Raw genomic sequence first — 239,899 nt, 5'->3', positions numbered from 1 at the left:
CGTGGCCTCCAAGATCATGCGATATAACACCGGTGGGCTATTTCTTGTGGGGCTATGTGAAGTCGCTTGTCTACGCAGATAAGCCCGAGACGATTGACGTCTTGGAAGAGAATATTCGGCGCGTTATTGCTGACATACGGCCCCAATTGCTGTAAAAAGTGGTCGAAAATTGGGCCTCTCGGCTGGAATTTATTCGAGCCAGCCGCGGCGGCCACTTGCCCGAAATCATTTTTAAAACATAATGGCAACATAATCTTTATAATAAAGCTAAATTCTTGGCCATAACATTAAATTATATACGTTTTATTTCATCTTGAAAACCTAACCTCTAAAAAAAACACCCTTTACTTTTGCGAGATCCACGAAACATAAGTAAGCGGGTTTATTAAAATCTAAGGCATTTTGCGTAATTTGTCTCAACATGAATAGGACATCCACCATCGACCTGTTTTTCCTAAATCCCTCTCTGCTCTATCTTGTTTCGAGACTTCATTTGCAATGATTTTTGTGAATATTTTTGAGTAGGCACACGATAAGGAGATTCCCCTATAGTTGTCTGGCCCTGTTTTATCTCCTTTCTTGAATACTGGGATATTAACACTGTTTCTCCATTCAGCTGGAATTGTTGCTGTCTCGAGTATTTTACAGAATAACTTATATATTTTCTCGCAGAGTTCAGTTCCTACTCTTTTGATTAACTCATTATTAATGTGTCAATTCCTGGAGCTTTCCTATGAAATCCTTGCTTGGATTTCATTGAGTTGATGGATAAAATAGGTAGTCTCATCTTCTATTTTATCCTTTGGCAAACCGCTTTCTTCATTGCTAGATAATAATCGAGAACAATTATTATATTCAAACCTCAGAATTTATCTTTCTTTCACCCTATATTTAAAATACGCACAACCACATACGCATATGCATTTGTATATGAATGTATGTATGGTATGCAAGCACATGAAGAATTTGAACAGACATTCAAGCAAAAGTTAATAGAGTCAATGATTTAAAATGGCAGGCCGCGGCAAGTCCCATTGGCCCGAAGGAGAGCGTAATCGAGTTTAAATTGTGGAAATCCCACAAATGGTTATATAGGCCGGCCAGACAATCACGCACAATGCGTCCAGCTGCGTGGCATCCGAATTCAACAGTAGCAAGGAAAAAAGCAAAAATGCATGACTACATTATGATCGAAAGTACGCGTATGCGCACGACAACAATCGGACTTGCAGCCGTGCAACAAAATGATGTATGTATATAGCTACAAATGTATTTTATATGTATATACCTAAGTGCGTTGATCACTAAAATCATTGAACTAGTCACTGCACTTTTTTCAATGCGTATTGCTGCTATATATGTATACATAAGCCGAGCTTCGGTCACTCAAACTAACATAACTCGAATTCTTTATAACTCGAACTATTGCGGCAATAGCATTTCGAAAGCAATATTCACTCCATTTTAGTTCCATAACTCGAACTTCTCTAACTCGAAATTCTCCATAACTCGAAGAATTTTGGCACATGCTTTTCTAAGTCGACTTATTTAGGCGAAATCCCAAATTACGTAATTATTGTATGCTTTTCTCGCGAAGTTCTTTTTTAAGTACTTATGTACACATATGTATATACTATAATGTTAGTTAATCACTTGTACTCTAAGGTCTGTTTATCATGGTTTCAAATTGAGTTTTGAAATGTTTGCACATTGAAGAAAAATGTAAGCTAATAAAAGAAATCTAAAGTGGAAAAAATAATACGCAAGTGGCTGAAAAATATGGCATCCCAGCAAGCACCGTTTCCACAATTTTAAAAAATAAAGAATCAAGTCTGGTGCTATTTCTGGGCATTGCAAAACAATGAAGAAAACAACGTTTAAAAGTGTGAACAAAGCTTTCCTCGAATGGGCACACAATGGAGTTTGAAAGACAAGCACAGGTTGCCTAGTTAAATGGAAGCAGAGGTTCTAAGTAAGAGGTAATTAAGTAGGTAGGTGAAAAGGTTGAAATACACCTGGCACTCCTTAAGTAGCACTAAAGCGCCGTTTTGATACCATTATGAGACCTCCAACAGGAAGATACCTACAGCCAGCCAGATCTGTGGATATAATGGAGAAGATTGATGGGATTTAGGTTAGCGCACTGCTCCAGACTGTCGAATAAAGGAGCACCCAGTGACCTTAGTCGTCTAGCAGCCAAACCCGGACATTTACAGAGAAAATGCTCTACAGACTCCTTCTCTGAAAGGTCCTCACAGCTTCTGCAATGGGGGTTTAATGGTAACCCTAGCTTTTCCGCGTGTGTGCCGATCGTCCGGTGACCGGTAAACATAGCTACGAGTTTGGAAATTGAATGGTGAGGAATCCAAAGGACTTTCTGAGTCCTTTTTATACTGGGGCCAAAAGGTTTTCGAAATAGCAAATGAAGAAATGGAGCTCCATCTTTTCTGTGCTTTCCTGAGAAATAATTGGTGCAGTTCCCTTTTAACAACTATCAGGGGGATGCCGATGACCAGGTACGAGGTATCTGAGGGGAATTCAGTCCCTTCATGGCAAGCTCATCAGCAATTTCATTTCCCTCTATGTTCCTATGTTCTGGAACCCAAATCATAGAATTGTTACCTGCAAAACCAAAAGATTTGATCTCCTCCTTACTGGAGTTTACTGGTTTCGTTCTGCACCATGGCGTCGTCAGAGCCTTAATCGTGTCTTGACTATCGGAGAAAATGTTAATATCTCCCTCGCTCCCGCGTTCCTTAAGCATTTTGCATGCCTGCTGGATCGCAAAGACTTCTGCTTGAAAAACACTAGCAGCATTCGGCAGTTTAAAGGAGATAAATAAATTGGCTGGTTTGAAGAAAACCCCTGTTCCGACTCCCTATTCCATCTTGGAACCGTCGGTGAAGACATAGGTGCGTTGCCACGACAGTCGGTTCTTCGTAACCGGAACGACCCGAATTTATATCCGACCAAGAACTGTCAATTCAGCAGCATATGTAAAGGGAATGTTTATCCTGCTACTACAACAACAACAACAACAACAACAGAGGTGCAAACTTCAGATTTTCCCCTCAATCCAATCCTGCCTATTTGGAAAGATTGCCCTAGAACGACCCTCAAACTCTAGTTTGCGGATATATACGTTCGAAGTTCGGAGAAATACGGTGTTAACGGCCTGAAAATGCTACCATTTTCCTTGAGAGATTGCCTCCAGAGGCCAACCTCCTTTAACCTGATTGCACTTTGAGCTGCGATGTAAATAACGTAAAAGTCGAGTAAGTAAAAGACTAAGTAAGAGGTGTAGCTGATGAATTATTTATTTAAAGTGGATACTTCGCATTATTTTAGGCATTGTGTGAGCCATAAAAAGGTGTATGTTGAGAGTAGTGACATTCCTGACTAGCACTGTGAGAAAAGGAAAATTACCATTTTGCCGAATTTACTAAAAAAGTACAATGAAATTCGTTTCGCAGATGAAATAGTTTTGTTCTGTAAATGTTTATCAGACGAATATCATTAATGGTGGCTGCAAATATGGATGATTCAGAAAAGCTTACAATTCTTTTGATTGAAAGAAGTAGCAAGCCTCGACACTTTTGTGGTATTAACCGTTGATTATAAAGCAAATTCCAAACATGCATGAAGGGGCAACTTTTTGAAGAATGGATTTTGAAACTGAATAGTATTTTCAACATGTAAAGCGAAAGGTGTTAATATTCGTCGTTATTTGTCCGGCACACCCAAAAGCGGTAAAATATAAACTAAAATCCAAAGAATTGGTGTTCTTTCCACCGAAAATGACATACAAATTGAGAGCACTTTACCAAGGTGTCATTCAAAATATGGAATGTCACTATCGTAGGGGGATCGTATAAGAAGCCCAAAGATGTTTAGAGGAAAACAAAAGAATGTTACAGTTATTGATTGCATCAATCATATATCAAAACTTAAAATAGACAAAAAATCTTCAAATGCTTCCAAAAAAGCTAATTTTTGTTCATCTAACTTCGAAGGCTACTCTTCAGGACTATTTTGAGGTGGATAATAAGATTTGTGTAGCAGACTTTCCCACAGATCACATTATTGAGCAATATTGCATTAACTAAGTATGTTCGAATTCTAACAGAATGGAAAGTGATGACGAGAGTTCGGTGTATGGAATTATTCACCAGCCTTCCAATGACGATGTCAGAGATTGCTTCAGAGCTTTGAATTTATATAATATTTTCAAACTACAGGGTTTTTCAATAAGGGCGGGTAGATGTTGAAATGGAATAAAATGGCTTTTGCTGTGTGGCACGTAGCGCCGTCCTGCTGGAACCACATGTCGTCTAGGTCCATATAGTTCAATATGGGCCATAAGAAATTGGAAGGGCCACCACGTCTACCGAAAAATGGGCGCATTGCGCGCAACGTTTGCGTTAATGAACACTCATTTTGATAATAAAGTTTTATCATTTGAACGTGCTGTTCAATCGTGTAACTTGCCATGATGATTTGGCATAAACATCTAAATAATAAACAAAAGATTTGACAGATGTCACCAAAACAAATGGGCGCCAAAATCGACCCGCGCCAATTGAAAAACCCTTTATAACGTTAATGATCACTATAAGGCTTCAAACAAGTTATAATCTCTTTTTACTGAAAACTCCAAAAGAAAAAGAGGCTTTCAGTTACTCATTTCAGATTATTTTGATTCATTGTAACCGAAACTGTACTTCGAATGAATAAATATAATAAATACTATAACCCATGGGCTGAAAAGTCCCGAGCCTAACACATAGATCACACTAGTTTTATTACATTCACCTCTTTTTCAGTTAGTATTAACCTTAAAAAGACAGTTTTTAAAATTTCATGATGTTCTATTCATTAGTGCGTGAGTTATTGTGCTAAAAGTGACGCTTCTTTTGTTATTTTCAAAACAATGGATCAAAAATAGTTTCATATTTTAATTTTACACTGCTTCTTGATGGAGAAAATACCGTTCAAGCGAAGCAATGGCTTGAAAAGTGTTATGGGGATTTCGCTTCATCAGAAACAACAATAAAACGATGGATCGCTGAGTTCAAGCTTGGTCGTAAAGACACCGATGATGCACAAACAGTCGACGTCCAAATGAGGTGGTAGCACCAGAAAACATAAAAAAAGTGAAGTTGCGTGAGTTAGCTGACATCGTAATGATATCAAAACAGCGTGTTGGATTTATATTGCATGATCATTTGACTATGAGAAAGCTCTGTTGAAAGTGAGTGCCGCGTTTGCTCACCATTTTGTTTCATCAAGACAACGCACCGTGTCACAAGTCAATCAATGGCAACACTACATGAATTGAACTTAGAATTGCTCCCACATCCACCGTATTCGCCAGATTTGAGAGGTTGTCGCTGAAACTGAGACCTATTTTGAGCCGAAAGATAAATCGTTCTACACACATACATAGTATTGAAATGTTAGAGCAGCGCTGGAATGATTGCGTTGTTTTTGATGAATAACGCTAATTTTGAACAAAAAAACGTGATTTTTTTGTTAAGCCCGTGACTTTTCAATCCATGTGTAATGTTTATTATTTAAGATGTATCTTACAAAATTATACTTTCTTGAAGAGAGAATATTCTATAACACGAGATCTCGAATATTTTCATTGGATAATGCGACGACGAGAAAATTCATTGCCATAATTTTTTACGGTGACAAAGGATGGTGCTGCCTTGCCGTATAATGATTCTGGTTCAGCACGGCACTTTTGTCTTGTTAATCCACATCGAAAATTTTGACAAATAATCGCACAAAAATGTTTACAGCCAAATTGCCAAATTAAATATTTTAATCCATTGAAATCGAAACACGAATATGGCTCACACATCAAAATGCTCTGAATGCGCTTATGGTAAAATATATCAAACTTTTCAAGAGAAATGTCAGATAGCGTCTGACAATACTGGAAGTACTCAAAGCCTAAAATACAAATGGCGGCTCTCGTATTTGTGCTTATGCAAGTGTAAATTAATGAAACTTATTTGTCAGATGAAGAATGTTTTTCATCAAACACTGTACCGAATATTTTGTTATTGAGAATTTTTCTCTTGGCTCCAATCAGCTTCCACTCTGCGCCATTTATGCGATTTTACACGAAATTTAATGCACACAGTTTCAAATTTTTTTTCTTTCATTCGCCATCTTTGAGCTTCGGTTTCAGCGTCCATTCCACGTTTTCAAAAATATTGACTTTTTCAGAAATGGCATACCGTCTCAATGGGACACCCTATATATAAGCGTTCATACATATTGTACATAAGTTGACTTTGGCGGTTGCAATGAAATGCAATTGTGTGCAATCAATAAAATGCGTCACAAAATTTACTGATTCGAACTTGAATAAATCAACATTTGAGGATTTTACATTCATCAAAAACTCGTACATATACTTATACTATATGTATACACGTACATATTGAACATAAGTTTAATCTAGACATCTTAGTAACTATAAAAAGCTACACCTACTATTATAATCATGTCAGTTTTTGCTCCACTCTTCCCCTAAATAAAGCAAAATTATTGCTTGTATCGCTTAAAGATTTTTTTTTCTTATACTTTTGTGTTAATTTACTCCTTTTGCTACATTTGCGTATCTTCAACGCCATAAATCCGAAAAGAGTATTTTTTCATTTTCTATTTTCTTTTTGTGCCTTTTGAGCAGCTTATTATTTCCAAATCACATAAAAAATCACCAAACGATTACACCTTAAAAGTGAACATCTGCGCTTTCTTTCAAAAAAATAAGACCAAATTATTTTTGGCAAATCTTATTTATTGCACAAATAAAAACAAAATGCAACCTACTCCCCCGCCATTTGAACATTTTGAATTTTATTGAGTTCAATAAACCAGAATTTGGTTGAGCTGAAGATTAATATATTTTCTGTTCAAAAAGTACCCGAAATTTTTTATATAAAAAAACGCCTTGAGATATTATCAGAATCGTTTGTTTCCTATTTTTGTACATCGAATTCGAATTTAGTTGGGCAAAGAGGCTGTCTGTAGTTCTGTTCTTCTAACAAAATACGGTACGGAGATGAAAACTCAAGAAAGCCAAAACATAAGCTATGGTACACATAGTAAGAATAATCTAAGAGGGCTGCACTCTTACCGATCGTACATCCATCTCTTGTTTTCGCAGAACAGCGAGTGAGACTTGGGGTCTCGCCCGCATCGGGGAGAGCGCTATGTACGATATTTCGATAATGAGACGATTGGAAGCGCGCTTTGTGCTGGGAGTGCTGATTTGCAAAAACGACTTCGCATTACCTCTTATTTGGCAAAATATTATCGAAGGCATTATTGGCCGCCGTAGCCGAATGGGTTGTGGCGTGACTACCATTCGGAATTCAGAGAAAAGTAGGTTCGAATCTCGGTGAAAGATCAAAATAAAGAAAAAGTTTTTTCTAATAGCTGTCGCCCCTCGGCAGGCAATGGCAAACCACCGAGTGTATTTCTGCCATGAAAAAGCTCCTCATAAAAAATATCTGCTGTTCGGAGTCGGCTTGAAACTGTAGGTCCCTCCGGAACAACACGGAAAAAGAATATTAAACTAAGTAATGAGATTTTAAACTATGTGGAGAAGTTAATTGAAGAACATCCATCAATTACTTTAAAAAATAAAAATTAAAAAAATTGAAAATAAAAATGTCCACATCACAGTATTTAATGCATTAAAAGCCGCCACAATCAACCTGAACCGTTTAAACTCCAAATCAGCAATTGAACAACGCAAAAATTATGCACTAAATTTTTCACAAAATGATCCACAAGCACATGGAAAATAATTTTTTGTTGATGAATCCGATTTCAACTATCATCTTCGCAGAAATAAAGCTCGATCAAGGATAAATACTTCAGCCCATGTAATATTTCCAACAACAAGAGGAAGAAATGTTTCATTAAATTTGAATACCAGAAATTTAAATGGTATTATACATTCTCTAATAATTTCTAACTCAACAGTAAATTCAAATGTTTTTACTACATTTCCTGATGGATTATTTAATAAACTTGCTGAAAGTATATTAACATCGTAGAAGCATGGTTGGTTCTGGACAATGCCAGAATCCATAAAGCTCGAGGAGTACGCGAAAAGATTAGTGACATTAATCATATGTTAATTTTTCTATTTCCATATTCCCCCATGTTAAATCCTGCAGAAAAGGTATTTTCAAAAATAAAATTGTCTGCACGAAATTTGCTGACCGATCCACAAAATAATCAAAATTTGGTACAGATTATTGAAGAATCAATGGCCACTGTTACTTCTACTGATTGCAACAATTATTACGTTGACATGTCTAGGAAACTACCGCTGGCTGTAGCAGAACAACCGTTGCATTAAATGCTTTTTCCGAATTGCTTTATTTAACCTTTTTTGATTCTTATTCTTGTTAGTATCCATTTTTTATTGTAAATATTCAAATTAAAAATCTTTTATTTGAATTTAAAAAAATTTAATTTGAAATAAAAAAACGTTAATTTGCTTTTAAAAAAATTAAATTTGAAATCAAAAAACTATAATTCGAAGTTAAAAACCTAGATATATTACTTTTTGTATTCTTTAGCTGGAATTGCCTTTTTTGTTGTTACTGCTATTTCATTGTTTTTTCGATTTCATTGCAAATTGCGTGACTACCTTTCGATAGTGCCCGAATTCTAAATTCTGGTCGCAAAACACAAAATGATAGAAAGTTTTTTCTAATAGCGATCATCTCTCGGCAGACAATGGCAAACCTCCAAGACTATAGGAAAAATAATCTGCCTTTCTAAGGCTGCATAAAACTGTAGGTTCCCCGCTTTGCGGAAAGCATCAAGACGAGCTACACAAATAGGAAAGGATCGACCAAACACCCAACAAAGGGGTGTAAGCGCCAATTATATATACATAAAAAATTTTCTATATGCCCTGCAGCCATGGGGAAGAATACTCTTTGATTCCACAGGTTCTTTGGAAAACCATATGTGATCAGTGTTGTTACACGTAGGGAATATTTTTTTGAAAAATAAGAGCTGTAGGGGAAAATGGACAGATTTCGAAAAAAGTAGGGAATTTTCAGCCGATTACAAAATGTTATAAATTTTTTTTTCATTCAAAGTTTAAATCAGCCCGTTTTTGTGACAAAATTCTCATACTGCGGTTATTGTGCCCACATTAAAAGCATTTGTGTCGTTGGAACGTGCTGAATTCGTGAGCATTTTTTAATTGAGAATTGTATTTTCTACATTCTAAAGTTTTAGAAAAGTTTGCGTTGGTAGCACTGTTTACTTTTTTTTGAATGTATATTAAGTTTGTACTGTTTTTGTATGTATATTAAGTTGCGGTGAGTTTTTTTTTGCTGCTTTCCCGCGCTTTGTTTTTTGAATTTAAGTATTAAATAGCAAAAATTAAGTAAGTATGTAGAAATTTTTCAGAAATGAGTTCCTCTTCTTCAAGTGACTCAGAGCAATAACCAACAAAGTATCGGAGGCAAAAGTTTTCGAAAAAGTGGGCAGAAAATAAAAACTTTAAAGGATAGTTGGAAGCTGTGGCGGATGAGCCATATAGGCTCAGGCTACTCAGTCTAAACAAAAAGCTAAAGAAAATTTGTATTCTCAACAACTAGAATTGGTAAAAATTGGTTCTTAATAATACTTCTTTCCTTAAAGCAAAGTATTCAATATCAATTTCGCATTTATAATGGATGTTTTTTATGACAGCTTTTTATTTTACTTTTTTTTCAAACAATTTTTTAAGGAGACAGTGATATAACTTTTCAACGGGCACTTCGATCTTCTCGCTAAATAAATAAATAAAGGCAGTTTTTGAACGGTAAGTTCGAAATACTCGTTTTTTTTTGTGATTTAGACCTTTACGGTACTAAAAAAAACGCTGCACAAAACAAAGCTGAATTCGTTTGATGAAAGAATGATATGCCGAGCTCTGAGAAATACAATGTAGAGTTGCTTTAAACTTCAAACATTGCCAGCGTAAAGATATGTACCTCACCACAATACTGTTTTAATGGCTTTAGCCCAACGAAACGTTCGCACTAATGGAGCCTCCTATATTTCATCAAAAGTAAGTATGTAAATCTCAATAAATATTAGCTCACAGGTATTTTTTTCAAATACGAAAAAATTTTAATTTAACATGAAAACACAATTTTAGCTGTGATAACGGCATGGTATGGGATACGACAAAATCTTTAGCTGCAATTTACTTCACAGTTTTTTACTGTGAGTTTATTGTTTTGAAAAATATTCTCAGCATTCACTTGAACCAATTTTCAAAGCACTTCTACTATTCAAAAGGAGATACCTCCAAAACGAGCTGTTTAAAGGCGTTAATAGTTTCTTCAGCGTTGAAAAAGTTGAACTCGCACTTTATTTGTAATGTTCGAGAATAAAAAGAAATTATTAAGTATAAAATTAGGGCTGTAAGGCGGGTGATCCATTAATTCGGCCTTAAGAGCTAGCATTGTCTTGGTGAAGGACAAAAGATTGTGTACCACTCAGAATTGACAAATTTTTCGAAAAAACAGGCGTCCATTTGCTTTGAGGTGCTTCAAGTTTTGTTGGATTAGACTCGCCTTGGAACACCCATACTATCAATTCCAGCTCATATGTATTGATGTAAAATACGTCACCTGTTCCGATGACATAGACGTTTAAAACATCGAATAAAAGCAAGTAGATACATAATATGACTTTGCAATGTTGTTATTTAAACATCTTAAAAAATAGAATCTAAAGCCAAATACTACACCAAGATCAATAATTTCACTTTGGTCGGATAATCTTGTAGTACGCAGTAGGTATAAGAGGACGAGATTTAGAATAAGAGGCATAAAAACACTTACTTATCTCTAAATACTAGAATTGCATCTTCTATTTAGTGTCTTTGCAACACTAGCTGCGTTGAGTTGTAATTCGATATTTTTATTCGAAAAGTTTGGTACGTTGTTTGTTTTGTTTTTTTTTTCAGTGAATTGAAAAACTCATCTCGCCCAAAAGATGGAATTAGCTCGTGAAAACTTTCGTGGGATTTATTATGATTTTCGACGTGAATTATCGGGACAGGACTGCATTGATCAACTTGCGACCAGCTTACATTCAATACTGCATGAACATTTGGTCGGCAAGAAGATTTGTTCTCATTGCATGCCGCATAATTTGTCAATTGTCCAAAAAAGGCGTCCTGTCGATTGCTGTAAAGAAATGTTGAAGAAATTCAGTCGTGGAGGTTCAAAACACGTCTATAACATCATAACAGGGGACGAATCTTAGATCTATGCATATGAGCCGGAAATGAAACATGGATGTTTCAAGATGAGCTTAACAACAAAAAGTTGTTGGTGGAAGAAGCACCACAAAGCAAATAGTCTCCTTTTTTCGGAAAATTTGGCCATGTCGCAACTGTACCACTAGAAGAACTTAAAACAGTCAATTCCGAGATGTATGCGACCATTTGTTCGGCAGAAGCCTTCGGAGAATTAAGGAAAACCAACCGCCGAAAACGGATCATCCTTCACTAAGAAAATGCGAGCAAGTTTTTAAGCAAATGGTCCATTTTATATCACTGATTTGACAGCTATTTATTTCTTTTCATTCCCGAAAACCAAAACTAAAGTGTCAACGTTTTTCAATGCCTGAAGGCTTTAAGCAGCCCGTTTTTGAGATATTCACTTCTGAATATTTTGAAAAACAATAATGTCGTTTTCATTATTATTTCACTGTGTGTTCATTACTGCGCGCAAAATATGAAAGGCAAACCCTTACTTATTTATTTTGCACAAAGAAATCACGTATTCTGTATTCGCAATCACCCAGTACATTTTTAAATTATCAAAGTACAGAAAGATGTGTGCGTTATTAAAACAAGTGGAAATGTAATTAATGAAAACTATAAAAAGTAAGGAGCCAAAATGAAAGAAATAGGTGAGTCACCATCAGCATTAACAACACATTTCCGTAATGGAAGATAGGATTTAATCCATTTAAAAACAGTGGAGTGAAGTCCTAAAACTCTCAATTTGGATATTAAAATCGTGTAACTAACCTTGAAAATGCTTTTAAAAGTCTATGTGCACAGTGTCAACTTGAACTCGATTTTAAAAATCAGATATACAATATTCAGAAAACACTGATTTTAAACAGTTGATCTAATTTTCATGAAACGTTGCTAGTCAACAGAGATTAAACGCTTAATTGGAAACTAAATTTTATCTCTCACAATAAGTTGGAATAATTTTGAAACCGTCTTTAATTTAGAGATTTGTTTATAATTGGCCTTATTGTTCTTATTGCCACTTTTGAATACTGGATTACTAGTTGTTATTTTCCAGGCATCCATGAACTCTCCCCGTTCAAGGGATTTATTAAACACTAATATATAAAAGTGGACAGCCAATTACAGAGCAGTTTTTAAAAAGATAAGAAGATAGCCCATCTATATCAGCTTTTGTTGATATCTTAAGGGGGGGTAAGGGATAAAAATCGATTTTTTTTTTGCATGTAGTAAAACATGTAGTAAAACATTTCAAAAATACCGTGTTAAAATTTTAAGTCAATCCGAGCAAAACTTTTTAAGTTATAGAGCATAAAGCCGAGCCGCCTCAAACATCTGCCGAGACGCAGCAGACTTTAAACGCGGTTTTCTCGAACCTTTTTTTTTAAAGTGCGTAGTCATTGGCATTTGAAAACTACTCAACCGATCCTTTTGAAATTTTGCACACATATTTTACATATAAAAAACCTCCCCCCAACGTTTTTTTGCCATTTTTTTTATATTAAGGTGGTTTTACACCTACAAAATGGCGGCATTTTTTCGTCAAAAATCACTTTTTACTTCAGACGACTACCAAATGGCTGAAAATGAAAATAAACGTTGGGGGGAAGTTTAACTCATACTTTAACTAAATTATTCGATTTTTTTGATTTCAGATGATTCTACGCTGAGATATGCTGACTACTGCAAAATGTATTTTTGAAAAGACGTCTACGTAAATGTGCTCTCATTCGCTCATTTTGCAATATTTTTACATGAAAATTTTATCAAATTTTCTTGAAATGTTACTTTATAATATGCAACAACTTTTACTAAACTGACTTGAACCGTTTCGCTACAATAAATTCATGAAAAAAGTGTTTTTTTTAGCGTTTATCCCGTATTTTATTTTATTTCCGATTCGAACTTAAGAATATTATCTAAATTTTATACAAAACCCCCATGTAAAGAAGCCTGCCTGTACTTGTTTATTAAATACATTTTTTATTTATTTTAACTCACCTGGGAATCGCTCCTCTGCGCTAATAGATTATTTGCTGATTAAGGTGCTGCTCCACAAAAACCAAAATTAGTATAATACCTAAACAACAACAAACAAAAAAGAACGTTGGCGCGACCAAACCACAGTTGGGACTTGGCTATCAGTAATTATATGTAAACTTTCAATATGAAAATAATCAGCTAATAAGAAAAATAAATTCAAAAATACGTACGAGTATTATACTACTCGTATTAATACCTACAAATTTGAATGATGTGAACAAAGCGCGCTTTTAATGCAATTTATGGGAAGATTGAATTACACCCAAGCGGAGATGTTGTTTAGTTAGACGCGACAACATCAGCGCCACCCACTACAATAAGAACAATCAACCACAATAATTGTGGCAACGCAGAAGAGACGTCTATTAAAGCAACAAAAACAAATTGTTTGATTGACTTGTGGTTTCTGTGAACAAGCACAAGCGCCTAGCCACAAACTGGAATCTCGCCGGCAAATATCAAATGTTGTGCAGTGGTAATGCTTAAGGGGGGAAGCTGGTCTAGAATTTTGAAAAAATCGAAAAATTTTTTTTTGTCTTAAAAGGTGCTTTAGGGTCTTAGAAATAATATACCAAATGAGGGATGCCAGCAAAAATGTCTAAATCCCCAAATTTTTCATTCGACGGCAGTGCCTCGCAGGTATGCCCCGAACGCTACTTACAACTTTAAACGCGTTTTTCTCGAAATCACTTTTTTTAAACTGGCCGAAGACATAACTCGCACAAATCTTTACCGATTCTTACGAAATTTTGACAATACATTCGAAATACCTTTCTCCGGAGACGTACGTAGGATTTTTTATTTATATTACATAGTTTTTTTTTAATCAACAATTTTATGTCGTTCTTTATAGTGAAAATTGTAACTTTTTGTTCAAACGTGCACCATTTCGCGAAAAAACAAAATATCGAAAAAATCCTACGTGCGTCTCTTTCCGTTGTTATATAGAAACTAAAAAAATTTTATTTTTTGATCCAGGACAAAAATTAAGGAGTTTACGTCTTCGGCAATGGACCCACTAGAAAAAAGGCGCCTTAGGAGAACTGCTGGACAGCGGCCATTTTGAAATTAATTCAGACGAAAAATTTTGTATTTGTACCATGAAAGCTATATTATTAAACCTATTTCACAGATTTTCGATTGATTCCTTTGTTGAGTCAAAATAAATTCATAAAATATGCCCATTTTTTGCGCTCTAGACCAGCTTCCCCCCTTAAGAAAAAAATAGTAGAAATATTTTAATTTGATTCCGAAGGAAAATAATAAATAATCAGCATACGTTGTTATAGAAACGTTGCGAGAAAATCTGTAATGTTTAGAGCCTTTCCCACAAAATTCTTTTTATAAAGTCAATAGTTTTTTTTTTTTTTTTTTTTCAATTTAAAAAGTTTAGTCTGCTGCAAGTAATGAATCTGAATTGATCAAATCAAGAATACACGCGCACTTATCACCAACCTGTGGACAAGCAACTAGCCACAAGTTGCAAAGTTTTATAAGAGAACTCTTTTACTTTTGTTTTTGAAGCTATGCTTTATTTGAACTGCAATTGAAATGTATTTATGTATTTTTTTAAGGCACAGTATTTACAACAATTGAGACACGTTTTTTGAGCTATGAGCGCAACCATACAACCGTCGTTATCGAGTTAACACGATGAACTGAACGATGCAATTGAAATTGTCATCACAAAATGGCTTTAGACGCTGTAGTCAATCAGCCCAATCCTATCCCAAATGCATGAAATCAGAAATAAAAATGTGAAATCAATATCGAGCTCGTACTAAAAACAGAATTTACAGCTTAAAGCAAATGACTGGCTAGGCTTGGCGGGAGGAGCGTAAGAAGTGTGAGGCTTATGCATACAGGCTAACCTCCAGAAAAAGTTGTCAGCACAAAAATATTGCTTATCGAAAAAGGCCTGACAATGAAATGATAGAAGCAACTAAGCGAGTTTTTTCCTTTATGGTACGCCTAGGCACAAGTACATGAATGTCTTTAAAATGATTTACAATGTGTGATATTTAATTGTTGTGATTGGCATTCTTATTCCATGCTGCATTTACATGTTGCTTGTTTTATCTCAAATGCAAATCGAGAAATCGATAAACTGTTTTTCCTTCTTGGCAGATTAGACATGAGGTAGTTGTCTGCGATACCAAAATGAAAGAAATAGATGAAATAAAGTTTGTGACAGAGAGAGAGATACTGATATGAAGTTTTAGAGCTAACTCAAGCCCTATTAACTGAAACAAGGTGTTTCAATAATAATAAAGTTACGCAATTAGTTGATATCTAGATTTTTAAGAATGATATCAAGTACGTTTCAAAGTACTATTGATATGACTCCCGTTTTTGTATTTGCTCTGAGTCCCATCAGAATGGAAATTCGTCAACCCTCGTATGGCCTCCCTGCCACGATGGCCCCATTAAGGGAGTACTTCACTTCCCAAATCTTGGAAAGTTGATCCGAGTGAACACTCTAAAATCGCCTTAATTAAAAAAAGACGAAGTGGTGAAATTGTCGCCGTCACCAATTCGACCAGCTTCATTATAGACACTGCTAATCATGTCCGGGTGGGACTGCTTACATCAAGTATGGGAACGCATATGGAACCGTCCGCGCCTCCTGATTTAATCGACTGTCCCTTTAGCCGATTTAGTCGCTTAGTTTCGTGGTAGCTTCGGAGGCGTACCTTCAGCAGCCGTTTGTAAGGCCTAGTCATGTAGTCTATGCAACCTGAACTCCACTTTCCTATTGAGCTGAATCCGAAGGTTCTACAGGTGAATACTCCAGCAGCCACTAACCTCTTCGCGGATTTCGCTGCCGGGTTTTCCGCCACAAGACCAATAGGTGCTGAGTATCATTTTCTTAACAGCCATATAAAATTATTCTGGACAACAGTTTCCATATTGTTGCAAAAACTTACTGAACATTTTTGAAGGTCGCGCAACTCTCAAAATTAATTGAAAATAATGTGCAAACTTGAATACATTTCAAGATTTTTATATGTGTAGATATGTGTACATTTTTTTTTTTCTGTTTAAGAAAATGATTTTAATTTATCCTTGTTATTTAAATTTGTTAAACGAAGCTTTATTCTCTCTCCCAAATAAAGTGAAATCACGTTATATTAAACTTGACGTCACATTACTTTTTCACCAAATACTTGTTTTCCTTTTCTGTGTAAGCAGCATACAAAAACAAAAAAAGCAATGAAATAAAATCAAAATTTTAAGTTACTATTCCAGGGTTAACAAGGACTTATTTTGGTGCGACCGGGAAGCCAAAAACTGCCAGATTTTTTGTATTGCTTTTTAGATTGTTTGCTTTTGTTGTCATGCTTGCAGTTAATGCTTCCAACTAACTTGTTGCTATAAATATGTATATAAATTTATATGATTAACAGGGTAGTCCATTTAACATTTGAAATTCAAACTATCGATGTTTTTGGCATTGATAGCAAAAATAACATGCGTTATGTTTCGCAAATTTAGTTCAAGGTTGCATTTACAAAGTGAGTCGCTTTTCGCTTGAACGAAGTTGGCAAATATTAAAATTGAATATCAGGTAATCGACCAAAACGGCGATGTCAATGGGCGGCCTGCCGATTTGACTCCATTTGACTATTTAAGACCATTCCACCAACCTCCCAAGAACGATTCCATAGTTGAGATTTAAAAGCGAAGTTGCCACCGCAGTGGCATTGGTGAAATATGTAATTGCTGAAATTCACGAATATAAAGTATAGTAGGTAGGTAGGTAGGTAGGTGAAATGGTTGAAGTACCACACTAGCACTCCCCAAGTAGCACTAAAGCGCCGTTTTCATACCACTGCGAGGCCTACAACAGAAAGATATCTACAGCCAACCAGAGCTGTTGATGTAATGAAGAAGATTGATGGGATTTAGGTTGGCGCACTGCCTCAGGCTGTCGATGAAAGGAGCACCCAGTCATCTAGCGCCTTAATCATCTAGCTGCCAAACCCGGACATTTACAGAGGAAGTGTTCAACTGTCTCCTTCTCTGAAAGGTACCCACAGCTTTTGCAATTGGGGTTGAATGGTAAAACTTGCTTTTCTGCGTGTGCGCTTTTCTGCGCTTTCCTGAGAAAACTTACTGCAGTTCCCTTTTAACAACTGTCAGAGGGATGCCGATGACTGGGTAGGAGGGGCCTGAGGCTAATTCAGTCCCCTTCCTGGCAAGTTCATCTGCAATTTCATTTCCCTCTATGTTCCTATGTCCTGGAACCCAGATTAGAGATATGCTACCTACACACCCAAGAGATTTGATATCTTCCGTACAGGAGTTCACTAGTTTGGTTCTGCACCATGGCGTCGTTAAAGCCTTGATCGCGGCTTGACTAACGGGAAAATGTTAATATCTTCCTCGGTCCCACGTTCCCTAAACAATTTCCATGCCTGCTGGATCACAAAAACTTCTGCTTGAAAAACACTAACAGTACTCAGCAGTTCAAAGGAGATAGATAAATTGGCTCAACTCAAACTCCAGTTTGCGGACAGAGATCTGTTCGAAGCTCGGAGAAATACGGTGTTAACTACCCAAAAATGCTACATGTGCCTTGAGAGATTGCCTCCAGAACCTGAGTAATAAAGTATTATACATATATTGAAAAATTTAGTTGGCATATTTTACGGGAAAAATTATTGTACTTAAAATCAAGAATGATGAAATACAAGATTACGTGCATTAGAGAGGCGCGTCACTGGTGAAATGGCGTGAAAAGAAAGTGAAAATGCACAGAAGAAATTCACTGAGGGATTGACGGTACAAAGTGGGAGCCACCTTTATATTCTGTACAGCGTACAATTATATACCATTATATAGCGCTTACACCCTTTTTGGATGTTTGGCCGAGTCTGATATGGTGTGCGTCCTGATGTTTTTCCACAAATGGAGGGACCTAAAGGTTTAAGCCGACTCCGAACGGAAGATAATTTTTTATGAGGAACTGTTCCAATATGCATTCAGAAATTTCAAAAAATTTTTAAGAACACAGTAAAAAGGTATATACATATGTTTCGCGGCTTTTCATTTGGATGAATGAGTGAATTTAAATAGGCCGTAAGATAATTGATGAAAGCTCATGCAATAAGTCATCAATGCTCATTATACTGAATGCCTAAAAAGGAGGAAAGGGATATATATTTCACAGGGTAAACTCTTCTTCATACTTCGCTGACTCATTGATGAATCTTAAAACTTTGTTCAGAGATAGATAATGTGGCTGATCCATTCTCAATACACCTGACGTAAAAACGAAGTCTAGCGAAAGCTTGATAAAACCATGGAAAGTGTTCTGAATATTCATCCTCCTCCCCATAGTATAATATAATGCTTATGGCAGCTATATATGGGAACTCTGGATTACGCTCGTGATCAATCTAATGAGCAATTGTTTAGGTCAATTGAAAAAAATTATGTTCCTTGTGTAACGCCAAGACTTATTATTTCAAATAATAATTCTTGAAAAATATTCATACGTCTTCTGTTTTGATCAAAATTAAACTCCGAACCCTAGATAGACTACCCTGTTCATACGAATATGCATATGTATTTACATATACATACATATTGTATGTATTCCACACAGTAAGAATTAGAATAGTCTAAAATCACTACTAGCTCCGTTCTATCCACTTCATGACTGTCATCTAACTGGTTCATAATGAACGCAAGCTAGCAACGCAGCCGAGGGTAGCATTATAACTCATTCCATAGGGAAGAAGTTAAGTACTCGCCTTGCCTAAAGTAGACCACAGATGACGAACATGCTCTCGCTCCCCCGCATGTTGACCCTCTGTGGACATTTTGGCGAGCATGTTTGGCAAAAAAAAAAATTATTTTTAGTGAGCGGCTCGCGGAAATGTTCATCTCTGTGGTGAGGTGCGCGAGCATTACATTGAAAACAAAAACAACTAACTCATTTTGTGTTGATGTTGAGTGCCTTAAAACTGCTAGCATTATGAATATAATTAAATATACAATACAAATAAAAAATTAATAATATAAAAAAAATCTAAAAAAAACAGAGCGTGAGAGAAGCTTTAGTGCAGAAATAATTATTGAACATTCTACTACAATATTCTACATTGAACTTCTACTACTGTTAAGCCTAGGGACTGGGGTGAAACATCAATTGGTAGAAAAAGGTTTTTAATAGCGGTCGCCTCCCGGCAGGCAATAGCAAGCCTCCAGTTGAAGTTCTGCCATGAAAAAGCTCCTCATAAAAAACCATCTGGCATTCGGAGGTGACAAGATTATTGGTCCGTCCATTTGTGGAAAAAAATCAAGGCTCACACCACAAATATGAGTAGAAGTTCGGTCAAGTACCCAAACACCAATGGCGTAGGTACTAATCATACAATATATTATATATGAGTATATACAAACGGAATAACCAACGTTCAAGGAAAAGAAATGAGAACTCATTCACGCAGCGGCATGACGGTAGACCTAATGCGCTAAATGTGCTCTTTGCAGCACGTGTAGAGAGAAATCCACCATAAGTCATCTACTAATAGCAATTATTAAAATTTTATATTAGTTTGGGAAAAAAAATCCATTATTTTCTCAGTAGATGACTGAAGTGGTCGATATCTCGTAAAGTATCGCTCAAACAATTTAAGGCTTATGCTCGTTGTCAAGGTGACATTTCACAATAAAAAAATATTTAGCAAAGGCGAAAATGCAAGCCAGGACCACTGAAATTGTGAATGGTGTTTATGGGGCCGATATTGTAACACATAATTACTAGCAATTTTGTTTTCGTCGATTCCGTTCAGGTATTTTTGCTGTTAAAAAAATTTCGATAACATCAAAAATGTCGATAAAATCACAGCAATAATCGAAGTTAACCAGCACGTTAGTGGTCGCAGCATCGCCCAGGAGCTAAAGATCGACCATAAAACAATTTTAAACCATTTATGCAAACATAATGGATTTCTTTTTCTCCAAACTAATATTATGAACCATTGTATATTGTTTTATTTGGCAGGCAAAAACTTGGCGTCCTAAGCCTAAGAAATTCATTTTTCGTGATCTATTCTAAACTCTCTATCGTCATACGACAATTACAACAAACTGAAAACGGTTTGATACGACTACCATTCGGAATTCAGAGAGAGAACGTCGGTTCGAATCTCGGTAAAACACCAAATTAAGAAAAACATTTTTCTAATAGCGGTCGCCCCTCGGCAGGCAATGGCAAACCTCCGAGTGTATTTCTGCCATGAAAAAGCTCCTCATAAAAATATCTACCGTTCGGAGTCGGCTTGAAACTGTAGGTCCCTCCATTTGTGGAACAACATCAAATACGAGGAGGAGCTCGTCCAAACACCCAAAAAGGGTGTACGCGCCAATTATATATATATATATTATATAGTTTGTTTTACCTCTGGGTTTGTACGCTTGCAAACCGCTTCAGTATTGACTTGGCAAATGTCACTTCAATCAGTATCAATATATGTATGTAGTATAACTTGGCCGTAAAAAAAGTAATATAGTTAACACATATTACCCCATATGTACTTATATGTATATACATACCTGCGTAGTGTGCATGTATGCCTGCTTATTAGATATGTTTTTATTTTTAACTTGATTATATATATACTCGTATTTATTATTATGGCTCCTCCGCATCAATATATCGATGGTTTTCAAGAAAAGTGGCACAATACAAAAATACAAAATACTGAGTTGGGTCAGTTTTCTAGATAAGTGACGCGCCAATTCGATCACCTGACAAAACGACACTAACGCCATCTCTCAGAATTGCTTCAAGATTCGCTTATGACGCTTTTCCAGATAAAAATATATAAACTCTGTAGTTGATTTTTGCTTTTAACGGCAAAACTCCGAATTTGAGTTAATTTTGAGTTGTGTCGCTTTTCTCGAAAACCATCGATATGTAGGACAGTAATATGCACAATCAGCAAAGTACTAGTCTAAAGAAGGTAAGGAAGGAATAAAGCATACATTTTTTTTAAATGACAAATTTTTTGACAGATGGTTTAATACGAATGTGAGCACGAGAGCATTACAAGCCGCCATGAACGAATATTTTTGTTTCTAAATTGAATCACATTAAAATACTGGTACATTATTCAAAGTATTAAGAATATTGATCATCATCACAGGCCTACAAATGTGATATATGTATATATATTTTTTTTATAAGAGACTTACGATTTATTTTTGTGCGCTATACACGAAATGTGTCTATCATGCTGAGGATTTTGATAAAATCGAGCAAAAATTCGCACAAACCTGTTTTTGTGTGCATTTGCCCTTACTTCGCAAAAACCTGACGTGTTAGAGACTTCAATCTATAGTATACCTAAATTAAAGCTTGAGTCTTCTTCTATAATAACTATATTTGTAAGTTCCAAAAAATAAATAAATGAACTGTTGTAAATAAGGTCCATTAATTACAATGGCATTTCAAATTATTAAAGTATAATTGTGCTAAGCTCATAAAACTTGATACTCAGTGCTTTTTGGTTCGCTCATTATATGTCTGGGGTCAGTTTTTCAAAATTCAAAATTCAATAAGACAAGCGCAAAATCAAAAACTTAGAGGCATCGGTTTTGTAATCAACGGCACCCCAAACATAGCTTAAAGTCAATTTTATATGCTTTGCTCTTAATACTTATAATTTGCAAATCGATCGTAATCACTGAGCCTTTAAAGTTTCACACCATTTTATTAAAAGTTGTTACTTTTTTTTTGATTATAGCAGCTATTGCGGTAGGGTCCCTCATAGTCTGGGACGGTTCGGTGCCTTCCCTATAAATTACCATTAATTCATAGAATTTTTCACACTACTGTATTAGGTACAATGCAGATGACACCTTGCCCACCGTTGTGCAATTGTTGAAACAACAAGTGTCTCAAGGGAATCCAGTCGAATAAAAAAAAAACACAAATATGTAATCACTCACAAAACCTTAGTCACACCAAAAATGGTCATGTCGCACTGTCACGTCCTAAATATGTCCTTGTATTGTGGTGGGCTGCTGAGTTATGCGTGGCGATGACGTCATTGCTTCATCAGAAGAAGTCGCCAATTGGCCATATACGAATATGAATGTGCATATACTGCGAACGCATTTTTTGTATAGCATTATCCGTGCATACATATACATATACATACATACGAGTAATATGAGAGTTGACAGGTATGCTATATATATAATACTTACATAAATACTAGAGACGTCAATTTTTAGGATTTTTTTGATCCCGGTATTTTCGTGATCTTATTTTGTAATACCGAAATCCCGAAGACCGAAATTAAGGTGTTGTATACAGTTAGAAATCCGAAAAATAAGAGAATTTTCCAGCATTTTTTCTGAGAAAACTCTTACATTTATTGGTCTAACAATTTATACACATATTATGTTATCTTTTAACTGTATTTTAAGACTTAGTATTAGTAAAAATATTTATTTCGAAAGGAGCTACAGCTGGTCTCCGGGAGCTCCTCTCAAAAAAGACGTTTTGCGGTGACCACTATATCTCTGAACTGGATCCTCTGAAATTCAAAAACCAAACAAATTTCGTTAAAGTAATGTTAAATCTAGTAATTAATCGAAGGAATAAGCAAAATAATTTTTTTTGACAAAATGGCGGTTTCTCATAAAAAAGCATCGATTTTTGACCAAAATTTCGGCCTTTGATTGTTTCTAATATATATTATAATAAAAAAATATTTGTCGATGGGAAAAATTTTTCGATTAATTACTAAAAAATATATTTAAGAAGTCCGTGTTAAAATTTTAGACTAATCGGTTTAGCCGTTTTCGAGTAATGTTAGTCACCGGCTTGGAAAACGCCATTTTGAGAAAAACGCGTTTAAAGCACTTCGAAATATATATATGTATATATAATATAAATATAACTTCCAAAATATTCACCGGAACGATATTCAATTTTCTGTGTGTATTCTTAAATATATGTACATTAAGAAAATAAAATAAAAGAATTGATTTTTTGCAATTTCTATCTGTATATACATAGCTTCTGCTGAAATATGAACGAGACGGTATCAATAAAACGGTCCGCGGATGATATATGGCAAAAATAAATTTTTTGTTTTTTGGTAGGACTGTTATAAGCTTACATGGCAAATTTCAGCGTGATATGCCACATAGTTTATTTTCTGTGCTACTATAAACAAGTCAAGCTCGAGTGTGTTCTTCGAATTTAACGATGGAAATTCAAGTTGAACAAAGAATTTTTTTGAAATTTTGTTATTCCAACAAAATTTCGGCTTCAGACGCCTTAAAAATGTTGCAGACAACCTATGGGGACTCTGCTCTATCGCGTGCACGTGTTTTCCAGTGGTACAAATCGTTCAAAGAGGGCCGTACATCGGTTGAAAACTTGCCTCATAACCGTCGTCCAGCAACATCAGTAAACGACGAAATCATCGGAAAAGTAAAGGAAATTGTGCTTGAAAATCGCACAAATCGCAAAATCGGTTAACGCTGAATATTATTTAGACGTTTTAAAGCGTTTGCGCGAGAACATTCGTCTTAAAAGGAAGGAATTGTGGGACAACAAGTCATGGTTCTTGCATCACGATAATGCACCAGCTCACACATCACGTCTTGTTCGCGATTATTTGAACAAAAATAATGTTAATATCGTTCCGCAAGCACCGTATTCGCCTGATATGGCTCCATGTGACTTTTTCCTGTTTCCCAAGCTCAAGTTGCCGCTCTGTGGAAAACATTTTGAGACAATTGAAGTCATAAAAGAGAATTCGTAGAACTTACGAAGAAATTATTTTTGCCATATGTCATCCGCGGACCGTTTTATTGATACCGTCTCGTTCATATTTGAGCAGAAGTATATCGAAGTATATAATTTGCTGTATTTCAAATTTATTAGCGATTTTTTTTAGATTCAATTACTGCTAGTATCGCCCGCGGTCGAAACTTCGACCAATAGCAACTCTCACTGTATACCTATAGTAAGTTTTATATTGTACAATTTCATTTTACCTATATAATAATAGGACTATGAATAAGTTCGTGCGGTTTTACAACAGATGGCGTAACTTGATTATTATTCCATCGATCCACATTTCCAAACATTCATTGGAGAGCTACTGTCGTAAGGCACAAACGTCAGTATAAGTTTTTTATTTGAAGCGTAAACAACAATATTTTTACCACACTTGAAAATGTCGAATTTCGTGCCAAATAATGTGTTTTTGCGGGGAATTCTTCTTCATTATTTTAATATGAAGAAAAAAGCAGCCGAAAGTCATCGTATCTTGGTGGAAGTTTATGGTGAGCATGCTCTAGCTGAGCGAACGTGCCAGAAGTGGTTTGCACGCTTTAAAAGTGGTGATTTTGGCTTGGAAGACGAAGAACGCGAGGGTGCGCCGCCAAAGTTCATGGATACCGAATTGGAGGAATTGCTCGATCAAGATCCGGCTCAAACGCAAGAAGAGGTTGCAAAAACTTTGGGAGTTGATCAATCAACCATTTCCAAACGTTTAAAAGCCATGGGAATGATCCGAAAGGTAGGCCATTGGGTGCCGTATGAATTGAAGCCAAGAGACGTTGAACGCCGTTTTATGGCATGCGAACAACTGCTTCAACGGCACAAAAGAAAGGGTTTTTTGCATCGAATTGTGACTGGCGATGAAAAGTGGGTCCATTACGACAATCCAAAACGTCGGGCAACGTATGGATACCCTGGCCATGCTTCAACATCGACGTCGCACAGTGTGACTTTTTTCACTTTTAGGATGCCAAAATTAATAACAGCCAAACCAATGGAGCAATTCATTTCAAATTTTGCAGTGTGGTTGCAGATACCTAAATCTGATTTGAGAATAAAAATGGGCGTGATACGCCCACTTTTTCTCCTTGCCCACATATAAGGTGAAATTTCACATAATCATATTTTCTACTTTAAAAGCATTTTCCAGTGTCAATTTAAATACAAATTGTTTAGATTTCTTACCTTTAGCTTAGAGGCTTATGACTAATATTTAAAAGATTTCATACAGCCCCTGGGTACCTTTTTATACTACATTATACTGCTCAATGAAGGAGATAATCACAAATTGTTTCAATGATAAATATGTCACTAATCTTTATTTTATTAATAGTAAGCCAATAAACAGTTTCTAAAGATTAAACATAACAAAACATAAACACTTATTCGAAAGCAATTATTCATATCCTACGCTGAAGTACCACATATATAATATAACACGCTTGAGATGAGGTATATGCTGAAAGTGCATTACATACTTTACCGTCAATCATACACAAAATTAGTGTACTAGTAACTTTAAAGTTTAAATTTTCCATCTAAATTATTGTAGGAAGAAGATTAGAAATTTGGTCTTCCACAATCTTTACTTCTCTCACAATAGCATCTCGTGTTTCTTTTTCAAACAAAAATTTAACAAATATCTGGTTGATGATGGAACAGGGTTCCTCCATATAACAACTCTACGTTCATTAACTAGAGTATACATTTGGAGAAGTGCGAGTGAAACAAAAAACATGCTGCTATCAGATTGATTTTCTTCGCTGAACTTTTGCTTATACCGTTTTTGCTCCGAGCCATCGCAACCCCATTTGAAAGTCACGAAACCTTCTTGAATACTGGGAATCGACAGCAGTACTTCTTTTTGTGCGTTACACAACCTTTTTATACTATGATCAATAAGTACTTGCAACTCAATTTCGGCATACGTTTCGGTTACTGTGATTTTTTCTGGGTAACATAAAGCTTTGGCCCTTTTTATGCAGTTATACGACGGATATAATTTGGGATTTATTTCTGCTGTAGCTGTCTATGCATATTATAGTCATGTGTTGAATCATTTGCATCTATTATCAGCGCAAGTGCTTGGTCTGGCGATAAACTTTTGTTGCGATCTTTCAAAAGTCGAGATTTTTTCAACACAGTACCTCTTGACGGTGAAGACAAACACAGCTCTTTAAATAATATTGCGGAATTTCTCTTAGCGTTTGATCTAAGTCCCATTTGTGCCTCCGTTAACACTTGTTCGCTATTTGATACTGCTAAAAGACTCTTTGCTTTTCTTTTCTTTGTGCGAAGAGAAGAATAGGCAAACGCCACATGTGGTCTACCTACATTGGATCTAATAGAGGATGAAGTTGATGGCCCAACATCAAGACGGTATTTTCCAAACTCTTCACTCTTGGAAAACCTACTATAATTACGGGCTAGAACACGGGCCTTAACTCGGCAAGACCCCTCCCACTTTGAAGAAAATTGGTAACACAGTTTTTTTATACGCTCTCCTAGCTTTTTAGTATCCACGTCTCTTCCGATCACCGCAAAAATTTCCTCTAACACCGCATCACGACGCGTTTCTTGTGAGCTCGTCAGCCAAATTTCAAAAAGTTCTTTCCGAGGAATCGCCCTGAAAACTTCTTTTAAAGCTCTGGTAGCAAATTGTAGCAAAATTTTATTCCAGTATCTGAAACACAGAATTCTAAAGGTCGTTTCGCTGTTAAAGAATGGACGGAACTCGATGGACCAATATCAGTTTTTCTCAGTAAAATATTAAAAATAATATTAAGCTATGGTTGTTTTAGTGATATTTTACTGAGCGGATTTGTATCGATAGTAAAAACTTTATAATCCTCTTACTTACCCCTGAAGTACAAAATTGTTGAAATTTAATCAGCAAATACTCAATTTTATGAAATTGATACTTATTCGTATTCACAGCGATGTTCGGATAATAAATAAAAATTATTCAATTGACGCCCCGGCTTGTGTTTGTAAACCGTTATCTTTCTTAAAACTATTGTTTTGATAAATTTGAAGTACACTGTCGCAAAATTTGGTCATTTTTACACAACATACCGAAAGAAAATCATTTTCGCAGAACTTTTTTTTTTTTAATTTTGGCATCCTAAAACGATAAAAAGTCACAGTGTGCGTCGGCGCAGAATATTCATGGCCTGAAGGTTATGCTGTGTATCTGGTGGGACCAGCTGGGTGTTGTGTATTATGAGCTACTGAAACCGAATGAAACGATTACGGGGGATGTCTACCGACGACAATTGATGCGTTTGAGCCGAGCACTGCGAGAAAAACGGCCGCAATACGCCGATAGACACGACAAAGTTATTTTGCAACATGACAATGCTCGGCCACATGTTGCACAAGTGGTCCAAACATATTTAGAAACGCTCAAATGGGATGTCCTACCCCACCCGCCGTATAGTCCAGACCTTGCGCCATCCGATTACTATCTCTTCCGATCGATGCAACATGGCCTGGCTGACCAGCACTTCCGTAATTACGATGAAGTCAAAAAATGGATCGATTCGTGGATTGCGGCAAAACCGACCGAATTTTTCACAAAGGGAATCCGTGAATTGCCAGAAAGATGGGAAAAAGTAGTAGCAAGCGATGGACAATACTTTGAATATTAAATTTGTAACCATTTTACGTCAATAAAGTTTCAAATTTCGAAAAAAAACCGCACGAACTTATTCATAGTCCTATTAATTTTTCTTTTAATTTTTCCTGTGATAAAATATGTCAATCTTTTTTCAAATCCTGATAACGATACATAAAAATTGATTTGAAATTACTGTTGTACACACAATATGAGATATAAGCTTAACTGCAAGAACTTTTGGTACCTTAGCATAAACGAGAAAAGCAATATGAAGTTTTCAGTTCAGGGCGATACATCCCCTTTTCCAATACCTGCCACTTTTCACCATATGTACGGTATATAAAATTTATGCATTCGTGCCAAATTTCAGTTCCCTAGCTTAATTGGTTTTAAAATTATATTGGTTTTCTCATTTTAATCTACATGTCAGGCGCCACACCCCCTATATATCGCGATTACCATTTTTGCACTAAAGAGAGTTATTTTTTTCAAATTGGTGCATATTTCATTGAATTCGGGCACACTGTACCCTCAAAATAGGGGTTTAAATACTTGGGAGTAAAACTAAATAGCTTTTACAGGGTGGGCCATATAGCGTTTGTTTTTGAACCACCTATTTTTTTGAGAATGGTAACACAAATGACATGTCAAATGTGTTCATAATTTACTTAAAGGTTTGACAGGAAGTATTGAAAACCTATTTCCAAAGTGGTGAGTCTTCTTCTTCTTTTCTGATGAAGCTCATTTTCACATCGGTGGCTACGTCAATAAGCAAAATTGTCGGATTTGGGGCTCAGAAAATCCACACGTTACTGTAGAGAAGCAAATGCATCCACAACGAATCACTGTTTGGTGCGGTTTTTGGTCTGGCGGTATCCTCGGGCCATTTTTTTTTCGAAAATGAGCGGGGAGCCGCGGTTACAGTAAATGGCGAGCGTTACCGTGACATGCTCAACGAGTTGTTTCCAAAAATTGAATAGGATGACATGGACGACATTTGGTTTCAACAGGACGGTGCAACTTGTCACACTGCCAAAGTTACACTCGAATTTTTGGCTACCGTTTTTGAAAACCGAATAATCAGCCGAAATTCCGATATCAATTGGCCGCCTCAGAGCTGTGATTTAAGCCCGTTGGACTATTTTTTGTGGGGAACCGTTAAGGGCAAATGCTATGCAAACCATCCAGAGACGATTGATGCTTTAAAACACGAAATCGAAGTTGCCATTCATGAAATTGGAGCCCAAACAATCGAAAATTTGCTTAAAAATTTGGTTGATCGAATGGCCTACTGTAAAGCCAGTCGTGGCAGTCATTTGAACGATATTATTTTTCACTCATAAATGACAATGTTCAATCTTCAAAATAAAAAAAAAGTTTGAAAAAATATTGATTAGTTTTTTTTTATAGCCGATTTAAAAAGCAATTTTTACATGACCCACCCTATATTTTGAACAAAATTTAATGAAACTTCATGAATTTTTTACACATCATTAACTTATAATACATATATTTATAAAAGCATCCAACAAAATTTCCATTAGTTGTAATAACCTCCACGATCCGTGTCTGGAAACAATTGCATGCCCAAATCAAATGCTCCTCATTAATATTGACCATAACGGTATTTATCGCTGCCTTCTCAGAAGAAATAGTGTTATGAGGCTGCTTATTGGTTTCATGCGCAACTACGCCCCATACGTAGCAATCCAATGGATTAAGGTCTGGGTTGTTAGGCGGCCATAAGTTCGGCGTTATGTGCTCAGGTACATTTTAATCTATTGAATCCTGCGTTGCCATCGTTTTGTGTGAAGGAACAGAGTCTTACCGAAAGATGTATGGGCTGTCAATCCAAGGTTTCACTACTGTCTCTATAACATCGATATATGCAGCAGAATTCAATCGAAATCCTTGAGTAAAAAAGTGTGGAGGCATGATATGTTCTTTGTTGCTCACAACACCTAAAAACATAACAACAGGAGCCAACATGAACATAGCCATCAGTCACTCTGTTCATTTCTGTGCTTGGTCTTTTAGGCTTGGTAAAAATTTGTTTCGTCGGAAAAAAACCTTAGTTTTGTTTAAAAGGCATTTTGATCGGATAACTCGCTCTTCTCGTGTTTGTTTATACCGAAGATATTCAAAGATCGCTTGTACTTGTTGAATAAATTCTGCAGATCGGACAGTGTCAGAATGTTCCTCATGTTTTTTCAGTTTGCAACAGATTCTACCCAGCCGCTTGATGCTTCCAATTCGTGGCGAACCTTATGAACGAAGGAACTGCCGCACTTAAGAAAATTGGACATTTCTAAATCGGTGTGATTTGCTCATATAAAGACGATAACTGCATGTCTCTTCATTTAGTTAGAGTCAAATTGTAGTCCTCTATGTTTGAAAAAGAGCAAAAAGAAAAACAATGGATTCGGGAAGTTATAGCCACATATATGCATCTCCTCAACCACCGTATGTACCCTGTATGTATAGTGATTTGTTTTGATTACAGTGTAGTCTTAAAACTTACGAATTAAGAGTGTTATCATCCAAACTTGCCCTTAATGTGTTCCATAGTCAGCTGATGAGAGACACCGTTCTGTTTCAACATTCATCACAACCAATAAGAAAAACATCAAAAAATATTAATTTCCTTAATCAAACTACCCGAAGTTTGTGAGTTATGCCAGTTTAATAAGATCTATAACTTTGTTATTGCTTTCGCATGCACATTTTTTGCCAAGTTAATCGAGCATAAAGATAGCGAGCGGAGAAATGGCGAATAGAAGAGGCCTTTTTTGTTGCTTTCGCATGCAAATTTTTCGCAAAGTTAATTGACCATAAAGATAGTGAGCGGGGAAATGGCGAATAGAAGAGGCCTATAGAAAAACGGTATTGCAAACGCTTAAAGCAATGTTGCATATAAAGCTTTTCCTTTCTCAAAAAGGGGGATTTTTGTGATGGAAGCTTCATTTACCGATGTATAAAATTTATGCACAACAATGCCGGAGACCCCGGGATTGACATTCCTAATGCATGCGTATACATATCTACACACATATATGAATCGTACACCATTTATAGATGGAAACAACCCGAAAAAGTGACAACACTAAGATCGTACCGTTGATGGCAATGATAGTTATATTGCTGTTGCAACTCCAACTACCTCGTTCATCCTTCCATTTTAGGTTAAAGCAACTTTGTCACAAGGAAAAATCAAAAGTGCATTTACACACACACCTGTATAGAAAAATACGCTAAAATGCAAGCATAACGCTGGTTGAATAAATTCCAAAACTTAATTTACGAAAATGGGCGTAGCGATAAAGCTTCCTAAATGTTGTAAATGGTGTTACAAAATTAGTAAAGTATGCAATTTTTATCTAAGTTGAATTTTTTAATTATGTTTTAAACAGCATTTCACTTTGCTAACAGTAAATCTTTGGCATATCATGGTGCATTAGAAGGCTGCGCTTTTTGTATCGAGTCGTCACGGAAGGTGAGATTTGGTGGGTATAGATCAATATGAAACAAAGAAAGGAGTGGATGGATCCAGGAGATACGCCAAAGCCGTGAACCAAGCCAAATCTTCATCCAAAGAAGGTCATGATATGTGTTTGGTGGGAATAGGAGAGCATGATGCACTGGAAAATGTTCGAAAATAATGCCACGCTCAACAAGGAGCTCTACATTGTCCAGCTACACCGCATGAATGAAGCTATTCCACTAAAAATACCTGATTGATATAGTCAAACCATACTCCTTCACGAGAACGACAGGCTCCATGTTGCACAAGTCGTCAAAGCCGCACTTCAAGAACTCACCATCCGCCGTATTATTCGGACCTTTTACCGTCTTTTCAGCTCCCTATCAAACCACCGAAATAGCATACTCTCCTCAGCAAATGGTAGCATCCCTTCTTAAATTATGTCTTTGTAAATAAATTTGTCCATTTTATTGGTTATGAGATGAATAGGTCTTACTCCATACTAAGAGAAATATCCCCAAATCATAACGTTGCCGCCACCGTGCTTCACTGTTTATTTTTTTGTGAACCGCTGAGAGAACTCTTGTGCTTTAGTACATCCGACATTTCGCCCATCATAATTTCCAAATAAATTTATTTGTTTTTTCATTTTTTCATACTATCTGGTCTACACCATGATTTGTGCTTTTGAGCAAAACTTTTCCTCTTCCTTAAATTTGCTTGTTTCAACAAAGGAACTTTACGCCTGGTAGGTTCATGTTGTACAGTTGACGCCGCACACTGGGGATTTAGCGGAAAAAGTCAAATTTGCAACATACCACCTACGCAATGTTTAATGGTATTTCTAAATTCCAGAATAGAACCAACAATAAAATCAAAAAGAATTACTAAACTCCGACTTACAGTTTTTTTTTTATAGATATGTCAAAAGTATAATTTTTTATAGTATTGAACTGATTAAGAAAAAACTTCAAAGCCCAAGGTGGTTTTTTTTTCCTTTTGCTTGAGCCGACTTCCAATTTTTAATTTTTCATTTAGGGTACGATATTTTTATATATTTTAGCCGGAAGAACAAAAAAAAAAAAAAAAAAATTATGAATTTTAAAAAACAATTTTTTTTTTAATTTTTTTAAAAAATAGTTTTTAAACATGTTCTTTTCATACACAAATATATACAACTTCGTTAGTAGTAAAAATGTAAATATTTTTCGGGATGTATACTTTTTTCCGCATCTCTGTACAAAAATCCCCAGTGTGCGCCGTACAATTCTCGCTGATACTACGTTGCTGATTTTATCTGCAATCGCCTTTGATGACTTAAAGGGATCCCTCTTGGCAAGTGTCACAATTAAATTATCAGTAGGGCACGTCCTTTTTTTTGCCACCACGTCGTTCTGTACAGTTTTTGGGCTCAATGGCATTTACAACAAAATTTTTGGACCGTCCAAGTGGCTCAGTGATAAATCTGTACGATTTATTGGTTTTCGAAGATAGACAACAAGGCTCTGCTCCTCAACTGTGCAGTGCTGTGCACGACCCATCTTTGAAAGAAATTCATATTAATTATGACCTGACTCGCCACTTGCGTCACATTCCACCTAATTAGTTAAAATGCAAAGTACCCATTTTAGTGGAAACGCAAAACTACTCTTCATGAAAATATCCAAATCTGTGCTGCTAATAACGCAACTTATAGTAATACAACAAACGCAACTGCAGAATCGCGCAACGATTATGACCGACTTTCAAAGCTTAACGCACGAAGACTTTGCTAAACTAAAACTAGTATAATCTTAGCACACTGATTTCCGTTATAAAGGGGCACTGCCTAATACGCAGATACGCCTAGAAGATGGTCGTGCAGATACATGACGAAGAGGAAGAGACGATCTCGTACCTTCTGCGCCACTGCCCTGCTCATCCTTTAGGCAGACCACTTTTTAATGAGTTGGAAAATCTCAATACTGTGGAAATCAGGAATCGTCTAAAATTTTAAAAAGTTTCACACTAGTTCTAGGAGAGATGCTCGTTTTGTTCATTGAAACATGGATAGCAACTTCTTGAGAAATCTTCCATGGCTTTGTATCGGCGCCATTCATACATTTTTTCAACTCAAGGCAGTTCAATAGTTCGTTAATCTACGAACCGACAAGCTGATAATAATTGGCGCGTACACCCATTTTTGTATTTATCATCCCTCATCCTATTTTTGAGTAAAATGGTCTTCATATACTACCTTCTTCTTCTTCATCGGCGCGGTATCCGCTTACAGTCGAGTTTAACAAAGCGCGCCAGTAATTTTTTTCTCGTGCTAAACGGCGCCAGTTGGACACACTAAGTGAAGCCAAATGCTTCTCCACCTGATCTTTTCGGCTGGTACCGCATCGAATACTTTCAGAGCCGGAGCATTTGTATCCTTTCGGATGACATGACCTAGCCAGCGTAGCCGCAGAATCTGTCTCTCAAACACTCCAAGCGGCGCTTCATTGGATGTTGTCATCGTCCACGCTTCTGTGCCATACGTTAGGACGGGCATGAGCCTTGGTGAATGTTAGTTTTGTTCGTCGAGAGAGGACTTTAATGCTCAGTTGCCTACTTAGTCCAAAGTAGCACTTGTTGGCAAGAGAGATTCCACGTTGGATTTCAAGGCTAACATTGTTATCAATGTTAATACTGGTTCCTAAATAAACGAAGTCTTTTACAACCTCAAAATCATCGTTCACCACCAGACCCATACGCTTTGCCTCTTTATCCGCGGTTGTTCAGGCCGATGATGTCAATAATTGTGCACTCAAATAAAAATTGTGCCTGAGCGATTAATTTCTGCGGCTCGCGCGATCTTTTCTAGTTAAAGAAGTCAAACGATAGCAAGTCACCCTGTCTCAAACCTCGTTTGGTAGAAAACGGCTCGGAGACGTACATCCCAATTCTGACGACGCTGCTGATATTGCAGCGCCATTTTGCATAGCCACATACAAAATTCAGACATCGTGGCATATTAGCAACTTCTTTGATCGTATGTATGTCGATTCTCCTTTCATGGGTCTTTTCCAAGACTTGGCGTATTGTGAATATCTGATCTATTGTTTATTTTCCAGGTCTAAAGCCACACTGATAATGTATATGATATACATATGATATATGATATACATTTACCTATTAACTTAATTTGCCATATTTGCGCTTTTATTTAATTTCCCATAACTTTTACATTTTCTATCCGATTTGAGCGCTATTAAACTTCTCATTTTCGTAATGTATTTGATATTAACTATTACTTTTTACAAAATTTCTCAGCGAAAAAAAAGAATGAAATCTTACAATTATCGAAACAACTGCAAAATGCCATTTTTTAATTTAAATACCTGCAACTCAAAAAGTACTATTCCGATTCCAATAATAGGTTAGTAAGGGTTTTCCAATAACAGGTGTTATTGGTGAATGGATTGCGCTATAGAGAGATGATGAACGATTTTTTATGGCCGGAATTGGATGGTATTGATCTGGACAACGTTTATTTTCAACAAGACGGCGCTGCGTGCCACACTAGCAACGAAACCATTGATCGATTACGGGAAAAGTTTCCGGACCGTGCTATCTCTCGAAGAGGTGATCCCAATTGGCCACCGAGATCTTGTGATTTAACTTTGACTTTTGACTTTTTTTTTGGGGCCACGAGAAGGCCTACGCCAACACCCCAGGGTCGATTCAAGAAAGATGGAATTCGTGAGGCTATCGAGGACATAGGACAGCCACTTTGCAATTCGGTGATGGAAAATTTCATGAGAAGATTGTCCTGAAGCGTGGACGTGGTGCTCATTTGCCTGATGTTATTTTCCACAATTAACAACATACCTTCCTCTTTATAATGAAATAAACATCCGATCATTTATATTAAAAAATAGCACTTTTCTTTGAATATCAAAAGAACGCCTCTGTTTGGAAAACCCTATATTATTGAGTTTTCTGGAGTGTTTGGCAATAGCTGCAAGAAGATCCAAAAAGCAGAATTTTTGCCTCTATTTCGAAATCGCCTCCTTGAAAAAGCAAATGGAAATTAGTCTAAAACACACCTTGTTAAGAAAATATTTGTAAACCAGTATTATTGGCAAAAAAAAGACAAAATTAATTTCTCAAGTTCTATCCCTAAAAAATGCTTAGATTCTTTTTAAAATTAGCGGTTGTTGATTTTTATTTATATTCATAAAAAGGGAATGCAAAAATGTTTCTTAACTCAAACAATAATTTCATGTGCATAAAATTAAACTTAACTTTAAATTTAAAAATTAAAATAGTTCAAATTCTAATTATAAACTAAACTAAAAGCCCACGTTATGTGATTATTTTTTTAATAAAAACAAAATAGATATTCAGCAGCGGCACATGGAAATTTCAATAAAACTAACTAATCAGTTCCACTTACGATCATATTCCTACACATTTAAGTATTATTAAAACATGCAAATGATTTATTTATAAAATATAACGAAACACTTCTTAACTAGTAAAAAACCGATAAAATCGTGCCGTAAAAAATCACAAATATATATATTTTTCTTTACATCTACACAGGAGAAGGTCCTTAACATCTAGGAGATTCACATAGCTTATATTTTATGAAAAAAAACCTTTTCTAATTAAAAAGAAATTTTATTCGTTTGGCAATACTTGAGATAAGCGACAGCGACTTTTTAGGTTAGGATATAATCAAATGGAAGTATTTTTTTTACTAAAAGTTTGCCGCTATCGCACCCTAAATAAATATTGTAGGGAATGTAATATGTTGTGTAACAGTTGCCTCAACATTATGAGTGTTTCTTTAACTAATGTTGATTCATTGTAAGACTATCTAAGGTGGCACACAATATTGATTAACTTGCTTAATGCTATTTATTTTTATTGCCTACATTCGATGGAAGAACGCAAATCCGTTGCACCTCATATATATACTATATTAAAAATATCTATGTATGTGTATAGTATGCAAAAATTGCCACAATGTCGCAACGAAGGAATTATAAATTGCTTAGTAGTGAATAATGAACAAATATTATATGATAAAAAAAAACTATTTGAGCTAAATACATACATACATGTGTTAATGGCAATAAAACTACCTAAAAATACAAAGTAAAATGGAAGAACATTCAAGGAAGTCTCATCAATTTGTTAAATCTACACTTTTAAAGCTTATGAAAATATGTATATATGTATGCTGCAATTCAGCAAGCATTGTCTTTAGAATTTACAGGTGCCGCAACATAAAAGTCACTTGGTTGTTTATTGTTCGAGCCACTCAAACACAATTTACTTTGAAACACTTTCAAATTGCACTCTAATTAAATAATAATAAAAGTAAAATTTCATATCTCATGGATATATGAAATATGCTATAATGCGGTAGGCATTTCTTATATGATTCAAACTGGCGTATATTAATCTGTAACACCCAAGTGTACTAACTGTTGCATGCAACGTTGTAAATACGTTGGATCTGGGAACATATTGAATTGTGTTTTGTGATCAACACTATTCCAAATTACAACATCTTCACGGCCTGTGGTTACCGAACGGCCAATTGAAAACAGTAGGCGCCTGTCAAAGGCAATTTTCAGGAAGCGCAATACTTTGCGACCAAGCGGGCAGTCGGGTAGGTAGCAGACACGCGGGAATCCTACAGCGAAGAAAGCTCTACCTGGATGTGGGTGCTCTTCGGTTTGTACGCCAGATGCAATACTGGAAAATATTTTAGTTTAGTAATCGCTGTGATAACTTAAAAAATATGTTACTCATTACTCGTAAACTATTTGTATGGTATTTTGACCGTCATGTCCCGGTAAACTTTTACTAATAATGCTCCACGACATAGTTCCATTCGGTTGATTACCAACTTTCTCGCCGTAAACGATGCCACACACTGGACATTCAATAAAAAGATTCTGAAAAGCAAAAAATATTAAACATGAGTTTTTACGTTTAATTGAATTGAATGGAAAAAAATATTTTCTCTAGACTTTATACAGTGCAGACATTTATGATCGAGAAGTTCTTATTACACATCTAAAATCAAATTGTGTATATGGCAGCATTTATAAAGAAGTTTTTATGAAATGATATTCCAGAGAGAGCTTTCAATCTCTGGTTATTGGTTATCTTACCTTGCTCATTTCACCTTGCTGCGCTATGATCATGCCATTGAGACATTGTAAATGCATTAAATGCTGACAGCGAGTTAACGCAATGGTGGGATTCTGCGCGTTTTGCACCAGCTCTTCCATACACATCGGACACGGCTGAGCGTTAGGCCACACTGGTGGCTCTGCGACCCTAACAAATCGTGAAATCATATCGCTCGCAGGATCCACACCCACAATTGAGCCAGCAATAGCCGACTGTTGCGCTGACGATACGAGCTGCTGCTGAGATTGATGATGAGTGTTGTGAAGCGTTGCTACTACTGTAACAGAACCGCCGGCAGTTCCAACAGAAGGTGGTAAATTTAAAGAACTCGCATGATGTGGAAGAGGTGGAGGTGCCGGTGCACGCTCACCCAGAGAGGAAGGTGGCAACGATGGTATAAATACCTCATCACTACCCAATGAACAGTCAAGCAGGTCGTTTACAGATATGGCGAAATTGCGACTGCGCAGACTTTCTTTGCTTTCATGCGATAGATATGTGGAAACTGTGTCAACACTTGGGCGTCGAGTCGATTTCATGCTATTTGTGTCCGTGTCTGAAGCTCGTGTGCGTGAACGCGACCGATGCGAACCCAAACGACTGCTACGCTGAGACTGTAAGGAACCATCAGAACAACGACTGTGATGGCTCTTCATTGACGCTGTTAATGTAGTTTTCGGGTGCGTGAATTGCATGCCCAAATGATTTACTGATGGAGCAATGGATTGCCCAGATTTTGCCGCACTGCTATTGTTGTTCATATTCGGACTGGCGCTTTTTGTGCTACTTCCAAATATGTTCAGATTGTTGAGAATGTGCCGCAAATTCGTAGTGGAAATTTCTCCATTCTTTTTGTTTGATTTGCTGCGATGTTGTGAATGCATATGCGCAGAAGATGTTTGCAGGTGGGGGTGGCTATGGTGGTGTAGTTGCGGTAGTTGCTGCTGGTGGTGGCCATGTGGAATATGTTGACCGGACATCGCTGCCATTGGAGGCAACGGCTGAGCCTGCCGACTTGAATGAGAGAACGATGTCGTGGGAAGTCCATTGTTATGCGATGTAATGCGCTGTTGTAGCTGTTTCGCATCTATTATTACGGCAGAAGTTTTGGTTAAAGTATTAATTCTTTTCGTAAAAAAATCATTATAGATGTTATTCCAAAATACTAAAAAATTACCATTTAACTTTTGTTGCTCTTGTGGCGTTAATTTTACCAATGGGTAAGGCGCTTGCTGTGAACGACGAATGCTACGTATTGGTCCATTCGGCTGACGAATTTGTGTTAAATTACAAAAATTAATGATGTATGGTGAACTAAATCTTGTTTTACAAAGATCCAATCGTTGTTCTCCCTAAGAAATTTAATATAAATTATTATTGATTATGAACCAAACTAAAAAAATTTCAAAACTTTTAGCAAAGGCTTACCTTCGACCAAGCATCTTCGATTATACACTGCAAATGCATATTGAAAGGATGCCAATCTCCAGGACCTGCACTGCCTAACCGCTCCCATTTTGTACCCTTACCTGGAGGGGAACTGGGTGCATAGAACATACGCCGTACACTAATGGTAGAAAATCCTGAATCTTCTTCCAACTCTTGTGTCATGGTTCGTATATTCACATAATATTGCTCGAGTTGTGGATCGGCATCACTCAAAAGCACACGTGTTAGCTTCTTAGCATGCGCACGTTCCAAGTGTTGAGAGACATCTAATCAATGCCAATAAAAAATTTTGCTAATTCCTCACTTAAAATTTGTTTCCCATATTTTATTACCTGGGCTATAAGGTAACCATTTGCTATTACCAGACTCGTATTCCCACACGACCACGGCATGGGTGGTCGCGCCTGCATTTGAAGTTCCTCCATTTCCACACACACCACTTCCAACGCCTACATTACCTCCACTTCCACCAGTTCCTCCTCCTCCTCCTCCACCACCCACACCAATGCAACCATGACCTGCCATTAGCGCAAGCTAGTCGCACAAAGCCGTAATGTCTACTTCCTCTGTTTCACCGCTGCATAATCATAACTATGACCAACGTCTTAAATAGTATGTACGTAGCATGATCGGTTATACATTCGGACTTCTTGATCCCAAATCACACACAGAATTTCGATCACAAAATAAACACGAAAATTAAAAATGGTGGCACTGCATTAAGTTGCAACAAAAAACTATTTACTCCTAGCTATTTACTCAAAATACTGTTTATTTAAATTCAAACTTTTAATACACATACTTTTTTAAATAATATTAAACTCTTCTTACAAAAATGTATTTATATTTTAAATAGCATTTTTGTAATGCAAATCAGTAGACAATCAAAGTAAATCAAGTGATCCTAATTAAAATTATACGAAAGCTATGAAGGAGAGAGTAAGGAGAGAGCAAAGAAACAGTCTGTCAAAGTGATCGAAAACTGATGATTAGCGCCATCTATTAGTCATATTTGCTTTACTTGATAAAACTAAAGGGTATTCTTGTAATGCGAGCACTTCCATTAAAAAGGTCTTATCAAATGTTATAAAAACCAAGGTGCAAATGAGATATTCCTAATATAAGAAATTAAGATAGTAGTCCGGTGTAACGACCGAAATTTCGACGTTTTTTCATGAATCTTTTTTAAAAAGAAAATAAAATGCGATCGTTTTAAAGTTTTTACATGTTTTTATTGGTGTTTTGAAGTACATAAAAAAAAATTTTAAAGTTAATTTTATATTAATTTGTTTAAAAATTTTGACGTCAAAGTGGAGACCTTAAAAAAAAGATGAGTTGGTTCGGGGAAACACTCAGCCTTTCAAAGTTATCTGAAATAAAAAATTCAAACACTATTATTCTGTAGACTACATAAAAATAAAAATAAAATAAAAAATGGCGGACTTGTAAAAAAAGTTCTTAAAATCTAATTTTTTCTCTTCATAAATGGTTTAAATTAAATAGTTTACTATTAAAAAATTAAATGTTTTAAAGGTCCGGAATCTAGATATGTGTGTCTGGAATAACGGGTTAAATTTTTAGCCAAATCGGTTGAATAGTTTTGAGTCAGTGATTCCCCGAAATTTCGAAAACATGGTTTTGAGAAAAACGCGTTTAAAGTTTCAGAGCAGCTGCTGCTGGCGTGTCACACGCTTTCATACACACTACGGCGCGCTCTCTTATTTTAGCTATAACTTTAACAATAATTAAAATTTCTGTCTGAAACTTTTATAGTATATTTTTAAGATGTTTTTCTTCCGAAAAATGTAATAAAAAAATTAAATTTTTTGAACCCGTCACATCGGGCTACTACCTTAATGACATAACTATTTTGAACAAAATAATCAATTTGTCGCCACGAAAAATATTTCTATAATTTTTATATTCTCCCAAAAATCTATATAAATATACGTTTTTGATACCAGAATGACAATTATACTTGTTTTTTTGTATTGATTTCTTCTCTTATTTTCCCGCTACATACCGTATTTTTTTTTTTTTTTTTTTTTCAGACTTACATACATACATATATGAGTAGTTCCATTTAACAACAAGCGTGTTTAGAGTCAATAACACTTTTTTAGGTATTCTCTTTGAACCCATAGGGATCCCAGAATATTGAGAGTTACATTTTTGGAATTTGTCTTGTCCATCGGATGGGTGGAAAAATCGGAGCCACCACCCACTACCTAAACGCCTATACCTATATTCTTAAAATAAAAAGGGCAGTTGTCGAGTCCCTCCACACCACATAATGCGGTTTGTCTCAGTTCACGATTCAGTCATATTCTGTAATAGCAGCATTTACACTAGGAACCATATCGTTCCAAATTCGATATGAGACTGATAGTGCTTAGAACGGGATTGGACGAAAACTCAACTGTTACTTGATAATATTTATTTGGCCGCAAGCTTACCGTAATCAGCACTATGAGAAGCCTATCGAAATCTTGAAACAGCTATTTTTTACACGGTAGAGAATAGCCTTGAACTTTATTTTACTTATTACCAGTCAATATTTCGAACGAGAAGGTGTCAAAATTATTCAGAGATTCCTCTAGATATTTCCAACCGCAATAATTCATCAAAATACTGCGTATAATATTATTCTCTATTGTATTACATGACATTATTTCATATACAATAATTTGAAAAATATCAATTAATATTATATTGATTTAATTTAAGCGCATATAGTTTTTTAAGTATTTTATTCATGCGCTACCTACAAACGCGCCTTAATTCATTCGCCGGAAGATGCCGCTGCAGAAAATTTCATTTTGACATTTCATTGACACTGTTGCGGTTTCCGCTATCACGATTCCTTTACCTTTTTGACAAGCGGACGAAGAAGCAGCTCTTGTTTCGAGTTGCTATTAAAATCTGCTTTTTTCTATTACATCGCGTTTTAAAAACAACCCAAAATGGTGGTGAAGAAGGTAAATAAGTGTTTAAATGCGGCTACGTCGTCGTGTGTGTGAAATTATATTGACTAAAATTCCTTAGAACTTTTGAGTGCAAGTGTTTATATCCGTATTGCCATATAGCATAAGTGTATTAACCGACTTATTCTTCTTATAGCCCAGACCAAAGAAGAAGCCAGTTACTAAGAAGGTTGCGCCAGCTCCATTGGCCGTCAAGAAACCTGTGGTGAAGAAAGTTGTAAACCAACTCTTCGAAAAGCGTCCCAAAAACTTTGGCATCGGTGAGTGTTCCTATTATCATATTTTATTGGGCCCTTGTAAATAATTAATTTCCACTTTCTACAGGTCAGAATGTCCAGCCCAAACGTGACTTGTCTCGTTTCGTGAAATGGCCCAAATACATTCGTATTCAGCGACAAAAGGCTGTTTTGCAAAAACGCTTGAAGGTGCCACCTCCAATTCATCAATTTACTCAAACATTGGATAAAACCACTGCTGTAAAAATGTTCAAACTTTTGGAGAAGTACCGCCCAGAATCGGCCTTGGCCAAAAAGCAACGTTTGAAGAAGATTGCTGAAGCTAAAGCTAAGGGTAAGGATGTACAGCCCAAGAAGAAACCTACTTTCGTGCGTTCTGGTACAAACACTGTGACCAAGCTGGTTGAACAGAAGAAGGCTCAACTAGTCGTTATCGCTCATGATGTTGACCCCTTGGAGGTGAGTACTTAAAACAAATCAGTTGTCCAAAGGTTTTCTAAATGATGTTAACTTGAATTTCTTCAACTGAAGCTATTGAGCATTGTGCCCAATAGCTGGCTGTTGAAATATGACATGCTGATATATCGTTATGATCACTGAACTAATTCATTTTAAGCTTTTATAATAAAAACATTTAATAATTGGTTATTGCAGCTGGTTCTGTTCCTTCCCGCACTTTGCCGCAAAATGGGTGTGCCTTATTGCATTGTTAAAGGCAAGGCACGTCTGGGTTTGTTGGTGCGCCGTAAAACATGCACAGCCTTGGCATTGACAAACGTTGAAGCCAACGATAAGGCGAACTTTGCCAAGATCCTGGAGGCCGTCAAGACCAACTACAATGACCGTCAAGATGAGATCCGCAAACACTGGGGCGGTGGTATTCTGGGCTCCAAGAGTTTGGCTCGCATTGCTAAATTGGAGCGCGCCAAGGCGCGTGAATTGGCACAAAAACAAGGCTAAACAGTTGGTGGGCGTATCAGTTAATTATTTTATAATATAATGGGATCTTGTCAAGCAGCAAAAGGTTAATGACAAAATAAAATAGATTGTACTGAACTTCCATGACACACTGTTTTAATGTAAAAGTATTAAATACGATATAGTAATTTTGTGAGGTGAAGCCTTGGTTGAATATTTCCTAACCATCATTCTGGCTGGTGTTCTGCGGGTTGGTAAATATGGAATATAAGGTTAAATGGCGTATATTCTACATTATTCAAAAAACACTTCCAATAGTATTAGTGCAAAAATAATTATTTTGGTGCTAGTTGTGAAGTGACAATTCTGACTGAACATAAGCCGTTAAAATGGGTTTTACTGTCATGCGATCTGCAGCAATTTTTTTGTAATTATAAAATTATAATGATATTGGATCAAGGAGTATGAATAATTGTAGGTAAGATAAAATCAATTACACATATTCAAATTTTTTGAATTCTTAAAAGAAATTGACATTGAAATAATGGTGCTGTAATACGAGAAATTTTCATAACATTTATAATTTGAGTTTATAAATTTGAAACATCATTTTCATTTTACAAAACGATTAATAAAATGTTCTAAAACGATTTCAATGACATCTCTATTTCGATATAACCATTAATTTCCCATTGCTAAAATCGAATATCGGTAACCGGTCTTTGCACCTGTGATCGAATTTCTGTTCAAATGCAACTCTGCCTTATAATACAGCAATAAAACAAAAGTTGCGGAAGCGAATGCATTTAGTTGTGTGTTTTACGGGAGTGTCTTAATTTTACCTTTATTGTTCTATGCTTTTCATTCACTCAACGAAAATAGTAAAAATTAAAATTTAATTATAAAATATATGAATTAGTACACGGAAATGTATAAAAGACGTGGAAATTCGGTATGTGTTTCGCCAAATTAATGTGAATAGAGTGCGCAAAGCAAAAGGCGGCGAAAAGTAACACAAAGCGAAGGCAACGTTCGTTCACTCGGTGGCTGGAACCGTTCATCGTGGTTGGCAATTTGCATTTCTATCAAGTCGTACTTCGGGCTTAATTTTTTTCTACGTATGTAACACTAGACATGACAAAACTAATATAGTCGAAACATAAGGGCTTTTCATAATTAGCACAACAAATAAAATGCAAAATATATGGCTTTTCAATTTTCACCAGAGAGTTTACATGACGTAGAGAAAAACAAATTACTTTTTACCAGGTATAGGTAAATCGAAGGTTATTAGGTATATATTCAGGTTTTAATATTCCATCATATGCGCGTATATTCTCTAGCAGTGCAGTAAAAAAGAAATTGTTTTCATTTTGACAATCGACTACTTATTTCAGATGCAGTTTCTCCTGCATTATGGGGGCGGACGTACAGAAAGTGTGAGTGGATTTGTATATATAGTAAACATTTTCCAAGTTGCATAGGGTTGGTGGGATATTGTACTACCACCATAGTGGAATCGGGCGTTGTACAGCATCAGTGACGTTTGGATTACAACACGACATCGCATAATTGTTGGACATTGGGTGGGCGTCATATTTATTAGAATTGGAAAAGTGTGAAGATAGAGATAGTTGTGCTGTAATTTTTGAGGCCTTGGATTAAGAGACGTTCGGATACTTGTTTTAGATACATGGTTAAATTTACATACATGCTCGGCCGAATGCACACAGTGTCTCGACCATAATACCAGTTACCGTATATTATATTACGTATGTATGTATATATGTTTGTTGGTATATGATAAAAGTATATATGTATAGTTATAGTAGATGGTTGCATGATGGATAGTGCAACGCGCAAGAGATGCAGGGCCAAAAGTGACTAGTGACATTGCAAACGCAAAAAACGAAAGTTTCGCGCGAGTGATTTTTTGTATACGTACATACATACATATAGTGCAGAAAGAATTAATAAATATAAAAAAGCCAACAAGTCAAACAAAATAGCAAAATAGACTGTCAGGAAGCGAAATGAGTGTTTTCAACGACTTTCAACGCCTGTGGATGCAACGATTTCCACAAAGCTCACTTTCGGATGCATGGGAACAGGATGTGCGTGCCAGTCTGGAGAGGCACAAACAAAAAATAGTGGAATTGACAAAGGACTTGGAGCAGGAACAACTTTACGTGGAATACCTAGAGCGTCTACTGTCCGATGTGGAAAAGTTTCGTGAATCTGGTGGAGATCCAACATCACTGTTCGAAGCTGCTACTTCTAGCACAGCTTTGCAAGCTAACACTAATGCACAAGAGCTCAACGCGGATGATGCAGGTGCTGATAATCTTTTGGTAGGTACACTCGAACATTGTATCTCCTATGTTATTTCGATATTTGGGTTTATTAAACTTGTGGTTTAATACATACGTACAAAATTTTTATAACATCCGTGCATTATTTGTATATATGTAAATTGATCGCTGTTACGTGGGTGTACGCATTGGCTGGCACTTGGTCTGTGAGACGGTCACAGCTTTTGTTAGTTTATTCAGCAAAATGCCTATCATATAATTGTACATATTAATATGTATGTATATGTAATTATGATACCCCACATAAAGTTTCCATATTGCAATATGTTCAGAGTGCCAGTTATCATGAAATTCCCACAAAAAATGCAGAAACTTTAGATTGTTTATAGAAATTAATAATTGGATTCAAAAAATAAAAGAGAAATGAATAGGAAAAAGGCAAGTTTTGCTTCTACAACTGAAATGGGTACAAAAACTATTATAAAAAAGGTTAATATGCTTTCAAATAAATGTTCTATCTAGCGTTTGATGTGTGAATTTCTGTGTGTGCTTTCGAGGGCTATCTACCTTTGCCCAAATTATTATGAGAAAAAAGGAAATATGTTGTTATTATTGCATTTAATGAAGCTTTTTCTAATACTAACTTCAACTCTTTTTTGATTTCTTCATTTTAACAGAGTTTAATTCCCTTGCTGAACATGAACTGAGTAATAATTCTTTCTGCATATATTTCTGGGTGAAATTCGAATTTAACGTATATTCTTACACTTTAAACGTTAACTTCGAACTATATTTGAATTAAATTAAATAGTCCATTTGCCCATATGTTTTTTTAATGTGCATACTTAACATACAATCGCGCTTTCTTGCTATATATGTATATATAATCATTATATACACGTTGATATTCCAGTTAATTAACTAAACTAATTTTAATAATATTTTGCCAAAAATAGCAGTTAAAATATATAAAATGGTCCAACCATCCTTACGCATTTATTAGTGTGTCAAAAAATTAAAGTTCACGGTTTCGCTCCAAAGACACGTTACGTAATTATTTTTATTTATATAGATTGAGTTATCGGAACCTTAACATTTTTAAATTTAAAATTATTCCCATTTTTGCTACCGTTAGATCCCTACGCGCAGGTTTTGAAATTCCTATGATGAATGAACAACACCTAGGCAAACAGCAAGCGCTCGCAAGTAGTTTATTGTGCTGGAAATCTTCTTATCAACACATTGCACTTGTTTTCGTATTCATATGTGGCTTCCATAGTTGAGAAACAGCAATCTCTCAGTCCAATAGCAAAAGAAAAAAATAAATAAATGAAACCATGGAGCTATTAATACAACATTGTTTAGCTCGTTTTTTTTTTTTTTTTTTGTTTTGCTAAAAAGGGCGATTAAAAATTTTGAAGTCGTGTCAGCAGTAGCAGCAAAAGCAAAAACAACAAAGTATGCATGTATAGCAATTACAAATATAGTAAGGTTTGTCGAAAACAACAACTGAAAAATGGCAAAAGAAGTTTGTTATCTTATCACAGCAAACGCGTAAGCAGCAATCGCCAAGCAGTGCTACAGTCATTACACTCACTCAACAACTAGCGGCAGAGATCAGCTAACTGACGCTGCCCACATTCATAGTCCCTACGCAAAAGTTTGTGGTAGTAGTAGCGCAATTGCCAGCAACGTAGGCGAAAGGCAGACACGGAGCGCGATATCTTATTCGAAACAAAGAACTTTTTTAAAATAATACCAATTTATAGGATATAGCACTTGCTGTTAGTCTTATCTATGCATCTGGTGGCAGGGTCGTCGGCATTTCCTCCTGGTTAAGCTTTTAACAAACGGTCGACGCTCTGATAATTTTTTGTAAAAAGTAAATTTTTCCACCGCGCTTAGTGCTGGCATACAGAAAGCCTTGAGTAGGCTTATAGCAGTGCATTTGCAATTCGTGCCACTAAGACGACGAGTGAAAACAAAAGCAAAAACAAGAGTTCGATATAAAAACAACGTGACGTAGTAAGAAGTGAGAGAAATCCAGAAATTACGTAAAAGCGCGTGTTGCAACGACAACAGTGACTTTTGGCTTAGCAATTTACGTGTTGAGGGGCCAGGAGTGTTGAACAATCAAACTTGCATTAGTGCTGCGAGTGTGTTGTGTTATACGTGGGTGAATCCGGGTGGTGCGCTGAGAGAATTAAATACAAAGTGCCAAGACAACACCCTAATATTGGTGAAAACAAGAAATTGCCGAAAAAGTTCAACACAAACCATTAACATTAGAAAAAAATAACACTAGAAAACGCATACAACGGCAACGACGGAGAGCTTTAAAACAAATACATACGTGCCATATCTTTGCAGCTGCTGCAATGTCATCCTTCAAGGAAAAGTTCAGGCTGTGGACAAGAGGGGTAAACTTCAAATCGATTCTTTCAAGGAATAATGAAAAATAATAAAGCAATAAAGGAATTAATTTAAAAAATCGTTGCTTTCGGTATTTGTCAAGTAAAAAGGAATTAAAAAACTAAATAGCAGTATCGTTATTACAATGATTTGTTCAGTTCGCATAAGTACAGAGTTCTTCGATATCTGCGTTTTAAGTGTGTGTGTACATGAATATGCTTTTACACTGATACTCGTGTTATTTCTCTGTGTTTATACAATATTCATAAGCGATTTCATCGCATTTGCGGTTATTTAGCCACATTCAACCAGTCAGCAGTTCAAAACGCGTTGCGTGAATCACAATAACGTTTAGTAAAATGCCGATGGGCACTCTCATTCGATCAATCGGATATTTATAGTAGCTGCTACTTACCCATTTGACTTTAAAGTACATTCCTTGGTTATACCCTATGGAAGTCTTGTCATCACATTGATCAGAGTTTAGACTGTTTAAATCCGTTAAATTATTCTTGTGTACATTCTCGTATGTAGTTCTTTCTTTCCGCAACACCAAAAACGTCAGATTTTCTCAGTGGGATTGGATATCATTTTTTAATTTAATTAAATGAAATTGGTAGTGCGAAACTCTTTATTTTTATATTTTTAATTTTCCCCTTTACCTTTTGTGAAATATGAATGGTCGTTGTTACGTACATACAGAGTTATTCGTACTATGACAACAACAAATGCTCATATCTCATAACACAATCTTTTTTTTATTTCCCCAATAGTTGTTTAGCACATATACATGTATGCATGTATGTATGTATATATTTATGTAGTAGTGCTTAGTAATTCCTCGTACCAGCTGTCAGTCCTATAGCACTTTCAGCGCGAATTCGTGTGCTGCATTTAATCAATTAATTAAAATTTATTTTCATTTGACTTTCGTTTATTCATCGCTATTTCGCTTGACTTCATTTCATATTTAATTTTATGCATTCGATTGGTGGTAGCCGCTTGAGGTGCGCCGGGCGCACGCGCTTTATTTCTGTGTATAAATACCACGAATAAGTACTTGAAGTTTACTTGAAAATTTATTTATTTACACTCCAATGCATAAACTACGCAAGCGATTCATCCGTTCATTCTGATGTGAAGACACCGTATGTACGTATATTAACGTAATAGCAGTTCGAGAAGTAAATAATTAATAAAAAAAAAACAAGTAAGGTAGTGCTAAATTCGGTCCGGACTGCACTATTTATAGCCACACACATTTTAAAATTGAATTTAAGTGAACTGTTAATTTTTGGTATCAATGAGAAAGGCAATGAGAGTTATAGCTTGTAACATCAGATGGGCGGACGTAAATTTAGTATTGACATATTAAAAGTAAGCGTGGTTCTTACCCGATTTCAAAAAAAATAATTACGTCGAACCTAAATAAGGTGAGAAGCAATATGTGTACTAAGTTTTGGCGTCTTTTTGAAGTAGCACAGCCCATTTTTTTTAATTTTACTTGTGCCGTATTTAATTTTTTTAATTCATTATTTATGCTTAATTTGACTTATTTTGCATCATTTATAAGTGATCCCCGTTTTTTTTGTTCGAGTTATTGTGCGCACGAAGGGATGGATAGACTTGGCTTAATCGAATTCTCTCAGTATTCTGTGCATTTTAGTATATTTATGTTTCGTTTCCTTTATGCTGTTACATACAATTTTTATAAGAACAAAATTATAATAATCTTCTGCACAAGTGGGTGTGTATAAAAATTAAAAAAGAAAGACGTGAAGCTACCCTGAACTCAAACGAAACACTGTTGGCTAAATTTTATTTGATTAAAGGGTTACGAAAATGTTTCGTACTAATATTAAAGCAATGATAATATTTTTGAAATATTTATATTTAGGAACGTTGTTTATATAAATTGCATACCTCTAGATGTTGCTGTTGTTGTTGAAACATAATAAAATACTTCCCATAAATATTTTGAGCGGGCTGTTGAGCGACAGTTCTTGGCTGGATAAAAATTTGGATCCTTCCGGTAACGCATACCGAGGGAATGATATCTTTGATTTGATATCTAGATATTGCTAAATTTGTCTTGAAACAATTGGTAGGAAAAATTCGACTTCCACTTTGAAAAATCTGAGTTGTTGCTTAGCGTTTTAATATTATATTTTATGACTTAACATATATATATGATCTATAAAAATATTGTCACTACTTACACGTATACATATTTATAATACTTTTGCACAGAAATCTAGTTTAAATTTACGGGAAACCAATAATGAAAGCAAAGATAAAAACAATAGATTATCTCTCAATACTGATAACAAGTATGCGGAGTCCAGTAGCGGAAGTGGTGGTAGCAGTGTTAGCGCCAGCGGCATTTCTAAGATAATCACCAAAGCAACCGATACCAATGCCGGCAGTTACAAAAGTGTTAGCGGAAAGCAAAGTTTTGAGCATGAAGACAAAGATGTGGGCACTGAGAAGGATAGCAGCAACCAAAACGAGAACGGTGCCTTGCATCAATGCTTAAATGAGTTGGCGGCTTCATTCGGAAGTAATTCTGCTGGTAGCGACAGTGAAGCAGTACGCCACACCCCATTGGAAGACATCAAAGAATTGGAAGTAATGTCGTCTGGTGAGTTAGCACAGAAAACAAAAGCGCCATCACAGAAGACATCACACTTTGTTACTGTAATTGAGGTAAAAGAGAGTAAGTCCAATATGGATGCTGAGCTGGAATGCGGATTGGAGGGAAGTGATTCAGTGCAGAGCACTACCACTACAACTTTAAGCAGTTTCGAACGTAAAGTTTCAACCAAGGTTGAACCAACAGCACCTCCATTGTCCCCTGCATTAACATCGCCTTCAATGTCAGCTTCCACGTATGCAGCGCATTCGGAGGCTAAAAAGAAAATGCCACCAAGGTAAGACTATAGTTAAATGTTTATATATATTAATTAGCTATATTCAATGTCACACCAAATATTTGTTTTATATTTATATTTGTGTATCCTTATATGAATTCAGGCCGCCTCCCAAAAATATACGACGAGTCGAACCACCCACTATTCCAGGACAACTGTCGTCTTCTCCAAAACGCGACTCGCCATTTATAGGCAGTAGTATGCCTTTACCTAGCACATCTGGCAATTTGTCTTCATCTGAAAGCCCTGGCAACTCACTTGAACGTAACGTAAAACCTTCAGACATTTTACGGCAAAAATCGCCCGAAACTTTGGAAGCCAAAACACTTGCCGCAAATAGAAAAACTACGCCAGAGCTAGGAAAGTTTAATCCGCCTGATTTAATGGAAGAACTAGGACGCAAAGTCGGCAAATCGGAAAGTCTTGAGAAAACCAAACGCTCTGATATGACGACTACGCAAAGCCCTACTGGCAGTTTGGGACGTACAGTATCCACGCAAAGTCGAAATGTGTCGAGCGGTCGAGCCAGTGGTACGGTTGTGGGTGTATCACCCACCGGTAGCTTGAACAAACCATCAAAACTTGCAGTAGCAGATAGTTCATCAACCAATAGTTTAGAAAAGAAATCACGTTCTTCACTAAAAGCAGCAGACGGTGAAGGTGGCCATGGCCAGATCGTTGGCTCGAAGGAATCACTCGCATCACAAGGCATATCGGAAATCGTGAGTAAAAAAAAAAACATTGGCGTTGTCACTGAATTAGAATATTCATATTTTGAGAATATTTGCTGAAGCAACACTGGATTGTTGTTGTTTCATCAAAAAAAATCTCTAAAAGAGTTTTAAAGATTGCTGCCGTAGTGATGATCTTTCACCGGATATAATTCCAAGTCCTTACGACAGCTTTATTAATGCTCCAATTAGTCTTTTTTTCTCTTATGCAATTGAGTTCAGCTGAAAAGGCACAGTAAAACTTCATGTTTGATGACAGTCTCAACAGTATACCTCCAGTTACGCAAAATTCAGTGATCCGTCTCGGTTGAGGTGAAATTACTTTGCGAGAAAATTATTCACAAAAAACCATTATTTCATATCTTCAAAGTTAGAATAATGTAAAGGCCTTTTGTGTTATTTTTTCATCACAATACCTCATATAAACTCAGTTCACTCAATAAACCAAAGATGGGGTTGGCTTAGGCTAAGCGTAAGGGTCTTTCTTCTGCCCATAGCAGACCGAGATGTCTAATACTTCTCGGTATGTCCGTGTATCGGTGTTAAAAACGGCCGGAATCCGTGGAACATATTCCGAGCCTATGCTCAGTGACATGTGAGAATGCCAATGTTGTAGCAGCACGTTTCCACGACAGTCGGTTCTACGTTACCGAAACGACCCGGATTTATATCCGGCCAATGGCTGTCACTCCAGCAGCATTCCCCGTATGTAGGTAGGGGTGAATGTTTATGCTGCTACAACAGCAAGAATGCCAATGAGCATGCTTTGTTTGTTTTTATGGCGGCTTAACAAGTAACAAGGCCTCAGCCTCTCTAGCTAATACATCCTCTATCCCAGGTATTCCCCTGTATCTTGGGACCCATATGAGTCTGATGTGATTGTGCTCTGCTAGCAAATTTAATTTTCAAAGACTAACGAGGGTTCAACCTCGAAAAACAACAAATCTTCCCGCTTGGAAGATGCTTTTGACATTTTACATCACTGAATAATTATTCTGTCTTTTGAGTAGGTACCCATGTAACCACCTATTTAACAAAATTTTTATTTTTTCTCCTGCTAGATCAAAAGCTATGAATCAGTTTCGTCCTTGGGCTCTGATTGTGCAAAAGCCTCACAACACTTGGATAATGAACCATATTATGATACAGTACCACTAGATAACGGCGAAGGTGAATATGTATACATTAAACCCGGTGGCACTGGCTCATCGTCCAGTCGAGATGATCTATCCACACCCGGTAGTACGCTTCCAATCGGCTCGGCCGCACACCTGAGTAGTCAAGCGAGTGTAACAGACCCCGAGTCTCCAGGACGCAGCTCAAACTATGTGAACATTGATTATTTTCTACAGTAAGTATGAAATTTTTCAAATATCCACGTCGTTCCCAATAACTAACAATCAAAAACAATTATATTTAATTGGGCTATCATAGTCAAAGCAATGAAACACGTTCAAGCTCTCTAGACAGTGATGGCGAGTATGAGGGGCCACCTATAATGCGTACAATTTCCCACGATGAGCAGAACTCGCAAACACCCAGTGCTTTACGAAAGGTAATCATTTGTATAAAGACTATTTTAAACGAAGTTCACAATACATAACAACAACACACATTTATTTATATGCTGGGAATTTCAATAACAGCCAATAACATTATTTGCTCCAAAAATGATCAAATGCTGCTGTAACCTTATATAGATAATATTCCAATACATGTACGGGGCTGACATCAATAACTTTACTCACATCAGAAACCTTAAACCTAATCAAAACTATTGTGTATAACTAGGAAAATAGTTAAAACTTCGATTTTAATTTATTCCCACTAACTTGAATAATAACTGAATGCACCGAAGTATGTACAGTTGTCCACAAAATAATAGGAGTGCTGGCATGAAAAATATGCAATGTCGCACAAAATAAAGTATATTAGTTCATATATTTTAATCAAACATGCACAAAATTAAATTTTCAATTTAAGTAAAACAAATTAAAAATTATATATATATAATTGGCGCATTGAGTGTTTGACCGAACTCCACCTCCTATTTGTGACGCGCGTCTTGATGGTGTTCCACAGATTCAAGTCGAATCCGAACGACAGATATTTTTTATGAGGAGCTTTTTCATGGCAGAAATACACACGGAGGTTTGCCATTGCCTGACGAGGAGCAACCGCTATTAAAAAAAGGTTTTTCTTCATTCTGGTGTTTCACCGAAATTCGAACCTACATTCTCTCTGAATTCCGAATAGTAGTCACGCACCAACCCCTTCGGCTACTGCGGCTGCCATTAAAAATTAGTTCCACATAAAAATAGGAGTCTTTCAATACAATACTATTTTTAACGTTTATAAAACGAGAAAACTCTAATATTTCGTTGAATTTTCAACACTGCTCACATCGTGCTAAAGAGGAGATTCTGACAACGTTTTAATGGGATTACTTTCCATGTCTCTTTTATTACTTTCCATAAATCTCTAGAATTGGTTGGCTTCCGTTCAACAACCCTTTTTTATGTCGATTTACAAGTTTTCTGTGCGGTTGAGGTCGGGATAGTGAGCAGGTCAACGCATAACCTCAACCCCGTTGACCCGATCATTATTTTGCGGCCATTCAGCTTATTCATACTTTGATGTAGCGTGTACTACGAAACAATTCGATTTTACTTTCATCTGACCACAATATGTTTCGCCATTTACTCACGGGCCAGGACACAAACTATGCGGGCTTTCACGTGTTTATTTGTCCGTAGCGGTACTTTTCGTGGACTTATTGTGTTGCACCAAACGTTTATGTACAGTTTCGGTACTAACTGGCAAACTAAGGTCGTCGCGCATGACCTTGATTGATGCAAATGGATTACTTTTCCAGTAACGTTTTGCATTGCGATTGTCTTTGGCGGATATTTTGTGCTTTCATCCGCGAGTTTCATGCATATTTTTATAATTCGTGGCATTTTTTACCGTGTGAGCAGAATATCCTATAGGCTCTTTAATTTCCTTGTATGTTTCTCCCTCTTTTCTTATCCTCTGTAAATTGCTTTCCTCTATCCAATAGGATCAAAAAACCAAAACATAAGTTAACAGTAGTTCATTAAAATTGGTGGTAGGTTACTTACTTTTTGCTTTGTGTATAAATTTATAAATAAAATGTTATTTTGAGTAAAAAACGTTAGCACTCCTATTATTTTGGGCAAAGCAATAAAAAGTGTTTCAGAAAACTGGATTACTGGTTTTCTTGCTCTAAAATAACAACCGCAGCAATAAATTTTTGGCTCATATTTTACTACTAGCGTGCCGTTAGTTGTACCGCTATAGTGAAGCGTCACTTACAAAGCGTTATGTATTCATATACATTTTTCAAGGCGGCACTCCTATTATTTTGTGGACAATTGTATATGATCTCACATTTTTGGAGCAAATAGTAAACTATACATTAAATATTGATGTACATTTAAACGATTTAAGCTTCACACTTACTAACTTTGTATTTATGATTTTTATTTTTAAAATTTTCCTCCAACAGAATTTAGTTTCAGCAATACTTGTGAGTATTTTATATGTTTATTATCATAGTAGTAATAATTAAGGGGTTAGGGGTAGTCAGAGGCCCGAAAAAATGATGATTTTCGATCTTTTTTTTTTTTTGCTAGTCAATTGCTTTATTTTTCAAAAATAAAAACAAAGCATTAATACATCATGTTTCGACTTAACTTTAGCAAAATTTCAACAAAAAAATAATATTTGTAAAAGTTATCGCTGTTTGTGTGGAGCCCGGTTCTCCAGAGATTCATCTGAATTCAATAGGACAAGAGAAATTAGCTTTATTAATAGATAATCTTGTGCCTGCTCGAAGCTTTTTTCAAAAGTAATAATATGGCGGCCTCAGAAAATATTTTTCATATTTTCGTGAAAAAAAACCGACAATTAAAAAAAAAATCGAAATTTTCAATTTCAGGCACGAGTTATCACCAGTTTAAAAAACATAGTTTTGAGAAAAACGCATTTCAAGTTTTTTTTCTATCGATTTATGTAGAGTTATACGAATTATTTAATACTTACACTGTGTCATCTATTCCTGGGCCATATAATAGTTCTTCAGCCGTCATAGCAGCTTCCAAAATATCGATTTGCTGTTGCCTATGTAGCATTTTACCTTCTCGAGTGTTATCTGCCACTTTCATACGTGCAGCATCCAGTAACTTGCTGTCGAACGCTCCGGCGCCCGGACGCCCTTTGTTAATTGTTGAATAACTCGAAAAGTATTTGTCGGATCCACTTCAAATTTTCACACAATATTTTTAAGATATTATATTTACTTTAAGAAAATGCAAAAAAAAAAAATCATTTCTTTCAAAATTCTGACTATCCCTAACCCATTAATTTGAAAATAAGTATGATACATAAATTCCATCTTCATTTGAATAATCACTACGTCTATCAAAATCGCACTAAACCAATAACAGAATAACACAATTTGGGTTTTTGATATTAAATAAAATTTATTTTTTATCTACGAAACTTCTTAAATATTTGCCAGATTATACCTTGTGGTTAGAAAGCAAATTTGTTTATAGCGTAATAATTATTCTCGAGGAATAAAAAAAAAAATTGTAAAAATTTTGAAAAGTACTCTCTTACCAGGCATATCGCAATATTATACGTTTATACTTATGTATTGACTTACAAGTGGCCTTCTATTCGGCTTATTCAGTGGTATTTTCAAATGGAAAAATGATCTCACTAAGAATTTCAATGGAAATTTTTTTAGAAGATATATTTAATTAACATGAGTTTTGCGTCAGAAAACTGAAAATTGTTTGTTTAATCAGAGTACGAATATTGAGTAACATGATTCTAAAGGATCAATATTAAGAAAAGATTAAAAATTCGAGAAGGAATTGTTAGTAATATTCAGCTTTTAAGGTTAAGCTGAATTTATACAAAAGAGACCTTGTGAAAAAATAGTATAAAAGTCATATATTGGACTATGCCAATTATTGTTTTATTATTCTAACTGTTCATTCTGAGAATATTCAACTGAAGATCAAGTAGTTTTGTGTTTCGTACCAGTATTTATTAGGCAGAAAAAATTTTGCTTATTTATCCATATCCTTACATATCCATGTGCGATGCACCACATTAAATCTTAATCTTTCTAGGTCTCTGGGAATGCACGTGGCGCTAAAATACGTTCTATATTGAGCAGTATTATACAAAGTGAAACCATTTACGTAGAATGCCTAAACAAAATGATACAGGTACGCATGTTTTAAAATTATACTTGATGCAAAATTGTGTTTCAAATGCTTCCGTTTTTTCTTAAAAATCCTTATTAATAACAGTATAAGAGAGCCATTCATGCGACACTCGGTACATCACAACCTGTGATCAAGGAGGAGGAAGAGAATACGATTTTCTTCAAAATTGACGAACTACACGATGTGCATACACAATTTTTAAACGATTTAAAAACGATTGTGGCGCATGAAGGAGGTGATGTGCTTATTGGCGAGCCCTTCAAACGCCTTGCTGAGAGCTTCAATTTGTATAGTGCTTTCCTACATAACTATGGGCAAGCCATTGAAACAGTTAAGAAATGCAGTGCAAATAATCCTCAATTTAAGCAAATTGTCTCAACGATTGTTGTAAATTTGCACACTGAGCAGTCGTTAACGCTGGAGGATTTGTTACATAAACCGGTTGCGCGTGTACAAATAAATGCTTTAGTTTTCAATGATTTGTTACGCGAAACACCACCCAATCATCCAGATCATCAGCCGCTGCGCCAAGCTCACAAGACGATACATTTATTTTTAAAACAATTTAATGTGGTTAATCAACGTTTGCCAACAGAATCTAATAAGAATCTAAGGCGTATGGTAAAAAATTCATTTATTGTTGAGCTAGTGGATGGACACCGCAAACTGCGGCATCTATTCCTATTCAATGATGTTATCGCTTGTGCCAAGTATAAAGCGTCTGGTAGGGATCGCATCGATTATGAGCTCAAATGGTTTATATCATTGAAAGATGTTATCGTGTTCGAGGAGACAGACACTAGTGCTGATCTCAAAGAATCTAGTCCTGCAAATATATTGCAATTGAAAACGCAAGCGTGTACAGTACGTGATCAATTATTACTAGAAGAGAAGGATGATAAAGGACGTAAGTCGAATGGCATGCGTTCAGGAGATAAATATCGACGCAAATTGGCCGATTTGGAGTCACAGCTAGTATTGGCGTCACCGAATTTAGTATTCCGTATTGGCAACAAGGCAACCAATAAGACGATCACGTTCTTCTTGAGTTCGGATTTCGAACGCACACAATGGATTGAATCGATCATGTCTTTAAAAGTGAGTAAACATTATTATTATTATAATTAAATTTCAGCGAAATTATAGTGTGGGAAATAAATAACGCACATATACGAAGCCAGATTCAATTACAATAACTTTGATAGTGTGAACCCCATTAATTTAGTGATGCTCGCAGAAATGAATGCACTTTAACGTGACGGTAGTAGTGCTAAAACACTTAATATATCTTTTTAACTGAATTGAAGGAGCAAAAAAAATTATTTTCCCTGTTTCTAAAGATTTTTGGAGTAGTTTTGTTACAAAGCAAAATTCGCAATATATACTAAGAATCAGTTTTTTAATTAAAAGTTTAATTGTTGTGAACTTTTAACAAATCCCTATTTCTACCGAACATCAGCAAACGTAAACGAACATCGCAATCTCGAATTCCACACCAAAATCTTAAATGTGTACCATGTCAGGCAGATATTTTAATTATTCGCCACAAATTCCTTTGGCATTCTGCACGTGGTATATATCATATATACATATATGTAATTGGCGCGTACACCCTGTTTGGGTGTTTGGCCGAGCTTTCCCTCCTATTTGTGATGTGCGTCTTGATGTTGTTCCACAAATTGGGGGTGCGTACAGTTTCAAGCTGACTCCGAGGAGCTTTTTCATGGCAGAAATACACTCTTGCCATTGCCTGCCGAGGGTCGACCGTTATAAGAAAAAACTTTTTCTTCACTTTAGTCTATCACTGAGATTCGAACCTACGTGCTCTCTGAATTCCGAATGGTAGTCACGCACCAAGTAATTAGTCTACCGCTACATACATATGTATTATTTGTCTATAATTTCCATTTTCTTAATCTACAGCAAACTTGTAATATACCCGGCGCGAATACGATAAACGCACTGGAGGTTCACGCCTTCATAGTGGCCATGCAGAAGGGTATGAAGACTGAAATGGGTTCGTATCTGATGCGCAACACCAACGACGAAAGTTTATTAGTCGGCGATCTACATATGACTGTGCAGGGTCTGACGGGGCTTGATCAGCCAGCTGATTTGTATATTTGCATAGAAGTGGACTCCTATGGTCATTATTTCCGCAAGGCAACCACGAAGATGGTGTGTCGTAGCATAAGTCCACTGTGGAATGAGAGTTTCGTATTGGAACTTGAGGGCAGCCAGAATGTACGTATTCTTTTGTATGAGGCGCATGAGCGACCAAAGCTACGTGCTAAACATGTGCTGAAGGTAAGGGCATCAGCTATCGTGTTGCTTCTAAATTTTTTTTTGCTTTTTTTTATCAAACTAGTGTTCTTCATTACAGCTTAGTCGTAGTTGGTTGCAGGAGACACCAACGCCACGATTATTGAAACTTGGCGAAACATTAACGCTGAATACCATGCTTCGATTTGTGCCCGGCGAAGTGACTTTACGACGTGTGCCAACCTCTAAACCGGGTGCGCTCTTTGGTGCCAAAATGAGTCAAGTTTTGAAGTGAGTATAATTGGTCTTGTTATATTTGATTAGTTTCCCTATTTGATACATATTTTGTCTCTCAACAAAGGCGGGAAAAGCGTGACATTCCTTTTATAATCAGTGCCTGCATACGTGAAGTAGAACGACGTGGCATGTCTGAAGTTGGTATTTATCGCGTGAGTGGTTCTGCTTCTGATTTGGCTAAATTGAAGAAGTCTTTTGAAACAAGTATGTGATTTTTAGTTAATTTTATAAATTAATGCGATTGTAATTGATTTCTTTCTTAGATGCGTATGAGGCCGAGCAGTTGCTAAAAGATGTGGATATACACTCCGTTACGGGTATTTTGAAGTCGTATCTGCGAGAGTTACCAGAAGCGTTGTTCACTGATGCCCTCTATCCAAAATTCTTTGAAACATTTAGCGCTTTTAGCAACAACAACGAGGCAGCACGTATAAATGAACTCACAAAAGTATTTGAAGAACTGCCGTTGGCAAATAAAGCATCCATAAATCATATTTTGGATCATTTAATTAGGTGAGAGCAAAATAATTCATAAATTAAGCCATATTCCTCAATATAAAAGACTTCCGAACAATGCGCTTATCTAAAATGTCTGAATTTAAAATTTTGATGTAAATATTTTTTTAATTTTGTACAAATTTTGAAACTTTTATTTGCAAGGTTTTTGTTATGAATTATGTTAATGAATTATATTTTTATATAAAACTTAATTATGTGGGCACAAGTGTATGGGCTCAATGTTACTTACGTTATTATGATCAAGCAAGGCGTTACCATACTTTATATATTAGTACAGGCTTTTGAGGCACTTACGAAGAACTTTTGAAAACCCTTATGACTCTTGAAGCTCTCTTATTCCCACTCTACACGAAACATCTGGCCGCAGTCTCACATCAGTATGGCTTCCGAAGAGTGCACAGTACCACTACAGCCATAAACCGCGTGTTTAACTAAGACCGTCCCTACGAGAGGACTGGGATACGGGAATACGGTACACTAGACAGGGCTAGTTTACTGGGGCGGCAGCCCTTGGTCGCTAAAACCCCCGAGTCATTCCGGTAACGTAGAACCGGATGCCATGGGTACGCGAGAGGACTGCCCTAGTATAGCTGAACCTGAAGAAGGCTTTCGAAACAGTCAGCTACTCCACGCTACTAGATGATATTTTACAGTCGACACTCCCTCCAGGGCTGAAGAGGTGGCCCGCTAATTATTTGAGCGGTCGCCACTCGTCAACCTTGCTTTTCAACTTCTATATATCGAAACTCCCCCAACCACCAGAGCGAGTCTCCCTGATCTCCTACGCTGACGATGGCACGACAATGACGTCGGGCAATAAAATCGTTAGCCTGTGCGCCAAAGTAAACGTTACATATATATACAGGGGTGGCACACTAATTAGCACACCTTGGCGTGCACGTAGTATGTTATGATTTTTAAGTATGTCAAAAACTGAAATTTTTTTTTTATTTTTTTTTATGACAGCCACATATTAAATGAGTAAAAGTCAGTTGACAGATTTTCTTTTTAAACTTTTTCGGCTATAAAATAAAATATTAAATATTTGTACTTCATTTTGGGTTGGCATTTTAATTAGCACACTTTATAGTACGTGCCGCGTTTTCTTCAAGTGACAATTGTAAAAGTGCTTTAATTTATATTTCAAGTTCGAAAGAGGTCAATTTAAGCTAAAATTAAAAAAAAAAAATCAGAATGGGGCGCAATAAGAGCTCGACGGAGGACGAGAGGCGGATAATTTGGCGCTTGTTCCGAAAAGGAAAAAATATCAGCGAAATTGCTAGATCCCTAGAATGTTCGCGCAAAAAAATTCAAAACGCGATTAAACATTTCCAGAAAAATGAAACTTTTGCTAATTTACAACGGAAAAGGTCCAGGAAAACTACTAAAAGGGAGGATTCGTTGATTGTCCGGCAAGCACTGCTTGATCCTTTCGCCACTTCGACGCAGATTAGAGCCGTAATGGAAAGAGATTACGGTGTAAATCTTGCCAGTAGAACCATCAGGCAGCGGCTTTTAGAGAAAAACCTCAGAGGATGTCAAAGTTTGAAAAAACCGAAAGTTTCTCATGGTAATCGTCAAAAACGTATTGCGTTCGTCAGAAGCCACATTGATTCCCCTTTGTCTTTTTGGAATAATGTGATTTGGAGTGACGAGTCCAAGTTCAACTTATGTGGACCTGATGGTAGAACTTATGTACGACGTCCTCCTAACAAAGAGTTGTATCCAAAATACTGTAGGAAGACGGTGAAGTTCGGCGGGGGCAGTGTTATGGTATGGGGTTGTTTTACGAAACATGGAGTTGGGCCTATTGTCCGAATAAAAGATAAACTCGATGGCCTCGCATACCGGAACTTACTCTCAGACCATCTCGTACCATATCTGGAGAACCTGCCGCTATCGGTTTACTCAAAAGCCATCTTCCAGCAAGATAACGCACCATGCCACAAAGCCAGAATAGTAAACCAATGGATTGAAGATCAGGCGATAATAGTCTTGGATTGGCCTGCCCAGAGCCCGGATTTAAATCCAATTGAAAATTTATGGGCGGTTATTAAGAGAAAGGTTATGGCACTGAAGCCAACGAATTTGGAACAACTATGGCTTCTGGTAGAGCAGGAATGGACGAAAATACCGAAGGACGTGTGCGAAAATCTAGTATCCTCAATGCCAAGAAGATGCGCCGCTGTGGTTTCACAAAAAGGATATCCTACCAAATATTAAGTAAGTATGAAGATTGTATTATCATAAATTTCTAAAATTCTTATCATTAATTATTTTTTTATCTCTTTTTTTTCAGGATTTTTGAAAAAGACAAGCAGCTATTTTTTTGATTTTATTTCCCTCGACCACATTTTGAAGTATAGTTTAAAATATGTATTGAATTCTGCGCATTTTTGTTTTTTAAAATAATGTTGAACTATTATTAAATAAATGTTTTAAGTTTCATCCAGATTGCTTTATGTTTACTATAAATATTGACGCTATTTTGTACTTCTAAAAACGCACATGGCATAGTGTGCTAATTAGTGTGCCACCCCTGTATATATAATTGGCGCGTACACCCTTTTTGGATGTTTGGCCGAGCTTCTACTCCTATTTGTGGTGTGCGTCTTGATATTGTTCCACAAATGGAGGGACCTACAGTTTCAAGCCGACTCCGAACGGCAGATATTTTTATGAGGAGATTTTTCATGGCAGAAATACACTCGGAGGTTTGCCATTGCCTGCCGAGGGTCGACCGCTATTAGAAAAATGTTTTTCTTAATGTGGTGTTTCACCAAGATTCGAACCTACGTTCTCTCTGTGAATTCCATTCGGCTATGGCGGCCGCCGAAAGTAAACGATTACCTCACCAATATTTCTTGCTTTTTCACTGCGAGGAATCTACAGCTTTCCCCCACTAAGTACACGCCGACGCTCATTACCACCTAGACAAAGGAAGTCAAACTGTAGCTCAAGGTCAAAGTCAACGACACACCAATTCCAGCTATAAACAACCAAAATTTTGAGAGAAACCTTCGACAGTTTGCTCTCCTGCTCTACGCACACAACCCCAATTGCTACTAAAGTCCAAAACAGCAACAAGGTCCTCAAATTGCTAGCCGGCAGTACTTGGAGCAAAGGCAAAGAAATGTTGCTGTCGACATTTAAGGCATTTGGTCGGCTGGTTCTAAACTACGCTGCACCTGTCTGGTCGCACGGAACTAGTGGCATGCAGTAGACAAAGCTTCATACAACCTATTCGGCTACTCGGACAGCGGCGGGATGCCTCCTGACGCCCTCTCTTCATCACCTACACAACCAGACACAGATACTTTCTGTAAAAGAGCACAAAAAACTACTCAGCAAAAAGTTTCTGCTTGGGTTCTACCGCAGGTTTCACCCATGTAGACACCTGCTTGAACCAGAGCCGCCTTCCAGGCACGTCAGGAGGTATCTCTTCAACTACTCTGACGAGATCCAAGCGAACAAGTCGACAACTACTCAATACTAACCGCTTTTCACATGCCCAATCAAACCCACTCATCTAACACCCCTCTCCCTCTTGACCCAACCTGTCGAAACAGCAAGTTTCCTGGGCCTACCGTTAGATGAACTAGACGAAGACAGCCGGTAATTTACATTGCACTGACAGGGTTTAGTATGCTGCTACAACAACAACAACAACTTATTTTATTAGATTTTCCACATATATATTTTTAATCACTGTATCTTCTTGGCAGAAAAGCCTTACCTACCATAAAATCGAACCGATTTTGATATAATTTTATATCTAAATCGACCAAAGATATAGATATAAATAGTATAGCTCAATTATATTTTTTTGTCTACAGTTGTATTTTATCCCTTAACTTATACAAATATATTTGAGGTCGATCCTAGTAAAAATTGATTTTCATATAAATGTTTTTCGTCCTTCATTTTCATACAGGGTACATCATCAGGAAGCGGACAATAAAATGTCGTTGCATAATTTGGCTATGGTATTCGGTCCGACGTTACTAAGGCCCGGTCAAACACAAGCCAAGCAAAAGGACCTGCTCGCTTCCAGTACTGTGGATGTGATGGCACAAGCCGGTATACTCTATTGCTTCCTGCAGGCCCGCATCAAAAAAGATTAAAATATTCAGTCATAATCGAAGTAAAAGTAAAAGTGGAATATGAAAACCAGAAATATTGTATAATGCATATATTTTTGTAGCGATCAAAGCGCCTTTGTATGCATGCGCATTACCTGCGTAAGAGAAATTATTCTTATAAATACGTAGCTTCCATTGTATTTGTACATACATACATACATATGCAAAGCAAACGTCGGCAGTTCGTTTATTTGAAGTAAACTGTATGTGATGAGATTGTAGGAGAGGAATAGTTGTGGAGAAATACAAGAAGAAATATGAAGCGTACAAGAAATTTACAAATTTGTAACGTATGGGAATTTCCTCTCAGATGCGTGTGAAACGATGAGGAATGTCAAAAAATAGTGCCGCAAAAATATAATTTTTATAATCGATACGTATATATTAACAGGAAAGAATGTATTGATTAAAATGCACTTAATTACTGCTGCAAATTCCAAAATAATAAACATATTTATCTACAAGCTCTACACCATAGACTTTGCACAGCTTAAACTATCACGGAAGCTTATTAAAACTTAGACAAAATGTAATTTTTTGTCAGTGTAAAACATCAATACTACAAAATCTACACACATAAATATTTAAAACACAAAAATTTAGCTGCTCAATAAGCATTTCTTAAAGATAAATAATTTTTAAAAATCTTTTGCATTTCAATTAACAAAAAATATCGTTGAACACTCAATAAAAATATACTTAAGTACGAAAGCAGTTGATGTAGAGTAATTTGAGACAATGTGAAGTTTTTCAATTTTGCTTCCCTTCCACATAAACATGCTTATATCTTTTTACAGATAGACAATTCGCATACATTCAATTTTTTCATATTAGAAGCAGTATTTTTGGATAGTTCAGCACTATAGCGAAGCATAAAGCAAAATTCAAGGAGTTCTTTTATTATTGTGTCTAAGTTGGCCTTTAAGGCTGCCCTAGTGTTGATTGGAAATAGTTTCGATCTTATAAATTTTTTGGTATGATTTACATGATGTAGGCGGTTTTAAAAGTTGCCATATTAGATTATTTAAATGTTTTAATAACAATGTGTGCATTTTGACTTGACTTTAACTTTGCCAAACATAACCCTCAACTTATTCCACATTAGCTGCTTTCCAACGAAGTTACTTTTCGGCAATCATCTAACGTAATTAGTTTCCAATATTTTTTAAGTGTTAAATGTACTACAAAGACATAGTCTGTGGGCGTTTATAATTGATTACCTTATAATGGTTACTTATCGACCCTATAAAAAGGATGCAAAGAAATTATATTAATTCAAATAAAGTAAAAAAATAAATGACGTAGGCTAAAACAATTTAATTTATTTTTTACCTTTATGTAAAATTATACATGCTTATTTACTTTATAGTTTATCTACATACGAACATATGTATTTTGTAGTGCAGTTATACAAAAAATATATTATTACTAAACATACTTATTGAAGTAATTTGAATTGTGACATGCCTTTTACTGTCTATTCGTCGTCTTCGTCAGCCGCAGCCAAATGCTCATCAGCATTGAACACAGCTTTTCGACTTCGCTTGACATCTTTTTCACTGGCATAGTAGTCAGCTGCAGTACGTTTGCGGATTTCTTCTACATCTTCGCCATTTACAGATGCCCATTCCAGCACCAAACGGCGTCCATATAAATGTGTGCTCTGACTGAGTGCGTCGAATGCCTTTTTTGCATCACTTTTGGTAATAAAGTCAACAAAACCAAAACCTCGATGTGAGTCAGCACCTGGGGTCATTTTCTTTGGCAAGCGTACAGAACGAAGCTCGCCAAATGCTCTGTGAATGAGAAAATTTTAATTTTAATTACATTTTAACCCTATCTTATGATTTTATTTTTAATAATTCTTACTTGAATATTTCGCGTACTTCCTTTTCTTTTGCCTGGAAAGGTATATTGCGTACAATTATTTTTGAGCCAGTTTGATTTGTTGTCACCACCGGTTTTCGGGAGATATTTGACGGTGTTCTATAAGCACAAGAGAAATGTTAATTGATGGCATACATACGTACAAGTAGAGTAGAAATACTTCAAGATTCGATCGCTGCGCTTTAATTCTACTTCATTGCCATCGATTTTCGTGAATTGCATTTTCTTCAGTGCCTTTTCTGCTGCCTCAGCCAGTTTAAATTGTATGAAACCGTAACCCATTGAGACTAAGCTTCGTGGATTTTTGGGGTCTTTCCGCTTTGCTACTTCTATAGTGTGTATTGCTCCTAAGTGTTTGAAATGATCTTTTATTGTTTCGGGTATTGTTTTGAAATTTAGATTGCGTAGAAATAGTGTTGTATTAGGTTCTGGAGCCTCATTGGTTAAATCGTCTTCATTATCATCACCCTCATTTTTAACATTATCGATTTCTTGGATTGTTTTTTGGTCCTTTTCAGGTTCAGTTTTGCTTTCCTCTTCTTGTTTTTGAATTATTGTTTCGCCATTTAGTGTTGTCGTAAATGATTGCTCCGGTGCCCATTCCAAATATAGTGGTACATTTTTAAATTTGCTGTATGCTAATTTTTTGAAGGCTTGTTTTGCCTCCGAAGGGTCACAATATTCTATTAGAGCCGTGACACCACTGGGAGGCAGAACGATTCGACCTATTGGCCCAAATTTCGCAAAAATTGGCGTTAAGTCGGCAACCGTTGTGTCAGCAGGTAAATTTTTCGCCAAGATAATGGTTTTAGAACGCTTTTCTTTGGGCGAATCGAATGCACTTAGACGAACTCCATTTTCTTCGAGAAAATTTTTCATTTCAATTACGATTTGCGTTTCTCCTAAGGCAATGCGAACAGCAGCACTTGAACCACCATCACTGGTGTCTAAAACCTAAAAATAATATTCCAATATTAAGCAACTGTTATTGTGGAAAGTGCAAATATATTTTGCTTTTCATATAAAGTTTTAATTTGCATTATAATGAGCATGTTAGAACATTAATTGGACTATTTGGAAAGCAATTTTGAGAGTAAATTTAATTTTATACTAGAATTCTTTTGTATGAAACAAAGTGAATTTTAGGCAGTGGTACAAAAACCAAAGTTACATGTATTTTGTTTTTGCGATTCCGTGGTTTGAGTGTCAGCTACAAAAAACAAAACCACCAAATCGCAAGAAATTAAAAAAAAAACACGAAGTTGAGTTGAAAAAATATATATATGTATATCAAGGACATAGAAGCGAAGATGTATGTATATATTACCTTTTCTTTGGTTGTATTAAAACGTCTTGCTAAAATTTCTGTGACTGCATTTGCACCTAAAAACAAGGTATTCCAATTCACAGATTGTTGTGCGGATTTTTTCAGTTTTAAAGCTTTCTTTTGCTTAAATGACAAAGCTGGGTTATCTTCGTGATCTTTCTGGTCTTCATCCCTACTTTTTCCTGGTATGAGATGCAGTAATCTTCCATGAAAATCTATGCCATCCAATTTGTTGAACGCCTGCATCGCGTGTTCTGGCATAACAAATGTCACGGTACCGAAACCTTTTATTTGACGGGTTACGGCATCCACGGGCAAGTTTATATCAGCAATGGGTCCGAATTTTTCAAACAACTTTTGGAGTTCATCTTCTGTCACGGTATAAGCTAAGTTGCGGAAGAAAATTCGTCCAGATTCAGCGATGTCTTCCTCATTTTGTATGCTCTGTTCTTGTTGAATCCATTTAGGATGAGTAGGCTCTAATTTATGAAGATCTGTTGTTTTCTCGCCCTTCTCTCCTTTTGATTTGGTTATTTTATTTTTCTCAGTAAAATCAGAGAAAAATACTTGCTTTCCTTTGACGAAACTTTTATTCTTAAGCATTGCTTTTGCCATTTCTTTTTCTGTTTTGAATCCGACATAGCAAAATCCATGAACATTTGTTGGTAAGCGTACAGAGTATGGCTTTAAAGGTTTAAAGAATTTCAAAATTTCTGGGCGTTTAGTCTTGTATGGCACATTGTGAATCTTAATGGTGAACAAATCAAGTGATGCTTTCGTTTTACCTTTTTTACTTTCTGTTGTCGATGTTGATTTTTCCATAAGATTTTTCATATAGTCCAGATCACTTATTGGTTTTTCTGCTAATTTCTCATCATTCTCTTCTCCCTCATTCTTTACATTCCCTTCATCATCTTCATTTTCTTTTGTTTTAGTGTGTACTTCCTCGTCAGGATCTTCCACTTCCTCGTTCGGTTGCGAAATTTCACCAGCGTCGTTTGCCCATAAAGTACGCTTATTATCATGTGCTTTCATGAACTCTTGAAAATCTGGATCATCCTTATGTTTGCCCATAATTTCATCCAAACTTGAGACCTTTTTGTTATTCTTCTTTTCATGCATTTCTTTTTGCGATTCCATTTGAACTTTTTCTGCCTCAGCTTTTCTGGCACTTTTACTTCGCGCTTGGGGCTTATCATCACTGCCAAGGGCGGCACATAACTCAACCTTAATACGGCTTGTTTGTATGCATGTGTTATTAAAATATTTAATTGCTTCCTGAGCCTCCTCTTCACTACGATATCCTATGAAACAGAATTGACGGAATTTTCCATCTGGTGTGTATTTTAGTTGCATATCGGTAATAGTGCCTTTCGTACCAAAGAGATTTCGGAGCTTTTCTTCCCCGATCTGAAATGTTACTATTTAGTACAGAAATATACTATTTATTTATTTACTTACATTCTTTGGCAGCTGTTTTACTATTATTCGCGACATGGTTATTATATTTTCAGCTAAAATAAATCCTTTTTGATTAATTAAATATAAAACTCATTGTATACGTTTAGCAATGCACGTGAATCAAATGTCAAATATATGTATGTGTTGCCAACTTTTCTGGGGGAAAGAAAACAAAAATATGACAACTATGGTACCAGATGGAATAAATGCGACATTATTGCAAGAAAAGAACATACCATTAAAGTTCCATTTAGTGAAAATATTTTTATTTTTAGATTCTATAGATATGTAAAATTGAATTATTATGTTAAAAGTACCTAAGTACTTTTACTGGGAATGAATACTTTTGCCTTCAAATAATAATGAAACGAAAATTGAAACGTTGGAGTTTGATTTATATATATGTATGTATATTAAAAACCTTTGAATATTTTAGTTGCGTGTATGTAATTCTCCAAAATTAAATATTCAGTTTCTGTATTCTCCAGGTATGTTATTTGTTTTTACATTTGAAATTTTATATTATAAAAAGTGCCTCGTTAATAAACATAATCAGCAACCCTTTCTACAGCTGATTACCAGAATTTGATTTGGCAGAAGAAAGCTCGCGAAAAAAATAAGACAAAGTACGAAATTATATTCGAAACTAAATTGTGTTTTTATCTGAAGATCTAAGTTGAATCCTTGACGTATTTTTGGGCTAATAATACAATAAAGACATAGAAGTTAATTCATATTTTGAAGATTATTGTTTAGGCTCGTCGAATATTAACAACAAACAAGTCGCTGTTCAGTGCAGAGATTCGAATATTGAAACGTCACTCTGGAGGAAGTTAAATAATACAATACGTTTTAATGCTACAAAATAGACCAAACTAAACGACATAATTCGCCTAAAATCCAGCTTAATGTCACTTTCGCTTTTGCGATGTCTTAATCGGGGAGGAGTAGGGGTATTAAATGCCAGCAATAACACTACCAAAGTATCACTGCAAAAGTCATCCTCTACACCGATCTTGGGTGTATCAAGTAAAGCCCACTATTCTCGACGCAGCGACCCGAAGAACCTTGATAGTGTTTTCAAGGTGGTGAAGTCCAAGGCGCGCGTCGAAGGTATTCATAAAAATATAGTTCGCAGATGTGATTGTAAATAACGCTAATTTCCGCATTTGTTTTAGAAAACTCTGACTTTCTTGGTGGTGAATGTGGACCAAACTGGGAATTACTAGCACCTCGAGGAAACCGTTTCTATTTTCCAAATGCTGTCGGTCCAGCGTGGCAAGGGGCGTCAACAACTATAACTTTGGAGGCACCTCTGGAGTCACTTGTTAGTTTCGATGGAAAGGCAATGGTAAAATAAATTTTGCGTTGGGCGAATTCCAGTTAAAAACACTAAATATTAATTTCAGGATATAAAACAAAATAAAATGCTAGAATTTACCGTTGGCGAATGCCCTTCTCTGATAAGGAAGTCATTGCACGAACTTTTCCCAGCTCCAGAAGTTGTATCTAGCGAGAAACTAGCTCTAATGACTTTGCGATTTTCTGGTGATAACGAACAAGGAGCTTGGAAGGTGATTCAGTATAAGAAGCCAAAAAATATTAAAATGATATTAATGCTAAATTTTTCTTTAGTTTGTTTTAGCTGCACGCGAAATTACCGCACGTCTTCGTTTGCATGGCTATTGGGCTGATTTTATGAATCCATTCAGCGGGAAACCATTTTATTCGTGGGCGAACGGTAAAAATCTCTACAAAGTTGACGATCGCTTTAGAGGGATCAATATGAAGCTCATTAAGAAGAATCACTGCACTGTAATTAGCACTGAAAATGGCGATGCTACATTTTCTGGAGCCATTTACACTAATGCCCCATGTGACTATTTACAGATTAAATCACTTATCGACGAACAGGTCTAGCAGGGTCACACTGTCCTAGTACATTGTAAATTCAAAATTGTTATTAGTTTTATTAAATGAGCGAATAAAATATTTGTTCTAATTTAAACCCCAAAAGTTGAGTGTTATGCACATAGATACATATATATTTATTACACTATTGGTTTCGTATTTTTCTACCGAGTTATAAGTACTTGTACATACCTTCTAACTCTAATTTTGGAATGCCCTAACTTTAAATAAATTTTTATTTATTCGGTAGCTACTTTCTCGCAATGGCGTTCTATTTCTTTCAACTTATTTATTAACAATTGCATTTCCTCGGTGCTGCATACAAATTCAACGGCAGTCTCGCGTTTACCGCTGGTTTCATGAAAACTTCCGAGATTTACATGAAAACTCACTTCGCCAGAGCTGCAATCTGAAGTCGATGAGCGAACATCTGCCATAATTCGCCATTGCACGTCTGTTATGTGTGGAAAATCACTACCTATATGCAACTGACGCAATGTTAACTCTTTTCCATGCTCCTCATATATTCGAACCAGTTCCTCCAATACTGTAGGCTGAATTTCGTATTTTTCCAAACTTGTTCGAAATACAGTGGGATCGCAGCCATATTTTGTGGCTACAGCTAATAATGATACAACGGCATACTCACTAAGTTTTGCTTTGTCAGCATTTGTGGCATATATATCCGGCACAGATGGAACACCTTATGTAGGGAAGTAATATTTTATTTACGTAAATTAAAGCTTAATCTCTAGTAAATACTTACTTGCTTCAGAAGAAAGCGTATGTTTGAGCGTGTTTGCTATAAGTTTCTTGGAGATGTCCAAAGTAATTTCCGTGCCTAACTGTTGAAGTCCCTTTATTACGGGATTAGATAGCTTTAGAGTCATATTTAATACAGTTTTATATATTTATGTTCTGTTTATATTATATATTTATATTTATGTATGCCATAGATAATATGTATGCAGAAGACATTAGACTGTTTCTATTAACTCTCTGTTTACTAATTCAGATAGGAATCATACAAATGTGTTAGGTTGCTCGATAATTTATAATCGATCTTAATGTCGATTTCAACTAAAAATGAAAGGTTGGAGATATGCATATTGAACAAAGTACCCTACAAGAACTAGATGAAGAAAACTAATTTCTTTTCTAGTACATAATGCTTTAAATTTTTTTCTTTGGATATAAACTAGTGCAGAAAAGACAATGGACAATTATTTATAAAATGTGAAGAAAAAAAAGCGACAAAATATTATATAATTGTTATCTGCCATATGTGATGAATATTTATTAGCATTACAATAAGTAGCACAGCTATATATTTAATTTGTTGATAAAATCCATAAATTGGAGGAAGGATAAAATCGCATGTCTACAAATTTATTCAACAATTTTTCATATTGGCATAAGCAATGGGCAATACTGCTGTTTCCGTGGCGCCGCAATTTAATGGCGGATTCTTAGAGAACTCGACAAAAGAAAACGAAATGAACGAGTAAAATTTTTTGATATCTCGCTTAGTTTTCGAAATATTAAATAAAAAATAATAATAATTTTTTCTTCAGTTTCGATAGAATTCGGCGAGATAAGACAAAATATAGGAGTCAAATTTTTCGATATCTCGTTTAGTTTTCGAGATGTGTTTTATCATCGATCGATGTGTTTTATCATCGATCGATGTTTTTTATCATTTTTGCGTAGAACTCCTTATCGCGTGGGCGACCTTTGGCCGCGCTTCAAAAAAATAACCCTCATCAGTCCGACTCCGGCTACGCAATCCACCGTATTTTTGCGTAGAACTCCTTTTTGCGTGGGTGTCCTTCGGCCGCGCTTCCAAAAAATAGCCCTCATCAGTCCAACTCCGGCTACGCAATCGACAGTATTTTTGCGTAGAACTCCTTTTCGCGTGGGCGTCCTTCGGCCGCGCTTCCAAAAAATAACCCTCATCAGTCCAACTCCGGCTACGCAATCCACCGTATTTTTGCGTAGAACTCCTTTTCGCGTTAAAACCATTATTATTTTTTTTCTTTATTTAATATTTCGAAAACTAAGCGAGATATCAAAAAATTTTACTCGTTCATTTCGTTTTCTTTTGTCGAGTTCTATAAGAATCCCCCATAAGATTGCGGCGCCACGGAAACAGCAGAATCCCCAAGGAAGGTTATGGAAATTTGCTCTAAGCATTGTCTGAATGCTGGTGGAGTGACAATCCTTGGCCGGTTATAATTCTGAGCCGTTTCGGAAACGTAGAACCGACTGCCGTGGGAACGATGATTGTCACTGTTCTTGCAGGGTACTTCACAGTGACTTTGTAATGTTTAATTTATGGAATATGTTTCTAAAAGCGAACCCCTTTTTGGAAGGAACTGACGGGGTTTTCCCAAAATTACATATTTATATATGTGCGTCTATTTGTACATTTATCTAAACGTACATTCCTAACATGTGTTAAACTTTGCGCGCATTTTTTTAGTAGTGGGGAAATACAGAAAGTAGTTCTGCATTTAAGAAAATGGTTTGGGGCATTGCTTCGTCGTTGTTGCGTGTATCACCTAAAAATGTGTTATTGTCTCCATTTCGTGGTTTAAAAAGTCTCATCGATGTTCATCCTGTAGTGCAGCGAACCCTTCAACAGGGTGAAGCTGTGGTGGCGTTAGAATCCACTATTATAACACATGGCATGCCGTATCCGCAGAATATAGAGACTGCGCAAGCGGTGGAACAGTTGGTATTTGAAAATGGTGCATTAGCAGCAACAATTGCAATTATCAACGGCCGGATAAAGGTGGGTCTCACGCATGAAGAAATGAGAGAATTGTCATCCAAATCTCATAATGAAGTTATTAAATGTTCAAGACGCGATTTGCCTTATTTGATTGCTAATAAAAAGAGCGGTGGCACTACTGTAGCGGCTACTATGATCATTGCCCATATGATGGGTATAGAGATATTTGCTACAGGCGGGATAGGTGGAGTGCATCGTGATGGGCATATTACTTTGGATATATCAGCAGATCTTTTAGAGTTAGGGCGGACACGAGTTGCAGTAGTGTCAAGTGGCATTAAATCTATTTTAGATATACCCCGTACACTTGAATATTTAGAAACACAGGGAGTATGCGTGGCGACGTATGGAGTGAAAGACTGCAGCTTTCCGGATTTTTATACACGTGATAGTGGAAGTAAGGCACCCTACAATCTAAATGGTCCAGAGGATGCAGCTAATTTAATAAAAACCTTAAAGGATTTAAATCTTAAATCAGGCGTTTTGATTGGTGTCCCCATACCAGAGCAGTTTGCAGCGAATAAAAATATAATTGAAGCGGCAATCCAGGAAGCCATTCGTGAGGCGAAAGTCCAAGGAATATGTGGAAAGCAAGTAACGCCATATTTGCTGGAAGCAATAACTAAAATTACAAAGGGTAGCAGCCTCGACGCAAATATGGCTTTGATAAAAAACAACGCTACAACGGCTGCACAAATAGCGCGAGCATTGGCAAAAAAATATAAAAGTAATGGGGTTGGAGAAAATACTGCACCTAAGTCAACATCCGTACCCCTTGTCATCGGTGCGTCGGTTTTGGATCTCTCATTAACAATGCTCGACGAAATCCCAAAGGAGCTTGATGGTGCTACATATCGAGCCAGACCAATAGAATCTGCCGGTGGCGTTGGTCGTAACATTGCTGAGGGTATCTTTAAGTTGTACGGCGCCGCCAACTTTATTTCCATCGTTGGCAACGATCAACTTGGTCGCAGCTTGTTAAAAATGATTCCAGTAGAATTGCGACGTTTAGTGAGAGTAGATGAAGAGGCTGCCACTTCCCTTCTTACTTTGCTTTTTGACAAGAGTGGCGATTGCAAAATAATGTTAGGCAACATGGAAATCCACGAAAATATTATGCCAGATATGATACTAAAACGAGAACAACATTTTCGAACTGCTCCAATTATTGTGATGGATAGCAATCTCTCACTGGATTCAATGGAATGTGTGTTGCAACTTGCTAAGAAACATCAGCGACCAGTGTTTTTTGAACCTACTGACATGCGGATTGCGCATAAGCCATTTTCTCTGCCCAGATCGCTTACAAAACAAATTAAAATAATTTCTCCAAATATTTACGAATTGCGAACGATCATCGAAGCTATCACTGGGAAGCCAGTATCCTGTGCGGTTAACAATTGTGATTCTTCAAATATTATGATGGAAGAATTGAAACAACTATTGACATTAGTACAAAATTACTTCGACTGCATTGTCTTGACACTGGGGCAACAAGGGGTAATGCTTAGCTTAAAGGGTGAAACAGCAACATTAGGTCGCCCCTTATTTGATGCTACCACGGGTTATTACTTGCCAATGTTAGAAAGTACCAAAAATGCCTACTCGATACGCTTTTATAACGCACCCAGTGTGAAGAACATTAAAAATGTTTCAGGGGCCGGTGACAGTTTTACAAGTGGATACATAACAGCACTATTACGAGGCTATGACATGAAAAGTTGTGTGGCGTTGGGTTTTCTGGCGGCAGAGCGGGCCTTACAATCCCGTTCAGCGGTACCTAATCAATACTTTAATGATAGTGTAGAAGAATCAACGAGATTACAGAATGTTTTAAATAATCTCAAAGAGATCAACTTGTGAATCTTTATTGTCTATACAGACGGTGGAATACTCTGGCGTTACAAGGATTGTCATCCCATCTAAATAAAAATTCTCTACACAGAACCAAAAACTTACCAGTTAAAAAAAAGAATCAGCTTTTTATTACAATAAATTGCTTAACAATGGGCCCAAATATCGGCCCCAGTCCGACCGATATAATATACCACTTCACGGTATATAATAACTACTTCAACACAACTTATTCTACAAATAAAATAATTACATTAAAAACATTTTGGTTATCTATAGAGGCATGCATTTCATAGATTTAGTCGATTTCAGTGCCTTGAATTTATCTTAAGTATCCACAATATTTAAATATATACATACAATATTGATTACATATTTGACAATTTTGTCATTTGATTTATTTAAACGTGCGAATCAACATGTAGTATAAATAATTATAAACGTTTTTTGCTTTATTTGACTCATCCTTCTCTGTTCTAATAAGCCCACCTGTAAAAAAAAAAATTTAAAAAATAAATATTAAAATATATTAAAAAATAAATTGTATAGAAAATGTTGCCGTATGTCCTTAAAAACTTTTCTTTATTTTACTACTAAGGAGAAATTACACTTACAATTTCACTACTTTGTCCTTGCCGCCAGATGCCACTCGCGTCCCATCAGGCGCCCAATCAACGGCGAAAACCTCATCTGCGTGCCCGGGCAATTCCTGCGCTAATTTCTTCGTTTGAATGCTCCATACCTTTAATGTTGAATCTTTACTACCACTGACTAACAACCGCGAATCTGCAGACCACGCTAATGTATAGGCAGCTTGAACGTGTCCTCTGAATGTTGTTATAAATTGACCATCTTGGGCGCGCCATAAACGTATAGACTTGTCAAAAGAGGCAGATGCAATAAGTTTAACATCAGGTGAGTACTTTACATCATTGACAACATTTTGATGGCCTGTCATGCGTTGTATACATTTATTTTGATTGGAATGCCACAGGTACAGCGTAAAGTCATCTGAACATGATACCAGAGATTCAACTCCGTCAGGACACACCTTTTTATATCTTTGCAAAGCCATTTCTTTTAGTTCGTCCTCTAAAATTATATTTAATATTTGAATATAGGTATGCATACGGTAGTTATACGTCTTTACTCACTTTGAATTTCTGCATATTTTTTCTGACGATCAGTTACTGGATGGTAGGGACCTGTTCGCAATACATAATCTGTATTAAGTGCTATGCTATTCACCCAGTGTGCATGCCCAGAAAATGTTCGACAAAGTACACCATCATCTGCGCGCCACATCTTTACTGTACGATCTTTAGATGAAGTGTAAATAAGTCCAGAACCACCCCATCGTACAGCTGTTACCGAACTGGAATGTCCTGATATATTTAGTACACACTGTCCTAAAATAGTGTCCCAAATACGGCAATCTCCATCGGTACCCGCACTGGCTAGTCTACGACAGTCGGGATTCTGATGATAAGGTTCCCAACTTAAGCAGTTTACCCATTTCTTATGACCGGTTAATGTGCGACCAACTTGCTTTCCATTTTTAGGATCCCACAATATAATATTACCTGCTTTACATGCACTTGCCAATTTTTTGCCATCAGGTGACCATGCAACACACATCACCCATTGTTTGTGCCCCGTGCATGTGTAATGTGGCGTCTCTGTGGTTAGATCCCATAAGCGAACTGTGGTATCACCGGAACCACTAGCTAAATGCTCTCCATCTGGACTAAAGCTAATGGATATTACTGCTTCTGCATGACCAGGCATAGAACTTGTACAACGTGTGACAGGTCGTACTTTGAACACAGCCTGAGGCTGATAAACAATTTTGATTACATTTTCGGTGTCAATTGTATTCAAATCCAATGTGTTGTTAAGTGTTTTCTTGATTTCTTCATCGTCCACAAAGAATAGATACGGCGTAGGTTCTTCGTTCTTTAGCAATGCATTACAAATGAGACCTAGCTGCTCTACAGTTACGGAGACCGGTAAATCAATTGGTGGCCCAGCTTCCTCACCACTGTCTGACACCAGTCGTGCCTGAACTGTTCGTCCATCATCCAGCTGCTCCTCAGCATCTAATTTCTGGCGTTTGGACATGTTTTCATATGGAGCCAAACAAAACCAAGAATGAAACAAAACTGTTTTATAAGTTGGGCAATTGTCAACAACAAAAGTCAACACGTGCAATTCAGTTATAGGGTGGCCCTTCTACTAGTTTTTTTTTTTAATATATGCTATTTTGACAGTGACAGCTCTTGTCCGTTAGAAATCTTGACAGAAAGTGAGTATCATATATACGCGGAACGAAATGGATCGATTTACGCTTGAACGTTCCCACGACAGTCGGTTCTACGTAACCGGAACGACCCGGATTTATATCCGGCCAAGGACTGTCACTTCAGCAGCATTCCTCGTATATGCACGGGGAATGTTTATGCTGCTACAACAACATTTACGCTTGAACAACGTTGGAAAGTGTTAGAAACTTATTTCCAAAACCCAGAAAATGGGTTAATTGAAAAGAAGTCCAAGTTATATTTTCACATTTACATCTCGGCGGGTATTTTAATAGACATACCTATCGCATCTAGGGATCGGAAATCCCGCAAGCTGTGGTTGCGCGGATTTGGAAAGGGGTGGCGGTATTGGCAAAACTTTCTTTGAAAATGGTGCTGGAAACGCCTTTTCGGTTAACGAAGGACGTTACAAAGACGAGGTAAACGCTTTTTTGTGGCCAGAAATTGAAGACATGGACTTGGATGGACTTTGGTGTCAGCCGGATGGCGCGCCATGCCGCAATCGATCTTTTGCGTACCAAGCTCGGAAATCGTTTAAACAGACGTCTCGAAAATGGCCATCGGATGTCGTGAAGGACCAATATTATGCGAATAATCCATTTACAATACAGGCCTTAATGTAAATGTATTCGAGAGATAGCCCCAGATACCGTCACCAAGGTCTTTTAAAATTGGGTTAATAGAAAACCACCCGATGCAGCGACATGAATGAAATAATATTCCATAATTATGGGAATGTTTACTCTTTCGAATAAATTAGTAATATACTAGAAAAATTTGATTTTTGGTAATATATTGGAAGTTTAAGAAATAACTATTAATATGGCTCACTCTGTATAAATGAGTGTTGCATTGAATATATATTTATGTTTTTAAGGGTACGTTAGGTAAACTAGATTTAGCAACACATTTGAAATATTTTTAGCAAAGATTTCGGCCTAATGTTAATACTTGGAAAGTGGAAAATAAATTTACTGCTGAAAGCATTGAAGGTCTTTTTATTTGTGGTAGATGTTTTCCACTCAAGAAAACATCAACTAATTCACATATGTATTCACGATCTTTCAACCATATTTAGTGTCATTCATTAGAAAAGTTATATGGTGGAAACTTTTTACAGTTATGAGAAAAAAATTACTTTTTTTGCGTGCCAATTCCTAACTCTTTACTGGTAAGAATTTGTAATAGCGAGATTAGCAATTAAAACATTCAATAATTATATAGAAAATATTTGCCTTTGTTGATTGTAATTCTACCGGTACCGAAAACCATCATTTGTTAAACGTTGTAATAATAATATTACATATATTAATTATAAAAACACATTAAAACCGTCAGGTGAGTGCACTTACAATTTTTTTTAAACTGTGTACAATTAATTCCAATAAAAACATATATAAGTACACATGTATCTGTGTCTTTTTATGGTATGATGTACATGTAACCAGGCGTAAAACTTCTGTTTTGGTAGTATAAATAAATATAATTATATGGGGAAGTATTTTTCACCACATTTGTTGTTTGGAACATAACATGATTGTAGATAATCCGCCATGACAACCGATATTGCTACTGAAAATCGGCGGAATATAGGTTTCCGAAAGCTCTTCAATTCAAAAGTTATCAATATGCAATTGTTGTTGTTGTAGTTATAACGGCATAAACATTCCCCATAAATGTGTGGGAAATGCTACTAGTGATAGTATTAGATATAAATCCGGTCATTCACCATTGTTAAACAGCTGCAATTATCAAATTGGCACAAGGGACTGATACGTGTTAAAACCATGTCAGAAATGTAAACCGTACGTAACATGAATTGATGTATACCATGAAAGACCTACGAAACAATTCCGCACATAGGACGCTAAGTTAACATACCTTGTGCTGACAGTGGATTTTCTCCATTCACTGAACGCACTTCATATTTGATTTGTTAAATATTTAAGCAAAACTAGTGAATAACTTGTTTTTGATTAAATTTATCATTAAAAAGGCGTAATGGATAAAAGCGAATACCAGATACAACATTTTACCTTTTCTGTGGAGCAGTTTTCACTTGAGAGTAAGTATGCATATTAGTTTTGCTATAATATAATAAAATAAATAAAATTTATATGCAGGGCGGCATTATTTGAATAAAATATTGTCCCTCACTCTGCAATCAATATTAGAGAAGTTATCCATGGGCAATAGCGAGACAAAAGAGTTGTTATTGCAACAGAAAGAAAATGTAAAGCACAAAATGCTGGGCGCTATGGAGAAACATTTGTCAGCTATTGAGGAGATGGATCACAAGAATTTTTCCATACCAGATTATGTCTTATTATCGACGGATTACGGTCACACTAAACAATACACTGAAGCAGACGAGAAAGAAATGGATAAAAAGATTGCGGATATGAAACAACAGTTTTTAGAGGTAAATCAAATATAGAATTTGTTTGAAAATATGTACATGTATTTACATAGTCACATTTCTGTGTTTAGAATTCTGTAATGATAGCGTCCCTACAAATGGAAAATGAAAAATATAAAGAAATAAGTAATGAAGTGGAAAATGAAGAGAAATTCTTGGAACAAACTCAAACGGTTTTACAAACTATGGAATCACAATGGGAAAAGGTCAAGCATTTAATCAAAGAAACCAAAAATTTGGAATAAAAGTCAAGGTACGGAATATCAGAGAATTCACCACTTGAAAGCTCGAATTTAATTTCAAAAGGGTATTTATTTTTTTTAGTTATAATACATATGTTAGTGAAAAATTAAGTTAATTACTAATTTTTGATATCCAATAACTTAACATAAAAATATCTTTTTATAAGAAGGTTTACTTTTAAACCATTTTAATTAGAAACAATAGAAAGTTTGCATGTAGAATTTTGGAAAACTTATTCAAAAACTTGTTATAAAGAGTATGGTTCTTAAAAATTTTGAACAAAAATAAATAATTATTTTTAAAATATTGCATATGCATTATAATATTTAGGCCTTAAACTTTATTTATTTTCTATCCGAACACCTTGTCTGCAGCATTTTGTATTCGCCCTCTTCGCCAAGATTAAAAAAGAAAGTCTACAACACTCTGAAATGTAAAAGTCTCACCAAATTAAATTTTATACACATTTTACTCAAAATGTCTTATTTCTCTGTAACCACAGCAACTGCCACTAAAGTGGGGGGGTTTTTTTGCTCAATTCTACCCACTCTATCGTATGTTGCGGTGCACTCTTGCCGGCTGCTCATGCAGTTTCAAGGCATTTATAATACACAACATGCTATGTATGTAGTTACTACCTTTAAGATTCGCTGATGCGCTCCGTTCCTTGTCGGTTTATTTTTATTTTTAAACGGACGACGACTCTATATATGTATATATGTCTGCAATGTGATGTGTGGCATTTTCGTATTTTTTTTCACTATTTGCAAAGAAATTGCGATATTAATATACCTGCTACTCTGGTGCGTTTATTGTTGCTGTGACTGTATTGCTCGGCTGCTATGTTGCATTGTGTGCGACGAAATTCGAATTATCCGACCATTTGCATGCTTGGGCCTTGAGTTTTGCTGAACAGTCGTCGATACCACAGTCATCGTTGCAGCCACGAGTTTTACAGTAGCAGGAGAATATTTTTGATGTGAAGGTATGAACAATTGAACCATTTTTAGTTTTTATGTAATTCTTATAAAAACTTGATATTTTTAGTTTCCTTTCCAATATTATAGGAAATTTGTTGACCAAAGTGTAATTTTCATCAATTAAATATGAATGCTGAGAAATTAAAGCGTCTGCAAACGCAGGTGCGCATAGGCGGTAAGGGCACGGCACGTCGTAAAAAAAAGGTTATGCATCAGACAGCCACAACGGATGATAAAAAGTTGCAGAGTTCCTTAAAGAAGTTATCGGTTAGCACTATACCGGGCATTGAGGAGGTTAACATAATCAAAGACGATCTAACCGTAATACATTTCAATAATCCAAAAGCGCAGGCATCTCTCTCTGCTAATACTTTTGCTGTTACCGGGCATGGAGAGACAAAGAAAATTGTGGAAATGCTGCCGGAGATACTGCCACAGTTGGGTCAAGAGACGGTGGTGCAGCTGCGCATGTTCGCTAATTCAATGTCTGGTGCAAAGAAGGCGGGAAGTGCTGCAAGCGTTGGTGATGCGAGCGTGGGCACAAATATGCTGTATAGTGTTGTAGAGGAAGACGATGTGCCGATGTTGGTGAGCGATTTCGATGAGGTGGCCAAAGTAGAGGCTGAGAAAACGACAGTAGCAAAAGCAGCTATCGTTGAACAACCGTCAAGTGAATATGAAAAAGACGAAAATATTCTTCAAAACAATGCTGACATCAAAGAAGAAACGGTTGAAGTATTGCCAACATTATCGGAGGAACTTGTTAAGAGTGAAATAATCGATGAAACTGCAAAAAAAATAGGTGATTCACAACTGTCAGAAAATTTGAATTTGAATATACGATTAAACGAAGAGCCTGGACAAAAGAGCTTAAACATTAAAGCAGTTAATAATGAAAATGAGAGTAAGAAACAACAAACACATATTAAGCAACAAAACAAAAATAAAAGTGAAAAGGAAAATTTGACAAATTTGAAAACTGAAAAGAAAACTCAGCAAAAGCAGGAAGCTTCAAAGCAAAAACCTAAACCTGAAGATAAACCACACAAAGGCTTAAAAGAAAATAAGAAACCTGATGAGACCAAGTTAAGTAGCGTTAATTTAAAAAAAGAGGAAAAGAGAGAAGATGATAAAACCGAAAAGGAAGTCCAAGAAATAGTTATTAAAAATGTTGGCATAGATGGCAAATCAGATAAACTTCCGCAGCAACAAGAAAAGCCAGTTCAAAAAAAGCAACAGCAAAAGCAAGCGAAATCGGGACAAGCCACCGACAAGCAACAAAATAAGGAAAAACAGCAGAAACCACAAACTGGGCAAAAACATGAATTGAGCCAGCAAGAGAAGCAAACGGATTTAAAAGAAAACAAAGAAAAACTACAGCAGTTGGAAAAATTGGAAGCAAAAGTGCAACAAACGAGTCCAGATGCAAAAGAACAAGAGAGTCAGCAGCTGAAGGTACAAAATAAGCCGACCCAGAAACAGCTGCAGAATGATCAGCAGCAGATACAAAAGCCAAAATCGGATCAGCAGCAACAACAGAAAAGCGATCAGCAAACTAAACAAAAAAATAAATCAGGGCAGCAAAAAAAGCAAAATCAAGATATGCAGCCTAAGCCGGACGTCGAACAGCGAGTGAAAAGTACGGAACAGCAAGCCTTAAAGCAACCGTCTGCCAAACAACAAGAGAAACAACAACATTCTCGATTGAAAGCCACCGAAGGAAATTCGGTAGATGAGAAGGTAGAACTAAAAAAATCTAGTCCTGAAAACCAATCAACAGAAACTCCCATAAATCAAAGAAAGTGGGATGACTTGGCAGAGGCAGAGGTTAAGGGCTTACAAGAGACCAATAAAATAACAGTAGTACAGCAAAATGTCATAGCTAAAGACACAGACCAAAAACAAAATATTCAATCACCTCCAGGAGAAGAGCGTCAGGATGTTGTAAAAGCTGTAGAAAAATTAGATGAGCAGGATGTAAACACAAATAACGATAATGCGGCTGTAACCACCAAAAGGCAAGCGGAAACTGAAATATGCATTGCAGATGTATCTATTAAAGCTGTTGCTCTACAATCATTAGAGTCTACAGAGAAAATGTTAGGGATAGTAAATGAAATGACAAAAGAACTAACGGTTGAACACTTAAAAGATCCAACTTACAAAGACGAGAAGGCAGTAATTTCTAATTTTGAACGTCCGGTGGAACAGCAGATGGAGGCAAGAGCGCCGACAGAATCCGGGAAAATCATTCAAGTACCACAACAGCATAGCGCGTCAACTGAGGAGCAACTGCCGCCTAATACTTTAAATACGGTTGTTATTAATGCAGCTGAAACGTCTGTCGAACAAATTCAAGATAAAATATTGGAAGAGGAAACTAAATTAAAAGTTGTGGAAAATCTCGTTGGCGCAGTAGAAGATCTCTCTAGCAAAGGAGAATTAGAAACTATTCTGGATGATAAAAAATTGGCAGACGAAAAAAATACTACTGTGACTTCATCGTACGTGGAGCCGGCTGACGAGGAGGCAAAAGAATCTAAAGATAAAATCCTTACATCAGATCAACTTGGTGAAAAATCAACGCTGGCTCCGATACTGCAGTCACAACCTACACCTCCATCCACTCCACAAGAAACAATTGAGGAACTATTAGATAAACAACCTTCTATGGCAGAAATTATGCCGTCAGAAGCTCCACTAGTATTGTCAACGTTGCAGACGCCTGCGGAAAATTCGCTAAGTGATGAAGCAAAACCAAACATTGAAGGTACCATTGTAGCAGATTCACCAAATAAACAACTAACTATGGCCGAAATACTGCAGTCACAAATAACACTAAACGAAGCGGTACCGCTCTCAAAACCCACATTAACTGATCAATTGAAAGATATTCAACCTCAACCTGTGGAGACAATTAATGAAGTAGATAAAAAGGTCTTGACATCAGATTCAACAGTTCTCGCATCCGAATCAAAAGTGACAACGCCAGAACTAGTAACACCTTTGGCGGAAAATAAAGATTTGAAACAGGAAACTTTGGAAGAAAATTCCGCTCCACCTAAGACAATAAGTCCCAAGCAAAAGGCATCTCCTCCAAAGCAGTCTTCAAGTGCTAAAGCTTCTCAAGACACTACAAAACAGCAGACGAAGGCATTGCCTGCGAGCGAGGCATCGAAAGTATCGACACCAGGTGATGCCAAACTGAAATTAACAACGAAGCCGCAGCCGGGACAACAGCAACAAACACCGAAAGGAAAACCAAAGACAGTGTCTAATAAGTCAGCACCAACGACCCCAACTAGTCCCTCGAAGATATCACCTGAAAAATTGGTACAAAAGTCGACAACTTCAAACACAAAGCCTGGCATCGACACCGCAGCAAAAAAGACAAACTCACCACAAAAGCAACAGCAAGTAGATGCAACAGCAAAATCTAAGCAGACACAAGGGGCTGGTGGGAAAACGGTACGACAGGGTGGTGGTAGCAATGCTTCGGTGGCAACTGGAGGTTCTAAGAAGGCAAACACGCCCCCATCCATAAATAAAACCACTGTAAATACTGATGGAAAGCAAGAAGAAGTAGTTGTATCGTCTCCATCTTCGCCACCAGCAACTGAAACCACTGCTATTTCAAGCCAACCAACTCCACCTAATTAATTCAAGTTTTTGCTCGGCATTGCTTTTAAATGGTGTTTATATATATTGCAATCTACTGCATTATTCTTGCTCTATCACTACAACACACACATAATTACTTAACTAATAATTCAACTTGCTATTGCATTTGCACTTTGTTAATTTTTATTTATTTATTATATTTTGCTTCGACCGCCGCGTAACTCATTCTTAAAATTGTTCAAATATATTTTTACTAACCTGCCCACATCGATGGTGCAACATCATACATACACATACAAACATAACTATGCATAACTTATTTTTCACTACTAACAATGTTTTAAAGTCATCGTTTTGAAAAAAAAATTTAATAAAATAAAAATGTTTCAGTGTATATGCCACGCAATAAACAATAAGAATTACAACAAAAACATATTTACTTTGATGACATCACTTTGGAGCATCGTCTAGTCTAAAATAATTGGTAATTGAACTTTGTGTTATTCCATGCATACGCATGTTTGTATGCTTTGTAAGCATTGTGGTAAATTCGAAAAATTAAATTGAACTGAAAATTAATTATTGTAAAAAATAAAATTATATTACTGAAACCAAATGTGATGTTATTATTTTCTACTCGCGGGGACGCTTTATAAAATCAATGTACATACATATTTCGAAATACATACATACATATGTTTGGATTAAAAATGGAATTTTGTCGCTCCTAATCACGTTTAGTTCAACGCAGGGTATTTAGTATTTGCGGATAAATTTTAAGTTTTTATGTGGCTATCGTAGTCGTTGATTTTGAAAATTGCGCATCCGTGATCCAACTTCTCAGGCGTGAAAAGATTGAATATAATAGAAGTTTTATTTTTAAGAAATAGTAGATTTCTGCTCCATGCTTAGAACAATATGACGACGCGCCCCAAAAGTTGGAACTGAAGCATGGTCTAAAAATCTGCGTAGACTATGTGCCGTAACAGAAGGGGCTGGTGCGTGACTACCATTCGGAATTCGGAGTACGTTGGTTCGAATCTCCGTGAAACACCAAAGTAAAGATAAAGTGTTTTCTAATAGCGGTCGCCCCTCGGCCCCATTTGTGGAACAACATCAAGACGCACACCACAAATAGGAGGAAGAGCTCGGTCAAACACCCAAAAAAGAGTGTAAGCGCCAATTCTTCTTCTTCTTAATTGGCGCAATAACCGCTTACCCGATTTTGGCCAAGTTTAACAAACGAGTAAACGCCAATTATAATATATATATGTACATACACATGCATATAAATATATGTGCCATATTATTATTAATAAATAAGTATTCAGTATTCATATGTGAACATTTATACAAAAAATCCTGGATGACTCCGATTTTCCCTCGGTGGTGCACAGGAATTATTACATGTCATACTCAGATATTCGGCATGAACATTATTGGTTCACTGGCATCAGATCTATTGTGTGTTACATCTTCATACGTCATATCTTAAAAATATGTGGACTCTTTTGTTGTTGGCTAGGCGGGTTTGCCCACCAGTTGTCGTCGTCTATGTCGTCTTTGTCATCTAATCGAAAAAACGTGCTGTTTCAATGGTGTCGGATCAAAGGTTTTTTTGAGGAGGCAAGTGAAGAGTTGCCTAGTGTCATGCAGGGGAATATATATGTTAAGTATGTCCTTTAACCTGCTGCCATTTTCGAAAGATATTTGAGCCAGTGTAATGCGCATCTCATAAGGACGCATATATGTAAATACTGGCCAATTTGTTACGGTATACCCAATTGTCGGGCGAATGTAGCGAAAAGTCAATTGTTGTTGTAATAAACAGTTCTTGATCGAGTGACGTTGTTGTAGTAGCATAAACATTCCCCATACTTCCATACGGGGAATGCTGCTGGAGTGACAGTCCTTGGCCGGATATAAATCCGGGTCGTTTCGGTAACGTAGAACCGACTGTCGTGGAACTCAACGGTCGTGTGCACGTGTGTTATAATTGTTGTTGTAACACTCACTCCTACGTACATATTGGAATTATTCGGGAGTTTTGCAAGCTAGAACTGCCATATCAGCGATATGTTCAGCCGCCTACTCTGTATTTTTTCTAACTAATTTTTGTATGTCAAAGATTCTGATCCGGTACATGCAAATATTCTAAAACTTTGTGAAACCGTGAGTCTGATATAAGTTTTAAGGGGTTAGGGGTAGTCAGAATTTTCAAAAAATCGATTTATTTTTTTTTGCATTTTCTTAAAGTATAATGTTTTAAAAATATTGTGTAAAAATTTGAAGTGAATGCGACAAATACTTTTCAAGTTATTCAACAATTAACAAAGGGCGCTCGGCCGCTCCGGAGCCGATAGCAAAACTTTAAATGCGTTTTTCTCAAAACTATGTTTTTCAAACTGGTGAACACTGTAACTTAAAAACCGCTACGTAGATTTCAATAAAATTTATACAGCTTTTGAAAAACATAAAAAACTTGTGCCTGATCGAAGGATTTTTTTTTTTTCAAAAATTTCGATTTTTTTTTAACAATTAACTGTTGGTTTTTTCCCGAAAATCTGGAAAAAAATTTTCTGAGGCCGCCATTTTGTTCATTTTGAAAAAAAAAAAGCTTCGATCAGGCACAAGATTATCTATTAATAAAACTAATTTTTCTTGTCCGATTGGTTTTAGATGAATCTGCAAGGACTTGTGATGTTCACCGCAAGGGACTTCTGGAGAAACGGGCTTCACACAAACAGCGATAACTTTTGCAATTATTAATTTTTTTTTTTTAAATTTTGGTGAAGTCAAGTTAAAACATGATGTTTTTATGCTATGTTTTTATTTTTGTTAAATAAATTTATTAAGTAGCAAAAAAAAATTCGTGAAAATCATCATTTTTTCGAGCCTCTGACTACCCCTAACCCCTTAAGTACAGTACGTAATTTTAGTACAGAAAAAATATCATTTAAAAAATTGGCTAAGATTTAATGTCATTATATTAAATTAGATTAATAGAAATGGAAATATGTACATATATTACATATATAAATGGAAAAGAAATTCACTGCTACTATTTGCATACAAGAAAAATTTGTAGGTCAGTGTACTTCATATTAGAGGTAAAGTAGAATTGCAAAGTAGAAAAATATTTTATGCATTTATTTTCCGTTACTCTCGTTCTGAGATCACCTCCAAGTGTTCTCAACAAAACCTGGTACTAACAGTATCGAATGCGGCAGTAGTGGAAGAATAAATATAAAACACAAAGAATCGCATAAAAAGCAAGAAACAACCATTTGCAAATGTTTATTTTTCGATATATGTATATACATATGTATGTACACAAATCTAATAATAATAATGCTTAGTATCAGCCGGCAAAATTCTAACAATACAGAGTCAAGGAAGAGACAGTACATGATAACTTCATTACAATAAAAAAAGTAAAGGCGCTCCCGATGTCAATGTGCATATTGATTCACATTCTCGCAGAGTGCTCTTTCACGTATATAAATATGTATGTATAATGTGTGCGTATATTTATCTATTCCCAACTAAACTAGTAAGCTCAGTAAGAGCGTAAAGCGTGATTTCGCACATGGCTATTAGAGTGGGTAATGACAGAGGTACCTCAAAAGCAACCCACCGAGTCAAGTAACTGACAGCTGATAGTTCAGTACATTTCGGTAAGTCTAGCGAGAAGTAGCTGTAGTGGTACGCGACAAAAATTACATCAGAAGAAAAAAATTACAGAAGGGAATTTTAAGTTTAATAAAAATGAGTGATGCGCTGAAAATTGTTGGCGCCGTTGTGCTGCCAAATGTGGGTGGTTTCATTAATGGTATCATAACACGCAAAAATATACAGACTTGGTACAAGAACCTGAATTTTCCATCTTATCGTCCGCCAAATTGGATCTTTGGTCCAGTGTGGACTTCGCTCTACTCAGGCATGGGCTATGCTTCTTACTTGGTGTGGCGTGATGGTGGAGGATTTAACGGTGAGGCGCAGTTACCGCTTATTGCGTACGGTACGCAATTAGCACTCAATTGGGCCTGGACACCGATTTTCTTTGGACAACGTAATATAAAAGGCGTAAGTTGCGCAACAATACAACAACGCAAAAAAACAGTAACCATAAGCAAGCTGTGCTTTTAAATATGTGTTCATTTGTATATATGAATGTGTGCATATATCAAGCTATGATTATACGACTGTAGGCTTCTCGCTGATGGTTACTAATTATTTGTGTGCATTTTTTTAAATATATTTAATCAATTTTTTATATTATCGAATATATTTTTAGGGTCTCATCGATATTATTGCGTTAACTGCAACTTCCACAGCTTGCGGCATTCTTTTCTTTAAGGTGAATAAAGTGGCTGGCGTGTTGTTCATTCCGTATGTAGCTTGGTTGAGCTTCGCAACAGTACTCAATCATGCAATGTATAAATTGAATCCTGATAGTAAAGCTGTGTCTGCTGCTGGCGGTGAGGAGAAGAAGGGTCAGTAAAGTAATACCAACAGACTGGATTACTGCATTTTATTGCATATGCAAGTATTAATTAAATACATTTTTAAACCGAATTAGTACATTCATAGAAAACGTATGATGTCACTTTGGTGTTGTGCTCCTTTTACCGCTACAGTCACTGCTGTTCAAATACTGCGTTGCACTTATTGCAACATTTTCAACAACAACAAACAAAATACAAAAAGCTATACACACTAAAATATTAAATCTAAAATGTTAACGGCCTGATGTAGCCCATAACTATCCTACCATAAAATAAAAATATTTGCTTATACTTTTATATACATACAAACAAATAGTATTTACATATGTACATTTATGCACCCAAGTTGCCTGAAAATATTAAAATGATGTCGGTAGTTGCAGATAATGTGGATCAAGTTGTAAAAGCGAAGAAAATAATGTTAAATAGATGTGAAGTAGATGTTAAAGCTCAAAACTGCAAGATTTTTTTGCGAAAATTATTCAACAATAAATCTTTAATAAAAATAAGAAAATTTTGTGATTTCATTAAAATTTGGACATTTTTTCCTAAAAAATTAAACAAACCTCTTTAAAAAAATATAATTTTTTATGAATGTCATAATGCTCTTTTCTTATTAAGGCAGACAACAAGGCGAATTCATGCAAAGTTTTGGTAATAATTTTGAAATTTTTACATTTAAACCAACACATTGCAAAAACAAAATACGTACGCGTAAATATTGTTGTTGTTTTGGTGACTTCACCTTCTATAGATTCACCTTAGGAGCCATCGTATTTTGTGCAGTCATTAAATTCTGACCTCACCTTTGCATATGATTTAAATCTGTGGAAAATTTTTACAAATTTGTGCCGGTTCATTAGTTCATTTGATAAACAAAATTACACCTTAATTATCCGTTATCAGTTGATAACATTAAATAGGAATTTTTAACGTGTAGGTGGTATATGCAAACCGCGCCTGGTATAAAAGTGTTACATAATCAGCTTTACAGATATATGTATATTCATATTCATATGTATGTATTTGTATGCACATAAGTGATTACACATACGAGGTGTGGCTATTATACGAGACTGACACTACTATAGGAGAAGTTGGCATGTGCCAAACGCCAGCAACCGTAAACTGTTTAGCGCGTAGGCTTCCCTTTTGAATATAGTACCTCTGGCTTCCATACAAAAAATTAATGTTTTTATCTTTAATTCGTTGGAACAATGTCAGTTGTAATGTAACAGAGCAAGATAATGTGCCGGCGTCTTGGCACTTCTATTTGTTTAGGTACGGAAAATGCACTGCTATTGGAATATTTTTTGTTAACCTTAAATTCGGCTACGATAGTCAGACATGCCGTATTTAATGCATATGTATGTAGCGGCCATCGTAGCCGCGTGAGGCGCACAGGTTCGAATCGGCCGGCCACGAAACACCAATTAATAGAAAAAGTGTTTTCTTATGCCGGTCGTTCCTCGACAGACAATGACAAACCTCCGAGTGTATTTCTGCTGTGAAAAGCTACTCTTAAACATCTGCTGTTCGGGGGCGGACTAATACTGTAGGTCCCAAAAATATGAGGAGGAGCTCGGTCAAATACTCAATAAAGGGTATAGCGCCAATTTTATATATGTATAAGTGTATGTACATATTGGATGTACGTAAGTACTTATTATTTCGTCGAAGCTGGCATAAGCTTTACTGGGTGATAAAAAACTCATGCAATTTTTGTTATATTAGTTTGATTTCTATTTGTGTTGTTTGATATCAAATAAGTGATAAATGGGATATTCTTCTTCGAATGATGTAAAATACCGTCAAACGCTTAAAGAAAAGAGGTTTGCAAAGTCAGTTGTGGTGAGTGGCTAGATATGTTTGAGCTTTTAAAATAAGTTCCTTTTTAAATTTAAACAACTACATGCACAGTACACAGTAGACATACATACATATGTATATATGCATGTATGTATGTATTTAGGTTTTACCTAGATATTTAGACATGAATAGTACTTACATACATATGCCTATTGTGTACTTACAGTTATGGCTTTAAAAGATAACATTTATGGGTATCTCTTTTGATTTTTGTTTTTGCTTTTTAATTTTGCAATAAAAATAATTTTTAAATACACTTCCATGAATCTATGGCATTTGTCCATATTTATCTTTGCACACGAGTAGGTATGTGTGTATGTGTGCAGGCCAGTATCTAGGTGTACTTATACATATATGCGTGCCGTTTTTCAAACACTTGCGAGTATGAATTAACTAAAAGAGCGCTTTTCGAGGGGAGAAATGCGAATAACTGCGATTTTGCATATAAATTTATGCATTATTTCGCATTTAGTTCCGCATATATACATGAAGATATATCGACATATGTATGTACATATGTATGTATTCCGACTACTTGAATAGCTGAGTGTGCATTTTCAATTTTAATTCATATTTGTTAAACAAGAAAGTATTCCTAGAAAAAATTGGCGGCGTACGAGTAAACATTCAAATGACATATACGAGGTATGTTAAAAAAATATGGCGAATTTTCAAATTTCGCGGGCTATGTACATTCGACTTTCGATTATTATTTTCTTTGATGTTAGTTTGTCTGTGAGAGACATAAATAAGACAAGTGTTTTGCTTGTATGGCGATTTTCTGCTATCGAAAAAAATGGATCAAAGAAGTTGTATCAAATTTTGTGTAATTAAATGCTCTAAAACACTTGAAATATTGACAGTGGCATACGGTGAGAGTACTCTGAGCCAAAAAAATATTTACAAGTGGGACAAGCATTTCAAAGAAGGTTGAAAAGATGTGAATGACGACGCTCATTCTGGACGCACCGATGAAAACGATAAACAACTGATGAAAATGTTGAGAAAGTGAAGAAAACTGTTATGGAGAATCGTAGAGAGAATCACAATTAGAGAAGTTGCTAAGGATGTCCGCATATCGGTTGGCTCATGCCATATAATCTTTTCGGAAATTTTGGGATTGGAGCGTGTGACAGCGAAGTTCGTTCTAAAATTGCTGTATTTTGACTAAAAACAAGATCCAAATTTGCTTGTCTTATTTATGCCTCTCATAAACCAACTAAAAATTCTATATTGTGAAAGCCGTGAACATATCTTCGAGACGAGTGTACCAACATAAAAAAAAATAATAGTCGAAAGTCGAATGTACGTAGCCCGCGAAATTTGAAAATTCACCTTTTTTGAACACACCTCGTATATGCATATGTGAATATGTACACATTCATAAATATATATATGGATATTTGTCACTATGCCCAGTAGAACCTGAAGAGTGATTTTCCGAAGCGAAGAGTAAGAGAGTACTTTTACTGAAAACGGAAATATCGTGTTCTCGGAATAAGCTATCACAAAAAATTTTATTTATTTATTTTAATAATTTTTTTTTGTAATATACACACATAGCTTCAAACTTTGTACAAAATTTAAAAACATTAGAATTCCGAACTTTTAGTCAGAACTTTTTTTAATTAGTATTCCAATCAAAATTGGATGTGTATGCTGTGTGTGTTATAAAAAAAATGTATCGAGCATTTGTTATGTGGAAGGAAATGAATAATAACTTCAAAAACAAAAAAAATTATCAAAAATCAACCCGAATCTTGAGTCACTTTAAACTTAAACTGCGCTACATATACTAGAATTTAATGGGCTTCATCAAAATTTCAAACTCAGATTTTTTACAGCTTTTACATTGACTGTTTATTTTTTTTTAAATTTAATTTGTTTTTTTGTTTTTGTTTTTTAATATAATTATATTGTAGTTAAAGTATATTACAACAAAAGCCATATAACTTCAAGTTGCAAACTTTTAATTTTTTTTTAAAGAATTTAACAACTTTTCATTCAGAAGCTTTAGAAGCCCAAATTTTAACCCTTTCAATACTAACGGGACACATATGTCCCAATGAGTGTTTTCGTTTTACTAAATGCCAAATATTTCTTTGCATCGCTGTGTAATTTCTTCCCATCAGTTTTTTACGATCAATTATGCTCCTTATGACCCGTTATACTATGTATTTTTCTCTACACATGTTTTGCAGTCGTAGTTAAATCGTAGCACGTGCTAGGTCAGTAAGTGAAAAAACGACAATTATAGATCTACTGAGTGTTCATTACAGGTGGGACAATGTTTTCCCAGGACATTTTCTCAATTCCTAGGAATAATTTCTTTATTTATACAAGAGGACATCCGTATTGAAAGGGTTAAGTAGCTTAAAATTTGCGATAATTTTTGATATTTTTTTGTTGATGGTGCTATACATTTTCTTCCATATAAAAAAATTTCAAGCATTGGTGAAATTGTTTTGAATTTTTTTGAAACCTTGTTGTGTATATACATATACATATAAAGAAATTATAAAGTTACAAAAAAAAAAATATTTTAATTATTTAATTTTTTTTTTTGATTTTTAAGAAAAAAATAAAAAAACAAATTAGTAGTAGAACTATGAAATATTATACATAGCTATGTTGTTATTGCCATTATTTTGACCCCCATTATACATATTTCCGGAAAAGTTTCGAGTATGCAGCTTTATAGTCCTTTGAATTTTGTTATGGCAAAGTGCAAGTTTCAAGAGGCTCAAAATTTACGAATGCATCGCAGAATGCAATTTTATGTATTATCTTTACATAAAAACAAATATAACAGTATTTTTTATAATAGGTGAAGACACAGTTAATTCATATTTAAATTAAATATTTTAAATAAATACATACATTTCTCTGTATTCTTAAAAACACCACGGAAAACAGGTCACCTGATCAACATATTAATGCAAACATTTGTTGAGAAAAATTAATTTTTTTTTGAAATATATTAACAGCTCGTTTCTATGCTTTTTTTAATTAATCATATTTATCATTAACGATTTTTTTTATTATTTCTAAGGATTTAACATTCTATTACAGAAATTGCATTCGCTATATACATATGTATCTTCTACTCAAATATGAACAAGACGGTATCAATAAAACGGTCCGCGGATGACATATGGCAAAAATAAATTTTTTGTTTTTTGATAGGACTGTTATAAGCTTACATGGCAAATTTCAGCGTGATATGTCACATAGTTTGTTTTCTGTGCTACTGTAAACAAGTCAAGCTCGAGTGTGTTCTTCGAATTGTCTTTTATGACTTCAATTGTCTCAAAATGTTTTCCACGGAGCGGCAACTTGAGCTTGGGAAACAGGAAAAAGTCACATGGAGCCATATCAGGCGAATACGGTGCTTGCGGAACGATATTAACATTATTTTTGTTCAAATAATCGCGAACAAGACGTGATGTGTGAGCTGGTGAATTATTGTGATGCAAGAACCATGACTTGTTGTCCCACAATTCCTTCCTTTTAAGACGAATGTTCTCGCGCAAACGCTTTAAAACGTCTAAATAATATTCAGCGTTAACCGATCGGCCTTGCGGAAGGAACTCCGAGTGCATCACACCTTCGTAATCGAAAAAAACAGTCAGCATAACCTTAATTTTTGAGCGACTTTGGCGTGGTTTTTTGGGCCCTCTGTACGGCCCTCTTTGAACGATTTGTACCACTGGAAAATACGTGCACGCGATAGAGCAGAGTCCCGTTGGAATAACAAAATTTCAAACAAATTCTTTGAATTTCCATCGTTAAATTCGAAGAACACACTCGAGCTTGACTTGTTTACAGTAGCACAGAAAACAAACTATGTAACATATCACGCTGAAATTTGCCATGTAAGCTTATAACAGACCTATCAAAAAACAAAAAATTTATTTTTGCCATATGTCATCCGCGGACCGTTTTATTGATACCGTTTCGTTCATATTTGAGTAGAAGGTATATTCGTATAGCTGTTTATAAGTTGGAAGCATATTCAAATACAGTAGGTTCTGTTTTTATGCGGCTTTTTTTTATGCGGTTTTGAAATAGTGCGGTTTTTTTTTAAATTACAAAATGCATGTCGACCTATGGGGAATTGTACATATAAACAAGATTCTAAACCAGCTAAGCAAAAACTCATCACAGATTGCATCAGAAATGCTAACCCTACAAGTATGGAAGATATATAAAGATATAATTTTCAAAGATACAATATTTTGTTTATGCGATTTTATTTAATTATTTCAGATTCATGCGGTCTATGGAACGTATCTATAGTAATAATATGGGACTAGTGCCCTTTTTTATGCGATTATTTCAGATTTATGCGGTTTTAGCATTTGAAACGTATCTATAGTTTTACTATAGAACTAGTAGCTTTTTTTATGCTGTTTTTTCTTTATGCTGTTTCTTGCGGAACGTATCTACCGCATAAAAACAGAACCTACTGTAAAATGTAAGTATGTTGACAGTTTTAGCGGTAGAGGCGAAAAAAATTAACAGAACAAGTTTTTTTCTGATGGCGGTCGCTCCTCGGCAGACAAAGGCAAACATCAGACTGTATTTCTGCCATGAAAATCTCCTCATAAAAAACTATCTGCAAACTCCGAGTTGGCTTAAAACCGTAGATTCCCCCATTTGTGGAAAAACATCAAGACGCTCGGCCAGCTGCATAGAAAGAGTGTAAGCACCAATTATACATAGGTATATAGTATACATATTCATATATGGATTTTACCTACGAACCAGTCGTCTGTCTCACATACATAGTATACATTTAAATTAAAAAAGTGTGTTATTTGCTTTGTTTAGTTTTTCCAGTAAAACGGTAATTTCAGTATTGAGTCGGAAGAGGAATAATATAATAATTTGGAATAAAAAATTAGATTTTGGGCCAAAAACTTTTTTGGTACTTATTTAAGGGGGAACGCCACTGTGAAAATTAAAAAAAATGGCTTTTTTTTGCATAAATTGTTAGTATAACTACTCAAGAAAGTGTTTTAAAGCGAAATTCACTTTATTCTCGATTCTATGTGTACTTAAGTAAGCGCCCGTCGGTTCGGTCCCGTAGCGCTTACGATACGTTGCTTTATTTCAAACGCGTTTTTCTCGAAACGACTTTTTTTGATACGGTGGCAACGATTTCTCGAAGACTAATGAACCGATTTTAATTTTCTTTTTTTTCAAAAGTTTTGTTATCGCATTGGCTATCGTTGTACGTAGCCGATTTTCAAAATTTTGAAAATAACTATTTTTTTGGGCCTGTTGAAAATCAAAAAAGTGGTGAAAAACACACATCGAAATTCAAATCACCACCATTTTGTCAAAAAACGTACAACGATAGCCACTATTCTGTAGATTAATAAAATGTTCGGTTTTTTGATTTCAGATGATTATTCATTGCGATTGCCACCAGATGACGTCATTTTTCTTTTTAACTCCTTACGTTTATTTACATAAATTTGTCAATTTTCAATATTCTTTAATAAAAATTTACATCAACATAGTTTAATACATATATAATAAATTTCCTTTTGTCCGGTCGTCGAATAATCATGCCTACTTACAAAAAAAAATTCCAAAAATCGACTATTTTGTGACTTACCACAGGGGCGTTCCCCCTTAACTCATGTGAACTCCCTTCAAAAAAACAGGTATTCCAGCAAAAAACCGGTAAGAGATTATTTTAAGAATAGAAATATCTATATTTTAGAATTGTCAATGGATGTGGCACCAGTTTTAAAAAAGGCAGAAGTACTGACTCGAATACAACCAAAATTAGTGATGCATTGTAATTAGCCTCATCTTAGAAGAAACTTAAAATAGACAAAATTCATAAAAAAATATTGTATTTTGATTTCCGGTTACGAGAATGCAAGCGTTAACAAAAAGAAGAAAAACAAGTAGTTATGCAAACGCGATGAAAGTTTTGGACGGCGAAGCTAAGCTACGCTACAGTGAGCTCCAAAATAAATCGTTGTTCATATTTTTCCTGTCTATAAAATAACTTTATGGTTAACGGTAGTAAATTATTGTTTGTTACGTAACATTTTGATTGTGATTTGTGCGTGGAGTAAGAAGTGCCGTGAGAATATCTATAATTAAATTCAAGTGGTATTTTTAAAAATCGTTTTGAAGAGGCATTTTTCGTATAACATTCAAAGGGCCGAAAAAATAAATCCTAAAAAATCACAGGATACACAAAAACATCAGACACGTTTATGAAGAAGTGGATTAATCGATTTGAAAATTTCGGAAATGTTGAGTATGATGCCACGAGAGGCAAAACAAAGCGGACAAGGTGGATAAGGTCAAACTGGTTGATAATACTCCAATGGTTAGCCTGAAGCAAACTAAGAGAAAATTATTACGTAGAGTAATTGAAGTGGGAACTGCTACTACCCTATTCAGACTTATAAATAGAATCACACATCCCACATAAAGTAGATTCTCAAAATCGCTTTGGGCAAAAAACACGTGGAAACCGATGTAAAGAGAATTTTGAGCCAAATTAGAGCAATGCTATCTTCACAGATGAATTGACTTTTCCAATTATTAACTCTTATAAGAGAGTTTGGTTCAAAAAAAAAAGAGGTACGAACAGTAAAACATCCTGTGAAGGCCCATATGTACGAGTGCTTCTCATCGAGAGGATTACTTTTACGCATAGTCTTAATCTTAAAAATTGGATAAATTTTTACCAAAGAGACTGAGATGTTTTGAAGAACGCAAATTAATTACTGAATTGGATTGGGTAAGAATACAAGGAGGGAAGTCATGGAAACTGGAAATGCTTGATTGGCTTTCAAAGTCCAGAAGCAAACTTAAACGAAGATATTTGGTCACTAATAAGGCAAAAGCTCACAGAGAAACCAATAGGCTTATTCCAAGATTTATATAATATAAGATTGTGCCCATCAGAGGGAAATATTTTTTATGTGGGGTCAAAGTGGTGCAGAATTGTGAAAACACGAACAGTAATGCAAGAAGAATGAGAAATAACACAAATAACAGAAAAATTTGCCGCGTTTACACAGGGCAAATTTTGTTGAAGCAACTCTTAACTTATGGCAGAGAGGGAAACGATGAAAGGAGAGGTGCACTGAATTGCTCGTGCTCGCACAACTAGCCTTGTGTTTTCATTTTTCTCAATGTTGTTGTTGGCTGTAGACTAAAAATTAAAGCAATTGCAAGCAACGGAGTGGCCCTGTGTTAACGACACGGACAACACCAACAAAAGTGTTCCTTGTGTGAAGACAGTCTATGATTACGATCACCAATTGCAGCAGTGTGACATCAGACACTAGCGATTCTGTCAAATTCACTGAGAGCGGATTAGCCGTACGCGATGGGTCCCACCTCTGTTTTCTGCATTTCGTAAGAACAAGAAAGCTGGGCGTTAAATGTTAAAATGAAATATTTCTAAAGGTCGAACTAGCTCCAACAGCAAAGCAGTTCATTTTGCCATTTAAGCCTCCACAGTTTCCGTTGGAGTATGACCAATAATTGAGCCAAAGTTGTACTGGAAGACGCTAAGCCATCATTGGTAACGATGCGAACTGGACGAAGTTTTGGTAATAATTTGCAAAATATATTTGTATTGATTTTTAGAAAACATATGCCATTCATTAATATGTAAAAGGTGGCGCAAAATTAATCCCACTATCGAAGGTTTTATAATTTTTTAAAGTGGCGTCGTGTGCTAAAAATATTTGAGACTTCTGAATTAGACCGTTGCAGTATACAAACGGACAAGCAATTGACGAAAAGGTCAAAATAAAGATTTCCATCACTCGAAATCATTTCGTTTTTATTTAGTAAAAAAAGAGGTTGTCTGTAAAGTCGGTTTACTGACGATAGTTTAACGTGATAACGTCATAAGAAAATACTTATTGAATGGTTGCATTTTTCAAAAGAAAATTTTAATTTTATTTGTTTGATAGATATTTTGTATGGATATAGAGAATGAGGTAACATTAACATAACATAATATACTTTAACATAACATAACATAACATAACATAACATAACATAACATAACATAACATAACATAACATAACATAACATAACATAACATAACATAACATAACATAACATAACATAACATAACATAACATAACATAACATAACATAACATAACATAACATAACATAACATAACATAACATAACATAACATAACATAACATAACATATCATAACATAACATAACATGCTGTTCAAGCAAGGTAACGACGCATTTTTTGGTGCGTGCAGCCGGCTACATAGAATTATAAGACGTTATCACGTCAAAAAATAATAATAACATTAAAACAACAGGTATTATTAACAAACTTGGTTTTATTTTAAATTCTTCAAGTAAATCAAATTAATAATAATCAATAAGAAGGCATATGCAAATACAAATACGTGAATTTATATATGTACATATGCGCATATACATACATATATACGCTCACTTAAGTAGGAGAGAGCAAGATGTTGAACGTTGCCGTTCGTTTGCTTTGTTTGCTTTGTCGTTCGTTCCGCGCTTTCGCTTGCAGTTAATTCAAGGTAACGGCAATGAGCAAGGTAACGACAAATGAGCAAGGTAACACTAATGAGCAAGGTAACGACACATTTTTTCGTGCGTGCAGTCTGTTAAATCGAATTATAAGACGTTATCACGTCAAAAAGTTGCTTAAAAACAAAATTTGATGATTAATTTTGTTACTTTTATTAGCGACACTTTATTTTGAAGCGCACTGTACATTCCGTTGTGCTTCGATAAAATAAGTAAATCAAAAATATTTTTGTCACACTTGCCATGAAATCGGGTTTGATATAATACAATATGTGAATTATTTTTGAATACCTTTTGCTGATATGGTTGGATTATGATAGATATGAAAAATTTTACAATTCATCTAGATCATCGCCACGCAAATTGCACATGATATCAAAATATTTAAATTGGTTTGAAATATAAAAGCTTGTGGAACCACATAAATTAGTCGTTAAAAAATACACTCTAAAGTCTCTTTCATATGACTAAAATATTCAGACAAGAAACAAATTCAAATCACCGGAATTATTAGGTGATGAATTTCAACTACATATTTAAAGTTTTTTTCTTGTGAATAAAATTCATATCATGTATTACCATCTAACTCATGAAAGCAATAGAATTTTAATAATTTTGAAAGCAAAATTGAAACATACCAAGGCTTCTCTGGAATATTTTGTGTCTATGTACTCGTTTGCTACTTTTTTATTCTTAACGTTTCCCTTTTAGCCTTCATTAAATTTTACTTTTAATTTTAAATTATATTTTAATTTAATTCCAAGTTATTGTATTATTGACAGATTTAAATAATTTTATATATCTGCACTGTAAGCAACCAGATTTTATTTGTGCATACGAATAAATGAAATAAAATGATATATAGTACAGAAACGCCATGGCAACCAAATTTGTTTGGTCCTACCAAATTCATTCCATTAGTTTCCAATTGGCATTCAGCGGAATAAATTTTAATTGCAAATAAGTATTAGCAATGACGCTATACTTCGACACAAAAGTTGAATTCCTTGATTCCGATGCAGTTAGCACCATTGGAAATTGGCACATCAGCGAACCATTATTCGCTGTTGCTTCCTACAGTCAGGAACGCGGTGGGTCAATAACAATTTTCACAGATTCGGTAAGTATGTCCCCGCGACAATAGCTTAAAATTGTAATATTTATTTTGATATGTTTTGAACAGGGTGAGCCACAACGGGATGTTACCTATCCAGTGCATCCTACTTCACAGGTCACTGCGCTTGCTTGGCATCCGGAAAAGGTCTTATTAGCGACAGGTTGGGAGAATGGCGATATACATGTTTGGTTTGCCGGTCATCGGGAATTCGCTAGCGTTCACGGTCCACATAAGGCACCGATTCTTTTGCTGGACTTTAGCGAACAGGGTGGTCGCATGGTAACCGCCGATGCAAAGGGTCTCCTTACTGGTTGGCGTTGCGATGGCCAGTATCAGTTTTTAACTATGTTTTCGCATGATCTACGTGATGTGTTGCTGCATATAACATTTCGACGCACCATCGAGAGTGAGGTGCGTGAGGAAATGGCAAATTTGGCAAAGGCGGCTGTGGCAGGCGATGACGCGGCACTGGATACGCTCACCAATTGGCGGCCACGAACAGCGGCAAGAAGTATGACACATGCGGGTGTGAAAGATAATCACTGCTTTTATGTGGGCACACAAAATGGTGTAATGTACTATATCAATCAGGGTGGCACCTGCACGGAGGTGCTAAAGAATAATACTGTGCCCATCATGCAAATGCTGTGGCATCCAAAGAAGTGAGTCTCTATGTTATGCAGAGTTTTTTCTCTTATTAATTCATTTTCTTTAGAGATGCGGTTATTTGCTTAATGAAGGATATGACTATCGCTTTGTATTTGGTGGAATCGACTGGTATACTCACCGAATTGGATCGGGTTAAGTTAAGTGGTAATTTATCTGGCAAGGAAGGAGCTATTTCGTGGGCTGGCAATAGTTTGGCGATTATAACAGGTGAGTGCGAAATCAAATAAAATAGTTATTAAAATAAAAAATCAGTACCGATCAATACCAAAAAGCTCTTAGTCTTATTCTTAGTTGTTTTTGCGAATGCGTGACCAATGTATGTGGCCTTGCATTGTCATGATGGAATACAATACCTTTTTGATTTGTCAATTCGGGCCGCTTTTCTTCAACTGCATTTTTTAATTTCGTTAGTTGTTCAATGTAGACATCAGAATTGATCGTTCGGTTGAGTGGTAAGAGTTCAAAGTAGACAATTCCTTTGTAATCTCCCTAAACTGACGAATATCAGCTTTTGATGTTGTTTGAGTTGATTCACCTGGCCTCCTCCACGATCTTTTCCGCTTCATATCGTTGTAAACAACCAATTTCATCGCCAGTTATCGGTCGTTTTAAAAATGGATAATTTTCATTACGTTTCTTTAGCAAATCGCAGCTGTTAATGCGTTGTGCATTGCGTTAAATGCGTTTCTTTTAGTTCGTGAGGAACCCATTTATCGAGTTTTTGAACAAGTTGTTTTAAGTGATTTTCAATGCATGTATGTGATACATGAAGCTTCTCTGCAATCTCACGTGTTGAACTGTGACGAACCGAATCGCTTATTGCTTTGATTAAGGCGTCATCAACTTCAACTGGACGACCAGCGCGTTTTTCATCTTTGAGTGAAAAATCACCAGAACGAAATTTGGCAACCCAATTTATACATTGCCGTTCTTTTAAGGCTACGTCATCATAAACAGCACATAACTTTTTATGAGCTTGCGATGCGGTATTCTCTTTGCGGAAATAAAAAAGAAAAAAATATGACGAAAATGTTCCTTTCGATTTTCCATTTTTCAACGAATGCCAACCGATTAAAAAACTTTTTTACTGATTGACAGCTGAATTACCAACTATCAAATAACAAAATGTGTTTTACATTTGTACTACGTGAGTGAAATTCAGAATTACTTAGTTGCCATCCCAATATATGCCTTATAAAGTATTTACGTACATATATGCCGTACACTGCATACATATGTAACGGTGGCATAACGGTAAATTTTGTACATAGTAACTTCTTTTCTTGCTAGTCACACATATTCTGAATACGAGGGTTGTTATTTATATTTTCGGGACAAGAATGCATACATGAACTAAAACCATTATACTTTGAGCAAACACCATTCCTTGGGACAGTGAAAACTGGTATAAGGAATAATGTACGAATGTATAGTGAGTAGTCGCTGTCGTCTTCTCTCACCAACAAATTCCGAGAAGGTCGTCCAACATCAGTTGTTCCTGAAAATATCGACGCTGTGCACACCGTCACACACCGAGATCAGAAATACAAATAGCTAACCTCGTAATAGTTAAATTGGTCATGTATTCTATTTTTCAAAATATCACTGGCCCCGCGCCACAAAGCAAACTAATTCATATTCTGATTTATTTTTCCATAGAGACTGAATCTATGCTGATTTTCAAATTTCTAGCTCAAGTGATTTAATTTTAATATGATTTATAAATAAACTTATCAGTTAAATGAATTAAACTGAAATATAATATTATTAAAATAATTTGATTATAAACTTTCCAGGGGACCTGAGCGTTAGAATTTGGGATATTGAAAAAAGTGATAACTATCTCTTAAAAATGGACTTGCCTAGTACTGGTAAGCTAACTAAAAATATTCGTCTTTAAACCACTCATTGTTTCATACATTTTAAAAAGCAGCAGTTTCTGTACTGGCTTCTTCGAGCAGTCTCGAAATTAACTCATCAAGCACAAGTTTTTACAATAACGACAGCAGTGATAAGTCCTCGACACTGAACAGCCGTAAATTGCAGAAATTAATGCAGCCAACAAACGAATTCTTCACTTGCCTCGCCTACAGTACGGGCAACCAGACACTTTGCGCCGGCACCAATCAAGGTAACCTTTACACTTGGAAGCGTCGTGCAGGCCAACACGATATGCCCGAAGATTCGTGGCAATTGACGAATATTTCGACCGTACGTGGCGCCGTTAAGCAATGCATTTGGGGTTTCAATGAATTGGCGAAGCCTTGTATACTGATCAATTGCATCTCGAATGTTTATGTGCTAAGAGTATGAATGATTTTTCCGATTGTATGTACTAATAATTTTAAAAATCGTATTTTGTTAGGAGCAACCACTCTTATCTTTTCACACACGCGACTTATGGGCAGCCCAACGCAATGCAAAGTCAATTTACCTGGAACATATCATCGGCAAGCATGCGCTTATACAAGCAGAATTCGCGATCATTGCCTTAGCGCTGAATCAGCTAAATTTGATAATTAGTAATGGCCGTGTTATATCCGCATATAGCATAGAGAAAGTGCAAAGGGTAGATGATTACAGAATGGAGGCATATACAGATGACAGCGCAACTGGCGACAGCAATGATAAAGATCCAAATCTTAACGTGAAGCTAATACAAACCTTCAATGCCGAATGTTTGAGCCTAAACATACAAAATCAGAATATATTTTGTTTAACATCTAATGAGGTGATGATATACTCAATTGGTGGAGTGGTGCTCAATAAAATTTTGGCGAACGACAACGAAGGTGAATAATGAAATACGAAGGCAAATATGATTGGCATAAAAGCCACTTTAAAATAGTTAGTGATAAGAAATATGCTTAGATAGGCTTCTATAACTATAACTGTGGCTACCTTATACGTTTTTTTTTTTGACTATTCGTAAATATCATTGTCCAACAGATATTTGGTACTATGATTATTTTAGGCATAGACAAATTATTTGATGGAAAATTATTGTCCTTGTTATGTATGGGTATACGGTTTTTGTAGAATATTAGCATTGAGCTTATACATAGATATGATGAAGTCACATAACTGCCATATTCCAACGTTTAAAATATTCGTTTCGAAGTAATAGCCATAAAAAAGTGGAAAAAGGTGGAGCACGTAAAAGAGTTTGCCTATATGCAGTGATATCTGAATTTTGTATACCCGCAAAGCACTGTTAAATGACACAGTTGTGGTCAGAATTGGGAAGCTCTAACCGTTTGATACCAAGTGAAAATTCCTATCGTGTGACTGCCTTAATTTGGCGTTGAAAAATATTGTTCACACTGCTTAAATAAACGCTCAGACACAATCTTTATAAAAACGTAAAATTGAAGTTAACGAGACCGAAATATATTCTGGCATTAGACAAATAGTAACGCACTCGCATTAACTGCTGCAGCATTGGAGTATTCGACGAGTCACTCACTAGTGGTGGCAGAGGAAACAAGAAATGGGGGTGCGCCTGGTGCCTCTTGGATTTCTAATTAGCGCTGTTGGCCGGACTGACCTGCTTTGTTGCACTCAAAACTAATGTTTTCCGTTTATGTAGTTATTGCATAGATTAAAAAGAAGACAACGGAAAAAATCAAATCACTCACAATTTCATTGGAAAAAATATCCATATACAAATAAACGTAACTGATAAACTATTATATTTTTTTTTTCCAAATAACCGTTATGGAGCTCTTTTTCAAGTTTAAAAATGAACTAATCCATTTCTTCGTCTTCTTCTCCATATTCGCTTGCACAGGAAAAATCATTGGCATGGACCTCACTGGTGCCTATTTGAGTGTTTTCACTATGAATGGCTTCATTAAAGCCTATGATGTTTCTCGGCATGACCCTAAGCTAATTTTCCCTGGCAAATCCGGTTACGATTTATTTGATGATTTTGGGGAAGTAATTTTAGTGAAATGTAACACTGCGGGAACTCATTTAGCTGCAGTGATCGCGAATCGCAGTTTTGTACCAAAACCGATCTTATATTGTTGGAACTTCGAACGTAATCATTTGATGGAACACAGCCTCGTAAATAATGCGAATGAGAACAACAATACGCCATGGTAAAAATATTTTATACACACATACATATTTATTATTCAATTATAACTTTAAATATATTCTAGCATGCCCGTGAATGTGTATTGGGATACAGACGAATCACGCCTGCTAGCTATTGAAGTCAAGTCAATGCAACAACCACATGAGTTAAGGCAGACATCAAAGTCTGGGGGAAATCATACCGGTACTAATAGCATCGAATCTGAAGTTTTGGTCTTGTTTTTCTCAGATAAATGTAAGTTGAATGTTTTGGAAAAACGCTCATTGGGCTTAGGGGAGCAATTGATCAATCTTTGTGTGCCGAATGTGGTGAGTAAATAATTAAATATTATTATAAAAAGTATGTTTTTCTATATACAATTTTTAACATTTTGATATATGGACGTAGATAACTTTGGATACAAATATCGTTAAAGAACGGTCTCTACAAGATTTCGTCGATCTCAATAAATGTGATGAAAACGTACGAAAGATGGTTTTAAATTTTAGCCTTCACATTGCAGAGGGTAACATGGATTTGGCCTATCGTTGCATACGTTCCATACAATCTCCAACAATATGGACAAATTTGGCAAAAATGTGTGTTAAAACTAATCGCCTAGATGTGGCTAAGGTGTGCATGGGTCATTTAGAAAAGGCACGATCAGTACGTGCGCTCCGTCAAGCTATGGAGGACGATGACCTTGAAGAAGAGGCGAAGCTTGCCGTGCTCGCTATAGAGCTGGGCATGCATGACAAAGCAATTGAACTGTACAAAAAATGTGGCAGATATGATTTATTGAATAAATTGCTACAGGCACGTGGAAAAATTGACGAGGTAAGGCGAATTTTTTTTCGAAAGTACAAAAAAAAAAAACGAAAACATGTATTTAATGTTGAAGATTTTTCTGTCCATTTAGGCAATACAAATCGCAGAAACGGAAGATCGTGTTCATTTAAAGAACACATATTTCTACAAAGCTCTGCAGCTTAAAGAAAGTGGGGATATTAAGGGAGCTTTGGAGTATTTTGAAAAGTCTCAAAACCCAGTGCAGAATATAACACAAATGCTTCTGGATAATCCACTGGCAATGAAGGTAAGGAATGCAAAATATAACTGTGAATGCTGTTAATTTGTTAGTGCTAGTATAACTATGCTTAAACTGAGTTTAAATGCCTAATTTTGTAGGCTTACACTCAGTTTATAAAATTCACCACAGTCAAGCTAGCACTGATAAATCAGACTTAATACAAAAACAAATTTACAGCGTTACATGCAAAATTCTACCGATCCAAAAATGCTTAAATGGTGGGGACAATATATTGAAAGTTCTGGTGACATGGATGCCGCGCTGGCAGTATATCAGAAAGCCGAAGATTGGTTTTCACAAGTAAGGCATTTACAATATTTAAAAAATCTTTCACACATAATAATGTAATCGTACATTCTAGGTGAAAATACTTTGTTATTTAGGGAAAATATCTAAAGCGGATGCTATAGCACGACAATCAGGCGATCGGGCTGCCTGCTATCACTTAGCCCGTCATTATGAGAATGTTGGAAAATTTCAAGAAGCCATCATGTTTTACACACGTGCTCAAACATTTAGCAACGCTATTCGTATATGCAAGGAAAACGACTTCCAAGACGAGCTTTGGACTGTTGCTAGTTCCTCACGTAGTCGCGATAAGGCTATTGCTGCGGCTTACTTCGAGGAATGTGGATCTTTCAAGCGTGCAGTAGAGTTATATCATCGTGCTGGCATGCTCCATAAGGCACTAGAAATGGCATTTGAATCAGAACAGCCGGAGGTGCTAGAAATAATCGCTTCAGAGTTAACTGTTGACTCAGATTCCGAGTTGGTAAACCGTTGTGCAGACTTTTTTACGAGCATCGAACAACATCAAAAAGCTGTATATCTGTTGGCAAAGACGAAATATCTGAAACGATCGTTACAAATCTGCATGGAGAAAGGCATTCCGATAACCGAAGAACTTGCGCAAATGCTCACGCCAAATAAAAATGAGCTAGATGAGCAAACGCGAATTGAAATTCTGACACAGCTGGGAGATTTACTTCAACAACAAGGCGACTATCACACGGCAACCAAGAAATTTACACAGGCTGGCGATAAAGTGCGCGCAATGAAAAGTTTACTTAAGTCGGGCAGCACCGAAAAGATAATATTTTTTGCGAATATGTCCCGACAGCGTGAGGTATATATAATGGCAGCTAACTACTTGCAGGCGTTAAATTGGCAAGAGGATCAGCTTATACATAAGCATATTGTAACATTCTACTCGAAGGGTCAGGCATATGATTCTTTAGCAAACTTTTATGCAATTTGCGCACAGATTGAAATTGAAGAATATCACGACTATGAGAAGGCTTTAAAAGCAATGCATGAGGCGGCCAATTGCTTACGAAAACTTGGCCATTCCCAACATGCTCTGAATAATTTGGAAAAGACCATAGCGGACGTAAAAAAGATCTTAGATATACAAAATGCATTGAAAAATGGCGATCATCCAGCCGTTATCTCAGGCTGTAGAAATATGTTAAGTAAGTTTATTGGAATATTAATTTTACAATTTTTCTGTGACCCGTAGTAGCCGAGAATTTTTGTGCATTGTATACATACAAAAGTCCTGATTTCGATTATACTGCGGATATGAACATTTAAATATTTTAAATAGGTTTTACTAAAGAGGTCGGCCCGTGACAGGTAATATATAGTAAACATCCGAGCGTATTTCTGTTTTCAAAAACCTGTCTCCCGTTTTGAGGCGGCTAAAAACTGTAGCGCTCTCAATTTGTGGGAAGAGATCAATTTGCGGTCTATGAAGTGGAGGAAGCACTTGGCCTTCAAGATTACTTTTTCCAAACTATTATTTTATATTTGATATTTGGCTTTAAATTATTTCTTTTCTTGTACACATTTGGCCAAATTGTTAAACAACGTACTTAATGTCATTGGACAGATGTATAAAATAAAGGGGAACAAAAAAAAAAAAAAACAATCTGCGAGTATATAAAGTAAACACTTAATGAAGCATTTTTCAAAAGTCAATTCTGCTTTAGAATTTCTATTTTTTAACTTTATTTTTAGTCAAACCGGAAACACCGCCAATACGTCAAGCGGACATTCTCGCTATGCTGGTTCGTGCCTTGGCTTATTCTAAACAGTGGACCGAAGCTGGGCGCGCTTTGAAAGAATTGGCAGTAAAAGATAATGCCTGGAGTACAATTGGCTTGGTTGACAAAGCTTTGGTGCAAAAGATAGCAAAAGAATGTAATTTGGATTTTGATATTATTTGGAATTCGGGACGAAAGCGTGTAAACGTTAAAGATGATGAAACCGATCCGGGCAGAGAAGAAGAGATAGAAGAAGAATTACGCTGAAAATAATCTTATATTATTTGTTTAAGTAATAAGAGGCTTCATAATATGAATAAGCGTTTTTTTTTTTATAAAAGTAATAAAATTTCTGAAGAATTTTAAGATTTGGTATACAATAATTTCAGCTGTGTAATATACAAAAACATATATCATTCGAAAGGCAAATAAGATTTAGATTAAGATTGACACAGGGATGAAGGTTAAGGTGAATATGTAGAAGAAGAAAAGTATAAAAGCAAAGATAAAAATATGTAAAGATAAATATGAAGGTAAGTTCAAATACTTACAGTCTGTGTCAGAAGAAAAAACTGGTTTTTTCTTGTAACTTCAAGATATATTTCGTTCTGCTTTTTGCTGCGTAATAGTCCCACTCAAGGGCACCGACGCCAGTGCTAACTCAGGTTTTTCTTCCCTTCTTAATTGGCGCGATAATCGCTTACGCGATTTTGGCCGAGTTTAACAAAGCGCGCCAATCGTTTCTTGCTCGTGCTAACCGGCGCCAATTGGACACACCAAGTGAAGCCTAGTCCTTCTCCACCTAATCTTTCCACCGCAGAGGAGGTCTTCCTCTTCCTCTGCTACCACCAGCTGGTACCGCATCAAATACTTTCAGAGCCGGAGCGTTGCGGACGACATGGCCCAGCCAACGTAGCCGCTGGATCTTTATTCGCTGCGCTATGTCTATGTCGTCGGAAAGCTCATACAGCTCATCGTTCCATCGCCTGCGATATTCGCCATTGCCAATGTGCAAAGTTCCAAAAATCTTACGCAGAATCTTTCTCTCGAACACTCCAAGCGTCGCTTCATCGGATGTTGTCATCGTCTAAACTTCTGCGCCATACATTAGGACAGGCATGATGAGAGCCTTGTAGAGTGTTAGTTTTATTCGTCGAGAGAGGACTTTACTGCTCAGTTGCCTACTTAGTCAAAAGTAGCACTTGTTGGCAAGAGAGATTTTACGTTGGATTTCAAGGCGGACATTGTTCTCGGTGTTAATGCTGGTTCCTAAATAAACGAAGTCTTTTACAACCTCGAATTTATAACTGTCAACAGTGACGTGGGTGCCGATACGTGAGTGCCAGTCGGCAGGAGGTATCATACTTCGTTTTGTCCTCGTTCACCACCAGACCCATTCGCTTTGCCTCCTTATTCAGTTTGGAGACGGCAGAACTAACAGCGCGGTTGTTAAGGCCGATGATGTCAATATCATCGGCATACGCCAGCAATTGTACGCTTTTATAAAATATTGTGCCTGAGCGATTAAGTTTTGCGGCTCTTACGATGCTTTCCAACATCAGGTTAAAGAAGTCACACGACAGCGAGTCACCCTGTCTGAAACCTCGTTTGGTATCAAACGGCTCGGAGAGGTCCTTCCCAATTCTGACGGCGGTGCTGGTGTTGAGCAACGTCATCTTGCATAACCGTATTAGTTTTGTGGGGATACCAAATTCAGACATCGCGGCATACAAGTAACTCCTTTCCGTACTGTCGAATGCAGCTTTGAAATCGACGAAAAGATGGTGTGTGTCGATTCTCCTTTCATGGGTCTTTTCCAAGATTTGTAGGCGTATTGTGAATATTTGTTTAATGGTAGACCTTCCAGGTCTAAAGCCACACTGATAAGGTCCAATCAGTTGGTTGACGGTGGGCTTCAGCCTTTCACACAATACGCTCGCTAGAACCTAATAGGCGATATTTAGAAGACTAATCCCGCGGTAAGTGGCACAAATTGCAGGATCGCCCTTCTTATGGATTGGGCAGAGCACACTTAAATTCCTATCGGCGAGCATGCTTTCATCCGACCATATTTTGCATAGGAGCTGATGCATGCACCTTACCAGCTCCTCACCGCCATGTTTGAATAGCTCAGCCGGCAGTCCGTCGGCGCCCGCGGCTTTGTTGTTCTTTAGCCGCGTTATCGCTATTCTCACCTCGTCATGGTCGGGTAGCGGAACGTCAATTTCGTCATCGACGATTGGGGTATCGGGATCTTCACATTCTCTGTGACATGCGACACTAACTCAGGTTAGTGTCGTTCGAAACTTTCCCGTAAACGCAATCAAACAAAAATTAGTGAGAACTACGCGAAGTGTTTTGAGGAGGTATTTTTATGCTTATTTTATCTTACACCGCGGCTGCAAAAGTGATTAAAAAATCAAAAAACTTTGTTGTGATGTGGAATCAGCGGTATAAGGTGTACAAAAATGTTGAATACTTCTCCGAGCGCGGCTTGAAGCGAGTCACGACAAAAAAGCAGGATAAAGTGATCGGGACAACTTTTAAGCGGGACCCTTCTTTGTGACTACGCCATGCACGATCTGTTCTTGCTAAAAAGGGAATAGATGTGAGTAGCAACACAATCAAACGACGACTGGCTTTCCCACTCCCCAGACGCCAACCCCTTGAAAATGTGTGGGGAACTATGAAAACGTATCTTGCCGGAAGGCCAGTCCATGATTTAAAGCAACTCGTGCGCCAAGTTCGCAAAATCTAGTCCTGTTTGTCGACGAGCTACGCAGAAAAGCTGGTACAAAACTTGAAGAATATGCCAGGCTATACTCGACAACGATGGAGACTACATACTTTCATGTAAAAAAAATTTTAATATATATGTACATATATATATATAACTTCATGAATAATCGCGGTTCCTTTTTTCTGACACAGACTGTATATAAATTTAAATACGTAATACTAATGTTTATAAGAGTAAAGATGAAGACAAAGAACTGGATAGAAATAGAGGCGAAGACAGATATAGGAGTGCACATAGGTAGATTTAAAGATAAGGAGACGAAGATAAAACTAGTCGAATATCAACCACTGGGCGAAACCGTTTGACAGGGCTATATAATGTATAGTAGATAGAGTTCACCAAACTAAATATAATGTGTTTAGATAGCTGAAATACATAAAAGTATGAGGAATGTTTATAATATAATGTGTTTAGATAGCTGAAATACGTAAAAGTATGAAGTATGATGTTACAACAACAACAACACCGGCACTTGGTCTAATTGCTCTATGAAAGTTTAGTATGCATCTTTAACAATGACAAGAATAGTGCAATTTTTTATTGATATGTCTCATTCTCGCGACATTTGGTTCTACCATACTGAGGCCAGGGCCGTAGAGAGCATACCCGGGCCCCGGGGGAAAATCCGGGCTACGGGGGAAAATTGCAAATGCGGGCCCTTTCCAATGATGTCTAATTCATATAAATACGTATAATCTCGAGTCCGGGCCCCTCTGAAAACTCCGGGCCCGGGGGAAAAAGTACCCGATAGACGAAATACGTAAAATTACTTTTCTTATTATAATTGACGAACTTTTGTACGAAAATGAGGAAGAAGAGATGCAACAAAAGAAGAGAAAGAAAATTTGGTCCAAAAATTGGCTTTTAAAAAAAAATCGAATTTTCGAACGAGAGGCTGCTGAAAGAACTGAAGGAAAAAATGAGCCAGCGGACTATAAAAAGTACATGAGGATGGACGAAGCCCTGTTTAAAAAATTGTTGGACTTCGTAAAGGCCAAAATAAATAACGAAACAAGATACCATAATGAGAGAGGCAATATCAGCAGAAATTAGACTGGCAATAACTTTGCGGTATCTTGCAACAGGAAACTATTTTGCGGACTTGAAATTTTTATCAATTTTATTGTATTCATTTTTAATTGTTCGTATGCTTTTTTTCTAAAATTTTTATTTTTATATTTTTCACTACTTATATCCCACAGCTCTCTCAAATTTTTATATTCGTTAATAAAATTAGCATAATTTTCATTATTTTCAATTGCCATTTTTTCCTTTTTCACTTTATTTCACTCCGCACGAACCTTCTTCTTCGCTTGTTTTCAGCGAACTGAACGAGTAAAAGCAGTAAACAATGATACACACGAAGCAACGGTTGCAGCAACCTATCCCAAAAATCAAATTTATTTGATATTTCAGGCAACGGTTGCAGCAATACGAAAATCAATTGGCAACACAGCTACACACGAGGCAACGGTTGCTTCAACATGGCCGTGTTGCTGCAACGGTTGCCTGGTGTGTATTTAGCTTTAAAATTACAATATATACATACGAAATTTCTGCCTTTACCCTATTATCACGCTACATATGTTTTTGACGGCTGTCATTAAATGCCAAGCAAGCGTTACGCTGTTGCTGATTATTTTTTTTGTGTTTTTGTGTTTTTGCAAAAATTAATTTCAAGGCACTTTATTATAATAAAACGCCGTAAAGTTTGTCCATAATTCCAAATTATTGATTAGCATGTAAAGGAACTAAAAGGACGAATCCAAAGTGGTAAGAATACAATATATTGGAATTTTAATTTTGCCTGTGCTTTGGGCGTCAGCTTGTTGCTGCACTGAATTTCGTTCTCATATAACTAGTACTTCTGCATGGATCATATTTTATTACAATAGTTAATTGAAGTTAATTAAAATATACAATCGCGGCTACAAACAAAATCAATACCAAAACGGATGTAATGAAAGGCCAAACTTATACTGCGGCCAAAGTGAAGTAGAAATTAGTATTTACTTCACTGTCAACTATTTAATTTCATGACTAAACTCTTCATTACATACTCCATAAAATTTTTAGTATTAATGTGTATTTTTGCTTTGTTTTTATTTAATATAATACATGTTAAGTTTTGCAGGGAATGTTTAATTTATTTTACGCGGTCGTAAAATGGCTCCGCGATCGCATGAAAGAAAAATATTCTAGTTTAATAATTAGCGTAATTACAACATATTTCCATTTCACAAGATGGGGAAAACGAGAATCAGAGGTGTATATACGAAAAGGATTGGCTTGGCGTTATGTGAGCCTAAATGTTCCGGTCAATAAATCTATCGTTTTAAATTCGGAATAACTAGAAAGTTATTCAACATATTTTCTATCTATAAAGGCACTGGATGAACTAGGATAATACGGATTTATTGGGCAAATTGTTGAAGAACCGCAAACATTTCTTACCAAATTTCAATAATGGGCCAAAAATCCGTTTTAATGTTCAGAATTTTGAAATATCCTAGGTAATTCAATTGCCTTTTAATTTATCACTACTACTGTGCAATTTTTTTAATTCTACTGCAAAGCTTAGCATCATACAATTTTTCGATGAGCAATTCGTGATTTCGTGTCTCTAACTTTATGCTTGCATTTAGGAACTTCAAACTATAACATTTCTTTGTTTAGGAACATTTGACTTTGTACTTATGCAGCGCACCTGCCATTTAGGAAGTCCGACATACTCTGTCTTATACAGTTACGTGCACTTTATTAGAAATGCGATAATTTGACTACTTGCCTTTTTCAATTTTCGTTAATTGTTTATAAAAATATAGTTCATCCTACAAAAAAATGTCACATAAATCGACAAAAATTAACGAGATTTTTGAAAATTTAAAGATTTCACTTTATTATACTACATCACTTTTTTTCAAGAATATCCGTTGAAAAGGTTTGAAATGTTTATGAAAACTTGACTCGTAAACCGAAACCCTACTCGTACAGAGTTTGAAACTAGGATTTATGCATATGATACTTGTTGTAGATTGAACTATATTTTTATAAAAAACTAATGATAAAAAATAAAAGTAATGAAAACTGATTACAATATCGGCTTTCTAAATAGGTGTAATACCTTAACATTGAATAAATATACATATTTTTATTTTTTATTTTAAAGAATGGGCTAAAACCGCGTACCCAAATGCTGTTTAAAATTCTGATTGCGAATTTTGAAATTTTGATGAAAATTTGTCGAATTAGGTGCTCGAAACTGTACATATCTTAAGACTGAATAACTCTTTTTTTAATTGTTTTACGCTATCTCAACAGAGATAATAAGGTTAGAGTTGTAGATTTTTTTCGCATAGAAAATATTTCCAAAAACAGCAATAGAATGACTGGAATGACCCCCCTTAAGGCGATGACAACGAGAATCGAAGTCTATTTTTCATTGACAATTGGCGAATAAATCTGCGAGTATAAAGTTATGAAATCACTTCTAAGTAAAAGATGTATACAAGCGTTTACTGTGCCTGTACGGAAAAATTGTTCAATTTGCTGCTCAAATTTAGGCACATTAAACGAATAAAAAATGGAAAAAGCACTCAACCCAACTATTTTTTGTTTAGTAGTTAACAACCCAACACTTTCAGTTTAGTAGTTAATACAAAAACAGGTAATATAAAAACGCTGTTGTTTTAGTTTTAAATTTTTTTATTTATTTTATTCTTTTGAGAAATATAAAAATGTAAATGGGCAATATCATATATTCCCTGCATTGAAGACTTTTAAAGAATTTAGTTTTGGTTTGCCCGTACAAACCTCGCCTCTGACAGACTAGTGCACATCAGATAACAAAACCACCAATAGATAACTTTGTTAGATAACTACGTTTATAGCTTAACTTTTTGTGTATGCATAAGCTAGCCATCCACGTCTTAAAGCATTGTATTTGTCTCTTGTTTATATACAAATGAATTCGTACTTAAATTTATTAACTTTTAAACGATCAAGCACATTCAACCAGCTTAGTGGTTTGGTGCTGTTCCGTACAAAAGGATATTTGAGAAAAGAAATTTTTTGTTCCATTCACATTTTCTATCAGTCAAGATACGCATATGGCCATTGAAATAGGTATCCCACGTTCATACGGAAATGCAAGATTTTTAAATTAATAGTAACAGATATTCAATTGCATGTTTTCATTTCATAGGTTAATATAACAAATATAAGTAATAATTCAAAGATCTTTTAAAATTTAAACTAGTGACAATAGGAATAAAAAGGAAATATTCATGTGGTCAATAAAATAGGTACGAAATATAAATAGATACGATACAAAATGAATTTAGTGATGTTATTAAAAATCCTGTTTAAATTATCGAAGTTCAATCAATAATCACTGTGCGCACCATGACTGTCAATATATTTTTGCATTCGATTGGGCATAGAATTGATAAATAAAATCGACCGTCTTTAGTGAATAGACACAAAGTTTTGTTTCACCACGACAACGCAAGACTCATACCGCAAGGCAAATATTAGACAAGCTGAACGAGCTCAGATGGGAACTAATGCCGCCTCCACCATACTCTCCGGATATTGCACCTTGTGATTATCACCTTTTCCGTGGACTTCAATCCCATATGAGTAACAAGAACTACTCCTCAAAAGAAGCTGTAAAAAGGGATGTCGAAGCGTATTTTGGCTCCAAGGACACAATTTTTTTAAAGCAGGGAATTAAAAATTTGCCTAAACGTTGGGAAAGCATTGTAAACAATGAAGGAAAATATATTATTGATTAATAAATACTTTAAACATCTTTTTTATTAATTTTAAAACCATCTTTAAAAAACCACGAACTTATGGACTGACTTGATATAAATGGTGCAGTGAAGCAATTTGTTTATTTCATTAATAGCATTAAATTTTTCCGAGCGTGCCTATTTTAATGGCCATATAATACTAACTATTTGGCGTTCGGCATCAATATATAGATGTACATACAGAAGAATATATCAGAGATTACGATTACATTTTTTGAATCTACCCATAGTAAACAAATTCAATTCAAAAATAAATTTAAGTCAATTTGACTTTTATAAAGGCACGGAAAGGGCTAAAACTTCGTTTTAAGCAAACTTAAACTTGTTGCATATTCGTAAATATATGTATTTGTGCAGGTTTATCTTTAGTTGCTAACCTTAGCTTGTCCGACACTCTACATTTTTATTTTTCGATGTTTTATGTTGTTGCAACTGAAAATATTCTTTACCATAAGAGATAAATATTTTTTACCTTAAGAGATAAACATTCTATCATACTTGTGAATCAAAATTAAATATACATAATTTTATTATTATATAATATTATATTATATACCTATATGTACTTTGTTGTTTATTTTATTTTTATTTAACAGCCATTATACATAGTTCTTTCAACTTCAAGTTCATTTGTGTTTTTTTTTCTTTTTAATGTGTTCCTTCCATGTAAGTTTTTCATCCAATTGCATACCTAAATAGTTTGCTGCATTATTTAGGGGGATGTCAGAACCATTTATCTTAATTTTGTGGAACAACATCAAGACGCACACCACAAATAGGAGGAGGAGGAGCTCGGCCAAACACCCAAAAAGGGTGTACGCGCCAATTATATATATATATCTATACATATCTATATATAAATTTTCGTCTTGTTGTATAATATATATTACTTGCTGTGTTTGAAGTTTGTTTTAATATTTCACTCCTTAAAATATGCACTAATAGTACAGTGGAAATACTTTTACTGAAGGTATAAAGGACTGTGTCGTCTGCAAAAGTAGCTAGCATCGTATGCTCTCCTTTAGGTGCTGGGATATCACTTGTATATAATGTATACAACAGTGTGCCTAGCACACTGCCTTGGGGAATTCCGGCTCTTATCTTCCTTAGTTTTTTGAGCCACCATCATTGACCTTGGCATAGAAGTATCGTTCAGTAATATAACTTTTTCGAATTTGAAAATAGATTTACTTATTTGAATATAGATTATATTAGTTTAAGTAAAATTTTCTCTTAATTAAATTCTATTTCTTACTACTTAAAACTCGCACATGCGCACGAGTCGCATATTCCAAATACCTGTCATAAATTAAATTGATACTTCCTAATTATTTTGCAACTCATTTTCGTTGTGATATTATCAGGCGTTTTTTTTTGGCTGCATGAGAACTATCGATATCGATAACTATGGTTTGAAAGCTGATATGCAGTGTTGAGCAATAAATCCATAAAAATTATTCTACCCGTTCACATATAGCAGATTAGAAAGAAAGATTTTTCTTAATAGAAATTGGTTTGGTGGAATATTTTATTGTTTTTGGTTAGTTGAATTATTTTTAACAATGTAAAGAAAAGTCAAAGAGAAGCAATCGTTAATTTAATTGAGCAATTTGCTGCTGGTAATAGACAGTTTCAGGTAATCCGTTTGCAATGTCTACTGAGGTTTCAAAAATTATGGCACCAATACGCTTGCGAAATTCGATATTACATTTTATAATAAGCAATAACAGGCCAAAGTAACTATGGACACACGCTTTTTTCTGAAATATGAATGCATAATTAGTAACATCTAAATAAAAACTTTATTAGAATTATGTCTACAAACCAGTTTTCTTTGCCGGCATTCATTTTATTTAGCTTTTACTTTGAAAATAATTATCTATAACACAAAAAACACAGGGGAAATGTATGGATATGTTCTAAGATTATTTTATAATCTCGTATTTCGGGAGAAAATTTTGTATGGGTAATCTCGCTTTTTAATTACGGATTGAGACTTAAGTACGAAAAAGTAAGTAATCTACTTATATGCGAACCTATTACAGGGTTTGGTAAGCCACTATGAATCGTTTAAAGCCAGAACAACGCTTCCAAGTTGTGGCAATTTATTTTGGAAAACAAAAATTCTTCCCGAAATTCAAAGGGCGAAGTATTGGAGAAGACGGCGAAATGTCGATCTCAACTTGTTGGCTTTTGTCCTTGAACTAAGTGGAAAATTTTACCTAAGGATCTTTGCTTACGTGCTTTAAAATATAGTTCGTTTCAGAATTGAAGCCAAATGGCCATTGATTGCGTCGCATTTTTGTTGATTAAGTTCATTTCGATTAATTATTCAGATTTATTGGAAAAAGTAGTCAAAAATTGTACTGATCGAATGGACCATGCAAATTGTATCCGCGGGGGACATACATATGCCGGATATCATGTTTGAAAAATAAATGCTATGAAGTTATCTAGCAGATTATAATAAAAAAAAAATCATTCTAACAATATTGATCTCTTAAAAAAACACCCAATATTATTAATATATGGAAATTTTCAATGGCAAATGGCGGGCGCTGTAAGTGCAAAGGCATTTGAACCATACCTCACCCACCAAAAACAAAAAAAATCATTGACACTTGTAAACTAGACAGCTGCAGGATATAAACAGACAGGCAATGGAGCGCGTAAAGGTCAAAATAAAGATTTCTTAACTCAAAATGTTTTTTTATTTAGTAAAAAAAGTTATTCAAAAACAAAATTGGATTATTAATTTTGTGCCAACTTGTATATCATAATCACCGACTAAAAGTTTCTTGTACTGGAGAAATCGGAAAGTCATACTTTTTTTTCATAAATTAATTCATTTCGAATGTCAGTATGAATACAAATATGAATGCGCATGCGGAAACAAACACGAACTAATTATTATAAGGAGATAGCATTTGTGTTTTAAGTATCTGTTCGTTCTTTTTATTTGATGCGTTCACATACTGGATAAATTTGCATATATGTATGTATTATATGCACATAGTTAGTTTTTTATACTAAAAGGCCTTCAAAAGCTTATGCATCGTAAAGAAATTTCAAACATTTTGGTACAAAGGTTTAATACATTTGTTTAAACCTTTGATTTTTTTGAAGCAAAGCCAAACATTTTGCAAGTCACTGTAATATAATTTGATTCAGTAATATAACATGATTCAGTCGATGCCGTTCTTTTAATATTCTAACACGCACCAAAAACTCTTATCATATGTGAACATTATTTCTCCCGTCAAGTTTTTATTTGTTTTATTTTGTAAGAATTAATTTATGAACCTCAGTCTGAACATTGTGGTAGGGTATATTTGTTACTACAAGTTGTTGTTGATACCTATAGGCGTTTGTGTTAGTGTGTGTGTAAACATGTGTGCATTTTTTGGTAGTGTTGATGCCTTTATTTTTCGTACATGAATTTCTTTGCCGATTAGTGCCCGACTGTTTAAAGCTGTTCTTTCCTGTATGTCGCTCCCGCTAACTACGCGATCGGCTGGTCAATTGGTTGCCTCAGTATAATCCCCGTCATTTTGCTATTTCGGTGTCTTCTCTGCATTTTAGCTGATTGCTTGGCTTCAGTCATTCATTCGGTTCCACGCTGGAACGACGTACACCTGCTGCTCGTCTGGTCTGGTCATTCGTGATCGTATTTCGTGCACAAAATCTGTGATTGTATTTGTGAGATTGTGTGTTATAATAGTCGTTTTATTCAGTTTTTCTTAGTTTTTGGTACCTAATACGTGCGTACTCAAAATACATTACATTTTTTATTAAGTATTTAGATTTCGGTACATCGGGCTTTAATTGTTCGTTCCCTAAAATATTTAAATATTAAATTTAAGAGGTAGTAATACAATAAAATCATTTATATATAAATTAAGCCTATCCTTCGGCGAAGTTAGTAGGTGAAAAGTATTGGATAAACCGACCAAACAAGTCTGCCTGTCTCACTCAGTTCAAACCATTACTTACATACGTTTTAAAAGAGAGGCAGAGATAAAACGTTGCTGTGTCGTTGGAGAACTCATAACTAAATCACACAATATTATTGCATTTTTTTTTAAATAATTGCACATTATAAATAAAAGTGGAGCAAAAAGGTAAGCAAAATCAGCTAGAAATATTATATGAAAATGCACAAATAAGATGTAAAAATATAATTGTAATTCCTACCTTCTATCAAACAAAGCGTAATTTTTTATATATAGCGAGTATGAAATGAAAGTATTTTGTTCGCTTTTCGGCAACTAACTATTATACTGTATGTACATGGTATGTATTTATTAAGATTACTGAGCATTTTTATTATGCATACACGTTAATATGCCTGTAGTCCCTCATATCTGTCATCTCACATGCATATGAAGCGGTCGGTTTTCAGATGTTAAAATAAAAAATATGGAAACACGCAAAATTTATAAATTTATGCCATTAAAAGCTCGAAACGCTTTGAAATGTATTACTTCTCGTTTCTGCTGTCGTGAACTTGTAGCACGCCAACTTTTCAAAAAATGCAGTATTTGTTGTCATTTATCAGTCATTATCATGCGCGGTTGGCTTTAATGCGACGACGGTGTGGCGGTCAAGGTTATGCCATTCGCGCACCCCTCACACGTTCAAATTCAATTATTTCAAATATTCGTATATGTATATATATACATATATATATGTATACATAGACGCATACACAAAATACTTTAGTGTTTAAAGTTAGTTTCACGTAAATTTTGAATTTTTTTATTACTAACTCTTGCCTCTTTTGTTTCGGAATATGCTTTTGCAGTTAAAGCAGTTTAGAGGTTAAAAAAAAGTGTGGCAGATAAACGATTTTAATTCCGTCGGTTTTACAGTGGTTACTTGGATCTGTCGTAATGTGGCTACGGAAGATAAATTTACTCGAAATTTACTTGGATATTCAAATGTACAGTGCCTGGTATGATCGATGCTAAGAACCGAAAATCTTGAGTGTTTTAAATTTTGATGAAAATAAAATTAGTTGTGTTAAAATGTGAACAATGGTCTGGATCTGATTTTTTGTGATTTTAACTAGACTTGTGATTTTAACTAGGGGCGATTCACCATCTTGCTGAATGATAAATTCATTCATTCGAAGTTTTTGCACAGAGGGGAATAAGTTAATTTTCAATAAATTTATATAGTCCTGTGTTTTTATTGTGTAATTTATGAATTGCAATTTACTAGCAACGAGTGCTGACATACGTCTCCACAAAATTACGCTTTCTGGAAATTTTATCGTCCGCCACAGACAGTTATTATGGTAGGCTTCGTTTTTTTGCGTATGACTCTTGTTCTTAGTTAACATAAAATTTCGGTTCATCGCTAAATATTTCCTGTTGCCTCTAGATCCAGTTTTTATCTGCTTTTTGCCCTTATTAACCTCTTTTTCTTATTGTCCTTATTAACCTTTCTTTCGTGAAACAGTAAAGGAAGACAAATTCAAAAAATCTATTAAATATTAAACCGACAATATTTTTTATAGTAACAATCATACTTATGACCTAACTTATGTAGGTTTTGCCTGGTCCACTCGCGGCCCATTTGCGTCGATTCACCTTCATGTGCGGCATTTTTGCCTCAGTGCAACCAGTTCGTTTTTTGGACTTACTGGCACAATTTTTGAATATATGCACTAGAATTATAATTATAAAATTGCTAATATTTTTACTAAGTATCGGCTGTTTCTTTAAGATTTAGAGAACCTAAAATGATAATACAACAGAAATATTGTTGGAAAGATTTGATTTTTTTAATTATAATCTGCTAGATAATTTGAGAGTATTTATTTTTCGAATATGATATCCGGCATATGTATGTCTCCCGTGGCTACGAGTTACAAGGTACATTCGATCAGTACAATTTTTGACTACTTTTTCCAATAAATCTGAATAATAAATCTAAATGAGCCTAATCAACAAAAATGTAACGCAAACAATGTTCATTTGGCTTCAATTCTGAAACGCGCTATATTTAATAGGCACGCAAGCAAAGATCCTTACGTAAAATTTTCCACATAGTCGAAGGACAAAAGCCAACAACTTGAAAATGGCGACGAATTGACATTTCGTCCTCTTCTTCAGCACTTTACTCTATGCATTTCGTGGACGGATTTTGTTTTTAGAGAATTTCCGCAATTCAGAAGCATTGTTCTCGCGTTAAACGATTGATGATGGGTTGTCAAACCTTAGTGAACAGAAATGTAAACACAGACCAATATCGATAGTTCTCGTTCCCACGACAGAGGGTTTTAGGATACTTCACTTCAGCAGCATTCTTCGTATATGTATGGGGAATGTTTATGCTGCTACAACAACAACATATCGATGGTTTTCATACAGTTAAAAAAACACCCGATAGTAGGCTTACCACGTGTCATTGTGGATGCGAAGTTGATATAAAGCAAAATTTACATATGAGTCTGATAATGGCAGATGAGAAAACAGTGGGAAGCAATAATCATCGGTGAACTTGGCGAAACTAATTACTAATTTAATTTTATACCAAGCAACGAATTACTAATGGAGCCTTCAGTAACATATACAAATTATTAACAAAAAACAATAAACTATACCTATAAAGTGCAAATGCTTTTTTCTTAATGTAAATAGCACCACATTCAAACAATGAGCTTACAATGGGTACGAATTAATAGTGGATACGCCAAGTATAGGTATGTGGATATAAAAGAGTTTATACTGTGCATACTATAGGCCTCTGGCCTCACCAAACGTAAGTGGCAAAAAGATAAGGCAACTGGTATAAATAAGCGCTAGAAAAGAGCTGCCAAAATTACTTTTGTTTGTCAAAATAGTGAGTTATACCAGTTTTATGAGGTATAACCGTACTCGCTTGCGGCAAATCTTGCTCGTGTTGTTGCTTTCACATACACATTTTTCGTCAAGTGGACAGATAGAGAGATAGAGATGACAAGAAGAGAAGAGAAGTGGCAAATTGAAGGCGCCTATTACATTCGATTAATGAGTTTCAAAGAAATTCAAGTTGTTGCATCATGTATGTATACACTTTTATAGTACTATACCTATCAGTGTACCTTTGTCACATTTAAACACACAAATCAAGATTCATTTGAATGCCATAAACTAATAAAATCTGAATAAAAATTTGCTAAAGGCCGTGACTAGAAAAATTTAGTAAAGTGTATGTGTATATGTATGTATGCATGAGCATAGAGTTGCTTACAACAAAAAAAGATATCTCAATCTTTGCTACAATAAAACAATAGATATGTATATCAAAGCATGCTCATCGATAAGAATATGAATAATATGCAAGACTACAATTCATTATACAGAGGTGAACATTATTAGGCGTAACTGATACAAATATCCACTGCATACAATTTCACCAACATTTTTGGACTACTTCAGAAAAATAAATTGAAAAATTTAATATGTAGGGTTAGTTATTACATATGTTTGTATGTATTTGATTAGCCACCCAGGTCGTTCAAGTATAAGGCAGTTAGAAAAGTATTAATTGTCATATTAAATGAAAAAATATGCATCTAATGGGCATTTAAAATACAATTTTTATTTATATTAAAGAAGTCAACGACTCAAAAAAAAATTATTAGAGTCATCGGAATTTGGTATCTCGTATTCAGTAACAAAACATGAGTTATATTAAAAAGGGGGGATACATTTAAAAGTTTAGAATTTTTCAAATTAAAGCTGAAATAATATGCAAAAAATATATATAATTTTTTATTGCTTAAAGCTTATGCCCTGAGACTCATTAAAAAATAAATAAAAAAAAACTAGTAAAGGCGTCTTAAATTTGTTCCGGATCGCGCACATTTTTATTTTAGATTTTATATTTATTTTTTATAATTGGCGATTATACAATATTTGGGTATATGGCCGAGCTTCTCCTCCTATTTGTGGCGTGTGTTTTGATGTTGCTCTACAAATTGAGGGACCTACAGTTTTAAGCCGACTCCGAACGGCAGATATTTTTATGAGGAGCTTTTTCATGGCACATTGTGGAACAACATCAAGACGCACACCACAAATAGGAGGGGGAGCTCGGCCAAATACCCAAAAAGGGTGTACGCGCCAATTATATATGTTTTTTGGCACTTTTTTACAGCTTTTGCCAACGTTAGCCTGCTTTTGTAAGGCTTGTTTTGCATTTCGCATTTCTCAGAGCTTCTCCCGACTTTGTCCCTTACTCATGCGCTCATGTCGTATTTTCTTTTCAGTCATTGCATTATTTTCTTCGACCAACGCTTTGCCTAGCACTTCGCATTATTTCTTGTGTGATCTTCGTTCAACTTTTCTTTCTACCGTTTGCAATTTCTTATTTATTATTACCTATTCGCCGACGTTTTTGCACATTTGGATTTTTATCAAATAAAAGTATATATGTATTTATATGAATACATCATTTATTAAAAAAAAAAAAATAATAATTTTTAATTTTTTTTAATTTCTCCCGTACGATGTCGAACGTGAATCATTTTATACAATTTGGCGCAAAATTAATCATCCAATTTGGTTTTTCAATAACTTTTTTACTAAATAAAAATCAAATTATTTTGGGTAATCGAAATCTTTATTTTGCCCTTTGCGCGATTCATCGCTTGTACATTTGTGTGTAGCAGCTGTCTAGTTCACAAGTGTCAAATAAGATTGATGTACGACGACATTTGCAAAAATTATAAATCTTCCAATAGGGCGATTAATTTTGCTTCACCTTTAATAAGTACCAAGATCACAAATCTTTTAATTTTGCAGCAAGGTTAATTTTATTTTTATTGCATAAAAAATCTCTGTTTTTACTCAACATGCGATAATCGTTCTGCATGTACTTTCGAAGCAGTGTTGTTTTTTAGTGTCGCACAGGCCATCGAAATATGTGAAAATGCAAAGTAAAAACTTACAGGTATTTGCAATCGCATAGTTTCCTATCCATTTTTTTTTTACTATTTTTACTAGCAAAACGTGCAATTGCGCGTTGCACGTTTTTGCACTCCAATATGTCGAAATGGGTTATGAATTCATACATACATTAAATTTGATTGTTTCTCTATGAGAATATGACGAAATATTGTAATTTTTTAACTTTTAATATTTTATCGCGGTGGGCCTTCCGGTGGAAATGCCCATATTTCCTTCTGAGAGGTCTGCAAAGTTGTAATTCAGCAAGTGCTTCAAATTAGTACGACGGTATTTTGTCTCTAACAAACCGCTCATTTTCTTGGGTCACCCAAAAGCTTGAATTCCGAAGCGGCGTCTAATAGCAGTTGCTATTTGTATGCTGGAAAGCGTGAGCATTTCTATGTAGATAGATAGGTTAGATGGGTACTCTATAAGGAGCTCTAGAGTGCCGCCTTGAAAAAAAAAAAAAACTATCTACAGCCATCTAGTGCTGTTGATGTAGTTGAGAAGGAAACGGCATCAAGGCTGGAGAACTGTCTCAGGCTATCCTCGAAAGGCACACTAAGGAACCTCAAGCGCCTAGTCGTCAAACCCCGACATTTGCAAAGAAAGAGTTCAACAGTCTCTTTCTCTGCCGAATCCCCACAGCTTCTGGAATGGAGGTTGTACGTAAGTCCAAGCTTCTCCGCATGAGTTCCGATCACACAGTGACCGGTGACCACTGCTATGAATTTGGAAATTGAGTGGAGTGGGATCCCAGCACTTTAAACGTGCAGCTTCTGTCGTACCGAGGCCAATAGATATAGAATTCAATCGAGACTTGGATGGAAATCAACATTTGATAGCGCAATTTGTGTCACATCAGTGATTTATTTGAAAAAGAAGAACACTACACTTTCACAAACCACCCGTTAGATATAGAGCCAAATAACAAAATGTATGCGCAAATAAATGTACGAATATCAGAGGGAGAACACCGGCTCAAACTTGTTAAGTTAATAAAAATAGTACATACATTCAGGTATATGTATGTATGCATGCATGGACGTACGCGACAAAGTGCTCCCAATTGAATTGCACGCGCGTAATAAAATATATATATATACATATATACATATATAATATAATATCATACATACACTGACAAAAATTGGATAAATAAGTGCAATATTTAGTAAATTTTTTCGTACTCTCATATTTCCTCATTTATTGACCATTGATATAAAAAAATATTAAAATAAAATAAATAAATAATTGGCGCGTACACTTCTGTTGGGTGTTTGGCCGAGCTCCTCCTCCTATTTGTGGTGTGCGTCTTGATGTTGTTCCACAAATGGAGGGACTCCGAACGGCAGATATTTTTATGAGGAGCTTTTTCATGGCAGAAATACACTCGGAGGTTTGCCATTGCCTGCCGAGGGGCGACCGCTATTAGAAAAATGTTTTTATTAATTTTGCTTTCACCGAGATTCGAACCAACGACCTCTCAGTGAATTCCGAATGGTGATCACGCACCAACCCATTCGGCTACGGCGGCCGCTATAAAAAAATATTAGTTTGGGGAAAAAGAAATCCATTATTTTCTGGGTAGATGGCTATAGTGATCGATATCTCGCAAAATGTAGATGAAATATTTTAAGTTTATGCTCGTTGTTAAGGTGACATTTCTCACTAAAAAATTCGTTTGCTGTTTTTTGTTTATTCCATTCAGTTGTGAGTTACAGGGTTTTAACAATGGAGAAAATTCGGTACATTTTACAATTTTTTTTTGATAAAGACGAAAATGCAAGCCAAGTCGCTGAAATTGTGAATGGTGTTTATGATGCCAATACTGTAACAGCTACATAATTACGTGCAATTTTGGTTTCCTCGATTCCGTTCAGGCATTTTTGATGTCAAAGAAAATGTCGATAATGTCAAAAATGTCGATAAAATCAGAGCAATAATCGAAGTTGATCGGCATGTTAGTAGTCGTAGCATCGTCCAGGAGCTAGACATCGACCAGAAAACAGTTTTAAACCATTTGCGCAAAAATGTTACGCAAAAATAATGGATTTCTTCGGGCTATAAACAGGAAGAAACGAATGAATACAACGACTGTATCTATTTTATACAGTCTGTGTCAGAAAAAAGAACCGTGATTATTCATGAAATATAAAAGATATATATTTAAAATTTTTTTACATAAAAGTATGTACAAAACTACGAGTCGCAATTACTCAATAAGCGGTGTAGTCTTCATCGTTGTCGAGTATAGCCTGGCATGCTTTGATCCAACTTTTATATTTGGGTACATTCACATACATATGAAGTATGCTTATCAGCAGTTCGTATGAAAATCATTGATAATGCATCTACGATTGCATGAGTAGTACTTAAATGATTAGAGGCATAAATTCATAATAAAGATTACAGTTTTTGTTGATTGTGGCTATTGTTTTTTAGGATTCAAGGGTCAATGTTGTAGGAGAGTGCTACAATACATTTTTAGAGAAACAAAAAGAGGTTATTAGGGAAATAGGAGTAGAGAAATAGACTCCTTTGCGCAAATGTGGCTGTGAAACTGATAGCCACCCTCCTTGAGAATTGTATTAGACTTAAAGGAAAATCCATTGAAAAGTAGAAATTAATAAATTTGTGCAATGGAAAAATGGGATATCTATTTGTTTATTAATATTAATATTAGTTAATATCTACTCGTTCCACAACCAACTGCTTCGGAAAGTAGCATTGAATTCCCTTGAGAAAATGCACTTGGTATGAAACGTTTTTCAAATCTTTATTATTTACTCTCCTTTTCTTCCCCTTCACAAATGTTCAAAAAATGAAAAAAAAAAAAAAATTATTTAAACTATTAATTTTGTAGGGGATCTGAAAACCACCAAAAGTAAACAAATTTAAATTAAATAAACAAAAACAAAAAAGAATATTTATCCCTTTTTTTTTGGACTGATAAATTATCAATAACAAAAGTATGTACTATTATGCCGCTTTTAAATGAATTTAAGTTTTTTTTTAACAATTTTTGTTTAAATACCTAAAACATTGTAGTTTTTTTAGTGTGGTATAAAATAGTTTGTATTGTTCTTTTTTAATAAAACAGGAAAAATTGCATGGGTTGGTAATTACGGTGAAATATTAATAAAAAAAAATGTGGGTACAAAATTTCTATTTTTCGACTATAGAACAAATTTGGGGGTCAATCAAGAAACAAATTTTTGTTTTTGGCCATTCTAATGTATAGTATAAAATTGGTGCTCAAATTCTTGGACATTTTTCAACATTAGTTGTTTAGCAGCAGCGGTCGAAAAAGTAGCACATCAACATTTGCACGAAATCTGTTTTATGGAGAAAATGCTCAGTAGCATCAGGGAGAAAAATTAGAAAAACCAACGGGATTTTTCCCCAGTTTAAAACTTGCACTTTATTGTATTGAAATTTAATTAGCTACAAAACTGCATAAGAAAAAAATTGAACTTATATGGTTTTTGTTAGACAATATGTCAAAATTTAAAAAAAAAAAATAGTGAACATTACAAAAAAGCGAAAATTCAAAACTGTTCAAAATGTGCATGTACTATGGTTTTGTCGCGGGTTGCATGCACTTACCGCCCAAAATCAATGCAAAGGCCAGAGTCAGTTGCAAAACCTCAACTTTGTTTTTAAAGCTTTAAATTTTTAGTATAATGGGATTTTTAAAGAGGCAGCCTCTCAATTTCAATGTTTAGTGCTCAGTGGACATCAGGGTCAGCTGCAAAAGCCCAAGGGTGTTTTTAATAAAATTTAATTAAATAGAATTGGTTGCCTTAACGTTGATGATTTATAAAGGAAGTTGAGGTGATAAAAACTGTTCTAATAATAACACACACACACATATGCATACATATCTAATCAAATGTGAAGTTGATTTCCAATGGCGTGCTAGACAGTTTCGACGTTTAAAAAACGCTTCCCTGCCTATGCAAGCGAACTTCAAACTCAGTACTTACAGAATTAGTTATAAATACACATATAAATACAGGAAATGATGAAAGCTTTTATAACTATTCATACAGTTATGTACTTACATATAATACAAAACTGGTCAGGCAATAATTTTAAAATTCACTCACTGTTGCTAAATCATTGTTGCAAAAAAACTGCGGATTTGACAAGATTTGACAATTTCGGAATCAATGAAATAATAACAATAAAATATAAAATAATGGAGTTTGCCCGCTTAGGTTACCACATATGCTTTTTATTGTTTTATATTTCAATAGAAGCTGTTAATGGAAACCATTAATGGGAACGTAAACGTTTCCTTAGTTTGTTTTCTTTGCCCACTTGTCACTTTATTAGGAAATATTTAAAGCAAAATATCATATACATACATATATATATAAGCACATATATTTATACAGTTAATAAACTAATTGTTTTTGAACTTGTCGTCCCAATTACCCTAACCCTTGTACTTGCACACATTCACACAAAAAATTCGTAGAAATATGCCTATGTAGATTAACCTTTGAACAGACTTTAATTCAACAGACTTTCAACACAGATAACGTCAGTTGCGTAGACATTTTATGTTTTCCTGTTATATAATTTGTGGTAACCTTAAGCCCTCCTTACATATGTAGCTTTTATTAGTTTATGATATTTACGCGCTTCTAGCAACACCTGACAGCACGGGACTCTGTTTCGTGACGTTTGAGAGCAGTGCTCCATTTATAAATGTATGCAAACATGCATATGTATGTACAAACACACATATATGGTTCCACTCTCCAGCTAAAGACAAAACGTTTCCTTTTTATAACGCAAATTCCATTTCTTTTCCATTGTTTTCTTTCTTCCTTTTCGTAAGATATTTGCATGTATTTGTTAAATATTTATTTTTTGACATTGTGACCGGCAACATAAAGCTTTCCGTGGGGGAACTCGCCATTGTCGCCACTCCAAGCTAAGCACTCGTTTAAGCTTCCAAAATACTCGAAACCACTAAGGCTTCGAGTATTGAATAAATAAAATATAGAATGAGAAACGCCGAGTATGTATCTACATAGGTTCTTTATAGACTGTATGATGTGTACATATGCACGTACTTATGTATGTGTGTAAGTATATACATTTAATAGTATAATATGTATTGGGGAATTAGAATGAATAGGTGCAAATTTTAAATTTCAAGGTGCACACGCGTATTTGCTTATGTCAACTTGTAGACAACAGCGCAATCCCAGAAGCATCAGATTGCTTACATATGTATAAATATACTAATATGGCACGTGTATTTGTACGCTTACCATACAGTAAATCGGAGTAGCTCTTGACTAGCGCGAAACAAACTTATTTTGAGGCGGTATCGGTTAGCGGTTAACAAACAGCGAACATATCGAATTGTCACCTCAAACATGTGTGTAGCTCAATTGTCACATTTCCGCGTTCTACCGGGTCTTACAGAGCTACTACATGCCCCTTCAAAGCTGTAGAAAACACCAAGCTGTATTTTACCATGAACTGGGGCGCTGCTGTTGTTATTGTAACAGTATAGAATACTCCCTATAAATTTTTGGAGATTGCAGCCGAAACGACAATCCTTGACTGAACTTGGATAACGTAGAACCGAGTGTGGAGGGAACGGAATTGGTGCTCTGCTTTGATTCTGCATAGAAGAAGTTACCTGCTAGTATTTTTTATAAAACTGTTTGGAACATTTATTTTTACACTTGCAATATTTTAAATAGTAAGTCCATTCTTTGGCTACAGACAATAGCCGTCTAAGTCGAAAATTATACTTTCGTGAAAAATCACTTTATATACGGATATGTATTATTACCTAGAAGTAAATATATTTTTTAATATATTTCAGAAAAACATTCTTGGGGATTCAGGGGGTCCACAAAAATATATAGATTTGTTATATATAGATATGTATGTATATAGATTGCCTTTTATATTTTGTGAAAAATAATGCAAACTATATTAAGTAAAATAAAAATGAAAATTACTTTTTTGTTTTTCAAAATATTTAATTGAAAGTTTGTAAACACATTTCTGCATTCGCTTGAACCAGTTTTCAAATAACTTTTGCCACTCAGATGTGGATACCTCCAAAACAAGCTGTTTAAAGGCTTCAACAGCTTTTCCAGGCGTTGAAAACCGTTGACCTCGCATTTTATTTTTGATGTTCGGGAACAAAAACAAGCTATTAGATGCCATATTAGGGCTGTAAGGCGAATGACCCATCAATAAATTTTTTTTTTGTGTACTCAAAAACACTCTTGTATGAGCCGATACGTGAAGCTCGCATTGTCTTAGCGAATAATGAATCCTCTTCGGCTACATGGTACAGGTGCTTCTTCCGCGAACAACTTTTGTTGGACTAAGTTCGTCTTGGAATACCCTTAATATCAATTGCTGTTTTATTTTCGGGTCATCGGTATATGCAAGATTCTTCAGCTATTACGATGGCAAAGACGCGCTTTGAACCACCGCGACTGAAGTTCTTCAACATTTCTTTACGCTAATCGACACGATCCATTTTTTGGCGTTCCCACGACAGTCGGTTCTACGTTACCAGAACGACTCGGTTTTATATCCGGCCAAAAACTGTATCACCAGCAGCATATATGCATGTTTATGCTGCTACAACAACAACAACAAGGACTTCTTTATTCGGAAGTCAAATGTTCATGGATGCATGCTGGCCCCACTAATGCTCAAGGATAGCTCTCTCTCGCGATACCTGCATCACATGACTATTTCGCGTTATCAATTGACGCACAGCATCGATTGCTTCTGGCCCAACAACGTTTTTGGACGGCCTTCACCTATCCTACAAGTGTAGTGCTTCAAGGCCAAAAGTCGAAGTAAGTCGATTAATGCCCTCCTGTCTTGATAATTCACTTCGAAAATCGAAATAAATCATCGCACGGAAATTTTTAAGAGTTAATTCCAATTTTTTGGGCGAAAAGCATTTTTCAAATCACTGAAAAAAGAACAAATAGAGCTCATGAGTGAAAACGTTATACATATGTAACTTTTCAATAAAAATATATTATTAAATTACATAGATAGGTTTGCAAGGCCCAAAATACATGAAATATAAAAGGCAACTCTCGTACAAAGAGCGATTGTACAATATTTTATTTTCGGCTTTGGCGAAACAACCACACCATGTGTATTATGAAGCCAGGTTTCTTATGTGATTGTCTTCAATTTTGTTTCAGGGTTCTCATCAATCTAGGTAAACGTGTGTATGTACATATGTATGTAGATCCACGGTGCCGTCTACTCAATGAATCGTCAGGTTGGAATTTGCATTGCTATCATTTTTTGTTTCTTGTTGAGGTATCGCAGTTATTTAAATTACCCATGCATACATAAATTACACATGTATAGGGGCGCCATGGTGCATAAAAACATGTATTCAAGCAGTATTCGTCGTTGTTTGTTGTTTGAAATAACGTGTTAAGCGATAAATCTCACTTAGGAAAAGTGAAATGATTTAAAGTGAAAATCGCTTAGGAGTAAGAAAAGTGTTAAGTAATAAGTGGTGTTTTGGCAATTATGCTCAATTCAACATGCCATACAGGAAAATTCACAGATTACAAAGTGTATTCGTAAAGCTATGTAGTTGGGGTTTCTTTTCTTCATTAACGTGCAGCCAGCGTATTGTACACGCCTCACAATTAAATCCATGTTTCTTTCGTTCGAATCTATACCCTTATACACCAAAGTATGCAGATTTATTTAGTCTCTACCACACGCTCGTGTAGGGAAATTAAGTGAGAATTTCTGTTGCCAACAAGTGTTACTTTAGACTAAATAGGCAATGGTGTAAGAAAGTCCTCTCTCGACAAATAAAACTATATATGATACTTTATAAGTTCTATTGCATGGCGTAGGAGCTTAGCCGATGATAACGTCCAATGAGGCGTCCCATTGGAGTGTGTGAGAGAAAGATTCTGTGGAAGATTTTCGAGAATATGCACGTTGGCGGAGGCGTGATCGTAGAATGGAATATCGATTATTTTGTCGAATACTTACAAAAAATCTTAAATAAACATTAAAAAAAGTGTACAATAATAAGCTTGGTCTCCATTAAATTTTTCTAGTTTATTTTACCTTTTGTTTTAGCTAATGTCTATTTGGATATTGAGCGCTAAAAACTGACAATATACATGAAAACAATAAATAGAATACAAAGTCGGCTTCCCTGATTATAATAAGGAAGTAATTTTTGTTTCTCACACGCCTAGGAATCTCTGAAATGTTTTGTTTTTTCCAATTTTTGAACAATTTCAAACCATGTCCTTGGTGAATTTGGAGTGACGTAAGCACAGAAAATAAACAAACTCTTTGTGTGCAAAGTTACTTGTCTGTGAATTAAGCAGTGAATATAAAAAAACTAGTGCCGCGTGCTAAATTGTGAAAGCACAAGCGATAATAAATGCTCCACATGCAGTTTTTTCCTTTGTTTGTTGCACTTACTTTCGCTCATTCTTGCTCTTATTCTTGTTTTTTTTTTTATTTTCTCTGCGTACGTCTTGAGCCTGAGATGATACAAGCTTGTATTATAACATTCTTGGATCCAACGCGGTTGGTAATATTTAATTCGATATTCGGGTATACTTCCCATGTATTTTGTAAAATTTTCCGAATACTGAATAAACTGATTTCTAGTTACTGCTATTCATACCCAGTTATACCACTGTGTCCTGGGACCCATATGACCCGGATGCGATTGTGCACTCCTAACAAGTCTAATTTCTCGATGCACTCAAGGACCAATGAGGACTTAATCTAAAATGATGACAACGCCTTGAGTGTTGCCTGACTGTCACTCAGAATGGCAATTCGCTCATTCTGGAGGTTCAGCTCGTTCAATCGGAAACTTATGAAACTCGGTCAGAATACTCCTATTATTAGTAGATTATTTCATTATTCCGCCTTTGGTGTATTTCTATATACGAGGTGTGGCTATTAAATAGCGAGACTAATGGTGTAAAACAATATATTCCGATTTCATACAGATTTGCTTACTATCACATCTATCACCACACTCCACGTTCCTTGCGAATCTTCCATAATTACAAGGAACGCTGAAAGTCTTCTTCTGCCAGCTTAAAGATGCGCACCCATTTCTCTTTTACATCATTAACAACGAAAAAAAAGCGACTAATGTGAGTGAAGGCTTTGGCTATACTGTTTTTTTGTTTTTGTAAAAGTGAGAGGTACTGTACACGAGAGGGAAGACTTGATACGAGTACTAAGCAGCTGGTGTTTAGCGAATGTGTATTCTTGTATTCTTCCACAACTACACCAGACACGTTTATTAATGGCAACACCACGTATTTAAATATTATGTACCTGTGTGCATGCTTATCGACTATTGATAGTTTTATTTCAATGCACACCACTGTACATATGGGTGTATTTCTCAATAGATCAACGCTTCGAAGTGTTATGGAGCGTATTGAAATAAATTAAAATAAATAATTTGCAACGGTTATAAATTACGTACGCAAGTGAAATAGAAATGCGAGATAAATCAACTGTGGCGACATTGTTGATAAATAAATATTTCATTAGGAAAAGAAACAGGTTAAAGTGAGAGTTTAACAGGAAATAGCCAGTCGTTATATTGCTTCCTACTAATTTTCACAATGGAAGTGAGCTTTAGAAAGTTTTCAAACACAAAATTTTGAATACTAAATTTCGCAAATGATTGGTCGATAAATAAGATTATTTGTAACCTTCGTGTGCTTCAGATAGAATTAATACAGAAAAAAGAAGATTTTTACGAAATGCTATTTAACTTATTTGTATGTCTATTCTATTCTTGTGCACATGACTTCTACTGATTTCCAAACTAAAATTAAGTAACGGACGAAATTCAAATGAAAGCTTAAAAGGGAACATACAAATATCCTCTTGCCATAAAAAAATGCAAGACTCGGACTCAAATGACAATGTCCGCTATGGCGGCAGCCATAAAAGATAAGCAGCCAAAATAATAAAATTTGGGTTAGCGAGAGTCAGAGCGATACATTTCGGTTTTTGACTTAAAACGTTCTTTTGTTCAAAAATTCTTAAGTGAAATTGTTGACGGATATCGTTTCGAACTGTAACAAGTGGAAGATTTCTACTCACGAACTGACAGCTGTTCGATACTATAAATGTTTTTTGGTGTTGAAAAAAGTGGTCCAAAACTTATTTATATTAAAACTTATTCCACACTGGATAATGAAGCCAAATAAATGGAACCAGAGGTAGGCAAGCATAATTTAAGTCATGTTATCAAACAAATAAATAATCTCTTGCCAACAAAGAGTAAAGTCGTCTATCGACGAAGGCTCTCATCAGTAATCTAATGAGAGCTTTCATCATTTCTGTCCTATTTTATGGGGACACATACATATGAATGGTGATTAGAGGCATGAAAAAGGGATTTGCCAGCATAGCAATGCTCGGCCGCATTTTGCTAAGATCGTTAAATGCTATCAGACAAAACTGAATTTCAAAGTCCTTGTGTACGAGTATAGCGTTTGCTAATGTAATTATTTTAAGAGTTAGTGTATAAATACATACATATGTATTTGTTCTCATTAAAAATTCAGACCTGAATAATAAAAACTATGTTGTCACTAATTATTAATTCTTTTTTTTTAAACCATACAACCCTCCCACATTAAATGTAGCAAAAGAATGCACTAATTTTTGAAGAAGGTTACAAGTTCAAGCTGTAATTGGCTCTTTAACACGTTGACTGCCGCGCCGGCACCCATTGCCCGCGCATGGCTTTTCAATGGCGCCGCGCCGGGCAATGGGTGCCGGCGCATTGTTTTTGGTGTGGTGGTGATGCACACTTGCGGCGCTGTGTGATAACCAGCAAATTTCGCTCGGCAGTCAACGTGTTAAAAAACAAACTATCAATTTCCCTAACTGTATACTTTTTCATGAATACGTGGCAAACCAGAATTAAATTATTTATATGTATGAAAAAACATCTGCCCCTCTCAGCCTTTCATAAATATTATCAATCAAATAAAAAGTTGTCATATTTAATTTCACACCCATTGCAATGTTATTGTATTTTATCAAGCATATGTACATGTGTATACATACATATGTATATGCGATATTTCTCCGTGGAATCCAGTTTTACAGCGCCGGTAATAGAGCAGAGAAAAACACACTCTCTCGAACGTCTATACATACATACATATTTACATATATACTTTATACCATATGCACTCGTGTGCATATGCGAATGGATGGATGCACACATGCGTAAAATTCCCCACATTGTATTTCATATTATTATTAATGCACCGACTGTAGATAATTTAATCTAAGCACGCAAAATCGCCGTGGACGTCAGCGTCTACTAACACCGATGTATTCAAATAAACAATGACTCTCAATTTATTATGTAATGCATTGGCGTTAGTTGAAATGGCGGTGCATGTCATTACTCTCGCCCCTGAATGTATGTATATGCATACATATGTATATAGGGATGCTCATATATGTTATTATACAGTTATTTAAAAAAAAGACACGAATTTACTTATAATTGTCAATTGTTATAATTGTAAAATAATATAATAGACAAGAACGAACATATTGTAAGTGTTACAGTAATGCGTTTCAAAGATACAATTTGCAATGCTCAAAGTTCAATCAATTGAAACAAACTTGCATATTTCCGACTCACGGCGTAATGTTAAAAAATGTATACATAACTTCTGCTCAAATATGAACGAGACGTTATCAATAAAACGGTCCGCGGATGACATATGGCAAAAATAATTTTTTTGTTTTTTGGTAGGACTGTTATAAGCTTACATGGCAAATTTCAGCGTGATATGTCACATAGTTTGTTTTCTGTGCTACTGTAAACAAGTCAAGCTCGAGTGTGTTCTTCGAATTCTCTTTTATGACTTCAATTGTCTCAAAATGTTTTCCACGCAGCGGCAACTTGAGTTTGGGAAACAGGAAAAAGTCACATGGAGCCATATCAGGCGAATACGGTGCTTGCGGAACGATATTAACATTATTTATGTTCAAATAATCGCGAACAAGACGTGATGTGTGAGCTGGTGCATTATCGTGATGCAAGAACCATGACTTTTTGTCCCACAATTCCTTCCTTTTAAGACGAATGTTCTCGCGCAAACGCTTTAAAACGTCTAAATAATATTCAGCGTTAACCGATCGGCCTTGCGGAAGGAACTCCGAGTGCACCACACCTTCGTAATCGAAAAAAACAGTCAGCATAACCTTAATTTTTGAGCGACTTTGGCGTGGTTTTTTGGGTTGATGTACGGCCCTCTTTGAACGATTTGTACCACTGAAAAACACGTGCACGCGATAGAGCAGAATCCCCATAGGTTGTCTGCAACATTTTTAAGGCGTCTGAAGCCGAAATTTTGTTGGTATAACAAAATTTCAAACAAATTCTTTGTTCAACTTATATTTCCATAGTTAAATTCGAAGAACACACTCGAGCTTGACTTGTTTACAGTAGCACAGTAGCACAAACTATGTGACATATCACGCTGAAATTTGCTATGTAAGCTTATAACAGTCCAAACAAAAAATTTATTTTTGCCATATGTCATCCGCGGACCGTTTTATTGATAACGTCTCGTTCATATTTGAGCAGAAGATATATTTTAATTACGTTTCGAAACATCTGCATATCTGGACTTTTGCACAGTGCACTTAAATAAACACATACATACATATGTATGTGGACTTAGATACTCAAAAGTAAAGTAATCTAGTGTTTAGGTAATTGTTATCATATTCATTTTTATACTTCTTCATACTTTTTGAATTGGACGTTTGGGGTAATAAAATACTTTTTTTTTTCAAAAAGCTTAATAGTGGCAATGAACTTGGCGCTGGTTCTTCTGAACGAAAATTTTCATGACATTCCAGCATCTCGACTTTTAATTGAGGAATTATTCTTGGGTTAATGACACACGTTCTTGTTTTCATAAAACGCCGAAACACACAATTTGTGTACGTTGTACATCTGTGTGTTTTTCCGTGACAACCTTATATACGGCAACTGTCAAGCAACAACGCTATATGACCGGATCCCACGACAGTCGGTCGTACGTTACGTTAACGACCCGGGTTTATATCCGGCCAAAGACTATCACTCCAGCAGCAGTCCCCGTAAATATATGGAGGATATTTATGCTGCTATAAAAACCTGTTCAAAAACTAATAGCACTAATTTCAAAATAGATGGGCTTGTTAAATATGTGTAAGCTCATATGTTTACCAAATCGGAGATTCAACGGATTTTGATGCACAACCTATAAATATACCTTCACTAAAAATGTATTGCATTACTGTGGAAACTAATTAATTGATTCCTGTACTCATTAAATTTGCATTCAGTTTTTTTCTTCTCCAGTAAAGTAGCAAAAATATCAGTTAGGACATTTCTATGTTATAGTAACAGTATATATGTACATGTGCATATGTCATTTTATGAAACACAATGTGAACCACCGACACAAGGTGATTAAATAAATATATAGTGAACTTAAAACCACAACCAACTATTTTTTAACTGTGTGAAAATTCATAATATGATTTGCAAATCTCCTAAATATATTTCTACCAATTTGAAGTTTAGGACAAACATATATACAATAACGACACTTGTGAACACCTCAAGTATATGTAGAAAAATTCGATTGTTTTCGGTAATTGCCAGAAAACAATAAAATCAAACTTTGGACTTTAATTGGAAAGGAAAAAAAAAATACTTTATATACATTTTACATACATTTACGAGAGTCATTTAATAAGTGCGTGGCGTAATGAACATTTTCTATGAAAGTAAAATTCGGTTTTACATTTATTATTTTTCAAAACAGCTTTTCTCGAATGAGATATATTTTCTACACCGGGTAGATAATGTTTATAATCGTTGTTTCAGCACCTTCAACGCCTTCATCGCGTTGTTGTTGGAATATCTTCGGTTAAATATGTACAAATCGCACCCTAAATACAAAAGTGTCACAACTCAAAATTTTCCACACTCGAGCTTGACTTGTTTACAGTAGCACAGAAAACAAACTATGTGACATATCACGCTGAAATTTGCCATGTAAACTTATAACAGTCCTACCAAAAAACAAAAAATTTATTTTTGCCATATGTCATCCGCGGACCGTTTTATTGATAACGTCTCGTTCATATTTGAGCAGAAGCTACATTTTGAGTTGTGACCCTTTTGTATTTAGGGTGCGATATGTATGTATAAGTACTATATACACCCCGCGACATCAACAGTTTGACCAGTTTTACCTAATTTCCTTACCTTTTTCCAATTTTAAAATTTTATATAAAAATTAGAAAAGCTTCACAAACCTGTAATCCCAATTCCACGGCTTTAATAAGAATTTCAAATTTTTGCTACACAGTTTTATAGCCTATTGTTTGCGCATTTTTTCTAGAAAAAATAATTTATATATATTAATTTATTATACATACGAAATTTAGTAAGTAATAAAACTTTCTAGGAATTCCACTTAGAAACCATAAAGTTGTAATGAACATTTTTTTGAATTTTTCTAATCAAAATTTGATTTACAAGAGTTTTGTTATAATATGAGCTTTAGTTTTCTAAAAAAAAGGAATAGCTACCTTTTTAACTTGCCACGTCTCTTTTGCATGGCTGTCGCACGTGCCTAAGCTACTAAATTAGCATAATATTGACCCTTCATTGTAGTGCTCTTACTTGTTCTAAGCCAATTTGTCTTTCAAACCCAACACACACTTTTACAAATTGGCCAAAAACTTTTACCTTTTCTCTTTCAAGATCACAAAAGAATACTTGAGCGAAGAGAAAATTTTCACTTAACTCTTTGATGAAGCCAGTTTGAAAAGTAAATATCCTATTAAATTCCTTGAAGTAAGTCTATGACATGGCTGACAATTCAAGTGGCTTTGACATATCGTACGTCTGACCAAATTGAAAGGAAAAATCCAGGCAGATCTATACAAGATGATATTGTTTCAACAGCTGATTGGTGCTTGATTCGAAAAGCGAGAGTATTTGTAGTTTCTTTCTCTCTTCTTCTGCTTTCAGCTTAAAATTTGACAAAATGGTTGTATTTGTAGAATCGCTATCATCTTGCATAGATTCGCCTTGCCCGAAAGTTGAACAGTTAGGCTGGCAATCGATTAATAATGGCCACATGACTTTGTCAATTTGAATTTGAATTTCTCCTAGTTTTATCCTTTGAATTGACTCTTGTTCGGCTTTGGATCATGCTTCCATATCCACGTTCCATTTACGGCCACTGCACGTTTACAAATTTCATTCAAGTTTTTGGCTAATTTGAAAATATTTTAACATTTGCGCTACTTTTCAACTATCTTTCAGTTGTAGTTTTTACTACAGTTATTTTTAAGCTGAGTTTAAACCTGCAAAATTGAGCGTTTAAACTTAATTTAATTGGAGAGCAGAGTTACTATACACTTGCTCTGTAAAATTGGTTCGTTTTCATCTGTACATTTCATGCGGTACATTTTTTATGTACATATGTAGCTTTATTGTAAATTTAATGTCGGCCAGTACAAAATTTATAAACATTTTGGACGTTTATTTACGCTACAATCTTCACAGATCCACGCCTTTATTGAAATTCGCGAGCCCACTTTTTGATCGTCACGCATGACATGGCATTTCTTCAAAAGAAAACATAATCTTTGTGCCTATTTCTTTTCTTCGTTCGACGAGGTGATGTTGATGGGTTATCAGTTATTTATGAGCAAAATAAACAAATACATTTTAATTATAATATAGTTACTATGAGAGCATGAGTCATCAGTAAGTACCTTAGGCCATGAACTTATCAGACGCTACTCGTATATTTCTATTCACATACATGCAGCCATGTGCCAAAGTTTTCCGCACTCTGTGCTATAGAAACTTTACGAGTGTATTATTCCCATCGTAAGTCTGGCTATTGCCCTAAGTAGGTAGATACTTGGTATCTAATCTTTGTATTAAAAAACAACGCAATTAAAAACATAATTTGAATTGTAACGCAGTCACCAAAATGCTAAAATAAATAATTTTAATTCAGAGCTATTAAATTTTGATTACTACTTTGTACTATACTGACTACTTTATGCAGTATACTTTTACGATTAAACGGGTTTATTGATCATGATGACTAATTAATTTTTTCTTAATTTGATCATTTTGTATTATAGTTTTTAGTTATTTTTGTTTTTTGTTCTACCGGTTATTTGTGCCGAATTCACTACAGTGAACTCGCGATATTATGAGCTAATAATATCAAGTCTGCTCACTTTTGCGAGATTCTTTTAATTTGTGTATGACGAATAAAAAAAATCTGCATATCAAACAAACAGCTTTATTTCTAGATAAATGTCAGTGCATTACTTTAAAAAAATATTATTTTTGGTTATTCATTATTATGTAATGAAGAAAGACAGAATAACAAAAAAAAAAAAAATTACAAGAAGACGTTTGTTAAACAAAAAAAAAAACATTTTTTACGCATAACTATTTTTGTTTAACTAAATTCCAACAGATCGTAATAGTCGATATTTCAAAAAACTCCGTAATCTATTTTTATTATTTCTTTTGGTTATATATATATATATATAATTGGCGCGTATACCCTTTTTGGGTGTTAGGCCGGGTTCCTCCTCCTATTTGTGGTGTGCGTCTTGATGTTGTTCCACAAATGGAGGGACCTACAGTTTCAAGCCGACTCCGAATGGCAGATAGTTTTTATAAGGAGCTTTTCATGGCAGAAATTCACTCGGATGCTTGCCATTACCTGCCGAGCAGCGACCGCTATTAGAAAAAATTTTTGTTCATTTTGGTATTACACCGAGCTTCGAACCTACGTTCTCTCTGAATTCCGAATGGTAGTCACGCACCAAACCATTCGGCTACGGCGGCATCATACAACTTCATTTATTTCTTTTATTGCATTATCGTAATATTCAAAGGAATCTGCCTACCGCTCCTTAATGTTCGAAGCTGTGAATTCAATCTGAAGTGAAATATAAAATTACATCACTCCATTTGGATTACATTATATTACGCAAATCACCGGTTAATATTTGTAAATGGCTGGCTGGGTTTTCTTGGAATCTTTCAAAAACAAAATTGGTTTTATAAGCACTTTTTGCGCTAAGTTCATACTGTTTTAGAGTAGTGAATATGAAAAATTAATAGTATGAAATATATGAACACTTTACAAATGTTAAGACGTCAATATTACCACGAATTCACTGTATCCAGAATACCGGGAAAACAAACACAAATATTTATTTATTTTAGGTTAAATTAAAAAAAAATTAAAAATAATACAAAACAAAGATAATTCACGCGCCTCCTTAAACTCACCCATCTAACACACCTTTCACTCTCGATCCACCACGTCGAAACAGCATATCTTCTAGGCCTAGTGTTGAATGGGATTTACGACGACGACTGCTTATTTCACCGCACTTAAGAGGGCTTGGTAAACTGCTACAACAACAGCAACAACATAATCAAAATAAAAGAAAAAACTATTGTTTTATTTTTACTTTTTCTCACTTTTTTTATTGAATCTAAATAATTATAATTATTTTTTCATTACTTTTAATTGTAACCCATTACTTATCGTTGAAAAATACAGCATTTTTATTTTTAACTGGAAACAAATTATTAATCATAGATCTTTATTTAAAATAACTGGTTTATCATTGTTGATAAGTTGTATTCACGTTAACTGTTTACATTACGCCAATATTGGAATAGAACTATCGATATAAAAACTTATTACAAAAGCTAATGGGTAACAATTTCATCATCATTTCAAAGCACCTTAATTCATACAGTTCCCTTTCAAACACACTTTTCTTACAAATACATAGATGAAAGCTTCCAGCTTTCAATAGGCACATGATTTCTATGACTTTGTGAATGTGCTTAGAATATATAAGCATTCAATCTAGTTTCATTTTAATTATTTTCCTCTATTACAAATATATTAATTTTCAACGAATTGCAACTAAGAACCTAATAGAATTTAGCCAACGCTAAATTTTGTAGCATTGAATGCAGTGCAAAAAACAGGGCCTTAGAAGTGAAATTCTAAATTTGCCTAAATTATATTAATATATATTAAATTAACTACCGATTTGAACTAACTCCACGCTTTCGTGTTTAACCCCAATGGTTCTTTTGATCAACTTGGCGGTATATACGCTACACTCAAAAAATATATGTATGTGAATGGGAGACGAGACAATTCTTCAAATCAGCCAGTCTACATTCGCGCCCAGTAAATGCACTTATACTCGTACGTAAGCAGATAAATTTGTACGCATACAGCAATTAAAACATGCGTATTCCTTCCCATTTATTAATGCATATGCGAAATCTTAAATGTATGTTTGTAGATTTTTTCTTCTCAAAAGTTCATTATAATTTTTATTTTATTTTTTATAATATTGAGCTGCACCAGTGCATATCTACACCTAATAATTAATATTACTCATTTTATGTTATTAATACCAGTTTCAGCAAAATGATAGAAAATGTCTCGGCAGGCAATATCAAAAATGCGAGTGTATTTCTGCCATGAAACGGCTCCTCATAAAAAACCATTAGCGTTGGTTTTGCTTTCGAAATTTTAAGTATTGATTATTTATCCAAGTTTTGATTCTGCAGGAGGAACAGTCCTTAGTTGGATATAAGTCCCGGTCATTCCGGTAACGTAGAACCGACTGTTGTGGGAATGTGGAATGGCTTGGGCTGGGTTTTGTTACCGCGAGACATCCATATGCAAAATTTCCGGGCGTATGAACTCTGAAGGCTACATAAAGTACAGTGGCACAACGAGTGGCCATTAAGATCCCCAAACTTAAATCCGATCGAGTACTTGTGGGGCTACATTTCTCATCAAGTATACGCTGGAAGAAATTAGTATAAGACAGTTATGGAAAAATGGTCTAGAATTCCCCTTTTAGAGTTTTAAAATGTCGTCGTTTTGATGCCAAGCGGGTTTTGTAAAGTGATAAATATATGTACATATCTGGTTGTTGGACACACTGCTTTTTCCGGATGATCTTTTCATTTTATATTATATTTTAATCGAATTTGGCATTTAAGTTTGATTTGGTCTATTTTTGTAATAATATTTCAAAGTTGCATTGCGTTTATATCGTGTGTTTTTGTTTTAGCTGCAAGAGAACTATCGATATCGATAACTATGTATAGTTTGGCAGTTGAGAATGGCAAACTGTGTTGACATTTCTGTTCAGTAAGGTTTGTCAAATGATCATAAACCGTTTAACGCCAGAATAATGGAAGCGGATTTATGGAAATTTACTTTGAAAAAAAATTAACCTCTTCGCGAAGTTCATAGAGCGAAGTGTTCAATAAGATACCGAAATGTTGATATGTCGTCATTCTCAACTTGTTGGCCTTTGTCCTTCGACTACGTGGAAAATTTTACTTAAGGATCTTGGCTTACGTTCCTATAAAATACAGCTCATGCAAGAATTGAAACCAAATGACCATCGTTTCCGCCGCATTTTTGCTGATTGCGCTCATTTAGATTTATTATACAGATTTATCGGGAAAAGTGTCACAAATTGTACTAATCGAATGGACCATGTAACTCGTATCCCCGGCGAGCATATGCCGGATATCATTTCAAAAAATAAATGCCATGAAGTTATCAACCAGATTATAATAAAAAAATCATTTCATCAATATTTCTGTTTTGTATTACAATACTATTTTGTAGCACCGAAGGTCCTAGTAGCCAGTGTGCTAATTAAGATCGCGTTATATTGTACCTATCTATTTCCTACAAATAATAAAAAATAAGTTCTCAAGCTCTTAAAAAACACCCTTTATGAAGAACTTTCTGTTTGATTCTTAATAGATATTACTATAGAATATAAAAAAATTTATATTTAGAGTTTTTATTCAAAAGTGTTTAAGGAAAAACAAGGTGCTTTTAATTGAATATTCCGAAGTGTAGAGGTTATAATTGTTTGGTGAATATAAACTATTGAGTAAATGAATGTACTCAACACATATGTATGTATGTCTATACATACATACATGTATATGCACACATTTTTATTTGTGTATACAGTAACGAGCAAAACCGGTTAAATAGGATAGCAAACGCGTTGTATCATAATTAAATGCCAACTGAAGAGTATTCCTTTGTTTATACATACATATATACCTACATTATCTACACCGGCTTATCAAATATCGATATTTGTACCAATAAGAAATGTTACCTGAAAAAGCACCGTCATGGTAAATAAATACAATACTTTCGACAAAAAGTAAGTTAGTTGAAGTTATTTTTTGTTTATTTTTTTAACACAATGAATACGAAAAAGGTTCCTTTAGTATTTAAAAAAGATGTTGTGTTTTACTAAATATAGGTTTTCGTCAAAATAAAGGGCTTAAAAGTGCAAAACTACAACCAAACTATAGCTTTAATTAAGAAAAGAAGAAATATCGGAGCGAGCAGGAAGCGTTGGAACCCGCTCTATGTCTTCAACTCTCTAGTGCAGAGTGCAATTCCAAGGTATTTACTTTTCAAGTGAGTTATTTAATTAGTACCACTTGAATAGGTAACCTCAAGTATATGAAACTTTACATCAACAAAATAATACCAATTTCAAATAATTACTTGTGTTCGATAACAAAATTAGTCATCAATCCAAATCAACAGCGTGAGCAAATATTCTCTTCCAAAGAGAAGGAAAAGCACGAAAGTTAACGGACAGAAAATTCCATTCCCATGGCAGTCGGTTCTACGTTACCGCCTTTTTCTCGTTACTCCGGTTTTTGCCGAACAAGGGCTGCTTCCCCAGTAAATTAGCCCTGTCTAGTGCACCGTACCTAACTAACCCTAAAAGCACGGAAAATTTGCGATCACTTTTAAAAACTGGTAGAAGAAGACATATCAGCTGAGTTTCTTTAAAAAATTTTTGTGTTATCCAAAAAATTATCGAACTTAATTATTATTATGAACAAACGCGAAGTTATTACCAGTCCCACACAGAAAATGTGAAGAATTGGACTTCAACTATGGTGGAAACGAATTTGAGCGAGTAATTTCGGCAACACACTCACACACTCGTCCAATAAGTCCTTATTCAGACTGCAACGGCGAAACTGTGTTGATATTTTTGTATATCACCAACATAATTTCAGCATTCTCGTAAACAAAACTGATTACATCAGCTGATTCCTTCAAAATTGCTGAGAACCAATTAACGGTCCAATATTGGCCAGACCTTCTGAATATTTTTCACCATGAGAAATCTAGATTAGCTTACCTGTTCTTTAAGCTATAAGAGATATTGTAATTCCGACTTTCGAAAATAATACCATAAAAGGCCCAAAACGAGTACTAAAAGAGATACTATTTTTAATAATAAAAAAAAAACGATATTGAATAAAAGCTGTAAGACACGAGAGAAAATAGCCGCGAACATGAGGATTGGTTTGTGGATGACTGGAATAATGAATAACGAGAGCTACTTGAGTATTTTTGTTAACAAGTTTGACAAATTTTGTGGATGAGTACTCATATCCTATTGATGAAATTGCTTTACAACACATCACATAAAAAAAGTAAATAATTGGCGTGTGCACTTATCTTAGGTGTTTGGCCGAGCTCCTCCTCCTATTTGTGGCGTGCGTCTTCATGTTATTCCTACAGTTTTAAGCCGACTCCGAACGGCAGATATTTTTATGAGGAGCTTTTTTTATGGCAGAAATACACTGCTATGGGGCTACGACCATTAGAAAAATAGCAAAAACTATAAAGAAATGACTAGAAGAACACCGATACCAAAAACTGAATCCAACAGATTTGGAGTACGAAAATTAACATGGACCACATTTACATGAACGTAAGGAAGGGATATTAGCAGAGTGCGCAAAACTATTCATTCAACCATTGGTCGAAAGTATGTCAAAGCGTCTAGAAAGTTCAATTAAAACCAAACGTGTGGGGCAAGAGTTAAAAATTCCTTAAAATCATTTTTTTTTTTCAAAAACATGCGAATGTGATTTAATGAATTGTGTCGACTTTTTTATTTAAAGTTTGTTTGTGAGGAATTAATTATGTTTTTGTTTTTATAAAATGTCAACTAGAAGAGTTTTGATTGATCCATCCCATGTATCGTATTGGATGTGTTTGTATTGAATTTTAATTTTCGGCTATAAATACAAAAAGAAGAAAACCTATTTAATGTAAATTATATACCCAGTTTTTATCGCAACTGTATGTTTTGAAGGAAAATTAAATTGCGCCGATTAAATATATTCAATGTCAATACAACTATTGACTGACAGAAGTTTCCTTAATTAAAATCTATTGAAATAAGTAGTGCACTATTTGCTAAACTTTTCATAGGCGAGAAGTTGTCTATACCGTTATTTGACTTTTAATCGCACATCGATATATGTACATACATACACATGTAAATGCATGAGAAGCTGAGTTGGCATCGAACAGTTCATTAGTTGCAATCTTTTGTTTTTTTTCTTCCGTTCAACGGATTTTTCGACTGCGGTTTTACAGCATTAATTAATAGGACTATGAATAAGTTCCTTGCGGTTTTACAACAGATGGCGTAACTTGATTATTATTCCATCGATCCACATTTCCAAACATTCATTGGAGAGCTACTGTCGTAAGGCACAAACGTCAGTATAAGTTTTTTATTTGAAGCGTAAACAACAATATTTTTACCACACTTGAAAATGTCGAATTTCGTGCCAAATAATGTGTTTTTGCGGGGAATTCTTCTTCATTATTTTAATATGAAGAAAAAAGCAGCCGAAAGTCATCGTATCTTGGTGGAAGTTTATGGTGAGCATGCTCTAGCTGAGCGAACGTGCCAGAAGTGGTTTGCACGCTTTAAAAGTGGTGATTTTGGCTTGGAAGACGAAGAACGCGAGGGTGCGCCGCCAAAGTTCATGGATACCGAATTGGAGGAATTGCTCGATCAAGATCCGGCTCAAACGCAAGAAGAGGTTGCAAAAACTTTGGGAGTTGATCAATCAACCATTTCCAAACGTTTAAAAGCCATGGGAATGATCCGAAAGGTAGGCCATTGGGTGCCGTATGAATTGAAGCCAAGAGACGTTGAACGCCGTTTTATGGCATGCGAACAACTGCTTCAACGGCACAAAAGAAAGGGTTTTTTGCATCGAATTGTGACTGGCGATGAAAAGTGGGTCCATTACGACAATCCAAAACGTCGGGCAACGTATGGATACCCTGGCCATGCTTCAACATCGACGTCGGCGCAGAATATTCATGGCCTGAAGGTTATGCTGTGTATCTGGTGGGACCAGCTGGGTGTTGTGTATTATGAGCTACTGAAACCGAATGAAACGATTACGGGGGATGTCTACCGACGACAATTGATGCGTTTGAGCCGAGCACTGCGAGAAAAACGGCCGCAATACGCCGATAGACACGACAAAGTTATTTTGCAACATGACAATGCTCGGCCACATGTTGCACAAGTGGTCAAAACATACTTAGAAACGCTCAAATGGGATGTCCTACCCCACCCGCCGTATAGTCCAGACCTTGCGCCATCCGATTACTATCTCTTCCGATCGATGCAACATGGCCTGGCTGACCAGCACTTCCGTAATTACGATGAAGTCAAAAAATGGATCGATTCGTGGATTGCGGCAAAACCGACCGAATTTTTCACAAAGGGAATCCGTGAATTGCCAGAAAGATGGGAAAAAGTAGTAGCAAGCGATGGACAATACTTTGAATATTAAATTTGTAACCATTTTACGTCAATAAAGTTTCAAATTTCGAAAAAAAAACCGCACGAACTTATCCATAGTCCTATTAAAATGAGTCGCACACTGCCTAGATCACGTTTCCCCATTTTTGCTCACTTTTTTATGCATGCGTATACTTGTGTCCAAGGGTGTTATAATTTTGTTCACATAACGGTTGTATATAATAGCATTAAATAATCGAGATAGATATAGACATTTATATATTAAAATGCTCAGAATGATGAGAGATGTCTATTTGGTCATGCCTGTCTGTTCCTCCGTCCGTTCGTGGGCATTATAACCCGAGCAAAAAGTATTATATTTTATATTACACATATTACTCTTCAGCCAAGGTAGGCTGGTAGGTAGGCTAATTTTTAAAAAAGCATAAAACGTGATGCGTGTGACTGTTATAAAGATGGAAAATTACTAAAATTGAGTTCAAATGGATGTACCCAAAAAAAAAACGTTGCAAATAAAATTTTGAAAAATCTGCTGTGTCAACCAATTTTAGGTAAGTGGATGCATCTCTATAAAGACTTAAAGAAACTTGCCCAAATTTGGTACACGTGTTGTTCCCCACCTCATCTATATCCGACATTTTAATTTCGGAGCTCCTCCTCCTATTTGTGGCGTGCGTCTTGCTGTTATTCCACAGATCGAGGGACCTACAGTTTCAAGCCGACTCTGAACGGCAGATATTTTTATGAGGAGTTTTTTCATGGCAGAAATACATCGGAGGTTCGCCATTACCTACCGAGGGGCGACCGCTATTAGAAAAATGTTTTTCTTAATTTTGGTGTTTCACCGAGATTCGAACCTACGTTCTCTTTGTGAATTCCGAATGGTAGTCACGCACCAACCCATTCGGCTACTACGGCCGCCAACATTAAACGTGATAAAACCGCGCCTACTTGTTGGTATGTTAAGACTAAATCTCAAACCGTCTTTCTGATGTTACACTCTTTGTCTATAAGTTTGTTTGGTTCCACTAATTAGTAGCCAGCCTAAATTAAATTTTACGAAATTGTGTGCGGGTATATAAAGTTCGATCCGAAGCGATATTAGCCTTCCTTACTTGTTTTTAGCTGCGTTTACTTTAATGAAAGTGCTTACGTGGCATATTTAATGCGTAAAGTCGATAATTTAGCAAAAACAAAAAAAGCGCAGAACAGTGTCGACAACGTCAGTGTCTTGCGTGGTGGCGACGAAGTGATGGCAGCAGCGGCATTTCGCCGCTCGGACATTAACACGTTGCATATTTATTTTTTGCATTTGCATAAAAATACATATACATATGTACTTTGTATTTACCTGTAGTAGGTGCATACATACATATGCACAAATGTGCAGGCGAGTAAATCTATGATATTTTCTCTTGAACAATTGTGTATTTAAAAAATGTTGCGGTTATATTTTAATTTCTTTATTATTTTATATTTCAGTAGACAAAATGTCAGCTGAGAAAATCGAAGAAATCCCCGCTGGTGATGAACCATTCTTGGGCATATTGGATATTGCCTTGCTGCTGGCATTAATTGGAGGCGCGACATGGTACTTTATGCGCAGCCGCAAGAAGGAAGAGGAGCCTGTTCGTTCTTACTCAATACAGTAAGTATGCAGGTTTATGATTAAAACAAAAGAAATTTAATTTGAAAACAACAACATAAATAACTATTTGTTTTCTACATTTTAGGCCCACAACAGTAAGCACCGCTACTTCATCCGAAAATTCTTTTATCAAGAAATTGAAAGCTTCCGGCCGCAGTTTAGTTGTCTTTTATGGTTCTCAGACAGGCACTGGTGAGGAGTTTGCAGGCCGTCTGGCGAAAGAGGGCTTACGTTATCGCCTGAAGGGTATGGTAGCGGATCCGGAAGAATGTGATATGGTAATTCCAACCCATTCTAGTTTACTTTAGCCTATTTTACCCTAACCTTGCTTTTCACTTAAATGCATTTACATATTCGCATACACTCAACTTCACTTTAATGTAAATGCCGCTAATACTTATTATTCCCTTTCTTCTTTGTACACAGGAAGAGCTTTTGCAATTGAAAGACATTCCTAATTCGCTAGCTGTATTCTGTTTGGCTACATATGGTGAAGGCGATCCCACAGATAATGCAATGGAATTCTATGAATGGCTTTTAAACGGTGATGCTGATTTAAATGGCTTGAATTATGCGGTGAGTATGAGTATGGTCTTAAATTTCCTAAAATTACCATAAGGCGGGTAAAAGACTGTTGATTAAATATGAAAGGAAATAGTAATCATATTTACTTATTATACCTACATGTGGGCATATCTAAAATAAACTTAAAGTAAATGTATTACAAGTTAACTTGAATACAAATTAAGCTTACACAAAACATTTGAAAAAAAGCTAATTGTAATTGGAACGGTGCCCGGGTTGAAAACGTTTGAAAAAGAAATCCTATAAGAAATGTTTAAGAACAAGAATTTTATAAATTTTTTTATTATCATTTTATTTATTTTCTTAAATTTATTAAACTATTGCATTATTATTATTTTTTTTATTTTTTATTTTATTTTATTAAATTTATCTAACAAAACTAATATTATTACATAAATATCAAAACGCAGCACTCACTACGAGGCCCTCAGCCGCCATTTTAGTTAAAGTTACATATGAGTAAAAACTATTTGCCAAGTGTTAGTGCAAGTGTTAGTATCTTAAATATATTTTAACAAGTCATTGTTTTTCAAGAAGTTGTATATTGTCATATTGTTTTCATCCGAGGGTGTTTTAAGCAGTTTTATGATATCAATGTTGTCATAGCTGACTGATGAATCGTGCAGGATCGTGCAGAGAGTAAGTAAATGTTTGCTAGTGACGGTGTGGTCACAAAGAGGACATTCGGAAGGACTATCACCCGACAGTAAGTGGGCATGTGTTATGATAGTGTGCCCAATTCTTAATCTGGTAAATGTCCTCATGGCACTTGTGGGTAAAGATGATGTATAAGTAATTCGCTTTTTGTCTTCATTAATTTCTGTGTTATGGTGTTTGTATGTCTTCCAATCGCTTGCATCTTCTTGGTATCTTATATGTTTGACTAGGTTGAGAATGTCGGATTTGGTTAGAATGTCGTAAACTAAAGTAGGTGTCCTTATAACATTTTTTGCAGCAGCGTCTGCATAGTAGTTTCCTTTTATTCCAGCGTGACCCGGAATCCAAGTAAGTTTAATTTTTCGAGGCGCACCGATGACCATGTCTCTAATTGATTCAATTATTGGATTATGGTTGAACGAAGACGTTATTGCTGACATACATCAGTAACTTCCAGCCATTACTTAGATATTTGGATTTGAGTTCAGTTAAGGTTTGTTGAAAAACTTCGTTTGGTGTGTTTTGTTTAGATAACATCAACAGTTTGTTGGGAGGAAGTACGTCATTGATCTTCCATTGTCGACCGCAAAAAGTTGGCGCGTAAGATCAATAATTCTATTTGGAATGCTGGGTAGTGATGATTCAGCAAGAATGGTGTTAGTAGGTGAGGTTGGAAATGCCCTGAGACTCCGTCGTATTGCGCAATGGTATGGTGCATTCAACATTTTGATATTCGATTTTGAGCAGTTTCCGTATATAGGGAGCCCGTAGTCAATTTTCGAAAGAAGCAGAGCTCTGACAACATTGATGACTGTATTCGGATGAAGATGGGATTGCTTAGATGAAATATATTTTACAATGTTTAGCCTAGTCATTAAAGAACTTCTAATGTATTTACAATGTGAGTTGAAGTTGTATTTAGAGTCAAAGGTTAAACCTAGTATTTTTAACTGTGTTTCACATTTGATGTTTGTGTTGTTATGTGTTAGAGTTATCCCAGTGCATTTGTGTTTCCTACAAATATGAAGCATATGGGTTTTTTCTAAAGAAAGTGAGGCACCAGACTCCAGCGACCATGTATCAATGTCGGCAAGAATATTTGAAAATAGAGATTGAGCTTAAGAAATGTCGGAAACTTTCGAGTACATTAAAATATCATCTGCATAGATCTGGTGCTCAATTCCTTTATATTTTTCTATTATTCGACTGATATCATCAAAAGCGATAATAAACAAAAGGGCGGAGAGAGGTGAGCTTTGCGGCGTACAATTATATAGGAGAAGTGTTGGTGAAAGAAAGCCGTTTACGTTAACTTCGAGTTTGCGATTTGTGAGAAAGTTTGTAACGAAACATAGCATTTTTGGACCTATTTTCCATTTCATAAGCTGCCGGTCTATAATATGAGCTCATTCCTCTTCCTTCGCTACCACCAGCTTGTACCGCATCGAATACTTTCACAGCCGGAGCGTTTGTATTCATTCGGACGACATGACTCAGCTAACGTAGCCGGTGGATCTTTATTCGCTGCGCTATGTCTGTGTCGTCGTAAAGCTCATACAGCTCATCGTTCCATCGCCTGCGATATTCGCCGTCGGCAACGTGCAAAGGTCCAAAAATCTTGCGTAGAATCTTTCTCTCGAACACTCCAAGTGACGCCTCATCGGATGTTGTCATCGTCCAAGCTTCTGCGCCATACGTTAGGACAGGCATGATGAGAGTCTTGTAGAACGATGGTTTTGTTCGTCGAGAGAAAAGTTTACTACTTAATTGCCTACTTAGTCCAAAGTAGCACTTGTGGACAAGAGAGATTCTACGTTCGATTTCAAGGCTTGCACTTTATTATACCAAAATTCAATGATCTATAAAACTGCATACCCCAATTTTATTAAAAATCCTGAGTAAAAAGTTTAAAAGTTTGCTGAAAATGTGCAGAATTTTTACAATTTTTAAACAAGGTTTGAAACTTTGCTTTACATATATCGCTCTTGTTGTAGTATAAACTATATTTTTATGAAAAAATATTTGAAATTACAAAATAAATAAACAAATAGTCAAAACTTATACATATATGGTGCATACTTTCTTTTGCCGCTGACGTTATATGTAAATATGTATATATTGAAAATCAAATGCAAAAGAGAGCCCGATTAATTTTAGTCTCGCAGTTGAAGAAACTTAGTTTAAACTGCTCATAAAAACAAAATTATAGGAATACAATGGTACCGTTAAAATTAAAATTTTGAAATTTAAGCAAATTTGAGGTTAAGGTCTGTCTGCTGGCATTTAGTTTAAATCAAATATTAAATGAAATAAATGTCAATTGCATATAAAATATTACTAATTTTTTGCCAGGCTGCGATAATATTCGTATTTCGTAAACTATTCATGCATGATCAAATATGAATAAATTTATTAAAGACAAATTAAAGTCTCTTCAAAACTACATATGTAGGTATATGTATATGTATGTAGGTATATACCATAGGCAAATACTTAAAACCGATATTGTTCGTACATTGCCTGTGCGTGTTTTATTTTTGTTTTTTAGTTTCTACTGACTGAATTGAAAGTAGAGAAACGTATCGTAATTCTGAAAATCTATGTTGAAGTCGAATATCGCGCCATCTGCATTGCAGTACCAGGTACGATGCGCAACACAGGGTTGTCTCTTTTACAACTGAAACAGCTGATTATGTTGGCGACAGCTGATAGCGCATAACCTCATTGGTGATTAGTTTTCTGTTGCTCTGTCAAAACTTATAATGTGCTCTTGCATAAAGCGTTTGATGATGAAATATTTTGATGGTTGTTGTCAAACTATTTAAATCTTTGCAGTATAGCTTTTAACTTAGAAATTTAATGTTCTCTGAAAATCTATGTATAAATGGCGTAATAGCAAAAACTTGAAAAATGTTGATCGGATTGGCTGCTCGCCGATGGTGCAAAATTGCACCTTCGACGATATCCTTAATACGGCTGTTGCACTCTCACAGCGTTGACGTATTAGATAATTTATGTAATAATAAAAATGATCTAATATTAAAAACTTTGCAGTTGAGGGTAATTTATTACCTTTGGAAGACATGTTTTGTCATCAGTAGTTTTTTTGTTTCTAATAGTCGCCTTGAAATAAACATTCTACATTTGTACATTTTTCCTTATAGGTATTCGGACTTGGCAACAAAACCTATGAGCATTACAACAAAATGGCAATTTATGTAGATCAGCGGTTGGAAGAGCTGGGTGCTACACGTGTCTTCGAATTGGGACTTGGTGATGACGATGCGAAGTAAGTAAATTTTACAGATTCTGTCAAATGTTCAAAGAGTGCTAACAAGTATTATCACTAAATCTTTCAGCATTGAAGATGACTTTATAACTTGGAAGGACCGTTTTTGGCCTGCAGTTTGCGACTTTTTCGGCATTGAAGGCGGTGGGGAAGAAGTGCTTATGCGTCAATATCGTCTTCTGGAACAACCCAATGTACAACCCGATCGTGTATATAGTGGTGAGATTGCCCGTTTACACTCCTTAGAAAATCAACGTCCGCCGTTTGATGCCAAAAACCCATTCCTTGCGACCATCCTTGTCAACCGTGAGTTGCACAAAGGTGGCGATCGCTCATGTATGCATATTGAGTTGGACATTAGTGGATCTAAAATGCGATACGATGCTGGCGATCATGTTGCTATGTACCCCATTAATGATAGCGAACTGGTAGAAAAGTTAGGCAAACTTTGCAATGCTGATCTGAACACTGTATTCTCGCTGATCAACACGGACACTGATAGTAGTAAGAAACATCCATTCCCCTGTCCTACTACGTATCACACGGCTTTGAAACACTACTTGGAAATTACTGCCATACCAAGAACGCACATTCTCAAGGAATTGGCAGAATACTGCACTGATGAGGCCGATAAAGAATTTCTTCGTAGTATGTCTTCCATATCTCCTGAAGGTAAAGAAAAGTATCAGAGTTGGATACAGGATGCTTGTAGAAATATTGTGCACATCTTGGAGGATATTAAGTCATGCAGACCACCTATAGATCATATATGCGAATTGTTGCCTCGCTTACAACCACGTTATTACTCTATATCGTCGTCTTCTAAGGTAATGCATATTAATTGTAGTCGTTTACCTTAAAATTTGTTTTCATCATGAAGATAAAATTTTACTAACAATATGATTATCGCTTTTTCAATCTGAATTTCAGTTGAATCCAAATCACGTACATGTCACTGCCGTTTTAGTGCAATACAAAACACCAACTGGACGCGTAAATAATGGTGTGGCAACAACTTATTTGAAAAATAAGAAACCTGGCAGCGAGGATGTACGAGTACCAGTTTTCATACGTAGGTCACAATTCAGACTACCAACGAAAACAGAAATACCAGTTATTATGGTTGGACCAGGCACTGGGTTTGCTCCATTTCGCGGATTTCTTCAAGAGCGCCAATTCTTGCGCGATGAAGGCAAAACAGTTGGCGAATCAATTTTATACTTTGGCTGCAGAAAGAAAAGCGAAGACTTCATTTATGAGGAGGTAGGACTTTTATCATACGCTTCTTTATCTGAGTTTATTGTGAAATTTCTATTTTATTTAAAGGAACTTGAGGAGTTCGTAAAGAAGGGAACACTAACCCTCAAGACCGCTTTCTCACGTGATCAAAATGAGAAAATTTATGTGACCCATTTGATCGAAAAGGATGCTGATTTGATTTGGAACGTGATAGGAGAGAATAAAGGGCACTTTTATATTTGCGGGTAAGTACTCGTAGATATGTAGATAAAATCAAAGAAATGCTAAATGTTAAATACCTATTTATTCTATTGCTTGCAGTGATGCCAAAAATATGGCTGTCGATGTTAGAAATATTTTAGTCAAAATTCTTGTGGCCAAGGGTAACATGAGAGAAGCTGATGCTGTGCAATATATTAAGAAAATGGAAGCCCAGAAACGTTATTCCGCTGATGTCTGGAGCTAGAAATGCTGAAATACAACATCTTTACAAAAATCAGCAACTAAAAAGCCTTTAAAAATTCCTCATTAAGTAGAAAAATGTGTTATGGCGTCAACCTGTGCACCGTACGTGAATGAGACCCAGATTTAAAAAATTAAAATAAAAAATGTATTTAAAAGAAACAATATTTCAATCGGAAGGCATCACATTCCTCCGTCTACATCATCTCCTGTATATGCCTTATCTGTGCGAATGCTCATTATTTCTCGGCTATTATTTTAGTTATTTGGCTATAATGTAAATTAAAAACTTGGTCTAGTTAAGAGAAGTTTTCAAACAATATTAAGGGTTTTGGAGTCTTGCACATAAGAAATTTACAAAGAAAATTCAACACTACATGTAAGATGATCTAATTTTTTAGAAACATCTCGATTTTAAGCGTAATAAGTAAGTAGTGACCTACGTTGATAAATAAATGTACGTGAACAAATATTAGGTACGTATTTATTTTGCATACTGGTGTGACATTTTTTAGTAACCAATGTGCAATTTATGAAGAAAGTCAATAAACAAAATTTTATTTTTTATTTAATAACTAAATAATTTTACATTTTGTAAATAAACTTTTAAGAACTTATGTCTGGTGTTTTTCTGTTTTGTTTTTTAATTCTAAAAGCAGTAGGGAAATAAACAATAATGATAGGAATAAAAACAGCAAAATATAAAAAAAGTTGCTTTCTGCCAGTTGTGCCTCATTTGCGAAATGGAGCATGTCTTATGCCTTGAAAAAGGTTCTAAAGAAAAATTGCAATTCGAAGGCGGCATAACTACAAACATTCATTAAGGTACGAACTAAAAACTGGGTTAGCAACCTGTCCAAAGCACCTCAGAATATATGCATGAACATATTATCATTAGTAAATGACTATACTTGCTATATCTCATAAAAGGGGATATTTTTTCAGCATCTAGTAAATAGTTTGTTTCCAATCATACATAGCCCACGAGTAAATAAGAAATAGTGATTAATAATAGTTAATAAGGGAAGTGTCGCTGGATGAGGTAGTGTAATGAGTTAAGGGCACAAAAGACTATGAGGTCAAAGTGCAAACCTTGTATGAAATATAATCTAAAGCGAATTCATACCAGCTGGTATGTGACAGTACATAAGGTGGTAACAACGGGTAAAGAAATAATGAGTACTTACTATTTTACCCTATCCTGTAGAAATTAAAGGAAAACGTGCACGCGAATTTCGAAGGAAACAATTCAAACATTTTTTTTTTATTTAAAAAAAATTGACTTAAAGAGTAAATCTTATAAGCTAATTGTAAATAAAGCCTTACGCTTAAACTGTGTATATGGAGTTATTTTGTATTGTGTCTTAAATTCTATGGTATAGGTCGGTTATTTTAAGGAATTTGGTTATTAAAGATTATGAATCGGAGGTTGGGGAAGATAGATGCGTCATTTGGTTTGAGTTGCTGATGATTTGTTTTCTGCGGGCGGTGTATAGTGGGCAATGAAGAAGGATATGGGGTATGGTACATATTACGTCCGGGTTGCATGTGCACGTAGTTGGGTTGGTGTTAGTCATGAAGTGTCCATGTGTAGTCTTTGTATGCCCTAGCCGAAGACGCCCGAACTTTATGACGTCTAGTCGGGTCACCCTATTTTTATTATTTTTTATAAATTCCGTTATGTGGGTTTTTGTATGGTTTACCTGTTGGTACCAGTCATTGGTTGAGGTCCATGTATGGTTCTGTTTGTTACCAAATGTTTTTTTATATGTTTTTTAATGTCGGTTAAGTTGAAGTTATCTGTCATTAGCGTTGGTGTCTGATGTGCTTGTTTTGCGGTGTAGTCAGCGAATTCATTTCCGGTAATGTTGGCGTGTCCCGGCACCCAAATTAGTTTGATTTTAGGGTATTTCGCTATCATAATGTTTCTAGTGGTGGTTGGGTAGTGATCGTAGTTGTATATGTTTGTTATTGAGTTGATGGCCAAGAGGGAATCAGAACATATTGCGAAGTTTTTGTTTTTGCTCTTTATTGTGTTTATATATTAGCTTCACATATGGCTGTAATTTCTGCAGAGTATGTTGAGCTATAGCTTGGTAGGTTTGACATTTTTATAACTTCGTTTTGTGAGGTTATGCTGTATGTAGTATTGTTGTCGATCTTAGATCCGTCTGTGTAGATGAAGGTATAGTTGTGGTATTTCTCTTTAATTTCGTAGAACTTTGTTTGATACTGGATTGGGTTCGTGTTGTTTTTGTTTAAGTTACTTAAGGTAGTATTAATTGCTTTAGGGTTCAGTATCCAGGAAGGCGAGTTGTGGATGGTATGTTTTGGATATTTTGTAGGTAGATTGAGTTTTGCACTGAGGTTTAATATTTTGCCTGTGGCTGGCTCTTGTTTGGGTATGTATTTTCTTTTTTTGTAGTTTTGGGTGATGTTATGGAGAGGGTTGTGTTTTGATACAAAAATTGTTTTAAATAACCTTGCCGTGGTCAAGTCTCTCTGATTTTCTACCGATCCTATATTGGCTTCGAAGAGTATGTAAGCAATTGGAGTGGAGCGCAGTGCCCCCAGGCCAGTTCTTATAGCTGAATTGAGTATTGTTTTGATTTTTTTCAACTATGAGTTTGAGGCGAACCCGTACAAAAAAATGCCATAATTTATTTTCGGAATGAGTAGCGTTTTGACCAATGTGAGTAAAGTTTGGGTATCACAATTAAACTTTGGAGTGGCCAGGCATTTTATAACATTAAGTTGTGTTATCAGTGCTGTGCTCGTTAAATCTATGTGAGAGTTCCACATGTATCTTTTGTTAAATATGACGCCTAGTACTCTTAATTCATTGCTTGGCTGGAGGTTTATTTCCTGCGATAAGATTGTGCATTTGCAATTGTGTTTACAACAAATGTGGATGTATTTGCTTTTTGTTGGAGATAGTCTTGTTCCTGAATACTTGCACCAGTCCAGTATGTCCCTGAAGATGCTCCTCATGTCTATTACTGGATTTTTTCCTTTTTTTCTTTAATTATTATATAGAAGTCGTCCGCGGATGCACAGAAATCGAATTCTTTGTGACGAGATATGATGAAGCTTAGTTTGTTGTAGGCGATGAGGAAAATGATGACGGATATGGGTGAGCCCTGGGGGGTTCCATTGGCCATGGGCCGGATATCGGATAATTGGTTTGTAACGCGTACCGCAAATTTATGGTGGGTCATAAAGTTTATGACGTATTTCGTAATTTTGGGGCCGAGTTTCCACGTTTTGAGCTGGTCCACTATAGTGCGTATGAATTCAAACATTTGTTTCTCAAGTTTACATGTACATCATCATAAAATAAAGTCCATCAAGCGGAGTAGTACGTCATCTGTCTAGGTGCAGAGTTCAAAGACATCTCCGGAATGAGCGAATTCTTTATTCCAAGCGACAGCCAGGATATGCTTAAGGCTTTGTCATCCTTCGAGAGTAGGTCCTTACTGGTCGTTGGGCTCATCTGGATATTGAATTTACTAAGAGTGCATAAGCTCTTCCGGCTCATAGGGGTTGTTGTTGTTGTAGCAGCTTACTAACTTACCTACAACTAGCCCTTATAAAAATAATAGTTCACCTTTTCATCATGTAGGGCAAAAAAATGTGTCTATGGTGGGTTTTACGCTTTTGACAACGTTACCAGTGCACCAGAATTGTTGTTCTTTGAAGTTGTAATAATTTTCGGTAACAAAATTGAGTGGCAATAAAATTTTCGGTAGCAGCAATAATGAAACAAGGAAAATATATTGTCAATAAAAATATGTTGCTTTTCTTCTGCAATTTGTTGCAATGTAAAAAAAATGTATCAATTTAACGCAAACAACGGCTGGAATTCGCAATAATGTCTATTGGGCAATTTTTGGCAAACTATAATGTCTTTATTAATAAAACTTGGTGGGGATGTTAATGAGGTGTTAAGGAACACTCTTTATAACTCCAAATTATTCGGGAAATAATAATTTCGTAATTATTTGCCTTCAAAATGCCCTCGGGAACTTCACTATAATTTGGCACATTACACTATATATTATATTTTTTAACACTTCACTAAAATTCACCAAATTTTCACTCACATGCATGTTTTTACTTATTTTTATCCTTATATTCGAATTATTTTTATTAAAATTAAATGCAAATGCATTTGTCCATATAATCACTTTCCAATTTCAAACGCGAATAAGTGCCCATTTACACGATGTCTCCTCTGGAAGGGAAACATTTTGTTCGGGGGTGAAGGACGGTCGCGGAAGAGAGAAGGGAATTTGTCTCCTGTACTGGCGACACGCTTTGTGCTTCTTATTCGTATTTCCAATCTTAAAGCAATTTTTGACAGTTGCTTCATTCCTTTTCTTCTTTTGTGGAAGAAAGTTCTAAGTTATGTGTTGGTTTTCAAGCAAACGGAAGATAACAACGATGACAAACATACGAACGCTGCTTGGGAAATGCACAATTATTTTTGCTAGTAAAGTGGTATAATTTAAAATAGTTATGGGACATGTTTATGTTGATTTCTAATTTTTCCCTGCATTTCTAGATACTCAGTTTAATTTTAAGTTAATTATTTACATATGAAGTATTTTTAATTTAATTTTTTTTATTCAAGTATAAGAATTTATAAATATATTTCAATAAAAAAAACAACAAATTATTTATTATTTAACCAGTTTGCATTTTTCATTCATATATTTAAGAAACTGTTGTCGAACGCTCTCTGCTTTACATGTAAGCGCGTGCTAGAATGCATCCGAACCAGACGATGCTAAAGTATTAAATGTCAAAATGTCGCCGAAAACAATTTTGCCCGTGCGTCCGCGAATGAGACATGAAAAGAGAATTTTCCGTGTCTCCATTCCAGATGTCTCCGTGTGTAAATGGGGTGTAAGAAGAAGATTGGAATAACAACAGTATGGTGTTGCCGGATGCGGGCAAATAAAATAAAAAATATGAACAAAAATGAAGTATTTGAGTGTAGGGTTAATGAGCTGGGCTCGGGCTTATTGTGCCTCCTTACACATACACGCATATGACGTTTTAATATTGGGTTCAAGGGTTTTAACACGCAAAGGAGTTCTACGCAAAAATACTGTGGATTGCGAGCCGGAGTTGCACTGATGAGGGTTATTTTTTAGAAGCGCGGCCGAAGGCCGCCTACGCAAAAAGGAATTCTACGCAAAGAAAGAGAGTTCGAACTTCGTTTTTATTTCAGGTGTATGGCAACACCAACTTTTCGTTAAATTACAGAACTTTAACATTAAATTACTTAAAAACTATAAGCCTCCGGCGGGTGCGGTTTTCAGTTTAAGATGGGGATATATCCCTCTATCGGCCCCTTTTAACCTTTTTTTTTCAAGGCAATAGACATTATACTACAATAAATATTTCCCCAAACAACATACTTGGTTAATGCCATTCCACAAATACTTACCCCAAGATATCAAATGCTCTCACATAACGATTTGTATAGATATTTCTTATATCTGTCAGGCATAATGATAGCCGTTTGGCAATAATGGATTACCTGTGGAGATACATCGTTAGCTGCAGGCAATGAAAAATGCTTACGTAATGCTTTTATTCAACGATTTCTATTGGCCTCTGGTGACGATACAGCATGCTTGACTGCGCTTTGTATGTGTTAGTGCAGTCGGGTGGCGTCGTGTCACACATACTTGTTGTCGGTAGAAATCAAAAATTTTAGATATTAGCGTCAAGCACCCGACACGCACACATATAAAGTTCTTGTCAAACAATGCTTGACCGTTACCAGAAGCCATATTATTCAACAATTGGTGTTCCAGAGCGTGGCGCATCTTCGACTTCGAAATTGGATAGAAAAATATTTGCAAAATTTGGCGTGTTTTCTCTTTGCTATTCGTTTTACTGTCGCACTCAAATAATAGTTGAGTTCATGTACTTTTCCAATACAAATTAGCCACTACACAATTATATTTGGTCTTATGTATTTAATTTTTGTATGCCAGCATTCACCCTCATAGAGGAAACTATTCAAAAAGTACCTGATATTGGAATAATTCCACACTTTTGCTAACTTGTTTTTGTTTAAATTTTTTCCTACATATTTTTCAAAATTCAGCTTCTTATTTTTTATTGTATGGCCATTGTTAAAAACCACTGCTTTCAATAGATGTTGGCAAACTTGCCAAGAAAATCAAAACAAATATATTAAAAAACGTTTACCAACACTATACAATTTTTTAACATGCAAAAACAGCTGATGAAGTCTGTTTGGCGCCTATCGTCTTTATTTAATTTAATTTCACAAATTGCTTTGCTTCAGTATTTATCGGAATTTTTGATTTTAGTAGACGAAAGATCTGAAATAAATGAATAGAAATGTCTGCGCGTCGGAAAGATATCTGGAAATTACTGTACGATTTAGTTACCCGTGATGGTACCGATTTAAAAGACGTATTCGCATTTGTTGATGGTATCCTTTGCCGAGAGCCTTCACTCATACGTCCCTCTTTACGCGAACTAAATAATCGTTTTCAGGATACTTTTGTATTCTGGATTATAAGTAAATTCATAAAAGGATTCGACGATTCGAACAACAGCGACAATGTCAGTAGTGTCAGTGATTTGGGGTAAGGAAACAATTTCTGAATTTTCATTGATAATGAAGTGATGGGATATTTTTTAGAATGATTGACTGCAACATTCAGTTACAACAGAAGGTGCTGCACTCTTGCATGATAAATCAGGCACTGCTATTCGAACGACTGGTGGCAGCATATGTGAAGGCCATTGATCAACTGACATACGCTCTGCAGTTGCTTGACGAACAACGCGAGGAGAACACTGAGAACGCAAGTTCTATCCCAGATCAATGCGTGGAGATTACAGCGTTCTTTAGCAACGATCCGTGTTTGCGTGAAATAGATGAACAATTTTGTTTTCAAACTATACTTGTCCCACTGAAAAAAGTGGATGAAAGAGTGCGCTTCCTATTGCGTGTACTTCGGTACGCATCTTCGATTGGTTATTCATTATTTCCGCAATTATTTGCAGAATCAATGATATGTGCGCTGCAAGCGGTACGTGAATGTGATTTAACTACGAAACTGATGGCGCTAAGATATTGCCAGGGCATCTTTGAAGCGTCATGTGAATGCACAGAGACGATAGAACATTATGGACAATTGACCATGCAATCACTAGTTATACTATGGGGTCAAGTGCCACTTTGGCTGCACGCACGTTATATGAGCCTCGATGAACTGAATGGCTTGAAAGATGTGAGCGTTACCATGTTGCAGACATTAATGCGTTTCGCCACCGAACTCCAGTGGACACGACGTGCCTTGACGATGTTAGCTATTAGCTTGCTATATAATTGCGCTGAATTAGAGCAAAAAGTCTTGCATAAAAACGATGAAACAAATTTGGGCGAATTTATCCATGTGATTGTAGAATTTATATTACAATTACCATTGGAGGAAGGCGAGGAAGACGTAGTGTTCAAAGAAGCAGATAAGCTTATGATACTATCGGAAAGAAATGAAAACGTGCTGTTGCTATTATCGGTGATACTTGCACATCGTAATGACCAAATAGCAGAGCGATTACGAGTTTTAAAATTCTTCAAACAAAGGATTTTCGATACTCTAAATATTTCCGAACTCAAAATGGGTTCTTTGAAGCGCTTGAAACCGTGGCTGAAAGCCGTTATCTACGCAGAACATCGTCTCTGCCACCGTATGCAACTTAATGCACTACGGACACACTCCCTTGACGAAGTGTTACGAGAAAATTATCGTAATGGTATAAATCTATTTGCACCGTTGGTAGACGAAGAATACGTTTCAAAGCTTCATGACATTATTTTACGATACTGTGCCGAGAAGACAAAAATAGATATAAAGGATTCTGAATTGTCTGTGTTATATATTGACATTGCTGCCTTGATTATGAACAGCACTAGTATGAGAAGTGTGCTAGATACGGGATTACAAAGTAGATTGCTCTTAAGTATTAGTGACAGTCTGCATAGTACTACGCAGCAACGACGACCAACCCGCTATTTACAAGCTCTTGCTTTTGAGTCATTTCGCGCGCTTGTCAGTTTAAATATCGATGAACCAGTTGAGGTAGTTAACAACATAAGAACTCTTTATGACGGTTTCATGCGTCGCATCTTCATTGAAAGTCCGGTAATAGAGTCGGCAAGATTGCGTAAGACTTTTTGTGAGCACTTCCATACGTTAATCGCACGCGGGTGGGTATCGCTAGGTTGCGTGTTGCGTGATTTCGTTCCCGCTCTGCAAGATGTGCCTTCATTATTGGTTCTTATGCTACAAAATTCCTTTTGCGCTGGTGCTGGCGCTGCAACTTGTCGCGTGTTTCTCCGGCTGTCGCCTATGGCCAAATCTGATGTGCCCTTTCAGGAACATGTCATTATGTGCCAGATGTGTAATGCCAACGAGTGTACGTCGGCTGTGCAAATATATGCGTATATGCGGGCACATAAAGTCATCTTGCTAAGGTGTAAAAGCGAAAATGGTGTACTTCCGAAAGGATGTAAAACGCAACCACTTTTACCAGCTTCAGTGCGTCTCAAATTGTGTGAAACATTGCTAACACAACTCAACCCTGTATTTACGCCAATCGGCCACCACTTGGAACTGTCGGGAATAAGCTCAGATGACTTTTACATTGTCCTGCAGAAGGTTCCGGATATCTCTAAACTGAATTTGCAGATATTACATACACTTGTACCGCAATTGATTGCTACGAGTAATGAACAGTTTATCATGAAATTGGCAAAGCTGATATTGCAACAAATTCTGAAGTCACTGCAGTTACAACCTATAATCTCTTCTACGTCTTCGCGGGCACCGTCATCGTGTGATTTGCAACGCTGTATCCAACTAAAATTGCTGGAACTCATTACGTGCTGTGCGCATAGTGATATAAGCGAAATATGGATTTTTCACTTCTTTAAAATGACTTTCTTCTATCTATTGCATCCACAATCGATGGTCGTACAGGAGGCAGTGCTTTGCGCGACAGAAATGTGCGCTAAGCATGGGTTGCAACCTATACGCTTATGGAATTGGTACAAGCGTGATGCGCTTACCTTAGTAGTGCAACTGGCAGTTCAGATTTTTTTGCAGAATGGCGTACGACTGACCCGTTCGCTTAAAGCGGTAAGTAAAGCAAGCATTTAAAGTGATCATTGATTATTTACATACAAATGTACAATATTCTTTTCATTAATAGTTCACAAAAATGTTAGGCTTTTCGTGCGTTCAAGAGTTTATCTGTCGCTACTATCGACTTCTGACGACCATGATCCTACCTTATTGCGTGAAGGAGCCACTCTGTAAAGGGCTAATAGTATCCATATCAAAATTGACACGAAAGCCGATATCTATGATCTTTGTCGCTTCATTTCTTCGCATCTATACACATATCTATTTAACTGAAGAGGCAGAGGTGGGCAACAAGTGTATTGAATTGATTCTTAGATGCACAGAGTTCAGTTTAGAAAAACTTATGAATACGGATGTGAAGGTATGTAAGCAATTACGTTTAGAACTGCTCTTTACTACTTTCCTTATATGGGTTTGGTCCTGAGCGGGCTAATTTATAAAACCGATTTTTATCGTTCAGATTTATATTCATTGTTTCAATCTTCCATCAATCAATCATGCGCATTAGCATCAAATAATAGAAAACATGTTTTCTATTAGCGGACGCCCCTCGGCAGGCAATAGCAAACCTCTGTGTATTTCTGCCATGAAAAAACCCCTCATAAAAACCGTTTGCCGTTCAGAGTCGGCTTAAAATTGTAGCTCCCTCCATTTGTGGAACAACATTAAGATGCACACCACAAATAGGAGGAGGAGCTCGGCCAAACATCTAACAGAAGTGTACGCGTCAATTATTATTATTATTATTTTTTTTAATCTTTCTTCCTTTGATTTGTAAAGCTTCTCGTTTGTAGCAACTTTACTATATGTACAGTTGTAGTTTGCTGAGTAATGAGTTTGCTACATTGACTATTTTAAAGCTGGACTCAGGACATACTGTCATTTAGTCCGAAATTACACACACAGTTCGATTCTAATTTTCATTTTAAGATTATGACTGAAGATTTATTGTTTATTTCCGTACTCAGAGGCTTTCGTAATATCTTCGCTAAAGAAAACCCTGTACTCAATATATATTAGTATAGATAGATTAAAATATAAACATTTGAGGTGCGCATTGCCGTCTTAAGATCTTTCGCGCCCTTAAACCCTCATAATACTTCGTCAAGACTTAAGTTTCTTATAAACTCTTAAAGGATCTGCGCTGATAGCTGACCCACCTACCCTGGGTCGAGATACTTTTCCTGCCAGTTTGGCGCTGCTTCAGATTCTAGAATGTATGCTCAGAAGTCTCTGTGGCCAAATCACAGAGCTGAGCTATCATAAAACTGTTGTTGTTGTTGTTGGTGGTGGTGTATTAGCATAAACATTACCCGTAAATGTTTGATGAATACTGTTGGATTGACAGCCCTTAGTTGGATATACATAAATCCGAGTCTTTCCGAAAACGCAGATCCAACTTTCGTGGGAACGTAGTACCCTCCTGTATGTAGAGCAATCATAAGGCGCACACCACAAATTTAAGTTTAATCTCACCAAACACTAATTTCGGATAAATGCAACTTCTTCATTTGCCACATTTATTCATCACTATTTTATTTATTTATATTATCTATGCAATGTTCTTCCTTATTTCCACTTTCTCCACAATAAAGCAAACAGTCTCCGAATTCCTCGTCTACTTCAATCGCAATCCCCATTTCGTCATGAAGGCGTTTCAGTGTTTACTCTTCAACGACACCGGCAGCGCACGCGCTACAGCCGAAAGTGGCAACACAGCTGGCATTGTGCAATCTCAAACTAGCGATTTTGCGAAATTCATTGCTGATCGCTTCTTGGGCGTGATCACCTACTTCGAGACATGTCTGGCCGAACCGACTTTCGAAAAATCGCTGAAAGAGGAGGCGCTTTACAGTCTTGGGCAAATATTACGTTTTGTGGGTGCCAAACATGTCACACAATTCCGTTTTAAAATCATCGCCATGCTGAGTTTTGTACTATCACTGCCGGATCGTCATTTACAAATCATATGCCTAAAGGTTTGGAACATTTTTTTACATATTGTAAATATTCAGGAGTTGGGTCCGTCGTTGAGCCGCATTGTGGCATCACTACAACCGCTACTGGCGCACAGTGAAGCTGAAGTGAATGCCATTTATGAGTTTGTGATACTGAAGAATGATAGTCTGCTGGGCGCATATATCCCAGATTTGTATTTTGTGGAGCAATTGAAGGGTGTCACGCCGGCTATACGTCAGTGCGTCGCACGGCAGACAGAGATACTGAAAAGTGAACGTTCCACATTGCTCGAAAAGATTGGTTTTCTCTATCGGCAAATTACAAATGAAAATTCGCAAGTACGTATTTATGGGCTCACATATTTGCGTGACTTTATAGCCCTCCATCGTTCTGACATTAACCATATGGTGCTGAGCGAAATGCTCGTCGATCCGCTAATTGAAAATGTGGTGGATACGTTGGTGGCTGGTTGTAAACACGAGGATTCAAATTTGCAGCTTTCTTCGGCAAAGTGTTTGGGGGAATTGGGTGCCATTGACCCAAGTTACATAACTACGAATTATATATTCGAACAGCGCGATGAGTTGCCGTTAAGTGTGCATACAGATGGTTTTGCCATAATGGCACTCACCGAACTTTGTCGCGCCTATCAATTTCAAAAGGATACCAAATATGTGGACAACTTTTCCTTGGCTATACAAGAGACACTTGCGACTTGCGGCGTTTCACCAATAGAGAATAAGAAATTGAACGTCTGGGAGGCAGTGCCGGCGCGCATGCGTCAAGTGATGGAACCGTTGCTTACGTCGTGCTATACAAATTCACGTCGTGAAAATACTTGCACAGACCATCCAATCTTCAATAGCAGTTACTGCCACAACTACGCTGATTGGGCGTTCAATTGGGCAGCGCGTCTCATTGACTTCGTGCAAACAGATGAAACGAAACACTTGTTGAATTCCTATAAACCGAGTATTAAGCGTGACAACAATATATTGGTCACGTTTTTTCCCTACATATTGTTGCATGCACTGCAAGATAGTACGGATAAACAACGTCAAAAGGTGTATGAAGAGTTTGAGGCGGTGCTTAGTTTTAGTAGCGCAGGTATTGTCGAGCAGCCGGTGTACGAGGCGTCTGGACTGAAAGAGTTCGTCTCAGCTAAGTACGCGGTAGATCTATCGTCGGCGGGTGAGTTAGCGCAACGAACGCGTTCCGGCCAATCATTGCAGTATGACGCACTGGAGCATATTTGCCGTACTTGTACGAACCTCTGTTCAGAGCAAATCGACTTCTTGCAACGCTGGGTGCGTGAATGGCAGCGCCTTAATAGCGTTGGCGCTAAAGTCAATGAAGAGGACAATAATTATAAATGCGTACGCGATTTTGTGCAGCGTTTTGACAAACTTTTAATTGCCAAGGCCAATTACCATTCGAATGAATATGCGCGTGCGCTCATGTACTTGGAGGCATACATTGAGGAAATGGACTCGCAGCAAAGGCTGCAGGAGCAGATATCATTTTTGATAGAAATACATGGGGAACTTCTGGACGCAGATTCAGTTGAAGGTGCCGTATACGTTAAAAAGACTGGTCTCAGTCTTAACGAAGAGATCATGGTTAATCGTATCGTAGACAGGCCACAAGAGCTACAGGCCTGCTATGAGCAATTGATGAGTAGCGACGAGCCCATAAATCAAGAGCACATAAAGGGTATGATCAACTGTTATCTACGCATGGACACACCCGAAACAGCACTTTTGATCACAGATGGCCTTTGGCAAAAATTAACTGACCACTACACCGACGACTATTTTAAGGAATGCAAATCGGAGCTATTGTGGCGTCTGGGACGTTACGATGAGTTGCAGGAGCTGTTCGAGGATTCGGTGGTGCGTCGTAAAACATTCAATTGGAATATACAATGCGCCGAGGCATTTTTACTTTACCGACAGCCCTTTGCTCATAGACAGGCTCAAGGGCAAACTATAACGATAGCCGATTTCACAAAACATTTGGATGTGATACGCCGCAATGTGCTCTCGACAATACACACTAGCTCAGGCATAAAACAGAAATCCTACCCACATTCCTATGAAGACGTCGTTAAGCTTCATTTGCTCAATGAGATGGAGAAGAATAAAGAGCTTACTCACCAGGTGATTGCCAGTTACGGATTGGAAACAGGTGCCAGTCAATGTCTCTCAAGCGTGCGTGATTTTTTCACCGATTGGGATAGGCGGCTAAGTGTATTGCAGCCGGTAGTGCGCGTGATGGAGCCGATATTATGTTTTCGCCGCAATCTTCTTATCGAAAGCAAGCAACTGCTATCTACGCAATCACCTGATGCAGAGTCTTCGTCACTTCGTCAAAATGTTATTGACGCCATTGATGCTGAAATTGGCAAGCTATGGCTGCGCAGCGTACAGATGTATCGCGAGGCCGGCAGTCTGCAACAAGCGCAATTATGCATAATGAAAGCGACGGAGTATGCACCAAAAACGCTTTTTATCGAGAAGGCAAAACTTTTGTGGCAAAAGGGTGATCAGACTCATGCCTTCAAATTGCTCGAAGAGAAATTGGAACGCATGGAAGCGCAGTGTCAACGTAATGTACGCACACTAAGCGCTGTTGATCGCGCTCTCTATGCGGAAGCGAAATATTTGCAGGCGACTTACAGCGCCGAATCAATGAACAGTTGCGCTGAGCTGAATTTGCGCTATTTTCGCGAAGCAATTGTGGGCAATCACAATTCGGAGAAATATTACGTGCAATATGCGCAATATATGGAGAAAATTTACGAATCCTATTCAGCGGTACAGGAGCACGGCGACATGGGCCGAAATCTGTTGTTTGATATTATGTTAAATTACGCAAAGTCACTGAAGTGTGGATGTGAGAACGTGTATCAATCACTGCCGCGTCTGCTTAGTATTTGGCTGGACTTTACATCGCGTTGTGCATCCGTGTGTGAGATGGCCACCAGCGATGCTACACAAGCAGCCAAGGCGAGCAGCATGCAGGAAATAGCTAAAAAAATGAATGAGCTCATGAACAGCTGTGCCAACGCGCTGCCAACCGCCATATTTTACACAGCTTTCTCACAACTCCTGAGTCGCATTTGTCATCCGTCAAATGACGTATTCGCCGTACTACGCACTATCGTTATTAAGCTGCTCGAGCATTTTCCACAGCAATCGTTGTGGATGTTGTTGCCCATACTCAAGTCGTCGCAAACGAATCGTGTCAAGCGCTGCAAACTGATTTTCACCGATGCGCGTCTCGCAAAGCCACAATTTCAAAAGCAGTTAAACGATTTCAATATACTTGCTGAACGTCTGATTGAGCTAACGAACAAAGATGTAGCGCACGATCGTACCTACGAGTTGAGCACTCTGGTTAAGCAATTACCGAAACTATTTGAGGATCCGAAATTTTCCAATATTTTGTTGCCTTTTGAAAAGTATATGCAAGCGTCTTTTCCACTAACGTCTGCCTCTTCGTCATTGGACTTAAATCTGTCGCCAGACAATGTGCAGAGATCATCATCCTCTTCTTCATCCTCGTCAACACCAAGTCCATTGTCAGTGCCCACAAATCCGTTTCCATATCAGCAAATTTATATTTGTGGTATTAAGGAGGAAATAACAGTGTTACGCTCAGCTGCCAAACCAAAAAAGATCAGCATTCGATGCAGTGATGGTAAATGCTACGAAGTGATGGTGAAACCGAAAGACGATTTGCGTAAAGATTTTCGACTAATGGAATTCAATGGTCTTGTTAAAAGGTTTCTGCATCAAGATTCACAGGTAAGTTTTTGTTGCTAGTTCCATTAACGATTTTGAAGTAAATTCTCTCTATTTTCCATCAAATCAGGCACGCCATCGATGCCTTCGCATTCGCACATATGCCGCTATACCCTTCAATGAGGAATGTGGTTTGGTGGAGTGGCTGCCAAAGTTGAACTCATTTCGTGCCATTTGTAATTCAATATATCGCATGCGCGGCTTAGGCTTGTCCGACCGTATGTTGCGGCAATGTGCATTGCCCAGAATTGATTCCTTAGAAAAGAAACGTAGTGTGTTTGTCGACACGCTTCTGCCCGCTCATCCGCCCGTATTTCAGGAGTGGTTGCGACGTCGCTTTTGCACGCCCAACAGTTGGTATGAGGCCCGATGTGCTTACGTAAAAACTGTCGCAGTTATGTCTATGGTAGGCTATATACTGGGACTGGGCGATCGACATGGCGAAAACTTACTCTTCGACGAAACGAACGGCGATGCGGTACATGTAGACTTTAATTGTCTCTTCAATCAGGGCGAGTTGTTTGCCTATCCCGAATTGGTGCCCTTCCGTCTGACACATAATATGGTATTTGCCATGGGTCCGTTGGGCGTTGAAGGCATGCATCGGCACTGCTGTGAGATCACATTGCGGGTGCTGAAAAAGCAATCGAAAACATTAATGTCGGTCTTGAGACCCTTCGTCTACGATTTAGTGGCATTAAATCGCAGTTACAGTGGTAAGAGCAAAGCATCATTAGAGTTAACCGATCCCAAAGCTTTAATGGATGTGCGTCGTATTGAGGAGCGACTGCAGGGCTATGTGAGTAACTGCAGTTATTATAAATGTTAAAGAAAACAATAATACATTTGTTTGTTTGCAGGTAAAACGTACTCAGGCCAACAGTATGCCTCTTTCTACGGAAGGTCAAGTGAACTTTTTGATTGCTGAGGCTACGAGTATTGATAATTTGGCAGCCATGTATATTGGCTGGGGCTCCTACATCTGAATCAACATACATATATGTTATGTTATCTTTTTGTACTGATTTTTTGTTCTTCGTTGTTAAAGTTATTTGTGTGTTAACATAGATTTGTATGAATGTTTAAAATAAAACATGTAAACATTTAGATTCCTTCAGGTTTCACTATTTTTATTAAAAATAGGGTTAATAACAATTATATAGGGAAAATTTCATCATTTAAATGTCCACCATGAGCACGTCTAGTGGTAAAATCCGCTGGACAGTTGATTCGTGAATGCCTAAGTGTTGAGGGATATTGATGTTGATGGTTGTTCAGCAACACTTTGCGGCAGAACGCCCAGTTTTTGGTTTGCCAGTCCTTTTTCGATCCTCATAGAAAAAGTTTCTTAAAATTTTTTCACCAACCTTTGAGTCGACATTCCTACGATTATTTCCACAAAAAATCACGAATTTTGCGACACGTTCTTAAAGATCAATCATTTTCATAATAAGTTTCAATAATTTTAACGTGTTGTTCTATTGTGTAAAATTGCACATCTGTCTGCTTGGCAAAAGTCAAAGATGACATGAAAGAAGGTAACGCCTACTGACATCTACTGAAAGACGTTTTACTTCGACTGTGAAGTATATGAGTTGCAATTGGGTATAATTCCTGAGCGGGACAACGTTCCATCTCAAAGTACGTTCACGTATGCAGTGATTACCAATAAATCCAGAAAAATTAATCTACCCGTTCACATAAGGGGTTTTATTCAGTTAGAAGGCCGAAAAAAGCGAATTTTCCAATTTTTTTTTTCTGAGAAAACTTTTAAATTTATTGATCTAAAGATTTGTACATATAAGGGGTGGTTAAATTTCAAGGGCCGATGTTTAATGTGACCACACCTAAACGTCAAGGACACCGTTGGATTTCTTTCGTTGGGGTTATTTGAAAGAGAAGACGTACGTCGATAAGCCAGCAACAAATCAAGAGCGAAAGGATGAGATAATTCGGCACATTAACGGCATAGAACCTCAATTATGCCTCAGCGTCATCGAAAATTTGGACCATCGGATGGAGGTGTGTTGCCGGGACCGCGGCGACCATTTGGCCGATATTTTGTTCCGTACGTAATTGAGCCATACCAATATTATCATAATAAAGAGAAATGACAATAATTTTCTAAAAAAATTGTATTTTATTCAAAATCAACACCGGCCCTTGAAACTTAACCATCCTTTATTATGTTATCTTTTAACTGTATTTTAAGACTAAGATTAGTAAAAATATTTATTTGGAAAGGAGCTACAGCTGAACTCTGGGAGCTCCTCCCAAAAAAGGCGTTTTGCGGTGATCACTATATCTCTGAACTGGATCCTCTGAAATTAAAAAATCAAACAGATTTCGTTAAAGTAATGTTAAATCTAGTAATTAATCGAAGGAATAAGCAAAATAATTTTTTTGACAATTTTTTTGGCGGTTTCTCAAAAAAAAAAAATCGATTTTTGACCAAAATTTCGCCCTTAAATTGTATATAAAAAATATTTATGGGCGAGAAAAAAATCTTCGATTAATTTCTAAAAAATATATTTAAGTAAGTAATGTTGGTCACCGACTTTGAAAACACCATTTTGAGAAAAATGCGCTTTAAGTTTGCCTTGTGTGTATTTAAAAAAAAAAAAAATAAAATAAAATAAAAATCGATTTTTTGAAAATTTTAACTGTATATAACCCCATAAGGCAGATTAGTTGCAAATTGGACAATCGGATGTCACGACTGTCTTGAAAGAGATATGATGCACTAGACAGGTTACTGCTCAGCAACAGTCTCTGCTAAGGTGTTACCGCAGGTTTCACCCATGCAGGTGCCTGCTTGAGCCGGAGCCACCTCCCAGGCACGTCTGGAGGCAAGTTTTCAACTACGCCGACGAGATCCAGGACAAAAGGAATTCGCAACTAATGGACCGGTCAGTGATTAGATAGACAATAAACGACATTCATCGTGAGACCCTTACCACCTTCTTTAGCTCCCGACCCCCGAATGTCGTAATCGGAGTCCAATCACCACCTACAGCAGCTGAAGATCTTTAGCTACCCCGAGAGACCCGCGTAACCTTGGCACAACGGCGTTCTGGATATTGCATCAGGTTAAAATTCTACCTATTCAGAATTGATCCCGACATAGCGAACATATGTCCAGCATATGAAGGCACCCCGCTACCACTTTTTCATATGCCCCATCAAACCCACTCATCCAACACCCATCTCCCTTTGGACTCAACCTGTCGAAACAGCAAGTTTTCCTCGGCCTACCGTTAGATGAGCTAGACGAAGACGACTGGGGATTTACATTGCACTGGGAGGGCTTAGCTTGCTATAACACCAACAACAACTGTCTTGAAAAGTTTTTCTTAAATTTATGAATAATAAATTAGAAATTGGTTTCGTGGAATAATTTACCGTTTTCTGTTTGTTTAATTATTATTAACGATCTGAAGTAAAAGTAAAGAGAAGCAATAATTTAATTACTTGGACAACTCACTGCTAGTAATAGACAGTTATAATAATAAGCAATAACAGACCAAAGAGTGTCCTTAGGCGCTTTTTTCTGTAATATGAATCCATCACTAATAATATCTAACAAAAATTGTATTTGAATTATGTCTACAATCCTCTTTTCTTTGCCGGCGTCCATTTTATTAATTTTTTATCACATTTGTAATATTAATTATCGATAACACAAAAAACACAAGGGTGTACAACAAAAAGTATATTTATAATCTGAGATTGTTTTATAATCTCGAAATTCGTATGTTTTTAAAAAAGAAAGTTTTATTTCAATAACACTGGATATCACATAATTTGGACGCTTAGCAAATTTTCGCAGGTAATACATTCTGTCAAAAAAATATGGGGAATTGTTTATTTAAAAAGCGCGCGTTACACATAAATCTCAATTTTTTGTTTTTGCTAAAATGTTGGTACAACTGTCCTCTATAGCGTCGCAGAGTTTGAGCAATTATTACAATTATCTTGTTTTTGGCATTTAATTATATCAGTCAAACGCAGGTGTGCTCTGCGATTTTCACTATGGATAAAAATATCGAACAAAGAATTTGTCTTAAATTTTGTGTGTTTGAACGGGATTTTGTGTGCCGAATTGTTGCAAATGTTGGTCTGGTCGCCCATCAACGGCTTCAATGAATAAAAACGTCGACAAAGTCAAGGAAATGGTGAAAAACCCTAGTTAAAATTTGAGGGAAGTAGCTCGTAACCTTAGCGTGTCTCACGAATCAATTCGCAACATTTGACAACAACCACTATCAATTGGGCATGAGACGCGTGGCTGCTCGACTCGTGCCAAGAGAGTTGAATTTCTTTCAAAAAATTCATCGCAAAAGGTGGCTGAAGGCATGCTTGAGCAAGTGAATTCGGATCCGAAGTTTATCCAGCGCATCATAACAGATGATGAGACGGGGGCATATGTGTTTTACATGCAAACCAGTCAACAGGCGGCTGAATAGCCCTATCCACATGAGCCGAAACCCAAAAAGCCACGTCAAAGTGAAAGTCAACCTACTCGTTTTCTTTGATTATCAGGGTGTTGAGCACTCGGATTTCGAGACTCCGAAGAATATTATTTGGAAGTTATGCATCGTTTGAGAGGGAATGTAGGAGTGCGTAGGAAACGGCCCAATTTGTGGAAAGAAAAACTCATGGATCTTGCACCATGATAACGCACCGCCTCACAAGCCTCATATTGTGAACACTTCTTTGACCAAAAACTCTACAAATATCATCGAACAACCACCTGTCCCTCTCACTGAAGGAGCTGAAGAAGATCTCTTTAAACGCGTTTAAAAGATGCTTTGATGACTGGACAAATCGTTGGTATATGTGTATTGCTTCGAATGGAACCTATTTTGAACGTGACAAAATGAATTTTGATGATTAAACAATTATTTTGTGTTTTATTGAACCACCGGTACCTATTTGACGGAATGTATTTTTGTAGAACATTCGGGTACAATCATTAGCTCTTACACAACCCTGTTTTAGCCTTTTTTTTAAGTCTGACAAAAAAGTTCACTTGTTCAAGTTCAGTTGCCCAACCTTCATTTGTAAAACAACCTCAGGGCGCACACTTCATAAATAAAGGTTAGACGATTGGCTGGTTTCTTTTTAATATTCGTAATATCCATAATTAAAAAAGTGGAAGCCAAGGCTTATGGAACAACTCAGTCTGAGTATTTGAAAAAAAAAATCCTAAAACTAAATGATTTACAGAATTTGAGAAATAAATTTTTGGAAATATTTAGATTGTCTAATAACCTTGTTGTTAAAGGAAAATACTTACGTCGTTCAAAGCAGTTTAAATCGTTGAATAAAATCCTTCATCGCAACTATGTTCGAAATTTGGAAAATGATATCAAATCAAGCCTTAAGGCGTTTTGACGCCACGTTAAATCCAAAAAGGTCTAGTCGAAGTATTCCTTCTGAACAAAGAGATACAAAGAGATACAAAGAGATTCAAGTTTACTGCACCCAGGAAGCAGCGGATTTCTTCGCGGACTTTTTGTGTTCTAATTTTTGACCGACCTTGGAATCAAGTGGTTATGTTTAATTTTAGCTGGTGTACTAGGTGACCTCTGGCTTATCAAAAAACACGTCGCAAACGGATGTGGACGGCTTCTCATTTTATATTTTTAATAAATCTCTCGGATGCTTGGAAAGTTACTTCTATTATTCCTGTAAACAAAAGTGGTGACAAGAGAAACGCTACCAATTATGGGTCTATTTCCAAATACTCTACGATTTCAAAATTATTTTTATATATTTTTAAAGCAGCTTTCTTTTCCGGTAGAGCGTTTAATTTCTTGCAACCAGCATGGTTATATGGCCGGTAGGACGACTAATATTAATGCAGCCATTTTTTCAGAAACTGCTTTTAATAATCGACTTCAGGTTGATTCTGTTTACACCGACGCACACTGGGGATTTAGCGGAAGAAAGTCAAATTTGCAACAAACCACCTACGCAATGTTTAATGGTATTTCTAAATTCCAGAATAGAACCAACAATAAAATCAAAAAGAATTACTAAACTCCGACTTACAGTTTTTTTTATAGATATGTCAAAAGTATAATTTTTTTATAGTATTGTTTTTTAAATTTTTTTTAAAAAATAGTTTTTAAACATATTCTTTTCATACACAAATATATACAACTTCGTTAGTAGTAAAAATGTAAATATTTTTTGGGATGTATACTTTTTTCCGCATCTCTGTACAAAAATCCCCAGTGTGCGACGTCTCGAAAGCATTCTACAAAGTCAACCATTCCATTTTAGATTCCAAGTTACATAACTTGGGGTATTCTTAAAATGGGTAAAATCACATCTCTCACTCCATTAATGTGCTGTTGACAGCACCTGTTCTCTTTTTTTACTGCCTCACCGGTGCTCCACAGGGTATCATTTTAGGCCTCTTGCTCTTTGTTATTTTTATTAAGGATATGTCAGAATGTTTCTTCTCTTCTAAATTTCTTTTGTATGCAGAAGATTTACAATTTTTCGAAACTATCCCGATTTACTCCGTTGCAAACAAGTTGTAGTCGGATCTCAAAAACATGGCTGGTTGGTGTTGCCAAAACTCGCCTCTATTTGGATAATAATAAATGTTTTCATGCGTCTTTCTCTAAAAAATTATAATGTAGTTGGGAGTAGTTCTAATCCGATAAAATGTTGGCGTCGTCAATTGCTGTTGTTGTTGATTGATTGGACTTAAACTATTCGTTCAAATTTGTCTGCTTTGGCCTCTCTTCACCCTATTTTTTCAAGATTTTGTAGCAGCTAAGCGCTGAATTTAGTACTCAGGATACCTTATTGCTGTGCTCTTCGTCGCGATCATTTTGAAGGAGGATGTTTTTTTCCCTTACCAACTCTCACGAAAATCGAAAAAGCGTCGTAATTAAAAAAGGCCGTATAAAGGGTGGTCATATAGCGAGATATGGGTGTATGAGCTTTTATTCGAAGGTTTGGTTCAGACTTTGCTAATCCTTATACGTTAAAGGTATTATATGCTTCAAATGTTCGGCTAAGAGGCTTGAACGCATTCAAAAGAACTTTGTTCGCTTGGCTCTTAGGTCTTTAAAGTATAAGGGTCCAATTCCTACTTATAACCCTAGGCGTTAATTAAGAAATCTAAAGTCATTACACATACGATATAGTTGGTGCTTACACTCTTTGTTGGGTGTTTAACCGAGCGTTTTCTATCATTTGGTGTTTAATGCCCGAGGTTTCGAACACTACCGAATGGTAGTAACGCACCAACCGCTATGGCCGACTCAAAGTCGTTACATAGTAGTCAGATTATTCTTTCACTTTCTTTTTTTCGGCATTATAAGATAAGCGACTGTCTCGTCTTTGCTCCTTGAGCGCATTTATTTTCATATTCCTGAAAGTAGGCTTTGGAGTAATGACATTTCCTCTTTAGAGCGAGTTCAAACTGCTCATGATTCTTACGTTTTTCGTGCTTTTAAGCTTCTACAGTGAGAGCGTTAAAAGAAGCTAATTCATCCTCAAATTCATTGGCCTTCGATTTTTCAACTTCCAAACTTAGATTTTAATTATTTGAAATGAAGTACTTACGGTAGCTCTTAGCTGTAATTGCTAAGTTCACAATTCTAAGTTCACACTGCACACACTGCAATTCTAAGTTCACAAAATGTAAGAAATGCTGTTGATTTCTAGATAAGATTATTTGAATAAATAAATAAAAAAGTCTAATTGAGATATATTCAATATACTTTTCATAATTTTCTCTTATCTTTATATATTTCTTTTATTACTTAAAAAGAATAAAATGATATTTCCCGCCATATGCGCGGCAATGGATCCAGTAAACAGCACTTCTATGCTGCTTATGTGGCGGCATTGGTTCGTTAAGGGGGAACGCCACTGTGGGGGGTCAAAAAATAGTCGATTTTTGGAAATTTTTTTTGGAAGTAGGAAGGATTATTCGAGGATCGGACAAAAGGAAATTTATTATATGTGTATTAATCTAATTATGTTGATGTAAATTTTTATATAAAAATATTGAACATTTACAAATTTATGTAAATAAACGCAACGAGTTAAAAAAATGACGTCATCTGGTGGCAGCGATACAGCACTGAATAATCATCTGAAATCAAAAAAACAAAAATTTTAATAATCTACACAATAGTGGCTATCGTTGTATGTAGACGTTTTTTTTTTTTTTACAAAATGGCGGTGATTTGAATTTCGATGTACGTTCTTCACCATTTTTTTGATTTTCAACAGGCCCAAAAAAATAGTTATTTTCAAAATTTTGAAAATCGGCTACGTACAACGATAGCCAATGCGATAACAAAAATTTTGAAAAAAAAAAATAAAATTAAAATCGGTTCATTAGTCTTCGAGAAATCGTTGCCACCGTATCAAAAAAAGTCGTTTTGTGAAAAAAGCGTTTAAAGTTTTCATTGCGTATTCAATAGTTCTGCATACAGTTACATCTATCTTGTATATCTCAGTCAATTTTTAAGATTTTAAGTTAATAATTTTTTGACATATTTTTGAATATTTATACTTTTAGAAAAAAGAAAAAAAAAGTTAAAAATTTTTTTTTCTCAATATGGCGGTTGTTTGAAAAAAAAAATGTTTTTTTGGCATATTTTTTAACAATTCCGATTTTTTTTAAATACTGAATAAAAAGTTATAGTTTCGAGCTAGGGTCCTCCGGTGAAGGAATGCATAAAGAACATCCTTCCCAAATTTGAAGTAAATCGGTCTATTAGAACTCGAGATATCCATACCGCCAGCTAGCTCGAGAAAAGTAGTTTTGAGGAAAACGCCTTCAAAGTTTTCAGAAGCGGTGGGATGGGAACCGATGCCATGTCGCCAAAAGGCTATAACGCATGAAATAATAATAATTTTAAAAACTCCTTTTAATGACATATTCTTAAATATCTATACTTTGAAAATATGCACAAAAAAATCGATTTTTTCAAAATTCTACACTACAATACCCCTTAACCCTTTGCCTTACGATGAAATCTCGAAGAATAGTACGCGTGCAGACAATTAAATTTAGCGCAATTCTATGAGGGGCTTACTAAAAAAAACTCATAAAACCGTTATCTATATTAAGCTCAATTTAGTTAGAATATAAAAAAAGACCATGTGCAACAATAATAATATTTTTATTTGTTAAATACATTTTAAACGATGCATCACCACTCAGGGGACATTTTTATGACGCAAAACTCCTCTGGCAAAAGCTTTCAAACTAGGAGGATTATTACAACAAATCTTTTTTCGTGACCCATTCCAATGTAAGTGCAGCTACAACATCCAGATGTACCCAAAGGTGTACTTAATCCATTCTCATAACTAGGAAGCAATCATTGATTCGCCTTTCCGGTGCAATTTTGTGGAAGCTGGTTGTTGTTGCCGTGAATTGATGCACATATCTACATGTATTTACTTACATGCATGCATAAATACTCGCACACACATTTACACATGCATATTTCCGTGTCGGGGTATTGTAACGGTAAAACTATGACTTTACATTTAATTCAACGCCATCAGTACTGACAGCAAATGCAGCACCGCGCAATCGTTCGTTTCATAAACATAGGACACAGCTGGGCATATTACAACGATTATGATCCGACCTACAATTGTTGAGGCAGCACAGCAATAGCTCAGTTTGACCGCGGCAGCGAGGTCTCAGCTGGATATCTTGGCCACGGTATCAAGCACTTAGCATCTGGTTGGCTCTATTTCAAATAGCGGTATTGCTGTTGTTCTTGCTGTGCTGCTTGTCGACGTGTATCGCGCCATGTTTACATATCTTGAGGGTGGTGACAGCGGCAGATACACACATACATACATACATATGTTGCTTCTCCGTTCACAATTTTACACACATACTTCCTTATATTAGCCAGATTTGCAACAAATATTTACTGAGTGAATACCGACTAAAGAGGCGCAAACATTTGCTGGCGGCGGCTACTGTTCTAACCGCTGTCACCACCTATTGTTGCCACTTTCCAATGTGAAATTGTCGCTCTTGTTGCAATCACTTTATAGATCTTCAGTTTGATGTTACTATTGCTGTTGTTGTTACTACGTTATTGCTACAGTCACTCGATGTTGTTCACTACAATTGTGGACGTCGCAGAATGTTTTTTGTTTTTTACTTTTTTTGTATTTTTGTCAGTACAATCAGTTAAATGCTCAACCATGGTACGTGGCATGGACCGTTTCTTCTGAATTCAATTCGATTTGTGTTGGTGCTGTAGCTTTGTGGTTATAGAGTTTAGTTGAGGTGCTACTGTTGTGTCTGGTTGTATCTGTGATGTGGACAAGATGAGGAGGAAGGGCGATTTTGGAGTTGTTCGAGTACATGTTGACTGCAGTTTCGGGTCGCGCACATGTCACCATATCGCCCCCAGATCCTCCTGCTGTCCAATAACAGCCCATATATATAGCTTCCCCTCTCAATTCTTAATCCCATTTTCCTATTCCATGGTGTGGTTCATATAATGCTCAAAGCACAAGTGCACTGTGTTTTATTTACATGCTTCTTTGAATAAAAAATGTGGAAAATATAGAAGTTATAAAAGTTTACAGGCAGCATCTCTATTTTCTCAATAGTCTTTCTATGCAGAGGATGGCATTTTCGCCTTGGATTAGATTTTACTAACCTGCGGTGGACGACTGGTAGTTCAGTAATCATAAAGTAGGTTAAGGAGGAGGGAAAACGTTGTGCATATAATTGTAATATTGCCATGGATTCGATAAGATAGTGTAATTTTGCATCCAAATCGAAAGCTTTTAAAAACTCAAATCATTTCGGTATGCCAAGCAAATTGGGGGAGGGGCTTTGAACTAGAACGTAAGTTTAAAATTTATCTATCTACCCTCCTAAAGTTATGTGCGGGTTCCAGACCATACCTACATTTATTCACGATTATAATGTCTACCGAAAGACCTATCACTCTCTGGATCTTGTCCCTGCTTGACTGCAGAAAAATTACTGCGGTGGCAAGAGGGGCTCAAGTCTATAGATTCGTTTACAGGAGCACGCCGCAGCCATCTTGGCTAGTTGCTGTTGACGAAGTTCTGATAATGCTAAATAAGGCTGGGCCTGAGGTAGTAGCCTACACCGATGACTTGGTTCTAATGGTATCGGGACCGTTTCCCTCAGTCATGGCTGAGATTTTGGAAAGGTCACTGGCTGTACTCAGTCGCTGGGCTACCACTTGCGGCCTCCGAGTCAACTCTGACAAAACGGAGCTGGTGCTATTTACCAGAAAATATAAACCCCCACACTTTCGACTTCCCAAATTAAACAACCACGTTCTCCCGCTTTGATCGGAAGCTAGGTATCGTGGAGTGATACTTGACTCCAAGCTCCATTGGAAGCTACACATTGAAAATCGGGTAAAGAAGGCCAGTATAGCCTTGCACTCCTGCAAATCTATGCTTGGTAAAAAATGGAGACTCAAGCCACAGGTCGTGCTGTGGAGATACAATGCAGTGGTTTTCGGTATTCTTTACCTCACAGGAAAGCTAAAACCATGGTATACGGAGGAATCCCTGTCTGCGAACAGGGGGAAATATGCTTGGAAGCGCTAAGCAAGCATAGAGGTAAATAAGAGGTTGCCCCCACTTCATATTTGAACGCAACTATAACAGGCAGGCTCTTAACCTTTTTTCATTGTTGTTGGAATGTCTTGCTAAGCTGAATATCTTGGGCCAGAACAATCAGGACCGTATCATATGGGCTCTATGTACCGTGGACGCAATTACTCGAATTGAAATGGTAGATAAATTAGTCAGGGAAGGAGCGGCCTTTCCACCTATAGGCTGAGAACCCTTTTGTGGCTTAGGAAAGGGTAGATTTAGATTCTATTTGTGGGCGGTTAGACAAGTCCAAGCACTCAGTCAGGAGACCATTGTACTAGGAAAGGGCAACTTTTCCTTTATTATTCAGAAAGCATTATTACTGAGAGGAAGCTTTAACCTAAACCATTTTAATGATTTAATGGAATTAAACAAGAAGAGCTTCAGAATCATCGCAGTAATTTAAAAAGGGCATTGTAGATTGAATCATCAAATTGGGAATATACTACAATGGATTTTGCAGATTCTGTAAAGAGGAAGATGAAGCCGCCAAATATATGCTGCGATCGTGCCCAGCACTATTGCATAAGCGGGATAAACACCTCGATAAGCACATGTTACCAGTTGAGGAAATAAATCTCAATAAAGCAGAACAAATACAAAAATTTACTGAAAAAGTTGGGCTCAGAGAAATACTCTGAATTCATGAACGGGGATCTTTCAGGTCGCAGTGCTAAATACCCTCATAATAATAATAACACTTCACACGGCACTCCTACAATTTTACCCATTAAATTGACAAATACCATTGAAATACGTGAGAAATAAGCTCACAGTTTGTCCAGGTACACTACCGTTCCTACTGACTGATTACGGAGCTGTAATACTCGGTAAAGTTCTCAAATTATAGGTGTCTAGCGATTGAGACTAAGTTAGCGAAACATTTATGACCGCTTTCATAATTCACAGCTCTTCGGTTACTTCGGCTGAAATTGATTATGAATATGGTGGAGAAAACTATGCGCTTTCCAAATTGAACTATGTGAGCAGCGGAACAAAATCAATTGATATAGCTAAGTAGTACTAACTTGAGGAGTTTTTGCGGGTAGAAGTCACGATCTAAGTAAGTTTAGAAGCCAAATTTTGTATGACGAACGAATGGTAATGCGAACGATTTGTAGACTGATGAAGTCATTTGTTCCTCGAATAACGTATCACATCGGCTCTCGTTTTGTTGTTTGCTCTTTATAGCACAAATTAAACTCATTTTACAGGTGTATATTTCCGTCTCATTACACAGAATGGGGGCGTAAATATTTTTGAAAGATCATTGAGGGGAGCTCACTGAGGGCTTTCACTGAGACACAATCAATATTTGCCTTAGGTGTGATTTAATGAATTCCGTTCTTAGAAATCATCCAGGCCAGAGAGCAGAAGAGGAACTTACCTTATCTTTTGAGGTCAGCATTATATGCACAAGTGAAAGGAAACCTCTTTTGCGCGTTGTCTTCCTCATCAGTCGGAAGGATATAGAACATAATAAATCTATATTATGCATGTATACTTACGTATAGAGGTGGCTACTTGCCCTGCTGGCAGTTCAAGTTAAATCTCCAATACCGATATGAATGACTAAAAAGATAGAAATAATCACCCCTTAGTATGCAATGGTAAACACATTAACCGGTCGGAGGCTCCATAAAACCGTATATCACTAGAATTTAACTTTCGGCATATTTTAACTTGACCAGCATTGTAGATAGTAGCTTTGTGTTGTAGGTTTTTTATTGTACAAGCTTTCACTTTCATGCTGAAAGTAAAGGTTTCTTATGGGTAACTTACGGGTGATGACTGTTTATTTTATTCGAAAAGATTTTTCACTGTTCCTTATCATCATCAGTTCCTAGAGTTCCAGGTAGGAACATAGGGTCACTTTCACTGTTTAATGGAAAATAATAACATCACCCTCTTCCTAAATACCATTCGTCTGAGCTCTGTTCAAAATTAGCAGGTTTTTGCTCATTTGTAAGGAGTCTATCCTCTAGAGTATTCTCATTTTGTAGCGATTTAAAATAATATTATATTATGAATTGTTTGCCTGCTGAACTTAACTGAACATTTTTCTGATTCAGTGTTTTTACTACACCTCTTTCTCCGATAATGATGCGTCCTGGAGCGGCTGTAAAAACACATTTTCCGTGTGCAGCTCGAACTCGTCATAAATGACTGTATCGTACACCACGACGCGGCGTCGGCTCGATCATTGTTTTTGAAACTGATCAAAGGTTTTGAAAAAAAAAAACATTCTGACATTATCGAAACTACGCTATAGGCTCTGCAAATTTCTCTTATTCTTCAAGATGTAATCGCACCTCAGCGACTTGCATCACTGCGGCGTCACACAGTATGTCGAGGAGTTTACTTCGGAGTTTTACCAACCATTGCCTGCAGCGGTCGCCTCTATTAGAAAAAAGGTTTTCTATCATTTGGTGTTCCATGCCCCAGAGATTCAAACGAGTGGTAGTAACGCACCAACCCATTCGGCTGCGGCGGCCGTCGACAGGGATTAAGCAACCTAATTTGCTAGTATTTTAATGAAAAATTGCTGAGCTATCAAGCTAAAACAAATAAAGCCCCAATGGCTCCCCCAAACACGCTAAGCTTATCAGACACAAATTAAACAAGTAATCAATTGCCCATCTACTTGTATACATAGCAACATCTATGTAGGCACAATAGATACATACTTCCCCTTCCAGGGAACATAGCTTGACAGGACATTTTATCGTACTTCTAACTCAATTGCGAAACACTGTACTACATCTCTGATCAAGTCTGGTTGTTGCGATGTTTTATTTTATTTCTTTAGCCATTGTTGTTGATATCATGTTGCTAACCACTGTTTCAGCCACCGTTTCGCGTATTTCACTCTGCTACCGTTTGGTCACGTTCAAATTTTGTCAACACAATCTATTTGAGCTCATCGCATCTGCTCTGCTGGTCGTCGACAACACTAAACAAATACAACAACATCAACCACTGCTAACTACAACAACATGAGCATGTTGCATGTAACAAACCAGCAACACGGTTTGTTTTGTTTACAAAACTTCGCGTCGTTTTGTTCCGACTTCGGTTTGCATTTACCTGAGCGTGGTTTCCAGGCTGACTTATGTAACTTTCTAGGCGCTGCCCGAACAGCTGCGATCAGCGGGCACCTCCTGCACAATATCATCTGCTGATGACTGTCGGCTGATGGCCAACGCCGCAGTTGAGGTGGTGCGCATGGCTGGCAGCCCCTCCGGTTGCGGTTTGCTCCCTGTTGCTTGGCGTTGCCCTATTTCGCTTAGCTGCCGCCTTTGACGCTGATGCATAAATTTGCTTTATTTGGATTGGATTTATGATCAAAATTTCTATTTTTACGATAGCAGATATATGTATAATACAATATACGAGTGCATATTTCTTCTAGAACACTAAAAACTCTTTTGCAGCCGTTTTTGAATTTTATTTTATTAACTAAACAACTTTTTACACTCTCATTTAAATAATTTTAATTTTTTGCTAATCTCAAATGCATTTGAAATATTAAAATGTACGAGTGCATATACACATAACATAAAAATATTATTCTGCAACAGGTGTAAATATTTTCATTCAACACACAAAGCCCCTTAATCCCAAATGCCCATTTTGTCGAATTTTTTCAATGTGTACCGCAAGGTCTCGGCTATATGTTTGGAACCGAATATTTGTTCCTGTTTTTTCACTGCAAAATCTTCATCAACCAAATTATCCAAACTAGTATCGCCTGCTATCTCTTTATCCTGTATAACTAGCGGGTAGATGCCATAATTAGCGAAAAAGCCATAGCTAGCGCGCCGGTGTACCTCATCACAGACCTGTTGGAAGCTAGGCAATGGCTCGTAATTAAGTTCGACAAGCTTAGCACAAAAACTCTTATAATACTCTTTTAGCAATTCATCGAATTTGTTTTTCAATACGTCCAACTGTACGCTGGTGTAAAGAAAATAATTCAAATCGATGCCTGGACTAGCCCAAACTGACATTTGGTAATCTATAAATGTACAATCTTGCACCTCATGATTATCATCATATTTGAAGAGTATATTATTGACCCAAAGATCTCCATGATTTAGTACTCTAAAAGTGTCATCTGGCAGAGGTGCCTGAGCACGCACCAAGTTATCAGGCAAATTTTCAACGTAATTTCGTAATTTGTCAGCAATATTAGAGAAATCGGACCATTTCGTGATGAGTTTAAGTAGAGCTTTGGCATTTCCGGTGAAAAATCGTAAGAGAAAACTTTCAGGTTTAAGTGCATTGCGGGAAAGCATGCCTTGGTTGTAGAGCTGGCGTATAAATGGTTTCTGTAAATTGGAGAGAAAGTTAAAAGTAAATAACGGAATAAAATAATTATGATATACAGTCTGAAATGTGATCGCTATAACTTAGAAACTATTTGACTAATTTGGTTCTAACAAACTGCATTGTAGGGGCTTATAATATTTATTATTCGAGGGGGTTCAATAACTACACATATTAGAAATGAAGACACCATTTTTTCAATTTTTTTTTTCAACATAGTCCCCTTTAAAAAAAATACAATTATTCTAACGCTCAGGTCATATTTTAACCCCTCTAAAAAATGAAAGGGTTTTCCAAACAGAGGTGTTATTTTGATATTCCAAGAAAAATGTTATTTTTTAATGTAAATGATCAGATGTTTATTTCACTAAAAAGAGAAAGGTATGCCCTTAAAAGCGGAAAATAACATCAGGCAAATGACCACCACGACCACGCTTACAGGTCAATATCCTTTTTATAACATTTTCCATAACCAATTTGCAAAGTGGCTGCCCTATGTTCTCGATAGCTTCACGAATTCCATCTTTGAGGTATTGAATCGACCCTGGGCTGTTGGCGTAGACCTTCTCTTTCACGTGGCCTCAAAGGAAAAAGTCACAATGTGTTAAATCAAAATATCTCAGTGGCCAATTGTGATCACCTCTTCGAGAGATAACAAGGTCCGAAAACTTTTCCCGTAAAAGATCAGTGGTTTCGGTGCTTGTGTGGCACGTAGCGTTGTGTTGTTGAAAATAAACGTTGTCCAGATCAATACCATCCTATCCGACCATAAAAAATCGTTAATCATCTCTCGATAGCGCAATCCATTCACCAATAACACCTGTTATTGAAAAACCCTTTTGGATTTGTCGAACTCTTTAAAATGCGCCTCTGCCTCGACGATGACTTCCTCATTTGAACTAAATTTTTTCCCGCGAGCCATTTCTTCATGTTAAAGCCGGAGGGAGTCAGATCGGGTGAATACGGGAGGTGCGGCAGCAATTCATAACGCAATTCATGCATTTATTGTGGTGAAACAGCACCTTCTTTTCCGCCAAATGCGGCCGTGTTTCCTTCAATTTTCTGTGAAAGCAGTCCTATAACTCACTGTAGTATTGTCCAGTGATCATTCTTCCTTTTTCTAAAATTCCATGAGGATGACGCCGCTCGCATACAAAAAAATCGTCGTCATGACCTTTCCGGCCGATGGGGCTGTCTTCGTCTTCTTTGGAGCAGATTCACCGGAAAAAATCCATGGTTTTGATTATTGTTTAGTTTTTGGTGTGTAATGATGAATCTAGGTTTCAACGGTGACAACTCGACGCAAAAATTTCTTCGCTTTTCGCTTAAATTGCTCCAAACACTGTTTCGAAGTTAACCCCCGTGAGCTATCGCGGCACCCATCGGGCCGACAATTTGTTCAAAGCCAACTTATCATGTGAAATATTAATTGCTGTTCCGGTCAACACACCTAAAAATAAAAATTTGCATAGGCACACTCAGGCTAAAAAGCCCATTGTATTTAGAGCTCTTGAAAGAGGAAAGAAAGAGAACAGCATCAGAGAAAGAGATAGGAAAGAATAGAGGCAGAGACAAAGGTAGTTAGCCTTGTGACAATTTTCCAGATTATTTGGCAAATCTGTAAATATCCTCCTAATTTAGAGGACGAATGTTACTCATTCTCACAACATCGGAACCCAAAATTTCTAGCAAAGGCAGGACACTCACAGAGAAAGTGCTATCCGCCATCTCCAAGCAATACAGGCACATCAGATCCTCAATGGTCATATGTTGACCCCATGGGTTGTGTCTTGTGATAATACCGACCATCAACCGAACGTCTTTCCTTTCAAATTTTAGTAGAAAGTTTGACAGATTTCTGTTCGGAATTGTCACAAAACTCTTTGTGATTCTGCAGCGTTTGAGACCGGACCATCGCTCTTTATGTAAATTGCATACATAACTGATACGCCGTCAGTTACTTCACGCATTTTCGTTCGTCGATCATAGGATTTTACACAGAGAAATATATACAATTTTTTTAAATTTATTCTTTATTTTATGTTTCACTTTTGTAGAAGTTATCTACGTCTGCTCTTTGCCTTGAAATTATAATTAAGGTTGTTTTAGTTTTGAATTAATGTTCGAACTTATGTTCATGCCTTCTTTCCACAATTTTATTATGATTTTCTTCTCGGCAATATCAATTTCTTTTAAATTTGCTTCTATTGTAAAGCTCCGCACATAATTCTATTAAAAACCGATAAACTAAAAGCTTTTTAAATAAAAATAATAATTTTCCCCACCAATCGTCCTAACAACACAAAAAGTGACACTCTCGTCTCACTACGAATTACCGAAAATAAGTACCGTTAGAATTGGAGGTAACGCATTTTTGTCCCCAACATGACTACTACGATAGTTAACAACGAAGGTGATGAATTTGAATTTGAACGTACCATTGACAATAGTATTTATAAATCGGCAGGGCGTAGAATTATGACACCTAGTGTATGTATTATCATACATATATTTCAATTAGCGACAAAACCGAATCCACCCTTGCCTCTAAGAATTGCAACAAATGACATTAAACACTAACTCACACCATCTATCTGGTTTGACTATTACTTTCATTTACACTTTTTATTATAAACAATCAACTAAACAAAATTAATTTCATTGCTCGACAGCAGTTAATTTAGATACTTGAGAGCTCATTGTACACATACTTTTATTTATTCTAGTATTTAATATTATTAACTGGAGATAAATAAACAAATATATAATTTTTACAGTAGGATGCCATATTCATTCCAATTACATATACAAGGTGGCCCAAAATTAATCACGCTATCGGGAGATTTAACATTTTTGCAAATCATATTTGACACTTGTGAACTAAACAGATTTATATTTATTTTATTTAGTAAAAAAGTTATTCGAAACCAAAATTGGATGCTTAATTTTGCGCCACCTTGTATTCGTCAAGCTAATGTAGCATTCAGAAAATAAAATGATCACAATAACACTGCCTCACCAGTTCAGTGCAATTCAATATCAATATCAATTTGCGTGATTGCGGAAAAAATCCCACTGGATATCCGAGCACGTGAACTAAACTGTCTCAATCCAAGGCAAGATGCAAAACCAACAAGGGACCAAAAGTGAGAACAGCACATTGCGTAACTTAACTAAAGGCAACGAAGATGAGATCTTCCTCCTAATGGTCGCTGGACACACGACTCATCTCTAACCTTGCTACGTGGTTACGACGAAGACATGGAAAGGTGGTTTACTTCCCCTCTCCGATGCTGAACCGCCACGTACTCTTCTACTGTCCAAGGTTGGCAAGAGAACGTGAGAAATTAGCCACTATTTTTGGATGACAGCTAAGTGAGACAAATTTAACTGGTAGTATGTCCATTTCAAAAAATTCCTGGGGTGCTTATGTAAGCATATCTAGAAAGTGTTGCGTAAGCTACGCAAACAGGATGAAGAAAGGCGAACAATAGTGCTTTTTCAGCAGCGGCAGGTAGACCCAAATAATATCGACGCCCTGGAATTCAACATGAAATGGTGTTCTAGGAAAGGTCAATTCAGTGGACAATTACAAACGCTTGAGTTAACGATTCACGCCCATATCATATGCAAACAAGACGGTAATGCGCATGACATTATCCAAAATTTCATCTGCTTCATAACGAAAGTAATGGAGACTATCAGCGACGTAGAACCTCTATACATCATAGCTGCACCCGCGATGTAGAGCAAATGCGTTCCCAGGGTGGAAGTCAGCCGGAAGGGGAAGCTTGTTTTAGTGGGCGCATGGCACCAATCAAAATGCTTCTGACATTTTTATCCTCTCCTTCCCAAAAAAAAAACAAAAAAAAAAACATGATACATACATACATACAGGGTTGGCCATATTAAACTGACCCATGTGATTATTAAAAAAATATGGAAAAAGAAACATTTTTTTGTGTTTCATTGTGAAAAACATTTAATTTAGTTCAAGGAGATTCGTTTACATCACTTTTTGAATATGATATCGCGCAAGTGGTCGCCCTTAGCACGTATTTGGATATGTACAGGGTTGGCCATATTAAACTGACCCATGTGATTATTAAAAAAATATGGAAAAAGAAACATTTTTTTGTGTTTCATTGTGAAAAACATTTAATTTAGTTCAAGGAGATTCGTTTACATCACTTTTTGAATATGATATCGCGCAAGTGGTCGCCCTTAGTTCGTATAGCGTAATGTGCCCGTTTTTCGGCGTTTTCCATAGTTTTGGCCAGCGTCTCGGCCGATATGGCGGCTATTTCCCGTCGGATATTGGCCTTAAGTGCGCCTAGTGTCTTTGGCTTGTTGACGTAAACCTTAGATTTCAAATTACAGTAAAAAGTTATAGGGTTACTCAATGGGTCAGTTTAATATGGCCAATCCTGTATATACGTAACAGCTGGTATGATTGATATCCTTCAGCTGCATGCTGAGAAACTACCAACAGAAAAAAATTTCCGTTTTATATTGACGGCGTGTAGACTTCACAACACTTCGACTACATTAGACTTCGATAATTAGCATACATCATTCTTGTGTTGTCTCTATTCGATCGGTCGCGTCCCCAGTTGGCGGATAGGGGAACGCTTGGCAGATATGCAGGGTAGATGGGAAATAAAATACCACTCGCGGACTGAAACAGGCAACATCTGCTCTTCGCATCGAAATTGGTAACAAATTGTCAAATTTACAGTCTCGGATAAATAATAGAAAATTCTCGTTCTCCACTAGAAGTTAAATTGAAAACATATATATATTCGTGTGGTAAAAACCTTACCGATCACTGTAATTTACTACTTTGCGTCGATTCCTGATTCGATCTGAGAACACAAAACTTTATAGAAAATAGTTTGAAACTTCAATTAGCGTGTACTATAGTACATGGACATTTTTATACATTTTATTTATGGAATACCCTATCAATTAAAAGTTGCCTTTATAAAAAAATCAGAAAATATTACCTTCTTAGGAAAATCAAACGAAATTTTACGCAGCTATTAATGAACTCCATATATGAAAGATTTTAAATTTTATGCATGTAACTTGTCACGATCCCTACCCTGATTCAAGACAAGTTGACGATGATATTCCATCCACATCTAGTGCCAGAAAAAAATCCCCCCTCGCAACTAAACTCTCGAGAAGCAAGGGCTGCTCTGTCACAAGACAAGCTGAAATTGCTATCTTCGTTACTCCAGGTGACACGGAAACTCTGGTAGGAGTAACGCTTATAACAATATCGGCGGCATCGGACCACATGGCTCAGCCAATGGTTACTGGTACTCGCCTTCTGACACAATCACTGCCCCGGGGTAGTACCCACCCCCGGAAGCATATTAGAGCTTCAAAAAGATGCTATCGTACCAAGAGTGCTGCATCCGGGATCCTGGAGAAACTGAAGGACATCATACTAGAGAATCTGCCGGAGGAACAGTTAGACTCCAAGGGGTGTGCATTGCCGAACACCGAGAGAAGGCTAAAATGGATTCTGCGCAAGGCAAGTGCAAAAGATTGAGTGAGGGGACATCGGCTCAAGTAAAAAGAACGCGAATGTCCGACACTCAGACGACTAACATCGCGATGAAGAAATCTTTTGCGGAAATAGCGAAAGAAAGCTACATAAGGGGGTGTGATTGATTGCAAACCCTTTGACGGTGCGATCCGGCAAGCAAACTGGGACCTGATAAACAGAAGTCTCTAGAAATTATACAGGGATATCCTGAAAGAAAATTTAGGACCTCCACCCAGTTGGCCGGTTGCGGTTTGGTTCCAATCCCGTGCCAAATTAATAAGGTGCGCTGATCAACGATCGGTGGACCTATATACCCTGGCAATAAGACGTGTAGGGGAGCTTTGCTGTGATCCTCCGAGAAGACATCCCCAACCGGCCAAAATCCAAAGCCTGAATACCAGATTCTCACACCGACCTAGAGGAAGTGCAGAAACTGGTCAAACTGGGCAACCATGAGCTACCTACCACCGACTGGAAGGTAGCAAAGATTGGTAAAGTGGAAGGCAAGAGAAGGTTAGCAGTGACAATCTTATAATAAAATTGAAATAATAATGAAATAATAAATAATAAAAGTTGTCACAACTTATCACCCATTTGTCACTGAAAGCCATTTGACGCCAATAAAAATAGATAGTGAATCGTGGCGAAGTTACAAGTGTATGAATGCATGCACGTACATAATTTTGCGAAAAGAAAACGCAAAAGTTGAATTAAACGAGTGTCGAGAGCACCTCTTAACAAAGGATGACACAATTAATATTGTGTACCTTTATTCCTGGGTTAGGAAGCCAAGACCTTCTGCAGGCCTACCTAAAAAATAAAAAAAAAAATCAAATAATTGGCGCGTACACTTCTGTTAGGTGTTTGGCCGAGCTCCTCCTCCTATTTGTGGTGTGCGCCTTGGTGTTGTTCCACAAATGAAGGGACCTACAGTTTCAAGCCGACTCCGAACGGCAGATATTTTTATGAGGAGCTTTTTCATGGCAGAAATACACTCGGAGGTTTGCCATTGCCTACCGAGGGGCGACCGCTATTAGAAAAATGTTTTTATTAATTTTGCTTTCACCGAGATTCGAACCAACGACCTCTCAGTGAATTCCGAATGGTGATCACGCACCAAACCCATTCGGCTACGGCGGCCGAAAGGGATTTAAAAACAAAAAAAAATTCTCAATACCCTAATGCGCAATTAGTTTGTTCTTACATATACATATGTATGTGAATTAAGTAAAATATTCTGTATACCTTTTTTGCGAGATGCATTGAAATTGCGTGAAATTGGCCAATACGTTTCATTACCAAACGCGCATGCTTCTCATCCAATCCAAGCTCCCGCGACGCAATGCGATAGCCGCTCATATTGAGATCCTCGAATGCTAAACAATTCACCGGCCGTTTAACTGAGTGATAAAGCCTTCAGCGAAAATAAAAACACTATTTATAATAACACTCGATATGCGTAAAACTCTAAAGCTTCTACACACCGTCCACTGAAGCGTTCGCCTGGCTCAAGGAACAGTGACAGCATTGGCAATGTCTCTTCGAATGTTGTCTTCTCCTTTCCGAATACTTTAAGTTCGTCCAAAAAATCAATACCCTCTACGGGTTGTATGCATTTAACGACCACAGACAATTCACCACGCTTTCCGGTTTGCGGCAAGTCGTATTGCACCCTAATACGATAGACGTGGCTGCAGAAGTTCTCGCCTCCAGCACCGCACATTTGGAAATAAGCCTTTAAGATTTTCACATTCGTTTCCCGCAACGCATTTTCGGTCATATCCTCAATGAACTGTATATCTAAATATTCCGGAGGTTTGACAATATCTTTGCTATACTCAAATGCCATCACGAGAGATTCAAAACGAGTGTCTGATCAACAACAAGAAATTAATAATCACAGCTTCACAATTTGCGAATTACAAGTAATTTGCATATATTTATTTATTACTGCGATGTGTTGAGCGTTACGAATTTAAATTAACTGGAGGTCGGCACATTTGTTCGATTTGTTTAAATACTTGTTCGCTCATTGCTTGGCGTTGTGTGTGTTGATAAATAGGTACAAACCACTTCGTGTTATAACTGCTTATACACAGATCTGTAGAATGATGTGTCAAAACAACTTAAAACGACTTACCACTTTCTGTGCATCAAGTATAGAGTTGAGGGAAATTAATTAACTTTTCAAACTATTAAACATTAACAGCTGTAGCGTTTGAAGCTATGTTAAAAAATGCGTGTTTAACATCAAAACATTTTTCTGTAGAAGATCATTATTCAGTGATCTTAAACAAAAGCTGCTAAAGTGAAATAAGTTGTTGTACCAAATTTTTATATTTGTTTATATGTAATAATGTAATAAGCTTGTAATTATAATTACATAAGATATATGCATTGTTTGAATTACATACATATACACACATATACACATATGTACACAGGTGTTCATAATAAACTAAATTAATTTAATTATTTATTTAATTTTTTTTGTTTTTATAAAAAAAAAATACTACAACAATAACCATTTAACTTAGAGTTTAAAACTTTGCACAAAATTAAAAAAAAAAATCAAAAAATGTTCATAAAAATTTTAAACTTTTTAATAAGATTTCTAGAAGAATTGCGAGTACGTAGTTTTATATATACTACTGTGGGCAAAAAGTAAGGTGAATTTGGTTGTAAAATGAAAAATCTTTATTTATTCTTGTAAATCAATTTCATTCCCTTCAAAATAATCCCCTCTCGATGAAATACGCTTATGCCAGCGATTTTTCCGAAACATGCCAAATAGTCCATTTCCGGTATAGCCATCAGAACCTTCTTCGATTCAGCTTTTATCTCCTCAATCGACTCGAAACGCGTTTCCCGAGGTGGTCTCTTGAGTTTTGGGAATAGTCAGAAGTCACACGGAGCCAAATCAGGCGAATATGGTGGTTGCGGAACGATATGCGTGGAATTTTTGGCGAAATGGTCACGAAGAACAAGTGCAGTGTGAGACGGTGCATTATCGTGATGCAAAAACCAAGAGTTGTTGGCCCATAATTCTGGTCTTTTTAGACGAATTCCTTCACGTAAACGACGCATAACGCTCAAATAATATTCCTTATTAACAGTGTGGTCAGGTGGAAGGAATTCATAGTGCACCACACCACGAAAATCGAAAAAAACTGTCATCATGACCTTTATTTTTGAACGACTTTGACGTGCTCTTTTCGGTCTGGCCTCGCCTTTAGCACGATATTCGCTTGATTGGTCAGTTGTTTCAGGATCTTAAATCCAAGTCTCATCTCCCGTAATGATGCATTTGAGCTTGTCCTGATAGTCTGAAAGCATTGTTTCACACACATCAACGCGACGAGTTTTTTTCAAGAAATTGAGAGTTTTCGGTACCAAACGAGATTTGACTTTTCGCAAGCCCAAATAAAAAAAATAAATAAATAATTGGCGCGTACACTTCTGTTAGGCGTTTGGCCGAGCTCCTCCTCCTATTTGTGGTGTGCGTCTTGGTGTTGTTCCACAAATGGAGGGACCTACAGTTTCAAGCCGACTCCGAACAGCAGATATTTTTATGAGGAGCTTTTTCATGGCAGAAATACACTCGGAGGTTTGCCATTGCCTGCCCAGGGGCGACCGCTTTTAGAAAAATGTTTTTATTAATTTTGCTTTCACCGAGATTCGAACCAACGACCTCTCAGTGAATCCCGAATGGTGATCATGCACTAACCCATTCGGCTACGGCGGCCGCCCAAATGGTCTTTCAAAATGGTTTTCACAGATCCTTCTGATATTCCGATCATATCAGTAAGGTCTTTAACAGTCAACCGACGATTTTTGAGCACTAACTCCTTCAATTTATTGACGTGTTGGTCATCTGTTGACGTCGATGGTCGTCCGGAGCGCTCTAAGTCACCAACACGTTCTCGACCCTCTTTGAAGTCCTTGTACCACTTATAAACATTTTTCTGAGACGTGGTCGAATCACCAAATGCCTTCTGCATGCTAAACGTTTCCGCAGCCGAAATTTCATTCCGCAAATAAAATTTGATGGCACTTTTCTGCTCATCAACTCAGACATTGTAAAAATCGAAAAATGCACTCTTGGTCGTTTGGTAAACACAATCGTAAATATATTACTGATAATGACATTCACATGAAAGTTGGCCCAGATGTTATTAACAGTGCTGCCAACTCATGAAAAAAATAACTAGAGCGAAATTTTAGTCCCGCGAAGTTTGACAAATAAATTCACCTTACTTTTTGCCCACAGTAGTATACTCGTATGTACCCATAATTGACGCTTATAACCTTTATAGTTTTTTATGAAGCAGAAATACAATCGAAAGTTTGACATTGCCTGCCGAGGAGCGACCGCTATTTGAAAAAAACTGCTTCTATTATTTTATGTTTAATGCTTGGAAATTCGATCCAATGCACTTCTGAATGGTAGTCACGGACCAACCCATTCGGCTACGGCGGCTGCTGCCAGTTCTACAGACCATTTAATTGTGATATACCTATGTAACACAGTTCAAATCCAAAATGGCTCAAAAATCGCTTTGATTTCTGACAATTTTTTTATTATGCTAGCGGCCTTGTGCATTTTCTCCACGCAAAAAAAAAAATGCAATAAAATGCATACGTCCACAAAAAAATTACCAAAATTCAATGGATTATAAAACTGTATACTCGAAAATTTTCTAAAGATTTGTTGAAACTTTGAAAAGTTATGGAATTTTTTAAACTAGTACAATGTTTTACTAAAATTCAATGAACTGTAAAACTGCATGCCCAACAGTTTTCTAAAGATTCTGACCAAAAAATTTTAGATTTTGATGAAAATTTGTTGAAATGTTTTTTTAATCAAAATTTTGTATATTATTAAAAATTTTAAACTTTGAGGTATGCTTTTAGTTATAGTATAAACTATATGTTTAAAAAAAAAATAGACTTTGCAATTTGTCGCACTCAAATATTGTGAACTTATAATATGGTTTTGTTTAAGTCACGTACACCACAAATAGAAGAAGGCGCCCGGCCAAACACCTAACAGAAGTGTACGCGCCACGTCTACGTAACTCTCAAGGAAACGTGTACTTCTTGCCTACCATGACTGACCGAGCTTCCCATTTATGCTGCTATTATAAGCTGATACCCCTAAAAGTTCCGCACCACTTACAATTTCGGAACCACTGCACTTACATTTCAGTTACCTACCCTAATCTCCACACTTCTTATCAGATTTGTGTGTTGTTGTTGTTGAATAGGTTGAGTATTTCTACTGAAATAATCATAATTAGCGACCAGCACCGTTTTACTACCACTATTATCGTGTGATGATGCCTTGTTGTTTTTTTTTTATGAGTATTTGTAAGTACTTACATAGGGTTTATACATCATAAGGGCCGATTTCTGCGTTCTGCCTGGAAATCAGTATGACTTACGAAACTCCGTATGAAGGTGGAAAACTGAACAATGGCCATTGTTGGTAGGAGTGCCCCGTAACTGTTAAGTGCAGGTAAATAATTTTTCGAGCCTTAGTACTTAACAGGTATTTAAGGGTAGTACCTGCTACTCAAAGGTCGTAGATTAATGCACATCACCTTTATTTTCTTTATGAATTGTCATTTCTACAAATGATTCAACACTCTCACAAGGCTTGAAATCTACCACATTTTAAAAAACACAATTTCTTTATTTTTGTCTGGTATCATTTATTACGTAGTGACCTAAATTTGCCTGCTAACAAGGCAGCCGCCGCAAAGTGGTCCTTTTCTTTTATGAAAATCATAAAAACCGATAAAATATATCGTTTAAAAACTGAATCCATAAGAGATCTCATATTTGCTAAGGAATTATGTATTGAGGCTGATGATGTTGTTGATTTTTTTAAATTTTATAGGCGTTTTTTTATTTTTTGGCAGCGCGCCACCCTCAAGTAGATTTCTGAAACCAGATTAAGCCTGTTTATTTCCATCTCCTCTCGCCGCGTGACTACCATCAAGTGCCATATTACATCGCGGCAGAGGAAGGCCGTCCCTAGAGGCCTCCTCCATTTTATAGTTTCGGCCACCAAGTCACATGCCGCATTCCACATTTCCTTTGAGCGCAGCATATGTTGCATGAAGGCTTCTGGAGAAGGAGGCTTTCCAACGGCTCTATAGTGTTTTTCTTTTGCAGGACGGAAGCGCGAGCATATGAAGATCATACAGGGTATGATTGAAAAGTAATGAGCCTTATTTTTTTTAAGCAGTTTTATTAAACCTTTTGGCTTATAAAACTAATATTCTTCAAAATAGGACCCTTGAGCGTCAATACACCGCTGGTAGCGGTCCTTCCACTACAGGAAGCATTTTTTAAACTCATCCGCCGAAATCGCGTTCAATTCGGCTGTCACAGTTTTTTGGATCGCCTCGATGGAGTCGAAACACCTCCCCTTCAGCTTTCTTTTCAGGCGCGGGAGCAAGAAGAAGTCTGGAGGGGACAGGTCTGGGCTGAAGGGAGGGTGGGGAAGCACCGGAACCCCCATCTTGGCTATGCAGAGGTGCAGAGGAAGCCGGTGTGCGCCGGCACATTGTCATGATGAAGGGTCTAATTGTTGACGAGGTCGGGCCGAACCCGGGCGACGCGGTTTTTCAGCCGAAGGAACACTTCTTCGTAAAATGCCGCGTTTACAGTGCTTCCTGGAGGTACAAACTGTTTAGCTTTACGCAAAATTTAATCGAGTAACGGTGCTCCAACGATCGCTGCATTTTCGCCTCTGCAAAATCCTAACACACTTTTAAAACAGCTTTCACGCGCGGAGCAATGTTAACTGCACCGCTGTTGCCAGCGAACTGGGACCGGTTTCTAGTGGAAGGGGAAGGTCCAACGATCATTTTCCCCACCAGCCGATTCGGTTGATCGCTTGGCAGACGCTCCGCGCGGGAAGGCTCATTACTTTTCAATCAAACCCTGTGTAATGAACATCTCACATATGCACGAGCATATGAATAATTTATGAATTTATAATTTATTACATCTTCTAAAATTTATTTTGTCACAGTAGCTACAGTAGGAATTAGCGTCGTCGTAGAGTCTGTGTAAATATGCTTTGAATAAGTCGCGCTCACTAAAGAACTGGGCAGGTAAATGAAATTAAAAAGTGCTACGTTCTTATATTAAAATGGCCTAATCAATGTTTTTAAAATTCATAGAAAAATAAAATCAGGTTTCTATAAAAGTTACTAAATTAATTACACCCCTAGAAGAACCTGAACACGAATATGAATGCTATGTAAATGGTATTTTAATTCGAGTATTAATAAATACTATTTGATCCATTGAAATAGCAACATAATAAAAATAATGACATAAACAACATTTCAAAGTAAGATTTATTAATATTTAATGAATTGGATGATTTCAGATATGGTTTTTGCCATAATATCTCAAAATTTCATATGAAATGAGAACTGTAAAAATTGAGGTGGCATAAAATTAAGAAAATTACTGAAACAAATATTTAGTCTTCTTATTTTTCAAAACTTAAGGGAAATGAACTACCCCATGGATTAAGTTTTTTTTTTCATTTTGTTGCACTGTCAGTTTCCCTTAAACCATTTTGAGAAAAAAATGCTACCAAAAATTCTTGAATCAATACAATTCACCCACCTAATTATAATGCCCGAGAAAGTGATTTGCAAAGTGATAAACTAGTAATGAACTCCACAAATATGTTTAATTAACTGAAATTAAGCAAATCGATAATGGGTTCACGGTAACAAAAGTCATCCTGTATGAGCACGGTCTAATGAAATTCTCTTGAAAGGGACTTGGCAACATTGAAAATAGTGAGTTAATATATGAGGTATAACTGTAATTGCTAGCGTTGATCGATAACTTTGTTGTTGCTTTTATAAGAAAATTTCTCGTCAAGCGAGCAGAGCCCAGAGATAGAGAGCAGAGAAATGGCGAATCGAAGGTGCATTATAACTCTCTATTTTCCATGCTGTGAACGCCCTTTCAAGAGAGTTTCATTAGACCGTGTTCATACAGGGAAACATTTGTTACCGTGTACCAATTATGGATTTGCTTAATTTCAGTTATTTAAACATATTTGTCGAGTTTATTACTAGTTTGTTACTATGGAATAGTTTTGTTGTTTCAACATTACGAATTTTCTTTTGATGCTCCCGTCGTATTCACACACCTTGCTATTCTTAGTTTTTGTCCAAAATCTAAAACAAAATTGAGAAAACGAGAATATAAAGGTGTTAATAACGCAAAAGCGTTCCAGGTAACGAGTTTTTAGGAACAAATGTTTTCCCATATGAACGCGGCCTAAACCGACAGTGTTGAATATATAAATAAATTATAAACAAAAAAATCTAAAAAGTCGTCAATTGTAGATGTACATACTCATGCATGTCAATCGTATTTGACACTTGTAAACTAGACAGCCGCAGTATACAAACTGACAAGCAATGAAGCGGGTAAAGGTCAAAATAAATAACTTTCCATTACTCAAAATCATTTTTTTTTTTTAGTAAAACAGTTATTCAAAAACCAAATAGAATGACTCATTTTGCGCCACTTTGTATAAGAAATGTTAAGCCGCTGCTTTCAAGCAATAAAGAGTATGTAAAAAATTGTATATAAAATATAAATTGTTTTTTTTAGCATGAGTGCCATCTAGTTGCATTTTATCTCTGAAAAATTGATTCAACTGTTCTCAGTCTATAAAGGATTGAAGCTAGAATATAAAGAGTATTTCAAAAGACCTGCATAGGTTTCACTATTTTTATTCAAAATACAGCTCTTAAAATAATATGTGAATAATGACATCATTTAACTATTTGCCATGAGCACGGCTACAGAAAAAATCCGTCAAACAGTCGATCATTGAATGCTTAATTGATGAGAACCTGTTCAGCAACGCTTTGCGCTACAGCAGAAATATTCTCAACAGAGCGTCCAGTTTTTGGTCTGCCTGCCTACCTGGCTTTTTCGCTCCTCGACAGAACGAGTGCCTTGAAATATTTCCACCAACCTTTAAATTGTGGACTCATTCCGACGATTATTCACCACCAAAAAATCACGAATTCTGCTAGACGTCACTTTTGAAAGACCCTTTACAAGGTAATTTCGTTTATCCAAAACACGAACCAGCAATTTACTTGTTTAGAAGGGGTAGTCAATTTATAGCCACTACCTCGATTCTGGCTTCCACAGACGTAATGTGCGAAGAACGCGATTTTTTGTCTTTACTATCGGTACATTTGGAAGACCGTGTCGCTACTAGCAGAATGGTTCGAAATTGGGAAATTGTAAGAACGCTAAATTAAACATTTTTTCCACTAGTACAGGTTTCCCGCAGCGTGTGCATGTATTAACTTCTTCAAAATACGATATCAATTTGTCTGAATGATCACGTACGCTTTCTGCTTGGATTATAATTGATTGACGGATAAATACCACACTCTTTGTATAATCGGACACCATAGATCTTGGTTTCAAGTTTAAATGTTTATTTAATATGGCATCGTAATTGGCAAACTTAATTTGCCGGCATACGCGCAGTGGGTATTGGATAAACCGAACCAAAGTATTTATACACAAGTATATATTGAAATTGAGAACATTGAAATCGTTTGTCTTGACAATTTTGATTTTGAGGTGCAATAGGTGTTTTAAACTAGTTTGACATGAAAGACATACCAGTACCAAATATAGAGTACTAATTTTGAATTACCTGTATACGATCGAGTGAGACTATGTTTAAGGTTAGGTTAGTTTAATTTACGTTGGATGTAATTCTTAACAAGTGTGTAGTTGGATCCACTTAGATTTGGAGGTCCATTGTGATACAACTAATTTGGGCTCTCTAAAACAATGTAATACTGTGGATTCTAAGCTTGCCAGTCATTTAAAGAGTAAGAGATTAGACAGCGTTGTCGCGTTTTGGTACCAGCACGACAGTGGTAAAAAAAAAAGCATTCAACGCAGTCCACCTTGATCCTACATATAGTTGCGATAGAAGCCATTAGAAGAATTACTGCGGTAATGGAAGGCCGGTCTAGTTCTGTGTTCATTTCTTCTAGGCCAAACCTGTCTAGTTACCTCACAAGTGAAAACCGATAGACAAAAGTCATTAAAATCAAATACAAGAAAAAATAAAACGACGATGTCGAACAAAATTTATGGTGAGTAAATTTAAACAAATTCTATAATAAAGAAAGTACTATAATAAACAATACTTTTTTAATTTAATTTAATTTACCAGCCTTCACAATGATCTTTCAGTTACTTTTGGGCCTATTGCTGCAATAAACAATAGCTGCAACCTTCTTAAACTTTGCGAAATTAGCAAGTGGTTCTCCTTTTCCTTCTGAACAAAGTCAGGTTGCTATCAAAACTCGATTATACGGACTGGGAGAGTCCAATATTTTTTTTATAAACTAATAAATTCTGCTATACATCCGAAATAAGATGCATTGCCGTCTTGTATTGCGGCCAAACTGCAAACGTGAGACTACAAAATGATGTGACTGCGAAGGCTATTCAATTTATACTCGGATTATATATTTGAAGAAGCTTTGGCATCAGTCATTTTAGGAATAAAAGTCAATGGCGAAATAATAAATAACATACAATTTGCCGATGACACCACAATATTGGTTGACAAATCTAATGACCTGCAATATCTCCTTAAAGAACTCAGCGGAAAAAGTCTGCAATACGGCCTAAGTATTAACACCCAAAAAACAAAATTCATGGTTGTTTTAAAAAACTCTCAAAAAATCCAACTTAAACATTTATGTATATGACAATCCGATTTAAAGAGTATCCTGATTTAAGTACCAACATCCTGGCTTAGCGAAACATGGACAAATAAGAGAGAAATTTGCTCTCGGATTGAAGCAGCGAGGGAAGCTTTCTTTAATTACAGGAAAGTTATTTCCAATAAAACATAAAATTATGTCTTCGGTACCTTAAATGTTACGTTTGGTCTGTTTTGTTGTACGGTGTGGAGACATGGACCCTAAAGGTTACGAGTATGAATAAATTAGAGGCGCTTGAGATGTGGTAGCACCAGCGGATGATGAAAATATCATGGACAGACAAAGTTAGTAACAAAGAAGTCTTAACGAAACTTCGAAAGGATAGAGAGCTACTATTAACGATAAAGCGCCGCAAAACCGCAGATTTTGGTCATATTATGCGTGGTACTAAATATGAATTGTTGCAACTGATCGTGCAAGGTAAAATCGAAGGCAACGAGGAGTTGGAAGGAAGCAAATGTCTTGGCTACGTAGCATAAGAAAATGGACAGGATTAAGGACTATTGAGCACTTGGTTGAAGCAGCCCGAAGTAGAGACAATTACCATAATATTATATCTAATATTTTATAGTTTTATTAAATGTAAAAAAGAAGAATGAATTATTTATCACATTTGCATTGAAATTAATGAACAATTTATTACTGTGATCGCTTACATTCTGTATTGAGAATTTGCAAATAAAGAAGAAGATTCGTTCTAAAAATAAATTTTTTCTACACTCTCCTCACGCCGATTTTTTCACAAACAAAATTAACACTTTCCGCTGTCAATTAGTAATTGTGTGCAATTTAAAACTTAATTGTGTAGTCTAATACATATCCATTTTTAGTTGTTACTACAAATTTGGTAAACATTTCGCAAATTCGCTGAGAAATTCCGAAAATATCGGCACATTTCAAAGAATCATGCTAACAATATCCAATTGACAGAATAATAAAAAAAAAAAATATTCCAAAAAAAGTCTTCATATCTGTTATGTACTGTAATTTACATTAAGTTAAAATGCTAGCGTGCTAGAAATTATTCGAATTAGGTACACGTGCGTAGGCTTGGGAGATTTATGCAAATAAAGCAGCGTTGATTTTCTTTACTTTTACATTAAGGTGATAGGACTGCTTTTTACAACGAAATGCTTCTCTACTGGATATAAGAGGAGAATTATATTTATAAGAATTATATGTGAAAAACAAGATCATTTAAATGTCCGCCATGAGAGCGTTTACAGGTAAAATCCGCCAAACAGTCCATCATAGAATGCCTAATTGTTGAGAATATCGAGATATCGATATTGAAGGTTATTCAACAACACTTTGCGCTACAGCAGAAATATTCTCAACAATACGTTTAGTTTTTGGTCTGCCAATCCTTTTTTTATCTCTGACAGAATCTTTGAACTGCCTACTCATTCGTACGATTGTTTCCACCAAAAATTACGAACTTTCCGATGTATTTTATTCTTATAGATCGAGCAATAAAATTTCAACAATTTCAAAGCCTTGTTCTATCGTTTAAAATTGTATATCTGCCCACTGGACAGAAGTCAAAGATTATATATTATTATTACTATTATTTATTAGAGAAATATAAAATATTGCATTAACAATTTTAACACACTGGCTGCATTGGCCTTCGGTGTTAAAAAAAGATTATATAAAAGTAGTATGGTCTAGGAATTATTGACTACTGCCATTAGGCGTCACTTTTGAAAGATCCTCTACCTACCTTTCTTTTCCTATGCCACCACCAGTCGTTAGTGCATCGATTACTTTCAAGGCTGAAGGGTATACAATGGATTTTTATTCGCTGCAATATGCTTCGCAAACATCTGAGCATTCGGTTGCCTACAATATTCGTCGTCACTGGCGCCAATGTGCAAAGGTCCGCATAATCTTGAACACCTTTGAACGCTCCAATCAGAGACTTATTAAGTGTGCTTTTGTTCGCCGGGAGAGAAATTACTAATTGTCTATTTATTCGTTGCATTTCAAGGCGGACATTAATAACGTTATCAATGCTGGTTCGTAAGTAAACGAATTCTTCGTTTTCGTAATAGGAAATGAATCAGCAATCGCACTACTACAACAGCCGATTTACGGTTAGGTTAGGTTGGAATGGTTGCCCAAGGAATGGGCACACTTAGACGAAGATAAATGGATTCGTCCTTTGTGATCCCATTGTGAAGGAGAAAACCGATAGGATGAAAGGAGAGGGCGAGGAGAGGTGGTGGTAGGATGGTTAGAAGGATGAATTTAGAATATGTGGATTATGAAGGATGACTGTGCTACGTTTGCGTCAACCGCTTTATGCTGCTGATGAAGTTCATCAAATTTTTAATGTCAACGCCAGCTAGATCAGCAGGCATAGTAAAAAAGTAAGAACCAAGATGCACAGCTCCACCAGAGCAGGGCAACTAAGAAGAAGGTGCTGAGATGATTTCTCGTCATCCTCCATACATCCGACGCAAATAGAGCTCGAAATAATTCCAAGTGTCACAGCATGCACTCCTCGCGCATAGTGTCCTGTAAGAAAACCCACGAGGCTTGAGAGCTGAGATTTCATCAACCTCAGAAGCTCGCCCGAGCGCCCCCGATCCACACGTGGCCAGAAGGATTTCGCGACCTTACAAGTTTGTATACTTGCCCAGCGCTCGATGAGCAGACCACAGGTAGTCAGGTGGATCCCAATTCTCTCCCTTCGCGGGGAAATCACCTCACATGTCCCTTGTCTGGCCAGCTCATCCGCCTCACAGTTTCCCGCGATGTCGCTGTGACCACGTACCCAGATAAGGTTTATGTCTGCCTGGAACACACATCAGTGATCTGGTAACCTGAATTTGAGTCTGATGGGGAGCTCTCACAAAAAACTTCTCCACCGACCTTTCCTTCCAACTTCGGTCCATCCGTGAACAAGTTCACCAGGTCTCCAAGTGTAGCCCCCTGTCCACTCTTCCTTTGATGGAATGTGAGTGGAGAAAGTTCCGATTGGACTAAGCGAGGACCTACATTGATCCGTTGACAGGGGGATGAGCTCAAAGTGTCAGAGTGCCTATAAGTGAGGTTGAGCATATAATATTATATATACTTACATATATTGGCAGCTGCGGTACGTGCAGCGGCAATTCTGCCTGCGTGATGTCTACGGTACTATATTTAACATTGCGTTGAGCGCCAGAGTAGGAGTCGTTCGAAGGCGTCGATTTTACGTATATACTCGTACATACATATTTTATTATTTTAATTTATTTTTGAAACTTAAATTTATAAGCAGATAAATGGATTGCATAAAAATAGCTTCAATATTCGATCACCCTAGTACATTCCAAGTGGATGGATATGCACATAAAATATCTATTCGTGCTAATTTGAAGATTTAACTACAAATCCGTATACATATTACATAATTACACATATTTTGCTAGAAGAGTTAAAAATAATATTTATCTCAAAAACACTTGTGAATTAATACTCTGCACGCAATTTCGTTCGTTCAAATAATTATATATTTCTGAATAAACTACGTATGTTTTACGGTTTTTATACAGTATCTAATATTTTATACTTATCTAAAGGTTGTGTTTGCTTTGAATAAGTTATTCACTTAATTATTATTTGCAACTGGTTTTTTTGATACTATTCTCGCATACTTCATATGTTGACACTGCCTGTGAGGCGTAATAAGTCAGCTTAGCTAAGATATTATTACAATATATACACTACCTGATCGGTAAAACTTCTTATAAATAAGTTTAGTCGTAGATAAATATTACATACATACATACAGGGTGACCCATATAATGTTTGTTGTTTCAATCATACGCTATTTTTATAATGAACGCTCTTTCGCTTGACAGAAACTCGGTATCAACGGAATGAAATGAATCGCTTTACTCTTACTGCAAACTTATATCTAAAGTCAATGTCGTGTAGCCCCAACAGAGTGTTTTTGAAAATAATTCAAAATCATTTTTTTTGGCGAAGCGCAGGTGGCTATGTTAACCCTGGAGTTACGTAAATAAAGGGTTTTTCAAAAATGACTCCTAGATGTCAGTAGTGAATAATTTCTAGACGATACCTCATGTTATGTCATCTTAGATATTTGTCAAGTAGGCAGATGCTTAATTTTACACGAGTTAGGGGGAGTGAAACTTATTATGAAAATGGTCGATTTTTAAAAACAACGTATCGAAAAAATTCGTGATTCATTTGGTGGATATAATCGTCCGAATGAGCCAACAAAGTCAAAAGTTGGTATATTGGAATATTAGTACTCTAAAAAGAAAATCCACATGCGCTCGCTGAGAAATCAATGCATTTTTCGAGAGTAATATATAGTTTAATGCAGTGGCATTAGTGGCCTATTTCAGCAAAGTCTTGGATAACTGCGTTAACAGGACGCGTTACTACGAAGCCAGTCGAGCCAGCCTCATTAATAAAATTTTGTTCCATAAATATTTTGAATAAATCAATAACACTGTGCGATAGTGATATTATACTTTTATGGAGACCTAGTACAACTTGTAGGTATAGTAAAACTAAGAAAAATGGTATAGGAGAAATTTCCAATACACCCCCAAAATCTCTTTTTTGGCCATAAAACTGTTTTTCAGTAGGTTGATGTGAACAATCACTCCTAACTTCGCCAATTTCTATCCAATTTCAAATTTGTTTTTCTAGTTCGAAAGAACAAAAACAAACCTTTTTGACAGTGTGTTGACAATTTTTCTGAAATGACAACTGACGAGACTGTAGACGGAAGTGTTTGGAATTTTTTTATTTTTTTTCTATTTTTTCAACTTTGACATGATTTTTAAGATATTATTCGTTATTGAGGATTTTTTTTAGTACACTACTGTTATAATAAATTTAATTTGGCGTCGAATGAGCTATATTTGACTGTAATTGAATTAAAATTAATAGAGTTGTGTGAGTTTTAAGATTTTTTTTACTAATTTGGTATGTAGGTACTATAACTTAGCTAAATGGGAATAAGGACGTGTTTTGATGCGCTATTATAGATTCGTGATATTTATTGGAGCATATATGTATACATAAGAGTACACTGTACTACATAGAACAGAACTGGTTAGAACTTACGAAAATATCTGACATATTATCACACATTTTTTTTTTAATAGAAATATGAAAAAGCTCCCATGAGAACACAAATATGTATAAGTATGGACAGACCTACTTATCTGTATTTAATTGTATTCAATTAGCGATTTAAGATGGAATAAAACTAAAAACCCTTTCAATCCAATACTTTCAAATCATCGAAACGTTTTAACGCATATTTCAACGTTTCCATAGTACGTGGATTGCTCTGGAACATTAATTCAATTTTGCGGCGCGCAAATTCCTCATCATAGAACTTTTCCAATGAATTGTCGTGTGAATCCATACTAAACATTGACATTAGGGGGAAAAAGCCGAACGCAACGAAAAAGCCAAAAGCCTCACGCTGCGCTATCTCACGCAGAACATCGGTAAATTTGGGTAGTGGAGCCACGTATGGTAAGCCTTTGAGAGACCTCATCAGGCTATCATAGTAAGTTTCAATTAGCGATTCACGATCGTTCTTCAACACATCCAACTGAACGCTGGTATTCAAGAAATAATTAATATCGAAACCAATGCTGCCATAATAACACAGTTGAAAATCGATCTGTAAGTGATAATTAAAGTTTTAGGAGTCGATTCATTATGGAACATTTCAAACTTTGTAAAACTTACAAATCGTACTTCACTTGGAGCTCTGAACTTTAACGATTTGCTATCGTATTTGAAGAATAAATTATTAACCCACAAATCGCCATGATTGAGAACATTCACTTCTCCTCTTAGTGGATAGATAGATTCGAGCACACGTTCCGTGAAGTGATCATAGTATTTCAGCAATTTCTTGGAAATCGCTTCCAAATCGGGATACTCACTAATAAGTGTGGCGAGTTTCAATAGTTGCGCACCAAATAGTGCTTTGAAAGCAACCGTTTTGATTGAGTCAGTATTCAGTAGGCCGAAGGTGTAATGATCGATGATTATATCAGGTTCCTGAGAAGGAAATTTAAATGTTTGTAGAGGATTTTCTTTATAAATAAATAACAAATATTTAAAGAGATTTTTTAAGTTTTTTTTTCTAATATTATATGTGATAAAAAAGAAGATTTAATGTATTGGGTATGGGAATGAGTTTCCGCCCTCTCTTAGCCAAACGTGCGAATTATTTAAACAATTAAATAATACGTGATATTATGTCACGTATGTGCCATTGGAAGCTATAACTTTACTCTATCTCTCTGATGAAAAATTCGAATTCTTTTGATTTGATCCGTTCATTGAGCCAGTTTGCGACGCTCTCGTAAGAACTGAACTGCTCTCCAATAAGGCTGACTGCATTGATCGGAACAGATGGTAGTCCGAAGGTGCTTTGGCTGGGGAATACCTTGGGTGGGGCATGATTTCCCAATTCAGTATCTTTAAATATTTTTGGACCGATTTAGCAACGTGTGATGTGACGTTGTTATGAAGCAAAATTAGTTTGTCGTGCTTACCGTCACATTCCGGCCGCATTTCTTTGAGATCTCGACTCAAACGCATTAGCTGCAGTCGGTAACGCTCGCCAGTGATGGATGCAGATGGTTTAAGGAGTTCATAATAGATGACACCCTTCTGATCCCACCAGATGCACAACATAACCTTTGACCATTTTTTATCACCAGTGACGAACGTTTACCGACGATTGATCTGTCAACATCCAACTCTTTAGACATATCATCAAGCGTCCGACATGCGTCTTCACCTCGTTCGATCTTTATCACTCACGTCGAAATTGCCACTTTGGAATCCTCGAAACCACTCTTTACAAGAGGTATTTGATGGAGCGTGATTACCGTAAATATTGATCAATATACGACACGTTTCAGCTGTACTTTTCTTTAAAAGGTAATAATGAAGCATGACTTCCCGCAAATGCTATAATATTTTATCGGGACGAACGTAGACATTTTTGACGTCAGACATTTTTACGCTTCAAACGAATGCCAGTTACTGCGATCGAGACCTCACATATATGCATTCAATTCATCACTATATTACTAGAGCGAACACAAAAATAGTATCGGTAGCTACACCTATTTTATGAGGGCGGAAATTTATTCCCATACCGAATATATACTTTTTCTTTGAAATATGATATATAAAAAAAATTAATTGAATTTATCTTAATCCAGCACTAAATACAATAATCTAAAGGTGGCGCAAAATTAATCACCTTATTGGGGGGTTTACAATTCGTGCAAATAGCGTCGTACGTCAATAGTGACAGGTGCAGTATATATATATACATACAAACAGATAAGCAATGAAGCGTGGAAAGGCCAACCTAAGGGCTTCCATCATTCAAAATCATTTATTTATTTAGTAAAAAAGTTATTTAAAAACAAAATTGAATGATTAATTTCGCGCCACCTTGTATGGGGTATTTTTATGGACAGCTTGAGAACTATCGATAGCTATGCATAGTTTGTCAGCTGAGAATAGCAAATTGTGTTGACATTTGGGACTTTATAAACCGCGTTACATTTTTACAATTGCATTTTACAATTGCAGTAAAATACTGATTAACATATTCAAATAATAAATATATATATATGTATATATAGGGTGATTTTTTAAGAGCTATAGGAAAGTTTTTCAAAAAAACACACGTAAAATTCAGGAAAATGCATGCAATTTTTTTTAAATCGGTAGTACAGTCCATATAATTTAATGTTTGAAGATTATTTCCCGCAAATGTTGGCCGCGACTGCGCTTCAAATGGTCCATCCGCTTAGTCCAATTTTGGCATACTCTTTCCAATGTTTCGGACAGGATCTCACATATAAATGCTTTAATGTTGTCTCCCAATACGTTAACTGAAACAGGCTTGTCTGAATAGACTTGAGCTTTAACATAGCCCCACAAAAAATAATCTAAAGGTGTTATAGCGCACGATCTGGGTGGCCAATTGACAGGTGCCAAAGTGAAATAAAATGTTCACCGAACTCGCCTCTCAATAAGTCCATTATTACGCGTGCTGTGTGGCATGTGGGACCGTCTTGCTGAAACCACATGTCATGCAAGTCAAGCTCTTGCATTTTGGGCAAAAAAAAGTTGGATATCATTTCTCGGTAGTGCTCACCATTCACAGTTACGTTACGATTCGCAGCATCTTTGAAGAAGTACGGTCCAATGATACCTCCAGCCCATAAACCGCACCAAACTGTGACCTTTCCTGTATACATTGGTAGCTCTTGCAATTCTTCTGGCTGATCTTCACTCCAAAATCGACAATTCTGCTTATTTACGTACCCATTGATCCAAAAATGAGTTTCTTCGCTGAACACAATTTTTCGATAAAAAAGTGGATCTTCGGCCAACTTTCCAAGAGCCCATTTACCAAAAATTCTGCGTTGCGGTAGGTCGCTCGGCTTCAATTCTTGCACCAGCTTTATTTTGCAAAATTTTCCACGTTGTTGAGTAACAGGTAACAGAGGCCCAATTGCTGCGAACGGCACGAATCGATAATTGATGGTCATCATTAATTAACACTGGTCGATACAGCTGCGATATTTTCTTCAGTTCACACTCTACGTAAGCGTGTTGGTGGTTTGATGTCCAATAATATATATTTGGCTCTAAATTTAGTCACAATAGCTCGAATAGCTGCTTTAGTGGGTCGATTAAACTGACCACAAAATGGAAGAAGCGCGCGATAAACTTTCTTAACAGAACACGCACTTTTATAATAAAATTCAATGATTTGCAAGCGTTGTTCGTTTGTAAGACGATTCATGGTTAAATTATAGACCAAACTGAAGATGTTTGACAGTGAAACATAACACGAAACGTGCGTCAGCTGTTTAAACCAACTCTTTAAAAAGATAATAGCTAAAAAATCACTCGTTATATATAATTGGCGCGCACACCCTTTTTGGGTGTTTGGCCGAACTCCTCCTCCTATTTGTGGTGTGCGTCTTGATATTGTTCCACAAATGGAGGGACCTACAGTTTCAAGCCGACTCCGAACGGCAGATATTTTTATTAGGAGCTTTTTCATGGCAGAAATACACTCGGAGGTTTGCCATTGCCTGCCGAGGGGCGACCGCTATGATAGCTAAAATATGATACAAATGCTTTGGTTTCGATGTTGTCAACATATCTTTGAAATACCGCGTCAATTGTTGTTTTTGATCGTGTTGTCGATTCAGTGCGATTGTTACACATTTTTAAATTGAATGTTGTATTGAGAAAGTCAATTAAAGGAACCGCTGTGCCCAATGCAAAATTTACGTTAAAATCGCCACTTAAAATCATTGGAACTTTATAGTAATTTTTTCTAAGTATCCGCGATACTTCTGGTGTATACTTTATTAAATTTTCGTGAATGAATTCCGTGATGCTATTTATTTTTTCTGTCGATATTCACGACACTTTTCTGCATTATTTTTCGGCATAATTGCGGTACATATTTAAAAATGAAAATATTTACGAATAAAATTTACGGACGCAATACAGCACACGCGGTTGCTATTATGAGCGTCGTAACGCTCATTATATATTACATATATATATTATATATTACACAGACGTACTAACATACACACAAACATTCGTAGGACGCTTGGTCTAAGCAAGTATTAGGTAGTGTAGTATACATACTACAATACTCACTACACTAGCGTGGCTCAGCAGTACGCAGTCACATACATATACGTATATCAACATATAACGCTTCGTAGTGTCGCTTTTTCGTTTCATCGAGTCTCAAATCACTCCCAACGATTCTAAAGAAGTTTTCAATTCAAAAAAATTCCGTTGTACTCGTTAAATAAGAATAATGGATATTCCGTTTTTAAGTTTCGGTTAAGGGGAGAGTATAGATGAACACATTTGAGAACCCACCTTTTCTAAACTCGAAAACTTCTTTTATTTGCTTTGGTTGTGTGTCTTCAAGTAGTCATAACAACTGAAGCCTTGAGACTCCATCTCGGGAAATAAATGGTAATTTTTCAATATATTTTATGACAAATTTTAGGAACATGGAAGAAAATTTGAAAAGTTAAAAATAGAGCCTTTTAAAACATTTTTTTGTGGGAACATTTATGAAGATAATTAAACTAAAATACTGTCTTACTTATAACCTATCTAACTGTACTCCATTTATGCAATTCGGATTGGAAAATTATGACATACATTTTTTGTACCTCTTGTAAGGGACTTTTTTGGTTTTTTGCCATCTCCATAACTTCTGTAAAAAAATTCTAAATTTTTGTATGCTCATTTTCACCAGTTTGGGCATGAATTTAGCCGATCTACCAAATTTGAGTGAAATCGAAGATCTTCCTGCAGAAAATCACCACTTTTATTTAGATTTGATATGGACTGGCTGGCTGTGTTTTTAAACGCTCGCTTGGAAAAGTAAAATTTCACAGTAGGTTAATCTTAGGTGATTTTAAGAGACCTTCTTAATACAATTGTTGGAGTTTTTGTAGCATAACCAAACCCTGCTTGGGTTAGTAAACTATCAACCCTTATCATAGTGGTCATCTAACGGTAGGTATAGGAAATACGCTTCGACGGGGACGGATAAAAACTGTGTTTAGTAGAGTTGATTTTGAGTGACATGTGATATGTGAGTTTTCTTCATATGTAGAGTAAATATTGTGTATTTCGGAGGTTTTCTGGATAAGTAGGAGCTCGACCTGCGCAAAATTTGAAATGCTTGTGCATGTCTTAAAATCTCAAAATTTACGCAGTATTGTCTATTTTCATTCCGCACGCTATTTAAATTGCTTTCAAAACATGGTTTTGAAAAAAATCCTCAAGACGAAATAAAAAGCAAAGCTGATACAATAAAAGATGCGGCTATCTGCAGCAAAATCATGAGAGTAACGTTGGCTGTCACGTTACGAGGATTTTGTCAACAGAACTCTACCTGCTCATATCACACGAATTTTTACGCTCTTTCAATCAGTTGTTGCTCTGGTGGCAATGAAGTAACATGAGCAGTGGTTGCGTTGATTTCTTCGTATATCACCAACGCAATCTCAGTTTTTGCCTATTTCTGTCGTAAACACATCGCTGCCATAATCTCGCTACGTCAGTAAATCAGGTGAATTCTTCAAATTCGCTAAGAGCCGAGTAACGGTTTGATGTTGGCCACACCTTCGCATTTTGTACATCGTGAATAAAATGGCAAAAATATTGTCAAAGTAGAAAAAAATCGGAAAGTCGTAAATACGAACAACATATCGTACACTAAAAAAATCAACATAAGAATTAGCCGAAGTTATGAGCAATTATTCACATTAATTGATCCAAAAGTGCTTTTTTTTACCAAAAATGATGCGAGTGTGGGTGATGCAAATTGTCTGCCATAACATTTTTCTTAGTTTTACTAACCTACAACTGGTGTCAGGTCTTTATAAAGGTTCCTGAAGATTTTGTTTTTTGTCACACAGTGCAATTAATCTTTTTGTTTTAAATTAAATTTCTCCACGCGATGCTCAAACAGCGAAGTGTATATAATAATTAAAATTGTATTATTTAATTACCCTCTCCGCCATCACCATGGTAAGTGCATGATATTCTCCCAATTTCTTCATAACAATTCGCGCATGTGCTAAGTCAAGCCCAGCTTGGCGGCTCTCCAACGTAAATCCCCGTACACTCAAATCCTCAAACACAATGTTCTGTTCTGGTTCGGTGGTTGAATGAAAGTGTCTGCAAAGGGGAAATCTCATTCATTTATTTGAACATAAGTATTACAGTAATTTTAGCGCTAATATTACCGCGCGGCCAGATTCCATGGCTCACCTAAGTACCACATAAGCGCTTCCACTTTGGGCTTAATATCCAAGTAAAAGATTGTTTCTTTTCGATAGATATTCAAACGACTAAGAACACCTTGCTTTTGTTTTGGCATATTTTTTATTATAACTGTCTGCTCGTGTTGCTGATCCTCGACACTTTTGTATTTGATGATTGCGCGATATATATTACTGCAATAATTTTCGCCACCCATCGTTAGATTCTCTATGGATATTCCTAGAATTTTGAGATCACCTGTACGTAGACCATTCTCCAAAGTTCTCTTGAAGAACTCTGTATTGAAGTAGTTGGGTATTTCACCGATCGCAAATGTGGCCATTTTTTACTCAATAATATTGCAGTAACTTCACTCGATCACTATTTTATCAAAACTATTGCCTATTGCACATATTCAATTCCTTTTAATACAAAGCCGTTTATGATTGCAGATTTTAAAAATTTGCGCATTAAAGAGAATGCCGACTGCATTTCCATAACAGTTTAATTGGTTTCAATTAATGAACCGTTTTTAAGCATTTCGACCGATATTCAGAGTTCAAGTGGATGTGCTCCAATTGACTGACATTTCTAATCAAAGCTAATGCGGCGTATGTAGCTACAATGCTTGAATAAATCGAATAAACTTGTATGTAGTTCAAACTTTTGATCCAAGCTGTTGTCTGCGCTGTGATTTGCATCAGCAAATGCACAGTGTCGCTAGTCCATATAAGCTGCAGCTAAAAATATTACTCCGATTTCTCTTTAATTCGCTAGAGGCCCTTCATTCGATGTAGAAAAAAATAATCTGAAATATCGCGAAAATTAGACAACTGCCATGCCCCTTACTCTAGTAGGCAGGAAAATTAAAAGTCTTTCGATTTTAATGAAATTTAATACATAGCTTCAAATTGTCTAAAAAAAGGTTATATATGAAATGATGTAGAGATCGAGCCACAGACGCGCCCAGCACACGTACAAATTCCTGCTATATTTTAATAATAATGCAAAATTTAATTAATAATTCAATTACACAAAAAAAAAAACCAAAATCATGAACATCCTATCTGACAGAATTATAAATTAAAAGCTAAATTAAAAAATAATTACTAATGATAACTTTGGAAGCCCCAGGGAAGTTCCTCTCTTGCGCACAATCTGACGCGGATTATTGTGCTACCTTGTCGCAATGAGCTCAGCATTTTTATTCGTTCTCAATGTTTACTTGGGCCTTTGCTGTGGGCTGTTTGCCCGAAGTTGTTTCGCGGAAATTTCGTACCAAAGAACGAATCAAATTTTCACTTGGGGTGTCACCCGGTTTTTCTGCACTTTGATGTGTTATAAAATTAATAAGTTCACTCTTTTTGACTGTTTTCAGATTTTGACTGTTTCGGATTGATCCTTTCATAGAGAGCAAGATAAACCTCTCGAAGTATATAAGTAATCTTAATTTAAGATAAATCTTAATTTTTTTCTGTGTAGTTGGTTTCGATTTACAATTGAGAAATCTCTGAAATTTTGTTTTTTTATTTTTTTCGCCTTTGAAGATTATTTATTGGTAATATTCTTTAAAAATTACTGTGAGGTATTCACTAACATATTTTAACAATTTTCGCATAGTTGCCTTTTATTATCTACAATCTTATTGATTTTGCTGTTCGGTAACCCGTTTCACAACAAAAATTGATACAACAATATGAGTTGTTTTGGTTAGCAAAGCGATCATTGCAAACAAGACGACAACAATTTTGGTGCAGTTAACTCAATGAGAAAATATGACAACGTTTTTTTTTAATTAAAGCGGTGAAATTATATTGAATAATCAAAACAATTTTGTTAAGAAAGTGCTGTTACGAAATTGCTACGTTTTTATCCAAATAAAACGGCTCACAATAATTCCTCAGAGTTCGATCACTGGATTGTTAAATCAAATTCATAACTAATGGCCACACAACTTGATTTGTGAAATTTCACTTAGGGGTTACATACGTCCAGCAGCGCCAAAAATGCGCTAAAAGAAAAACTGGTTTTAGAAGGGATAACAATAGAAATAAATATACATTTTACTTTTAAAAATTAATTACTAAATTTTACCTTTAAATTACGTATCTCAAAGTATAATGAGAATAAAAGCTGCTCCACCGTCTCCATCATTTCTCCTTGAAATGTTGATTGATCTGAAAAAGTAAAAAAAATTTTGTAAAATAAAGCTGAGATTATAGATGTCGAGCCGGATTTTCGAATTTCTAAAAATTTTACAATTTACGGTATTTAAAAAAAATATGCGTTTTACGTCATAAGTGCCACATTTTAATTATAAAATTTTGTAATAAAAATCCGGCTCGACAGACAATAGAGAAAATAGAATATTAACTGTATGAGTTATCATGGAGACCGTGCCGGAAGAAGTAGTTTCGAGAAAACGAGTTCAAACAATCAAGTGCATTTCCCTCGAGGTCGCGCGCATTTAAAGAGAGAACTTAAAATTAATTTTTGATTTTATTTTGTTAACTTATGTCTAATCTTCATATTGTATGTCTTCCTGATCAGTAAGCAATTGTTGTTGTTTAATTTTTTCAGTCGATGAGATGTTCCGTTGGCCTCTTTTGTTGCTTTCATAGTCTTGATCCGTGCCGGTTTTAGCCGGTTCAGATTTTTTCCGAGACAATAGTTATATCCCTTATATACAATTGTTATTCCAATTAATCTTTCCATTCTTAACGGCCAGCTGCCTCAAACGAAGGACAGCTGCTCTCGTCGGGCAGTTACATTTTCTACCATAACTTTGTATCTATGAGGAATTTTTAAATCGACTCCCACAGAAATACGCCTAAAACTATTTATAAGGAATAATAATCTTAAAAACAATCGATTTTTTTGAAAATTCTGTAACCCCTTAAACGCTTTACTTTACGTTTACACGTTTAACTTACGATTGAATACTGAATTTTCGTGTTTTGCTACAGTGGGAATATCACGCTTTCATCTACCGTTTCAAAACACAATTGAAAATACACATTTCATTCAATCTCCTTCTTTTATTGAAAGTTATACGAGTAATTAGCAAAAACACTTAGACGTTAGTCTTGTTTGCTATTATTCTTTGCGTTATTCTCTCATTTTGATATCAGGTCAGTCCATAAGTTCGTGCGTATTTTACCCATAATTTAACCTTTGTACGATTTTTGCATACAAAAAATTGTTCGCGGAATATAACGCAACTATTTATATTTTCTTTGATATATTGTGTACTCAACAAAAATAAAATGGAATCTTCGAACGCGTATAAGAGGCATATTTTGTATTTTTTTATAAAAGTGGTAAAAATGCAACAACTGTTGCTGCAGAAATAAACACTATTCACGGAGAGGATACTGTGAGTGTAAGGACAGCGCAAAAGTGGTTTTCAAAATTCCGAAGTGGTAACTGCGGCGTGAAGGATGCTCTGCGTGCTCGTCGTCCTGAAGTCTTTAACTCCGACGCCTTGCTCGAACTCGTGGAAGCTGAGCGAAATTTGACAGTCGATATGATAGCTCAGAGGTTAAATTCATCGCATGGAACATTTCACAGGCACTTGGTTCATTTGGGAAAGGTTTCAAAGCTGGGAAAATGGGTACCGCATAGACTTTCCGTCGCCAACCTTCAGCAGAGAGTGAATCTGTGTTCTCAGCTGCTGCAACGGCTTGAAAATTAAACTTTTTTGAACCGTAACGTTGCTGGTGATGAAAAATCAGTCCTTTACAATAATCCTGTTCCCAAACGCCAATGGTTAGATAAAGTTGAAACACCAGAACCGACCTCTAGCGATGGCCTTCACCCCAAGAAGATTCTCCTGTCTATTTGGTGGGATATGACCGGTATTGTTTATTATGAACTTCTGGAACCAAACCAAACGATAACTGCTGATTATTACTCCCATCAGCTATCAAACCTGAATGAGGCACTTAACAAAAATCGACCGTCTTTAGTGAATGAACGCAAAGTTTTGTTTCACCACGACAACGCAAGACCCCATACCGCAAGGTAAACATTAGGCAAGCTGAACGAGCTCGGATGGGAGCTAATGCCAATCCACCATACTCTCCGGATATTGCACCTTGTGATTATCACCTTTTCCGCGGACTTCAATCCCATATGAGTAACATGAACTACTCCTCAAAAGAAGCTATAAAAAGGGATATAGAAGCGTATTTTGGCTCCAAGGACAAAAAATTGTTTGAGCAGGAAGTTAAAAATTTGCCTAAACGTTGGGAAGACATTGTAAATAATGAAGGATAATATATTATTGATTAATAAATACTTTAAACATCTTTTTTATTAATTTCAAAACCATCTTTAAAAAACGCACGAACTTATGGACTGACCTGATATTTTATTTGGCGGATATGCCACTCTTTATTGATACTACTCCTCTCTTTCCCTCTCTAATAAATGGAAAAATTGAGTTGTTTACATTTAATTGTAGGCAAAAATAACAATTGGCGAATCATTTAAAGTTATTGAATTGCACTACAAAATAACATCTTAAAATTACGAAATGAGTATAGGACGGTCTGAAGCCCTAAGCTCAACTAAGCTCACACCTTTTTCACTCCTGTTTTTATAAAGTTGATTAAATGTATTTAGCTTTTACTTAGTTTGATGAAATTAAATTATTCGACTAAGACCACACTTTAAACAACTCGTGAATTCGTACTGGAAATGGTATTACAAGAGAATTAATAACGGGCCATATTGCAGGCCTCTGCAGCTTATATTTCGTAAAGACAGCCTTAAACTTGTGCTTTTGATGTATAAGAAACGTAGTTACCCTTTTTTTAAAGAAATAAATTTAGTTTTTGTGTACTAAAAATTCAACTTTGTCTTTCTCTTTGCACTTAAACTAGCTTTTCATTTAAATAACGGTAGTTGGCGACTGCTTATGGCCTAAACAAAAATGCAAAGTTCTACCACATCATAATTATTCTATGCAAAAAATCATTGATGCTGGTTTGTTTATTTAAATACTCCCGTTTGTAAAAGTCTTCCACATAACAGATACAAAATTTTACTTCAAATCTGTACGTCCGCGATATGTGAATTTTGAAACCCTCGCGAGAGTACCAAACACAAAGTTTTTTTGTTTAAATTTCTTTTATATAGGTATACAATATATACTCGTATATATTTATTCTTATTGGACTCTTTATTTCGGTCTCGCACATATATTTTTTTTTGTTGTGTAAGACGATTTTTCATGGCGAAAAGAACATTCTGACTTTGGTTCATTATGTGCCTTGGTCAATCGTTTTTTTATTGCGATGTTTGAAAGTAGCAGGTGTCATTGGCCTAGAAATTATTACCTTATGAATCACGCACAAGTATATTTCATTGTGTCTGCTTTCTTACTTATCCATCTATATGGTATACTGGGGTTAAAATACGATAATAGATATAAACAATTATTTTCGCTCAGGGTGAATGCTTTCTTATGCATACTTATGCAAAATTGCTCAATAAATCATATCATAATATTGTATAAAATCACCCCCATATTCTTTCGAAAGAGGTAATCTTGAAATACTTGAATAACATTTTATTCAAACCAAGTCGTCCCGCGCAGTGACTCTTAGTCACTATTGAAAATAAATAAAAGCTTTATATCTAACATGTTGCTAAGTTGCTCATATATGTACTATATGTATATTCATTCAATAAATTTGTATTCATTCAATAAAGTTTTACAGATGAATATTTAAATTAATTATTATAATAAAAAATATTTGAAAAAAAAAACAGCAATGAAATCTGCATGAAATCCCACGTAGGTGCTTTGAGCCAAGCGGTGTGACAATAGAAAAAATTTGTGAAGCACTGCAAGCACTCGTATGTTAGTGATAACGGAGTCGAAGGTGATATGAATGAATGCTTTGATGCGGTTGACGGGACGCTATCATATTACAGTGAGACTGATTTCAACAACAAGGCATCTGAAAATTAGAATGAGATTTTGAAGTTTAAGTTGTATTAGTAAACGATGGCATTGTGTGCAATAAAGATCCGCATCTAGTATTAAAGTATCAAAATAGATTGGGTCCGTGTCTGCCCGATCGCCTGTCCGTCTGTGTGAACGATAACGCAAGCAAAAATTAATATATTTCAATGAAACTTCGCACACATATTACTCTTTATCCAAGTTAGTTTGGTATTGAAAATCAATTGATAACTCAGATAACGGATATAAATAAAACATTTTTTCCCCCCAAAGTAACGTATTTGTCATTTAATTAACAATTATACTTTTCATAGGAGCATTTATGGGTTAGTGAATATTATTTATACAACTATCAATAAAATTCGTTTTAAAAGTACAATAAAACATGGTCTCTCAAACTTGGTAAAAATGGCTTAAAAATGATGAGAGGAATACGAGGCGAATTCACGCGTGTATCTCGATAATAAGATTCTCGGCTCAATAAAATTCGCCCAAACTTAGTACGCGCACTACTCCCCAAGAATGATAGAGAAGAATATTGCGCTTTCCGAATTCGCCGTGTCATAAGAGTCCATCAATAAACAAACAAAAGGTAAGGAAATTATTTGCATGTGAAGAAGAAGAGAAATTATACGCACATACTTTCTACCCACGGGGTCTTCCGCATAAAAACGCAAAAACACTACATTTGGAGACTTTATATTAATTTGTGCTTTCACAATTTAACAGACACCCCTTCGTTTTCATTAGTTTAAATCGCACAAATCAGAATACTACCAAGCTATTCACTGAATTTTCACAAACATGTAATTTCTTCTACTTTTGTTTGTTTTATTCGTTTGCTTTGTATTAGGAAGGGCGCTGACGTCAGACTTGTTAAAATCGCGAAAAATAAAGTAACTGTTTTTAATGGCGCCACCTTAGATACTCTAATCGCCTTGATTACTCCGCACCTCATTTAGATCCAACGTAAATATGTATTATTGAGATTGGATAAAATCATACCCACTTTTCTTAAGACTACACTTCCGTCCGTCCATCTAATGTTCTAAGATAATTGTCTTTGAGTTTGTTTGCTTTCAAAAATTAACAGCCAGTCTAAAATAAATTTCACGAAAATGTGCGGGGGTATTTAACACTTCCTTACTTATACAATATTTAATTATTGTATTACTAAATAAATAAATATTGTGTTTGAGTCAATAATCTTATTGCTGTTATTACACTTTCAAAGACTATGAGCGCTGAAATTTATTAATAAATTTACCTATATTTAAATACACAATAATAGCTTTCTTTTATCCCAATAATTTAAAACAAATTGTATAATATAATACATATGTACATCTATAAATCTACATATACATGCGAGTATATCCAGTTCCAATTTACATTCTCTAAAATTCGTCCAAGACGCCCAAATCTTCCAAGCGCTGCAAAGCGTATTTTAGTTGCATTTGTAGACGCTCCTGTGAGAATATTTTCTCGAATTTTTTCCGGGCAAACTCCTCATCCAAAAATTGATCAATACTGCTATCTTCGGACCACTCCTTTGGTATAGTAACGATCGGCAGGAAACCGAACAGTGCAAATAGACCATAAAGTTCTCGTGCACGCAATTCATATTTGAGATCCTCTAATGTCGGAATATTTTCATAGTGAAGATATTTCAGAGTTTCGGTAAAGGTTTGGAAGTAGACGTTTATTAGTTCATCGCGCCGATATTTTAGCAAATCGAGACGTATACTTGTATTGAGTAGGAAATTGAGATCACAGCCGGGGCTGCCATAGAAGTTTACCTGAAAGTCCACCTGAAAGTAAGTCACAGGTTAACTTGTAAAGGTCCCTACGGAGAAAGTGATTAACCATTTAAAATGTATGTATGTACTTACAAAAATTGCGCGCGTTGGCTTAATCGGTTGCTGGGGATCATCATAGGCATACATGAAATTGGCGGTCCATAGATCACCATGATTCATCACAACAATGCGATCGTCTTTGCGGCGTTCGGCCGCACGCAAACATATTGACTTGAAATTATTATGAAAGTGATGTAGTTTCTGGGAGATCTTTTCAAAACCAGGCCAATTCGCTGAATTGATAGCTAACTGCTTCAGTGTGCCGCCAAACATATTTTCAAAGGTATCACTCTTCATTAAAGTCTCTTCGGAGAGCATCCCTTTATTGAGGCGTTTGGTGATGTCGGGATGCTGGAAATACAAAAAGGGCATGATGATTTAGTAAAATACATATTTAAATTATGAAATTTAGGAGAATATTAGTTTTAACAGTTATTCGCTTTGATGGCTTTGACTAAACTGTGCAGAGAAATTTAGGTTAGTGCAAATATTTACTGATGCCCTGAGTATATACATCTGTTTTCAGAAGACAGAATTGCAGAATAATAATAATAATAAGCAACTAGGCAGTAGAATAAAAACAACTTTTTTTTTAGCACACTTTGACCGAGGGGTTTCGTGTCTTGACTACGTAGCCACAGCGTCCTGAGATGATTATGATCGAACTGCAAATTATTAAATTACATTGCGCTAAGTTTACAAAAATTACTACTCCGGGATTTTTGGTTCGGTGATTACAAAAGCGATGCCAGTTTTTGTCGACATTTTGGTGGATCTCATAAGCATAACGTGAGACTATAACCGTGGCAGCCAGTCACATATAACAAAAAAAAAGTGAATTTCGTACACCTGCCATTTTTAGAGCTTTACAATTATATGACTACGATGCTACCCCGGTGAACAAATCCTTCGAACCGTCACTTATGGGTAAATAACGAAAGCAAGAAAATATCTCTATGCACTTGGTATGAATAACTGGTGTTACTTCTCAAAGATGCAAGCAACTGGTGAATCGTCGAAGTCGTGTCGCTTAAGAATAACAGAGAGTTTACATTAAGGGTTACGAAGTAATATGAATTATAACAATATATACAATATAATTAGCGCTGACACTCTTTGTTGTATGTCTTGACGTTGTTTGATAAATGGAGGGACCTAAATCCTACAATTGTAAGCTGACTCCGAAAGGCAACTGGTTTGATGAGGAGATTTTCGATGACAGAAATAAACTCGGAGGTTTGACATTGCCTGCCGAGGGGCGACCGCAATTTGAAAAAACGTTGTCTTTATTTTGGTGTTTCACGGAGATTCGAACCTACGTTGTCCGAATTCCGAATTGTAGTTACGCATCTACCCATTCGGCTACGGCGGCGGCTGTGAATTATTGAAAATAGGAAAAGGACTCTCGAAATCAGGAAAAGTTCTCTGAGTACGAATGAAAAGGACCAAAAAAACTTACACTATTATGTTACTTAATCCTAACATAATATGAAAACTTACTCTGTTCATCAAAACCATTGAGGTGGCATGCAAACGACCCACTTGTCGCAAGATCAATTCGCTGTGTTCCCAATCGAGCTGATCTTGTCGCGATGCAATGGTGAACCCATCAACTTTCAAGTCATCGAAAACGATTGTCTGCATTGGTGATTTAATGGCGTAATAGCATCTGGGTAAAGGAGACGAATATTACTGCAATCGATCGTTGACGAGTTTAGAGTCTTGAGTATAGAGCATAAGTTTATTTAATATAAGGAAAATCACTTTATATGTGCTCCACTAAGGAACTGGGTTACAAACTTATACATATTTTCGCCCTAAAAAAATGTGTCTACGATTGTTGAATTAAATATGCAATATTTTTTTGTGTCACAGCATCAATCGGGCCTACGTTACTGGAACGACTCGGATATGTTTTATGTACTGTAAGCTTAGCAGGATTTTTCAAAATATTATTTTAAGCTGTTATAACAACGCGCGAATGAAAAAACGCGCTGAAAACTGCAAAAACCCACTTCCAAAAAGTGTGGGAGTTTGGCGAAGACGATACAAAGATATAATTTTCAAACGCCGGCGATGGGAATTGGATTCCAAAATTAATTTTCCAAGATTTTTGAAAAACACTTTCCTCAAATTTTTTTAATAATATCTACTATAAAGCATGCTCAAAATTCATAATAATATTTCCATATCTTTTGGAGCAATACCTACACTGAGTTACTAGAAAAAACCGCTCTACCGAAGTACAAGCATACAACTGTATGTACTGGGTCCTTATAGTATTTTTTTTTATCATATGTTATTTTGACAGTGATAGCTCTTTCTAGCTGGAAGTCTTAACAGAAAGTCATTATCATACTTGAACATCGTTGGTAAAGTTTGAGCCTTAGAGCAGCTCGAAATAGACAACGAATTTGCTCGAAAAATTCGCTTCCCTGACGAAACACATTTTCGTCTCGGTGGCTATGTTAGCAAGCAAAACTGCCGCATTTCTGAATCGGAAAAACCGCACGTTATCGTCGCGAAGCCAAGTCATCCTCAAAGAGTGTTAGTTTGTTGAGTCGTCGTTACTGGGCTTTTTTTAGGTTGGCTTGAAATGTCATTTCGGTCAACGTGAGCGCTGCAGAGGCATACATAAATGATGTTATGTAGCCGAAAATGTAGCCAATCTTTGGTTATAGCAGAAAAGCGCACCATGGGCCACAGCCTATGTCGCTATTCATCTTTTGCCCGCCAAGTCTCGACAATGACGATTAGCCGCCCCAGATTTGACGACGTTAGACTTTTTTTTGGCGGGGTGCCATGAAGAACCGAAGTTATGCGAACAATCCAGTAGCGGTTTAGGTCCTTAAGGCGAATATCGAGCAGCCATTCGGGCGATAGAGCCAGACATCGTCAGGTCTTGGATAACTGGATTACCAGCATGTACTACTGCGAAGCAAACCGAATTTTTTATTTTCAAATAAACTAATAATATACCCATTTTCTTTTAATTTTTTGAATTTTTACCCACTACATGGACCACTTTTTACTTTAAAATCGCTACATATCTCACGATTCTGACTATTAACGGATTTTTGAACGCGCGAAGATTTAACACAGTGTTGTTTAGAAAAAAAAGAAAAGCCGTAACAAAGTTTTTTATTTTATATGATTTTCATTTACAAAGACACTCATTTTTCGAATTTTAGTCTCAAGTCGAAAACACTACATTTTATCCGATTGTCTTAATGCAGTATATCTAATATCTAATTTATCATTTCTCCAGAGAGTCCCAAACTATTTGAAAAATTTCCGAAATTGTAGCCACCCTAGTTTACACCACAATTAAAATATCAGAACTTTTTAAATAAACATTATTTTTCTTTTCAAATTTCAAAGAAAGTCTTCTCAATGTGACACTTTATAAAAGGTTTTGTAGAGATACTAACTTAGCACCAAATTTATAACCATCGATAAGTAATTCTAGCCGAGGCAACACATCAAAGTAGGTAAATTTCTCCTTTAGAAATACGCCGACATCTTCCAGGAATCGCGTTTCTTTTGTTATCGGAATAGTTTTGATTATTAATGATAATTGTTCTTGCACTGGTTGCTTTTGATCCGCTGACAGACGCTGAAAGCCAACCAATACACGATAAATGCGCGAACAATAGTTATCTCCGGGGTTGCTGCCCCATTCAAAAATGGCTTCATTAATTGTGACTTTGATTTCACGCAGACCCTCTTCCAGTGCATTCACAAGAAACTCTTCATTTAAGTAGTCGGGAATGTAGATACTGTTAGGATTCCGTATCACCATTTTTTAAGTGCTTTGATATTTTGAAATTATAGTATTTAACTGTTTATTTATGACGAGCGTGTAAAATATAAGAACGCAACGCACCGCAAAATCTATTGGAAACTGACTGTGGTTTTGGCCAAAAAAAAAAAAACGGCGATGTGTTAACATATTTTTCGCTTTGCTTTAGCTACAAATGAGAGGCTGAGAGCGCTGTTTGCTTTCAACACTTTGCTCACCTATATTACGTTATCTTCTAGCTTTCCCCGATAACTAAACGCTCTTTATTATCAATTTACTGACGCTCTGTTTGATTATTTATAGATATGTAAGTATAATATAATATATGAGTAAGCGCGCATTTCTTGGTTTAAAAATAAAAATAAATAATTGGCGCGTACACTTCTGTTAGGTGTTTGGCCGAGCTCCTCCTCCTATTTGTGGTGTGCGTCTTGATGTTGTTCCACAAATGGAGGGACCTACAGTTTCAAGCCGATTCCGAACGGCAGATATTTTTATGAGTAGCTTTTTCATGGCAGAAATACACTCGGAGGTTTGCCATTGCCTGCCGAGGGGCGACCGCTTTTAGAAAAATGTTTTTATTAATTTTGCTTTCACCGAGATTCGAACTAACGACCCCTCTGTGAATTTCGAATGGTAATCACGCACCAACCCATTCGGCTACGGCGGCCTTCTTGGTTTGCTCATTAATAAAATTTGTCAAGCAGTTAACATACATACATACAATAGGTATGTAAAGGTATGTGTTGATCTGTATAATTTTATGTTAACTGTTTAGCACTTAGTTATTAATATTAACACAAGTATACACTGTTTTGGACCTGCGCTACCAAAGTAGTGGCAAACGTTATTTGGGGCGCTAGGTTCTTAAATTGTTTGCGTTTTTTAAGGTAAAAGCAACGTTATTGAGATATTCGGTTTTTTACTATTTATTACTAAAATGGCTATTTTATTCAATAAAAGTGTTAAATAGCGTTGATTTGGAACCGAACTATTTTAACGAATAAATTTAACGAATGCAAGTCATTTTGGCACTGTTTTGTTTATTAAGTTTTATTATTTATTATATCATAAAAATTATGGTTTTTGTTCGTTTGTTTATTAGCATTATATCCGGTGTATTGTGGGTGATTGTTCTGTCTGTTCTCATGGCGACGTCCCAGTACCCATTTTCCAATATATTCTCAGGAATGTATTCGTATAGGCTGAAGTATTTGGGTAAGACTCCGTCAGAAAATATGAGATTTGCAAGTGGTCTTTCGATTTCTTTGAAACTTTGGGAAATATTAGTTCTAGGTAAGATACATTCGAGCCGAAAAGGATTTTGAAAAATTTTCAAAATTGAGTCATCTACGCCATGTTGAAAATCGGGACCGTGTTTTTTTCAAAAATCAATATTTCTTGAACCGTTGGATGGATTTCAATGCAATTGCGATTTTAGTGGAAGCGCGCACGCACGGTTCGCGCTGCGTTATGTGTTCCTGTATGAAGTGACTGGAGCAGACTGCTGCAGGTCTGTGCGCGTTTTTCTACTCCCGCGCTGCGTAACCGCGAACTTCACGGTGCGCGCTTCCACTAAAATCGCAATATCACGAGAACTATTATAGACACCATACAATTTTTTTTTTTCAAAATAAAGGTTAAATCATAAGGAATCGTTACGTGTATAACAGAAAATCTGAAAAACTGGCCAAATCAACTAAGAATTGATTCAAAAAATTTTTTTGACTTTTTTTTGGTCAAAATTTCGAAATTTTTTTTTAACATAATACTAATTTAAACTACTTATTTGTTTCTATATTGTCTGTAAATTGCATTGAAATCCATCCAACGGTTCAAGAAATATTGATTTTTGAAAAAAACACGGTCCCGATTTTCAACATGGCGTAGATGACTCAAAATCCTTTTAGGCTCGAATGTATCTTACCTAGAACTAATATTTCCCAAAGTTTCAAAGAAATCGAAAGACCACTTGCAAATCTCATATTTTCTGACGGAGTCTTACCCATTTGTGTTTAAGCGTAGATTATTCGCTATTTTTTGGTGTAGTAGTATTTTTGCCATATTGTTATGTCTTTCGGTGTAATCGCTTCCCACTAATAGACAACATCCAGAAATAATCTTCCTTGTGTGTCATGTAGATTAAGTGGTGAATCATTTTTGTGCATGTGTGTATGTGGAAGGATTTATGTAGTGCTGTTGTTTGATTATTCTGTAGGTTGTGAATATCTATGATCCCTCTACCTCCTTTCGGTCTGGGTAGGGTTATTATTTGTATGCATGAGTTAGGATGTAATTTTCTATGTCTTGTCGGGTGCTTTCGTGTGGTTATTTCTATATTATTTAAGTCTGTTTCCGACCCTCTTAAAATTCCAAAAGAATATGTTAGTACTGGGATTGTATATACAGTGTTGGTCAAAACTAAAGCACCCCCCTAATGGCATTTCAAATAATGCTAAATCTCTCAATTAAACATCTTGAAATATGGCATATATGTGTTTCCTTGTTACTTAAGTATTTATAAAATATAATACCAAATATACAGCGTTTTGGTTATACTGAAAAAAAAAATGGAAATGTTCATATTATTTAAAAACTGAATGGTCAAAACTAAAGCACCCCACATTTTTTTTCTTAACTACGGCTTTGTTTTGTTGTTTTTAAGTTAATTTCTCTTCCTAACGGTATTTAAAGCTGAGTCAAAGTTCGTTAGAATAATTTGTGCAAAACACGTGCGGATTTAGTAGGATAAAACATTTCATACGGGAAATCAGCAAATATTGCCAGAAATGCGTATTCAAATGAATTTAAAAATAAAATAATAAGTGATTGGCAAAGTGGTTTATCGCGACACAAAATTAGTGAAAAATATTCAATAAATAGAAGTGTAATATCGCGACTTATAAAAAAATTTGAACAAACGGGTTCTATTTCTCCAATCCATAGTGGAGAAAGGTCACGAAAGACTACACGACAAGACGACTCCACGATTAAAAGAAAAATTCAGAGTGATCCCACAGTCTCTTCTGAACAAATAAAAATTGATTTAAGTTTGCCGGTAAGTTCTAGAACGATGAGAAGACGAGCAGTGGAGGCCGGACTGAGATGGAGGTTCCAACAGGATAATGAGCCGAAGCATACCTCTAGGCACTGTAAAACGTGGTTACAGCAAAATGCTTTAGAGGTCTTAGACTGGGCAGCTCAATCTCCCGATCTCAATCCCATTGAGAATTTGTGGGAGATTGTAAATTCGAAAATTAATAGGGAAAATTGCAGCACAAAGGAAGCCCTGTTTGAAGCGGTTAAAGAAGTCTGGTACAACATTTCTCCGGAAATTATTAGTAACCTAATATCTTCTATGCTAAAAAGATGTTCTGAAGTTATCAAAAATAATGGGTTTAGTACAAAATACTGAAGAATAAAAACAATTATTTTTTAATGGGGGGTGCTTTTAATGGGGGGTGCTTTAGTTTTGTCCAGACAAGTTTTGAATAATATTAATCTATAGTATTATTTTAAAACATGGCGCTTATTCTGACTAAACTACAATATGTATAGATATGAAATATATATCAGAAGAAAGGTTTTGATGAGCATATTTCCGGAAAATTATAAAAATTAAAATTGGTTAATTTGTTCATGAAATATTTGCGTGTAAAGTTATCAAAATTTTCATATTGATAACAGCGATGTCTATGCAAAGCGGGATGGCACACAAATATACGCATACATGATGGAAAGAATAATGAGATGGCGCCTATCGTGGTCCCGTTACTTTGCGCTCAGCGAATTTGACAACTAGTTGCGTGATTTTAGCTCCAGTATGACCAGATTACCATTTTCGTAACTTGATTTAGCATTTTTTTTGTTATTTAGTCTCGGAGTTTTAGTTCTTTCTTCATGACATTTTTCTAGCTGTTCTAATTAAAATGTCATGTTTATAATTTTGTAAAATATACATTTTTTAATAATTATTCAAATAATTCACTCAGTTTTATTAAGCTTTACTTTTTTTTAACATCTGGTGGCATTGCCTGCGATTGCAGGTGTTGTTGGTGTTCTTCTGCTTTCGGCAGTCAAATCTCTCTCTCGCTACTGCAGTGTTGCCTAGCTTTTGATATAAAAACGCACTAAAATGCCCATTCAAAGAAAATAACACAACAAATTTTTATTGAATCACTTAAAGAACTTTGTATGCGTGACAAATTGTCTTTAGAATGTGCGTTTTTTTAAATAAATGTGTTATGCTTATGTAGAATTTAATTTATGAGGTTTTTTTGTTAAGCGAGACTCTTTTGTTAAGGGAACGACTTTTTTGCTATATTTGAAGTTATGTAACTAGATAAGGTACTCTTTTTGTAAAAATGTCAGTATGGTTTCTTTAGTATTTTCTGGTATTTTCTTGTTTATTTTTACAATGAATATAACTCTTAATGTCCTATGCCTCACTAAGGATTGATGACCGGAAGAAACGATTACACCTCTATGGTTTTAATTCGCATTCAATAAATTCAAAGGCTTTTTAAAATGTGTAAAAAGGTTTTCAATCTTAAGAAGAGGTTAGAGAGAGGCATTTAATATTTTTGCATAACCTTAAATGGAGCCAAAAATTAAATTTGCACTTTCAAATTATCAAATTTTATAAGAGTAAAAAAAATTTCATTAGCACTAAAATCTTCTCAGAGTGACCTTTTTTAACCTTTTTTTGTTTAATAATATAGTTTTTTTTTAAATTAAAGTTTCGGTAGCTTTAAATTAAAAAAAAAGAATCAAATACGAAACTTGAAAATTTTCGCATTTTCGGTATAAAAAAGCACTAAATTTATTGCGAAGAGCAAATGGTTGGCAATACTGCACAACTCAGCAAACGTGACGTCACGTACGCTCTGATGGGCGCAATCTTCCTTCTATCATTCTTGATACGCATATATATGAGCACGTTTGCTTTGTTTAGCTCTCTTTCTAATGAGCACAGCATATTATGGGCAAAGAACTCTTTAATTGTTTTGTTTTGTTCTCTTTACTAATAAATATGTATTCATGAACATAGTCCCAACGGGTGCTGCGAATTTTTTTCAAAATTTTGTTGTGATGGCAATAATTGGTATGAATTGACAATTGACTTGAAAACAACGGTAACAGTGCAAATTAGAAAGAGTTTTGGACAGACGCAAAATAGAATTTATTTTAAGAAAAAAGTACATCCAAATTTAATTTTAAAATATGCCTAGAGGACGACCAAGAAGAGTTCGTAGAAGAGTTCCTACTTTAAGTGGAGAAATAGAGTAAGTAAGTGATAAATGTTTGAAACGTCACGTATTGGATATGAATGGTAGAAGCATCCACTTTTGTTTTCGTTCATATATGGTACAATTGAACTACAATATATAAACGTATGTATTAGGGTGGTCCAAAAATGCATGGGAAAAAATTTATATTAAAATTTTTATGCTGCCGCCCCCCATAATGGTAAAGAATGAAAAATAAAAAGACCCGTATTTTTTTTTTTTTAATCAGACCATATTTAATGGTGCCGCCGGGGCTTTGAAATATCCCATGTATTTTGCATGGGAAAAAAATACTTTTTCGTAGATTTCATGTAAAAACCTGGAAAATGAATATATTTTAACCGGATACCTCAGTTTCTCTTCATAATTGGTCAGGGAATAACAACCAATTATGAAATAATTAATTTTTTTGTATTAACTATTTTTTATAGAACCCCAAAAAGCCCCCATAAAACGAAAATCTAAGAAAAAATCGAAAAACAATATTTTATATTACTTTTATGATATCTATAAAAAATAGTTAATACAAAAAAAATTAATTATTTCATAATTGGTTGTTATTCCCTGACCAATTATGAAGAGAAACTGAGTTATCCGGTTAAAATATATTCATTTTCCAGGTTTTTACATGAAATCTACGAAAAAGTATTTTTTTCCCATGCAAAATACATGGGATATTTCAAAGCCCCGGCGGCACCATTAAATATGGTCTGATTAAAAAAAAAAAAATACGGGTCTTTTTATTTTTCATTCTTTACTATTTTGGGGGGCGGCAGCATACAAATTTTTTTTGGACCACCCTAGTATGTATGTATTTAAAAATTTTGTGTGCGTTTGATCCTTTTTGCAAAACTCAAAATTTTAAATAGTTTTAAAAAATGAGGAGAGAGAGACAAATTAGTTATTTATTTGATACTATTTCAAAGGTAAACTGTATTTGGGCTATTCTCAGACAAATTTTATAATAATAGACGATGCCCAACGCCATTTAAAAAAACACTATTACCCATCAAATCAACGAACTTTTTGACACAGATATACATTTTTAAGTGTTTTTTTCTTTCTTTGTATTGCATTCTATGTGTGTACATGTATATTTTTATGTATGCAGCCATTATCAAATCATATATGGATATGAACTTTGAACATTTTTTTTACTATTCTTCTTAAAATTTTTTAAAACGTAAAGATCTGTTAAATAAAAATTTTTACTTTTGCAAATCCAAGAAATTTTACGAATGGCAAAAAAAAGAATTGTATAATTCTGTTGGTGAATGGCACACGACTTATCATAAAACAAATGCATCGGAAGTGTTATGCGGAGAGGCTCAGGGAAGGCGATTTCTATTGCGTCGTATAAATTTGCAGCCGAGCGAAACCACACTTCCTTTTACGTTGAAGCGCCGCCAATTTCCCATTATAATAGCCTTCGCCATAACAATAAATAAGGCCCAGGGGCAAACATTATCAAGGGTGGGGCTTCATTTAAATTGCTTTGCTCACGGCCAACTTTATGTTGGGTTAGATCCTGGGAAAATATACGAGTTCAAATGGGCAATAACGAAAACTTGACTTTGAATGTAGTTTATAATGAAGTAATTAAAAAAAAAATACTGATTTAACTGAAAAAAATTTTAAAAATGTTATATGCATAAGTTCTTACATATTACATATGAATAAAAATATACACTTTTCTAATCATCATAACTTTTAATATATAAAAGTGTCACATATGCTGTTTACTTTCCGTGGGAAAAAAGTCCACCCGATTTTCGGGGGTTACATACTAGTCTTTTTAAATTTAATTTTTAATATAAGAAATGTTGAACATTTTTTGTTATGTTTATTAATCACCAAGATAATAAGAAGAAACAAGGTGTAAAAGTAAGTAATATTCGATGTTGTTTTGTTGAGTTATTTGACATTATTTGAAATGCCATTAGGGGGGTGCTTTAGTTTTGGCCAATACTGTATAACGGGGTTTCTAATAAGAGGTGTTATTTTGTTATTCAAAGAAAAATGATATTTTTTAATATAAATGATCGGATGTTTATTTCATTATAAAGACGAAGGTATGCCGTTAATAGTGGAAAACAATATCAGGCAAATGACCACCACGACCACACTTACAGGGCAATATCCTTTTCTTGAAATTTTCCATAACCGAAAGTGGCTGCCCTATGTCCTCGATAGCCTCACGAATTCCATCTTTGAGGTCTTGAATGGATCCTGGGCTGTTGGCGTAGACCTTCTCTTTCACACGGCCCAAAGAAAAAAGTCACAAGATGTTAAATCACAAGATCTCGGTGGCCAATTGTGATCAGCTCTTCGAGAGATAACACGGTTTCGTTGCTTGTGTAGCACGTAACGCCGTCTTGTTGAAAATAAACGTTGTTCAAATCAATACTATCCAATTCCAGCCATAAATAATCGTTAATCATCTCTCGATGGCGATAGATAACACCTGTTATTGGAAAACCTTTTACAAGGACTCGCGCAACATTGAGTTCAGCATCTCGACCCGAATGTCTCAATCATTTTAATGCGTTGTTCTATCGTGTAAAATTGTGCATATGTCTGCTTGACAAATGTCTAAGATGACATAAAAAATATACCGTCTAGGAATTTCTCATTACTGACATGGAGGCGTCACTTTTGAAATACCCTTTATATACATTCGACTAAATATTTCGTACGGATAGGTTTTCTGATTCAATTATGCAACATTTTTTTCGTTAACATAGCTCAAAGCACTTCGTCAGATAAGATGTTTTTTCGCACACATTTTTCGCTGATTCGTGAAAATTTGAGTCACTTAAATCGCATGCGAGTTGATATTTCCAGATTGAGATGGATCCTTCCGACAACAGCAGCTATAGCGGTACAATTTTTTTAATGCATTGCGATATCATTCGCCGGTGAGTTTCGAAGAAAATAGCCGGATAGCCTACTTGGTGGAAACCATCTGGATGGCATTTAACCAGTTGGTCACTTGAGAACATCCAAACTGTATGGTACAACGTCGAGGAGAAGTCGTGAACATCGACGGGCACACGCAACGCAATTGGTTGTTCATTTCTTGGCTCTTCTATTAAAGAATATTTACCAAAGATTTGAAAATGCAGATGGTTCAATAACTGTTGCCGCTGGCGTATGTTCAGTAGTTATTACAGCTGAATAACAAAATCCTTGATTTTATTTTGATGAATTCATCATGATCAACAAGGCGAATTTCCATTTCCTGGACGTCCAAACAAACGAAATATCTAGGTTTGGACAAACGAAAATTCTCGTGTACTTCATGAGATACGACTCCGTCCACCGTTTGATATGTTATTTACTCAGAACATATATTTGAGCAGCACTGTTTTGAGGTACCGGTGCTTGTCAAAAAAGTTCTTAGTAGCGAAACTGGATGAGTTTTAGTTGTCAATAGATATTTTGAAGAACATCATACCAGGTCATTTGCTTTCTCGATTGTGTGATTTCGGTTGGGCTTATACTATTATACAATTTTGTTTTTTAATTTTTTTTCTATTTTTTTATTGCGATCTGTTTTTTAAACATAAAATAATATTGTTACTTTTATAACTATTGTATTTAAATAATTTAAGAGATATTTATGGAATGCTCCCAATGATGCAACAAATTTACAAATTTTATGATAAATTATAATATAGTCTTGAGTCCGGTGAAGGTTAGAGGACTTGTAATTATTTATGTGACAAGGGGGTTTGAGTGTGATTGGAGTAGAGAGATGGATGATGTGGCATATTTTCTAATTTCTTCAATTATTGTAGGTACTTTGAGATCACGATGAATTTGTGCATTTGTGATATAATAAGGGGCGTTTGAGTTCATTCTGAGTGTTTTCGACTGGAGTCTTTGAAGTATTTCGATTTTTGAGTTAGCTTCAGTGCCCCCTCGGTTTCAAGATAGCTGAGTAAAGTGAGAACTTACTTTCGAGAGAAACATGAGAATTTCGATGTAGTAACCAATATAAGCTTCTGAGTTTTATTAATAGAGCCTTCCGTTTGATGAAAATATAGGTTTTCCATGTAAGTTTGCTATCAAGATGCATGCCGAGATATTTTGTGACTTTATTGAGCTTTTTTAATAACTAAATAAAAAAATGATTTGGAGCGATCGATATCTTTATTTGGACCGTAAAGCGATCTATTGCCTGTCTGTTTGTACGAGTGTACTGCAGCTGTGTTCACAAGTGTCAAATATGACTGACGCACGACCTCTTTCGCAAAAAATATATCTTCCGCTAGGGTGTTTAATTTTGCGCTACCTTGTACTTTACTCTCCAAACCCTTGATAACAATATTTGTCAAACAAAAATAGACAATCTTAACAAACGTAATGCAATTTGCAATAAAGAGAGTCGAAATGTGAATTAATTCCAGTGGGTGGAGAAGAAATTCAGTTTATTGCTTACTAGCAAACCCGGCCCCCTTCGCTGGGCACACTAAAATAGAATAGATATGGTTTAGAACAGAAAATATATGGTTTTCATATTATTTATTTCTTTATTCTTTATTCAAGCGCTTTGGCATAAACAATATTTTTTGTTTTTCTAAATATTTGTTTTTGAGTAAATATAAAATATAAATTGAAAATCAGGTCAAAAGAATATTGTTTTTAAATTTCAAATCAACGCATATGAATAAACAATCGTCTTTTTTCCTGATCATCCATGAATTTTTCGTTTCAATTTCTATGTTTTATTAAGCATTGGAGCTTTTTTAACCATTATCCATTTATATTTTTCAAAAAAACAAAAAACGAAAAAAATTGTTTTTTCCACGAACACATAATTTCATTCGGATTTCACATTAAATTCTCAAATTTCGTAAGAAATTATTCACTGTTGCAAAATCCACTCCAAAAAAATTCACAAACAATTTTTACATGTTGCACTTACGTTTTTTCCTTATGGCATCCAAATCAGAAAGAAATATTGACACATTGTAACTCACACTGTCAATTTGACAGTTCAGTTCCGCCCCAAGCGTTAAAAAAGTAAGCGACATTATGGCTGGCTCAAAAGAACGCTGTACCCGTTGCCACTGCTCCGAATTACAACCAAACTTTACGAAACCCATTTTCAATACTTACTTAACAATGTGCATAAGTTTGGTTTAATTCGGTGCAAAGACACGGCGGGTCCACGTTTTGGCATATATTTCGAGACCCTAGTCATCAATAGGTATGAAAATTACCCCGTATTAAAGCACTTATCAACAGCTTTCATTTGATACCCATATTGTACATACACAACCAAAGGTTACCCGGGTCCACGTTTTGACCTATATCTCGAGACCCTATCTACCAATAGGTATTCAAACTATACGGAAATCATCTTCAATACCTACTTAACAATGTGTGTAAGTTTGGTTTAATTCGGTTCAAAGACACGGCGGGTCCACGTTTTGGCATATATTTCGAGACCCTAGTCATCAATAGGTATGAAAATTACCCCGTATTAAAGCACTTATCAACAGCTTTCATTTGATATCCATATTGTACAAACACATTCTAGGGTCCACGTTTTGGTCTCTATCTCGAGACCCTAGTCACGGAGCGGATGGAAATACTCTGAACTAAAGCATTCACCAACAGCTTCCATTTGATACCCATATTGTACATATACATCCGAAGGTTACCCGGGTCAACGTTTTGACCTGTATCTCGAGACCCTATCTACCAATAGGTATCCAAACTATACGGAAACCATCTTCAATACCTCCTTAACAATGTGTGTAAGTTTGATTTAATTCGGTGCAAAGACACGGCGGGTCCACGTTTTGGCATATATTTCCAGACCCTAGTCATCAATAGGTATGAAAATTACCCCGTATTAAAGCACTTATCAACAGCTTTCATTTGATATCCATATTGTACATACACAACCAAAGGTTCCCCGGGTCCACGTTTTGACCTATATCTCGAGACCCCAGTCACGGAGCGGCATGAAAAATACTCTGTACTAAAGCATTCACCAACAGCTTCAATTTGATACCTATATTGTACATACACATCCGAAGGTTATCCGGGTCCACGTTTTGACCTATATCTCGAGCCCTATCCACCAATAGGTATCCAAACTATACGAAAACCATCTTCAATACCTTCTTAACAATGTGTGTAAGTTTGGTTTAATTCGGTGCAGACACGGCCGGTTAGCGAGCGCACACAAAAAGTTGACTTTATTTTATATATAAGATTTTTTTCAGTTTGTGTCCGAAAAATCCAAATATCTTACGGAATCCTATTTTTTTCCAAAATAAAATGTAATCCATGTTACTCGTGGATAATGTAGTTTTCGAATGGTGAAAGAATTTTTAAAATCGGTCCAGTAGTTTTTGAGCCTATTCGTTACAAACAAACAAACAAACAAACAAACAAACAAACAAACAAACAAACAAACAAACAAAGTTTTCCTCTTTATAATATTAGTATAGAAAATAAACATTTGACGTAATTAATACACATTTTTTAAATTCTTTTCGGAATTATAGCACTTTCGCAGCTGGCTCACTATGTGGTTTCTTTTGTCTTATGCTGATGTCAAGAATATTTAATATATGTATTTAGAGTTGTCGTAGCTTATGCGATAGCCGTTAAATACCTTATACGAGCATCTGTGGCTAATTTGTTCTATTTTCTCAAAACCCGTTCGCGCCTCCTTTTCGATATGGCACACGCTTAGCGAAAAATATGGTTTAGCGTTCTGTATGTAGATTAGGTTTGATGTTTTGATTATTGATTGATATAATGTATGTATTTTGACCCCCTTGGCTCGTAGATGTGATGATAATATGTATAATTTTT

General features: G+C 36.0%; 17 protein-coding genes across 39 annotated transcripts; 10 read left to right on the top strand and 7 right to left on the bottom strand.

Annotated features, from left to right (window-relative positions):
* Nucleotides 1-35,481: 35,481 nt before the first annotated feature.
* Nucleotides 35,482-39,787, bottom strand: LOC129238684 (protein deltex). 2 transcript variants are annotated; one of them, XM_054873794.1, is made up of 6 exons: nucleotides 39,241-39,785; nucleotides 38,888-39,174; nucleotides 38,637-38,811; nucleotides 37,438-38,546; nucleotides 37,076-37,218; nucleotides 35,484-37,015 (listed from the first exon to the last, which is right to left on the bottom strand). In XM_054873794.1, exons 1-6 carry the CDS (start codon nucleotides 39,431-39,433, stop codon nucleotides 36,715-36,717), a joined length of 2,208 nt encoding a protein of 735 aa, XP_054729769.1. In that variant the 5' UTR covers nucleotides 39,434-39,785; the 3' UTR covers nucleotides 35,484-36,714. The 2 variants fall into 2 exon arrangements, with proteins under 2 accessions (XP_054729768.1, XP_054729769.1); XM_054873793.1 differs by having other exon boundaries at nucleotides 35,482-37,015; nucleotides 37,438-38,811; nucleotides 39,241-39,787.
* A 1,962-nt stretch (nucleotides 39,788-41,749) lies between these two features.
* On the top strand, nucleotides 41,750-43,190 carry LOC129238669 (60S ribosomal protein L7a). The gene is made up of 4 exons (XM_054873770.1): nucleotides 41,750-41,886; nucleotides 42,029-42,152; nucleotides 42,217-42,587; nucleotides 42,783-43,190. Exons 1-4 carry the CDS (start codon nucleotides 41,872-41,874, stop codon nucleotides 43,086-43,088), a joined length of 816 nt encoding a protein of 271 aa, XP_054729745.1. The 5' UTR covers nucleotides 41,750-41,871; the 3' UTR covers nucleotides 43,089-43,190.
* Nucleotides 43,191-43,752: 562 nt separating this feature from the next.
* LOC129239298 (active breakpoint cluster region-related protein) lies at nucleotides 43,753-65,356 on the top strand. Of its 12 annotated transcripts, none has more exons than XM_054874700.1 (14): nucleotides 43,753-43,998; nucleotides 44,870-45,397; nucleotides 50,021-50,700; nucleotides 50,804-51,422; nucleotides 52,493-52,782; nucleotides 52,866-52,986; nucleotides 54,961-54,981; nucleotides 56,597-56,695; nucleotides 56,780-57,793; nucleotides 58,619-59,002; nucleotides 59,064-59,248; nucleotides 59,319-59,458; nucleotides 59,518-59,767; nucleotides 63,708-65,356. In XM_054874700.1, exons 2-14 carry the CDS (start codon nucleotides 45,080-45,082, stop codon nucleotides 63,895-63,897), a joined length of 4,311 nt encoding a protein of 1,436 aa, XP_054730675.1. In that variant the 5' UTR covers nucleotides 43,753-43,998; nucleotides 44,870-45,079; the 3' UTR covers nucleotides 63,898-65,356. The 12 variants fall into 12 exon arrangements, with proteins under 12 accessions (XP_054730675.1, XP_054730672.1, XP_054730677.1 ...); XM_054874697.1 differs by having other exon boundaries at nucleotides 43,753-44,111; XM_054874702.1 differs by having other exon boundaries at nucleotides 43,753-44,164; nucleotides 45,006-45,397.
* Nucleotides 65,213-68,702, bottom strand: LOC129239299 (probable RNA-binding protein 19). The gene is made up of 5 exons (XM_054874709.1): nucleotides 68,591-68,702; nucleotides 67,130-68,539; nucleotides 65,963-66,756; nucleotides 65,785-65,901; nucleotides 65,213-65,711 (listed from the first exon to the last, which is right to left on the bottom strand). Exons 1-5 carry the CDS (start codon nucleotides 68,624-68,626, stop codon nucleotides 65,393-65,395), a joined length of 2,676 nt encoding a protein of 891 aa, XP_054730684.1. The 5' UTR covers nucleotides 68,627-68,702; the 3' UTR covers nucleotides 65,213-65,392.
* Nucleotides 68,703-69,154: 452 nt separating this feature from the next.
* Nucleotides 69,155-70,606, top strand: LOC129238866 (cobalamin trafficking protein CblD). The gene is made up of 4 exons (XM_054874088.1): nucleotides 69,155-69,703; nucleotides 69,769-69,941; nucleotides 70,000-70,164; nucleotides 70,226-70,606. Exons 1-4 carry the CDS (start codon nucleotides 69,499-69,501, stop codon nucleotides 70,508-70,510), a joined length of 828 nt encoding a protein of 275 aa, XP_054730063.1. The 5' UTR covers nucleotides 69,155-69,498; the 3' UTR covers nucleotides 70,511-70,606.
* Nucleotide 70,607: 1 nt separating this feature from the next.
* On the bottom strand, nucleotides 70,608-71,494 carry LOC129238867 (COMM domain-containing protein 3). The gene is made up of 2 exons (XM_054874089.1): nucleotides 71,268-71,494; nucleotides 70,608-71,204 (listed from the first exon to the last, which is right to left on the bottom strand). The coding sequence occupies exons 1-2, from the start codon at nucleotides 71,389-71,391 to the stop codon at nucleotides 70,741-70,743; spliced, it is 588 nt and encodes a 195-aa protein (XP_054730064.1). The 5' UTR covers nucleotides 71,392-71,494; the 3' UTR covers nucleotides 70,608-70,740.
* A 1,367-nt stretch (nucleotides 71,495-72,861) lies between these two features.
* On the top strand, nucleotides 72,862-75,207 carry LOC129237523 (uncharacterized). The gene has a single exon (XM_054872327.1). The coding sequence runs from the start codon at nucleotides 73,023-73,025 to the stop codon at nucleotides 75,156-75,158; it is 2,136 nt and encodes a 711-aa protein (XP_054728302.1). The 5' UTR covers nucleotides 72,862-73,022; the 3' UTR covers nucleotides 75,159-75,207.
* A 50-nt stretch (nucleotides 75,208-75,257) lies between these two features.
* LOC129237524 (protein Notchless) lies at nucleotides 75,258-77,357 on the bottom strand. The gene is made up of 3 exons (XM_054872328.1): nucleotides 76,304-77,357; nucleotides 75,764-76,241; nucleotides 75,258-75,638 (listed from the first exon to the last, which is right to left on the bottom strand). Exons 1-3 carry the CDS (start codon nucleotides 77,268-77,270, stop codon nucleotides 75,626-75,628), a joined length of 1,458 nt encoding a protein of 485 aa, XP_054728303.1. The 5' UTR covers nucleotides 77,271-77,357; the 3' UTR covers nucleotides 75,258-75,625.
* A 2,021-nt stretch (nucleotides 77,358-79,378) lies between these two features.
* LOC129237071 (uncharacterized) lies at nucleotides 79,379-80,349 on the top strand. The gene is made up of 3 exons (XM_054871470.1): nucleotides 79,379-79,535; nucleotides 79,594-79,892; nucleotides 79,961-80,349. Exons 1-3 carry the CDS (start codon nucleotides 79,472-79,474, stop codon nucleotides 80,132-80,134), a joined length of 537 nt encoding a protein of 178 aa, XP_054727445.1. The 5' UTR covers nucleotides 79,379-79,471; the 3' UTR covers nucleotides 80,135-80,349.
* Nucleotides 80,350-80,945: 596 nt separating this feature from the next.
* On the top strand, nucleotides 80,946-85,349 carry LOC129237070 (nucleolar protein dao-5). Of its 2 annotated transcripts, none has more exons than XM_054871468.1 (2): nucleotides 80,946-81,117; nucleotides 81,180-85,349. In XM_054871468.1, the coding sequence occupies exon 2, from the start codon at nucleotides 81,239-81,241 to the stop codon at nucleotides 84,770-84,772; it is 3,534 nt and encodes a 1,177-aa protein (XP_054727443.1). In that variant the 5' UTR covers nucleotides 80,946-81,117; nucleotides 81,180-81,238; the 3' UTR covers nucleotides 84,773-85,349. The 2 variants fall into 2 exon arrangements, with proteins under 2 accessions (XP_054727443.1, XP_054727444.1); XM_054871469.1 differs by having other exon boundaries at nucleotides 81,055-81,117; nucleotides 81,200-85,349.
* A 3,038-nt stretch (nucleotides 85,350-88,387) lies between these two features.
* Nucleotides 88,388-89,755, top strand: LOC129238857 (translocator protein). Of its 2 annotated transcripts, none has more exons than XM_054874078.1 (3): nucleotides 88,388-88,819; nucleotides 89,031-89,229; nucleotides 89,327-89,755. In XM_054874078.1, exons 1-3 carry the CDS (start codon nucleotides 88,502-88,504, stop codon nucleotides 89,335-89,337), a joined length of 528 nt encoding a protein of 175 aa, XP_054730053.1. In that variant the 5' UTR covers nucleotides 88,388-88,501; the 3' UTR covers nucleotides 89,338-89,755. The 2 variants fall into 2 exon arrangements, with proteins under 2 accessions (XP_054730053.1, XP_054730052.1); XM_054874077.1 differs by having other exon boundaries at nucleotides 89,316-89,755.
* A 10,808-nt stretch (nucleotides 89,756-100,563) lies between these two features.
* LOC129238986 (intraflagellar transport protein 140 homolog) lies at nucleotides 100,564-109,011 on the top strand. Its single transcript, XM_054874242.1, has 13 exons — nucleotides 100,564-100,813; nucleotides 100,877-101,472; nucleotides 101,526-101,686; nucleotides 103,276-103,350; nucleotides 103,413-103,786; nucleotides 103,845-104,271; nucleotides 105,270-105,582; nucleotides 105,646-105,889; nucleotides 105,969-106,397; nucleotides 106,480-106,656; nucleotides 106,828-106,950; nucleotides 107,012-108,122; nucleotides 108,670-109,011. The coding sequence occupies exons 1-13, from the start codon at nucleotides 100,667-100,669 to the stop codon at nucleotides 108,960-108,962; spliced, it is 4,470 nt and encodes a 1,489-aa protein (XP_054730217.1). The 5' UTR covers nucleotides 100,564-100,666; the 3' UTR covers nucleotides 108,963-109,011.
* A 4,102-nt stretch (nucleotides 109,012-113,113) lies between these two features.
* Nucleotides 113,114-157,568, top strand: LOC129239712 (NADPH--cytochrome P450 reductase). Of its 8 annotated transcripts, XM_054875471.1 has the most exons (10): nucleotides 119,905-120,073; nucleotides 120,215-120,433; nucleotides 150,554-150,719; nucleotides 150,805-150,997; nucleotides 151,146-151,295; nucleotides 155,126-155,250; nucleotides 155,321-156,077; nucleotides 156,181-156,513; nucleotides 156,577-156,734; nucleotides 156,811-157,568. In XM_054875471.1, the coding sequence occupies exons 3-10, from the start codon at nucleotides 150,562-150,564 to the stop codon at nucleotides 156,953-156,955; spliced, it is 2,019 nt and encodes a 672-aa protein (XP_054731446.1). In that variant the 5' UTR covers nucleotides 119,905-120,073; nucleotides 120,215-120,433; nucleotides 150,554-150,561; the 3' UTR covers nucleotides 156,956-157,568. The 8 variants fall into 8 exon arrangements, with proteins under 8 accessions (XP_054731449.1, XP_054731447.1, XP_054731446.1 ...); XM_054875474.1 differs by lacking the exons at nucleotides 119,905-120,073; nucleotides 120,215-120,433 and adding an exon at nucleotides 113,114-113,268 and having other exon boundaries at nucleotides 150,557-150,719; XM_054875472.1 differs by lacking the exons at nucleotides 119,905-120,073; nucleotides 120,215-120,433 and adding an exon at nucleotides 113,114-113,268.
* A 5,669-nt stretch (nucleotides 157,569-163,237) lies between these two features.
* LOC129239686 (serine/threonine-protein kinase ATR) lies at nucleotides 163,238-173,015 on the top strand. The gene is made up of 6 exons (XM_054875396.1): nucleotides 163,238-163,586; nucleotides 163,643-166,148; nucleotides 166,222-166,515; nucleotides 167,750-171,922; nucleotides 171,990-172,718; nucleotides 172,780-173,015. Exons 1-6 carry the CDS (start codon nucleotides 163,336-163,338, stop codon nucleotides 172,903-172,905), a joined length of 8,079 nt encoding a protein of 2,692 aa, XP_054731371.1. The 5' UTR covers nucleotides 163,238-163,335; the 3' UTR covers nucleotides 172,906-173,015.
* Nucleotides 173,016-187,004: 13,989 nt separating this feature from the next.
* LOC129239689 (uncharacterized) lies at nucleotides 187,005-195,461 on the bottom strand. Its single transcript, XM_054875400.1, has 3 exons — nucleotides 194,951-195,461; nucleotides 194,712-194,880; nucleotides 187,005-187,911 (listed from the first exon to the last, which is right to left on the bottom strand). Exons 1-3 carry the CDS (start codon nucleotides 195,313-195,315, stop codon nucleotides 187,195-187,197), a joined length of 1,251 nt encoding a protein of 416 aa, XP_054731375.1. The 5' UTR covers nucleotides 195,316-195,461; the 3' UTR covers nucleotides 187,005-187,194.
* A 14,000-nt stretch (nucleotides 195,462-209,461) lies between these two features.
* On the bottom strand, nucleotides 209,462-216,536 carry LOC129239688 (uncharacterized). Its single transcript, XM_054875399.1, has 4 exons — nucleotides 216,121-216,536; nucleotides 215,884-216,052; nucleotides 210,023-210,340; nucleotides 209,462-209,954 (listed from the first exon to the last, which is right to left on the bottom strand). Exons 1-4 carry the CDS (start codon nucleotides 216,477-216,479, stop codon nucleotides 209,541-209,543), a joined length of 1,260 nt encoding a protein of 419 aa, XP_054731374.1. The 5' UTR covers nucleotides 216,480-216,536; the 3' UTR covers nucleotides 209,462-209,540.
* Nucleotides 216,537-221,940: 5,404 nt separating this feature from the next.
* LOC129239687 (uncharacterized) lies at nucleotides 221,941-227,835 on the bottom strand. 2 transcript variants are annotated; one of them, XM_054875398.1, is made up of 5 exons: nucleotides 227,401-227,835; nucleotides 225,470-225,638; nucleotides 224,003-224,320; nucleotides 223,503-223,921; nucleotides 221,941-222,237 (listed from the first exon to the last, which is right to left on the bottom strand). In XM_054875398.1, the coding sequence occupies exons 1-4, from the start codon at nucleotides 227,769-227,771 to the stop codon at nucleotides 223,508-223,510; spliced, it is 1,272 nt and encodes a 423-aa protein (XP_054731373.1). In that variant the 5' UTR covers nucleotides 227,772-227,835; the 3' UTR covers nucleotides 221,941-222,237; nucleotides 223,503-223,507. The 2 variants fall into 2 exon arrangements, with proteins under 2 accessions (XP_054731373.1, XP_054731372.1); XM_054875397.1 differs by lacking the exon at nucleotides 221,941-222,237 and having other exon boundaries at nucleotides 223,461-223,921.
* Nucleotides 227,836-239,899: the final 12,064 nt, after the last annotated feature.

This window comes from Anastrepha obliqua, chromosome 2 (assembly GCF_027943255.1).
Source record: "Anastrepha obliqua isolate idAnaObli1 chromosome 2, idAnaObli1_1.0, whole genome shotgun sequence".
In the NCBI taxonomy this organism is placed as follows: domain Eukaryota; kingdom Metazoa; phylum Arthropoda; class Insecta; order Diptera; family Tephritidae; genus Anastrepha; species Anastrepha obliqua.
This window is presented reverse-complemented; position numbering and strand designations above follow the sequence as displayed.

Excerpts from the sequence above, each read along its gene's own strand:
- LOC129237523 (XM_054872327.1), top strand. The coding sequence starts at position 73,023 with ATGGTTTGGGGCATTGCTTCGTCGTTGTTGCGTGTATCACCTAAAAAT.
- LOC129239712 (XM_054875467.1), top strand. Across the intron at positions 150,720-150,804 it reads GTTCGTTCTTACTCAATACA|GCCCACAACAGTAAGCACCG; the intron begins GTAAGTATGCAG and ends TCTACATTTTAG. Across the intron at positions 156,735-156,810 it reads GGGCACTTTTATATTTGCGG|TGATGCCAAAAATATGGCTG; the intron begins GTAAGTACTCGT and ends TATTGCTTGCAG.
- LOC129238986 (XM_054874242.1), top strand. The coding sequence starts at position 100,667 with ATGACGCTATACTTCGACACAAAAGTTGAATTCCTTGATTCCGATGCA. Across the intron at positions 104,272-105,269 it reads TTTGGCGAACGACAACGAAG|GAAAAATCATTGGCATGGAC; the intron begins GTGAATAATGAA and ends TCGCTTGCACAG. Across the intron at positions 106,398-106,479 it reads CACGTGGAAAAATTGACGAG|GCAATACAAATCGCAGAAAC; the intron begins GTAAGGCGAATT and ends CTGTCCATTTAG.
- LOC129237071 (XM_054871470.1), top strand. The coding sequence starts at position 79,472 with ATGGATAAAAGCGAATACCAGATACAACATTTTACCTTTTCTGTGGAG. Across the intron at positions 79,536-79,593 it reads GGAGCAGTTTTCACTTGAGA|GGCGGCATTATTTGAATAAA; the intron begins GTAAGTATGCAT and ends ATTTATATGCAG. Across the intron at positions 79,893-79,960 it reads TGAAACAACAGTTTTTAGAG|AATTCTGTAATGATAGCGTC; the intron begins GTAAATCAAATA and ends TTCTGTGTTTAG.
- LOC129238857 (XM_054874078.1), top strand. The coding sequence starts at position 88,502 with ATGAGTGATGCGCTGAAAATTGTTGGCGCCGTTGTGCTGCCAAATGTG. Across the intron at positions 88,820-89,030 it reads GACAACGTAATATAAAAGGC|GGTCTCATCGATATTATTGC; the intron begins GTAAGTTGCGCA and ends ATATATTTTTAG.
- LOC129239687 (XM_054875398.1), bottom strand. The coding sequence starts at position 227,771 with ATGGTGATACGGAATCCTAACAGTATCTACATTCCCGACTACTTAAAT. Across the intron at positions 225,639-227,400 it reads GGTTATAAATTTGGTGCTAA|ATGCTATTACGCCATTAAAT; the intron begins GTTAGTATCTCT and ends TCCTTTACCCAG. Across the intron at positions 223,922-224,002 it reads AGCCAACGCGCGCAATTTTT|GTGGACTTTCAGGTAAACTT; the intron begins GTAAGTACATAC and ends ACTTACTTTCAG.
- LOC129238669 (XM_054873770.1), top strand. Across the intron at positions 42,153-42,216 it reads TCCCAAAAACTTTGGCATCG|GTCAGAATGTCCAGCCCAAA; the intron begins GTGAGTGTTCCT and ends CACTTTCTACAG. Across the intron at positions 42,588-42,782 it reads ATGATGTTGACCCCTTGGAG|CTGGTTCTGTTCCTTCCCGC; the intron begins GTGAGTACTTAA and ends TGGTTATTGCAG.
- LOC129237070 (XM_054871468.1), top strand. The coding sequence starts at position 81,239 with ATGAATGCTGAGAAATTAAAGCGTCTGCAAACGCAGGTGCGCATAGGC.
- LOC129239298 (XM_054874700.1), top strand. The coding sequence starts at position 45,080 with ATGAGTGTTTTCAACGACTTTCAACGCCTGTGGATGCAACGATTTCCA. Across the intron at positions 52,987-54,960 it reads CACCCAGTGCTTTACGAAAG|AATTTAGTTTCAGCAATACT; the intron begins GTAATCATTTGT and ends TTCCTCCAACAG. Across the intron at positions 59,768-63,707 it reads ATTTTGGATCATTTAATTAG|GGTACATCATCAGGAAGCGG; the intron begins GTGAGAGCAAAA and ends ATTTTCATACAG.
- LOC129238867 (XM_054874089.1), bottom strand. The coding sequence starts at position 71,391 with ATGACTCTAAAGCTATCTAATCCCGTAATAAAGGGACTTCAACAGTTA. Across the intron at positions 71,205-71,267 it reads TACGCTTTCTTCTGAAGCAA|GTGTTCCATCTGTGCCGGAT; the intron begins GTAAGTATTTAC and ends TCCCTACATAAG.
- LOC129238684 (XM_054873793.1), bottom strand. The coding sequence starts at position 39,433 with ATGGCAGGTCATGGTTGCATTGGTGTGGGTGGTGGAGGAGGAGGAGGA. Across the intron at positions 38,812-38,887 it reads TCGAAGATGCTTGGTCGAAG|GGAGAACAACGATTGGATCT; the intron begins GTAAGCCTTTGC and ends TAAATTTCTTAG. Across the intron at positions 37,016-37,075 it reads ACCATACAAATAGTTTACGA|TATTGCATCTGGCGTACAAA; the intron begins GTAATGAGTAAC and ends AATATTTTCCAG.
- LOC129237524 (XM_054872328.1), bottom strand. The coding sequence starts at position 77,270 with ATGTCCAAACGCCAGAAATTAGATGCTGAGGAGCAGCTGGATGATGGA. Across the intron at positions 76,242-76,303 it reads AAAATATGCAGAAATTCAAA|AGGACGAACTAAAAGAAATG; the intron begins GTGAGTAAAGAC and ends ATATAATTTTAG.
- LOC129239689 (XM_054875400.1), bottom strand. The coding sequence starts at position 195,315 with ATGGCATTTGAGTATAGCAAAGATATTGTCAAACCTCCGGAATATTTA. Across the intron at positions 194,881-194,950 it reads GGCGAACGCTTCAGTGGACG|GCTTTATCACTCAGTTAAAC; the intron begins GTGTGTAGAAGC and ends TTTTCGCTGAAG. Across the intron at positions 187,912-194,711 it reads CAATGCATCTCGCAAAAAAG|AAACCATTTATACGCCAGCT; the intron begins GTATACAGAATA and ends TCCAATTTACAG.
- LOC129238866 (XM_054874088.1), top strand. The coding sequence starts at position 69,499 with ATGTCACTTTCGCTTTTGCGATGTCTTAATCGGGGAGGAGTAGGGGTA. Across the intron at positions 69,704-69,768 it reads GTCCAAGGCGCGCGTCGAAG|AAAACTCTGACTTTCTTGGT; the intron begins GTATTCATAAAA and ends CATTTGTTTTAG. Across the intron at positions 70,165-70,225 it reads ACGAACAAGGAGCTTGGAAG|TTTGTTTTAGCTGCACGCGA; the intron begins GTGATTCAGTAT and ends ATTTTTCTTTAG.
- LOC129239299 (XM_054874709.1), bottom strand. The coding sequence starts at position 68,626 with ATGTCGCGAATAATAGTAAAACAGCTGCCAAAGAAT. Across the intron at positions 66,757-67,129 it reads TTAATACAACCAAAGAAAAG|GTTTTAGACACCAGTGATGG; the intron begins GTAATATATACA and ends TATTATTTTTAG. Across the intron at positions 65,902-65,962 it reads CGCAGCGATCGAATCTTGAA|AACACCGTCAAATATCTCCC; the intron begins GTATTTCTACTC and ends TTGTGCTTATAG.
- LOC129239688 (XM_054875399.1), bottom strand. The coding sequence starts at position 216,479 with ATGGCCACATTTGCGATCGGTGAAATACCCAACTACTTCAATACAGAG. Across the intron at positions 210,341-215,883 it reads CCATGGTGATGGCGGAGAGG|GAACCTGATATAATCATCGA; the intron begins GTAATTAAATAA and ends TTTCCTTCTCAG. Across the intron at positions 209,955-210,022 it reads CTCCAAGTGAAGTACGATTT|ATCGATTTTCAACTGTGTTA; the intron begins GTAAGTTTTACA and ends TATCACTTACAG.
- LOC129239686 (XM_054875396.1), top strand. The coding sequence starts at position 163,336 with ATGTCTGCGCGTCGGAAAGATATCTGGAAATTACTGTACGATTTAGTT. Across the intron at positions 166,149-166,221 it reads TGACCCGTTCGCTTAAAGCG|TTCACAAAAATGTTAGGCTT; the intron begins GTAAGTAAAGCA and ends TTTCATTAATAG. Across the intron at positions 172,719-172,779 it reads AGGAGCGACTGCAGGGCTAT|GTAAAACGTACTCAGGCCAA; the intron begins GTGAGTAACTGC and ends GTTTGTTTGCAG.